The following is a 288,358-nucleotide window of genomic DNA, read 5'->3' as shown; positions in this document are numbered from 1 at the left end:
AAGCTTTACACAAGAAATCAAAAGCTTGGTGAAACTATTGCACCATATATTACTGACTTAAGAAATAAAGCAAAAACATGTAGATTTGATGAGCTATGAGATGAGTTGATAAAAGATTGTCTTGTATGCAGTAATAGTGATGCAGTAAGAATGATTTTGCTTCTATATAGTGAATTAACATTAAGCAAAGCCATAGATTTGTCAAATACATGAGATTACAAAAAAGAATACAAATATGAGAAAATCGTGTTTGCAGTATCTTTTAGTGTGAATGTTAACAGTATACAGTTGTTTGTCTTTTTGGCTTTTTCCGGTTAGGAGTTGCCACAGTGGGACTCCGGTCCACTAATGACTGGCAGTAGATTTTTATGGTGCTGAGTAGCCGGCTCGACGCCCAAACTTCAGCGAAGGCATGTCCATTCACGCATGTCTTTTGGAGGCCACTCGACCGCAGGGAGGACATGCAGACTCCACACAGAAGGCCAAGAATCGAACGGGAGAACCTCTTGCTGTGAGGCAACAATGCTACCGCTGTACCACCGCAGCTTGTCATTATATAGTAGAAAGTTAAAATGAAAAAGAAATATAAACTGAAGTGTGCCACTCCCAACCTTATTGTTAACCATTGCAATTCTGGAAGCAGTAATGAATGTAAACAGGAAAAGTGTTTAGCTTTTGGTCAGCAACGTCACAAATGTAAAAAAAGTAATCATTTCAAAGGCTTTTCTAAGTTTAAATTGCCACAGATTTACATTAAAAGAGAATATCTGAAAAAGCAAGTAGATCAGATAGATACTGTAGCAATGTCTGAGAGCTGTGAGCAAACTTTTTATGTTGATGGTGTCTCTGTCATAGATGAAGCAGTTAATACAGTATAGTATCAGTTAGCTAAAAGTGACATATTTTGTACTGTAAAAATTAATGGAAAACCAGTAGATCTTAAAACAGGTACTGAGTCTAAGTGCACTGTTATATCTGCACAGATATTTGCTAGAGTAAAAGCTGGTGAGAAACTTGATTCAGCAAAGTGTGCAAAACTAGTTTCTTATGGTGGTGAAGAGATTCAGACTGATGCACAGTACTTCTTTCATGCCATTCTGCTGGAAACACCTATGACTTGCAGTTTTACGTAATCAAAAAAAACATATGCAGTCATTGTTAAGTCTCAAAAACAGTCTGAGAATGGGACTGATTTCATTTAATAAAGAAGTTCACCTTATAAGTATGAACAACAACAATAGTTTTGCACAGAGTATTTTAGTGAATATGCTGATATTTTCAAAGACAAGCTTGGTAAACTTCCAGTTACATATTACATGAAGTTAAACCATGAAGAAAGTGCAATTGTCAGACCAACACAGAAAATTCCAGTAGCAATGCAGAGTAAAGTAAAAGCAAAACTAGACAAAATGGTGAATTTAGGTTTAGGTTATCTTAGTCCAGTAGAAGAACTGACTGAATGGGTATCCTCCATGCTCATAGCTCATAAGAAAAGCTCAGATGAAATTCAAATATATATTGATCTGAGAGAATAAACAAAGCACTTGTGTCCTCATCATCCAATGTGTACAGTAGAAGAGGTAGTCACTCTCATGCCAAAATCCACAGTCTTGGATGCAAGCGGTCCTTTTGGCAATTTTTGCTGGATTGCAAATCGTCATTGTTAACTACATTCAACATGACATTTGGTAGATACAGATTTTTGACAATGCCATTTGGAATCAGTTCTGCCAGTGAAGTCTGTCTATGTGCCATGGAACATTTTTTTTTCTGGCTATCCCTGTGCTATTATAGTAGACAACATTATTGTTGGAGGCAATGGTGAAGACTAACATGATAGAAATTTCAGGAAAGTTCTAAAAGTACACATGAAGTAAATCTCAACTGAGTCCTCAAAAATGTAAATTCAAACTGAAAGAAGTTCTTTATGTGGGATATTTGCTTACCAGTTTTGGCTTACAACCAGATCCATCTAAGCAAAGAAAAATTGTGAAAATGCCATTTCCAGAGAATGTCACATCTTTACAGTGTTTTCTAGTTATGGTTAACTATTTAGGAAATTTCATCCCAGACTTGACTGAGCTTTCTGCACCACTACAAGAGTTGACATGCAAAAATGTAAAATGGTCCTGGTTGGAACAACACCAAAGAGCGTTTGATATTTTGAAGAAGAAAATTGCCAGTCAACCCACACTGAGATATTACAATGGTCACAAACCTGTAACTCATCTTGTGATGCTTTAAAGTATAGCCTTGGTGCAACACATTTTTAAGAAGGCATACCAGTAGCCTACATGTTTAGAACTTTAACCCAAACAGAGATGCATTATGCACAAATAAAGAAAGAACTTTGGAAAGAGTGTTTGCATGTTCGAAGTTCAGTGATTATATTTATGGCAGACCTATCCAGATAGAAACTGATCACCATCCACTATCGACAATTTTGAAAAAAAGCCAGTGGATACAGTCCCAGTTCAATTGCAGCAAATGATGTTAAAACTGCAGAGGTATAATTTCAATATTATTTACAAAATGGGCAAATATTTCTGCCTTGCTGATGCTTTGTCATGCATGCCCGGACAAACGACAGAGCAGCATGAAATGAAACAGCAGACTTTGAAGTAATGGAAGTCAGAAATTTTTTGTCATCACAGACCCAATTCTCCAGAAGCTGAAAAACATCAGTCAAGGATGGCCAACACAACAAACCAGTTTACCACTTGACATTCGGCAGTATTTTCCTGACCGAGATGAACTCATGATGGAAGATGAAATCATCATGACAGGTCCAAAATTGGTAATTCCTAAAGCCTTACAACAGGAATATGTCAAAATCTTCCATCTTGGTCACCCATTTATTGATTCAATCAAAAGAAGGGCAAGAGACAGTGTATTTTGGCCTTCTGTGTCCAAAGATATAGAGAAGGAAACTCTAGCATGTTCAATTTGAAACAGTACCAAATCACATCAACAAAAAGATTCACTTCATCTACACCAAATTCCTGAATTACGATGGTTGACAGTTGCCCCTGTTATTTTCAAATGGAATGGTCAACATTAATTAGTGTTAGCAGACTCTTACTCAGATTGGTTTTTAGTTGACCTACTTCCTAACTTGATGTCCAGCACTGTCATTACAAAATTGAGGAGACATGTTTCTGTCCATGCTAGTCTGCACAAAGTCATGTTTGATAATGGTGCACAGTTTAATAGTCAGCAGTTCAAGAATTTGCTGAGTCTCAGGATTTTGTTCGTATTACCAGTAGTCCTGAGTATCTACAATCAAATGTGTTAGCTGAATGTGCAGTTCAGAGTGCAAAACATTTGCTACAGAAATCCAAGAGAGATGGTACCAATGTGTTTCTTAACTTACTCAGTCTCAGAAACATTCCTCGAGATAACTTGCTTGGTTCACTTGCTCAGAGACTAATGTCCAGACAGACTAGAACAACTCTACCAATCAGTAAACAATTGTTAGTACCAAATGCAAAGAACAACAGTGTAGTCATGGCTCAACTTTTGAGAAAATGTCAGTCATAAAAGTTGTACTACAATAAGACCAGTAAATCCCTTAGACCATTACTAGAAGGAGAACTTGGAGAATGCAAACATCTAAAGGATACGACCGAGTGGGAATCATGCAGAACATTTGTGAGGAACTGAGATCTTACAAAATACAATCAGAGGGAATGGATTTCAGGTGGAATCAAAGACATGTGTAACCTGTCTCTCAATCGGTGATGCAGCAATTTGCCTATGCCAGCAGATTGTCTATGCCGACGACTCTAATTCCTAGAGTGACTCTACACCTGTTTGAATTCAAAAGGACAGTGTGCTTCCTTCACATAACTTTGATGTAATGCTTGATGTTCCATTTGTGAAAGAATCCCCAGAGACCGTCCCTGTTGATAAACCCAGTCAGAATTTCTATGTTACCAGATCGGGTAGAATTTCCGGACAGCATCCAAAATACACAGAGACCTGGACTTCAACTCAGTTTTGTTTGTTAAAATGTTGATAAAATGTTTAGCTCTCAAAATGTCTTTGTTCTCCTATTTTTCATGTCGAACAAAATTAAAGAGGGAAGATGTAGATCAGTGTGTATATTGTACCTAGTCAGCCACTGTAGTCACAGAACATGTACAGATAAATTACTGAGCCTGTGCAAGAACAAGGCATTGTCAGACCCTACTCTCATGGACTTCCTGCATATCCGCAAAACAAGCAGCACCAGAATTATCCATTCTTAATCGTAAACCTTGTCTCTGATATAAATTGGACCTGCTGGAAAGACAGGTATGTATCCCAGAGCCTACCTATTCTCTGGAATAGGCTCCACATCCATGTGTCTTATTTGAATACATGAAACATGCAACAGTGTACACTAAGAAGTTAGATATGAAAGAAGGGGTGACTTAAGTTTTAGCTATGCAGAGAGCCAGTAATTTTAAAAGAGCAAGATAGATTGGAAGGTGTGGGCACTTTGTATTCTAGTTCTATGTAATACAGTGGGATGGCCAATATATTGAAATGGTTGAAAAGGGCTAATTTCACAAAATGATAATTTGGTGCTTACTCACAATAGTCAATGAAAGACGAGAAGGAGGGAGATGTGTGGTCAAATTAACATAAGGGGCAGGCAACTAGAAAGACAATGTAATTATTTATTTATTTATTTCAGTTTGATTACCGGAACAGTCCACTCGGCCAGAACGTGTCCATTTTCAGTGGAGGCCCAGGAAGAAAAGCTCCATAAGCAAATACAATACAATAAAGGTTACATAATGTTAAAAGTAGAATACATGTATAAAATTCATACAGTCAGGAAATGCAAAATGCATAAAATGTACACCATAAAAACTCAGGTAACAGATAATAGAGAACACAGTTTACAGGTATTTCCATTCAGCGCAGCATGATCAACTGTCAATTAAAAAGATCTGAGGTTTCTTGTGTTTTTACATTAGAAGGGAGGGCAGTTAGCATTCATATGTTTTAGTTGAATAAGGTAAAAAAACTTGCTGTGCAGACAATAGAAGTGCTGTGATATTTATAATATTTACATACTTGGAGTCATGTGAGAGAAATTGCTTAATCAGTGGCTGTCAGCTTAAGTCTATTTTAGGAGAATAGAAATAATAGTTTGAGGGTAGAGAGGAGCAAGGACTATGGAGAGCTCAATAGGGGAAATTCGCTTGAATTTAGGTAGGGTACAAGCAGGAACATTTCTGTTTAGATGACAGGAATGAGAAAAGTTGGGTCTTGAAGGTATCAGAGTTTGGTATAGTCCTAATTGAAGAAGGGATAGAGTTCCATTTCTTACCTAGAGAGAAAGAGAGTAGAAGCTGGCCAGCAGGATGTACAGGTTTGTTGATAGAGATTAAATTTTGGTGTTCAGATCTCAGAGATTTGTTTGGGATGTATGAGGGAAGGATGTTTGTTAATGGTGGGCATTTATCTGGGTAGAATATTAATTTGTGAGCGGTGGTTAGTTGGAGATAGTCTAGGTGGTTAGAGAGTTCTAGCCAGTTGAGTGATTGTAGGGTAAGGCAGTGGTGAGTAGAGGTTTTGGATTTAGTTGCAAATTTAGAAATCTTATTATACCAAGTTTCAAGTTTTGAGGTATTGGAAGAAGACAGATTAGTTAGACGAGGGGCTCCATATAGTAAAGAAGGTAGAAGGTAGGTAGTTGCCAAGGTATGCTTAGAGGAGTTGAAGAGAAAACAGTTATTCCTATAGAGCATACCTAGCTTTTGGTGGGTTTTCTTTATGTTTTGTTGTATGTGGAGATCGAATATAAGGTGTTCATCTATGGTAATGCCAAGAAGTTTTGCAGAAGGGACCACTTCTATAGCAGTGTTGGTTTGGCTTAGAACTTTGAAAGCATTTTTGTCGTAAGAGAAAACCCTGGCAGGAGGGAAAATTAGTATTTTAGATTTATTTGAGTTGAGTGAGAGATGGTTTTGGTGCATCCAGTTCTCAGTTGTAGAAAATGCTTATTGGGTTTTAGTAAGTAGTTCAGGAAGGTTAGAAGTGGCACAGACTAATGTAGAGTCATCAGCATATTGGATAACTGTTGTGTCAGGGATGACAGTGTGAAGGTTATTAATGAAGATGTTGAAAAGCATGGGTCTGAGGATGGACCCCTGGGGAACGCAGGTGGGTGTTGGCAAGAAGGAAGAGGTAGAGTTCTTCCATCTGACAACTTGAGATCTGTCTGATAGGTAACTGGAGAAGCAGTATAGAGTATTAGGGGAAAGATTAAGGTTGGGAAGATGAAAGAGAAGGTGTTGATGGGAAATGGTATCAAATAATAATCATAATGCAAGGTCTAGCAGAACAGTGGATACTAGTAGTCCAGAATCTCGGGCCCGATTGACTGTTTCTAGGAAGGATAGTAAGGCAGTTATGGTGCTGTGGCCGGGGCGGAAGCCGTGTTGGGTGGATGTTAGGAGTTGATTCTGGGTTAAAAAAGGCATAAGTTGGTGGTGGACACATTTTTCTAGAATTTTCGATATTGGAGAGAGTAGGGCAATGGGGCAGAAATTGGAAATATTGGTGTTTTTGCCTCCTTTGTGAAGAGGAAGAATGTAGGCTGAATGCCAGAGTTTGGGTACATATGACTCTTTTAAGGATCTGTTAATTAGGATACTGACTGGGAGTGGAATACCATCAGCAGCATATTTGAAGAAGGAGGAGGGTATGTTGTCAGGGGCATTAGACCACGGCTTTAATTTGGATATGAGCCTTTTTATAATGGTTGAAACTGGTTTGAGCTGGAAATAAGTGGACAGTTGTTAAGGTTGTTGAGTGTTGAAGAATGAGAGCTGAGTGGATTGTTATTTGGGAAAGTTTTGGTTAGGTTAGCTATGGATTCTGTAAAGAAAGAGTTGAAATGAGAGCTCAGTTCAGTGTCAGTTATACTTGGGTCAGGGCAGGGATTATTCCTGGACCCTGGATGGAGAAGGGAATTAACTGATTTCCAGAACTGTTTTGGGTTCTTATTATTGTTGGGCTGAAGCTTATTGTAGTAGTTTTTTTTGTCCACGGTGATTAGTTTTTTTACATGGTTATGGTGTTGGGTGCATTGGAGCAAGGTAGTAGGCATTTTATTTTTCTGGTAAAGCTTCCAGGATTTGTCCCTAAGGTGCATGATTTGTTTTGTTTCTTTGGACAGCCAAGGAGCAGAATTAGCTTTGACTCATTTGTTTCTTAGAGGAGCTAGGGAGTTAAGAGTATTTAGGAAGACAGAGTTGAAATGTTCTACAGCGTTGTCAAGGGGAAGAGTATTTAGGATTTGCCAATTAATTTGTTTAAAGATGTTTGAGGAAGTAGTGGGGTTAAAGTTGCTAAGATTACGAGTGGGAATGTAAAGGTGTTGATACTGGGTGGAGTTAGCTGAGCGGTGAATGAAAGCAAGGAGATGGTCACTAAAGGTATCTGGGATAGTGCCAGAGAGAATTATTTTGTTAGGATGGGAGACTAGGATCCAGTCTATGATGAATCCTGGGGGTATTTATTCAGACGGGTGGTTGAGTGGATTACTTGGGTGAAGTTGTAGAGGTTAATGGATAGGGAGGGAGTAGGCGTGTTGATTTTATTCCAATCAATATTAACGTCGCCTAGTATGTAAGTTTCATATTTTATTTCAGTTGAGGGCCAATAAAGAATATTTTCAAGGGTAGAGATGTTGTCACCTGGGGAGATATATAGGGAAATAATGCAGATATTCTTACGTTTATTCAGTCGTAGGAGACTTGCTGTTAGTCCAGAATTTTTGAATTGTGGAGTTGGGATTTGAAGAGGGATTAAGGAAAGAAGGTTAGAGTAAATAAGAGCAGAGCCTCCACCTTTTTTACTTAATCGGTCACTTCTCTGGCTATGGAAACCAGGAGGTAAGATTTCAGAGTTAGCAATATGGGGTTTTAGCCAGGTTTCGGAGATGGCTAAGATGTCAGGTTGGTTGTGGTTAATCCAAGCTTGTACTTGATGTACTTTGTTATTAAGGCTCTGGGCATTGATAGTGAAGAATTTAAGAGTGTTGAGAGAGAAGGCAGAGGAAGAAGGGGAAGGAGGAAAGGGTTAAATGTAGTGGGAGAAGTTGGGGGAGGGGAGAAGGAGTTGTTTGCAATGAGACTAGGGCCAGGGTTGGGATGGATATCTCCAGATAAGGCTAGGACATTACAGGAAGTAACTTTTAGCCTTTTGGGTTTGTATAGTAGGGAGCTGTTTGGGGCTAGCAGGAGTTTATGAGTAAAAGAGTTTGTTGTGGTGGAGAAGTGTTTGGGATGGAATAGGTACAGTGGGTTAGGAGGAATAAGAGAGGAGGATATGGAGTGGAAGTGATTGCATACAGGAGGTTGCAGGTGAGTGTAAGGGATAGTTTGAGAAGAAGAAAGGGATGGGGGTGCTTTCAGAGAGTAAGAAATAGCATAATAAAGATGAATTAGTAGTACAAGAAGAGAGCAAGGGAGCCGAACAGTATAGAGGATTGGGGAGGGCATGTTTAGAATGGGGGGTATTGAAGGGAGTATTATAGTGGAAGTGAACTGGCTTATTGAGGAGGAGAGGTATAGAAGCAGATGAGGTTTTATTAATTTACTGGAGGAGAGGAGGAGACTAAGAGGAGAGAGGGGTATAGGGTAGTGGAGTGGGAGGAGTAAGAGTGGGAGGGGGTAATAAGGAGAGGACTATGATTCGTTAATTGATATGGATGGGAGGAGTATGTGAAGAATAAATGTTGAGGTGCTGGGGGCGGGGTAGGGGAGCGGAGTGAGCCCGCAGGGGAGAACGGAGCGGGTTGAGCCAAAGGAAGGAGAATGTGAGGAAAATAATCAACAGAGTGTGAAAGCCTGAAGGTAAGTTTTCAGAGATTTATAGGAAGGTAAGAGACTTACATAGAAATAGAGTAGAAGGTAGATATATAGATGTAAAACAGTAGAAGAAGGTAAGAGGCTTACGAAGGATAGAGATGGGGTGTTAGTAGAGTGAATGTGGATAGGTAATCCTGGGACAACAGTGAGGGAGTGAACAGTAAAAGAGATGTCTAGGAACTGTGTAAGGGAGATAAGGGAAAGAGTGGGTAAAGTAATAGAGACAGCAAGATAGTAGAGGATCGCCACCTAGTGGGCAGTCAGTATGTTGCAGCAAAGTCACCTGAGGGGGATATCAGGTTTAGGGGAAGGAGGGAGCTATCGTAGTTCAGGATAGGGGGTATGATATAATAGGGAGAGTAGGGGTTATTTAAGTGAGAAAAGGGGAGTTTGGCTGCTGGCTAACCTGGCCAGGAAGCGTGCTGCGACCTAGTAGAAATTATGTACTACCTTAGTTGTTACAAAATGGTTAAAGCAGTACACATACTTTCACTGAAATTCCTTGCTGGGAGTAACTCTCAGGGAGCCAATGGGATTTTAGTTTTTGTTTCTATTTTCCTTGTTAGTGGGTTCTTATCATGGACTTCCAGTAGGGCACATTCAGGTGGTTAGAGCAGGACAGGCAGTAACACAAGCTGGAACATGCAAGGAAAGAGAAAAATGTAATAAGGCAGGAAGTACAGGAGTCAAGAGTTCACAAGCAAACAGTTTTAAACATACCAGTTAAGTCTGCAAATGAAAGATATAGCAGCTAAGATGAAATTAAAGTAAACCATTATCAAAATACCATAATATCACAGACAAAGCACAGATAGGTAAAACTGTGGTAATCAGTTCCTAGTGCACAGAGTTAATTGGTATAAGCAGTTATAAAATTAATTAGCAGACTAAATTTAAGCAGCTGGGATATATTGCATTGAATGAACCTTGTCTAGTGATTATATTAAAATACAGACAGTAAAAGTCGGTGCTCCATGTGTACAATGTTATGATAGTTTGAGCATATTCAGTAAACATAGCACAGATTTAGTTAAGCGACTGAGACAAATTTAGTTATAATCCTTGTTAGAACAAATACATTAGGATTCAGGCAAGAAAAAAAAAGTTACAGTTTATAAAACTAGCACAGATTCAGTTAAAATGACTAAGACTAGCCCCAAACAGCTGATTCAAGATCCACGTGCAAAGTGCTATATTAGTTGAGCATTTGCAGTGGGAAAGCAAAGTACACACATCCACTTTTCAAGACGGCCAGTAAAAAAGGCAAACACGTAACCATAAATTACATTTTCAGTTAAGCGACTGAGACCTTCAGAGAACTTACATTTAGGTGCAAACACTGGAGCCAGGGAATGCACAGCTGCCAGGGGAAGGTGTAGAGAATAAAGATGGCGCCTCCTAGGATGTGCTAACTATATGGTGTGGGAGAGGAAGTTGGGGCAGAATGGGGAGGAGTGAGTGGTCAGAAGAGGAAGGAGAGTGTGCGGAGAGTGCAGATACCGACCAGATGCCGCGAGATAAACTGCGACAGGTGAGGCAGTTCAGAGTAGAGAAAGGCAAAGGATTACAGAGAGATGAGGAGATTAGAACTGGAGTAACAGGATCCGATCAGGAATAGTCAGTTTAAAAGGACATTGAAGTGAGACTAAGAGGTGTATGGAAAATATAAGAATCATGAGACGAAAGGCAGAGGAAGGAGAATGTGAGGAAAAGATAAGAATAGTGAGACGAATAGGCTGAGGAAGGAGAATGTGAGGAAAACAATCAACAGAGTGTGAAAGCCTGAAGGTAAGTTTGCTGAGATTTATAGGAAGGTAAGAGACTTACATAGAAATAGAGTAGAAGGTAGATATAGAGATGAAAAACAGTAGAAGAAGGTAAGAGGCTTACGAAGGATAGAGATGGGATGTTAGTAGAGTGAATGTGGATAGGTAATCCTGGGACAATAGTGAGGGAGTGAACAGTAAAAGAGATGTCTAGGAACTGTGTAGGGGAGATAAGGGAAAGAGTGGGTAAAGTAATAGAGACAGCAAGATGGTAGAGGAGCGCCACCTAGTGGGCAGTCAGTTTGTTGCAGCAAAGTCCCCTGAGGGGGATATCAGGTTTAGGGGAAGGAGGGAGCTATCGTAGTTCAGGATAGGGGGTATGATATAATAGGGAGAGTAGGGGTTATTTAAGTGAGAAAAGGGGAGTTTGGCTGCTGGCTAACCTGGCAGGGAAGTGTGCTGCGACCTAGTAGAAATTATGTACTACCTTAATTGTTACAAAATGGTTAAAGCAGTACACATACTTTCACTGAAATTCCTTGCTGGGAGTGACTCTCAGGGAGCAGATGGGATTTTAGTTTTTGTTTCTATTTTCCTTGTTAGTGGGTTCTTATCTTGGACTTCCAGTAGGGCACATTCAGGTGGTTAGAGCAGGACAGACAGTAACACAAGTTTCACTGAAATTCCTTGCTGGGAGTAACTCTCAGGGAGTAGATGGGATTTTATTTTTCTTTCGATTTTCCTTGTTAGTGGGTTCTTATCATGGACTTTCAGTAGGGCACATTCAGGTGGTTAGAGTAGAACAGGCAGGAACACAAGATTTAGCTGCAAACGCTGGAGCCAGGGAATGCAGAGCAGCCAGGGGCAGGTCTAGAGAAAAAAAAAAGTTGAGCTTAAAAACTCAACAGCACCAGGGTGAAAGAGTGGGGAAAAACTTAATTTCTGTGTAACTCATAAGAGATACAGCTACAGTCTCATTCCTAGTTTAAATATTCAATTAAAGGCAGAATACAGGTAAAAACAGTATAAAGAAAAAAATTACAATATGCAAAATAGGCAATAAAGCAACACATAATACAAGAAAGCAAAAAACAAACTAGCCTTTCCCTCACAGCAAGTTGTGGCAGAGTCTGGGTGAGCTTTTCTAGTAAAGTTGTGGCTAACATCCTACCCAGTTATTCCTGAGTACTTGTTACATGCTTGTAGGTAAGTTTATATGATTAGGCCAAAGACAATCACAAGGCCATTTTTAGTTATGTTCACAATCTCAAAAGCACAAATCAGCAATGTGCTAAAATGATGTTATACTTTTATCTCTTTAATTCTAATTAAGTACAATGGAAATGGATATTGTCAGAAACATTGAAAAAGATAAGGTTCTGGCTATGAAAAAAGAGGGGGGATAGAAATTGTGAAAAACTTGAGGAATATGTTTATGTTATTATCCATAAACACATCAGGAGCTGCTACTGGAACATATACTTAGAACTTCACATGCTGACTGATTCATTACTTCTAACACACTCACATGTGCATCACATGTGTATCTCCATTCAAGCTAGAACTCACTCTCCCTGACTAAACAAAATGGCACTGATATTTAATACTCTGTTTATATAATATCTACTTGTTTTCCAAAGCATCTCAATACCTAAAATTCTGTATATATTTTTAAGGGCTCTGCTAATATCGTAAGACTGTTTTTTCTGCAATTTGTGTTACATATTTTATGTTGCACTGTTAACAACCTATTGTATGTTGGTACAATTTTAATTCTTAATTAACCATGTTATTATATCATCTATTTCCTTTATGGAAATAATGTTGTGTTTGATTGTAGGCCTTTGCTGCATGAAAGTCTTATATAGCCCAGTAGGACTTCCCCAGTAAAAATGCAAATATTTAATAAATAATAAAATGTCAGCAGTACCCTGAATACTCTGCTTTATAACTCTCAGTTTACTATCAGAAATGTTTATGTTGCTTCCTACTCAAATCTGTATATTATTCTGCATCTTCATCATATAAAATTGTTTAATCATTACACTGTTCTCACCAACATTACTGCCCAATATATCTGGTTGCTTTATTTGATTTTCTAAGAACACTATCTGAAATATTATTAGTTTTTAATATGTGTGAACTTACATTCAGGACACATTTGACCTCTTTGACTTGTTCTTTGAGCATGTTAAAATGATATATGATTTATACACATCATTAAAAAAGTTCAGATATCTAAGTTAGAATCTGATAAATTACTCCATAGAAAATTAGTGCCTAGCTTAACTATAACATTCATTCTTTGAGTTAGAAATGCTGTAAATCAAAAATAATTTTAACAGCTTCTTTTCTGTCTAAAATCTCCAGTGCACTGCAAGAGATTATGCATTTAACTGCACTTACAGGCATTTCTTGGTTATTTTTTTCTTTTGAATAAACAGCATATCCAAGCCTTTATGCATGTTTGTTCTGAGTTTTACAAACTTTCTTGAAATGCTTCTTTTTTTCAAAACAGGTTTATTGTTTTAACATACAAGAGAAATATCATAACAATTTTATACAAGTAATTAAAAATAGATATGATTATAACATTCAACAAAACAACTAAAGTATTTACAAAGACATCCACTACAATCAGATCAATTAATTAAACTAAAATACCATGCTATTGAAATTAGGATTTTTTAACAAATTTTGTAAATTATCCCATACAATATAATAAGATGTTTTTCTAGTTGTTCTTGACCTAATTGTGTTTATTTCCATATGGCACACTATATTCATAACATTTTTAAATTCATTGAAAGAAGGAGGTGTATCTGAAATCCAATTTCTGGTTATTATTTTCCTAGCCACTGCTAGAATAGACCATAACAAGGGAAGCTTAACCTTTTTAACACTTTGAGGTACAGGTGTGTTGAATAATATAAGAGATTTAGAAATAATGAAATTATCTGTAAAAGAGCCTGCAAAATTCATTAATTGACTTCCAGTATTCTTTCAATTTTATACAGTCATAAAACATATGAGCCCAGTCAGCATTAATTTCTACATTACATCTCTTACATAGATTATCTTTATTATTTATTTTATTCATCATCAAAGGTGTATAAAAACATCTATGTAAAAATTTCCATGTATAAAGTCTCCAGACAATGGAAGATGTAGTTCTATAGGCAGATTCCAATATATATTGTTTATCTTGTTGATTTGGTGGGTCCCCATTAATAGAAGTGAAATAATTCCAGTATGAATCTACACTGTAAAAAGTTTCTTGTCTGATAATTTTATGTATGTATGAAAGTTTACCTTTATCAGAAACTTTATGTTGTAAATTTAATATCAAGTAATCAATCAGTGTTGGAATAGATTCTTTAACTGTTATAGACATTAGATCTGTTTTATTAATGAGATGTTGTCTAAAGGTCTGAACCTCTAACCAGCAAGTTTCTCTTAGATCAAATTCTTGTTTTAAGAAATCTAGATTTTTAACTTTATTATCAGATATCAACTGATACCAGTACTTTAGATCATTATCTATAGCTAAATGAGTTCCTTCAGAAGTAGATGACAAAAGCATACCCTGAGTATACATTATAGGAATATAATAAAATTCCATTCCCTATACTTAGGGTGCATGAATATAAAGTTACGATAGCTAATAATAATATTTAATGGGTAACAAACCATATGTTTAGGTGTAATAGGTGAAGTACAAAATTCCTTTAGTAACCATAACATGGAGTTATTTACAATCATATTTTTATGTGTTAAGGAGATTTTCATGAAGTGCATACTAATTAGCTCCCAATAATCTTTCCATTTTGACATATGACTGGTCTATTAATAAAGTAATAACTTTTACAATAGAAGAGATAGTATATAAATTAAAGTCTGGAAAAGAAATACCTTGAGACCAGCTATTAGTATGTTTCTTTAATGCAATCCTAGGTCTATCAGGTGCCCATAGGAAATTTAACATTAGTGTATTCAGTTTCTTGATAATTATTTTTGTAGGTGGAAGTATTATTGATTGTATTAAGTATAAAATATTGGGGAATATTATCATTTTAATAATTGTAAGTCTCTCCTCCATAGTAAAAACATATTATTCCAGGTATTAAAAAGATTTTGTATATTAAGAAAACAGGTATTATAATTATTATATATAATAGATTTAATATCTTTAGATAGTATTATACCTAAATAAGTTATCTGACCTGAATTGGGTACATATTTAGTAAAATCACTAATGAGGATATTTTTTCGTGTATATATAGGTAGTATTTTAGTTTTTTCTTCATTGAATATTAAACCAGAAATACTTTTAAAATTCATCATTTTATCAAATAGAGACTGCATAGAAGAATTAGATCCTGCTGATGTAATTAGTACATCATCTGCAAAAAGTTGAATTTTGGATGTTGTATTTTCATCTATTTCAAAACCCTCTATGCCAGTACTGTTTCTGATCAAATTAGCCCAAGGCTCCATTACTAAAGTGAATAATAGTGGTGAAAGTGGACATCCTTGTTTTGTACCTTTAAAAATGGGTATTTTTTGTGAAACATATGTTCCTACCTTAATATAAGCCAATGTTCCTTTGTATAAATGCTCAATTAGATTTACAAATGCATCTGAGAAGTTTGTGCACTTCAGTAAGGTAAACAGATAGTCCCAGCTTACTGAATCAAATGCTGAACTTATATCAAGACTAATAAGTGTTAAATCTTTCTTTTTCCTATTTGCAAAATCAATTAATGTTAAAGTTCTTCTTATATTATCAAAAGTATTTCTATTTACAATGAAGCCTGTCTGATCTATATCTATAATGCCGGGGATGATTGTCTTCAATCTATCAGCAAAAATACTCATAAACATTTTATAATCAACATTAAGTAATGAGATGGACCGATATGAAGTACATCTAGTTGGATCTTTATTAGGTTTTAAAATTGGCGAAATAAATGTATATTGCCAAGATGGGGGGGTTATTAACTCAGTTTGGGCCAAAATAAAAACCTTATGTATTAATGAATATGTACTTTTAGAAAGGATTTTATATATCTCTGGTATAATACCATCATTACCCGGTGCTTTGTTTGATTTAAGCGTATTTATTTGTGTAATAACCTCTGTATATGAAATACTTTTGTCCAATAGTTTAATCTGTTGTTTATTAAGCTTTTTATTCATGTTTGTGGTTATAAACTCCTTTATTTTATCTTTAGGTTCCATGTTAATGTTATTATGGTTAATTTTGTGAAAGTGATTTCTAAATTCATCTAGTATTTCTGGTATACTAGAAACATTCTTCTTTTCCTTAGAGAAAAGATTTCTTTGATATGGTTTTGTTTATTCAACCTTTTGTTTTATTTTTAAGTCTATGTAAGTATTTGGGGCTTATTGAATAAGACAAAACTTGTATTCTCTAAAGTTATTTTAACTTTATGAGTTAAAATTTCTTTGTATTTCTCATTTAGTTTGTTTATTTCTTCAATAACTTTCTTGTCCATAATATTTTCTTTATTATTATGTTTATAAGAGTCTAATTTACTTTGAATATCTAACAATTCCTTATCCCAAGATTTCCTTTTATTATTATACCATCTGATACTTTGTCCATATAGATATGATTTTAAGACATCCCAAACATAGACAATGGAGACTTCAGGAGTATTATTTATGTCTAAAAATGTTTAACTTCTGAAAGTATATATTCTTTATAGTCTTTTAGTTGAGTTAAGTATGCTGGTATCCTTTGATCTGAACATTATGAGTATTTTTATCATGAATTCAAAACAATTGAATTATGATCAGATATAGGACATGAAATGATTTTGGAATTAATTAAATCTGTTACCATCTGGTTAGAAATAAAGACCCTATCTATTTTTGAATAGGTTTTGTATCTGTTAGAAAAAAAGGTGTATGGTAATGATTTTGAATCTATCTGATTATTAATATCATTCAAATGATAAGAATTAGCAAAATCATTTAAATGTTTTGCATTAGATGTAATTCTTATTTTTCCTATAGTGGTAGTATCACTTTCATGTAGTATACAATTAAAGTCACCAGCTAAAATAATATCTCCTATAGAGAATGATATGATCTTATCAAGATGATGTTTCACTGTATTAATACCAATTCCAGGTATCCAATATACATTAATTAAAGTGTAAGTCTTCCCATTAATTTGTATTGTAACCATACAAAACATTCCTTTGTCATCCTGATAAGACTTAATGGTTTTAGGAATGGGCATACTTTTATTCCATAAAATAGCCACTCCTCTTTTTCTGAGTGTGCTCTGAACTAACCAATACTGTATATTTGTTTGTGGCTAGTTTATCAATATCTTTTTTCAAGAGATGGGTTTCTTGCAGGAAGACTAAGTTGGCCTTATGTAAATTAATGTATCTTATTAGGCTTGCCCTTTTACACGGATTATTCAACCCATTAATGTTTAAAGAAATTCCTTTTAAAGATGTCATTTGGCATTTTTAAAACTTAAGAATCTTATGATCAAAATAACAAATAACAACATAAGTAATGTTACATCTCCTCCTTTAAGTGTACCTTTAAATATAGCTGTATTTATTGAATCTCTTATTGGATTTTGTATAGGATTCAATTTTGTTTGTAGTGACAATGAGTGTACAAAATATATTGTGGATGTCAAAACTATATACATATAACAATGAACAAGTGAAAATAATGTAAGGATTAAACCTTGCATCCAGCCTGGAGTTAAAACTCCAACTTAGAGTAGTATTTACCACTCAAGTTAACCCCCCACCCTAAGCAGCAGTACCTCAGCTACCACCTTATCAATTTAATACTGGTTATATTTAACTTAAATTAACAGCTTTCAATTCAATTATCTAGCAAGACAAGACTACACATTTGATAAAACAGCATCATATAAACTAAAATAAACTTTTTTTTTTTTAAACTATTCATACTACTATATACATCTATGTAATATAATACACTTGTATTCAAATAGCATTCAAATAATCTTGATATTAGGAACCAAGAGGAGAGAGAGAAATAAAAGACGTGAAAGAGGGAGAGAGAGTGAAAGAAAGAGAGAGAGAGAAAAAAGGAAGGCATATTTACATATTAATTTATTCAAAGTATGTAAAAATAAGTTCTAACATTCATTTAAATCAAAAACTTTGGCTAATATGGTTCAGACATTACATATATTAAGATGCATATATTTTCTGTCATGTAAATGCAGTCAACAGCTTCCAAAAAAAAACTTGAATTGCTTGTATATGAGCATTTTACTCATACTCATTATTGTCAATAGAATAAAATATTATATTTATAGAAATTGTTATAAATCATACTGCATATTTATGCAAATTCTCAGAAACACTTGCATTATTGTAAAAAAAGCCATCTGTATTTTGTATGTCTATACTACTGCTTTAAAATATATCACATGACAATTTCTTCCAGAATAGAGTTATAAAGTTATTTATGTTTGTCAATCAGATGAATTAAATGAGTTATAGTAATGTATATGTTTGGAACATAAGTTCCTAACACAGATTAGTATGCTGCAGTCAAGTAGATTTTCAAAAACACTTGAATAAATGTTTCATTTTCTATGCCTTCTAAAATAAGACATTTACTTACTACAAGAAACTGCATCATTTAAAATCATTATAACTGACATATTTTATGAATTATAACATAGATATTTAAGTAATTATATAAAATAACTCACATTTAGATGTTAAAGAGTTCATTTTCCTTCACATAGTCGCATTTGCATCAGTTCTACTTCCTGGTAGAGTGTTCTTCCTGAATCTGCGATGTGTCAGTGTGATATCTGGGTCAAAGGTCAAACTGACTGCTTTCAGCTTCTCTGTGAGAATTCTGAGAGTTGAAGCTTTTAAAACAACTCGAGGACACTGTTCATAAGGTAGCCCACATCCCAGATTGTCTCCCTTAACATTTTGGCGGGAAACTTGTTAAAAACTAGTGACAAACATTCATTTAGCAGTGTAAATGCATCTAAACATGACAAAACCTTCACAATGAATTTTACAGGTTATTACAGCCTCTATGTAATTGAAATTAAGCCCAAAGTTATTAATAAGTAATAAAACTCAATATTTATGTCCCAACTCAATTTTTATGCAAATCTTATTATTTACTGTGTCTATATGATCAAAAGCATTTCTATATATTAATATGAAAAAAAATAAAGAGAAAGAATAAAGAAAAGAAAAAGAGAGTAGAAAATAAAAGAGTGTAAAGCAGAAATAAAAAAAAATGTAAGAGAAAGCTATAAGATGTATATACAATGGAATATTACTTACTGTTTATATTAATAGAGATAAAAATAAAACATATTATTTACTATTATTTAGTCCTAATTATTATTAGTTAAAGCATGACAGATTATTTACAAACAAGCATAAGCAGTATAATCAAGAAAATATAATTAGGAATAGCATTTGAAGAACATATAAACTTTTTACAAGGAATAAATATGTTATTATTCTATTAATCATATTTTCATTACTCTTCTCTCCCTGCCCTCCCCCACCCTTTACCCACTACATAATCTAAATAGAATGTCATTGTTTAAACAAAGAAAAGAAGAAAAGGAGAAAAAAAAAGAGAAAAAAAATGTATCAATTTACTGACCTTACTTCTCTTTTTCAGAAAGAGAAACAAATTGAATAATAGCTTGTTATTAGTTCCTCAGATATTTTGACTGGTTATGAAACAAAACATTTCTTTGCACACAGAGAATAACTTTGATTAAATCTTTTTCAGAATATTTGTGGCTTTTTGGAAATGCAGAAATTATATTTAAAAAGATTAATAATGAAGTAAAATGATGAGAGAAAAAAAAAGAAAAAAAAACATAGAACAAATCATTTGTTTTTTAGTCTCTTCTTCTTCTCTGAAGTCTTTCACAAAGTTTCAGTTGCCAGTCTCTTTAATGAAGGACTAGCCCATTCCATTTCCTCTATTTTATCCAAAATCTTATTTTTTTGATAAACAGTAAAGCAGAGTCTAAGTCATCAAAAATTTTAGGACCATCAGGAAGGAAGATTTTTAGTTTGGCAGGAAACAGAAGGTATGTTTTAAACTGTGCTTTTTTAAGCTCCCTTATTAGTGGCAGAAAAACTTTTCTTTTAGCTATTACCAAGGAAGAATAGTCATTGTCAAAACGCACAGTTGTCTCATTAATCTTAACAGGAGCTTTAGCCCAAGCAGATTTAGGAACCATCTCTTTATCAAAAGATGATAGAAATCTAACTATAACTGATCTAGGATAGTTTTTGTTAGAGTTAGTATTAGCTATAGATCTATGTGCTCTTCGATACCAAAAGAGAATACTTCTGGTAAGTCTAAAGTTTTAGGGAGCCATGTTGTTAAAAAAAGTAATATTGTTACCTTCAATATTTTCTGGCAGTCCAAAAATCCTAATGTTATTGCACCTAGATCTATTTTCCAGGTCATCCAGCTTTGTTTGTAAATGTGTATTTTGTTTCAGCAGAAACTCAATGTTGATTTCCTCTTCTTGGATTCTATTTTCCATGTCATTCACAGCTTCTTCTATGCCTGTCATCTGGATCTTCTGTTGTTGCAGGTCTATATGTAACAAGTCTATTTGTTTTGTAGTTTTTCTATGAAGGTATCTATTTTAGTATCCATTTTATCCATCTTAGCAGTAAGTTGCTGGATTATAGTTATCAGAGACTGAAGTTCTTTCTTGATGCTGGAGTCTTGAGAATTTGTCTTATTGGAACTCATTTCAGACTGATAAACTGACAGGAAAATTTCCAAAGTGATTTCTGACAGGAATATTGTTAAAATTTCCTTTCTTTTTTAGATATAGTTCAAGAACTATATAAAACAAACATATTTAGAAAGAAAATTACTTCAAAAAATATTTTTTTAAGTAATTAATTCCTGTCAGTGTAATGAAATTGGTGGAGCTGAAGAAATCTGCTGCTATCCTGTGTTCATCCTTGGCCACGCCCCCTCTTGAAATGCTTCTGACCTCCATGCTGTCTTCATATTCTATTAAATTCCCTACAATTTGTATTCCCACTCCTGCAACTGCAAACAGTGCATGCAACTCTACTTCCAAATCCACATTTATTCCTAGGCACAATGTTTAAAATCATGTGGTCAGCTGCATGTTATTTATTTATTTATTTATTTATTTATTTATTTATTTCTGTCATCATTTTCTTTCACAGCCTTTATTTTAAATGCTTCTAGTTCCTTAGCCAACTCATTTTGCTCCCAGTCTTAACCTGTTTACAACTCACTGTATAAAGTCTCTGAAACCTTCTTGCTGGAAAATTATAATCTATCTTTGAACATATACCCAATTGCCTAAATGTCTAAATGTCTACATTACTTGTATAGTATATAAAACCGTCTTGTTGGAAAATTGTAATCTATCTTGTTTATATACCCAATTGTTATATGTATAAATGTGGAGCTTTCCCCCTGAGCCTCCACTGAAAATGAGTTACACAACCCAGTCGGACTACCCAGGTCAACAAATGTCAAATAAATAATAATAAATAAATAAATGTATTTGCTATACACACATCTAGTATTTCATTCTGTGTCAGGTATGATGCTGTTAGCAGCCTACCTCTGACGTAATCATTTTTGATACCACATACAGTTGCTCTCTTATCAGTGAATAACTCACTATCCTTTTTGTTCTGTGTTTAAGCTCAGTCGCAAAAACATCTATGGACTCCTGAATTCCTTGATGTCTAGTGAACTTATTTTGTATTTTGTATATTATATATTATATAATATTAAACAGAGATACTATTTTTATATTTTATATTATAAATATATTTTATATATTATCTTATTTTTTTATTTAGTTATGGATGCTTTTATTTATTTTTTTATGCAGTATGGCTGCAGCCTTTCTGTCAGTGCTGGTAATTTGGATTATTCTCTGTCTTGAGACTAAACATTTCAAATACAATTAATGTTGCCTTGCCTGTGACATGAAGAGGGCTATTCTAGTTTATACAAGCAAAGGTAAAAATTGTGCAGAGAAATCCCAGAGCACAGCTTAAAAAATAAATAGAACTTTAACTGTACAAGTAGGCAAGTGCTTTCATGTTTCAAAGGATGCTTCATCAGACCATAAAAATTACACAAACACACTGCTTAAATGCACAATTTGAAACAAAGTAACTGCCAAAGCAATTTGAACAGGTCACGTGATTTCAGATGTGGCTTTAAAGGTACAGCCTCATTCAGACCATATCCCTTTTCTGCTTGAAGCAAAATAATCCATCTTGTTTCACATTCCTCTGTTTTATTAGTAAGATCTCCCATTCTCATACTCCCTGAAATCAGTTGCAGCACTAAGAAAGTAAAAGTATGGTCAGAACCTTGACAAGATACGTGCTTAGCTAATGCATTATTCCTATCTAACTTTATGAATTTCACAAAGATGTTTACTTGCCAACATAAAATACAGGGCAGGCTTTGCACTTAGCCAAGTATTCCAGGTTCTGTTTTAAGAATCAGAAAACTTTGAAATACCTTTTATGTTATAAAAGTAATTCAAAAAGTAATCAATATTAGCTCGGAAATAAATCCAGTCAACACCAAACAATGTAATATGAAAAAAGCAATAAGAGTGACCAGAACCATGAATATAAATAAAAACACTGTATTTAATTAGAACAAGTAAACCTATCAATAAATAAAATCACTAAGCAATCTTGTTATAAAGGTAAACGTTTCATGTGTTGCTTCACAATGTACTGGGACCTATAGTTGTAGGACTTGCAATGTATGGAAAATATATAGATCAGAAGACACTTCTTAATCACCCTACTACTAAGAAAGTTATACTTTTTCTTTTTATGCTGATTGTACGAGTAAAATCCTAGTATACTTAACTAAGTGCCAAGCCTGCCCAGTCTTTAATGTGGGTAAGACTAACCATTCCCTTCACAAACATATATGTGAAAATCTTTGTGAAATTCATAAATTAGACAGGAATAATGCATTAGCTAAGCATGCATCTTGTCAAGGCTCTGGTCATACTTTTACTTTCTTAGTGCTGCAACTGATTTCAGAGAGTATGACAATGGGAGAGCTTACTAATAAAATGGAGGAATGTGAAATGAGATGGATTATTTTGCTTCAAGTAGATAAGGGATATGTTATGAATGAGACTGTACCTTTAAAACCATATCTGGTCACGTGACCTGTTCAAATGGCTTTGGCAGTTACTTTGTTTCAAGTTGTATATTTAAGCAGTATGTTTGTGTAATTTTTTATGGCCTCATAAAGCATCCTTTGAGATGTGAAAGTGCTTACCTACCTGTGCAGTTAAAGTTTTATTTGTTTTTAAGCAATGCTCATGAATTTCTCTGCATGTGTTTTACCTTTGATTGTTTTTGTTGCCTTGGAGGAATCTATATACCTGCACCTCATGATTTTTTGCTGCTATTCTAGTTTATCCATTTTCATTTGCTATAAGATGAAGCTCAAATTTTTGATCCACTGGTTCCAGTTCTCAAAGAATTTACAAGCAGCTTTAGAGAAGCTGGTTCTTAGAGTGATGTTGTTTTCAGCTAAAATGAAGTTTTAAAGCAATGGAGATTAGTTGTTCCATTGTATTCTAAAATAATGCTAAATAATTATATAGACAGATAGATAGACTGATTGATAATAGTATATCTAAAATGATGTAAGATGCTTTACTATCTTTTTATATTAAAATACTGTTGAGATTCATTAAAATTTTTAGAAATATAAAATGCAAAAATACTAATCAAGTTTTAATTTGAAATTTAGAAAATTAAATTGGTTGCTATTACACGTTGTGACACACTAGTAATAACTTACAGAATAAATACATTATATGATCACAGTGTGGTATGAAAAGTTGTTTCTGGTGCCAAATGCAGCTTTGTATCTGAAGCCTTGCAATATTCAAATGCAATTCATTACATAGATTGTCAGTGATGTCTGAATGAGAAGATTGAAAAATGAAATACTTCTTCATCTGAAGTTTACGCAAAAAAAACTCAGTAGGGCACACAGCCTTTACTGGTAGCTCCCTCTTATCACACATAGACTACAGTCACATGTTTAATGGTAGGTCAGTTGTCACTGGGTTTTATTGTGGCCCAGTCTCTTTACAGAGAGACTGTATATAGAAAAAGGGAAAAACAAAAAACATTATTCTGGGGGATAGAAATCCACTGTAATGTCATAGGGATGGGTTAATTTGAAGATTCAATTGTAGAAGGTTCTGTAGTCACTATTGTATAGCAGAAGGACGCCTGACTTTAAGAGGTCTCTGTGTTGCAGTAGTGGATATGGGTGAGGAAAATGAATAGTGGTTGATGGTAGAACAAGTAACAGCTTTAAAGCTCTGTAATCAATGAGCACAAACAATATGACCCATCCAGTGATACCTTCGACTGTCACTGGAAATGTTTTGATGGTGAGCAGTAAATAGAACAGTCTGTTATAAAAAGGAGGGTCTAGTTCATTATATATGGATCTTTCATGAGACAGAAGTGTAACCTTTTATGTTCTTCGCTCTACCGTTGCACATTAAAGGAAAATAGTTGCTGAAAAAAAGGTGAAGATGGCAAAAATAAATGAAGACTGTTACAGAGATACAGTTTTAACTGCTAAGAGTAACACAATTTTCCACAGTTGGTTGATGATGAATCATTTCAGATGTATGTGACATTCACAGCAGATTGGAAGGAAAACAATTTACTTTGCTGAAACTTCAGGGCTATACTGTAGAACAGATTCTAATTTAAAATATGCCAAAATGGGACACACCCCTAGAATACTAAATTGCTACCTAAGTTAGTTTAAAAAGTACAGAGGAGCAAATGTGAGAAAATGTACACAGTACAAAAGAGAAGAATCAGCAGAAAGACTAATGCCCGGGAAAGAGGAATGACTCCCATGAGTGAGTGAATTTGAAAATTGAGAACATGTGCATCACTCATCCCAGTACTCATTGTACTGTTGTGAAAAGCCAGTCATTTCTTTCCAGATTTTAAAATAATGAGCAGACTTCAAGCAAGGTCAGTTCAACTTGTGCAGAGAATGCAGGATATGGTATGTGAAGAGTCATACACTGTGTAATAGACACATAGAGAATAGGCATGGCATGAACAGCTGTAAGAAAAGAAATTAGATTCTTTAGCGCCAGTACTAAAATTAAGAGCAGCCAGATTATGACTTCCCTGGTTTTGTTTATTATTTTGAGTCAACAAAAGATATGTTCCTCTAGGGCTTTTTACTATGTCATTTAAGGAGCTATGAGTAAATATTTAGGTATTTTTAAAGTATTCTATTATTTCTTCAGTTGTACGTTTGTTTAAATTAGTGTGTAAATACATGCACTTTACATATTTAACTTCATATATTTTTAATAACATTTTCATTTGGACATTTTTGGCAAGGATATTAATATATATATATATATATATATATATATATATATATATATATATATATATATATATATATATATGGTTTCCTATCATTCCATCGAAAGTTCATTCCATCTAAAGTTCATTCCATCGAAAGTTCATTACATTGACAAGCATTTTAGGTGGGGGCTTCGTCCCCCACACCACCACACCCCCACACCCCCCCTAACTATATATATCAACTCCAGGGTCGCACAACATTGGGGTAGGGGGCAAATGCTTGTCGATGTAATGAACTTTCGATGGAATGAACTTTAGACGGAATGAACGTTTTATTCATATGAGGTCAATTGTTTCAAGCAAATTGACTATAAGTGAATAAGTTGATGTAACAATAGTAGGTAGGAAAATATGTTTTTATTCAAAGTATAAATTTCAATCATCCTCTGATTTATTAGTTTCCTTTTACATTATATATTTTGGACTTACTGACAACAGCATCTATATGCTTATTGAATGTTTTTAGTAAATTGTTTGAGCAGTTTTTGGTGCATGCATTTTTAAAATAGTTGTTTAGGTCATTAATTAATTAATGGAAGAATATAATGTCATAAATTATTTTACTATAAAATGAGTATAGGAGAGTGGGGCAGTATCTGAAGAAGTCCTAATGATAGGATAAAATGGAGTTATTTTTGGATAACAAAGGATTTTGTTTTATATAAATCCCTCAGAGTGGTTCCACTGTTTTTCACAGTGTGATTTGTTCGAAGAATTGCTGGTGAAGGCTTATTGTGCCTGTTATTTTAAGTGTCTTTTTTCTGAATAAGCACTCGGGCTCCAAACCAGTTATTTTACATTAGGAAGGTTTATGGTCTACACTGTTGTGACAGGAGATGACAACCTAGGCCCTTCTGAGCTGGGAATTGCTGGTTGAAGGCTTATTGTGCCTGTCCTAATAAGTGTCTTTGTTCTGATTTAAAAACTTGGGCTCTAAACCAGTATTCTACATTAAGAATGTTTGTGGTCTACACTCTTGTGGGAGGAGCTGGGAACTGCTGGAGAAGGGTGCTTGTGCCTGTTATTCTAAGTGTCTTTGTTCTGGACTGTGGTCTGCACTCTTGTGACATTACTGTCTAGACAGATTTTTTTTTAATTCCTAGAGCATTTAGTTTGCTCATAGCTGAATGTTGCTCATTGTTTCTTGTCTTATTGACTTGTTCAATATTTACATTTTCCTCACTCCTCCCTAGTAGATGGCCATGGATATGTACTTCTTGACTCTCTGTGGCCATTCTGGCTGAGATGGGTATTCTGAGGCATTGCAGGAATTGCCTCATAGGTTCATAGGTTCATACTAGGCTATCTGCCCTAGGGCATTTGTAAGCCTAGCCAGAGTGTGTGTGGCTTTCACCACCCCTTAGGATGAGAATACTATACCCATTAGTTTGCTGTGCCTCTGTCCAGCAGTGATACAGAGATGATTCCCGGGGTAAACCTACGATCTCCCATCCACTCGTCAAGATTTCTCTTGAACAGAGTCAGTGAGGGGCTCTGCCTCACATGGACTGGGATTCTGTTCCATAGTATAGGGAGTCTCTGGGTGATGAATCTGTCCCTCCAGCATGTCCTATTTATATCCGTGTTGAGGTTTAAGTCTCTTGCTCTCGTGGCTCTGGTGGATTTGGATGTGTTGAGGTGGAGCATGTCCATTAATTCCAGGTTGGACATGGCCTTGTATGTCAGGCACAGATCACCTCTGAGCAGACGGTATGCGACTGAATAGAGCTGGAGTTTCTTCAGTCGGGCATCGATGACATATGTTTGAGCCCCTTTATCCTTTTGGTGAGGAACTTTTGGGGTCTTTCCAACTGCTGCAGGTGTCGGGTAAGGTACATTCCTAATGGGGCGTTGTACTCAATCATTGGTCTGAGAAGTGAAGAGTACAGGGTACAATGACCTCTCCTGATCTGGATGTGAATCCTTCATGATCAGGTGGGCAATGTAGAAGGTCTTCCTAACCACTTTGGCAATGTGAGTGTCAAAAGAGAGGTTACTGTCAACTTGGGTCCCCAGGTCCCTGATAACTTCTTCCGTGTTTAATGGATTACCACCTATGTGATAATTAGGGGTTACCTTGTTTTTCCCAAAGGGTATGACTATACATTTTTTGGCATTTAGCTTAAGGCCATGGCTCTGGCACCAGTTATCCATTTCTATGAGACCTTTCTCGAGGATGTCTGTGTCTGATGGAGTGTCAATTATGGTGCCCAGTTTGCAGTCATCTGCAAATTTTGTCAACCACCAATCCCCTATGTTTGCCTGCACTTCAGAAAATAAATGCCGAACAAGAGGGGCCCAGGACTGAGCCCTGTGGGACACTTCGTGACCGGCTTAGAGTCTGACATGGCACCAGCTACTCTAACCCTGTGTGTTCTGTCCTTGAGCCAGTTTGCAACCCATCTTGTGACATATGGGTTTACATCTAAGCTGGTGAGCTTTTCTATGACATGCTTTTGGCAGATTAAAGGTACTGCTATGGGATCTTTTGCCCTCATGGCCTTATGAAAAGATGTTTCTGGTACCAAATGCAGCTTTGTATCTGAAGCCTTGCACAAATGCAATTCATTACGTAGATTGTCAGTGATGTCTGCAATATGACCCATCCAATGGTGAGCAGTAACTTTGCTGAAACTTCAGGGCTATACTGTAGAAGATTCTTTAGCGCCAGTACTAAAATTAAACAGCAGCCTTATGACTTCCCTGGTTTTGTTTATTATTTTGAGTCAACAGTTTGTGGTCTACACTGTTGTGACAGGAGATGACAACCTATGCCCTTCTGAGCTTGGAATTGCTGGTTGAAGGCTTATTGTGCCTGTCCTAATAAGTGTCTTTGTTCTGATTTAAAAACTTGAGCTCTAAACCAGTATTCTACATTAAGAATGTTTATGGTCTACACTCATGTGGGAGGAGCTGGGAATTGCTGGAGAAGGGTGCTTGTGCCTGTTACTCTAAATGTCTTTGTTCTGGTCTGTGGTCTGCACTCTTGTGACATTACTGTCTAGACAGATTTTTTTTTAATTCCTAGAGCATTTAGTTTGCTCATAGCTGAATGTTGCTCATTGTTTCTTGTCTTATTGACTTGTTCAATATTTACATTTTCCTCACTCAAAGTTGGCCTTGGATGATTTCATGAGTGATCGTAGTTTTTTGCTAGTATTGATCAGTCCACTAATAACCCATTTATTCTTGACAAAACAGAGAGTGAATGTGAGAGGTGTAAATACACTTTAACATGGAGCAAAACTCTCTCATAAAACCAAACTAATCCTATAGAGGTTGTCAGTAACATTCGCACCACACCTACTGCATACGGTATCCTATAGAGGCTGTCAGTGATACTTGCACCGCACCTACTACACAGGGAAAAGACCCTACACATACAATTACTTATGCTGAGTCAATTACAGGTAACTTTCCTAAAACACTAAGACCTCCTGCACGGTACAATGAAAGAAAGGGTCCTCAGCCATCACATAAACACTCTGTTAAAACACCATCTGAAGCTGCAAATAGTAAAACCTACCCAATGCCTCTACTGCTATGCCCTTAAGGCAAACCAGGGGTCTGAATTGAGAGATGATAAGGCAGCAAGTAAATGAGAGTAGTATTGCTGAAACTGAATTCATCCTCAAGTTTTGGTGAGTACCTGCAGGGTGTTTTTTCAAGGTAAAATATCATAAAAATAAAGGTTTTTTTATATATTTATATATATATATATATATATATATATATATATATATATATATATATATATATATATACTGTATTTTATATAGCATATATTATGGACAAAAGTAGGTCAAAAATTAAAAAAAGATAGCTGGGTGCACAACACTATAAGAAAGTCCCAATCCTGGTAGGCACATTGGTGCCAGAACTGGAAAAAATGACAGTGTAGAATCCTCATAATGTATTCCTACAATGGGGCTCGGCCAGGCCCAGGTGGAGAATGGCCCCCTATTGTAGAAGGAAGTAGCAGTCCCCAAAAATCACAAAAACTGATAGGCCAAAGAAGAGCCATAAAGATGATAGAGTGGACTATTGAGGATAAGAAAGAAATTATGTATTGTTACTATTATGCAAAAAGCCCAGAATTTGCAGATACAAGCTATGCCAAAAGATTAAGAGAGAAATTAGAGGAAAGAAAAATACCTATCATTCAAATAAAACAATTGTGTTCATTAATACAACAGATTTGTGAAAAACATTATACAGACCAAGAAATGTTGATCTGTGTGGAAAATGAAGCATCCAAGGAAGTGCAAAAATATAAATAACAAAATCTAGAGATTTTTGAAAAGTATAAAAAAGAAATATGGACATGGGAAAGAAAGAGACATCTGATATGATGCAATATTTATGGAAAGTCAAAAGCCAAATTAATCAATGCAAAACGGCAGCCCCAAAGATATTCAAAGAGAAATATAGGCAAAGGCATCCAGATATGGAACATTTCACAATAAAGAAAATGATATCACAAAGAGGGAATGCAGAAAAGAAGATTAGTGAAGTAGAAGTTAAAAAAATAGGAGCTGAAATTATGGAGTGCCTGCAAAGTGAAGAATTTGGTGTAGAATGTCTAACACAGGCTACATCACAGCATGATGGAACAAGTCCCCAAAGTAAGGAGAAAAAGGAAGATCAGGAGATATCTGAAGAAGACACATGAACATGGGAAAGAAAAACAGATTTAATATGGTGTAATGTTTATGCAAAGGAGAAAGCAAAACTAATCAATACAAAAAGAGCAGCACCAAACATATTTGAAGAGAAATACAGGCAAAGGAATCCAGACATGGAAAACTTCACAAAACAAAAAAAATAAGATGACAAAGAGGAAAAATAGAAAAGAAGATTAGTAATGGAGACATTAAAGAAATAGAAACTGAGGTTATGGAGTACATGTGAAGGAAAGGATTCAGTGTAGAAAATCTAACTCAGAAGGTACCACAGCAGGACAGAGCAGCAGACATCCAAATTAAGGAGAAACCAGTGGAACAGGAAGCAACTGGTGAATTGCCATATGAAAATATTTTGGAACCTTCCACAGGAAGCAGTATAAATGTTCACTTGAAGTTGGATAGCAAGCGAGGGAACAGGAAACTGTGGCTACTCGGGATCAGCCAGTATTGAGGAGTGATAGGCCAGTGAGTCCCTATATGACAGAGCAACGGATGACACAGGATGAAATTGAAGATAATGTGCCACAGGAAGATACTATAGAACTTTTTACAGAATGCCCGTGGAAAATGGAGAATAAAAAAGATGTGCCCTTAGTTTAGAAGAAAATGCTTGATTTAATAGAGATAGATATATGTATTAGGATTAATGAAAGAAATAGACTGAAGAAGGTCAATAAAACCCAGACGTCAGGAGTCTGATAAAACAACTGAACACAGTAATTAGGACTGTCCAGAAAGATCCATGTGATATAACAGAAATAAACAGGATATATTACTGTACAGCTAAATTAATAATAGATAAAATTCTACCACAAGAACGCAGGGTAGTAAAGGAAAGCAAGGGGAGAAAGTGAACGTCATCATGGAAGTATCGAATAGAAAAAACTATAAAGCAGTTAAGACAAGAAGTGTCACTGTTAGAAGAGTATAGAAGAGGGAACAGATCAACAAAAATACTCAGAAAGATAGACATGATAAAAAAATGCACAATATTGTAACGGACCAGGATCTATTATGCACTATCGCAAATAATAAACTAAAAATATCAGAACAAGCAGAAAAAACATAGATCTTAGATAATACAGAAATAAATATAAAGGAAAAGTACAAAATAAGCACTTTATTAGTGACCCCAAAAAGTTTTATAGAGCATTGGGAAACAAGGTAAAAGGAATTGAAAGACCACCCAAAAAGAAGAAATGGATATATTTTGGAGAAGTATTTATGAAGACCCTGTGGAATATAACTAAGATGCTAAATGAATAGAAGAAGTAAAAGAAAGTTTAAGAAGTTCAAAGGTACAGAACATGAAATGGGACGAAGTAACAGCCAGAGAGATTGAAACAAAGTTAAGAAAAGCCTCTAATTGGAAAACACAAGGCCCAGATAAAGTACTTAATTTTTAGTTAAAAGTATTAACATCTTTGCATGAAGATTTGTCTAAAAATAGCTAAGAATACAGCATCCATGGGGCTAGATGACATCCCAGGCTGTGTATTCCATGAACTACAAAATGAACTGGCACCTCACCTAAGTGTCATGTTTAATCATAGCCTCACCAAAGGCTTCGTGCCCACTGAGTGGTGCACAGGTACAGTTATCCCACTTCACAAGGGGGGGATCCACCTTGGATCCAGGGAACTACTGCCCCATCAGTCTAACGAGCCTGATCTGCAAGGCCATGGAACGTATTATCATGGAACTTATAAACAAAGACATTGGCAACTTTCAAGCACTGGACCCCACCCAGTTTGGGTTCATGAAGGGCCAATCTTGTCTCCTGAACCTGATTGACTTCTTTGAATCAGTCTCCAGAGCCGTGGGTGAGGGTAAGGTGGTCCACACAGCCTATCTAGACCTCGCCAAGGCCTTTGACACCATCACCCACTCTGAAATCATAGATAGACTTACTAAGCTGGGCATTAATCCCTACGTCACTCGATGGGTTGCCATATGGCTTACTGACAGAACCCACACTGTAAAGTAGCCAACTCTAAATCCAGCTCCAGACAAGTGACAAGTGGAGTACCTCAGGGTTCAGTCCTGGGACCACTCTTGTTTGGCATCTACTTCTCTGAAGTACAGGCCAACACTAAGGGACTCTGGCTAACAAAGTTCACAGATGACTGCAAACTGGGAGCCATTATTGAATCCCCAAATGATGTGGATACTCTACAAAACGGCCTTACAGAAACAGATGCTTGGTGCCAAAGTCATGGGCTCAAGCTCAATTCCAAGAAATGTAGAGTTATCCCCTTTGGAAAAAAAAACATGTACCCGTGAATTACCACATAGGTGGCAGTACACTAAACACTGAAAGTGTGATAAGAGACTTAGGGATACAGGTGGACAGTGGTCTCACCTTCGATAACCACATCACCACAACATTCAGGAAATGCTTCTATGTGGCACACCTCATCACTAAGGGCTTTTCATCCAGAAAAAAAGGAGGTCATTGTCCCACTTTACTCATCTCTCATTAGACCCATTATAGAATACGATGCCCCATTTGGTATGTACATCTCAAGACATCTGCAACAACTAGAAAGGCCAAAGAAATACCTCACTAAAAGAATCACAGGCCTAAAACAGGTGCCTTATGCTGACTGCCTTAAAAAACTCCAGCTATACTCTGTCGCATATCGTCTGCTCAGAGATCTCTGCTTAACATACAAGGCCATGTCAAACCTAGAGCTGTTGGACATGCTACACTTAAAGAAATCCCAATCCCTCATAGCCACATGCTCCAGGGATCTAAACCTTGTCATCACAATAAACAAAACATGCTGGAGGGATAGGTTCCTGACCCAGAGGCTCCCCAGACTCTGGAATAGACTGCCCATACATGTCAAGCAGAGTGCCTATTTGGCTCTCTTCAAAAGGAACCTTGATGATTGGATGGGAGAAAGGAAATTCAACAAAATAAAATAAAAAATTTTGGTTTTAGTTGGTTTTAGTTTAATTTTATTTTTGTTGTGGTGTAGAAAGGAAATTCACCCTGGAGATCATGGCAGTCGCCTTGCTAGACAAGGGTCCAGGGAAGTAAATAGTGTGGGGATAAATAGCCAGGGAATTGTTATGGCTAGGCTTGTATAGGCCATAGGGCCGATAGCTTAGTACCAACCTATGAACCTATGAACCTATGAGTAAGAGATATTTATATGCACACTCTGCACAGAAGCCAACCTGGCTAACAACAGGAAAAACAATGCTCCTACTTAAGAGTGAACCTGAAAGCTACCCTAAAAAATTATAGACCAATAACTTGCCTTCCAACTATTTACAAGCTATACACTGGAATTGATACTGACAGAGTTTATAGTCATTTAGAAGAAAATTCAATCATGGCAATAGAACAAAAAGGCAATAAAAGAAAGTCATATGGAACAAAGGATCATCTGCTGCTAAATAAAGTCATAATGGAGAACTGTAGAAAGGGGAAATATCGAGGTGGGGCATGGATTGACTACAAAAAAAGATTTGATATTATCCCTCCTTCATGTATAAAGAGTACTTAAAATGTATAAGATACATCCTACACTGATCAACTGCATTACAGTGACCATGAAACAGTGGAAGACCACTTTGCAATTAAGACATGATAAAGGACAAATTATTATTCCAGGGATAAAAATCCAAAGGGGGATATTCCAGGGTGACTCCCTGTCACCTCTGCTGTTCTGTCTTGCCCTTAACTCATTAAGATGTCTACTTAACAGATTATGCCATGGCTATAATTTGGCTCCTAGAATACAACAAAGTGTAAAGACTTCTCATCTTCTCTTTGCCGATGATTTAAAAATGTATAGCTCATCAGATGAGGAACTTAAAGCACAACTGCAAGTAGTCAAAACTTTTTCAGGTGATATAAGAATGTCATTTTGTCTTGATAAATGTGCAAAAACACCCTTTAAAGCAGGAAAACTGCAGCACCAGGAAAACATCAGTTTGGGACAAGAATGTGATATAAAAGAACTTGAGTAAGAGAGTGTATAAATATTTGGGAAGTGATGACGGATCATCAAAAAACATGAATACATGTGAATCAAACTTAGTAAGGAATATTTTAGAAGACAAATTAATTCTGAAAACAGCATTGACATCTAGGAACAAAATTCAAGCTATAAATCAATTTGCTCCTCCTGTTCTAAAGTACAGTTTTGGAGTGATTGACTGGACCCAAAATGTGTTGGATAGATTAGATAGGAAAACAAGAAGGATACTTTATGCTCACCAAATGATTTATAAAAATCAGTGCATACCAAGATTAAATATTCCTCTGGGCCTCCTTGAAACTGATTATATGTATAGATCTGCAATCGTGGGACTGCACGCATATCTGCTGACCTCACAAGACCCAAACATAGTGAAAGTTTTTTTAATATGAGGAGAGTACATCTAAGATGACTTCCCTGCTTATTCTAGCAGAAGCATATTGATGTCAAGCAAGAATGGAAATCACACCAGAAGTAGATAAAAATCAGGCGGCAACTGAATGTGCCAAGAAACAAAAGAAAAAATATAAGGTGAAAGATCAGATGAGAAGGCAAGAAATTTGGAAAATGCATAAATATAGTTTCAAGTATAGAACATTTCTGGAAGAACTTTATGTTGATCAGGACTGAATGCAGGAATGGTTAAGGAGGGGCAAATTCAAACTAGGGTTGCCACCTTTTAAGTGGGTCAAAGTGGGACATGGGGATGCAGCCAATATGACACTGGCCACAACCTCAACCATGATGTCACCACAGGAGTGGTGAAGGAGATGCTGCTGTTATGGGTACAGCTGGTTGGCTGCTGGAGTGGCTAGCTAGCTGGCTGGCTGACTGCTGGAGTGGCTGGTTGCCCAGCTGCTGAAGTGGCTAACTAGCTGGCTGGCTGGCTGCTGGAGTGGCTAGCTAGCTGGCTAGCTGGCTGCTGGAGTTTCTAGATGGCTGGCTGGCTGCTGGAGTGGCTGGCTGGCCAGCTGCTGGAGTGGTTAGCTGGCTGGATGGCTGCTGGAGTGGCTAGCTAGCTGGCTGGCTGGCTGCTCGAGTGGTTAGCTGGCTGGCTGGCTGGCTGCTGGAGTGGCTAACAGGGAATAGCTCTGCCTGCAGGTCCGGTTGGTGATGTAACTGAATTGCCATGGAAAAGCTGCAAGTAATTGTGGCTTTTCCATAGGGATTCAGTGTGATTGAGAAGCTGGACTTTTCAAGTCCCACTACTTGGCACGGCTGGTATGGGGATGAGGCAGCTCAACCCATGAGTATCCCATTGATAATGTGATGGGTGGCAACCTTAATTAAAACCAAAAGATGAAAGGTTAATATTGGTGGTCCAAGATAGTCAGCTACATGCACGTTGAACATGTGGGAGAAACAGACAAATATAGGTTTTGTAAAACAGAAATGGAAACAGTCGCACACCTCGTTGCTGATTGTGACATATTAATGGCAGAAGGACTGTATACTGAAAGGCATAATAATGTGGTAAAACTGTTGCACCAGGGATTGTGTAAACATTATGGTACTGAAGCAGCTGAAAAACATTGGAAACATGAGCAACACAGAATCATAGAAAATATTGAAATCTACATCGCATGGCATTACCCATTACCAACAGTTCAAAAGACAGACGTGAGAAAACCAGATATAGCGATCCATGAAAAGAAGACAAAAGCAGCATTGATCATTGAAATTGCTACACCCAGTGACTACAGTGTCTTGCACACAGAGAGACACAAATTCATAAAATATCAGGATCTGCAGGCAGAAACGAGAGCAATGTGGAAGAACGATACCCAGATAGTTCCAACAGTAGGAGGAGCAACAGGGTCTTATTAAAAAGAATCTACAGTCATATTTAAATATGTTACCAATACATGTAATTCCATACAAATTGCAGAAGGAATTATTATTGGGCACATTATGGGTGCTGTGAAGAGCCCTTCTGGCTGACATCAGAAATTGAAACAATACTAATTTCATGAACTTTAATCATACTTTGACTTAGGAATGGGGTCCATTCCCATCATGGTAATAGAAACCCAAAAGAAATAAAGAGCGAAACCCAAGAGACTTGGAAAAATGAAGAGGGAACAAACAGTACACACCAATGTCCCCCTCAGCAGATTGAGTAAGGAGAGAGTCATTGTTTGCCTTTCTGAGTCTGGGATCCATCAAGTCACATAAGCACTCAAGTCATTGAATCACAAGTACCAATAAGACTCAGTCATAGTCTATGTGGGTGTTAATGACCTGAGATGTACCTCCCTTGACTATATGAAGTGAGGTATGATCTAGCTTGCTGATTATGTGTCTCAGGCAGGTATGAGCCTATCACTGTGCAGCATATTAAGTTCTCTAAGGATATTGCCACATTACCAACAGAAAATGATTAATTTTAACAACTGGCTTAGCTTCTGGTGTCAATCCGGGGGGGGGGGGGTGCAATATTAGATGGCCTGGGAATACATGGTTGGCAGACCATGCTGCTTTGCCAGGGGTAGTCTGCATTTATCCCCTCTAGGCTTTCAGATATTGACAAAGACCTTTGCCACCTGCATAGTGCCTTTTTTTAGGCAATGCCAAACTGCTAAACCTACTGACTTAACTGAATCCATGAAGTAATATCTGAAGGTGGTGATGCTTACTGCTACAAGTTTTAACAAGAAACTCTGCTCCCTGCAAGCCTTCCTGCCCCTCAAAAGTGTAGACATCTGTGTAATAACTGAGACATGGTTTACAGTCACTGAGAGTGCTCTAGCAATGCAAGGTTATAATGCCTTTCACACTTTAGACTAGCTACTGCACAGGAGTGAACTAAAAGTAGAGAAGTGTCAATCTCTAGTAAGACCAATCTCACATCCAAACTAAAGTGTGTGACCCACTGTAACTCATACATGTGCAACACAACATAAACAGGGTGTTCTACCATATCCTTGCACCATATCCTTGCAACATATAGGTCCTCCTCCATGTCCCAGGAAACTCATACTACCTCTCTCAATGTACTACAATCCCTCATCATTCAACCTAATATAATATTCATGGGGGATCTCAACTACCCCTCTATAGATTGGGAATCCAACACCACTTCTAATGCACAAGACCAGCAATTCCTAAACTTTGTTAATACCAACATCCTGGAACAGTTGGTCCATTCTACTACACGGGGTACAAACATCCTTGACCTTGTACTCACGAATATGGGGGGGGGGGGGCAATGTTCCTCAACCAGTGTAATATCTTTGCTTGTCAGATCTGACCATAAGGCAATATTATATGAAATAAAAATGGTAATCTAGTGAAACCAAAAAAAATTAGGAACTATTCCAAGGCTAACCTCTCTCTACTAAGGAACACCATGTCTAAATTCCAAGCACAAAATGAAAAAGAAAAAGAAAAACATCCAACAAGGCTGCAGAATAAGGCAAACTTAACTAACAAGTAAACATTGGTAGTGCTTTCATGCCAAACTGGCACTTCCTCAGACCATGCTGTGATGATAGGAGGTACTGCCACCCATGTCAGGAAAAGAAGGAAAGTGGATGTGTAACATATGCCAGCACAGCTAGCTGGAATTTAGTAAAGAATTACATGTCATTTGTGTATCAAACTGATTTGCACAGATGCCTGTGTTCAAAAATGTATTTGTAATGCTACTTATGTTAAAGTGTGTCAACAGTCTGCCCTTCTGGAAAGAAAAGAAATGTACATGCATTATTGTAACTGAATTAAATGTATATGTTTCAACAGAGGATATTGGAAGAGTAGAAGTTAATAACAATCCAGCTGCAGCAAACTTTAAAATATATGTAAAATTAAATTACGCTATGGGTTAAGCCATAAAGATGTTATCCCACAGTTTTGAATGAAGCCAGGAATGCAATGTCTGTGCTAGAGAATGGTTAGTAGCTCTGTAGGAGAAGTAGAAGTGTTAAAATGGTTTTATGACTTCCAGGAGCAGCAGCAGATCTTAACAAAGCTCTATCTGTGTGTATGGTAACATGTATGTGCTAAAATCCTGGCAGCATCTACTGACGGGTGATAGTGCGGGAAACAGAGTCAGATGACCAGATGTGTGTGATGTCATTCTATAAGCCGGAAATGATATTTAGATATTAGTAAGAGATTGCTCTCAGTATTTTGTATTCTGTTATGGATCTGACAACAAGGACAACCCACCCCACACCATCTTGCCTTGCTCTATTCAGTAAGTAGGAACAGTAATTCTCTTTAGATTAGTCAGGAAAATATGGTGAGATTAGAAATACTGTTTTTCCTGTAACTGTGTGACTCTATTCAGCTGTGTTATTGTCAATATTTCCTGTGTCTGAAAGTCTGGTGTTAACTGTAAATAGATATTTTGTATTTTCATGTTATTTTATTATTTATTACTAAATATACTTAAACTTCTAATTGTGGCTGGTACTTTTAGAAAAATATTAAAGTTTTGAGAGTATTTGCATGTATTTATTTGGTGATAACTCTGGCCTCTCCTGAAAGCCTTGTTGCTGGTGAAACTACCATTTGTATTAATATTGATTTCACTCAGTATAATCAGGTACCCTTGTAAGAGCCTTAGGTAGCTGGTTTTGTAGTGCCTAGTGGCAAGTGATAACTACCTTTCAGTCTGGGCACAAGGGAGCATAGCTAGGAAACCTGTCCTAGCTTTTTCCTGGTGTGTGTGTGCATGTGTGCGTGCGTGTGTGTGTGTGTGTGTGTGTGTGTGTGTGTGTGTGTGTGTGTGTGTGTGTGTGTGTGTGTGTGTGTGTGTCAGCTATGTGGAGCAGGAACACAAAGCACTGATTTCACAGAGAGACAGTGGTGGAGGATTTGGCTTAGGCACTTGGCTGAGGACTTAATTCTGAAGCTGTGCCAGTGGGGGGTCTTATTGGGGACCTGGATGGAGACAGATAGAGAAATCCAGCTCCTTAGCTGTCTGCGTCCCCTGTGTTCTCTTAAGTGCAATTGTGCTTGATGCAGAGATGTCTGCATCTGGAAATACTGAGTGTATCCATTTGTATTCCAAATTAACCTTTCTCTCCAGTGTCAGTGGTGAGGATTCAGGCTCCTTAATTATTGGCCCAGCGTGGGGATGTACACATGCAAACAAAATAGAGTGTATAGAATTAAAGTGGATTTTAGACTTACAAGCTGATAAAGGGTTAGGCTTAAATTAAGCTGTCTCTTTAAAGCTATTACTTAAATCACATGATCTTTTTAGATGAAGATTGCAATTAGATGCTGTTGTATTTAAGTGTGATTAGAATACTGAATATTTGTGTTGTCTGAGGAAACTCCTGTTTGGTGTGAAAGTGCTGTGTAGTAACTGCTTCATGTTCACTGACACCCATTTAATTTTAGAACAGACAAACACAGTATGTAAGAGATGTAGATACACAATGTCATTGTAGCTATTCACATGCACCCACAAAAAAAATGTAAAACAGGATGGCAGTGTTACAAACAAAACACTAACTGCCAACACTAAGGGAAAAACACATAGACCCATATTTATTTTATTTTATTTAACATTTGTTGACCAGGAAAGTCCGACTAGGTTCCACAGATCCTGTTTTCAGCGGAGGCCCGGGGAGAAATGCTCCAGAAGCATGTCTTTAGAATGTGGAGGAAAGGGAGAACATGCAAACTCCACACAGAAGGCACCCCAGCCGAGAATCAAACCAGAGAACCTCTTGCTGTGAGGCAACAGCATTAACCACTGCACCACTGCGCCGCCCAATATGTGGAGGTACTCACATGTAATCTAACGAAACCTCCAAGACCTCCTAAAAGTATTTCTCAGTGGTCCTGTGCATACTCAGAAAAAGACAGTGCCTCACACATCATATAAATCTTTAAATCATAGTAGCCCTGCTTCCAAGCCCATAAGGCAACTCACCACATAACCTAACATTCTAGTTATTGGGGATTCCATTATAAGACACACTGATGTCCACTTTACCAGGCTAAGCAAGGAGAAGATCATGGTGAACTCGCTTTCTGTCTGGAGCCAGGATCCACCAGATCACACATGCACTTAGATCTTTAAATGACAAGTACCAAAATGACACAGTCATAGTTCATGTGGGCATAAGTGGCCTAAGACGTACCTCAATGGACTATATGAAGAGATACATGATGGAACTTTCTGAATATGTATCCCAGGTGGGTATGTAGCGAGCCTTGAGTAGAATCCTACCTTCACCAATGATGATGCCACAGTACCAGCAAAAAATGATTGACTTCAACAATTGGCTTTTTTTATTGTGTCACAAGGGGATCCAATATCTGTTGGCCTGGGGAGACATGATAGACAAACCAAGATGCTCTCCCAGAGATGATTTGCACTTGTCATCACATGGCTTCCAGATACTGGTAAAAACTTTATCTAATCCGCATAGTGCCATTTTTAGGCTGTGGCCATTACCTTTGCCAGATGGGTCTCAGAGTTACAAGCCCTTATGGCACTCCTCCACTTCTTGTCTTTCCACAAAGACAGGGTCTCGTTGTGGACCAATCCCTCCTTTATGCCAAAGGCTGTCATTGAATTGTCCCTAAACCAGGCAATTCACCTACCTACTTTCTTCCCCTCCCCCCAGAACAGTAGTGAAAGGATCCTGCACACCCTGGATGTTACACACATGGCTCAGCTACATAAGAATAAGATCTTAAGGAAAACAGACCAATTATTTGTGTCTTTCCATCCCAGGGCTCTGGGATTGCCTGTGTCCAAACAGACCATCTCCAATTGGATATGCAAATCTATTGCCTTTTGCTACTCTCACCATTATAAGGTTCTTCCTAGCTCAGTCAAAGCTCACTCTACCAGGGCAGTATCTTCCTCAGAGGCCTTCCTCAGTGGCTTAGATACCAACTCTATACTAGATGCTGCTACTTGTACATCTGTCCACACCTTCACTAAACACTATAAGCTGGACTCTATCCCCAGATCCAGGGCATGGTTTTCCAGGGCCATTCTCCATGGCTTCCTAGAAAATTCATCTGCCACTTCCTCCTTCCTTTCCTCATGAGCTTGGGTAATCTCCCTAATGTCAGGAGTACTGAAACAGAAAAATAGAAGGACATAGATTAGTTGTGTAAAAACTTACCATAATGATAGATGTCCTTCTCTTCTCTGTTGCAGTATTCCAACTCTCCCTCCATCCCCAACTTTCTGGCTTTCTTGGATGCATTGATCATCATTCCCTTAGACTATCTCTCTGAATGGAGCTTCAGTGTTGAGGGTGGTGCATGCATATGTCTCTTCTATAGCCAACTTCTGCTGATACCCCATGTCAGATGTACCACATACTTAGGTAGTAAAATACTTTGGTATACTGGCTCATGTCAGGTTGTTGCGTTGGCAGGCAGCTTCTTATGTCAGGAATACTGCAACAGAAGAACAGAAGGATATCCATAAATTCTGTCCCAGGGTACTGCCCATGTCACTTAGGGACAGAAGCCAGTCTGTAAAATGACTCAGGGCTCCAATACCCAAGACACACTACCCTGATACTACTCCATCCCATATCTGGAGAAGTAAGACATAATATTGTCATATCCTGGGTATTATTAGCTAAGCTTGTAAAGGCTCTTGCACCATTGGCCTAGCAATCACCTATGAACTATGAACCTATGAATAAATAGTAGTACACAGGAACTTGTTTTAGCTAGAAACAAATTATGAACTTGAAAAATCAATGCAGTATGATTTTGCATTTGAGGACTATACTCTTCATAAATATCACCTTTTCCTAAGACAATACTTAAACAGAAAACATTGGAACATGATTTTCTAGTAGGAATCAAGCAGTTAAGGCCAATATCTTTCATCTATGTTCAATTGTTAAGATCTTAAAAAATAATTAAGTGTATTGAATAAGAGTTTTCACATTTTTAGAATATTTCTACTATCTACACACAAAGTGATATAAGATGCAGCTGTACATCTGACCTAATGCAGCACATCTCCAAGTCATCCAGTTTCTCCTTCAGATTACATTTCAGGTTGATAAAATAGTGACCACAGTGACTCCAATGTCAGTCTGCCCTAATGGCATTACAGATGCATCCACCATGACCATCCACTGCTTAATTTCCTTCATTCCAATTCCCTTGTTGCTCTATTTGTTCTGCATTTATGCTATAAGTTTGAAATGGTTTCCCAGAAGCATGCTCCAGCAAGTAGTAGGTGCATTCCTTACTTTCTGACAACTAAATAATCTAACGTTTAGTTCCAGTTCTTAGTAATAATATTACTGGAAGCAATAACCCTTTTTGGTACTTTAATAAGGGCCTTCGAACTTTTAAGATCTACATAAGAAGAAGGTTATAGAGGGCCTCTCCAACAAAAGATAGCCCGGTTTACTGCTCAATTTAACAAAAAAAAAAAAACAGATTCAGCAGGTCTGAATCTAGTCTATGTTACAGCATAGGTTCATAGGTAGGTGCTAGGCTATCGGCCCTGGGGCCTATACAAGCCCAGCCAAAAAGGTACTCTGCCTTTTGCCACCCAAGAAAATTATTTTCCTGTGACACTGTCGAGCAGAGCCACAGAGGTGATCCCTGGGGTGAATTTCCTATTTCTCATCTAATCATCAAGATTTTTCTTGAAGACTGCTAATGAGGAGCTTTGTTTGATATAGATAGGTAGTTTATTCCAGAGTATGTCCAACAGCTCTGGGTTTGACATAGCTTTGTATGTTAGGCAGAGATCACCTCTGAGTAGGCGATATGCGACGGAGTAAAGCTGGAGTCTTTTGAGACGGTCTGCATAGGGCATCTGTTTGAGGCCGGTAATCCTCTTTGTGAGGTATTTCTGTGGCCTTTCCAGTTGTTGTAGATGTCTTGTGAGGTACATACCAAAAGGGGCATTGTACTCTATAATGGGTCTAATGAGTGATGAGTAGAGGGGAACAATGACCTCTTTTTTTCTGGATGAGAAACCTTTTGTGATGAGGTGTGCCACGTAGAAGGATTTCCTGACTACTGTGGCGATGTGATTATCAAAGGAGAGACTACTGTTCACCTATGTCCCAAGGTCTCTTATCACACTTTCAGTGTTAAGTATACTACCACCTATGTTGTAGTTCATGGGTACAGAGTTTTTACCAAAGGGGATGACAATGCACTTTTTGGCATTGAGCTTAAGGCCATGGCTTTGACACCAGGCATCTGTCTCAGTGAGGCCCTTTTGTAGGATGTCCACATCATTAGGAGTTTTGATTATGGCTCCTAGTTTGCAGTCATCTGTGAACTTCATTAGCCAAAGACCTTCTGTGTTAGCCTGTACTTCAGAGAAGTAGATACCAAACAGGAGAGGACCCAGGATTGAACCCTGTGGTACTCCACTTGTCACTGGTTTGAAGTCGGATTTGGAGTCTGCTACTTTCACAGTGTGGGTTCTGTCAGTGAGCCAGTTGGCAACCCATCTTGTGACATAGGGATTTATACCTAGTTTAGTGAGTTTATCATTAATTCCAGAGTGGGGGGTGGTGTTGAAAGCCTTGGCAGGATCTAGATAGGCTGTGTGAACCACCTTACCCTTGTCCAGAGTTTGGAGATTACCAATGTCTTTGTTTATAAGTTCCATGATGATACATTCCATGGCCTTGCAGACCAGGCTCATCAGGCTAATGGGGCAATAGTTCCCGGAGTCTGTGGTGGCTACCCCCTTGTGGAGTGGGATAACCATTGCTGTGCACCATTCAGCAGGCACAAAGCCTGAGGTGAGGCTATGATTGAACATGGTACTTAGGTGGGGTGCCAGTTCATTCTGTAGTTTGTGTAGAATGCAGCCTGGGATGTTGTCTGGTCCCATGGATGCTGTGTTCTTGGCTTTGGAGAGTGTGTTTTTTACCTGTGCAGCCATGATTACAGGAACTTTGCATTCTTCTGGTATAGAGAAGGGCTCTTAAGGGGGTGAGAGGGGGGTAAAGTTAGCACTGAACCTATCTGCCAGGATGCTGGCAATATCAGTTGGGTCTGTATATTTAGTGCCATTGTGCTGTAACTCAGAGCAGATCTGAGTGTTGCCATTGAGATTCTTGACATAGCTATAGAATGCTTTGTGGTTGTCTTTAGAATCAGTGGCAATTTTGTTTTCGTAACTAGCTTTGGAGGATTTTATCAGGGATCACAGCTTCTTACTGAGGCTGACCAGGGAGCTCCTCCACTCATGGGATTTTACTCTCTTTTGCAACAGTTTCTTCCTTCTGTTGTACAGTTTGTGTATGGCAGGGGACCACCAGATTGGCTTCCTTTTTTTGGAGGATAGCATCTTGGTTCTGTTTGGGATAGCACGATCCATGCACTCATGTAAGTGCTTATAAAGTGCAATTGTGTAGGATTCAGTAGTCGTAACTGTATTGTCCATCTGCATGGGTGTCATGAAGTTCACCACTTCTGTCTTAAGAAGCATGAAGTTGGCTTTAGAGAATTTTTTTACCATGGTTTCCTTAATGGAGAGTGGGGGCAGGATGTGGATCTCTAGGGTAATTAGCTTATGGTTGGATCGGACCAATGAGGCGTGGACTTCAGGTGTGGAACATCGGTCACTCATGTTGGTAATGATCTAGGACATTGTTGCCCATGGTGGGGGTGTGGATAAGTTGATCCAGGGCATTGGAGTTTATGAATTCCAGAAAGCGTTGAGCGAAGGAGTTGGTACATAAGTAGTTTCCCAGTTAATGGTGGGGTAGTTGAAATTGCCCATTATTAGGGTGTTTGGTTGAACCCTACTATTTTCCAGTACATCAAGAAAAGAGGAGTGGGAATCCTGGGGCATGGTGGGTGATCTGTAGCAAGCTACAATTTGGATTGCAGGTTTGCCCAGAGTTAGTTGCACTCGGATAACCTCGGCTGCATTATGCTGAGCAACTAGCCTGGAGGTGTGGATATCCTTAACGAATATGGACACACCTCCACCTTTGGTGTTCCGGTCCAGGTCACATGGCCGAAAAGTGGTTTATGAGTTATAGCCTGGTAGTGCAGGGGTCTTCTCTGGAGCCTTGAACCAGGTGTCAGTCACTGCACAGATATCGATGTTCTCCATTTTAAGGAGTGCCTCGAGTGAGTGCATTTTGAGATTTAGACTTCTAGCATTGAGTAGCATCACCCTCAGTTTTTGCTTGCCTGTTCCTGTTATGGTGGTGGATTTGCCATTTGAACCTTGCCTAAAAAAGGCACTATAGGGGCGGCAAGAACCTTAGTCAGTATCCAGAATCCCAGGGGTGACAGGTGCAGGCCATCTCTGGCAAAGCATCGTGGTCTGTCGACCATGTCATCCCAGGCAGACAGATACTGGATCCCTTTAGAATGGCACCAGAAGCTTAGCCAATTGTTGAAGTCAATCATTTTGTCCTTGTACTGCGGCATCATTCTGGGTGATGGCAGAATGCTACTCAGGGCTAGGGTCATACCTGCCTGGGCTACAAGATCGGAGAGCTCTTCCATGTCTCTTCATGTAGTCCAGGGAGGTATGTCTCAGGTCTTTCACACCAACATGGACAATGACATAGTCATATTTGTACTTGTTGTGGAGTGATCTGAGTGCATGGGTTATGTGGCGGATCCTGGCACTCGACAGGCAGCTGACAGTAACCTTCTCCTTGTTTAGCCTGGTGAATGGGATATCAGTGTGCCTGACTGCAGAGCCACCTATAACTAGTGTGTTGGGTATGTTGTTTTGCCTTATTGGCTGTGGTTGAGTGGCACACTGAGTCTGCGGGCTATGTGCCATTTGGGTTGTGTTGGGGTGGTGGAGGTTGCTTGCATTTCTGCTTTGGAGGTCACTGTTGCTTGAGCAGATTATTACTGAGAGTCTCCGTGAATGTTTTTGTGTTTCTATGTGTGGATTTTGGTGGTTTAGATTTAGTGAGACTATGTGATGAGTGTGGTGTGGTGCAAGTGTTTACCTTCTCCTCTTGACTGTCATGCACATTTCCTTCAGCAGACAAAAAATTCAACAAATCAGCAAGAACAGTATTAAAAAATCAGCAATATAGCAAAAATACAGTTTAAAAGTGCAAAATGCAGTATAAAATTGTACTTACGGTTAGCAGAATACAACAGATTCCTTGAATTGCACAGATGAATACAGCAGAGTAGTGGCTGGTCGCCTAACTCTGTGGAGCTGTGTTAAAACATCAAGTTATTTTACCACATTAAAAATGTTAAGAACATTAAAAAGAAGCAGCTTTGATTGCAGGTTTTCTTTAATTAATAAAAAAGAAATAAATATAAAAAGTGTGTAACTCACTAAATAAATATGTATTGCTTTAGATGCCTCCTAATGTATAAAGTGACATCTAGTGCGAGGTGGGCCCATGAAATTGCATAGAGATTTACCTGGGAAAATATGGTAGTTCTAGAAGAACATTGTTGTAGGCAGGTGAAACATCTAAGCCTAAGTTTCCATTTCTGAATGAAAACACAAGAATACTAAAGAAAAAATTATATACTTAGAAACAAAAACTGGACTTATAGAAAAATAAAATGCTAAGAAGGAAATATGCATGACTGGAGAAATATGATTTTGTGAGATTGCAAAGAATAGTCCAAATTAGGACACTGATTTAGGTGCTGCGGTAGCGTTGTCACCTCACAGTAAGATGCTGTCTGGTTCGATTCTCAGCTAGAGCGTCTTCTGCGTGGAGACATGCGTGAATGGGCATACCTTCGTTGAAGGTTGTGCATTAGGACTGGTAACTCAGCACGTAAAAATCAACTACCAATCTTTAGCGGACCAGAGTTCCGCTGTGGCGACCCCTAACCGGGAAAAGCCAAAAGACACAACAACAACATTTGTAGGTACAGCTGTCTAGAGAGGTGGATATGTGTAATAACAGTAAGGCAATTTGCATGAAGTACCCTAGAACATGATAAGGTAGCTAGACAATATATAAGTAAAAACTGACACGCTATCACTATTACCTGGAGTACAGTTCATTGTAATTTAAAAGTCAAGAGCCTTTCAAAGGGAAAAGTAATATGACTGATGAATGAGTGGTGGCTGCAGCTCTGCCAACAGATAAAGATTTATTGTAAGCACAAGTAAAGTCTAAATGCCTTGCAAGTGCAGCGGTGTTCACGAGGCATTGCTGTCAATGTTAGGACAGCGGTCCTAAACTATGCCCTATGTAAGTGTCTGCATTGCTTCCTGTCAGAATCATATCTTAACCTTCAGCATAGTCACTTTTGATGAGAACTAAAGCAAGCATAAATATCAATAGACCAAAACATTTTAATGGCCAAGATGGTGATTCTCTGTGATGTATGAATTTTACCACTGGGATCAATTTTTACAGATTAAACAACCACCTAAAAAGAGTTGCAATTGAGTAACTTTCTTTTCCTAATGTGGTAATGCCTATCTGTCTGCTTGAGCATATCATCTTCATGATCAAGTGTCAACATGTCATTAACAAGGATGCTGTAGATTATTGAGCTCATACATTGTCACTAAAATGCATTGATACTGACAACTATATTGCTAAGTAAAGCTTGAAGAGAAACAGTCACTGGAGAGTTAGTGAATCATTAGTAATTAGTGTTTATTATTTCTCATACTCATATTGAACTTTTTCAGTTTTACTCAACGTCTGCCGTTCATGTTTCTTCCTTTCTCCCCTAGTATGTAGTTAGTTAAACAAATGAAAAGATACTTCGCAAGATATTTCTTGCTAAGTAAAGGTCTCTTCTCATTTTCTTTCTTGCTAGTCTTACTGTGATTTGCCCCTAGGTAGATATTTATCTTCTGAATCAGTTTAATACCTTTTACAATGACTTGTTTCTTTTCCATCCAACTGCTTGCTTAGTGCTGAACTGACGTTTTATCTGTCGCCTCTTCATGTGCTTTCCTAAGTAAGTAAGCAGCATGACATACTATTATTCATGATACCCAAGCAGCATGACATACTATTATTCATGATACCCAGGCAGATCACAAGTCATCATGGCTGGCAGATGTAAGTGGCGAGCCTGTGATTCATCAGGCTTGTCCATTTTCATAGTGATTATGCAGTAAATGGTGAATGAACTTTCTGCAGACTGCAAGCCTCAGCTATTCAGAGAGAGAGAGAGAGAGAGGAAGAACAGCTGTCATGAGAAAGAGCATAGTTCATGATGCAAGGCAAAACATGAAGTTTAACATATCATTTCATGCAGCATTAATTTAACAAATGTCATTGAGAGACAGAAAATATAGCCTAATTATGATCAATTGCACTGGACTTTTGGTATTGTTATTTTATGACCTAGTAAGAAATATAACAGACAACATGAAGCGTGCACTCCAAGCCTTTTTCAATGCTACCCGCCTTCTTTGCCAAAGGTACTGCTATGCCAGTGCTGAACGATATCAGTTAATTTTTCAGAAAATCTCATGCAGCAGGCACTTTCTAGTAGAATTATAAAAGGAGTGTTTTGTTACAGTAGGGCAAGCAGTCATTAGTTAAACAGTGTGATTATCATCAGGGACTGACACAGATATTAGAAAGTCATGTAAGGATGCATACCTCTAGCTATCTACCTACAAAACTAAACAGGAAAGGGGGCTATAGATGACAAGAAATACATCTAATGCATGAGAACACTCTCAAAACACTACTAATATATAGAATAAATTCTTACTTGTGATACTTTACTTTTATGAGGCTCCTACACCATGAAAGTATGATAGGCTAATATTAAAAGGCAGAAATTAAAAAGTGTATGTGAGAGAAGATGTCTGTATGATCTGGCATTATTTCCAGATCATACAGACATTTTCTCTCGCATGCACTTTTCTGATCTCTGCCTTTTAATATTAGCCTATCATACTTTCATGGTGCAGGAGCTTCATAAAAGTAAAGTACCACAATTTATTCTATATATTAGTAGTGTTTTGAGAGTGTCCTCATGCATTAGATGCATTTCTTGCTTTCTAAAGCTCCCTTTCCTGTTTAGTTTTGTAGGTAGATAGCTAGAAGTATGCATCCTTACATGACTGTCTAACAGGGGCAGCTCTTGTTATAGGACTGCAGGACTGCAGCCCCCCCAGCTGTGGAAAGACAAAAATCAAAATAAAAAAAAAAATTGCAAAAAAAAAAAAAAAAGAACAAAAAATAAATATTTCTCGAGTCCCAGAACTCAGCGCATGCGTGATTGCACAGATTGGGAAGTTCAGACTGCTTTGTCAGCAGTCCGGATAGGAGGAAAGGCCATCTCTGCCCTGCAGCCCAAAAGTCTATGCGGTGACAACCACACAGAATGGAAGACGTCCAGACTGCAATGTCCACAGGCTGGAGCCTGCTCTCACAGGGAAACCTTCCCCAGGAAGACATTTAGCTGTGCGGGACTGTGCAGATGGACTCGTTTCAAGTAGAGAACTGAAACTAAAGCTGTTTTCAGTGTGTGTGTGTGTGTGTGTGTGTGTGTGTGTGTGTGTGTGTGTGTGTGTGTGTGTGTGTGTGTGTGTGTTTAAGTGTTGGTGTTTGATTAAGATTATATTATCTCTGATTTTGTGTTTCCCCTAAAATCTGTAAAATAAATATTACTTGCATTTGAAAGGATATGTAATGCAAAACTGGTGTATGTTAAATAGTTTTCTTAAAGTATTACTGGCATACAGTCTTCAGAGATCTTTACATTTAATGCTTCTCTATGAATAAAGCTGTATAGTTATGTTATTTTTAAAGTCATAAATAAAGAATAGTAGTTTTTAATGTTTTTTCTTTGTGGAAACGGAGGTTGTTGAAGCCACGGCATGTTGTGTTCGTATCTCACAGTTCAGAGCACTTTAATTAAACAGTAATTTTTGTTTCCATTTTGTGTCCCATCTTGTTCATATCTAGAGTCTGTCATGTTTTTTCTTTGAAGAATATTATTTTTCTTAAATTCATTTGTAAATGGGGAGGACAGCTGTAGCAGCTGAATAAGTGTTGAGCAGCAGCCCAGATCAGTGAGCAGCATCTGTAACGATGTCTTTAAGTCATGCTTTCTCATTGCAAAGCATCTGTTCATTTTCACAACTGTATGTATCTCATAATAGGGTCGATAGCGTGATTTGCTTTTTGTGGATGATCTTGATCCCATGTAAGCAAGGATTGTTCTACACTTCTTACGTCTGCTTAGCTGCTGAAAAGGATCTGTGGACCAACCCACCTAGTTGGTTAACAAAATAAATACTTGGCAGGAGCTGCATACAAAATAACTATCCACTACTGTAGTCATCAGTTATTATAAGGACTAAATACTTGGTTCAGCATTTTGAATGCAATGAGGGCAAGAAAAACGTGTAATAAAGCCCACAGTGCCAGTGAACTGCTTGGGAGTAGGGAAGATCATCCTTGGGCCCATGGGTCATTGAGCTGCTTTAATTAGCCAAAAATAAATGGGTTTTATTTATTTGTTTCTGGCTAATAGGGAGCAGTTTGGTGACTTGTGGGCTTGTGGATCATCTTCACTACTTTCAAGCAATCATTGGTTCAGCACTTTGCTCTGTAGTTAGAGCAGGCCGCAAGAATTAATAACATTTTAGGTATTTAATGAGATACACACCTATTATAATATTTTATCTTTGCGCATATTTTTATTTTTCCAAATATTTAGTGGCAAGTCTGCTAACAATATTAGTCCAATGTACAGCTGTAATGATGTTTTGGTGGAAATGGATCTCAGCAGTATTAATTATAACTCTATTTGTCAGGAAAGACGTTTTAAAGGGGCATCTTTTGTCTTATGCAAGTTGAATAACTTGCATTAGCTGACCTTACTTGTGAAAATACCCTTAATTAATATTTTATGATTCAGCGCTAGTATACACTGCTGCTTTTATGCTGTTGTGCTGACACATTATTTGTGTGATGCATGAAATATTTCACACTTTGAGGATCACCTGCTTTAAGATGTTACACATGAATGTATGTACATCCTCTGTAGCTTTAGTAAATAGTACATGTGATTAAGGCTAGCTGAGGCAGACAAAGTGGTGTGAAGTATAGGCATATCATTTGCAGCAGAGGCTGTGTACACAAAAGTATGTCATTTGGACCATTGTTCATATCATTGCACATTGTGCAGAAGGGGGATTGAAATGCCTTTCATCAGGGTAGTGCTATGCTTGGGATGCTTAGCTTGGCTAAGCTTGTAAAGACCCTGGTGGTCCTTAGCCTAGTATGAACCTATGAGCCTATGAATAGAAGTGAGAGATTTATCTTTTAATAACCTGCTGTAAAACATGGGACGTAGCAGGATTATATATGGAGAACTATAGACTAATAGTTTGTTATGTAACAAGAGTCAGTAAAAACTTACAGTAGGTTCTGAGATCTGAATATGTCATATTACTTTGTTAAATGCTATTTGACCATCAGAGTGCTGAATTTGTGTGTGTGTTGTGTGAGTTCTCTTGTGTGTCTACCTATGACTACTAGTTGCCACTATTCCTTAAATATGACTAAATATGTATGGCATACATAATTTGTAGCCAAATTCCAGTTTGACCATGTAAATATGCATCAGTATGTTCAAATCTGTTGAAGGTGCAAAGCAGACAATGTAAGCTTTGTTTTAGTGGCCTGCTTGTAGATTTTGTCAGTGTTTTCTATATTTCAGTTCTGGGTCTACTTGTATGATTAAATCTGGCTCTGCAGATACTTCTCCACCTTTATGATATTGCATGTTGTGCTGGATTATACCAAATGCCAAAATCATGTTGAATGAATTACTGTTGTTATATGAACAAGCATTAGTGTTATTCAATGTAGTCCCTTGAGTCTGCACTGTGTTTGCTTGCTATAGTTTACTTTTAGATTTTACTGTGATCAGTATATTCGGTAATTACTGTCGATTCTTCTTGTGTTACATCACTTGTGAAAACAATAAAACACTTGCAAACCAAACAGTGTGTATTGTTGAAGAGTGTAGTATATTTTTTTGCATTTACAATTAAACAGGTTTCATTGAATCAGTTTGCAAAACTCATTTTATCAAAGTTAGAAAATGTGTGACCAGAGTCCTAAGGCCTTTAGTGTATTGTGATTGGCAGCATTCATTCTCTTCACTGTCAGGTTCATAGGTTCATAGGTAAGTACTAGGTTATCTGCCCGAAGGCATTTATAAGCCTAGCTGGAATTGTGTTGGCTTTTGCCACCCCCTTAGATTAGTTCCCTGTGCCTCTGTCCAGCAAAGCCATTGAAGTGATCCTTGGGGTAAACTTTCTATTTCCCATTTACTTGTTAAGGTGTCTCTTGAAGAGTGTGACTGAGGAACTCTGCCTAATGTAGATTGGAATCTTGTTCCAGAGCATGGGTAGTCTCTGGGATAGGAATCTATCCCTCCAGCACGTCCTATTTATTATTGTGGTGAGGTTTAGATCCCCAGAGTGTGTGGCTCAGGGGGATATGGTTTTCTTTAAGTGGAGCATGTCCATCAATTCTGGGTTGGACACGGCCTTGTATGTCAGGCATAGATCACCTCTGAGTAGGCGGTATGCAACTGAGTACAGCTGGAGTTTCTTCAGTCGAGCTGCATAGGGCATCTGTTTGAGGCCAGTGATCCTCTTGTTGAGGTACTTCTGTGGTCTTTCCAGCTGTTGCAGCTGTCTTGTAAGGTACATCCCAAATGGGGTGTTGTACTATATGATGGGTCTGATGAGTGATGTGTAGAGGGGCACAATGACCTCTTTTGATCTGGATGCAAACCCTTTTGTGATTAGGTGGGCTACATAGAAGGATTTTCTAACCACTTTGGCAATGTGATTATCAAAGGAGAGATTACTATCTACTTGGGTCCCCGGATCCCTTATTATGTCTTCCGTATTTAGGGGGCTACCACCTATGTGGCAGTTTGTGGGTACTTTGTTTTTTCCAAAGGGGATGACTATGCACGTTTTGGCATTTAGCTTGAGGCCATGGTTTTGACAACAGGTATCTGTTTCAGTGAAATCCTTTTGTAGGATGTCTGTGTCAGCTGGAGATTCAATTATAGCCCCTAGTTTGCAGTCGTCTGTGAACATGGTGAGTCATAGACCTCCTGTGCTTGCCTGTACCTCTGAGAAGTATATGCAGGACAGGAGAGGTCCTAGGACTGAGCCCTGGGGAATGACACTTGAAACCAGTTTAGAGTCAGACCTAGCTCCCACAACTCTTACCATGTGGGTTCTGTCCATGAGCCATTTGGCAGCCCATCTTGTGATGTAGGGGTTTATGTTCAGGCTGGTGAGCTTGTCTATAATACCAGAATAGGAAATGGTGTTGAAGGCCTTTGCAAGGTCTGGGTAGGCTGTGTGGACCACCTTTCCCTCATCTATAGCCTTGGTAACTGACATCCTTCAGAGGGATCCCACGGAAACTGATAGTTGGTACCAGAGCCATGGCCTGAAGTTAAACGCAAAAAAGTGTATAGTCATACCCTTCGGGAAAAACAAGGTAACCCCAAGCTACCATATAGGTGGCAACCCACTAAGCACAGAAGAGGTTATCAGGGACCTGGGTACCCAGGTTGACAGTGGCCTCTCGTTTGACACTCACGTTGCTAAAGTGGTTCGAAAGACCTTCTACATTGCCCATCTGATCATGAAGGGATTCACATCCAGATCAAGTGAGGTCATTGTTCCCCTGTACTCTTCACTTATCAGACCAATGATCGAGTACAATGCCCCATTCGGGATGTATCTCACCTGACACCTGCAGCACTTGGAGAGACCCCAAAAGTTCCTCACCAAAAGGATAAAGGGACTCCAAAACCTGTCATATACTGCCAGACTGAAGAAACTCCAACTCTATTCAGTTGCATACCGTCTGCTCAGAGGTGACCTGTGCCTGACATACAAGGCCATGACCAACCCGGAATTAATGGACATGCTCCACCTCAAAAAATCCAAATCCACCAGAACCACTAGAGCAAGTGACTTAAACCTTAGCATGGATATAAATAGGATGTGCTGGAGGTATAGATTTATCACCCAGAGACTCCCCATGCTGTGGAATAAAATCCCGGTCCATGTGAGGCAGAGCACCTCGCTGGCTCTGTTCAAGAGAAATCTTGACCGGTGGATGGGAGATCGTAGGTTTACCCCGGGAATCATCTCTGTGTCACTGCTGGACAGAGGCACAACAAACTAATGGGCACATTATTTCTAACATAAGGGGTGGCGTAAGCCACATAACTTTGGGCTAGGCTTATAAATGCCTTAGGGTAGATAGCCTAGTATAAACCTATGAACCTATGTTAGGGGCTGCCATAGCTTTGATTCACCAACATGTGTTGGAGACTGACGCTGGTGTTGAGGATGATGCTGACAACCATCTCAGGCACAGGAGGTGGAGACGAGTGTTTAGACCCAGGGTAACCTACCAGGGGCTATATGATCTGGAGATTGTAGAGCATTACAGGGTGGATAGGGACATCATACAGCAAGTTGTTGAGCTGTGCCGGCCAAGCCTCAGAGCCAGATGTAACAGAGGGGAACCCATCCCAGTGTGCACAAAGGTATGTGTAAGCTTGAGAATACTAGCCACAGGTACCTTCCAAAGGCCAACTGCGGATATCATGGGGATCTCACAGGCATCAGCATCCAGGGTACTCCACCAGTTCCTGGATGCCATGTTAGCACATGCCAATGAGCACATACACTTCCCCCGAATGCAGGAGGAGTTGGCCAGCAATATGTGTCTCTTCCACCATGTGGCGGACTACCTGAAGGTACTGAGTGCAATAGACTGCACGCACATACACATCAAGTCACCACCCGGTGAGCAAGGTAGGTGCTACATAAACTGCAAGGGATTCCCCTCCATTAACTGCCAGGTTGTGTGCAATGCAAAGGGCATTATCATGGATGTGTGTGCTGGCAGTCCTGGAAGCTATCATGACTCCGACATCTGGCATGCCTCACAGCTTTATCAGGTATTTGCCAGGGGGGGACATACCATATGGCCACCTGGTGGGGGATGCTGGCTATGCACTGGAACAGTGGATGATGACTCCCATCAGAAATGCACACACAGCCACACAAGAACGCCATAATGAGGCACACGCAAAAACCAGAATCATCATAGAGTGCGTGTTTGGGATGCTGAAATCATGGTTCCGTTGCCTGGACATATCTGGTGGAGCCTTGCAGTACTCTCCAGGAACGTGTGCCCACATCTTCATAGTATGTGCCATGCTACACAATATGATCCTGTGGAAACAGCTGCAGCAGTGACAGAATGGTGAAGGCCCTCACAGCCCACCACCATTGCCAAGAGACCCACAGGCACAGGGGGACTCAGACCCTGAACAACCTGTGCTAGCACCAGTAGGCAGACAGAGGCATGCCCAGTATGCCCATGCCTTGGCAAAGGGGGAACGTATAGCACACATGCTGACAGTGTAGGCACACATGGACTGACACCCTTCTCTACCTGCACACACAGCAACATGGATGGCACACACACATGACCACCTGTAAATTGTCATGTATAGGTGGTCTACTGTGTGCATCCTACATAGGTAGCCCAAAACTATTGTACACACAACCGCCATTGGCACAAGGTAAGTCAATACCTGAACAGTAAATTAAGCTATCAGCATGTGTCCATACTGTATGTACAGGTTCATAGATACATAGGTAGATACATGCCCAACCACCAAGGTCACTCATAAGCATAGGCAAAACGTGTCTGCTGTTGCCACCCCATCGATCAACTAACTGTCCCTCTGTGGAGCAGAGCCACTTGCAGGATGCCTGGGTTGTAGCTACTGTTCACCACCCACTCTGCAAGGATTCCCTGGAGTGTCAGTGAGGGGTTTTGTTTAATGTAATCAGGGATGTAGTTCCAAATAATGGGGAGTATCCCTGACAGGAATCTTCACAGATGTGTACATGTTACACAGTATACCTTAAACACAGCTTGCATATATATGTAGTTCTCCACAGAATAATAAAGATGTGGAACACACAACCGCTGAAATGTGCATTAATCACCCTTGCAGTACCAGTGCCTGCTCTGAGAGGTAAGATATAACTGCCAGGATTAGAACACGCAACCATGTACACATTCATCACAATAACCTACCACTAAGTTACCTGAGATGTACCAGTGGCAGTCGTGTATACTGACAGGATACAACAGAAAAGGTAGGAATGTGTTGAAATAGGTCAAACTGGCATGTACACAATGAAAAGTGTATGTTTTTATATATATATATATATATATATATATATATATATATATATATATGTAACACGAAAAGCACACCAAACCAAATAAGAACAGCCAAGCAAGCCCAAGATGAATAACAGCCAAATAATGAACTTTTTATACGCGTTTCGTTCACATTTAATGACAAATGAACTTCATCAGAGAAGGTTATCACAAGACAAAACATATATAAATACCCACAAATTAAATCACATGGTCTAACTCCAACCAATCAATAGAACACAACAATAAAAACTTCATTAAATTACATAATAATCTGAATAATCATTATTTGGCTGTTATTCATCTTGGGCTTGCTTGGCTGTTCTTATATATATATATATATATATATATATATATATATATATATATATATATATATATATATTTATATATATATATATATATATATATATATATATATATATATATGTACATCATCATATCTATAGAGAGGGAGAGAGGGAGAGAGAGACAGATATGTCGATATATGGGGATATACATATATATGTACATATATAGATAGGTTAACAACATCTACATAACCATAGAGGTACATATAAATGGGATAATTACCACATACCAACTGCTTTACATACCGACGCACATAATCCCGAGGCTTAAGGTCCGAAAGAACACAGTACCGAAAACACCAGATGCACGAGTTGTAATCTCACGATATTAATGGACAGTTAGTCAGTGCTAATGGTGTTGCAGTTTGGGTAGGTTACTGTGTGTACGTGTGTTTCTTAGGGCTGTAGTGTGTGTCAGTGTGTGTTCTGTGTGTGGTGTGTGTTCTTGGGGGACTATAATGTGCGGTTGTGGCTTAGCATTGTGCGTCTGTTTGCATGACCTAGGATGTAGAATATTAAAGTAGGGGGTGGTGTGGGAAGCAGACACCTACATGGGGGGTGTAGGGGGGGCTTGGCCACCTACTCATCCGTAGTGTAGGATGTTTTTTTTGGATGTGTTGGGTAGCAGTGTGTCTGTGTGTGTGCATGTGTGTGTTCCATGTTCATGTTACCTTCGCGAGTTACTGTTGATGTTGGTAATGTGGGGTATGGGAGTCTGGTCTCAGTACTGTGTGCGTCAGAACACTGTGGTTTTGGGATTCTGTAGGTCTATCGTATACAGAGGTTGAAGTGTTCACATATGTGTATAACACAGACCATAGCAATCACACATTCCGCCACTATTAACCTTTACGAACAAAGGATCATAGGTAAGTACTAGGCTATCTGCCCAAAGGCATTTATAAGCCTAGCTGGAATTGTGTTGGTCTTTGCCACCCCCTTAGATTAGTTCCCTGTGCCTCTGTCTAGCAGAGCCATTGAAGTGATCCTTGGGGTAAACTTTCTATTTCCCATTTACTTGTTAAGGTTTCTCTTGAAGAGTGTGACTGAGGAACTCTGCCTAATGTAGATTGGAATCTTGTTCCAGAGCATGGGTAGTCTCTGGGATAGGAATCTATCCCTCCAGCACGTCCTATTTATTATTGTGGTGAGGTTTAGATCCCTAGAGTGTGTGGCTCAGGGGGATATGGTTTTCTTTAGGTGGAGCATGTCCATCAATTCTGGGTTGGACACGGCCTTGTATGTCAGGCATAGATCACCTCTGAGTAGGCGGTATGCAACTGAGTACAGCTGGAGTTTCTTCAGTCGAGCTGCATAGGGCATCTGTTTGAGGCCAGTGATCCTCTTGTTGAGGTACTTCTGTGGTCTTTCCAGCTGTTGCAGCTGTCTTGTAAGGTACATCCCAAATGGGGTGTTGTACTATATGATGGGTCTGATGAGTGATGTGTAGAGGGGCACAATGACCTCTTTTGATCTGGATGCAAACCCTTTTGTGATTAGGTGGGCTACATAGAAGGATTTTCTAACCACTTTGGCAATGTGATTATCAAAGGAGAGATTACTATCTACTTGGGTCCCCGGATCCCTTATTATGTCTTCCGTATTTAGGGGGCTACCACCTATGTGGCAGTTTGTGGGTACTTTGTTTTTTCCAAAGGGGATGACTATGCACGTTTTGGCATTTAGCTTGAGGCCATGGTTTTGACAACAGGTATCTGTTTCAGTGAAATCCTTTTGTAGGATGTCTGTGTCAGCTGGAGATTCAATTATAGCCCCTAGTTTGCAGTCGTCTGTGAACATGGTGAGTCATAGACCTCCTGTGCTTGCCTGTACCTCTGAGAAGTATATGCAGGACAGGAGAGGTCCTAGGACTGAGCCCTGGGGAATGACACTTGAAACCAGTTTAGAGTCAGACCTAGCTCCCACAACTCTTACCATGTGGGTTCTGTCCATGAGCCATTTGGCAGCCCATCTTGTGATGTAGGGGTTTATGTTCAGGCTGGTGAGCTTGTCTATAATACCAGAATAGGAAATGGTGTTGAAGGCCTTTGCAAGGTCTGGGTAGGCTGTGTGGACCACCTTTCCCTCATCTATAGCCTTGGTAACTGTCTCAAAAAAATCCACCAGGTTTAGGAGGCATGATCTGCCCTTAACAAAGCCGGACTGGGTAGGGTCCAGTGTTTGGAGGTTCTCAATGTCTCTGTTAATGAGATCCATGATGATGCACTCCATAGCCTTGCAGACCAAGCTAGTCAGGCTTATAGGGTGATAGTTCCCAGGGACTGTTGTGGCTCCACCTTTGTGGAGCAGAATAACTGTTGCTGTGCACCACTATATGGGTACATAGCCTGTGGAGAGGCTGAGTTTGAACAGTGTGTTTAGGTGAGGGGTTAGTTCATCTTTGAGCTCAAGTAGGACACAGCCTGGGACACCAACAGGTACCATTGATGCTGTTTTTGGCTTTGGAGAGGGTTATTTTAACCTGACTGTCTGTGATATCAGAGGCACTACATTCTTCTGATATGGTTATGGGCCCTTTTGGGGGTGAGAGAGGGGAGAAGTTTGCACTAAACCTGTCTGCCAGGATGTTGGCGATATTGGTTGGTTCAGTGTATTTTGTGCCATTCTGCACTAATTCTGAGCAGATCTGAGAACTGCCACTTAGATTCTTGACATAGCTAAAGAATGCCTTGTGGTTATCTTTGGAGTCCTTGGCAATTTTTCTTTTGAAACTAGCCTTGGATGATTTTATGAGGGATCATAGTTTCTTGCTGATACTGATCAGGGATGTTTTATCTTCTTGGGATTTTCCTCTTTTTTGTACTAGTTTCCTCCTTCTATTGTATAGCTTGTTTATGGAAGGGGGTCCACCAGACTAGTTTCCTTTTCTTGGAGGAATGAGTCTTGGTTTTGCTTGGGATAAGCATGATCCATGCATTCTTGTAGGTGCCCATAGTGTGCAATAGTAAAGGATTTTGCAGCTTGGGCAGCATTATCCTTTAGCATGGGGGCTTTGAAACTTTCCAACTCGGTCTTAAGTAATGTGAAGTTTGCTTTTGAAAAGTTTTTCATGGTAGTTTCTTTGACTGAGGGTGGGAGTGGAATTTGGATATCCAGAGTGATTAGTATATGGTCAGATCTAACCAGCGAGGGGTTGATCCCCGGTGTGGAACACTGGTCGCCCATGTTGGTGATTACCAGGTCCAATATGTTGTCATCTCTGGTGGGGGTGTTGACCATTTGATCCAGGGCATTTGAGTTTATAAATTCTAGGAAATGTTGGGCAAGGGAGTTAGTACTTGAGTAGTTCTCCCAGTTAATGTTTGGGGAATTGAAATCACCCAATATCAGGGTGTTTGGCAGGACGTTTATTTTTCCCAGTGTTTCCAGAAATGTGGAATGGGGGTCTTGGGATATGGTGGGTGATCTGTAGCAAGCTACAATATGAATTGCAGTTTTGCCCGTTGTTAGTTGCACATGTATGATCTCTGAAGCATCGTGCTGTACCACTAACCTGGAGGTGTGGGTATCCTTGATGAATATGGATACGCCCTCGCCTTTTGTATTTCGGTCTGGGTTTTGTGGCCAAAATGTATGGTATGAGTTGTAGCCTGGTAGTGTTGGGGTGCTCTCTAAGGCCTTAAACCAGGTTTCTGTTACTGGACATATATAGATTTTCTCCATACTGAGGAGTGCTTCGAGTGCGTGCATTTTGAGGTTTAAACTTCTAGCACTGAGCAGCATTACCCTCAGTTTTTTGTTACTTGTGCTATTTATGGCAGTGGGTTTGTCTTTTGAGCCTTGCCTAAAAAAGGCACTGTGGGAGTGGCAAGAGCCTTGGACAGTATTCAAAAGCCTAATGGTGACAGGTGCAAGCCATCTCTAGCGAAGCAGTGTGGCTTGTTGAGCATGTCATCCCAGGCTGACAAACACTGGATCCCTTTTGAATGACACCAGAAACTTAGCCAATTGTTGAAATTGATAATTTTTTCTTTATACCGTGGTATCTTTCTTGGTGAGGGCAGGATGCTACTCAAAGTCAGGGTCATACCTGCCTGGGCTACATAATCAGAGAGCTCTTCCATGTCTCTTTTCATGTTGTCCAGTGAGGTTCATCTCAGGTCATTCACACCAACATGGACAATGACAGTGTGGTATTTGTACTTGTTCTGGAGTGACCTGACTGCTTGTGTTATGCAGCAGATCCTGGCACCCGAAAGGCAGCTAACAGTAACCTTCTCCTTGTTCAGCCTAGTGAGTGAGATGTCAGTGTGTCTGACTATAGCGTCACCTATTACTAGTGTGTTGGGTATGTTATTTTGCCTTAAGGGCTGTGATTGCGTGGCACACTGGTTTTGTGAAGTATGTGTTTCATGGTTTGTGTTGGCAGTGGAGGTTGCTTGGGTGTCTGCTTTGGAGGTCTCTGTTGCTTTTGCAGATTTTTATTTAGACCCTCCGAGTATATTTTCCTGCATTTATGTGTGTGTTTTTACCGGTGCTGGTTTCATAGGTCTATGTAAGACTGGTGGTGTGATGCAAGTAGTTCCCTTCTCCTCTTGACTGTCTGGTCCAGTCTTGGGTTGAGAGAGTTTAGCCTCCAGTTTGGCTGTACAATTGCATCTCTCGCATGTATTAGTGTTTGGTGGTAGGAGGAGAGGGTTGTCTGTGTACATGAGGCAGTTATAACACTGCCTGAAAATGCCCAGATTCACCGGTTGGACCAGAGAGTACACGTGCAACTGTCCTTTGGACATGCCTGGATAGGTACAGTGAACTGATTGGTTGGTAAGGTCGAATAGAGAGCCTTGTCCTTCTCTACAGTATGGGGGGAGGGTCTAGTGCTAAAGTTTATTAGTGCTTGCTATGAGTTTAGAACAAGTGCCAGGCTGAACTGAAGAAAACTCAAAAATGTTGACATAGACTAGTATAGGAAGTGGAGAACAGTTTCATTAGCCTGGGCTTCTCTGTGTTAATAGGATTGTTAACTTACATTTTGGTTAAAGTCTTACATTTTTAAAGACTGTAAATTCATAGTGAAACTGTTTTCCCAGATTGATTGGATAATTCTTTTCCCAGTCTGGAAATGCAGAACTGAATACCTTTTTAGATGTTTCTAACTTGGTCAGCTGTATATCTGAAAAATGCAAGAACAAAAAGATATACTATTGATTTATTTGTGGAAAAATAAGCAATTATTTTAAAACATGAAAACAGAAAAAACAAGCAGAAAACATCTTTCTATCTAGTATGGCAAGGATGAAACATTTTATTTCTGGACTATAATCTCTCAAGTCAAGCATTATAGCTTGACTTTAGTGTTCACAGTCTGAAAATAAAGGGAAGAATTCACAGTCATGCTCAGAATAGCACACCTTGCACTGCTCAGGAAAAGTGTTTCCCCTGGATTCATGAAGCTTGCGCCATGTGCCGGAGTAGCATTGGCGACCTAGCGCCAAATATGGCCATCGAGCAATTCAGGTAAAAGCTGTTAACATGTGCACAACCAGAGTACACCAGATCTGCGCACCTCCCGGCGCATGTATGCTAATTACCCCATGCGCAGCAGTGTAGCATGCAAATGAAGGTATATAGCGATTCATGACGTTTTTCAGGCATAGCGTAAGCATGTAGAAATGTAAACAAAAAAAAAAAAAAAAACGGTTTACATGTTGTCAAACATCAAATCGGAGCCATGAAAGTGGACCAAACTTACGTATTATAATGTTAATATATGCCAATGGCTAAATATATAGCCAATGGCATAAAACAACATGCATAACATATAAAAAATAACATTTAATTTCATGGCCACACCAACGCAAAGTAAAACCGCAGTGCATTGGTGCACAAACAGGATCATAAGGAAAATATATTTAGATGTAATAAAACTGTAATGTAATGCAATTCATGATATCCCCATAATAGTCAATGGCACACATGCTACACCACAACCATGGCGCAAGGATTGCTAAGGGTCTCTGACAGTGTTCTGTGCGGTAACTAGGAATTAGCAGTCAATGCCATGCAAATGAGTCAAGTAATACTGAATCACAAATGTCCCGCCAGCGTAAGGATGTACCATAAGGCGTAGCATTACAACACCGATGAGTGGCCTTTAGGTAAATATGACATCAAGAGAGTGGCGCATCACCGCAGCTGTAAGCACATTGGATCATTGCTAATCCATGTTGCATGTTGCTAAGCAAAGCCACATGATAGGGGTGTGGAAGTAGCCGTAGCTTTGCTTAGCTGAGAGCACACAAGGTAACCGAAAGTTCATGTGAACGTGGATGAAAACGCACACTAAACCTGGAAAACGGATGTGTGTAGTGCGCACCACAGCTGAAACAGGAAGGATACGGGAAGACAATAAGGAAATGCTGCAGCATGGTAATTGGAGTACAAATGAGTAATTAACACCTAGAAACTCACATTGGGCCATAGACAACAGCTAACAAGGCTGCTAGCAGCTACCTGCAGAACAGGAAAGGGGAGGTGCCGAACAGCAAAGAAAAGAGAACTGTCACAGCAGAATAAAGCAAACTTGCTGTAGATCAGCTACATAACACATTTCCCAACACAATCCTGGGTTGTGGAAGCACAAAACAAGAAAGGCTGCAGCTGGATGCATGCCTGACAATGGGAGGTGAATCAGGTTGAAAATAGAAGTAAAGGGTAATTGATGAATCACGGCAGACAAGCGTAAGTCAACACCAAAGGCCCCACAATAGCAGTACCTGCTGTAAAACTAATAATTAAGATACCCTGCAGCTGGAATAGAACAAACGCACCCAATTACACCAGCATCATACATTGTACAATAGTATAAGGTGTGAAAGCCCCTGAAAGCCCCACACAAACACTTGTGTATTCCCAGGTACTTTGCACCATTGGTGTATACAGACGGGGAGCTTTTACTATATATATGTATGGCGGCACTATCAGGTTTTACCTCATATCATGTGTTCCGGCCCCAAAACCCGGAGATTACCACAAAAGGAGGGGGTGTATCCATATTCATCAAGGATACCCACACCTCCAGGTTGGTGGCTACGCACGAAGCATTGGAAACCATCCAGGTGCAATTAACCATAGGCAAAACTGCTCTACAATTTGTAGCATGCTACAGGCCACCCTCTCAAACTCAGGAAACCCACACAGCCTTCCTGAAGATACTGGAGGGTATAAATGTATCACCAAACACCATCATATTGGGTGACTTTAGCTACCCGAATATAGACTGGGAACATTACTCAAGCCCCAACTTTCTAGCCCAAAGGTTCCTGGAGCTCATAAATTCAAATGCCATGGAACAACTAGTCACCGTCCCCACAAGAGGAGAAAATATACTAGATCTCATCATCACAAACATGGGGACAAAGCCCACACCGAAGTATATCCTCTTTGGTGAGATCAGATCATAAACTAATCTCACTAGAAATCCAACTCCCCACCCCAAACAAAAAGACCACAGTGAAGAACTTCTCTAAAGCAAACTTCAAACTACTCAAGACAGGTGTGGTATCCTTCAAGGCCCCGAGCCAATGGAAACCACAACCCAAGCTGGAAGCCCTTACAAATGCCTTCTATGAACACCTTCAGGACTGCATGGATCAGGCAATCCCAAATAAAACCAAGACTCTTTCCACCAAGGGCAAACGTCCAGTCTGGTGGACCCCAGCCATAAACAAACTTTACAATAAGAGGAGAAAGCTATTACATGATAGAGCAAAATCCCAAAAAGGGAAGGCATCTTTGATCAGTACTAGCAAGAAACTACGATCCCTCATAAAATCATCAAAGGCCAACTTTGAAAAAAAAATTGCCATAGATTCAAAGACAATCATAAGGCCTTCTTCAGCTATGTCAGAAACCTGGGTGGAAACTCCCAGATATGCTCAGAATTAGTCCAAAATGATACAAAAATCACTGAGCCCACAGATATTACCAACATACTGGCAGACAGGTTCAGCGCAAACTTCACCCCCCTCTCCCCCCCAAAAGGAGAGATAACTATCCCAACAGAGTGCAGCCTCCCAGACATCTCAAATGCACAGGTGAAAGCTGCTCTCTCTAAAGCTAAAAACACAGCATCAACGGGACTGGATGGTGTCCCCGGCTGTGTGCTACATGAACTCAATGAAGAACTAAACCCGCACATAAGGCAGCTGTTTAATCTTAGCTTTACCACAGGATATGTGCCCAAGGAGTGGCGTATGGCAACTGTGGTCCCACTCCACAAAGGTGGTGCCTCTACGGACCCTGGTAATTACTGGCCCATAAGCTTAACAAGCCTGGTCTGCAAAGCTATGGAGAGGATCATAATGGAACTCATAAACAAGGACATAGGGGACTTGCAGACCTTGGACCCAACCCAGTTTGGCTTTGTCAAGGGCAGATCTTGCCTTTTGAACCTGGTTGACTTCTTCGAAACAGTTACCAAGGCCATTGATGAGGGAAAGGCAGTCCATATAGCCTACCTTGACCTTGCAAAAGCTTTCGACACAATACCCCACTCGGGTATCATAGAGAAACTTACCAGCTTAAATGTAAACCCATATGTCACAAGATGGGTTGCAAACTGGCTAAAGGACAGAACCCACAGGGTTAGAGTTGCTGGAGCCATGTCAGACTCCAAGCCGGTTACAAGTGGTGTCCCACAGGGCTCAGTCCTTGGCCCCCTATTGTCCGGCATCTACTTCTGAGAAGTACAGGCAAACATAGAAGGACTATGGCTGACAAAGTTTGCGGATGACTGCAAACTGGGTGCCATAGTGGATAGTACATCGGACACAGACATCCTTCAGAGGGATCCCACGGAAACTGATAGTTGGTACCAGAGCCATGGCCTGAAGTTAAACGCAAAAAAGTGTATAGTCATACCCTTCGGGAAAAACAAGGTAACCCCAAGCTACCATATAGGTGGCAACCCACTAAGCACAGAAGAGGTTATCAGGGACCTGGGTACCCAGGTTGACAGTGGCCTCTCGTTTGACACTCACGCTAAAGTGGTTCGAAAGACCTTCTACATTGCCCATCTGATCATGAAGGGATTCACATCCAGATCAAGTGAGGTCATTGTTCCCCTGTACTCTTCACTTATCAGACCAATGATCGAGTACAATGCCCCATTCGGGATGTATCTCACCTGACACCTGCAGCACTTGGAGAGACCCCAAAAGTTCCTCACCAAAAGGATAAAGGGACTCCAAAACCTGTCATATACTGCCAGACTGAAGAAACTCCAACTCTATTCAGTTGCATACCGCCTGCTCAGAGGTGACCTGTGCCTGACATACAAGGCCATGACCAACCCGAATTAATGGACATGCTCCACCTCAAAAAATCCAAATCCACCAGAACCACTAGAGCAAGTGACTTAAACCTTAGCATGGATATAAATAGGATGTGCTGGAGGTATAGATTTATCACCCAGAGACTCCCATGCTGTGGAATAAAATCCCGTCCATGTGAGGCAGAGCACCTCGCTGGCTCTGTTCAAGAGAAATCTTGACGGTGGATGGGAGATCGTAGGTTTACCCGAATCATCTCTGTGTCACTGCTGGACAGAGGCACAACAAACTAATGGGCACATTATTTCTAACATAAGGTGGCGTAAGCCACATAACTTTGGGCTAGGCTTATAAATGCCTTAGGGTAGATAGCCTAGTATAAACCTATGAACCTATGTTAGGGGCTGCCATAGCTTTGATTCACCAACATGTGTTGGAGACTGACGCTGGTGTTGAGGATGATGCTGATAACCATCTCAGGCACAGGAGGTGGAGACGAGTGTTTAGACCCAGGGTAACCTACCAGGGGCTATATGATCTGGAGATAGTAGAGCATTACAGGGTGGATAGGGACATCGTACAGCAAGTTGTTGAGCTGTGCTGGCCAAGCCTCAGAGTCAGATGTAACAGAGGGAAACCCATCCCAGTGGGCACAAAGGTATGTGTAAGCTTGAGAATACTAGTCACAGGTACCTTCCAAAGGCCAACTGCGGATATCATGGGGATCTCACAGGCATCAGCATCCAGGGTACTCCACCAGTTCCTGGATGCCATGTTACCACATGCCAATGAGCACATACACTTCCCCCGAATGCAGGAGGAGTTGGCCAGCAATATGTGTCTCTTCCACCATGTGGCGGACTACCTGAAGGTACTGAGTGCAATAGACTGCACACACATACACATCAAGTCACCACCCGGTGAGCAAGGTAGACGCTACATAAACTGCAAGGGATTCCCCTCCATTAACTGCCAGGTCGTGTACAATGCAAAGGGCATTATCATGGATGTGTGTGCTGGCAGTCCTGGAAGCTATCATGACTCCCACATCTGGCATGCCTCACAGCTTTATCAGGTATATGCCAGGGGGGGACATACCATATGGCCACCTGGTGGGGGATGCTGGCTATGCACTGGAACAGTGGATGATGACTCCCATCAGAAATGCACACACAGCCACACAAGAACGCCATAATGAGGCACACGCAAAAACCAGAATCATCATAGAGTGCGTGTTTGGGATGCTGAAATCATGGTTCCGTTGCTTGGACATATCTGGTGGAGCCTTGCAGTACTCTCCAGGAACGTGTGCCCACATCTTCATAGTATGTGCCATGCTACACAATATGATCCTGTGGAAACAGCTGCAGCAGTGACAGAATGGTGAAGACCCTCACAGCCCACCACCATTGCCAAGGGACCCACAGGCACAGGGGGACTCAGACCCTGAACTAGCTGTGCTAGCCTCAGTAGGCAGACAGAGGCATCCCCAGTATGCCCATGCCTTGGCAAAGAGGGAACGTATAGCACACACACTGACAGTGTAGGCACACATGGACTGACACCCTTCTCTGCCTGCACACACAGCAAACATGGATGGCACACACACATGACCACCTGTAAATTGTCATGTATAGGTGGTCTACTGTGTGCATCCTACATAGGTAGCCCTCAACTATTGTACACACAACCGCCATTGGCACAAGGTAAGTCAATACCTGAACAGTAAATTAAGCTATCAGCATGTGTCCATACTGTATGTACAGGTTCATAGATACATAGGTAGATACATGCCCAACCACCAAGGTCACTCATAAGCATAGGCAAAACGTGTCTGCTGTTGCCACCCCATCGATCAACTAACTGTCCCTCTGTGGAGCAGAGCCACTTGCAGGATGCCTGGGTTGTAGCTACTGTTCACCACCCACTCTGCAAGGATTCCCTGGAGTGTCAGTGAGGGGTTTTGTTTAATGTAATCAGGGATGTAGTTCCAAATAATGGGGAGTATCCCTGACAGGAATCTTCACAGATGTGTACATGTTACACAGTATACCTTAAACACAGCTTGCATATATATGTAGTTCTCCACAGAATAATAAAGATGTGGAACACACAACCGCTGAAATGTGCATTAATCACCCTTGCAGTACCAGTGCCTGCTCTGAGAGATAAGATATAACTGCCAGGATTAGAACACGCAACCATGTACACATTCATCACAATAACCTACCACTAAGCTACCTGAGATGTACCAGTGGCAGTCGTGTATACTGACAGGATACAACAGAAATGGTAGGAATGTGTTGAAATAGGTCAAACTGGCATGTACACAATGAAAGGTGTATGTTTATATATATATATATATATATATATATATATATATATATATATATATGTAACACGAAAAGCACACCAAACCAAATAAGAACAGCCAAGCAAGCACAAGATGAATGACAGCCAAATAATGAACTTTTTATACGCTTTGCTCACATTTAATGACAAATGAACTTCATCAGAGAAGGTTATCACAAGACAAAACATATATAAATACCCACAAGTTAAATCACATGGTCTAACTCCAACCAATCAAGAGTACAACAATAAAAACTTTGTTAAATTACATAATAATCTGAATAATCATTATTGGCTTATTCATCTTTTACTTGTCTTGTTTGTTCTTATATATATATATATATATATATATATATATATATATATATATATATATATATATATATATATATATATATATATATATATATATATATATATATATATATATATACATCATCATATATATAGAGAGGGAGAGAGAGACAGATATGTCGCTATATGGGGATATACATATATATGTACATATATAGATAGGTTAACAACATCTACATAACCATAGAGGTACATATAAATGGGATACCTACCACATACCGACTGCTTTACATATGACGCACATAATCCCGAGGCTTAAGGTCCGAAAGAACACAGTACCGAAACACCAGATGCACGAGTTGTAATTTCACGATATTAATGGACAGTTAGTCAGTGCTCCTGGTGTTGCAGTTTGGGTAGGTTACTGTGTGTACGTGTGTTTCTTAGGGCTGTAGTGTGTGTAAGTGTGTGTTCTGTGTGTGGTGTGTGTTCTTGGGGGACTGTAATGTGCGGTTGTGGCTTAGCATTGTGCGTCTGTTTGCATGACCTAGGATGTAGAATATTAAAGTAGGGGGTGGTGTGGGGGGCGCAGACACCTACATGGGGGGTGTAGGGGGGGCTTGGCCACCTACTCATCCGTAGTGTAGGATGTTTTTTTTGGATGTGTTGGGTAGCAGTGTGTCTGTGTGTGTGCATGTGTGTGTTCCATGTTCATGTTACCTTCGCGAGTTACTGTTGATGTTGGTAATGTGGGGTATGGGAGTCTGGTCCCGGTACTGTGTGCGTCGGAACACTGTGGTTTCGGGATTCTGTAGGTCTCTCGCATACAGTGGTTGAAGTGTTCACATATGTGTATAACACAGACCATAGCAATCATACATTCCGCCACTACTAACCTTTATGAACAAAGGATATGGAGAGTATATGCCTATGCACCATTACAAATATGTGCTATGGACATGAGCCAATGATAGTGTTACCACCTGTTCCACTTTGCAAGGGACACTCCTCTTTGGGAGGTTGTGTTCTGACCAAATATATTAAACAGGGCAAATGTCCTGGGATTGTAGGACATATTTATGTCCCATGTGTACTGTAATAGTTGTATACAATAGTTATTTCTGTATCTAAAATACCTACATGGTACAGGAAACAGGATAAACAACTAAACTGCTACAAGAATAAGCTTAAAATTAGGCAAGAAAGGAAAGTTCTATCCCTTGTACTGACCGTGGGTTTGTGTTGTCCTGTAAAATCAGGTGTGTGTCCTGAAAAGGACCCACTATGGACATATGAAAAGGTGGCAACCCTAGCCAAAGAGGGTCAGTCACCAACACAACTACGAGGACTGCAAATGCCTATGACAGAAATACAAAGCTTTCATGTAGCAACACGTTATTACATTCAGATGTATTACCGAAGGGATTCAAGGACTAACATCAACTGCATGCTATACAGAAAGCACATAACAGTGCCTTAATGAATCAGCCTGCAATTACCATTGTATTACTCCACAAAAGGATAGGTGTTCAAATAGGGAAGGAACTCTCACGCACATAGTGATTATGTATAAAAGCAGTTCCTACACTCCTGCATCTGCTAAGCACACCCACCAACATCACCCCCACACCCAAACATATTACAGTACAAACTGTAATAACATCACAAATCATTCACACACTGTACGACATCTGCAGAAGCCTTAACATACCTTTTCAGAGACACACTAGCATGGCCCTATGTGAAATAGCTGCTGTTATACAATGGAACAACTGCTGATGTAATAGGGTTTGTTTGCACTAATCCCGTTTCAGAGGGTTGTGCATACACAGAGATGTGTTAGCAATTAGTGAGTAACAGCACAGTATGCTACACTTGTACACCAAATCAAGGATGTCTGGTGAGCACACTGTACACCACATAACAGTTCATGCATAGCCATACAGCCCTGAGCTGACCAAACATCCTTGCCAGACTTAAACATCTGCAGAAGTATCAGGTACAAACAAACCCTGCATAAGTAGCACTGTTCCGAAATATAACAGCTGCACTCACATGTAGAACTAAATTGTCTAGCCATTGCACACAGTCCACAGGAGTCATGAAGCTAATATATCTCTGTGTGTCTCCATATAGCTGTTGAAATATATCGCAATAATACATCTAGGCCGTCTCCCTCAAATGTAAGGCAAATGGACAATGCCTAAAAGGAGTGCTCACTTATACACCACTGTTGTCATGGTATCATCTAATGGAGTAGCTGCACAGCTGATGTGCATCCAATTAACTACTTTGGAACAGCAATTGGTGGACAGGATACCACATGTTACCAATATGTAACTAGAAAAGGATGTGTTATTGCACATTCAAGCCATCCATATATACCAGCGGAACGTTACAAAGAACACTGAAACACAAACCGAAAAGGATTGAATCAACAGTTAACGACACTTTGGGTTACTAATAAGTTATGTAGAACAGTCAGTATGTATGTGTATGTAGTACTATTCTGTAGTGTTTAAAGTGCACGCAATCCATACAGTGGAAACAGTTATCTTGTAGGATGTATTGCTGAGCATGGTAATGCTTGTAGTATTTGTGTGTACTGCTGTAGGTCACAAGGCAAACACCGCATACACCACAAGAGATGCTATATAAGGGCTTTGAACAGAAATACTCCTCACCAGCCAATGTCAGTGGCAGGGCTGGTCCAACAAGTATGTGCTATAACAGGGGATAGTATATGTTGATATATTGTAACTGTAGTCATATGTATGGGTGTAATACAGAGAATAACATGTGGAAGGTTGGGCCACTGTGCAAATATGTTTTGCATTGTGGGATAACGTGCCAATAACTGTAATGTACAGTATTGTAGGCAGATATGTATTACAAGCTACATAGCATTACTGTAATGGTAGGCAAACATTAGTTATCTCAATTGGCATTTACAAAACACAATAACAGGATACATATGTATTTTAGTAAGCCGACAGTTTATCAGCATGATAGCAAAGTAAAATAGAAGAGCTATTTAACTATCCATGCACATAAGACATGTAATATGTGCAAAGGTAGGTACTAGGCTGTCTTACCAAGAGTATCTGTAAGCCTAGCTAGCGTGTGTTGTCTTTCGCCACCCCCATAGGTTGGTTCCATGTGCCTCTGAATGGCAAAGCCAATAGTTCCCTGTACCTCTGTCCAGCAGAGCCACTGCAGTGATCCCTGGGGTACATGTCTGTCTCCCATCCACATGTCAAGGTTTCCCTTGAAGAGTGTTCATGACGGGCCCTGCCTGATGTACATTGGAATCACGTTCCAAAGCATAGGGAGTGTCTGGGTCAGAAATCTATCTGTCCAGCACATCCTACTCATCATTGTGGTTAGGTGTATATCCCTAGAGCATGTGGCTCTCAGGGGCTTCTGTTTAGGTGGAGCATATCCAGCAATACAGGGTTGGACATGGGCCTTGTATGTCAAGCAGAGATCACCTGTGAATATGTGGTATACAACCGAGTACAGCTGGAGTTTCATAGATTGGGCTGCATAGGTCATCTGTTTGAGGTCAGTAATCCTCTTAGTGTGGTACTGGTGTGGTCTTCCAAGCTTTTGCAGTTGTCTTGTAAGGTATATCCCAAATGGGGTGTTGTATCCTTTAATGGGTCTAATATGACATGTGTAAAATCACAATGGCCCCTCTAATCTGGATGCAAACCCATTAGAGATTAGGGGGGCCATGTAGAAGGATATTCTAACCACCTTGTCATTATGGGTATCGAAGGAGAGATTGCTATCTACTGGTGTTTCTGGATCCTGTATTGCCTTTTCTGTATGTAGGGGACTAGCACCTATGTGGTAGTCCATGGGTAATTAGTTATATCCAAAGGGGATGACTATGCACTTTTAGGCATTCAGCTTGACGCCATGATATTAACACCAGGTATCCATCTCAGTGCAACCCTTCCAGAGGGTGTCTGTAACAGCTGGGAAAACAATTATGTCCCCTAGTTTGCAGTCATCTGCAAACCTTTTCAGCCAAAGCCCACCTGTGCTTGTCTGTATGTCAGAGAAGTATATACCAAACATGAGGGGTCCTAGGACTGAGCCCTGGGGGATGCCAGTTGTAACTGGTATACAGTCGAACCTAGGGTATGCAACTCCCACTGTGTGGGTTCTGTCCGTGAACCACTTTGCAAACCATCACATGATGTAGGGGTTAATGTTCAGGTGGATGGGTATGTTGATAATACCAGAAGGAGGAATGGTGTTGAAAGCCTATGAGAGATCTTGGTAGGCTGTGTGGACCTCCTTACCCTCATCTAATGCCTTGGTAACTGTCAAACAAGGAGGGGTCAAAGGTTGGAAGGTACCCAATGTCTCTGTGACAGTGCTCCATGATGTGCACCATAGTCTTGCAGAACAGGCTAGTCAGGCCTATAGGGAAATAGGTCCCATGGTCCATTGTGGTGCCACCTTTGTAGAGTGTGAGAACTATTGCTGTGTACCATTCAGTGGGGCACTATGCCCGATGTGAGGCTATTATTGAACATACTGCGTAGGTGAGGACACAGTACGATCCGAAGTTCGTCCAGCCTGGGATGATGTCCGGTCCCATGGATGCTGTGATATTGCCTTTAGAGTGTGCAGCTTTGAGAGGGACCTGCCAGGATGTTGCCAATATCAATTGTTTCTGTAATGTTCGTGCCTTTGTGCTGTAACTCAGAGCAGATCTGGTTGTTGACATTGAGATATGTGACATAGCTATAGAATGCTTTGTGGTTGTTGTTGGTATTAGTTGCGTTATACTTTTCATAGCTAGCTTTGGAGGATCTTATAAGGGATCTCACCTTCTTACTGAGGCTGGCCAGGGATCTCCTCCACACATGGTATTGTACTCTCATTTGCAACAGTGTCTTCCTCCTGTAGTACAATATGTTTATGGCAGGGGGACCACCAGATTGGTTTAGTTAATTATGAGTATAGCATCTTGGTTCTTTTTGGGATAGCACAAGCCATGCACTCCTGTAAGTGCTTATATAGTGCATTTAATGTAGGATTCAACAGTTGTAACAGTATTTTCCATCTGCATGGGTGTCATGACGTCCACCACGTCTGTCTTAAGAAGCATGTAGTTGGCCTTGTAGATATATTATACTGTGGGGTAGGTGCTGGATGTGGATATCAACTGTGTTCAGCACATGATCTGATCAGAGCAATGAGGAGTTGGCTTCACGTGTGGAGCACCAGTCACTCATGCTGGTAATGACTAGGTCTAGGATATTGTTGCCCCTGGTGGGTGTGTGGATATGTTGAGACAGGGCATTTGTGTTTATGAATTCCAGAAACCAATGAGCTAATGTGTTGGTACATGGGTAGTTTTCCCAGTTAATGATGGGGTAGATTCAATGAGACTTATGTGATGAGTGTGGTGTTGTGCGACTGTGCACTTTCTCCACATGACAGTCAGGGTCAGGCTTGGTTGGATAGACCTTTACCTCCAGTTTGGCTAGATGAGTGCATCTCTCACAGGTTGTAGTGTTGGGTGGTAGGCGGAGAGGCTTGTCTGTTTACATGAGGCAATGTGTACATTGCTTCAAGATGTCCAGATTCATCAGATAGACAGGTGAGAACACTGGCAGTTGACTCTAGGACATGCTTGAATATAGAACTACATTCACCTAGATAAGTGAGGAAAGTAAGTACAAGAGCTACATTACTCTACGCAAGTGAGAAAAGTATGTACAAAACCTGTTCACCCTTACCTGTAGGTGATGTGGAAGATTGAATGCTATAGTAATTATTAGCTTACATAGTGTTTACAAGTCCTGAACAAGTGCTTAGCATGAATAAGCAATCCAGACAGGGTCTTGGATAATATAAACACACGGCCCCCTCCCCCCAACAGGTACACAAGCATATATCCATGTACACCACAGGGCCCCTGTACCCACAACTATGCAGGTACAAGCTGCACTCAGTCTGCATGGGACCTGCCCACATCACAGGTTGTATCATACACATATGGCAAAACAAGATGGTCTCCCATACACATCATGTAAAACATAGCTCCATGTCAGGTTGTGTACACACTGAATGGTGCACACCAACAGGTATCACAACCCACAAAGGGGGAGACACCACTGATAATGGGAAGTACTGCACTACTACCCTGCTGAGTCTGGTCTGAAAGGCCTAGGAACCTTGATCACTTAAGTAATGTCAGCAGTACAGATATAGATGACAGTATGGTTGATGTCACACTGCATATCATAACCTTGCCAGGTCATAGGACATCATCACCCATACTATGGACCACCTACACTCAGTATACTAGATGTACATTCCTATGTCACAGGAGTGTTTTGCCACAGGACTGCTGGCAGAACCAACACTACAGAAGGTGTCTGAATAATACGTGATCATCACACCAGTGGCAGCTACAGTATGTCAGTGTTAATGAATTATATTCCCCCTCATTGTAGTCCATACCTCACAGACAAACAGAAGGCATCTGCCTATTGAAGTATGTGAATGACTATGACCTAGGAGCAATAGCTGACTCGCATTGTCACCCCTATGTTAATAACCCTGTACCCATGAACTACCACCTAGGCAGTGGTCAACATAATGGACACTTATGTGTGAGGGATGCAGCTGGGCAGTTGTCTTTCCTGTGATAGCTATATCACCACACCTGTCAGGGAGTCATATGTGGCAACCCTAATAATGATAGGGTGCCATTCATGAATATAGAGATCATTGTCCAGCCATACAGAACACTCAAGTGACCCATATCAGATCACATATTTCCTTTAAGGGGTATTGGCCATGTGCGGATGGCTTACTCTAGCCTTCCCATTCCCCATCTTCACTTTGTAGCATGATGCATACCCTGAATAAATCCATGTCCAACCCAGTGATGTCAGACATGCTGCACGTACTCATCGTGATCTCGAACACATACGTCATGGACATCCACCTACCACATGCTGGACAGATCCTTGTCCCATACACTTGACATAGTCCTGACATACTATGCATTCCTGTCCATAAAAGCTGCACATCGCTCCCCTCTCAGACATGGTGTGATGACCACATGGTAATGCATGGAATATGTATTATTAACCCTGTGGATCAGTAATGTGGCACTGCTCCACCTGGCCCCACAGACCCACCTGTTGGCTACTGCCAGGTAACCTTTCCTCCTAGTTGCATACATGGCCCATGGCATATAGCCCACTAGTTGACTTTGACTGTACATGCTATAGTTGATATCCATCCCTGAAAATACCATCTGGCTAGCCAGTGTCCCATGTGTATCACATGTGCAACACATGTGATACATGGCAGGATGGTGAATCACTGTACAGTGCCATGTAGATGAATATGGCAGAACACATACATGTAAAACCTTATGTTAAGCATGTCTGCAGGGTCACAGGTCATGTCTGTTAAGGCAGTGTAAGTCCTTATATGTGACATATACACTGCATCAAGGTCGACTGCATTAATGTGAACATATCCAGCCATGTGCTGATAGGTAGGAACACCAGTACAGGCAAACAGACATGCCCACACCAAGACAGCAACCGCATGGAGTATGAGCAATGTAATCAGGTGACACACACACACACACACACACACACACACACACACACACACACACACACACACACACACACACACACACGCACACATATATAGTGATAATATTCACTAAACATTGAGTGTTATGTGTGTGACACAAACACATCAGTGTCATGTAGGTTTGCAAATACAACTATTTAAACTGAATTATGTGATACACATGTATGTTCAGCTGTAGCTCTGTATGTCTTTGAGGTACTGTGACCTGTCTCCATAATTATGTCTTCCAGGTATGCCGCGTGCAAGGCTTCCCCCTTTTACACGCTTGGAGGATGAGGCCCTCATCCTATACCTACTTGACAATCATGACATCCTGTTCAGCCATGTCCCACAGGATGCACGGCAGTGGGATGCCCTGTGGATGGAACTTTGTAGGAGGGTTAATGATGTGGTTGGCCACAACCGCACATACCAGCACATGCGCAGACACTGTACAGACCTCATTAGATGGAAGAAACAGTGTGTGAATGCAATCGCCAGGAAAGAAGGTGCAACAGGTGGTGGACCACTAACCCAGTCCCCACTCATATGTACCGAGGAGCTACTGGCCAACCTGGGTACACCTGCAGAACCACATCCACAAGCCTTAGCCAATATTGTGAAGGTGGGTGTCTCTCAACCACTGAGCCTGGAGTTGTCTGGTAAGTCAGTACTGCACCTATAACAACTATATTCCATATAGTTGCATGTGTCACTGAACAATATACAATTTAACATCATATGCAAGGTATGTATACACACATGCCACATACTATAGTATGCTACTCTGTGTATGCACACATGTGCATACACCATACTATAGTCTAATGTACTGGTGTATGTGTTATGCACATTGCTCCCTGTAGCCTTTATACAGGGGTGGATTATGTACATACTGCTGTGTTACTCCTATTTACGTATCTCTAGTGTTCCACTGTGACAGCAGCCCATTGCAGGTGAAAGTGTTATTATTTATCAGTAACCGTAATGCACAAATCTGTCTGCCATGTGGCCATTCACAACATGTACACATAATGTATGGTCCTGTCACAATATACAGGTCGGACCTGCAATGCATCACAATGACTATCTATGTGCAACACTTGCAAACTATGTGAATCATCTCACCGACATGAATCCTCACAAACTTTATTGCCAGATGTGTTGACAGCTGTGCATACAATGGTGGAGGTGCTGTTCACTTTAAGAACATACAACAGATCTGATCTACACATATGGTGAATACAAACAGTACTACACAGTGGGCTGGAGTAGGGCCAGCACAGAGGTTTCACCAGTGTGAATCATTGCCCTGCTATGAATGTCACACAATGTGAGGTGCTATCTTGACATGTCCATGACATCTATTGGCCTGGCTGCTACACTGCCAACCTATCCTGAAAACATATCCCACATACCACCCTTTCTCTGCATAACCCTGTTGTCAATGGAGCATATATGTCATATGGGACAACAGAGACATGTGAAATAGATGCCCATCACAATAATTTGGATGGCACAGGTACACACATAGCCATGGAGGATGTCCAGAGGCATGGAGCAACACACACAGTAGACGTGTTGTGTTGTGCTTGTGTGTGCACCCTGTCATACAATGGTTACACATGGTTCGGCCATGGCCTTTGTATAATGGTCATAATGTAGATGTGGAACACTAGACATCCTACAGGCCTGTGCACATCTTGTGTAGGCGTAACATCAATCCACCACATAAGATGTGTTGAACTTCTTGAGGGTGTTGCAACATGACAGCAGTCACCTGTACATTATCCACATCAGGCCACAGATACAGTACATTCCCATTGCTGCTGATGGACATAAATGCCATACTAGCTCCGTGTGTGTGTGTGTGTGTGTGTGTGTGTGTGTGTGTGTGTGTGTGTGTGTGTGTGTGTGTTTGGTACACAGATGTCATGTGGGACATGCTGTACTGACGTGTTCGCCATGTCTGGCCACAGTTGCCAGGCTGCAGCAATATGGTTGCCGATGTGCAGGGGTGTCATCCCTATACCCATCAGTGATCTGTGTCACAACATCCATATCATGGTTTAATGTGTATACACCTCAGTGACATGGGTCACATTCCATAGTATATATGTATTGTATCTAAACACAGTCATGGCTATAAACCCTGCCTGTAACTCACACTGTATAGCACTAGAGACACCTCATGATTTCCTGCAATGGCCATGCACATCAGCTAAATTTGCAGTATATCTGTAGGGTGGGCAGACAACACTGAATTGGTACACCATTGCCCACTGTATATTTGACATGGCACCATTGTGTTAAACATGTATGCATGTCATTGCACACGTCAGCAGATCACATGTCATACTACATGTGATTATCAAGGTCATATGCCATACATCAGGCAGGTGTACTGTTAACCTGTGCTGGTCCACATGGTGTAACACAGGGATGTATGCTAACCACTACTATGATTGTGTAATTTGCATGCCATCTGCTATGACACATGCATGCTGTTGTGTGCAACCTAAGGATGTATGATTACTACCACTATTATTGTCTGTGCTGCATGCCGTCTGCTGTATCACATGCATGTTGCATGCCTTCTGTCATATCACATGCATGTGTGTGTGTGTGTGTGTGTGTGTGTGTGTGTGTGTGTGTGTGTGTGTGTGTGTCTATAGATTGTAATGTACAGCTCTTGTCTGCCCTCGCAGGTGATGTAGGTGCATTGCCCTCCTGCGGTACATCAGATGTTAGTGTCCACACAGACTCTACCAGTGATGATGAACATATTATTGGGACACAGGCAGAGTTGTCAGGGGCTGAAACTGTGCCACTGGTTGCCATTCCATCTATATCCACCTCATCCTTGCACGCAGATCCCATACCTGCACATACCCTTTCACCAGTGGCCATAGCGGAAGGACAGTTGTTGCGTGGTAGCTTGGAACAGGAAAGTGTGGGGGCTATGGAAGGTGTGCCTGCACACCATGGTGTTAGGCAAACTACTGGTGGTGCCCCACACAGGCACATAGCCAGTGCTGCTCGTAGGAAGACCTCTGGCCAACATGCTCCTGCCCGACAGAGCACAGCAGCTGGTGTCACCAGACGCATGTTTCAGGCTGTAAAGGAGGCACAGGCACATGCTGAATGGCACAACAGAGAAGATCAGAGGCTACAGAGGGCTTCTGTCCATTCTTTAAACAACAGCATCCAGGCAATGGTAAATGCTCAACAGAAGATTGCTGATGCTTTGGATAGATGGTTGGGTGACATGGTTGGAGTCCTTGACCGTGGCATGACAATCCACGAGTGTGAGTTGTCTGTGTTGGGACATCTGGTAGGAGTGAGGCATCGGGCACATGGACGTAGGCCTGCTACATCACATGTGTCAGATCTACGTGTACGAGCTACCTCACATGCCCACTCCCATAGTGGCGGTAGCAGCAGCAGTGCATCTGGTGCTATGCTGTCCACACCACCACACAAAGATGGTCCCAACAGGGACATGGTTCCAGTGGACTAGTGACATTGGACAGTACCCAATCTGCACCTCTGTCTGGTAGCGCCCGTGCAACCCCTGGCAGGCACAGGTCACATGTCCATGGCCGGACACCGTAAACTGTAAAACCTCACCTGTACAGTTTGCAGCTGTCAATAATACCCCTGTATAGGCCAGGCACATGTGAGAACTGTGTGCAGACATACACACACACACTGGACACATATGTAGGGCACCGCAACACACACATGCATAACATCCACACATGCCCAATTAGATCAAAGGCCCAAACCCACACACATAATGTCATCCAATGGTGCAGCCTAGGCATCTAGCAAACATTAACACCCTGTGCATATGAATATGCCTGTACCGCATCCCTGACATACACACCATCGGTGCAGGGACATGCTCATATGGTCTGATGGGCAGGGTGAACAGACTAGGATGATACGTGTAGTTTTCAAATGTTGAGGACTGTTGACAGGCAGCAGATATACCATGTAGTACAGGTGTACAATACTGTTAACAGTATGTATCTTGTGTAACAACAGTGCAGCCTAGGCCTCCAGCAAACATTAACACCCTGTGCATATGATGATGCCTGTGCCACATCCCTGACATCCACACCATCAGTGCAGGGACATGCTCATATGATCTGATGCACAGGGTGAACAGACTAGGATGATATGTGTAGTTTACAAATGTTGAGGACTGTTGACAGTCAGCAGATATACCATGTAGTACAGGTGTACAATACTGTTAACAGTATGTGTCTTTTGTAACAACAGTAAATGCATGTTGATCATGATGTTCTGCTGTCCTTCTTCAGGTCTAATTGCATGTGCCGGTGGATGTCAGTGTTTGCAGTTTAGTGTCCCATATGTCAATGTGGACTATTCACAGGTATGAATGAATATACCAACATGCACCGTGTAGCTGCCACATACCAGTGAGAATCTATCACGTTACAAGCACGTCTACTGTTCCCAGAGCATGATAGCTGTGTATTAAGCTACTGTGGCCACAGACGTGACATCCATAAAGGGTGACATCACAGGTACAGTTACATGGAGTGGTGAGGTAAGAGAGTGGTCTAGCTGATTACAAGGGTAGAGGCCAGTAGGAAGTATGATGCCTCAATGGAAATCAGTAATACACATTCCCATGACAGGATGCCAACACACAACTTCATCCACACACTCAGGTATTGACACACATGTATTCAGTGACACTGTAACATACACACACACACACACACACACACACACACACACACACACACACACACACACACACACAAACACACACTCACAGCTTCACTGACACAGTAACACACACTCGCACACAGCTGCTACTGGTGGGATGAGGATTCCTGCCTATGTGCAAATCATCATTACAGTACTGTGCACCTACATGATGTGCCACAGAAAATACACATGTACAGGTAGTCAGTATGGCCTAAGATTGGGGACATCAACACAGATAGTTTAATGCATTGCCTGGATGGTGGGACGGGTCTTATCAGTTCAGTATGGTGACATACATCCTCACCCCAGGGACCAGTCAGCCCTACATGTACACACTGTGGCATTCAGTAATTAATACACCTATGTCATGCACATACAGATACCTCACATGTGTGAGCTACACACCCATGCCTATGTCCTGCTTTCTGCATTGCAGTCTGTACAGATGTGTACACTAGTGTACAGGAGAGTGAGTAGCAATTGAGATGTATTCCCCACAATACGTGACATATATGGACACACACACAACCACACATGCCAGTACTGTGAATCTCAGACCTGCCTAGCTCATGTTATGTATGTCAGATGTACAGCAGTATTACACGTTACAAACTGTACTGACTCTTCCTGTGCCAACAGTGCTGATATATGCACTAGGGATGTCATATCTATTAACAGGTGTCAAGTAATTTACCTTTGCTGTCACCCTGATTGCTGTCTAAGTTGTGTGTTATGTCCTTCAGTTAACAAAACCATTGCTTACCGGTTACACAGGGTATTGTAGGACCACTTGTGACACACCTGTGAGCTGTCCACAGCAAACATCCATCTGCAAAGATGCCCCACCACTTAGTTATTTCAACACATCTGTCCATACCTGTGGTACATCTTTCTGCACATTCAGCATATCACCATATACAGTTGGCAATGTTGAGGCCGCATTGCAGCTGCATGATGTACTAGGATACATGCCACCTGCATACATCAGCAACTGCACATGCATGTTATCTGAATGCACAACACTATGTGTACAGGTGTGTAGGTCCTACAATCCTGACATTTAGTCATGTTTGTAGACATTGCAATTAGTGGATATGTTTAATGACATATATGACACATGGATTGTTGTATGATATGATGAGTGACCAGTACAGAGGGGATGTTACCTCTGTCAACATTGATATCACACCTTATGTACTGTTAGCATTCAGCAGCCATGGACCTACATTCCAAGTGCATGTGTGTAATGGCTGTAGCCACCTGTTTGCACAAAGGACTACAGCAGATATGCTATTTATAGGTATGTTCTGTGTGTGGCATGTACATACCCAGGGCAGGTACATGTATATCATATCCATACATAAGGGTGTGTACTGGTGTACAGCAACAGCCATCTGCTAATAGTGGAAAGTGCTGAGGGCCCTTGGTATGTGTAGAGCTGACCTGGTCACAGACAGTGGTATCATTGCATTGCATAACACATGATGCAACTGTGTCAGTACATGTGTACTGTCTACAGTTGATGTAGAGCTTAGTACAGTACACAGGTCAAGGGTCACATGGTGGTGTACACATCTGTCAAACAACATGTCTGGTTGTGTGTTGGTGGTCTGAGGGCATGGTGTTGTCTGCAGTTTACATCCTAGAATGCAGCATGTGACACTGTGTCCTGCACATGGCTCATCTGTGATGCCTTTAATGGGGGGACCGGTCAGTACATGTAAGTGGCCTTTTTTGTATGTGGGTACACCACCTGGAGTGGTCTATACCTGTGGTATGGCCCACATGTCTGGTTCTGAGGTATATGGTTGTAGTGCTACGTTCTGAGATATATGGTGGTAGTGCTATTGTGCACTACAGAGACATCAGCCAGATGTTCCTCACTGCACAGATGTCAGTACTCCCCATTTTTGGATCTACAGTGGCCAGGTGTGACTATGGACGCTACACATCTAGCACTGGTTCGCATAAGAAAACAATGCAGTTGTCCTGTAGGTGTATGGGAGTTAACCTGTGTTTAGGACATTTGCCTTGGAATTGCACTGTGTGGGTGGATGCGACTTGGGTAATATCCACACTCCCTTGTATCATGGATGCATGTGATATGTGACAAAGGCCATCCTACTGTCAGCCATGTGATCCCAGAATGACAGCTGATGTGTAAAAGACCGGCATTAAATATATATAGAGCTGCATTCCCGCTAACAATGACAACTACTAACACAAGAGCCCATTACAATGTGTTCTTTACATCTACCTGTAATAGCATGGCCACTGTGGCCCTCCGTGTTTAGCATCAGAGTGCATCCCAGTCAGCCCTGTGCTACTAGGAGTATGAGCATGCCCAGTATATCCTTGTGTAGATGGACACATAGTAGTGAATTCCGACCAGCCCTGTGCTACTAAGTGTGTGAGCATGCCCCCTGTGCTACTAAGTGAATGAGCATGCCCAGTATATCCTTGTGTAGATGGACACATAGTGCATTCCGAACAGCCTTGTGCTACTGTGTGAGCATGCCCCCTGTGCTACTAAGTGTATGAGCATGCCTAGTATATCCTTGTGTAGATGGACGCATAGTGCATTCCGAACAGCCCTGTGCTACCAAGTGTGTGAGCATGCCCAGTGACACCTTGTGTTGGTTATGTGCCTCTGTGTATGGGCATGGCCATTGTAACCCTGTATAGTGGTAGTAGTCATCCATTCCACAGATTGGCATACTCCAGGTCAGGATGGATTCATACTTTAATCACACAGGTTCACAGGTATGTACATCTTAACTTCCAGCATCCCTGTTGATGTCCGCATTCCCAGACAGTCATAATGACAGCCTTGACATGTGTAGTCTGTGTGGCGCGATTTGTATGTATGTAGTATTGTAATAGTAATCTGTAAATAGGCAGGTGTTCTGTACCCAACACTGGTGTGTGTGTGTCTATGTCTGTCCCCGTTTGCTGGTGGACTCTAAATTGCTTTTAGACTGCCCACACTCCATACATTTCTTATACCCACTGGTAGCAAGGCCGATGATGTCACCCATCTACAAATACACCTCTGGGAGGGCTGTGTTCCAGTAATCTCGGTAGCATGATCTGTAACTGCATAATGCTGTAGTGTAATAAAGTAGTCAGGCCATTGTTCTAGTCCCACACTTGCCATGTGTGTGTGTCTACCCGTTTGCTTGAGGACTAAGTAATATCTTTATACTGCTCACACTCCATACATTTCTTATACCCACCGTTAGCAAGCAGATGATGTCACCCATCTACAAATACACCTCTGGGAGTGCTGTGTCCCAGTAAACTCAGTAGCGTGTTCTGTAACTGCGTAATGCTGCAGAGTAATAAAGTGGTTAGGTCGGTGTTCTAGTCCCACACTTGCCGTGTGTGTCTGTGTGTGTCCCCATTTGCCTGCAGATTGAGTAATGCTTTTATACTGCTCACACTCCATACATTTCTTATACCAACTGTTATCAACACTGAGGATGTCACCCATCTACAAATGCACCTCTGGGAGTGCTGTGTTCCAGTAATCATGGTAGCACGTTAGTTAGGTCAGTATTCTAGTCCCACACTTGGGGTGTGTGTGTGTGTGTGTGTGTGTGTGTGTGTGTGTGTGTGTGTGTGTGTGTGTGTGTGTTTCCCCGTTTGCCTAAGGACTGAGTAAAACCTTTATACTGCTCACACTCCATACATTTCTTATACCTACCGTTAGCAAGGCCGATGATGTAACCCATCTACAAATAGGGTCTATATTATATCCTCGAATGCTTAAAAAAGCGAACGCTGATTGATCGAACTTATTGTCGTGAAACTGCAAAATATCGAAGCAGCAGAAACTCAAATTTTTTCCTAGGGAAAGAATTCAGTTGTCCGTTTCTGTTGCTTCGGTATTTTCAGTATTATGGTGGAAAGTTACCGGTCGGATTTAGGTAAGTGTGTGATTGTGTGGATGTGAGTGTTAGGGTGATTTAGGTGAGTTAGGGTTAGGGCTCGGGTTAGGTGTGTGTGCAATTGAGTGGACATGAGGGTTAGGGTGGATTTAAGTGAGTTAGGGTTAGGGAGCGGATGAGGTGAGTGTGCGATAGTGACGGACCTTAGGGTTAGGGTTTGGGTTAAGGTAAGTGGGTAGTTAGTGGTGTGTGCATAGTTTAGTGTAGGGTTAGGTATCAGATTTTAGGTGTATGTGTATGGATTTCTGTTTGTTTGGTGTGCTTGTGTTGTGTGTATGTGTTTTGGATCAGCGATTTTTTTCCACACTGAATGGCTGAAACATATGTGGTGCCATCATATGTGATCCACTAAGGCCAGACAATGCTGTACACATGTGCCCTGTATGGACCCATGCCACTGACACCACAGAATGCCTGTCCATTCTATCCATGCAGGTGCAGGGCAGACCTGCACACTATAAGCAGGTTTCGCCACACCAGGCCAGTATTGGCATATCGGGTTATAACAGGCTGTGTACACTACATGTGTCTGCCAAACCAGGTACACCTGTACATGTCACTCTACAGTATTATGGGACATGCACATCCCAGGCAATGTCCATATGAAGGACTATCAAACACAGACATGTCATGCATTGCAAAGCTATGGCCCTACACATTGGTAACCAGGATGTCAGGCCAGATATTGCAGTACCCATCTGTGTGGAGCATTGCAGACACTACACCCCTGCACTGCACACCATTGTCAGGTGATGCAATGGCAAGGATTACCCCTCACCCAGCCTGGTACAGACATATTGCACAGCCAAACACTACACACCCATTGAGCAATGCATACCTGCATGACAGTACTGGCACCCTGTGTCTGCATGTGGGTTGTGATGCTCCCAACCACAGTCACTCACAGTATAAACCTCATTGGCATACCAACAGTTGTCAAGCAGTTTCACATGGCCTAGCCCATAGAACCTCCAGATATCTCCTGTGGTGCATGTGGTCCTGTGCATTACTGTGGTGTGGCAAACTAAGTAGTTACATTGTGTATTTGCCGGCCTGGCAAAGGTGTCAATGCGTGTCCATTAGAGTGTGGTTGTGGTGACAATGGCATCCGTTCCCATGGACTGACATGTGTGCCACACCTAATTTATGTCTACTATATCTGTTGCAGATGGCACTCACTCACCTACACACATGTTCTTACAGCACTGCAACATGCCACCTCTGTGTCACATGTAGTAATGTCATGCACATGTAATAGTAATGAGTAGTCAGGGGTTTGCCCTTGTACTATTCAGAGTGTGACAGATTATGGTTAAGTCTCCAAGCCCTTCCCTGGTGTACATTGACTGTACAACACACACACTCTCTGGTGGATGCAAAAGTGTACACCTGCACAGCAGCAGCATGTGTATTGTAACAGATGGAAATAGTCAGGTGATGACCTCTGCACCTATTGCAGTCCTCCTCTAGCTGATTGCATGTGGTACAGCTGTGATGGTGTTCCCATAGCCATCCGCATGATAAACACAGTACACTATCTGGGGAAACATGTTATTATCTAGCCATGACAGTCATTGTGAGTGGTACCTGGATGTGGTGTTCTGACATGGCATCGCAGATGATATCTGGATGTACCTTAATCATTTTCAACAGTGGGAAATAGCCTAATGACAGGAGGGTGATGTGCCACACAGCTACAGCACGTAAGTGCAGCTATGCTGCATTGAGACTACTGCCTATTTAACATGGGTGTGGTAATGGCTATTCTGCATGTTAAAATACAGACATGACAGTACTCTGTTCATGAAGGAACCAGATCTGTAGGGCCATCTGTGAACAGGTCAGTGTGTGCAACCATTTGTTTCCTGTGTTACTCACTGAACACACTTCTGTGCACAGCAGAAGCATGGAGTGGGAACTGCAGACAGTACATGATGATAGGGATGTGTTACTGCCATCGCATCCCTGACTGGACATGTGTCACATGAGACAGTGGCATGACTGACACTGTGTGGAATTCCCAGTGTCAAGCCAATCATGGGCAACTGATCATAGCTGCAGTCACATGTCTACTACACATTGTACAGTTGCCATGCGGTATATATGCATGTGTTGTGCTCCCTCTGAAAATGTATACCATCTGTTGTGTTGGGTTGCTGGTGATATCTATGCATATTATCATAGATAATCCTGTATGCTGTTGTCTATCACTAAGCCATATGTGGGTTTAAAACACAACACCATGGGCCGAATGGGTTGGTAGGTCCCGGCAGATCCTCCTGTCCCACTTCAGCTGACCATGGCACTAGGCACTAGCACATCTGGGGCCCAGACATTAACATCAACCTCTTTTGGCTCTGCACCATCTTCTGGTGGTACCACCACTGAGGATGGAGCATATCCCCCTTGGGAGCGGGGCCAGACAGGTACATATCTGCTGTCATGCGATCCCGGATATGTTGCGTATGTGGCTCCCTAAGGGGTTACGAAGCCAGATATGCCAGTTCAAGGGCAGAGTGTCACATTTACAGGGTGATGCTGCCCCTCCTGGACAGCCCCCAGCACTGCCTCCTTTGCAGATGTGTAGGTGCAGTGGCAGTTGCCCATGGCTGGAGACCTCCATCCCACTGTTCCTATGGGCTTTTGAATGCCGAAGACCCATCCCCATCCAGGGTGTATCCCCCCCACATGTGTCATATGCCAACCTTATATGCTGTAATTTCTGCGCTCCTACCTATCCTCCACGGCCATATCTACACTCCTTCCCCAACATCTGACCCTCACCTATGGACACATAAGGCCATTCAGCTCCTAGGACACCATCTGCCCTATACATAGCTGTCCATTACACACATGTGCCCACTGGACACATGAAACCCTTGTAATATGCATCATAACATACTACTGTTATCCTCACCACTGTCCCTCAGGCACATGGTCCTGGTATGCACATCACTCCTACATGGTTCAGGTACATGTGAGGAGGATGACCCCATTGTACACAAAACACTACCAGTCCCTCTATGGTTACCCCATTTACCTTTATCATAATGATGATGTTGCACACAGCACATTGCAGGAGTACTGTTCACACATAATGATTGGACAGGTACTGCTGTGTTAATGTACATTACATGCACAGAGTGATGTATACAGCCAATGTACAACTATTGTCTGTCTGAGGGAGTCTTGTGATCACATAGAGCAACACCACTACATAATACCGGCATCGCTGGTGTTTTCCGTTTCATTCATTTGTAATGCTTTGTTGCTACATGGCATGTCCCTGATACATCTCTATATATGTATGTACCTATATGCTGGACATAAACACTCACATATACATCTACATGAGGGGATACATTCCTATACTGTTGAATGACTGCACTGTATGATATCCTCTGGTTACAGCCTCTTACACTCGATTAGCCTCTACATTGCTTAACCAATGCAATACTCGCATACTGGTAGCCAAACACGCTTACACCCGCTCAATCCCGCACTTGCTAATGCACTGGCATTGGTGCTTGCATCTATCACTCACACCCCTGGGTGTGAGCGAGGACCACAATATTACCTTGTGATGCCTATTACATCGTACTACATGACTCCAGTATCAGGACTGGCCATCCATTAGGCGATGGCATTGCATTAGACTGTACGGAATCAGCGGCCTGTCCAGTGACACAATCATATTTGTGTGTACCTCATACAATGTGATCCCACCTTGTGATGACTATTACATCGGAATACATATATACAGTATTGGAAATGGCTGCCTATTAGGCGATGGCATGGCGTTTGTCTGAACGGAATCAGCGGCCTGTCCGGAGAATCATTCATATTTGTGTGTTCCTCTTAGGCATACCTTGTGATGCCTATCACATTGGACTACATGACTTCAGTCAGAGCCAGCCTTAGGCATAGGCCAACTAAGTGGCAACTAGGGCACTGCTTTACTGGGTGCACTTTACCAGTATTATTTTGGTGTAGGTAGACCAGGATGAGGGCACTGGGTGGTGTGGTGGGGGATGCCGTTATGCCTTCTACCTAGGGCACCAGTTGACCTAAGGCCACTCCTGACTATAGTATTGGGAATGGCTGCCTATTAGGCGACCGCATGGCGTTCAACTGTACAGTATCAGCAGCCTGTCCAGTGATTCATTCATAATTGTTTGTTCCTCTTGCAATCAGCTCCCACCTTGTAATGCCTATCACATCGGACTACATGACTACAGTATCAGGAATGGCTGCCCATTAGGCGACGGCATGACGTTTGACTGTACGGAATCAGTGGCCTGTCCAGTAAATTAATCATTTTTGTGTGTTCCGCATACACTCTGCTCCTGTCTGACTGATACATGGTAACTGAGACCTTGCATTACAAATGAGTAGTTGGGTTGTGGTAGCCACATCCGTTGGACTGGTCATGCTACCGAATACCTATTATAGGTTTGCCACCTTCTCAATTGGCCATGGTAGGACTTTAGGGTTACCACCTGTCCCACTTTGAGAGGGACAGTGCGAAAAGAATCAAGACATAGCACATGTCCAGATTACAGGACATTATTATAGTCTACGTTTCATTAATAATTGAATACAACAGTTATTTTATATATGACACTTCTATATGTTATGTGAAGTAGCATAAGCAATTCAAATACAACTAGATTAAGCTTTTATTTGTGCAAATAAGTGTAATCCTGTACTATGCATGGTTGTAGGTATGTTCAGTCCTGGAATTTCTGACATTTCTACAGAATATGTCAAACTCTGGCCATTTGGAAAGGTGGCAACCCTATAGGACCTGTATGTAGAGATGTCAGACTTTGCAGGGCAATACACCCACAGCCAGTAGAAAGGGGTATACTTCACTGTTTCGCCTAAATAAAAGGTTACTCTTGTAGCATTATAGTTGCTTATACTGTTATCTATAACATTTAGGTGCTTCAGAGGAACATAATTGTTTTATTCTACTACTACAGACAATATAGGTAGTCTTTGCCCTAAATCACAGGACATTTGCCTTAATTACAGTTATTATGCAGGACACAACTGCCCACAGGGGAGTGTCCCTGGCAAAGGTGGACAGGTGGTAACCCCAGACCTATTATTCTATCAATCTTCTAAGGTAGTCGGCGGAACATGCGCTTTCTCTCACTATCAGACCTCTCATACAAATTGGGAAGAATAAACACTGCATGATGACCTCAGGGACACATTTAGAAGGTTGGTGCTATTAACCTGACACATTGATGGACACAGAGCACATATGTATTCATACACATTGTCTGAGGTGCATGCAGTTTATGACTCTTACATGTTGTCATTATTCATTATGTGTATTCCGCCACCATTCCTCCTAATATCACTAGTTCTAGGATGGTTTAGTTGAGACTGTGTTAATATTCTGATTCATAATCATGGACGTCCCTGATAATCGGGGACAGTTTAATGATATGGTCCCTATGTATTCCCCCAATGGTTTACTGACTATACAGTAGATATGCTCTTACAGTTTGGTAGGTATGGGCATCTGCTATACCCACATCGGAATATTACTTACACCCTTGGGACGGTCCTAATACGTGTCTGCCAGCCAACACCTGCACGCTTAGCCCCATAATTGCATACCCACAGCTCCCCCACCTGCCACTACTCTATAGCACTCATCCTTACTGTGGGCACAGGTGGACGCAGGTGGGATATGAACACACCCCTACACACTGCCAACTCTTCCCGTGTCAGGGCATATGTCGTACGTTCTGTCAACCCATGTGTTATCAGGCTTGCACAACCTACTGTTCCATGTACAGCTACATCCTGGTCATAATGGTGTTCCCCCATTGGTTGAAAGTACCAAATTCCAAAGAATTCCAAAGACATGCATCTGGAGCATTTCTCCCCGGGCCGCCGCTGAAAACAGGCTCTGTGGAACCTAGTCGGACATTCCCGGTCAACAAATGTTAAATAAATAAATAAAAATAAAATAAATAAATAAAAATTTGTGGTGTCCCACAAGGTTCATAGGTTCATACTAGGCTATCTGCCCTAGGGCATTTATAAGCCTAGCCAGTGTGTGTTTGGCTTTTGCCACCCATTTTAAATTAATTTTGCTATGCCCTTTTTTGAGGTTAGTATACTGTGCCTCTGTCTAACAGTGACACAGAAGTGATACCCAGGGTAAATCTACGATCTCCCATCCACTCATCAAGATTCCTCTTGAAGAGAGTCAATGAGGGACTCTGCCTAACCTGGACTGGGATTTTATTCCAGAGTGAAGGGAGCCTCTGGGTTATGAATCTGTCCTTCCAGCATGTCCTATTTATTTCAGTGCTGAGGTTCAAGTCTCTCGAGCACGTAGCTCGATGGGATTTGGATTTTCTGAGGTGCAGCATGTCCATTAATTCTGGGTTGGACATGGCTTTATACATCAGGCACAGATCGCCACTGAGCAGGTGGTATGCCACTGAATAGAGCTGGCGTTTCTTTAACCAGGCAGCATATGGCACCTGTTTGAGCCCTTTGATCCTCTTGGTGAGGTACTTGTGGGGTCTTTCCAGTTGCTGCAGGTGTCTGGTAAGGTACATCCCAAAAGGGGCATTGTACTCAATTATGGGCCTGATGAGGGATGAGTGAAGAGGCACGATGACCTCCCCTGATCTAGATGTGAATCCCTTCATGATTAGGTGGGCTATATAAAATGTTTTTCTAACCACTTTGGCCATGTGGTTGCCAAGAGATTGCTATCAACTTGGGTCCCCTGGTCCCTAATTACTTCTTCTGTACTTAATGGATTACCACCTATGTGATAATTTGTGGGCACTTTGTTTTTGTAAAAAGGGGATGACTATCCACTTTTTGGCATTTAGCTTGAGGCCATGGCTCTGGCACCAGTTGTCTGTTTCGATGAGGGCCTTTTGGAGGATGCTTGTGTTGGTTAGAGAGTCTATTATGGCGCCCAGTTTGCAGTCATCTATGAACCTGGTCAGCCACAGTCCTTCCATGTTGGCCTGTACCTCTGACAAATATATACCGAACAAGAGAGGTCCCAGGACTGAGCCTTATGGGATGCCACTTGTAACTGGTTTGGAGTCTGACATGGCTCCAGCAATTCTAACCATGTGGGTTCTGTCCTTGAGCCAGTTTGCAACCCATCTAGTGACATAGGGGTTTATATTTAAGCTGGTGAGCTTATCTATAATGCCCGAGTTGGGTATTATATCGAAGGCCTTTGCGAGGTCCAGGTAGGCTGTGTGGACCACCTTCCCCTCGTCAATGGCTTTGGTGACTGTTTCAAAGAAATTGACCAGGTTTAAGAGGCAGGATCTGCCATTAACAAAGCCGAACTGGGTAGGATCCAGTGTCTGTAGGTCTCCAATATCTTTATTTATGAGGTCCATGATGATCCTTTCCATAGCTTTGCTGACCAAGCTAGTCAGGCTTATGGGGCGATAGTTTCCAGGATCCGTTGAGGCACCACCTTTGTAGAGAGGGGCCACTGTTGCTGTAAGCCACTCTTTGGGTACATATCCTGTAGTAAGGCTGAGACTGAACAGTAGTTTTATGTTTGGGTTTAGCTCTTCTTGGAGTTCATGTAGGACACAGCCTGGGACACTGCTTGGTCCCATTGATGCTGTGTTTTTTGCTTTGGAGAGGGCAGCTCTTACCTGAGCATCTGAGATGTCAGGGGGTAGCAATCTGCTGGGATATATATTTGCCATTTTGGTGGGGGGGGGGGGAGTTTGTGCTGAACCTGTCCGCTGTGGGTTCGATGTATTTTTTGCCATTTTGGACTAATTCTGAGCATATCTGGGAATTCCCACCCAGGTTCCTAACATAACTAAATAAAGCCTTGTGATTATCCTTAGTGTCCTGTGTAATTTTTCTCTCGAAGCTGGCCTTAGACGATTTTATGAGTGCCCGTAGTTTTTTGCTAATACTGATCAGAGATGCCTTCCCTTTTTGGGATTTTGCTCTATCATGTAGTAGCTTCCTCCTTCTATTGTATAGTTTGTTTATGGTTGGGATCCACCAGACAGGACGTCTGCCTTTGGAGGATTGGGTCTTGGTTTTATTTGGGATTACATGATCCATGTATTCCTGAAGGTGTACATAGAATGCGTTTATAAAGGATTCTGCGGTCTGGGCCATATTTTCCACAGGCCCGGGGGCTTTGAAGGATTCCACCTCGGTTTTGAGGTGTGAAATTTGCTTTAGAGAAGTTTTACACTGTGGTTTTCTGGGCAGGGGGTGGGGTCGGGATGTGAATATCCAGTGATATTAGTTTATGGTCTGATCTTACCAGAGAGGGATACACTTCTGGTCTGGAGCATAGAGTCCCCATGTTTGTGATGATCAGGTCCAGTATGTTTTCCCCTCTTGTGGGAGTGGTAACAAGTTGTTCCATAGCATTTGAGTTTATAAATTCTAGGAGCCTTTGGGCTAGGGTGCTGGAGCTAGAGTAATGCTCCCAGTCTATGTTTTGGTAGTTGAAGTCGCCGAATATAATGGTGTTTGGAGATACCTTCATATTTTCCAGTGTTCTCAGGAAGGCCGAGTGGGGTTCCTGGGTTTGGGAGGGTTGTTTGTAGCAGGCTATAAACTGAAAGGCAGTTTTACCCACTGTTAGTTGCACATGGATAGTCTCTGATGCTTCGTGCTGTGCCACCAACCCGGAGGTCTGGGTATCTTTGACGAATATTGATACTCCCCCTCCTTTTGTGTTGGGGACATCACTGTCCATGTTTAAAGTGTAGACCTTGTAGATCTCTCCCACTGGTAATTTCCTGACGGTGGTCTGGGAAGCAGTGTTCTATTTACCTTTATTGCGTGTCTGTATGTCTCACCGGTTTAGCTGGGGGGGGTTGATAAGTAGACGTTTGTTGAGTGGACCTCCCACCAACATATGCCCGGTCTAAATATGTTACCCGTAACTGCTGTAACATAACCTAGGTATATACAAGTGTATATTTACTGTAACATATAAATAAATATATATATATATATATATATATATATATATATATATATCTATTTACATTAATATATGCAGACATATCTGCATATGTATTCATACATGTATATTCATATCTTGCTGTCATATCTATATATATATATATATATATATATATATATATATATATATATATATATATATATATATATATATGTGCATATGTATGTATATATATATATATATATATATATATATATATATATATATATATAGATATATATATATAAAATTATATATATGTCAGTACATTAACTGCTCATACGCACTTACACATGCGTAATAATGTTTATAAGTTCAACAACATACTAGTGCCTTATTCATTATAACACCGACACACTCCAGTCATCTTGTAATCGGTATGTAGCACATTATACAGTGGACAGATGTCGCAATATGTTCATGTACAGATTACCGATGGTAATTGGAATGTAATAGTGGGATTCGACCAGTCCCTCTTCTGCACAGCCTATTATTCCATGTACTGTCGATGTTTGTATGGGCATATTCCTATTATTTATGTCAACAAATGTAATGCATGTTTTACAGAATTTGTACGTCAACATATATTTTTCTCTGCATGTGAGTATGCATATATACCTATTATGACCTAGTTGACCTCCACGGGGTGGTCCATTAGAATCGGCCCGTCCAACCCTGGCACGCCTGGATCCATAATTGCATACCCGTAGTTCCTCCACCCCACCCGTGTTAAATTTACATGTATTAACATCCATTATCCACTTGTTATTGCAGCCATGACACACCTTTACACATTTCCCTCTCCAGAGCTTTTGGGGCCCTACACACATTCTGTCCTGCCTCATGTATTCACAGGGTCTCCCACCATGTATATTTGTACATACGTGCCTTTCCTGTGGTTATAGAATATGGCCATTTGCGCTTTCCAGTTTTTGGAGGTCCCAGCATGGGACTACATTCTGTTTGTGTGTAAAGTAGACCTAGCATTTCAACGATGTTACTCCCACTGGTAATACCCTGCCTGTGGTGTGAGTAGCGGTGGTCTGCTCACTCCTGGGCAGCTTTTTATGACATACACTGAAAGCACTTTATAATACCAATATTGCTCTTGATTCCCTTCACATCCCTTGTGTATGCTTTACTGTTACAATGTCTATTCTTCATATATATATATATATATATATATATATATATATATATATATATTTCTCATGTATGTAGATATATATCTTTACACACACGTGTGTGTGTGTGTGTGTGTGTGTGTTTGTATATATATATATATATATATATATATATATATATATATATATATATATATTTATATGTATATATATATATATGTATATATATTACATCTGTACATACAAACATACATGTCCTATGCTGGGAGCTGCTTACACCCACGCTGGTGCAGGCTCAATCGCCTGTGATTACCGTGCATTACATATGTTTACTGTCACTTATTTATGATTATTTTTGCCTTATACATTATGACAATACCACTTTAATTGAAAGGATCTGGATAATAGTCCCATGTGATACACACGTTCATCTTTCCATGTTTAAATGTCGGCTTTACAGCAGAGCAACATTCATTCCACAAGGAAAATGATATGTGCTATTGTCGGCCTTGAACCGTGAATGCCTTTTCGTTAGGCGATGCTCTAACCACTACACTATTGATGTTCTGCCTCATTTATATGTATACCCATGATGCATAGTTACCCAAACACATGCCTCATCACTTCACTTACACAGCAGGCATCCATTTACCTGTTGGGAAAAACGCACTGCTACACATGCGTCATTCCCTATTCCCTACTGCTCTGGACTCGTGCTGCATGTTGACTCACTCCGAGGATATTCAGACGTCTACAGCCTATAGTCCTGTCATATACATGTGTTCAATTGTCATAGTGTTCATATAATCTTTTGGGTTTAGGCTTGTCTGACTGGGGACCAGGACTGCCCTGTACCTAGTTTAAAGTCAGACTTAGCAATGGTAGATTGTTCGTTCCACTTTTAGCTTCCTACCTGTGGTAGGGGATGCAGAAGTGTGCTCACCTATGGCCATCCTGATATATAACAGCACTAACTATTACGGGGATTTTCTATGTTGTGACCATGTTCATTCTTCATATCTACATATATTTATATATATATATATATATATATATATATATATATATATATATATATATATATGTGTGTGTGTGTGCATATTATATAGGTCTGTACATACACATGCATATACACCTACATGCTCATTTTACATTTCCCATACCACTGAATCACCACCACCTACCGTCACACATGCACGCTTGCATACTCGCTTACATCTCGGGTTGCATCCTTTTCATATGGCCAAAGCAGGGCATTTTCGGGACACACATCAGACTTTACAGGCCGACACATACCCACGGTCAGTACAAAGGTTAGAACTTTACTTATTTGCCTAAATGAACGCTTATTCTTGTAGCGGTTTGTTTGCTTCATCTGTTTCTTGTAACTTTGAGTATTTTACATAAATAACTGTTTTATGCAACTGTTACATGAAATATGGGACATATTTCCTACAATCACAGGACATTTGCAATTGCATTATATTTGATCTGGACACAACTACCCAAAAAGGGACTGTCCCTCACAAGGTGGGGCAGGTGGTAACCCTAATTACGTCTGCTTTAGAGCGCCTTAAGCACCCTATATCCGACTGCCACTATGCGAATGTGTAAGGTATATATTCCCAATAATGCACATGGGGAGACGTGCATCATGGTCAGGTGTTTAATCCCTCGCAAGGGGGGGCAGGTGGTAACCCTACTTATGTCTGCTTTAAAGCGCCTTAAGCATCCTATATCTGACTGCCACTATGCAAATGTGTAAGGTATATATTCCCGATAATGCACGTGGGGAGACATGCATCACGGTCAGGTGTTTAATCCTGGGTCGTAGGTTCTGCAGGACCGGCTGGAGGCTAAGCAGTCTTGTGGACAACTACTGCTCATACAACCTGTGTCCAGATGTATACAGGACTGGACATCTTGTCGTGACACCAAGTCTAATGTTTAGAACAGATACATATCCCATGAAGGATATCCATAGGTTCATAGATAGATTCATAGATTAGTACTAAGCTAACTGCCCTCACGAGCCATTTTAAGCCTAACCAATTATCCCTTGTGAGACACAAACCCTGCACCTTGTGTTTGTAAGGCAAACACCTTAACCATTAGGCCACTCTCCCAACCCAAAAATTGTGTGGACCGATGACCATCTTTGCTTTACGGCTGTAAGGCAGGGTTATACATGCAGGGGATACATAGTTTGCAATCCTGAGAATGCCTAGGGTGAGACTGCCTACTAGACATGGGTAGGGGTCACTATGTGCAGATATGGCCGCACCGATCTAGCAGCCTGAGTATGGCTGGTTTTGGTGGATGTTCAGGAAGGGGGGGGTCATGTGCTGTGAAAGGGATGATGTGTATTCAATTATGTATCCAGGTGCGTTAGGGTTGGATGGCTCAGTTCAGGCCAGACTATTACGTGGGTATGTGCCTGTAACGTTTCTGTACATGTGTATTGCACATTTTAATGTTCACATGTTTGTAGGATTGTATTGCAGATGTGTATATTTGTTATTTGGTTATCTTCCTTATTCACCCACTGCTCTCTTGTAGACCTCCAGTTCACCTATTGTGCATCCAACCCAATCTCCCCTTGGTGAATTATTACATTACCCATCACCCCCACCCCCATATTCCACAATCAACATTCATCCCTTCTCTAGTTGATGGCCCATGCCACAGTCAACAGAACACATTGTGTACACTACATATCTCTGGGACCATCTGTGAGGTCCACACTAACATTTTAGATCATCCACATGCTGTACTTCATGCAGATAGGTACTCGCAAATACTTATCTTTCATGACATCGTAGGTAGACCCGGGTAATACCAATTCATCTATGGGCCATCCTGGCAAGGACAACTTGGAGTGCGAATGGGAAGATATTGGGTGAATGCTCTGACCATTGGTAGGGTTGCCACCTTTTCATATGACCTGGATGGGACATTTTCATGGCACACATCTGGGTTTACAGGCCAACACATACCCACAGTCATTACAAAGGATAGTACTTTAGTTTTATGCCTATATATAAGCTTTTATTGTTGTAGTGGTGTAGTTGCTTATTCTGTTTTGTTTACTTGCTTATTCTGTTTCTTGTAACATATAGGTATTTTATATAAGGACATACGTGCTGTATGGGACTATTTCATAACATATGGGACATAATTATGTCCTACTATCGCAGGACATTTCACATTTATTATGAATTTGGTATGGACACACCTGCCTAGAGGGGGACTGTCCCTCATAATGTGGGACAGGTGGTAACCTAAACCATTGGGCTAGGCTTGGCAATTGGCGGTGCGCTAACACAATGCGTTTCGCTTCCACTTGGTATAACTAGCGACACTACAATGGAATACGGGCACAGGGTTTTAAATATCTTTGTTCGAGGGACGGGGACTCAATATTCAGCTACGTGCCTTTGTGTTTACTTCTTATTGTGGTGTTCGCAATGATGTCTTGTATGCTTTGCATACATTTCAGTATCCATGGACACTGACAGGAGTGATTACTATTAGAGGCAGGCTGTACTAGTCAGCATTTTAGGTTGTGCGTATGCAGCTGACATGATCACACCTCCGTGCAGTGCTTGGACATGCCCCCTGCACTCATGCACGTTTCCTATGCACGTGGCCTTTATGGCAGCGCACCTTCATTAATATGCATGTGGTGCTGCTGCGCCATCTCTACACCGCACAGTCGGCGCAAGGCTAATGCCATCCTTGCGCCGAGCTTCATGAATCCCAGGGTTTGTGTTACTCTGAGTATGTAGCACAGGAATATTTCAAGTAAACACATAGGCATACACTGTACCCCAGAGTCACATAGAAATGCGCAGACCGACATACATACATACTGTGTTTACATTTATTTTATAATTTTTAATTTATTTTGTTTGTAAGCTAATGTAAACAGGAACATCTTTGGCCACATCCCAGAAGGAATTCCACACATATGAAAAAAGAAATAAGCTAAATATATATAAAAAAAGTACTTGAATTTATTGTCAGATTATTAGCTTTATGGTGGAAATTTCTAAAGTACTTTCTGAGAGCAGAATGCAACAAAATCCGCTTTAAAGAGCACATGTCCTGCATGCATGCATATTTAATATCCACTGAATGTCTTCCTTTAAGTATATGCACTTTTGTACCTTCATTAGATGAGTCATTAGGTCAATAGTAAAGGGTATAATGATATATTTAAAGCAGATGTGAGGAACATTATTTCAGCAATGAAAGTATAATATTGTGTCAGATTTGTAGAACTTGTGTTAAGAAAGGAATGGAGATAGAAAGAGTGTAGCACCTGGCACACTGGGTGAAGTGGACAGTGTAAATGACTGCTATACAGGAGTGTATCACCTGGCACACTGGGTGAAGTGGACAGTGAAAATGACTGATATACAGTTCTAAGCTGTGCACTGTATGTGAGCTACATAATGTTTGAGATGGTGATACAGTGGTGTTTCTGGCATTGTAAAAGCAGCATAAATCTAAAGGTTATTTCATAAGACATACAGTCTGGCAGAGCTACAAACATGATGAGCTGTATTTAAGAGGAATGAAGACTCTGTTCCCAGATGGTTCAGTAACTTTGTGGACTTGTGTGGTATTCATAATGAAAAGTGGAGGCACAGAAGCTTGCTTAAATGTAAACTTGTCATTTGCTCAAGAGACACAGTCATGTAATGCCCGACTTGCAGTGTACTATGGGAACAGTGCCCACTACTCTGTACATTACATTCTTCTCCTTGAGCATTACTAGATAGCATTAAAGTAGTTTGTTCATATTACCAGGAACATCACAGCATTTGGGGAATTAAATGCTGTGATGCAGTAGTACTACATCAATTCCTTTTTGTTTGAGGCATTTAAAAAAAAAACATTAGTACTAAACTGTGGGCCAAATAAATACAGCATATCCCCCTAAGTTGCCGTTACTAAGGTTAAATTTTACTAGTTATCCTTGGTGGCATAATCTTGGAGAAAGTGGCACTTTTAAAAACTTATTAGTAGAAAGGGAGCACCTGAAAATATTCTTTAACAGGGTAAAAATGTTATTCTTCCTGTATAAGACACATCTTATGCTTTGTAGTGTTTTAGTGAGAGGCCTCTGGGGCTGCTCCAGTTGGCTTAAGTGCCTGATTAGGAAGGAGGCATTGTACTCAATTATTAGCCTGATGACTGCCAATTATAATAGCACTATGACTTCCTTTGATCTTGATGCCATGCCTTTAGTTATACGTTGAGCCACATAGAAGGATTTTCTCACTAACATAACCACCGTAACCTGGTGGTCAAAGTTTAGGTTATTACCTATCTGTGTTACTAGGTCAACTTTTAGGGGTGTCATCAGTATTATAATTTTCAGGTTTTATCTGATTTATTGAGTATGATTACAAATTTTTTTAGCATTTAGTCTCAGACCTTGGTTTTGGCAGCCATCATTTGTAATTTTTAGACCTGTTTGTAGGATGTCAACATCATTTAGGGATAAAATGATTGCTCCCAGCTTACAGTCATTGGCGAACTTGGTGAGCCAGAGGCCCCCAACATTGACTTTCACTTCACAGATGAATATGTCAAACAGGTGGGGTCCCAACACTGTGCCTTGTGTGATAGGACTAGTAACATGTTTCTTATTGGTAGTGGATTCACTTATCTAAAGAAAATCTGTCCTGTCAGTCAGCCAGTTTCCTATCCATCTGACAATGTAGGGGCTTGTGCCTCAATCAGTAAGTTAATCTATGATCCCTCAGTGGGAGATTGTGTTGAAAGCTTTGGCCAGGTCTAGATAAGCAGTGTATATAATTTTACCCTCATCCATGGCCCTGGTGAATTTCTAGAAGTCCACCAGATTAAGCAGGCAAGACCTCCCTTTGACAAAGCCAAGCTGAGTCTGGTGCAGTGTTTGGAGATTTCCTATGTTGGTATTGATCATGTCCATGATAATTCTCTCTATGACTTGCAGATAGGACTGGGGGAGATGGGAGGGGGGATTGAACCTTTGATAAACTCTTCTTTCACATCAATTTCTGATATGGTAAAAAGTGGTAAAATTAATGTGTGGTAATAAATGTGATTCTTGTAAACAATGTAAAGAGGTTTTGGAAGGGGATAATGTAGTAGTGAACAATAGATTCATTAAATCTAAATCCTTAAGTAAATATAGCACTTTTGGATTGATCCCCAAATGGGGTAATTGGCTAGGCTTAAAATGGCCCACAAGGGCAGTAAGCCTAGTACTAATCTATGAACCTATAATGACAGTACAGACAGTCTTTGTCATGGAGTATTGTACTGAGGTTAACTACATTAGAAGTATTTTGGTGAAAAATTAGTACATATTTTCTCATTTCAAAGATGTGGTTAACAAGTTAGGTGTACAACCAGTAATGTTTTTTAGAAGGAGGAGGACAATCAAAAACCACTTTGAACAACATACAGGCTGTTTTGAACCTTTCCAGAGAAGTAAAAGGCCAGGAAACTTTAAATGTGGTTCTTGTAAACAGTGTAAAGAGGTTTTGGTGGGGGATCATGTAGTAGTGAACAATAGATTCATTAAATCTAAATCCTTTAGTAATGTAGCACTTTTGGAGTGGTGTCTGTAGGTTTATGCCAAAAATGTCCACATTTCTATGTGGGCAAAACACAGAGAAAATTTAAGGAGTGCATTTATGAGCATGTCACGGATATCAAAAAAGGACATTCAAGTAATGGGCTTGCTAAGCATATGAAGGAACAAGCTGACCATCCCTTTTTGTTTTTCGTGTTGGAGGATATACTTAAAGATTTAAGGGGGGCCCATAGGAGGATGCTATAGAAGAAAGTGAGCTGAGATGGCAAATAAGATTGAATGCTATGATCCTCCCTGGTCTTAATGAAAATGTGTCTTTTGGAAGCATTCTAAGGCTTAGGTCATATGTGGTATAAGTGTCATTTTATAAGGATATGAATTTCCATGATGTCTTAGTATTTTTTATAATATGATTTTGTTTTATTATGTATAATTAATGATTTTGTAACAAACATTAGCTTGTTATTGGTATTTTTAGGTCATGTGATTTTTGTGGGAGGTTATTTAAAGATGGTGTTTGAGTTTATCATTGATTCTGATGAAGTCTATGATGAAAGCGCTCAGTCCTACACTGTTATTCTGTTTTGTAGAATAAACATTCTGGATACATTTCTGCCATGTCTGGGTTTGCCTATATTGGATTGCTTGCTTGTGGTGGATACTTCATTCCCTTTGTGGTTATTTGCAGATAGGACTGGTCAAACTTATACCCACGGTGGTGGTGTTGCGGTAGCGTTGTCGCCTCACAGTAAGACACTGACCGGTTCGACTCTCAACTAGAGCATCTTCTTTGTGGAGACATGCTTGAATGGGCGTACCTTCGTTGAAGGTTGTGCATCAGGGCTGGCAACTCGGCAAGTAAAAATCAACTGCCAATCATTAGCGGACCGGAGTTCCACTGTGGCGACCCCTAATTGGAAAAAGCCGAAAGACACAACAACAACTGGTCAACCTTATGGGTCTATATTTTCATGGGTCAGTTGATGGGCCCCACTTGTGCAGAGGGACTTCTGTTACAGTCCACCATTCCTCTGGGACAAAGATTGTCTGGAGGCTGTGATTATCGAGGGTTTGTAGAGTCCCTGAAAGATCCTATTTCAAGCTATTTAAGAAGCATCCTGAAATGTTGTTAAACCCATGGATGCTGTGTTTTTGGCTTTAGAGAGCCCATTAATAATCAGTAGGGGATTGCTGTGGGTGTTTCTTTGGGTGTGATAGGAGGAGATGGGGGGAGTTTGAACTAAACTTGTCAGCCAGTAGGTTTGCTATAGTTTCAGGATGGCTGTAAGTGTTGCCATTCATATTTGCTGAGTGTTTCCCCTAAAGTTGCAAACATTATTAAAAAAAATCCGTATGGTTATCTTTCACCTGGGAGGTTATGTTTTCCTTACAGTTTGCTTTGGCAGATTTGACCAGCTCTCTTTAGACTGGTGAGTGTCTTTTTGTTCTGTTTTGTCTGTTCATTCTTGGCTTTAGATTGGATATTTTTCCTGTTTTTGAATATCTTATTTATGCTAGCGGTCCACCAGAGTGGTTTGTTTTTGCTAGTAATCATAGGTTGGACTAAGACAGGTACTGCCTCCTATATGCATCTATGAATGTGATTGTACATGCTTTTGTGGACAGCTAAGACTATGCCTCAGTGTCATCCAGGTATGGAGAGTCCTGGAAATGTAATAAGTTGTCACTTAGTTTGAGGTACTTGACCTTAGCAAAGTTCTTAACAGGTTTAGATTTTAATTGGGGTACTAGGTTAGTTTTAATAATAAAGGAGATCATTTTGTTTATGGATCTAACCAGGAAGGAGTTAATGGCTGGGAAGGAGCAGCATCCCCCCATATTCATGAGTACCAGGTCTAGGATATTTGTACTTCTAGTTGGGAAGCTAACTAGTTGTTCCAAGGTGTTTGCATTGACAATGATCAAAAATCTCTGAGTAAGTGCAGTTTATGGAGGGGTAGTTGAAGTTATCTATAACTATGGTGTCAGGTTGAATGTTAAGAAATTCTGGTAGGTTTAGGTGGGAGGTGTTTTTTCCAGACTCATGTTATGGGATCTGTAGCTAGCAAGGATGTGATAGGGGGTTACACCTTTGCTTAGTTGGGCAAGGAGCATCTTAAGCGTGTCATGTTGCTGGTCCTGTCTATCAGTCTACTTCTCCTTTATGAACATTAGGATGCCTCCTCCCTTTGTTTTAGCCTGACCTGAGGGGATCAAAATGTATGAAAGGCATTGTAGCCTTTGATAGCTGGGGTGGTTTCCATGTTTCAGAACCATGTTTCCATGACTGCACATATGTCTGCATTCTCCAGTGTGAGGAATGCTTCCAGGGAGTGCAGTATTTTATGTAAACTTGTAGCACTGAGCAGCAGTACCTTTAGGCAGTCATGAGTGTGTTTTGTTATGTTGGAGGGTTTAACACCTTGGCACAGCCTAAAAATAGGCATTATAGGGAGAGGTAAAGTTCTGCCAGTATCCTGAAGCCAAACAGTGACATGTGCAAACAATCTAAAGCAAAGCATTGTGGTTTGTCAATCATGTCTCCTCAAGCTGACAGATATTGGATCCCCTTGTTGTACCACCAGAAACTAAGCCAATTGTTGAAGTCAATTGTTTTTTGCTGGTGCCATGCCATCATCATTGGTGAAGGCAGGATGCTACTCATGGCTAGATTAATACCCACCTGTGACACATATTCAGAAAGCTCCATCATGTCTCCCTTCATATAGGTCATAAGGTCCATTTTAGGTCATTTCCACCCACATGGACTATGGCCATGTCATACTGATACGTGTGGTTTAAAGACCTTACTGCATATGTGATCTGGCATATCCTGGCTCCAGGTAGCCAGCTCACTGTGATCTTATTCTGGTTTAGCCTGGTAAGGGGGACATCAGTATGTCTTACAAAGGAATCCCCAGTAACTAGGATGTTTGGCTGTGTGGTGTCTTGCCTTATGAGCTTGGAAGTATGATTTTTAGAGTTATGTGTTGTATGAGGTGCTGTCTTTTTAGAGTGTGTGCAGGACCACTGAAAGATGCAGTGCTGATAACCTGATATGCATTTTTCTTGTGTGTATGTGAGTGCTTTGACTCCAGTGACATTGTGTATCTACATCTGTCACACACTGTTTATCTTTTCTAAAATTAAATGATTGTCAGTGAACATGAAGCAGTTACTACACTGTCTCAGGATGCCCATATCCACCACGACAGAAACAGAGATGACAGAGAAGCATCTATCCATTATATCAGATGAGTAGTAGATGGGAAGAGGTAGAGGAAAGTCACTTATAGGTCTAAGTGAGACTGTTTAGTAGTATACTATAAAATGGCCTGCAGTGGGGGTGCCCTTTGCATAAACCTGCAGCTCTTTGAACAGCTATGAACAGTGGGAGACTATGGAGACCATTGGGAGACTATGGAGACCACTTCCTATATATGATTTTATACTGGAGAGGATTGCTTATATAGAAGGCATGGGTAACAGCAATTGTGCTTTTTTTTACCAGTAGGATGAAAGACTTTTACACAGTTAAGCCCTCAGGCCAGTCAGATACAACAAGCCTTCCACCAGCAGCTCTCAACCTACTCAAATGGGTTGAATCAGGCCTCTCCTCCTACCAGAGTGCAAAATAAAACCCTCTTCATGTAAAACAAACTGGTTTTGAGCTCAAGTGCAGTAACACATGCTTTATAACAAAAATGCATAACTCCTGCTGTATCAGGAATCCTTGGAAATAAGTTCATAAACCCTGAGAAATGTATATTTGCATACAGAAAAATGTGCACAAATGTAAGAAAAATTCTACAAACATAGAAAAACTTTGTAAAAGTTAGAAATATTTTGGCAAACTCAGGAGAATGTTAGTAAACTAAGAACAGCTTTTGCAGTATCAGCGGAAGTTAGGAAATATCAGAATACTGTTTAAATGATGTAAGAGCAGTACAGTAACAAACAGATGGCATTCCTTTAACAAGAGCAGGCTAAAAACAGTGATAAATTCAATCAAATCAATAAATGCAGCGCAGAGACAAAACAAACGCAAAAAAATTCTGAATCAATGGGCCTCTGATAACATCCCAGGATGCTTCCTAAGCAGACTGTGACATAACCTATTGGGATCACTGGAGTCACTGTTAACCATAGCCTTTAGAAAGGCTTTGTGTCACGCAAATGGAAAACTGCAACAGTCATGTTACTGCACAAGGGCAGCTCATTAGCAGACCCTGGGAACTAGAGACCCATAGACTGGACTAGTTTCATATGCAAAGTCATCTAAAGAATTATCATTTATATTATTAAATAGGACATAGAAAACCTTCACATGCTGGATCTAGCCCAGTTTGCCTTTGTCAAGGCAGATCATGTTTACTCAGTCTGGTGGACTTCTTTGGGAACGTCACCAAAGCAACGGATGAGGGCAAAATGATGCACACAGCCTACCTTGATGTAGCTAAAGCATTTGATACAATACTCCAATTGCCTCCTATATCCTAACTTCCTCAGTACTATCTGACAGCCAGCTGGGCTTCCAATACATATGCATAACATAGAGGCTTATGCCTATATCCATGAGGTTGTTTAAAATGCCCAAGTGTGATAGATCTATATATATATATATATATATATATATATGTATATATATATATATATATATATATATATATATATATATATATATATATATATATATATATATATAGATAGATAGATATAGATATGCATATCTAAGAAAGGGGGATGTGGGATTACAGGGGCCCTTTAAAACATTTTTATGGTATATTTTTTGTGCAGAACGTTTATATCAGTTGTGATTCAGTCAAATGATTTTCAATCAAAGGATCTAGACCTGTGTATAAATATGTATCTATACTCGGGAGTATGTAAAATAACAGAAATTCCTTAAAATCATCCTCTCTTTTGTTGACATGCTTTGGTCAATGAGACAGATAGTCAACAGATATGGAAGACTGACAGTTCCCTAGATCAGGTAATGTGCCCTTTCCCCTGGAACTGTGTGATAATGGAGTTGGAATAAAGAATTATCAGGGGGTGTAAGGGACATAGCCCTCCACATATGGGGTGTATGGGGAGTTAACCCCTTCAAAAACACCTTTTTACAATTTGTCTGATCTCAGGAATTACATCAGAAAATGCACAAAAGCATAACATTTGTTAGTTGGCATTAATGGGACAACATTAGCAGCACTGATGTTTTGTGATTTGATGACTTTAGCTACATTCATACACATATTTATATTTATAAACTCACACATATGTATACATGCATATATATATATATATATATATAGAGAGAGAGAGAGAGAGAGAGAAAGTACACTGAAAGTCATTAATTCTGAATGCAAAATCCAGAAATGGTAAAATGTGGAAATTGTAGCATGTTGAACTTAAAATTGCTAATACTAGCACAAATTTTAAGAAGTAGGATATTGCATGTTTCAAAACAGTTTCTTAGTGCATGCTTTTTTCAAAACTTCATTATGTGACTACCTATCTTCTATCTGAAATTGCACCTGCACCAGGCTTCCTTAGAATATTTATTACAGTGATATTTTCATATCTACTATCAAATAATTTTGAGTGAAAATCTTCACTACTCTAATATCTTGAAAACTCATACAATGTTACTTTTTTACTTTGTTGTTATCTGCTTGCTATTTTTTCCTCCAATAGGTCAATCAATTGTTAACTATTTTACCTTTGTTGTATGCACTTCTTAAAAGTATTCTCAATGTATGTATTCACCTTTATGTTCATTTACTGAGGAGCTTTTTTCTCAGGGCCTCCACTTAAAATGGACTCTGAATGGCCCAGTGGGCTTTCCTGGTAAACAAAATGCAAATAAATAAATAAATAAATAAATGTACTATACGCATGACACCATACTAATACAAAGTACAGTCAAACTCAGAAATAACTGCTAACATGGGTTCTACTGGAGGAGTAGGTATTTTGAATTCAACATTTTACAATATCAGCATTTTGACATTTCTTCATTATACATTCCGCATTATGGCTTTCAGAATATTTATTTTCAGTAGGGTGACATGGACCCATATAGGCGCTAGTGAATATATTGAGTGTGTGTAAGGTTAACAGCTGTCTAACAGACTGACTATGGTTGACTTGGCAGTTAATTAACTGGTGTTTCAGACTATGTATTCAGGAGTTGAGATATTTAACCTTACTCCTTGCTTGTGTAATCTTGAAATTAGTGCATATAGTTAGCGGGGGGGGGGTTACTTTTGTTTTTAAAGTAAGAAATCGCATGTTTCAAAGCTGCTCCTTAGTGCATGCATAGTTATGTGCTAACATCTGTGTTTTCAACTATAAGTGGTCAGTATTTTGTCAGGGAACATTGGGTGTTTTCCAAACTTATCATCTGCCCCCAATTTCCAGTTCCAGCTTCAATGGCTGCCCAAACAGATCTCAGCCCAGTGATGGAGAATATATGGCTCAGCAGACTGCAGAGCAAAACCCCACAAAATATGTCCATCTTCTTCAGTTTAAAGTCCTTACACTACCAAAGTGTCAGAAACAGGAGGTTATCGCTTATGTTAACTTCAAGGCATTTTGTGTGGGGGTGGGGGGCTTATCTTCTTGGTAAACATATTCACTACAGATACTCCAATTTCCCATGAAGACTTCAAAACATTTATGTGATAACTATGTCCTTGTTTCGCTGTTTATGTTGTCCAGTTTAGCTTTTTCAGCCACACTTTTATGTTATTTTTTAAAAAAAAATCTGTATTTACATAAAACACAGTTCATTCTAGTTCATCCAGCTTTCAGCAAAGTGCATTACAGAGATAATTCAGTTTCCTTACAGAGAACAGCAGCTTCACAATCACAGGACCACTATTCCACCTATACAGCTCATAGAGGTACCCAATAGTTACCAGGGGAAGGGAAGAATGGGGTTGGCAAGGAGTGATACCCAGCAACAGTCCTCAATCCACATTGCTTCAAATATTTCCACTATCAGATGGTATCACACTGGAAGACCCCAGTATTAAGAGGCAGGGGCCTGTAGTGGTGTGGTGGTCAGCAACAACTGGGTCAATGAGTCTTTCATCTGCTGAAGTGAAGCCTCAATAGGCTGAAGCCATCCATCCATCCATGACTTGCTCCATCATGTCCTCAACCAAGTCCCGAAGGCCATGTTCAGTGAGACTTGACAGACTGCCACATTTCATGGTGCCTCAGGATCTGATCCTTTGAGGACATCACTGACAAATAGAGGGTGAACTAACCTGGGAGATATGTGGTTGAGCTGCTTCTGAAGAATTTGGATCTGTAAAAAAAAAGGAACAGAAATGTGAAAGAAATAAAATAAAGATGGACAAAGGAATGCATATTTAAAATAAGAAACAGAGAGAAAAATGAGAGGGGGAGACATAGAAAATCCACACAATAAATTCACATATAATGTTATGCAGCATTCAATTTCTTATTTTAAAACATAGGTTCATAGGTTGGTACTAGGCTATCGGCCCTAGGGCCTATACAAGCCTAGCCATAACAATTCCATGCCTATTTCTTCCCTCACTATTTACTTCCCTGGACCCCTGTCTAGCAGGGAGACTGACGTGATCCCCGGGGTGAATTTCCTTTCTCCCATCCAATTGTCAAGGCTCCTTTTGAAGAGGGCCAAAGAGGCACTCTGCTTGACATGTATGGGCAGTCTATTCCAGAGTCTTTAGTGTCTCTGGGTCAGGAACCTATCCCTACAGCATGTTTTGTTTATTTTGATGACAAGGTTTAGATCCCTGGCGCATGTGGCTCTGAGGGATTGGGATTTCTTTAAGTGTAGCATGTCCAACAGCTCTGGGTTTGACATGGCCTTGTATGTTAAGCAGAGATTGCCTCTGAGTAGACGATATGCGACAGAGTGTAGCTGGAGTTTTTTAAGGCGGTCAGCGTAGGGCATCTGCTTTACGCCTGTGATTCTTTTAGTGAGGTATTTCTATGGCCTTTCTAGTTGTTGCAGATATCTTGAGAGGTACATACCAAATGGGGCTTTGTATTCTATAATGGATCTAATGAGGGATGAGTACAGTGGGACAATGACCTCTTTTTTTCTGGATGAAAAGCCCTTAGTGATGAGGTGTGCCACATAGAAAGATTTCTTGACTGTTGTGGCAATGTGGTTATTGAAGATGAGACCACTGTCCACCTGTGTCCCTAAGTCTCTTATCACACTTTCAGTGTTTAGTGTACTGCCACCTATGTGGTAATTCACAGGTACATGTTTTTTCCCAAATGGGATAACTATACATTTCTTGGCATTGAGCTTAAGCCCATGGCTTTGGCACCAAGCATCTGTTTCTGTAAGGCCGTTTTGTAGAGTATCCACATCATATGGGGATTCAGTAATGGCTCCCAGTTTGCAGTCCTCTGCGAACTTTCTTAGCCAGAGTCCATTAGTGTTTGGCCTATACTTCAGAGAAGTAGATGCCAAACAAGAGTGGTCTCAGGACTGAACCGTGAGGCACTCCACTTGTCACTTGTCTTGAGCTGAATTTAGAGTCAGCTACTTTACAGTGAGGGTTCAGTCAGTAAGCCAGTTGGCAACCCATCGAGTGATGTAGAGATTAATGCCCAGCTTAGTAAGTCTATCTATGATTCCAGAGTGGGGGATAGTGTCAAAGGCCTTGGCAAGGTCCAGATAGGCTGTGTGGACCACCTTACCATCGTCCATGGCTCTGGAGACTGATTTGAAGAAGGCAATCAGGTTCAGGAGACAAGATCAGCCCTTCATGAATGCAAACTGGTTGGGGTCCAGTGTTTGAAGGTTGCCAATGTCTTTGTTTATAAGTTCCATGATAATACGTTCCATGGCCTTGCAGATCAGGCTCATTAGACTGATGGGGTGGTAGTTCCCAGGATCCAAGGTGGATCGCCCCTTGTGGAGCAGGATAACTGTAGCTGTGCACCACTCAGTGGGCACAAAGCCTAAGGTGAGGCTATGATTAAACATGACACTTAGGTGAGGTGCCAGTTCATTTTGTAGTTCATGTAATACACAGTCCGGGATGTCATCTGGTCCCATGGACGCTGTATTCTTAGCTTTGGAGAGTGTGTTTTTTACCTGTGTGGCCATTATTACCAGAATTTGGCAATCTTCTGGTATTGATATGGGCCATTTAGAAGGTGATAGGGGGGTGAAGTTGGCACTGAAATCGATCTTCCAGGATATTGGCAATATTCTTGGGATCAGTATATTTAATGCCATTCTGTTGTAGCTCAGAGCAGATCTGAACACTGCCATTTAGATTCTTGACATAGTTATAGAATGCCTTGTGGTTGTCTTTGGAATCTTTGGAAATTTTATTTTCACAACTAGCTTTGGAGGATTTTATGAGGGATCTCAGCTTCTTACTGAGGCTGGTATGGGAGATTTTTGCATTCTGGGATTTTCCTCTTTTCTGCATCAGTTTCTTCCTTTTGTTGTGAAGTTTGTTTATGCCAGGGGACCACCAGATTGGCTTTTTTTTTGAAGGAGAGCATCTTGGTTCTATTTGGGATGGCACGATTCATGCATGAGTGGATGTGCTTGTACAGTACCTTAGTTTAGGATTCAGCAGTTGAACTTTCAGTTCCCATCTGCATGGGTGTCATGAAGTTTGTCACTTCTGACTTGAGTTGCATGAAGTTGGCTTTGGAGAAGTTTTTTATGGAGATTTCCTTACTGGGGAGGTGGAGGTGGGATGTGGATGTTAAGGGTGATTAGCTTATGGTCAGACCTGACCAATGAGGGGGTGACCATAGGTGTGAAGCATGGATTTCCCATGTTGGTAATGACCAGGTCTGGGATATTGGAGCCCCTGGTGGGACTATGGATTAGCTGATCCAGGGTGTTGGAATTTATGAATTCCAAGAATCGTTGGACAAAGGTGTTTGCACACGAGTAATTTTTCCAGTTAATGGTAGGGTAGTTGAAATCACCCAGTATTAGGGTGTTTGGTTGTATCTTAATATTTTCCAGTATGTTTTATTTTTATTTTTATAAATCATTACTGAAGTAAAAGAATGTACTGGAAATACTGATACATACATGGGATCAATATCATGGGAAGTGCTTATGCTTACATGCATACATGTGGACAACGATATGGGAAGTGCTTATGCATACTTGAGAAGAATTAATCTTTTGCTATTTTGTACTCTACTATACTAACATAAATGATAATTACATGCTATAATTGTGCCTGATATGCATTTGTTTGTAATATTGTACTCAAACCACCCTTTACAAATACTTCTACTTAACATCTAATAAAATCAGTTAAAGACAGCATGCTGCATTTATACATGACACACCTTTTAGATTTGCCTGCAATAATGTACTGAAAGCAATGTAAGCCTCATTTACCACCCTTTGTAAATACTTTCAGTTATACAGAATAATGAAATCAGTTAAATACAGAGTGCTACATTTATACACTGACATGTCTTTTAGATTTGGCTGCAATAGTGTACTGAAAGGAGTGCAGGCCTTCACCAACCATTCTTTATAATGAGTCTATATCACAATGTTAAACTCTTAAAAGTTCAAACATCATATGGTCGACACCATATGATTGAACTTTTGAAAGTTCTAACGTTTCAACGAAGATCTCTGTACAGTGCGGAATGGAAAGATTTTGCTTTTCTGCACTGTAGTGTGAACTCGGAGTTGTTATATTTAAAGAGTGGGGGTGTGTGGGGGGTGCAGGGGTCTTGACCCCCTGCTTAAACCATTCAGGTAGGTTTTTTCTTTGGTTTATATTTTTTATTGCATTTTTGAACTTTTAAAAGTTCGATCATATGCTGTCAACCATATGACGTTCGAACTTTTAAAAATTTGATTATGTGATATAGATGCTTTATAACTACTTGCAGTTATACAGATTAATGAAATTAGTTAAAGACAGAATACTACATTTACTAATTTATTCATGCTTATAAGCAGTTTCAACAGAAACAGAATTATTTGCAGAGTATGTATCCTTTGTTGTCGTTCTCACATAAAAACTGCAATAAATAATGTTGTTCTCAGCCATTGGTCTGCATAAGACCCTCCTGAAGCATACATCATTCGGGGATGCAATAATTGCACTTAATTTCCAGTCATCCACAAACCTGGTCAGCCACAACCCCTTAGTTTTGGCCTGAACTTCTGAGAAGTATATACCAAACAGTAGGGGGCCCAACACTGACCCTTGGGGCACCTTGGTGGTGAGAGATCTACTGATTGATGTGGAGTCACCTACTTTGAAAGTGTGTGTCCGGTTTATGAGCCAGTTGGCAACCCTTCTTACAACAGTTTATTGGTAATGCCATGGAGGGTCCCATACATGGGGGTGAGGGCATTAGAGCTCCTTGTGGGGGTGCAGAATATCTATTCCAGAGCATTTGTGTTAACAAAGTCCAGGAATGCCCTGTATATGTGTTTATACAGGGCATTTGTGAACACATCAGTATAGGTGGCAGGGGCTTTGAAACTATTTGTACCATCACTTAGGAGGCTATAGTTTGCTTTGTAAAAATGTTCAACCTTTTTGCTCACGGGGGGGGGGGATCAGGTATGATTGTTAACTCAAACAAGACTGATTTATGATCAGACTTTACTAGGAATGGTCCTACACATGGGATGGGCATTAAAGCCCCTTGTGGGGGTGCAGACTATCTGTTCCAGAGCATTTGTGTTAACAAAAATCCAAGTTTACTAAACCACCTCAATTAACCTCCATTTTTCAAACTCCTCAGTACTCTCAACCCAGACGGCTGTCCTGCTGTAAACTTGGTATTATTTCTTCTCACAGCTCCCATCCTGAAAGGCTCGCACAGTTAGAAGGTCTACATCCAGTTGGGAATTGTTTTAAAAAAGAAAAATAAAATGGACAGCCACACTGGTCTACCCTCAATAACAAACCTAACTAAGGTTACTATTTTTTCTAAAGTCTTTCTGCTTAAACTGTTTAATTCAGCCGTACTAGGTCAACAGCACCAAACTTCTCAGCCCTTAAATAAGGCTCCTAACGCTAAAAAGTTCCACCAAATTGTACTGCTAAAGTTGCTGTCTGTGTTTAAAAACAGAACATCGATTAGAATTTAAAGCAAGTACTGTATACTGCTGATCTGGGTCTAAAGGCACCTTTTAGGCTGTTCCCCACAGTAATTTGGCTCCCTCCATATTGTTAAAATTAGCTAGTTTGCCCCAGTATTTTCTTTCTTACACGTAAAATAATACCCTGAACACAGTAATTTCACTCTGCTCTCCCTCACATAGCCCTGAAAATTATACCCTGCAGCTATAAAATTAAACTGCAAGTTTATAAAATGCAGCTTAAACATAGTCTATAAATTAGTGCAAAAAAACAAATTAAAAATACAGCCAAACATACAACCATACATACCAAAAGCCTAAGGAAATACTTGGAGTCAGTGTTAACCCGTTCTGCTCGCCCTTGCTGCTCTTGGGCTTGCTCCGCTCCCCTCCCTGCCCGCAATTCTCACCCCCCCACTAGTGCTACATTTAAACTAAATTTAGCCACTCCCCTCATGTTAAGTACCAATCAGCGCCTCATGCATAACTGAACAGCCCTCCCACTCAACCCATTTCCTTCTCTTCCATTCTTCCACACCCTGTTATCACACTCAACCATCAAAACTGGCCTGCCCCCCCCTAACAAAATGCAAACAAGTAAAAAAATAGTAATTACCCTACCATCTATACTATTTCTATTTTACCATCTCACTGCCTATGAACAAAAACTTGACCATGGTATTCACTACGCAAATGGTCAAACAGCCACCCACAGCTTCACTCATAACACCAAACACTTTACCATCCCCAGCACACTGAATCTACCACCCTCAACAAAATATCACCCCTGCAAAGCCACAAAACATAATCCTAAAGACAAAGACTATATAAAACTTATAAACAAACTCCTAAAGCTTAGAGTATCCTGTCACTATCACCTTATAACACATGGGGACATCCATCCCAACCATGGCCCACCCTCACCCAATAACCTTCACTCCCCTACCACAACCCCCACAGTCAAGCTACCCCTTTCTACTCCCACTAGTTCCCTCCTAGCATTTCACTTAAATATTAGAAGTATTAACAATAAGATTCACAACCTACACGCCCTCCTAGCAACCCACTCCCCAGACATTATGTGTCTTATGGAAACCTGGCTAAAACCTAGCACTAAAAAAAGAAGTAAGTAGCGTCACCAAAGGCAGAGCACATCAAAATATAAAACTCCAAAAACAAATGGTTCTGCCACCAATTCCACTTAAAAACACTTGAAACTTGAAAACTTTAATAATATATACGATGATAAGATAAAATAAAATAAACACACTGGCTCATAAACCGGATAAGCGCTTTCGGTATAATACCTTTTTCAAATCCTAAATGTTTGCCAGTGGAACTTCTTCTTAAATACCTTCATTTCCTAGTGTTCCCTAACTTAGATGCATTTAGTAACCATGGCAGCATATACACCCTTCTAATTATGCCATTTTGAGTGCTGAAGAGCTTTCCCTTTTAGTGCAGGTTTTAAAGGGACAAATGCATTCAGACCTGGTGACTGATCTGATTGCAAATTCATTATCCACTTCATCTCTTCGATTTCTGTTCGGTTTACTAAATCCCCACCTCTTGGTATTTCATGAAGCCTAGTTAGTGCCATGAACTTGAAAGAATGACTGTCATTTATATTAATATGCATATAAAGTGCATTGCTGGTAACTTTTTTTCTTTTATGTCAGATAAGTGCTTTAGAATATGTTCCTTGGGCATTTGATTAGTTTTCCCTATGTAGTATGCCTTGCAGTGACTGCAGGTTGCCACATAGATAATGGTCTTACTCCGACAGTTTGCAAATCCTTTAAACTTATAGTTCCTTTTAGTCAGGGGATGTGTAAAAGTATTTGAGATGTTTATATGAGAGCATGTCTTGCAACTTCCACATCTGAATGTACCAACTCTCCTGTTCATCTGAAAACTACTGTCTTCAGAAATAGCTTCAGTTTCTGTTTTATAACATAATAGTCTTTTTAAGTTTTTCCTGTTCTTAAAAGAAAAGCTGGGTTGATCTCCAACAATTTCCGTAATTTTGCTGTTATAGGTTCATAGGTTCATACTAGGCTATCTGCCCTAGGGCATTTATAAGCCTAGCCAGAGTGTGTTTGGATTTCACCACCCATTTTAAATGAATTTTGCTATGCCTTTTTTGAGGTTAGTATACTGTGCCTCTGTCTAACAGTGACACAGAAGTGATAGCCGGGGTAAACCTATGATCTCCCATCCACTCATCAAGATTCCTCTTGAAGAGAGTCAATGTGGGACTCTGCCTAACCTGGACTGGGATTTTATTCCAGAGTGAAGGGAGCCTCTGGGTTATGAATCTGTCCCTCCAGCATGTCCTATTTATTTCAGTGCTGAGGTTCAAGTCTCTCGAGCGCGTAGCTCGATGGGATTTGGATTTTTGAGGTGCAGCATGTCCATTAATTCTGGGTTGGACATGGCTTTATACGTCAGGCACAGATCGCCTCTGAGCAGGCGGTATGCCACTGAGTAGAGCTGGAGTTTCTTTAACCGGGCAGCATATGGCATCTGTTTGAGCCCTTTGATCCTCTTGGTGAGGTACTTTTGGGGTCTTTCCAGTTGCTGCAGGTGTCTGGTAAGGTACATCCCAAAAGGGGCATTGTACTCAATTATGGGCCTGATGAGGGATGAGTAAAGAGGAACGATGACCTCCCCTGATCTAGATGTGAATCCCTTCATGATTAGGTGGGCTATATAAAATGTTTTTCTAACCACTTTGGCCACATGGTTGTCAAATGAGAGATTGCTATCAACTTGGGTCCCCAAGTCCCTAATGACTTCTTGTGTACTTAATGGATTACCACGTATGTGGTAATTTGTGGGCACTTTGTTTTTGCCAAAGGGGATGACTATACACTTTTTGGCGTTTAGCTTGAGGCCATGGCTCTGGCACCAGTTGTCTGTTTCTATGAGGCCCTTTTGGAGGATGCTTGTGTCGGCTGGAGAGTTAATTATGGCGCCCAGTTTGCAGTCATCTGCGAACTTGGTCAGCCACAGTCCTTCCGTGTTGGCCTGTACCACCGTGAAATATATACCGAACAAGAGAGGTCCCAGGACTGAGCCTTATGGGACGCCACTTGTAACTGGTTTGGAGTCTGACATGGCTCCAGCAATTCTAACCATGTGGGTTCTGTCCTTGAACCAGTTTGCAACCCATCTAGTGACATAGGGGTTTATATTTAAGCTGGTGAAGCTTATCTATAATGCCCGAGTGGGGTATTGCATCGAATGCTTTTGCGAGGTCCAGGTAGTTTGTGTGGACCACCTTCCCCTCGTCAATGGCCTTGGTGACTGTTTCAAAGAAATCGACCAGGTTTAAGAGGCAGGATCTGCCCTTAACAAAGCCAAACTGGGTAGGATCCCATGTCTGTAGGTCCCCAATATCTTTATTTATGAGGTCCATGATGATCCTTTCCATAGCTTTGCAGACCAAGCTAGTCAGGCTTATGGGGCGATAGTTTCCAGGATCCGTTAAGGCACCACCTTTGTGGAGAGGGACCACTGTTGCTGTACGCCACTCTTTGGGTACATATCCTGTAGTAAGGCTAAGATTGAACAGTAGTTTTATGTTTGGGTTTAGCTCTTCTTGGAGTTCATGTAGGACGCAGCCCGGGACACCATCTGGTCCCATTGATGCTGTGGTTTTTGCTTTGGAGAGGGCGGCTCTTACCTGAGCATCTGAGATGTCAGGGGGGCAGCACTCTGTTGGGATAGATATTTGCCCTTTTGGTGGGGAGGGGGGAGAGAAGTTGTATTTTTTGTCATTTTGGACTAATTCTGAGCATAACTGGGGAATTCCCACCCTGGTTCCTAACATAACTAAAGAAAGCCTTGTGATTATCCTTAATGTCCTGTGCAATTTTTCTCTCGAAGCTGGCCTTAGACGATTTTATGAGTGCCCGTAGTTTTTTGCTAATACTGATCAGAGATGCCTTCCCTTTTTGAGATTTTGCTCTATCATGTAGTAGCTTCCTCTTTCTATTGTATAGTTTGTTTATGGCTGGGGTCCACCAGACAGGACTTCTGCCTTTGGAGGATTGGGTCTTGGTTTTATTTGGGATTGCATGATCCATGCATTCCTGAAGGTGTTCATAGAATGCGTCATATGTTAGCACTAGCCAAAATTTTCTGATGGTATTACGAATAGCAAAATTGTCAGTACTATATGTCAACTGGCATCTCAGATTGGACTTAACCTCCTTTCACTTGATCTTAACTATTTCACCTTTGTCCGAAAAATAGGGTTTTCCCCTCCAAGAGCATAGTTACAAGGTAGTTGCATCACTGGTCTGTGTCTCTTTGACTTTGTATCCTCTCTTATTAAAGTCATTGATAAGTTTAAACTAAAGTGACTACAATGGCAACACTTTCATATGGAGGCGTGCCTTCACCATCACATTATCCCACGAGGTTTAAGAGTAAGATGCATGCCAACTTATAGAAATATGTATCTTGAATTGCTTGCCAAATGACAAAGGATTCATATAGAAACTAGTTTCAGTTATATGAAACTTTTGATAGAATTTTTTAAACCTCAGGAGGTTGAAGCAGCAACTCTAATAGAACAAAAACAGAATGAACTGGAACAAATGACACTATCTAATAACAATTTGATGAAGCTAGGGGCACTGCAGGACAGGCTTGATGCTTATGATACCAGGATAAAAGGAGTGAAAAGTAGCAAACTATCCAGGGAATTTAATGATTTTAGGAAGGGGCACCTGTTTGAATGGCCGAAAGATAAGAAAATGACCATACAGACCAGGACTAATGTAAACAATGGAATAGTAGCAAGCCATGAAAAGGAGGAGACTGTCACTAGGAAATGAGCGAGAATTGTAGTAGAAGCAGAAGTGCATTCTACACCCAGGCAAAACAACAGGGAGGTTTCAAGAATACATGAAGTTGTGATACATGCTCTGGAGACTAATGTTAGCTCAGTAATCAATACTGAGAGCATAGAAGAACTATCTGAGCAGGGTGAAAAAAATATATCCATTTTGAATAATAACAAGAATTTGGATATACAGAATGCCACTAAACCCAAAGATGGGGTGGTACATTTACCGCTTTACCAACAGCTTCTCTTTTGTTGCAGAACAATACCCCAAGAGAAGTATGACCTCAGAGCAGGGAGAGGAAGAAACTGAGGTTTCAGGAATAAATGATTCCCTTGTATTTAATATATCGAGTATTGTATTAACAAGAGATCAGATTCGACTATTAGAGAAAGGAATGAGTTTCATATCCTCCTTGCATTCACCAATGAGTGAATTTATTCTAGATCTAAAATAGTTTTGGAGGAATGTGACTTTAACACATCTCTTTGGCAATACAAACAATGAGGAATCTCAAACTAGAATTGGATATAGGCAACCAAGTACATTTGTCCATGTATGTCATCTGGCTGTAGATGCCTTTGTGCGATTATGTGAAAATGAAGTGGCTGAATATAGACATCAAAAGAGAAGTAAACATTTTCACAACTTAACTCTAAATGAGAAGAGAGCACTATTTGAACTACAGAATATGAAGAACATCATGATTAAACAAGCTGACAAAGGAGGGGCAGTTATAGTTATGGATATGTCGTTCTATGATACCAAGATGAAGGACATACTAGTGGATATAGCCACCTACAGGAGAATTGATAAAAGAGAATTGAACACAATTATACATAGTGTACAAGAAACACTTTATGACAAGCTTATGAATAGATCGATAAGCAAACAGCCGTTTGATTTTTTTGAAGTATGTCATTCTACTATACCTAGCATCAATAGAATGCCTAAGATGCATAAGAATCTACATGACCATCCGATGCAACCAGTCGTTTCAGGAAAAGGATGGATAACTGAACCCCTTTCTATTTTTATAGAAGGGGAGTTAAAGAAATTGCTACCTCATGCACCTGCAGTGATCAAGGACTCGGCTGAGTTCTTAAGTAGACTTTACAAGAAACTGCAACAGATGAATACTTGTAAGAATTTATTATTGGTAACTATGGACGTGAACAGTTTGCTCATGTCCATATCCAATGATTTGGGGATCAAAGTGATCAGAGACTTTGGTGTGAAGCACAAAGTAACCAATTATATCCATTTACTATGTAGTCTCTTGGAATTGGTCTTATATAACAATGTGTTTCTGTATGGTAGTACTTATTACTGGCAGAAGTCGGGGGTAGCGATGGGAACTCCATGCACAAATAGTTATGCCAATCTTGTCCTGGAAAGATGGGAAGAGCTATGGAAAGCGGATATTAACAACAAATGGAATAGAAACATAGTTTTCTATAATTGATTTGTGGATGATATCTTTCTCTTATGGGATGGCATAAAACCAGCCATTTAACCTCCTTGGAACACTGTACAATTTTTGACTAACACAACTTCATTTTTGAAGTTTGAAGTGACATCTTCTAGTACAGAGATAGAATTCATGGATGTTAAGTTAATGTTAGATGACATAGCAAGCATCAATACTAGAATGTATAGGAAACCTGTATGGCACAATCATTTACTACACAATACTAGCATGCATCCCAGGCATGTTCTTGACAACATAGTAACTAACCAACTAACTTGAGTGTCCAAGCTCTGCATGAGGGATGAGGATTATAGGGAGGAGCAAATTAAACTTATCAATGACTTTAATAAGAGAGGATACAAAGTCAAAGAGACACAGACCAGTGAAGCAACTACCTTGGAACTACGCTCTCGGAGGGGAAGACCATATTTTTTGGACCAAAGTGAAATAGTTAAGATCAAGTGAAAGAGGTAAAGTCCAATCCGAGATGCCAGTTGACATATAGTACTGACAATTTTGCAATTCGTAATACCATCAGAAAATTTTGGCCAGTGCTAACATCTGACAACAAAATTAGGGAAACTGTTCGAGATCAACCCAGCTATTCTTTTAAGAACAGGAAAAACTTAAAAAGACTATTATGTTATAAAACAGAAACTGAAGCTATTTCTGAAGACAGGAATTTTCAGATGAACAGAAGAGTTGGTACATTCAGATGTGGAAGTTGCAAGGCATGCTTTCATATAAACATCTCAAATACTTTTACACATCCACTGAATAAAAGGAATTATAAGTTTGAAGGCTTTGCAAACTGTCGGAGTAAGAACATTATCTATGTGGCAAACTGCAGTCACTGCAAGGCATACTACATAGGGAAAACTAATCAAATGCTCAAGGAACGTATCCTAAAAAAACTTATATGACATAAGAAAAAAAGTTAGCAGCAACGCACTTTATATGCATATTAGTGTAAATGACAGTCATTCTTTCAAGTTCATGGCACTAGCTAGGCTAAATGAAACACCAACAGGTGGGAATTTAGTAAACTGAACAAAAATTGAAAAGATGAAGTGGATAATGAATTTGCAATTAGATCAGTCACCAGGTCTAAATCCCTTTGTAACTTTAAAACCTGCACTAAAAGGGAAAGCTCTTCAGCACTCAAAATGACATAATTAGAAGGGTGTGTATGATGCTATGGTTACTAAAGGCATCTAAGTGAGTGAACACTAGGAAATGAAGGTATTTAAGAGGAAGTTTCACTGGCAAACATTTAGGATTTGAAAAAGGTATTATACTGAAAGCGCTTATCCGGTTTATGAGCCAGTGTATTTATTTTATTTTATCATATCATTGTATATTTTATTAAACTTTTCAAGTTTCCAGTGTTTTCAAGTGGAATTGGTGGCAGAACCATTTGTTTTTGGAGAAAACCTAGTACTACTGATAATGAGATACTACCTCCAGGATATAATATTCACCGGTTAGACTGTACTAACCTAGTACTACTGATAATGAGATACTACCTCCAGGATATAATATTCACTGGTTAGACCGTACTAACCTAGTACTACTGATAATGACATACTACCTCTAGGATATAATATTCACCGGTTAGACTGTACTAACCTAGTACTACTGATAATGAGATACTACCCCCAGGATATAATATTCACAGTTAGACCGTACTAACCTAGTACTACTGATAATGAGATACTACCTCCAGGATATAATATTCACTGGTTAGACCGTACTAACCTAGTACTACTGATAATGAGATACTACCTCCAGGATATAATATTCACCGGTTAGACCGTACTAACCTAGTACTACTGATAATGAGATACTACCTCCAGGATATAATATTCACTGGTTAGACCGTACTAACCTAGAACTACTGATAATGAGATACTACCTCCAGGATATAATATTCACTGGTTAGACCATACTAACCTAGTACTACTGATAATGAGATGCTACCTCCAGGATATAATATTCACCGGTTAGACCGTACTAACCTAGTACTACTGATAATGAGATACTACCTCTAGGATATAATATTCACTGGTTAGACCGTACTAACCTAGTACTACTGATAATGAGATACTAACCCCAGGATATAATATTCACCGGTTAGACCGTACTAACCTAGTACTACTGATAATGAGATACTACCTCCAGGATATAATATTCACCAGTTAGACCGTACTAACCTAGTACTACTGATAATGAGATACTACCTCCAGGATATAATATTCACCGGTTAGACTGTACTAACCTAGTACTACTGATAATGAGATACTACCTCCAGGATATAATATTCACCGGTTAGAACGTACTAACTCAGTACTACTGATAATGAGATACTACCTCCAGGATATAATATTCGCCGGTTAGACTGTACTAACCTAGTACTACTGATAATGAGACACTACCTCTAGGATATAATATTCACCGGTTAGACCGTACTAACCTAGTACTACTGATAATGAGATACTACCTCCAGGATATAATATTCACCGGTTAGACCGTACTAACCTAGTACTACTGATAATGAGATACTACGTCTAGGATATAATATTCACTGGTTAGACCGTACTAACCTAGTACTACTGATAATGAGATACTACCCCCAGGATGTAATATTCACTGTTAGACCATACTAACCTAGTACTACTGATAATGAGATACTACCTCCAGGATATAATATTCACTGGTTAGACCGTACTAACCTAGTACTACTGATAATGAGATACTACCCCCAGGATATAATATTCACCGGTTAGACCGTACTAACCTAGTACTACTGATAATGAGATACTACCTCTAGGATATAATATTCACTGGTTAGACCGTACTAACCTAGTACTACTGATAATGAGATACTACCTCCAGGATATAATATTCACCGATTAGACTGTACTAACCTAGTACTACTGATAATGAGATACTACCTCCAGGATATAATATTCACCATTTAGAATGTACTAACCTAGTACTACTGTTAATGAGATACTACCTCCAGGATATAATATTCACTGGTTATACCGTACTAACCTAGTACTACTGATAATGAGATACTACCTCCAGGATATAATATTCACTGGTTAGATCATACTAACTTAGTACTACTGATAATGAGATGCTACCTCCAGGATACAATATTCACTGGTTAGACTGTACTAACCTAGTACTACTGATAATGAGATACTACCTCCAGGATATAATATTCACAGGTTAGACTGTACTAACCTAGTACTACTGATTATGAGATACTACCTCCAGGATATAATATTCACTGGTTAGAATGTACTAACCTAGTACTACTGATAATGAGATACTACCTTCAGGATATAATATTCACTGGTTAGATCATACTAACCTAGTACTACTGATAATGAGATACTACCTCCAGGATACAATATTCACTGGTTAGACTGTACTAACCTAGTACTACTGATAATGAGATACTACTTCCAGGATATAATATTCACAGGTTAGACTGTACTAACCTAGTACTACTGATAATGAGATACTTCCTCCAGGATATAATATTCACCGGTTAGACTGTACTAACCTAGTACTACTGATAATGAGATACTACCTCCAAGATATAATATTCACTGGTTAGATCATACTAACCTAGTACTACTGATAATGAGATACTACCTCCAGGATACAATATTCACTGGTTAGACTGTACTAACCTAGTACTACTGATAATGAGATACTACCCCCAGGATATAATATTCACCGTTAGACCGTACTAACCTAGTACTACTGATAATGAGATACTACCTCCAGGATATAATATTCACTGGTTAGACCGTACTAACCTAGTACTACTGATAATGAGATACTACCTCCAGGATATAATATTCACCGATTAGACTGTACTAACCTAGTACTACTGATAATGAGATACTACCTCCAGGATATAATATTCACCGGTTAGAATGTACTAACCTAGTACTACTGATTATGAGATACTACCTCCAGGATATAATATTCACCGGTTAGACCGTACTAACCTAGTACTACTGATAATGAGATACTACCTCCAGGATATAATATTCACCGGTTAGACTGTACTTCAAGGAAATGAGGTGGGGTAGTAGCAGTCCTTTTTAAAAATACTCTAATTGTTAATAGAGACACCATTCAACCACCCCAATTCAATAATGCAGAACTCCTCATGACCAAATTACAGATTAACCAGAACAAATGCTTGAACATTGTCTGTTCTTACATTCCACCAGGCACCAACTTAAATACCCCTAGAGGGTATCCTATATTGGTTATCCACTACCTATCCCCAAGAAACCATAGTTCTTGGTGACTTCAATACTGACTGGCACCCCTGCTCCTCTGAACCCCTCCTCACCCCTATAAACTAAGTCCATAACCTCTCCCACTAGGATAAACAAACCGACCAAGAGGGAAAGTATCTTAGACTGGATCCTAGTTAATAACCAGCACCAACTGTAAGAAAAACGAAAATATCCAAACCCAGAAAAAGTTGAATGGAGTAAATAACGAAGAGCACTGCACCAAAATAAAAATCCAACAGTTTTACTTTTCATTACTTTTTATGTGTAGTGATTTAAAAAGTACTATTGTTACACCAAGGGGGATGTATATGTTGCATCATGTACGGGTTGTGACTGTTACTATGTGGGTAAGACTGTCCGAGCTTTAAGACAATGGATCTATCAACACAGTTATGAAATTAACAGACATAGGGAGACCAATTCCTTATTTAAGCATATTAAATTATATCCCACACACTGTTTTAAGTTTTTTTGTATTAGAACAGGTCGACTTGGGTACAAGGGGTGGACCTGTTGATGATGTCCTTGAATTTTTAGAGCTCAAGTGGCAAATAAGGTTAAATGCATGTGTGCCACTTGGGCTCAATGATAACATTTCTATTAGTTCTATGTTAAAACTAAAAGCTGTTTTTTATGTACTTTTTTTAACATATGCTCTATTTTAGGGGGATCAATTGGATCAATAATTGAGTTGTATTATTTTAGTGGGTTGGTACTTTTTTAGCATGGAATGATATCTTTTTCTAACAGGAAATTACATACTTTTTTAGCAGGAAATTACATTTTTTAGCAGGAAATGACATATTTTTTGTTCAGCTAATTGTTGAGTAGGGCAGGCTATTTAAATCAACATTATCTGTGTCATGTAGTTCTGAAGAAGTCAATTTTATGCACTTTTGACAAAAGCGCTAAACTCTCATCGTGGTGGAATAAAACTGTTGGATTTTTATTTTGGTGCAGTGCTCTTGGTTATTAACCCCAACTGTACACAGCTGGCACTCTCCCTGATGACCTTAGTGACCATTAACTAACCTATATCATAAAACATAAGGCAGGAAACCCTCACCAGACCAAATATAAAACACTTAGAAACAGGAAAAACTTTTACACTGCTATATTCCTAAACAAAATAAAAGCAGTTGACTGGTCAAAGCTAAAAAATGTACCATTAGAAGAGGCTATAGCTCACTTTAACACTAAATTCCTAAGTAGTCCTTGATTCCCATGCTCCAGCACTTACAATAAAATCTAGATCAAACACAGCACCATGGCTCACAAAAGATACCAAATCTAAAATTAAAACTAGAAACAGAGCCTAAGCCAACTAAATGCCCACTTGACCATTTAAAATATCGTCAAATCAGGAATGATACAGAAAAAATCTATTTTACTAGATAAAAAAAGCCTTTACCAAAATCTCCTACAAAAACACCAAAACAACCCTCAAAAGTTCTGGGCAGGCTTAAATCAACTACTTCATCCAGGTCATTCTACCACCCCAACCCCGGCTAACCACACCCATAGCTCCCCAGAGACCATAGCTGGCGCTTATAGTAACTTTTTCACTGAAACAATCCAATCCCTAGCAAATCAACTTACCCGCGCAAACTTAAACCACACCCCTAATCTACCCACTAATCACCCCCAATTTAGCTTCCAACCGATATCCACTAGTTTTATCAAAACACTTATAAAAAAACTAAAAACTACCACCCTCGCTGCTGACCTCCTCCCTGCAGAGTGTCTACAAACAGCTGCAGATACCATTGCATATCCCATATCTATCCTTATCAACAGAACCTTATCTGAAGTGCTATCCCCTCCCTCTGGAAAATATCCCATGTCATCCCACTCCATAAAGGTGGTAGTTCTACAGACATATCCAACTATAGACCCATTGCCATTCTTTCCCCTCTAGCCAAAATAATGGAGAAATGTGCACACAAGCAACTAATGCAATACCTTACACACAGAATAACTTACCATCCAACTCCAAGCATGGTTTCAGGCCATACCACAGCACCACCTCAGCCCCCCTTTTCTTTACTAATGCCATAAACCAAAACAGGAATGACAGTAGGCTATCCTCCACCCTCTTTCTTGACCTATCAAAAGCCTTTGACATGGTCGACTATGAACTTCTCATTCTTTCTCTAAAATCTATTTCCCTCAAAAAACACGCAATCCAGTGATTCCAGTCCTACCCGAATGGTAGACAACAGGCGGTGCTATGGCAGAGCAAACTCTCCAGCCAACTACCTCTCACACTTGGTGCCCCTCAAGGCTCCATACTAGGTCCCCTACTCTACTCTATTTTTATCAACAACCTTCACACTGCTATCCCTAAAGCTAACTGTATTCAATATGCAGATGATTCCACTCTGATCTGCTCAGCCACCTCCCCATCCGAACTGCAAATCCCAACCCAAAATACATTTAACACTATTGAGAACTGGCTCGCCAACCAACACCTACTGCTGAATCCCAATAAAACTAAATTTCTAGTCTTCACCCCCATTAGTAGATCTGCCACACTTTCATTCTCTGGCACATCTAACAATGGTACCACTGTCTCCGCAGATCGACACACCAAACTTCTAGAGGTTATCTGGCTGACACAGACATCCTCCAAAAGGGTCTCACTGAGACAGATACCTGGTGTCAAAATCATGGCCTCAAGCTAAATGCCAAAAAGTACATAGTCATCCCCTTTGAAAAAAACAAAGTACCCACAAGCTACCACTTAGGTGGTAGTCCACTAAATATGGAAGACGTAATAAGGGATCTGGGGACCCAAGTAGATAGTAATCTCTCCTTTGATAATCACATTGCCAAAGTGGTTAGAAAATCCTTCTATGTGGTATGTGGCCCACCTAATCACAAAAGGGTTTGTATCCAGATCAAGAGAGGTCATTGTGCCCCTCTATTCATAACTCATTAGATCCATCATAGAGTACAACGCTCCATTTGGGATGTACCTTAAAAGACATCTGCAACAGCTGGAAAGACCACAGAAGTGCCTAACCAAGAGGATCACTGGCCTCAAGCAGATGCCCAGTGCAGCTCAACTGAAGAAACTCTAGCTGTACTCCATTGCATACCGCCTACTCAGAGGTGATCTCTGCCTGACATACAAGGTCGTGTCCAACCCAGAATTGATGGACATGCTCCACCTAAATAAAACCATATCCCTTTGAGCCACACGCTGTAGGGATCTAAACCTCACCACAATAATAAATATGATGTGCTGGAGGAATAGATTCCTCTCCCAGAGACTTCCCATGCTTTGGAACAAGATTCCAATCTACATTAGACAGAGCTCTTCACTAACACTCTTCATGAGAAACCTTTTAATGAGTGGATGAGAAACATAAAGTTTACCCCGGGGATCACTTCAGTGGCTCTGCTGGACAGAGGCAGAGGGAACTAATCTAAGGGGGCAGCGAAAGCCAACACATTCTGGCTAGGCTTATAAATGCCTTCAGGCAGATAGCCTAGTACCTACCTATGAACCTATGAACCTCTCATAGACAATAATCTCAAATCTGACCTACAGGTCAACAAAACCATACAGACCCTCAATAAGAAGCTTGGATCACTGTATAGAAACAAGACAATTTTAACCCCACTGGCTAGGACTGCAATTGCCTAGTCACACCTACTCTCCACTCTTTTATATGCCTCGCATGTACTCTCAAACCTCTACAAATCTGAACTAGGTAAGCTGTCCCATAGCTACAACCATATTGCCAGATTCGCCACTGGCTCCACCTATAGAACCCACCACTGCCAGAACCTGAAACAACTAGAGTGGCTAGAACTGCCCAGATTAATTCAATTCAATCAGCTCTTAATAACGCACAAAATTCTGTACCACTCTGAGGTTACCCCCTCATGTATAAATATTATTAAGCCATATAGCAACCTGAGATCCCTATGGTCAGCCAACAAACTACTGGTCCAAACTCACAAAGCTAATAACTCTGCTGGTGAATCCCTGTTTGCCATCTTTGCTGGTAAAACCTGGAATTCGTTGCCAAACTATATAACCCTACAATTCCCCAAAAGTCTCTTAAAAAAAAAAAACTCAAACAGTATCTCAAAGTGAACTGGCTTTGCCCATGTACCAACCCTGATTAAGTTATAAACTGAAAGCATAATCTGTAAATATCATAACACGCAACTACATCACCAAGCTCTATATCCAATCTGATGTCTCTTGCTTTTAATTGTGTCTGTCCATGAGAATTGTGAGTCCCTACTAGGAAACACTACTAAACCATTGTACATAATCACTTTGTTTTATATTTTCTAATGTTATCTAACTTCTTGTGTAATCTATGTAAGTTTCTCCATTTGGAGCTTCTGCTGAAAATGGGCATGTATCCAGTTGGACTATCCTGGTAAACAAATGTAAAATAAAATAAATATAATAAATAAAGTCCAGGAACCTTGTTGTGAGTGTGTTTGTCCACATATGTTTCCCAATCAATGGAAGGATAGTTAAAGCCACCCAAGACCATGGTATTTGGCTGTATTGTGAGTGACTCAAGTAGGCCACATAGGCAATGTGGGTTTCATGGTTCATGGTGGGGGGGTCCTGTAGCTAACAATGATGTGAAGGGGGGGTCTTTCCTACAGCTAGTTGGACCTGAAGTAACTCTAGGGAGTTGTACTGTTTAACTAGTCTTGAGGTGTATTTGACTTTATTGAAGATGGATAAATTTCCTCCTTTGGTTCTTTCATGTTCATTTTGCGGTCTGAACATGTGGAAGGCATTGTAACTTTGCATGGCAGGGGCACTCTCTGCAGCCTTGAACTATGTCTCTGTGACTGCACAGACATCTGCATCTTTCAAATTAAGGACTGCTTCCAGTGAGTGCAGTTTCTGATTTAGACTCTTAGCATTAAGCAGCATAACATTAAGTTTACCTCTAGAGGATATGCTTACATTGGGAATTTCATTCTTATGACATTGCCTAAACAGCCACTATGGGGGAGGCAAGTACCTTTGCCAGTAGCAGAAAGCCAAAAGATGACAGGAGGAGACCACCTCTGGCAAAGCAGCGTGGTCTGTCAGCCATATCATCACAGGCTTACAAAAACAGGATCCCCCTGGATTGACAGCAAATGCTGAGCCAATTGTTGAAGGTGATCATTTTTTGTTTGTATTGAGGCATCATCTTTGGTGAAGGCAGAATTCTGCTTATGGCTATGGACATACCTGCTTGGGACACATAATCTGAAAGTTCATTCATATCTCTCTTCATATAGTCCAGTGAGGTACATCTCCAGTCATTCACTCCAACATGGACTATGACAGAGTCATAACAGCTTTTGTTTTTGAGAGTCTTCACTGCATGCATATGTTGCAGATCCTGGTATCTGACAGGCAGCTGACTATGACCCCTGGTGAGGGGAACATCTGTGTCTCACTATGGAGTCACCTATGATGAAGACATTTGGTTTTGAGTTGTTTTGGCTTAGCGGCTTTTTGGATGAGACACTGATATGTTTGTTTTTATGTATAGTGGATTCTGCTGGGACTGTATTATGTGCAGAATGTATGCACTTGTGAGGTCTCTGCTCTTTTGGTAAACTTCTAGTGAATACCTGCATATGTGGGTTTATGTGTTATGCACTTGGTTTGTGGAAGAGGTGAAGTGTTTGTGTGCTGACAACTTGTTTTATATCTGGTTTGTTGTTAAGTGAGAGACAGAGAGCATTGATTCTAGATTAATTGTACAGATACATCTTTCACATATCGTATTTGTATTTTTTAGGAGTAATAGGTTGTCAGTAAACGAGGCAATTGCTGCATTGTCTCAGGATACCCATGTCAATCAGGCTGGCTAGAGAAATAGTGAGAAACTGTCTGTCCATTATTTCAGGTGTATTCTGTAATAAGGTGGGGGTGTGGGCAAAATGGACCAGTTTCTGCTGTAGGACTAGTAAAATTAGCTAATCTATGCAGAGGTTTAGGAGTAGAAGCCTGTATGCCTCAAAATGCACAGCTGAGTTGCTCTGCTGGCAGCAGTGAGCAACTGCGTTAAGCAGGGAAGGTTAGGAGGGTTCTCTAGCTGTTATCTATGGAAAATTTTTCTTTCTAAGTGTTTGCATATATACATGGCAGTGCCAAACTCTGCTGTGTGGTGTGCAGCTATGTGCAAATGCATTGCCTAAATATAAATTAAATTAAAAAGTTGCAACTCTAACTAGCCAATGGGAGAGCGCAAAACTTTACCTTCCACAAACAATCCCCAACTTAGATGTGTCCTGGACTGCACATGTCTGCCACAAGCATGCAGGAGGGCCTTCCTAATGTAGGATGGCTGGTTTTTAGTGTTCAATATATCCAAACAGCCTAGATCAACAGATCTGAATCTAGCCTCATGATGCCGTTGATATAGTTGAGATTCACTCCAGGCTAAGTTGACAAACTCGGAGCATCTCTGGTAAACTGAGCACAAAACCATGCAATTGCAGTACTTAAACATAAATGAAATTAAACAGTTGTAACTCTAACTAGCCAATGCGAGAGCCCAAAACCGAGCCTTCCATCAATCCTCAACTCAGATGTGTCCTGGGCTGTACACTTGTGCTACAAGGGTGTGGGAGGGCCTTCCTAATGTAGGATGACTGGTTTTAGTGCACAGCAGATCTGAATCTAGCCTATGCTATTAGATATAGTAGAACTAGGATAACAAAATGCAGGAAATAACAGTTAAAGCAGCAATAAGAGTAAAAAAAAATGGAACCGCAATTCAGCAGAAAACAGTTCAAAAAGTGCAATGTAATCTAATCTTTAAAATACTTATTTTTGTAGATCAAAGTGGATGCCTCTTATTTAATTGAGATTCACTCCAGGTCTCTGGCAAAGTCACCAAACGTCAAGCAACTCTGCCAAAGTGAGGTATGACAATTTTTGAGTTGGTATGTGTAAGTTGGGGGGGGGGGGGCTTGCACCCTGTAAAATGAGGTTTAAAAGAAAAAATTATGCTTGAGATTCCATCCTCTGTTTTTATTCTATTTTTTGTGCATTGGCATTTAATTCTACTAGTGCTGTAGGCAGCCATCAAGTTACAGTCATTACAGTCTGTTTTGTTTTCAAAGGACATGCTTGCCATACAGCTACTAAGTACAACACTTCCTTCTGGAAACTTATCATCTGTACTTTTGGGAGTGCTTTCACATCCTCATAAGTTAAAGAGATGCATCTGTAATTGTCAATGTCATCACTGTCTCCTGCTAAATTTTGGTAAAAGTATCTTCCATGCATACAAACAAACACACATGCATGTGCCCCCCTCTCCCGGGGTACACACACACACACACACACACACACACACACACACACACACACACTCACACAAAAGCATTTTTGTGAATTGATTGAGCTGTACTCTGCTGAGTAGGTTTTCCTCACTATGGTTGTGATGAAAATAATTATGTCATGTCTGTTTTCTCCATTACTAATTCTTATTTCGTATGGTTGAACTTCATTTAAATAACAACTTGTCTGAGTTATGGAACCAGTATTATTTTAAGGTGTATCATTAATGACTTCACATCAAAGGTTTCTGCCACTTCCTGCCACATTAAAAATATTTTTTTAAAATTCTTGTCCATTGTCATTTTATGCATATGTATTTCATATAATTTATGCTCTAACTTTTATCTTGAATTACCATATGCACCATGCTCCAGCCCAACTACTGCTTTCCTTTATCCCTGCCACCATTGATCCTTCCCTCTGTAATAAAATTATCTGTTTCCCACCCAGACATGATCTGTTTTAACCTTAAGGAATTTCTGTAGTAAATACTGGGATCAGGTTGACGTATATTTTTGATTCATATATTCGAACCATGTACAAGTTTTATTGTCACCAGTTTTCTCATAATGTGGCTTCTTATAGGACTTTAACTTAAGTGCATTTCTATTTACATGCTTTTGTCCAAGATCTGTATATTAAAATTAAAGAACATTAATAAACCAAAGTCAAACAGTTAAAAATAAATATAAAAAAAGGCATTTAAAACATTAAAATGATAACTAAATTATTAAAGTACTTTAAAATTAAAGGACAACTTTTAGATACAGTTGCTAAATAAAAAATGCAATAACTGATCAGAATCAAATGCAAATTCTAGATTACCATGCTATATTCCATCTTATTAGTTTAACTAAATCTTCCTTTCAACCCACTGCACCCAGAATTCTTCACTTACTTTTTCAAATTTTACTTTCCATTTAGACTTTTCTAACTCAGTTGTGCAACAGGTAACACACATACCTTTTGTGCAGAAGGCTGCAAGCTTCATTTTCACATCAGGGAGATAGACTGCTGACATTAATGTGCAGTATAAGTGCAGTTCTGCACTCCTGATAGCATCATCCAGTGGATCAGATTTTATACTGAGGCTCCATCTGTCAGTTGGTGTTAACTTAGGTAGAAGTAGAAGATCCTACTGCACCTACTGAAAAGAATAGAAGCCATTTGTTTATATATAAAAATAACTTTTATTTACAAAATGTTCACATATTTACAAATATTTACAGTGTACACACACACACACAAATCTGTTTACATAGTCATGTTAAATTTTCATCTCTGCTAGACCCCCACTCCTTTTTCAATCACCACAAATCTAATTTAGTTAATATTGTTGCAAAAATCCATTTACCATTTGCCATTAAACAGAATTTCATTTATTCTTTCATTCCATATAACCATTATAACATAAATAAAATTTTTATCTATTCTTTTATTTAACATATTTACTTCTATTCTTATAATATCCATATCTAGGTTCATAGGTAGGTACTAGGCTATCGGCTATACAAGCCCAGCCAAAAAGGTACCCTGGCTTTTGCCACCCAAGAAAATTATTTTCCTGTGCCACTGTCGAGCAGAGCCACAGAGGTGATCCCCAGGGTGAATTTCTTATTTTCCATCCAATCATCAAGATTTTTCTTGAAGAGTGCTAATGAGGAGCTTTGTTTGATAGAGATAGGTAGTTTATTCCAGAGTATGGGAAGTCTCTGGGACAGGAATCTATCCCTCCGGCATGTTCTGTTTATTGCGGTGACAAGGTTTAGGTCCCTAGAGCATGTAGCTCAGAGGGATTGGGATTTATTTAAGTGGAGCATGTCCAAGAGGTCTGGGTTTGACATAGCTTTGTATGTTAGGCAGAGATCACCTCTGCGTAGGTGATATGCGACAGAGTAAAGCTGGAGTTTTTTGAGACGGTCTGCATAGGTCATCTGTTTGAGGCCAGTAATCTTTTTTGTGAGGTATTTCTGAGGCCTTTCCAGTTGTTGTAGATGTCTTGTGACGTACATACCAAAAGGGGCATTGTACTCTATAATAGGTCTAATGAGTAATGAGTAGAGGGGAACAATGACCTCTTTTTTTCTGGATGAGAAACCTTTTGTGATGAGGTGTGCCACGTAGAAGGATTTCCTGACTACTGTGGCGATGTGATTATCAAAAGAGAGACTACTGTCCATCTGTGTCCCAAGGTCTGTTATCACACTTTTGGTGTTAAGTATACTACCACATATGTTGTAGTTCATGGGTACAAGGTTTTTACCAAAGGGGATGACAATGCACTTTTTGGCATTGAGCGTAAGGCCATGGCTTTGACACCAGGCATCTGTCTCAGTGAGGCCCTTTTGTAGGACGTCCACATCATTAGGAGTTTTGATTATGGCTCCTAGTTTGCAGTCATCTGCATACTTCGTTAGCCAAAGACCTTCTGTGTTAGCCTGTACTTCAGAGAAGTAGATACCAAACAGTAGAGGACCCAGGACTGAACCCTGTTGTACTCCACTTGTCACTGGTCTGAAGTCAGATTTGGAGTCTGCTATTTTCACAGTGTGGGTTCTGTCAGTGAGCCAGTTGGCAACCAATCTTGTGACATAGGGATTTGTACCTAGTGTAGTGAGTTTATCTATAATTCCAGAGTGAGGGGTGGTGTCGAAAGCCTTGGCAAGATCTAGATAGGCTGTGTGAACCACCTTACCCTTGTCTACGACTTTGGTGACTGCTGCAAAGAAGTCTATCAGGTTTAGGAGACATGGTCTGCCTTTTACAAACCCAAACTGGGTGGGGTCCAGAGTTTGGAGATTACCAATTTCTTTGTTTATAAGTTCCATGATGATACATTCCATGGCCTTGCAGACCAGGCTCATCAGGCTAATGGGGCAGTAGTTCCTGGGGTCCATAGTGGCTCCCCCCCTTGTGGAGTGGGATAACCATCACTGTGCAACATTCAGCAGGCACAAAGCCTGAGGTGAGGCTATGATTGAACATGGTACTTATATCTAGGCATGTATATGCTTATTTTATTCACTTCTATTATATTTTCAAAAAATCTTCTTTACATATTTTTTCCATAACTTTTATTTATTTTTTTACATTTGAAAAAAAACACGTTCCATAGTTTATTCTCCTTGACAATGTAAACATATTCTATCACTTTTCTTCTTATATGGCATATTTCATTTTACCTACACAATTTCACTATTACCAGTCTCCACAAAAAAACTTGACATTCTACAGTTTGATTACACTATTTGTTTCTTATTTTAGAGCTTTAATTTTTTTCATGTGTTATATTTTCCAATGGTTTTACATAGGAATGTTTTATCACTGCATTTTATACCATACTTTTCTTTTTCAATATCATACATTTTTTTTATTTTCTACAAAAATATTTTTTCTTAGTGATATTTTATTTCCTCATTGATGCACTCTTTTTATCTTTTACTCTTTTTTACCATACCACAAAATGTATCATACTTATACAATTTCTCTACAAATCTGTCATATTTTCTATTATCCAATTTAGCACTTAACACTTTGTACAAATTTAATGAAGCAGGATATAGCACTGGGTTAATTATCCCTAAACCTCCTTCTTCTTTATTTACATTCAAAATTTTCTTTTTAGTAGGGTTAATCTAGAACCCCATATAAATTAAAAAATATATCTGCACTAATTCCTTTTCAAATACTGTTGATAGCATAAATACACTTGTGTATTATTTTTCCCTGGCAGTACTGAATTTATCAAATAATCCTTTTTTCTAAATGGTAATTTATATGTTCTCCAGAAAAGACAGGTTTGTTTTATTTCTTATTTTGTTTTTCCATTGAATTATACCAACATCTTTTTTTCCCAAATTTTATATCTGACACAGAGGGCCGGATTCAGGAAGGCTTGCTTGGAGTCTAAGAGTAGAGTAAGACTCCAGCCAGCCAACATGTCTGCTAAGCGATCCAGGAACAGCTGGCAGGGGCGTGCAAGAGAGCTCCTAAAACGACTCTTGCACGGACAGTGTTAGTTTATGCAAATTACCTCATTTGCTGCTGAAAGCTATGCAAATGAGGTACATTTGTGACGCAAGAAACACTAACCTGTCCGAGTAAGAGTAGTGTTATTTGCAGAAATGTACTCAGTTGGCAACTAAGTACCGTTCTGCAAATAGCAAAATGGAGCTATGACAGCTCCAAATAAAGGATGCATCCAGTTGAGGAAGCATGCCAATGGCCAAATATATGGCCATTGGCATTTTTATCTGTTGCAAAATAATAAATATAATTTTTTTTCCTCGATCTCCGATGTTTAAGAGTAGTGCAGCGCCGCGCACACGTGCAGTGCTCTAAAAACCAGAAAAACAAAAAATAAAAGCCACAAATAGGTATTTTATTCAAAATATTCATCTGCCATGCAGGTGAATGGCAGGCTGAAGACAACATGGCTACTGAGTAGTGGTTGCTAAGGGGGGAAGCTCAGTCTGAGAGCTGTAACCAAGCATTAGTAGGCAATCCTATGCAAATGAGTATAAGGATAGTGAATCCCAAATTTTCCCTGCCATGTGAACCATGTCCTTAGAGTGTAAGAGTAGGATTAGGGGAGTAACAGAGTAGAAGATAGGTGACATCATGAGGGGGTATGTATCAAAAAGACTGTAAGCTTATTGGAGCAGAGTGGCATGTGTTTGCAGTGAGTTACTCCGGACTGGAAGAGGCATGTCTACAGTTGTCTAAACTGAAACCCAGAAACCGAAGGTGTACGCCATGGCTATCACTAAAGTTTCTTGCAAAGCTGCTTACACTGTGTGCGTGTGTGTATGTGTGTGCACCTGTAAACCCATCTAAGCCTGTGTGCATGTGTGTGCCTGTGTAAGCCTGTGCAAGGCTGTCTAAGCCCGTATACACAAATGTGCACCCTCCTAAGCCTGTGTAAGCTTGTGTAAGCCTGTGTGCGCGTGTGTGCATATGTTTGCGCGGCGCTGCCCCTGTGGAAACAGAAATGGGAAAAGGAAGGAAAAGAAGTAGTAGGAAGTTAACCAAGGAGAACTAGCAGAGCTGCCAGGTGAAATCAATCAGAATCAGCCAATTACACAGGCAGTACACTAGCCAAGCCCAGCACTTAAAACTCTGCAAACAACATTCCCCCATGTTTTTCTCAGAAACATTGCAACACTTCAGTCTGCAAAGAGAAGTGAAAACTTAAAAAGCTTAACTGAGACAAAAAAATGTTAGGGACTGCCATTGCTATTATAAGGTGACATGTGCAAGATGCTAAGGGTGGTACCATTGCAAATGCTGCTGAGCAACACACAGTGAGGAGACGGAGAAGAGTGTACAGACCCAGGGTAACCTACTAGGGGCTACATGAGCTGGAGATAGTTGAGCGCTATAGAGTGGACAGAGAGCTCCTGCAGCAAATTGTTGAACTGTGCAGGCCACACCTCACACACAGAACCAACAGAGGGGAACCCATCCCAGTGGAAACCAAGGTATGTGTTGGCCTAAGAATACCAGCAACAGGTACCTTCCAGAGACCAACTGGTGATATGATGGGGATTTCACAGGCATCAGCATCCAGGGTACTGCACCAGTTCCTGGATGCCATGTCATCACATGTCGGTGATCATATATATTTACCCAATTCCCATGAGGTATTGGCCAGCAATATACATCTCTTCCATCAAATAGTGGAATACCCTGAGGTAGTGGGTGCAATTGACTGCACGCACATACACATCAAAGCACCAGCTGGTGAGCGGGGTAGGGCCTACATCAACCGCAAGGGCTTTCACTCCATCAACTGCCAAGTCATGTGTGATGCCCAAGGCATAATACTGAATGTGTGTGCTGGCTGCCCTGGGAGCTACCATGATTTCCATATCTGGCATCTGTTGCAGCTGTACCAGATATTTGCCAATGGGGACATCCCTGACGGTCACCTAGCGGGGGATGCTGGATACGTACTGGAGATGTGGCTGATGACACCCATCAGAAATGCACACACACCTGAACAAGAACTCCATAATGAGGCACACGCACAAACACAAAATGTAATTGAGCATGTGTTTGGGATGCTCAAGTCACGGTTCCGGTGCCTGGACACATCTGGTGGAGCCTTGCAGTACTCACCAACTACATATACCCAAATTGTCATGGTATGTGCTATGCTACACAATATGATCCTGCGAAAACAGCTGCAGCAGGAACACCATGAGGCGGGGCCAAACAGCCCCCCACCATTGCCAAGGCCTGCACAGGCATAGCGTGACTCGGAGGAGGAACAACCTGAGCCTGCCCCAGTAGGCAGAAGGAGGCGTGCCCAGTATGCCTTGGCCTTGGCAAAGAGGCAACGCATAGCACATACACTGGCTCAGTAGGAACCCTGGAAATGATACCTGTGATGCACAGTGGTGCAGTGGTTAACATTGTCGCCTCACAGCAAGAGGTTCTCCGGTTCGATTCTCGACTGGGGTGCCTTCTGTGTGGAGTTTGCATGTTCTCCCTGTGTTCGCGTGGGTTTCCTCCGGCTACTCCGGTTTCCTCCCACATTCCAAAGACATGCATCTGGAGCATTTCTCCCCGGGCCTCTGCTGAAAACAGGCTCTGTGGAACCTAGTCGGACATTCCCGGTCAACAAATGTTAAATAAAATAAAAATAAATAAATAAAATACCTCTCTCTGATTCGCACATAAAATAAAATGGATGCCTAACTTGACACTACCTGTTTCCAAACATGTATAAGGAGTGTAGTATGTGCATCCGACATAGGCAGCCCTGCAGCACCACCTGAGGCATGATTGCCATGTTTTAAGCAATATAAAGCAGTGCTAAGCATCTTTTACCAGTATGTAGTATATTTAAACAAAATTGCTCATGCTAACTAGCGCAACATTGGGCAACGTTGAGCAATGTTGGGCAAGGTCGGGCAAAGTTGAGCAAAGTCAGTTAAACATGCTCATATCTGCTTTACGGTTCCTTAAGCAGTCTGGTCTGCCCAGCATGAAAATAAAAAGCAGTGACAGGGCTTGAACCCAGGATACTATGCACTATAGTCACAGTACTGAACCACTAAGCCATGATAGCATTTCAGTGGCATAGACACAGCAGGCCAATTGTACAGAAATGCAAACACAAAGAAATGCTGTATCATGCCCCTAAAGAGGCAAATGGGTAACCTCCCCCACACGCCTATGCAGACAGAGAACATCAGGCCAGGTGGTGTGATGTGGGTTGTGTAGGCTATGAAGTCGCAAGCTAATATACGTGACATTGGACGCTAAGATCTGTAGTACAGTAGTATGCCTCAAGCTAGTACGATAGGCAACAGTAGAGACTGAAATGGTGTCCTGTACATAGCAGTGCAGGCATAGCAAATGTGTATAAGTGTCAGGTGAAACCCACATCCTATATACACTCACAGTAACAATCAGGTGTGCCCCCCGGGTAGAAATGTACAAAGAATAGCTGTCCCCCCTGTATGAAGAAATGTTGATAAGTCTATGCAAAGTGTCTCATGGAAGCCCTGCAGCAGAGCATGATCCCTGTTGATCTATGACACAAAGGTGAGCCCTGCTGTAAAAATACAACTTGATTTACCATGCACATATAGTATAAATGTCTACACCAGGTTTGCTCACACACTCCAACAAATGTAGTGGATATCATTCAGCATCACACTGAAAGGTCCATACTGGGCATGCTCACACACTTAAAGAAACAAAGCAAATGTCAGGCAGCAACATACTGAAAGGTCATACTGGGCATGCTCACACACTTAGGCTAAATACGGATGTGATAATAAGGGATCTATGGACAAATGTGGATAGTCATCTCTACTTCCAGAAACACATTCACAAAGTGGTCAAAAAATCATGCTATGTGTTCAAACAAACCACCAAGGTCTGTGCATGTAGGTCAAAGGAGGTTCCCACTACTCAGCAGTCATCAGACCTGTCAGAGAGTACCACAACACACTTGCGATGAATCTGACTTGGCATGTTCAGCAGCTAGAAAGACCAATGAAGTACCTTAACAAGAGGATTACTGGCCTCAAATAGTTGCCCCATGCAACAAGACTGAATGTAACCCAATCTGTACTCTGTTGCATACTGTCTACTCAGGAGATTTCTGCCCAACAGACAGGTCCATGTCATGGTCACAGTCAAATCTGTTCTGAGTTACAGCTGAATGGCACTAAATGTACAGAGCCAACTGATATTGCCAACATCCTGGCAGATAGGATCAGTGTTAACTTTACCCCCCTCTCACCCATGAAAGAGCACATCTCTATAATGGAAGACTGCAAAGTTGCTGTCATCACAGCTGCACAGGTAAAAAACACTCTCCAAAGCCAGTTTCATAGCAGCCATGGGACTAGATAACTTCCCAGGCTGTGTAGTATCTACTTCCCTGATGTAAACATTAACATGGAAGGTCTGTGGCTACTGAAGTTTCCAGAGGACTACAAGCTAGGAGCCATAATTGTAAACATTAAAGATGTGGACATCCTGCAAAAGGGCCTCACTGAGACAGATGGCTGTTGTCAAAGCCATGGGCTCTAGCTCAATGTCAAAAGGTGCATTGTCATCCCCTTTGTTAAAAACTCTGTAGCCAGGAACTACAACATAAGTGGTAGTATACTTCACACTGAAAGTGTGACAAGAGACCCTGGGTCACAGGTGAACAGTGGATATAACTGTGATAATCACATTCCCACAGTAGTCCGGAAACCCTCCTATGTGGCACACCTCATCACAAAATGTGTCTCATGCAGAATAGAAGAGGACATTGTTCCCCTCTACTCATCACTCACTAGAACTATAATAGAGTACAACACCACTGTTGCTATGTACCTCACAAGACAACTACAACAACTGGAAAACCAGCAGCAATACCTCACAAAGAGCATTAGTGGCCTGAAATACATGCCATACACAGACCATCTCAAAATGCTCCATCCGTACTCCCTTGCATATCGCCTACTCAGAAGTGTTCACTGCCTAACATACAAAGCTATGTCAAACACAAAGCTGTTGGATATGCTCCACGTAAAACACTCACAACCCCTCTGATCTTCAGACCCAAAACCACGAGTGAAATACAAAAGGAAGGGGTATACCCATTTACCTTATGGATACCCACACCTTCAGGTTAGTGGCACAGCATGTGGCCTTGGAGACCATGCAAGTGCAACTAACATTGGGCAAAGCTGCTCGTCAGATTATAGCCTGCTACAGATCACGTACCTTGTCTCAGGAACCTCACTCAGTATTCTGGAGAACAGTGGAAAATATAAAGGTCCTAGCAAACACCATTATATAAGGAGATTACAACTACCCAAACATTGAGTGGTGGAATTACTCATGTACAATGTCCTTTGCCCAATGTTTCCTAGAGTTTAAAAACTCTAACACCCTTTAACAGCTGGTCACCGTTCCCACTAGAGGTGACAACATACTGGACATGATCATCACCAACATGGGGTACCAGTGTTCCACAACAGAGATAAACCCTTCACTGGTAATATCAGATCATTAAGTAATCCCACTGGACATCCACATCCCACCCCCTCCCCCCACCCAGTCAATGAAACCACTGTGAAGACATTTGCAAAAGCAAACTGCACACTTCCCAAGACCAAAGTGGAACATTCCGAAGACCTCTTGCTATAGGATAATGGTATACAATCTGCAGAATCATTTACAAATGCATCCTATGAGCATCTACAGGGATGCATAGAATGAGACATCACAAATAAAACCAAGATGCACTCCTCCAAAAATAGGACAACAATCAGGGGGTTGTTGGCCATAAATAAGCTAGACAACAGAAGGAGGAAATGAACACATGATAGATCCAACTTCACTTCAGGAAAGGCATCACTGATCATTATCAGGAAGAAACAATGATCGCTCATAAAATAATCCAAGGACAGTTTCTAAAGACAAATAGCCAAGGAATGTAAGAATAACAACCACAAAGCCTTCGGTAGCTATACCAGACATGTAGGTGTCAACTTCCAAATATGCTGCCAGCTACTGAAAAAAGGAAAGAAATACACCAAACCAAATTTCATTGCCCACATACAGGGGGACAAGTTCAGTGTAAACCCCCCCCATCACCCCCAAACGGGCCTGTGTCCATCACAGAAGGATGCAGAGCCCCAGACATCATGGAAAAGCAGCTAAAGACAGCCCTCACCAAAGCTAAGAACACAGCATCAATGTGACTGGATGGTGTCCCAGGCTGCATCTTACACTAAGCCCATAAGGAACTACACCCTCACCTACATTCACTGTCCAGACTCAAGCGTATCACAGGCTATGTACCCAAAGAATGGCATACACTAACAGTCACCCAGCTCCACAAAGGGGGTGCCACAACAGAACCTGGAAACCATTGTCCAATATGCCTACTCAGCCTGGTCTGCAGAGCTATTGAGCAAATTGTCATGGAACCCATAAACTGAGACATTGAAGACCTCCAGACACTGGACTCTACACAACTTCGCTTTGCTAAAGGCAGATTCTGGCTCCCAAACCTAGTTGACTTATTTCAAACAGTTACCAAGGACATAGATGGAGGTGAAAGTAGTCCACACAGCCCATCTGGACCTCACAAAGGGCTTTCTACACCATTCCCCACTCTGTCATCATGGACAAGTATACCAGCTTGAACATTAACAGCTATGTCACAGGATGGGTGGCCAAGTGGCTCACAGATCAAACACACATGTTCAGAGTTGTGGGTGCCATGTCCAACTCTAAGCCAGTCACAAATGGCATCCCACAGGTCTTGGTCCTGGGACCCCACCTGTTCAGTAGATGCTGCTCAGAGGTACAGGCAAGCATGGGAGGTGTATGGCTGAACAGGTTTGCAGATGAATGGTAACTGTGGTCCATAATTGACTGTACGGCTGACACAGACATCCTCCAGAAGTGTCTTACAGAGACATATATCTGGTGTCAAAACAATGCCCTCAAGGTGAATGGCAAAGAATGCATAGTCATCCCCTTTGGGTAAAACAAAGTGCACACAAATTATCACATAGGTGGTAATCCAGTATGTACGGAGAAAGTCATTATGGCCCTGGGGACACAGGTAGATAGTAAACTCCCCTTTGATGATCACATGGCAAAAGTGTTTAGCCATTCCTTCAATGTAGCCCACCTAATGTCACCTAATGTAACCCACTTTGTATAGTCTGATTATGTCACCATCCTACAAATATACCTGTGGAAAGGATAAGTCTCAGTAATGTGTATAGCGCTGTGTGTAAATGTGTACTCCTGTACTATCATAAAGTAGTTAGGTAGGGGTTTAAATCCTGCACTTGACAAGTGTGTGAGTTTGTGTGTGGTCTCCTTGGGAAGGAGCAACCGTTTTGGAGAGTAGTAAAACACCTCAAAAGTGGTAAACTAATCTTTGTCAAGTCTGATGATGTCACCATCCTACAAATATACCTGTGGAAAAGAGAGCTCCCAGTAATGTGAATAGCATGTTGTGTTAATGTGTACTCTTCTAGTATCATGACGTAGTTAGGTAGGGGTTTGAATCTTGCACTTGACAACTGTTTGTGTGTGGTCTCTGTGGGAAGGAGCAACCTTTTAGGAGAGTAACACCTTAAAAGTGGTAAACTAATCTTTGTCAAGTCTGATAATGTCACCATCCTACAAATATAGCTCTGGAAAAAAGAGCTCCCGCTAATGTGTATAGTGTGTTGTATTAATGCATACTCCTCTAGTATCATGAAGTAGTTAGGTAGGGGTTTGAATCCTGCACTTGACAATTGTGTGTGTGGTCTCCTTGGGAAGAAGTAACCTTTTAGGAGAGCAGTAAAACACCTTAAAAGTGGTAAACTAATCTTTGTCAAGTCTGATGATGTCACCATCCTACAAATATACCTGTGGAAAAAAATGCTCCCAGTAATGTGTATAGCGTGTCATGTTAATGTGTACTCCTTAAGTATCATGAAGTAGTAAGGTAGGGGTTTGAATCCTGCACTTGACAACTGTCTGTGTATTTGTGTGTGTTCTCCTTGGGAAGGCTTAGCCTTTTAGGAGAGTAGTAAAACACCTTAAAAGTGGTAAACTAGTCTTTGTCAAGTCTGATGATGTCACCATCCTACAAATATACCTGTGGAAAAGAGAACCCCCAGTGACATGTATAGCGCGTCATGTTAATGCATACTCCTCTAGTATGATGAAGTAGTTAGGTAGGGATTTGAATCCTGCACTTGGTGAGTGTGTGTGCTGTATGTGTGTGACACTGTTGGTCAATGTGTTGGGGGTTTTGCTTTTACTACTGTATGACATATCAGTGTGCATTTCACATGAGCTAGCTGTGTGACAAATACATATACGTACATGTTGCCTCATTTATTGCATGTGTGGGAACCCTGCTTTCTCCAAGAACACAGCTGTCATCTTTCCCAGACTGTGCTGCTGCTTCCCAGACCTTAGGTCACATCTGTATGCTTGTGAAAAGGCCAGCCACTGCAGTGATCCCTGGCCTAGGTCATCCATGTCACACACACTCATTACGGTTTCTATTGAAATGTGTGAGTGAGGGTTTATGGCCGAGGTATATGTCAGACCTGTTAAAATGCAGCAAAGTCTGTCAATGATGACTATTCATTACAGGTGTACAACAACCTTTGTGGATATGCATGCAGACCCCTTATTGCTTATGTGATCCACCGAGGGATTTCAAAACACCTTTGGAAATGTGATTATCAAAAGAGAGATGATGCAACACTTGGTTGCATGTACACATCGGTACCTGCTCATCATGTTGGTGGCTACTACCTATGTGGTACTGTGGGGATAATATGTTCCATAAAGGTGGATGACTATGCTTAGTTTGGCTTATAGCTTTACAGCATGGGTTTGACAGCAGGCACCTGTCTGTATGATACCCTTGTGGAGGATGTATGTGTCATCTGGAGAATGCATCATAGGCCACAGTATGCATTACCAGACGTGGACGGACATATCCCTACTGTGATTGATTGTATCTAAGAGAGCTATATGCCAAACAGGAGTGGTCTCAGTAATGGGTCCAGGTGAATACCACTCATTACTGGCATAGTATAGTACCTGAAGGATCCAAATGTTGCTGTGTGTCCTACATCTGTGCGTCAGTTGTCAAGACGTCATCTAACGATTGGTTATGGTCAGGCTGTTGAAGTTATGTATACTACCAGAATGCAAAACAATGACAGATAGTAACAGTATCACCCACAGCACAGTGTCAGACCATGTCATACACACATGTGTAGTCAGGTTCTGAAATGTGTGGAGTACAATGCATACTGGCCACCAATAGAAACTATGGAGTGTTAACACTGTGGAATACAGGGCATGTCACCCTGCCCATGTGTCCAATATGCACGTACATGCAGACAGTGCACCTCCACCATGTTCACAAATGTGCATCTGCAAATCTGTGCTACACACATCCTACACATACTGTCCACTCTGTAACACATGCTGTCAATACTACACACATCAGCCAAGTGGCATGTTTGCAGACAATACACTATTGGAGCTAACCCTGGTGTAAATAATACTGCATTGACAATCATAGCTTTAATGCATCATGCCTGCTCAGCTACACCTTCAAGCATATCATTACACTCTACTGCTGACAACATGCTATCATTGCTATTCTGCTATAAAGTCACCCTGTGCATCAGCACCATGGTAGCCTGTTCCTGCATCAATGTTACAGATGACAGGAGGTGGCACATGTATCATCATATGCACAGGGTGTGTTGTTGGTTTGCCAGAGGCCTACAGTGAGCCATCCAGTCAACATGTATGTGTGTGTGTGTGTGTGTGTGTGTGTGTGTGTGTGTGTGTGTGTGAGGGGCAATTGCACTGCTATGGGCCAATGTTTATGTAATGTGTGTGGGTATGTGATAGCCCTAGGTGTGTGGTTTATGTGTGTGTGTGTCTGCATGCACACAGTTCCACCATGTGGCTGCCATATATGGGTATTTGTGGGAAAGCCACAGACTGTACCTGCCAGGCTTTACAGATCACCGTCTCTGGCCACAGATACGGTGCCTGTGCCTGGCAGGGGTGCTACTGACACTATCAGGTACTAAGCCAGACTGGGTACTATCCCCAGAGGTAGATGGATGTACACTGGACCCAGGTCCTTGCTGAGACTGTCCATAGCCAAGTGCACATAGTCTTCTAGGACGTTCTATGGGCAGCCCACCCCCAACATTGCTCGGGCTGGTACTGGCACTACAGGAGCGGCTGTGACTTGATGGACATCTGCGGTGGCTGCCAGCTGCTGATGTTGCTGGCATACGTCCATGTCAATGACTCAACCATCCCGCACTGTCCTGACAAATTGACATGACATTGCGGAGGACATCTAATGTCTCTCCCCAACGTCTATCAGTAACCTCAGTGTAATTACGGATGGCACCTGCTAGGTCATGGATAGTGTCAATGACGGCGGTGTTATGTGCCCTCTGTGGCCTTAGTCCCTGTCTGGTGTACCGTTCCATATGTGCCTGTGCCTCCATGACAGCCTGGAACATGCGTGAGGTTGTAAGTCCTGTGGCACGTCTGCCAGTGGCATGATGAGCAGTAGTGCTCCAGCAAGAACCCCTGGACATCTGCCTATGTGGTACCCTTCCAGACATCTGGGTATGGCTGCTGTGTCAGGATGCATGTGCCATGGATACCACACTGTCCTGGCCAATGCCAACTGTATGCTGTCCCTCAGCTAAGGGCATTGGTGATGGATGTATTGGCAGTATGACTGTGTACATGAATGGGGTGGACACTTGTGTACTGTTTGGTGGCCCAACGACAGACCCTGGCAGACATGCCTGTGCCTCAACACACCTATCATCAGTATCACTATTTTGCTCAGTGACATCAGTTTCCCTGCTGCAGTGAACCATCCCAAAGTCAGCACCTGTGAGAGGAAGACAGAAAACATACTTTACGACCTGTACATGATGTTGGCACACAGGCACACATGAGCACATGCACACATACACACATGCACACTTGCACACATGAACACATGCACACATGAACACATGAACACATGCACACATGCACACATGTACACAAATGCACTCCTCACTAAAACACACACACACACACATACACACACACACACACACACACACACACACACACACACACACACACACACACACACACACACACACCACCATCATCAATCCAGAACATACTCAATAGCGGATGATGGTGGGGTACAGTGTCACAAGGCAAAAAGTTATATCACACATGTCAGCATGCAGGACGTGTGTTTCCCAACAGCATGCAGTGCGGGTGTTGACAGCCCTTGCCAATAACACTATACATGTCTTTGATGCATGTGTGTTGTTGTTCAGTGATTAGCCTCACCCTGGAATGCACTGTGTACATGAACACAACATTGCTGTGCAAGTATTAAAAGCTCTGCAATGTCCTGTGCACCATCTCTCACAGGTATACATACCATGGCTGGATGTGTATCTGTGTGTCACATAGATATCCATTTCTGATTAGAGTGTCTGTGTCTTTAGCAGATAATTGTGGACACAGGTTTAGCACATGCATGCTATGTATACACACAGGATGAGTGGTGCATGTATACCTGATGGAATACCATTGCTCAACATAGCCATTGTACAGTGGTTATGGTGAGTGTAGGACATATTGTGGACATGCCAGTGCCAGACATGACATGGCATGCTACAACACAACTGCAACTTTAAACATCACACAGACACAGTGTGTGTCATGTGACCTATACACTCAATAGCATTACAAGACATATATGTGTCACTTTGTACAAATGGTGATTGCTATGCATATTGTGTATAGGTGCCTATGTTTGCACACACACAACATTGAGGTGAATAGCAGGTAATGCTATGTGTATTACTGTAGTCACTGTAACTGGATGGGGTGTACTACCATGAGCCATCATCAAGCAGCATCATGTGGTCACTCAAGGCTACTAATGTGTGCCAGACCAGCACATACCATGCTGTACCGGAACTGCAGTACCATGGCTACATTCACCATTTCACAGCCAGTTGTTACATGGGTTTGTAAGGTGCACAATAGGGGACATTGCCTAACATGAATGTGTTATTTGTTGAAGAGTGTCGCACAGCCACATGTGAGGCATCTACCCCTCAGGTATATTATGTGTGCTGTGTGGATGACGTTTGGGATACTGTAGTGTGACCTTACAGCGGGTGTCTGAATATGCCATGTGTAGCATGTTAACGTGTACTGCGTATGACAAAGTTGTGTATGTTGTGTGCATGTATATCGACTCTGCCTATCCAATGTCCACTACAGTGTTGCCACAATTGTGTGGGATGCTCTGTGTATTGTATGTGTTTTAGGCAGCTACCCACATTACTGGGATGTGCATAATCTCACAGCAAACAAGCACAGCATGCATTATGCGTAGGTGTGTTATGTGTACATGGCCTACACCTCACCTATGACATGCACATTTAATTAGCAATATTAAAGGTAGAACACACTCACCAGCATGGGTCTGCTGTCTTGCTGTCACACCAGAGGGACATACAAGGATATGGGACACTTTGTCAGTGGCAACAACTGTGGCATTGCTATTGTGTCTTTGCAATCTTACAGTAGTACAATGGTTGACAGTCACAGGCCTACAGATTATATTCTTAATTATTAGTATTGCACAACACTAGGCACCACATTGTCTAACTACACAGTACACATCTCACATAAGCATGCTCTGCCAATAGAGGTAACAGTAGTCTACAGCTATGCCAGGTTACTTGCACGCTCCATGTCAACTTGCTGGGTGACTCTGGCCTCCATGATGACACATGTTACTTGTTGTGGTTGTTGTTGGCCAGGAGCCACCTGGCTCAGGAGCAGCTCTTCCACTCTGGTGAGGGGGAGATGGATGGCTACCCCCCCCACCTGTGGCAAGCTGTTGAATGCGGATAAAAGATGCATGCTGCCAGACATGTCTAATTAAATCACTGCAGTGATGGCGTACCTGCTCACATGTCCGGTTATGCATGCCTATATCATTTACCCTATGGACAAGATCTTGTCACAGTGCAGTCCACTCATACTGGTCCTGGCTGGTTCTAGAGAACAGCAGGGCATAGTGCTGCACCAGGCTGGCTGTGATCTGTTCTTCTTCCGCCGTGCTATAGGTGGGATTATGATGGTGGGACATGACCCTGGAAGACAATGAAACAATATGTGTGAGCAAGTCATGTGGCACACATAACATTCTAAACTACATATATCAATTAACTGCCATATATAGCAACCTACTGGCTGTCAGAAGATACACACTTTCAGTACCACATATCAGTTCTCAACCCACAACTGCCTGACAGTGCCTGGCACACTCTATATATCAAACCATGTTTTGCACAGCAACAAAGTTAAAACAGTATGTAAGACTATACAACAGTACATGGCACACTGTATGCGACACAATGCACCACCTAGCCACAGGAGGTATATATCATGCTAATGCATCATGAAATATGTAATCTATTGCAATGATTGTAAAGTCCAGTGACAGTATTATCAGTATACCACACTAGTCGTTGATGGCAGACCCCTGCCTAACATATGTGGCATACTACTGTACTAGACTATACATGTTGCTAGATACGCAGTTATATCCTGTAACACACATATGACCAAGGCCATGGTACAGGCATACCCACACACACATCAGACATACATACCAGAGACATAGGTATGGCAACCCAGGTGACCTTTACCTGTGTACCTTACAGTACTGTGTGTCAGTAGTTACGAGACCTTATGCCTGAGGTATGTAATCTGTGAGGACTACAGGGAACACATGAAACAGTGGTACCAATAAATGCGGACGTCCACCATACTGTGCTGTTTAGGCATACAGCTTCAGGTAGTACTACAGTTCATACAGGTGTTGGATTCACCAGCAGTAACACTCAATAAGTATACATGTACTGCTTTAGCCTACAATGGGCATCCCAGTCGACAACAAGGGACTACGTCAGACCATATGGCATACTGCTTTTTCTGCCTAGCAATTGCATACACATCTTTTGCTGGGATCACAGCTAGGACACATAATACCATGACAGAAACAGTTTCCCACTAAGCTATCACACATATACCAAACTCTGACACATTCGCCAACACATTCACCATCACACTCAGTCAAACTCACATAGCAATTATTGCAACAAGTACATGTGGGTGTGTATCACTTCATAGGTAGGTAAGAGGCTATTGGCCCTAGCCATACGCTACCCTGGCCTTTGACACATAGGTAATTACATTTCACGTGGCCCTGTCAAGCAGAGACACAGAGGTGATTGCCTGGGTGTATTCACTATCTCCCATACAATCTTCAGGATTATTTATGATGACTGCTGATTAGGAGCTTTGTTTGCTATGGATAGTTGGTTTGTTCCAGAGTACGGGATGTCTCTGAGATAGGAATCTATCCCTCTAGCATGTGCTGTTTATTGTGGTCAAAAGGTTTGGGTCCCTTGAGCGTGTAGCTCATAGAGATTGTGGTCTGTTTACGTGGAGCATGTCTGACAGCTCTGGGTTTGACATAGCTTAGTATGTTAGGCAGAGGTCACCTCTGGGTAGGTGGTATGTGAAACAGTCTAGTTGTGGGTTTGTGAGATGGGCTGCATAGGGCATCTGTTTGAGGCTGGTATTACTCTTTCTGAGGTATATCTGTGTCATTTCCAGTTGCTGTAGATGTCTTGTGAGGTACATACCACATGGGGCAGTGTACTTTATAATGGGCTTTATGTGTGATAAGTAGAGGGGAACACTGACCTATATCTCCTTGGATGACACACCTTTTGTGATGACGTGTGCCACATAGACAGATGACATGACAAGTGTGGCACTCTGATCATCAGAGGGGAGACTACTGTCCACCTGTGTCCCATGGTCTCTTATCACACCTTTGGTGTTAAGTAGACTACCACCTATGTGGTAGTTAATGGGTACAGAGATTTCTCACTCTCTCTCTCTCTCTCTCTCTATATATATATATATATATATATATATATTTACACATACATATAAACATCCATTGGTATACATATAGAGATACATACAGGCACATATACAGTCCACCTTTCATGGTGGGGATATCAATTATGCAAAGGTTGTGAGGTATACAGTTATGTCATAATATTGCACAGTGTTGTGCAGAATGCATTGAAGGTGCTCTCAGCCCATGTAGCTTTAGCAGGCCTCACTGGCTGTAACACTGCAGACCTGATGAATCATACCCACAACATTTAACCACCACATGTCATATACCAGCACTGTATGCTGTCTTTTTTGCCACACACTACAACCTACATAGAAATATGCACATAACAGCCTTCAACAACATATATATATCCACCCTTCGCAAACAGTCGCAGTATGTCCCTTGCTCTATGCACATGTACAGATGCTAATATATCTGACACAGACAGATCTCTCCATATGTGTGTGTCATACACACACAAGGTACACACTGTTGTAAGTTAGTGTACCTCACGGCTGACCTGTTGGGCCTTGCTGCAACATGAACAGGTGTCACATGTGAGCACACAGTAATATTAGAGGGTGTATATATAGCTGCAAATGCTAGGTTAGCATACTAGCCTGGTACAGCTGTGGTGAATACTAAGCTACACATTAATATGGCTATCATGCATTTGTTACTCTGTCACATCCATGTTTACATAACCGTATGGGCTACTCATCCAAACATACATTGTACACACTACTGTACAGAACACAGATAGCATGGATCAGATGTTTGACATTTAATGCTGAAGTACATATGTCACAGTCACATCACACTGCATACAGCTACACACTCATTTCTCCATACTAGTAGTTATGCAGGGCATCTGTGCATTGATATGTACTGCTGCCACATATGGATGATTCAAACTATGTAGAGTACTCTTCATAAACATCTACTACATGCCATTAAATACATAGCTGTTACATACCTTTCCTTTGTATGTGTTCGTATTTGTTGTTGTATATCTTGAATTAATTTTCAAGGTATATTTGTTTTTCGATATACGTTTTATTTTCAATATATTATTTAATTTTCAATATATTTTTTTCAATATATTTTTTATTTCAATATATATTTTTCACTATATGTTTTATTTCAATATATTTTTCTTTTTCAATATATATTTTTTCAATATATATATTTTTTAAACTATATTTTTTCAATATATTTTTTTCAATATAATTTTTTTATTTTCAGTATATTATTTTGTTTTCAATATATTCTTTTTCTTTCAATGTATTTTCTTTGGATCTTTTTCTTTTTTTCTGCTGCAGCTGTTATCTGCCTCTGCGTGCATGCATGTCTCTCTCTCTCTGTCCCACTGTACCTGCAATTAAATGATTGCATGTGTGGACAGCAAGTACAGACTGCTTTTATAGGTATCTGCACATGTGCATGTGATAGCCTCTGTACCAGTTGGTGACCACCATTTGGCAATTGCATGCAGCCTGCTGTGTGGTATTTGCAGTACTCAATGTCATAGCAACCCAGTGCAATAAATTGCTAAGTCAGGTAGGTGTAGCCCTTTCAGATTTCCAAAGTGGGGACCATGCTTGTTTGCTGTGGACACCGTTGTGTAAGTCAGAAAGTTGGTATACTTCTCATAACTGATGCTAGGGGTGTAGCCAGTGATTTGAATGTTGTACTCAGACCTGAATGTTGCCACTTCCAGTACACAGTTGACAGTGTAGAATTGTACTCACCCCTACAAATGCTAACACAAGATACATGGGAGTATGTAGTTTATTTTCTACTTATACAATTAGCTGCCATACATACGTAGTTATTGAGATGTTTTCATTTGGCACATGAACTGTTTGGGAACTGCTATACTGTGGATATTAATGTACTCACTTCTGCACAGTCTGTGCTTTTTATTTTGTTGACATTATCACAGGATGCTCATGAAAACTAGACAATTCCAGTACTGAGTATGCCTACCTACATCATTGCTGGACCCTGAACACACAGGTATTTTGTAAGTTTGGGTGGGGATTGTCCTGCTATGATACTGTGTGGTAGTTGTAAAGTGCTGCTGTAACAGTATTTACTGCTAGAATGGCTGGTTCTGTTATCACAGTCATGTAATGCAACTCCGCAAGAACTGCTGGTAAAGTTCCACAGAACAGGTTTTGTGTTATGGCATTTCTATCTTTCCTTTACATTCACTCATTCCTTGATCACAGTCATGTAATGCAACTCCACAAGAACTGCTGGTAAAGTTCCACAGAACAGGTTTTGTGTTATGGCATTCCTATCTTTCCTTTACATTCACTCATTCTGATGCATGACATATATATTTCAGCAACAGCCTGCTATATATCTACTGTGATTTAGTGGTACTTCATGCAGTTTAGTGTGTCCAAGGTCAGGGGTTCAAGACTGACAATGGTGTTTTATTTTGCTGCTGAGCAGAACAAGGGCACTCACATGCAGGTTGACTAAGGCACTTTTAAGCAGCTATAAGCGGGTTTGCATGGGTTTGTGCAATGCTTGGCAATACTTAGCTAAGTGCACACAAGCGCACACTCAAGCAAATGCGCTAACGACTGCTTAAAAGTGCTTACTCCCGCTAACCCCGCGCTAATTTCTTTGAAAGAAAAGAAAATGGGGAGATAGGAAAGTGGTGAAAAAGGGGCACAAAGAGGGTAAGACAGTAGGGAAAACAGATAGGGATGTGCAGGATGGGTGTAGGGAAGGTCCATAGCTGCCCATTTCTTTAACAGCAACAGCTGTGCATAAACTAGGAATTTGGAGGAATTTTGAGACCTTCAATCTCTGAGAGAGGGGTGAGGACAACAAAGTATGTTGTACTGCAAATTAAATTTCAGTTTATGTGTCCAGCGGACATGTATGCAAAATGGGCAGCTATGTATGGGGCGTAATTTTTTTGTGGGAGCAGATTGCCCATTTTTTTTTTCAGGTGAGAGTGGAATGTGGGGTAGGGGAAGTAGGTATATTTGGGGAGGTAGGTTGGGGAGGTACACAGACAAGACAAACAAGATGCATACAGGGGCAGAATATGACACGTGGTGGGTGAACACTATTGACGGGGAAGGATGTTTGGAAATCGCAAGCCCATGAGCCCACAGATGGCAACAGTAGAATTGAGATCCCCACCCATGGGCAGTCACCACTGCACCTTCACAGCCCAGAAGGTGGCTGTGCTGGGGGCTGCGTAGGAGGGGCAGGCTCACCCATGAGTCATGCCACTCTTGCCTTGAGCTGGCATAGAGGATCAGCGACTGAACGCTGGATCTTCCTACGCACCACAGCCCGGATCGTTCGGAGGGTGATAGGTGGCCCTCCTCCGGCCACGCTTGCATGGGGGCTATGAGCCCCATCCCCTGCAGTGCTTTCACCCAAAGGTGGCACAGAGCCAATGGAGGAGGAGGTCCCGGGCTGGTCACCGGACCTGCTGGTGCTAGGTGCCATCGCCAGCTGAGGTGGGTCTGCTGGGACCGGCCTTCCCATACATTCTATGTTTAGTAGAATTTAATGATGATATGGGTTGGTAACAGCCAACAGCATTCCAAATTAGTTGTAACAACATGCAATAATATTCCCATTTACCCAACACACCAGAGTTCCAACAGTTGAAAAGCAAGCATAACACATGCATATATAGAACAACAGTGGTCATTCCAACAGCATGCAGGATTGATTGGTGGCAACAGGCCACCAAGATTGTGGTGTTTGAACAGGGCACATGCATCAAAGTTAATGCAGATATTTATAAAACAATAGGACATATGTCCCAACACATATTTTGAGATTAGACATACCCAATGAGGTATGGAATTGCATTGTTTATGCACATACAGTAGGGTGTAAAAAGATACCTCTATTAACATCTTATATGTACTTATAGTTTACACTACATTCCTATTGACTGCAGGTGTATATCCCCTACATGTATTATTACACTAGGCAATGTGCATTAAGTTGTGTAATGGGTTTGGCTAGTTCCTTATATACCTGACCTGTATCTGACATACAAACTGTCCAGGATGCAGATGTTACTGCTACATATTTATATATTTTATTTATATTTATATATCTACATATCTGGATGTGTTCAGGTGACATTATCAGTTATATTTCTACAGCCCCCTACATTTCTAGCAGCACACTGACATTTCTGGGGAACACATTAACAAGCTACCCGTGTGCCAGATTTACCTATGCATGCCAGCCATTAACCAACAGTTGAGGACTGTATATATGCTTCACAGCTACTGGCACTCCCTTCATCCACTTTATATGGGCCTGGCCAAGTATAGGTTGACAGCGCTTAATACAACAGTACTATTTATATAATGCAAGAGTACAACAACATTTTGAAGTAAGTGACACAGACACACTCTGGGAATTATACCTTTATTAATTACATTACACACTTTTCTAGAGCCTCTCTCATTTATTTGATATTACAGTGCATGCAGAGGACTTATTCAAGATGTATTATACCTTTATTAATGGGTTACAACACTCATTTTCAGCTCTCTCACTTATTTTATATAACAGTACATGCAGATGAATTATTCAGGGCTTTTTATGCCTTTATTATTGGGCTACAACACTTTTTTTCAGGGTCTCTCACTTATTTTATATAACAATACATGCAGAATAATTACTAACCTGCCTGGTGGTGCAGCCTTAGCATCCTATCTACATAGGCTTGCTGATTTGCAGCACGGACACCTGCAGCTGTGAAGTAAATGAAGGGATATTGAGACATACCTGTCCATTATATAGACTACAATAGCAATTCTTACATACTCCATTCCATGGCAACCTACTCAGTAGTGGGGCATTTTCATTTCCATGGGCCTCCTGTATCCATTGGTTCAGTTGGTCCTGCTTCCATCTCTTCAGGTCTGCAAGGTGGTGTCGGACCTGCTCACCAGTCCGAGGGATGCCTGTGGCACTGGTGAGATCATGTGCTAAACGGTTCCAGGCTTCTGCTTTGTACTCAGTGCCTTGGAACTGGCCCTGCAGGAGTCTTGCATCATGATGATGGACGAGGAGCCAAACCATCAGTTTTGACTCCTCAATGCCCCACCGTTGAGCTCGAAAACGACAGCCCTCTCCAGCACAGGCCATTCTGACTGCAGATGGGAGCTACAACCAGTCTTGGCAATTATTCCCACCTATGGAGCTTAAATATGCCTCATTTCCCGCACTTATTTGTGATTGGCCGGTTTTGAAATATCTCAGCTGAGTGCACACCTACTTAGCACTGAGTAAACTTTGATTAATATGTATATGGATGTTGATAGTGTGTGAACAGCAAAAGCTGTCATGGCTTAGTGATTCAGTACTGTGATTATGGTGCACAGTATCCCGGGTTCGAGGCCTGTCATTGTTTTTTATTTTACTACTGGCCTGACCGGCTAGGAGGTGTGGCTGTGTTTAGCCGACTTTGCTCAAGTTTGCCCAGTGTTGCTCTACGTTGCTCTATGTTGCTCGACATTGCCCGACATTGCACTAGTTAGCACGGTGCGCAGCTCCGTGCAAACATCTTCTGTTTGCGCTAGTGGGCGTGATGTGCAGCTCCGCACAAAGCCATTGCGCTAGTTAAAGCAGTGCTTAGCTATGGGCAATTATTCTTAAATGTGCTTAATACTGGTAACGCTGCTTAGCTGTGCTTCACATTGCTTAAGATAGGTTACTTATGCATTCTTTAGTATGCATGACCGTTTCACCTTCTTATATATATTTAAAATATCGTTCACTTCTACATAGGCCATTTCAATGCATTTTAATAAAATTTAAAAGGTAAATGTCAGGAATTATATTTATGCACAGATTTCCTACAGAAAATGGAAAGGGGAACTCGAACCGGGAATGCCTCCTCTTTGTGCGAAGGCTCTACCACTATGCTATTGCTATTTGGCTTAATTTGCATATAAGCAGTTTATTATCCTCTTTGATGTCTAAACTGCTAACTGTAACTAAGCAATGGGCACACCCATGCACACACTTGCAAATACGGGCAGCTATAGCGGGAATGATAAAAAAAAAAAATTATTGTTTTACATTCTATTTCATTTGTACAGGGGTTTTGAATGTGGGGGGAGTGTAGTGTTGGGGGTATACACATTTGAGCGGACTCACTCATATCTGCTGACATTTGCAGATTTAGGCACTTGCAGGGGCGTGGATATTTGGACTGCTCGGCAGTCTGACACGCCCCCTGCAATCTTACACGCTCTGTGTTAGCCTTGGAGTTGAGTCAGCGTGCCCTCATGAATATGCATGGCGCGCTGATGTCATACTCTTAGGCTGCCGTTTCCAAGTAAGACTTATTTAGTCTTACACAGAGGATTGCTGAATCCTGGCCAGAATTTTTATTCATTGCAAAATATTTACCCCTGATCTTTACTACATCACCTAAACCTTTACTTTTCTCTTTATTTAAAGCCATCACAATTACCTTTTCAAAGACATTTGTTTAAATCATTACTTCTTTTATCCAAATTTTGTTTTTTTGCAATTATTATAATGTCATCTGCATATGTTAACAGAACTGGAATTCTTAACCTTTCAGGTGTTATATACCGTGTCACCTTCAATTTGTAATTTATTTCACATACTATTACATTCATAACTGATGCAAAGAGTATTCAGCTCATTGAACAAAGCTGTCTTACACCACTGTATATATGTATCACTTGGCCTAACCAGCCATTTATACGTATTTTTACTTTATTGTTGCTATAATTTCCTAATTTTTTCACATATTCTTTCATTATTACCCATAAGAGTCCATGTCCAGTTGTGCCAAATGCATTATTAAATTCTCCTGTTATGATATCGTCCACAATTTCTCTGTCATTAATAATTATTAATGCTTTCCATACATACATATATATATATGTATATATATATATATATATATATATATATATGGGATCGGTACTGATCCCCAAAGGAAATTTTCACTGAAGCACAAAAAGACGGGCATACTTCCACGAAAGTGCTTTTTACCGGAAAAGCACTTTCGTAGAAGTATGCCTGCAGCTAGAGGAAGTCATGGGGGAATGACTGTTGCGGAGATCATACTATGGTGCGGATAAGAGAATATTCCATTTTCCTTACTGTAATCCGATCTCGGAGTGAGAATATTAAAGTAGGGGGGTGGGGGGTGCAGGGGGGCTTGCCCCCCTGCATAAAAGTAGATTTATTGTTTGTTTGCTTTTTTTACCCCCTTTAACGAAAGTGCTTTTTCGGTGAAAGTGCTTTCGTTAAAGTGCATTCGGTGATTGTGGACTCGGACTATTGAGCTATCGTTCAATAGTCCTGGATCTACATATATATATATATATATATATATATATATATATATATATATATATATATATGGGTCTACTTCATAACATTGAAATTTCATAATGTTGAATTTCACAACATTGAGACCAAAACATCTAAATTCCAAAACATTGAAAACTCAGAACATTGTGATTCATAACATTGAAAACTACATTGCATATATAAATAACATCCCCTCCACCTGCAACAACACATAACTAATATTCTGGAGTGGGGCAAACCCCCCTTCAACCCCCATGTGGGAGGCTCTGCCCCTCACACCCCCTGTAAAATAGATATACCAACTCCAAGATTGTACTACAGTGGAAAAAAGTTAATTTCCTATCCTCATTGTATCACAATCACCATACACTGAGGCTAGGAAATTAACTTTTTTCAGCTATAGTGTGATCTTGGAGTTGGCAAATTTACTTTATGGGAGGGTTGGGGTGCAGGTGAGCATGCCCCTTCCCCCAGAAACCTAGTAAAAAGTGTTTTTGTTAGTTAAATGTTGTTGTTGGTGGAGGGGATCTTATTTACTTTTGCAATGTAGTTTTCAATGTTATGAGGAACACGTTCAATGTTCTGAGTTTTCAATGTTTTGGGTTTTCAGTGTTTTGAATTTTCAATGTTATGGTCTCAATGTTATGAAATTCAATGTTATGAAATTTCAATGTTATGAAGTAGACCCATATGTGTATATATATATATATATATATATATATATATATATATATATATATATATATATATAGGTTCATAGGTGCATAGGTTGGTACTAGGCTATCGGCCCTAGGGCCTATACAAGCCTAGCCATAACAATTCCCTGGCTATTACTTCCCTGGTCCCCTGTCTAACATCTGATTGACGTGATCCCTGGGGTGAATTTCCTATCTCCCATCCAATCGTCAAAGTTTTTTATAAAGAGGGCCAAAGAGGCGCTCAGCTTGACATATATGGGCAGTCTATTCCAGAATATAGGGAGTCTCTGGGTCAGGAACATATCCCTCCAGCATATTTTGTTCATTGCAATGACCAGGATTAGATCCTGGAGCATGTGGCTCTGAGGGATTGGGATTTCTTTAAGTGTAGCATGTCCAACAGCTTTGGGTTTGACATGGCCTTGTATGTTAAGCAGAGATCGCCTCTGAGCAAGCGATATGCAAAAGAGTATAGCTGGAGTTTTTTTAGATGGTCAGCACAGGGCATCTGCTTTAGGCTTGTGATTCTTTTAGTGAGGTATTTCTGTGGCCTTTCCAATTGTTGCAGATGTCTTGTGATATACATACCAAACAGGGCGTTATACTCTATAATGGGTCTAATGAGGGATGAGTACAGTGGGACAGTGACCTCCTTTTTTCTGGATGAAAAGCCCCTAATGATGAGGTGTGCCACATAGAAGGATTTCCTGACTGTTGTAGCGATGTGGTTATTGAAGGTGAGACCACTGTTCACTTGTGTCCCTAAGTCCCTTATTACACTTTCGGTGTTTAGCATACTGCCACTTATTTGGTAATTCAAGGTACATGGTTTTTCCCAAAGGGGATAACTATACATTTCTTGGCATTGAGCTTAAGCCCATGACTCTGGCACCAAGCATCTGTTTCTGTAAGGCCCTTTTGTAGAATATCCACATCATTTGGGGATTCAATAGTGGCTCCGAGTTTGCAGTCATCTGCAAACTTTGTTAGCCAGAGTCCCTTAGTGCTGGCCTGTACTTCAGAGAAGTTGATGCTACCAAACAAGAGCAGTCCCAGGACTGAACCCTGACGTACTCTGTTTGTCACTTGTCTGGAGCTGGATTGTGAGTCGACTACTTTTACAGCGTGGGTTCTATCAGTAAGCCAGTTGGCAACCCATCGAGTGACGTAGGGATTAATGCCCATCTTAGAAAGTTTTTCTATGATTCCAGAGTGGGGCATGGCATTGAAGGCCTTGGCGAGGTCCAGATAGGCTGTGTGGACCGCCTTGCCCTTATCCACGGCTCTGGATACTGATTCAAAGAAGTAAATCAGGTTAAGGAGACAAGATTGGCCCTTTACAATACCAAACTGGGTGGGGTCCAGTGTTTGAAGGTTGCCAATGTCTTTGTTTATAAGTTCCATGATAATGCATTCCATGGCTTTGCAGATCAAGCTTGTCAGACTGATGGGACGTTAGTTCCTGGGATCCAAGGTGGATCCCCCCTTGTGGAGTGGGATAACTGTAGCTGTGTGCCATTCATTGGACATGAAGCCTGAGGTGAGGCTATGAATAAACATGACACTTAGGTGAGGTGCCATTTCAATTTGTTGTTTATGTAGTACACAGCCCAGGATGTCATCTGGTCCCATGGATGCTGTATTCTTAGCTTTAGAGAGTGCATTTTTTACCTGTGTGGCCATGATTACCGGAATCTGGCAATCTTTTGGAACTGAGCTGGACCCATTAGGGGATGAGCAGGGGCTGAAGTTGGCACTGAATCAATCTGCCAGGATATTGGCAATATCCTTGGGATCAGTATATTTAATGCCATTCTGTTGTAGCTCAGAACAGATCTAAGCATTGCCATTTAGATTCCTGACATAACTATAGCATGCCTTGTGGTTGTCCTTGGAATCTTTGGCAATTTTATTTTCATAACTAGCTTTGGAGGATTTTATTAGGGATTTCAGCTTCTTACTGAGGCTGGTAAGGGAGTATTTTGCATCCTGGGATTTTTCTCTTTTCTGCAACAGTTTCCTCCTTCTGTTGTATAGCTTGTTTATGACAGGGGACCACCAGATTGGCTTTTTTTTGGAGGAGAGCATATTGGTTCTATTTAGAATGCCACGATTCATGCATGAGTGGATGTGCTTGTACAGTGCCTTAGTGTAGGATTCAGCAGTAAAACTTTCTGTTCCCTTCTGACTTGAGTAACATGAAGTTAGCTTTGGAGAATTTTTTTTTTATGGAGGTTTCCCTACTGGGGGATGGGGGTGGGATGTGGACATCAAGGGTGATTAGCTTATGGTCAGACCTGACCAACGAGTGGGTGACCACTGGCATGGAGCATCAATATCCCATGTTGATAATGACCAGGTCTAGGATATTTGAGCCCCTGGTGGGACTATGGATTAGTTGATCCAGGGCATTGGAATTTATGAATTCCAAGAACCATTGGGCTAAGGTGTTGGTGCTCGAGTAGTTTTCCTAGTAAATGGCAGGGTAGTTGAAATCACCCAGTATTAGGGTGTTTGGTTGTATCTTAATATTTTCCAGTATGTTTAGAAAGATGTAGTGAGAATCTTGGGGCATGGTGGGAGATCTTAACAAGCTACAATTTGGATTGCAGTCTTAATTAGTATTAGTTGTACCTGTAGAATTTCAGATGCATTGTGTTGGGCAACTAGCCTGGAGGTGTGAATATCCTTGGTGAATATGGACACTCCTCCGCCTTTAGTGTTTCGGTCCTGGTTTGGTGGCAGAAAAGTGTGGTAAGAGTTGTAGCCTGGTATTGCAGGGGTGCTCTCTGGAGCCTTGAACCAGGTCTCAGTTACTGCAGATATCAATGTTCTCCATTTTTAGAAGTGCCTCGAGAGAGTGCATTTTGAAGTTTAGACTTCTAGCATTGAGTAACATTACCATCAGATTTTGCATGCTTATATCTGTCATGGTGGTGGTTTTGTCCTTTGATCCTTGCTTAAAAAAGTCACTATATGGGTGGCAAGAGCCTTAGCCAGTATCCTGAATCCCTGGGGCGACAGATGCAGACCATTTTTGGCAAAGCATCGTGGTCTGTTTTTAATGTCATCCCAGGCAGACAGATACTGGACCCCCTTTGAATGACACCAGAAATGTAGCCAACTGTTGAAGTCAATCATTTTGTCCTTATACTGTGGTATCATTCTGGGCAAAGGCAGGATGCTACTCAAGGCTAGGGTCATACCTGCCTGGGCCACATGATTTGAGAGCTCTTCCATGTTTCTTTTCATGTAGTCCAGGGAGGTACGTCTCAAGTTATTTACTCCAACATGGACAATGACAGAGTCATATTTGTACTTGTGGAGCAACTTGAGTGCATGTGTGATGTGGTGGATCCTGGCACCCGACAGGCGGAAGACTGTAATTCTATACTTGTTGAGCCTGGTGAGTGGTACATCAGTGTACCTGAATATAGAGTCACTTATAACTAATGTGTTGTGCACGTTGTCTTGCCTTAGGGGCTGTTGTTGGGTGGCACACTGGTGTTGTGAGCTATGTGACACTTTGGTTGTGATTGGTGTTTGCATTTCAGCTTTGGAGGTCCTTGTTGCTTGGGCAGGTTAATGTTAAGGGCCTCCACATAAGTGGGTTTAGTGTTATTATGTGTGGATGTTGGAGGCATGAGTTTTGAAGGGCTATGTGTTGCTTGAGGTGTAGTGCAGGTGTTAACCTTCTCCTCTTGACTGTCTAGCACAATCTTGGTTGGAGACAGCTTTGCTTCCAGTTTGGCTATGTAAGTGTATCTCTCGCAGGCTGCAGTGATGGACAGAAGGAGGAGAGGGTTGTCTGTGTACATGAGGCAATTGCTGCATTGCCACAGTATGCCCAAATTCACCAGATGGACAGGAGAAATCACCAGAAGCTGACTGTTGGACATGCCTGGTTCAGTGTTTCTTTTGTAAAGTGCAAGAGCTGTTTTACCTTACCTTGGCAAGGGACTTTGCAATTATAGGCTGTTTAGAGCCTACGATTAATTTCTCATTAGTAACAAAGAGAGTCAATTGCTTGTATCAGTTTAAGGCTTCCTAGAGCTTTCCAGCAGGTTTTATAGCAAGTGCTAGTCACAGTGATTCAGATTTTAGTGCTACTACTGACAAACCAGCTAGTTCTAAGGGAAAGTTTGAAGAGCAGACTTTCTGGCACAGGGAGTAGTTTAAAGTGCTAGACTAATAGGTTAATAAAAGTGCAGGAGCGCAGAGAACTAGCAGATCTGAGAAAAAAAATTGAAGGGCACCGCTAGCATACAAACAGTCCAGGATACAGCAAGCCTGTATCTGGGCTACACCAGTTCCAGGAAACGTAGGAAACAGTTTTTTTTTTTTTTATTTATGCAGAAGTTAAAGTAGTGGGCCTTTGCTAGGTTCTCACTATTAACAGTAGAATGAGCTGATGTAATGTGACTGGGTGGGAGTTTCCAGTATCAACTTAAACTTATCTTTTCTCAATATCACAGCTGGCAGTAGGTCAGTCACTCTGCAGCAGCCTGAGCAACAGGTATATCTGATTTAAAACACAGAGCAGGAACCAAACCAATTATCCAAACAATACAGATGCAGGAATACTTTGGCCGGATGAAACTAGTTCTGTAAACTTTCTGCCACTAAGAAAAAAGACAAGGCCTTCAGACAAAGGATTTCACTACAACTGAGGTCAACACTAAGAGATATACAGCTATATCACACAAAAATAAGAATAAATACAGTTGTATAGATTACAGATATTAAATAAAAATGCAGACAAAAAATGAAAATAAACTCTTTGTTTTCTCAATATCACAGCTGGCAGTAGGTCAGTCACTCTGCAGCAGCCTGAGCAACATGTATATCTGATTTAAAACACAGGACAGAAACCAAACCAATTATCCAAACAATACAGATGCAGGAATACTTTGGCCAGAGGAAGCTAGTTCTGTAAACTTTCTGCCACTAAGTAAACAGACAAGGCCTCAAGACAAAGGATTTCACTACAACCAAGGTCAACACTAAGATATATATATATATATATATATATATATATATATATATATATATATATATATATATATATATATATATATATATCCTGCATAATTCTTAATACACAAAACCTTCATTTAACCATTCATTGAAAATCTTTAATTCTTTTATTTTATTTATTTATTTATTTATTTTGCCAATCACATACATTTTTACACACTTCGTGCCCTTTCTATCTTGGCCTACAGCTAATTCTATATTTACTTGTCCTGATAACTTATCTAGTTCATTTAAAGAAATTTCCTTTTCCAATTTTTGATTCTATTTTTTTCAGTTATCTTTCTTACTTCCCATGTTTTATTTTACTACCTTCTTTTTTCTTTAAACATTTCTTGTGCATATTATACTACATAAAAAGTCCAAGAAAGCCAAAAGCAACAAAGTATTCTTCAGATCCAGAAGGAATAATGCAGCAGAAGCAATAATACGTCCTTTATTTAGACTACAGCTCACCCACAAATAAGAAAAGCAGTATACAGAATGTGTAACTTGAATATGAATTAAGCGCTTTCATCCACCATCATGTGGACTTCTTCAGAATCAATTATTCAATTATTACAGCACTATTTATACCCATTTTGGTGCCAATTCAAATTAATATTTTTAAAAAGACAAATGTAATAAATCATATAATACATTGTTTTTAAGAAACTTTTATACACAACAATATGTATATTAAACTAGAATACTTAGCTAAAATACTTGGTTAAAATCTACATTACAAGCTTCCTATAGTTTACATCTTGTGCATAACATTTACAATGTAAAATCGAATACTACACTTCATTATTATATGCATTTCATTTCATAATTTACATATAATTCTCCCTGTGCCTAGGGTCTAAAATAAATAAGGTCTGTTAACTAATACTAAATAAGGAGTGTATATTATACTTATATTCATAATATTAAATATAAAAAAAAAAATTTTAAATTGTTTATAAAATGTAATGATAAAAATCACTATATACACAATACTATTGAACAATGTACTTCTGACTACTTCCTAAAACCATATATCGTGCAATATGTTAGCATAGTAATACTGAAATTCATACTATAGCTTAAATAAATGCAATTGTTTATTACCCATAGTACTTCCAAAATTCTAGCAATATAAGCATTAAAAAATATATATTTACTATTAATAGTCTTTATCCATTATAAATTTATAAAAATGGTTTTAATGAAATGTAATCATTGCATTCAGGAAAATTTGATGCATCCATTAATATTTGCCACTTGGCCTCCCTCTCAATTAATAATGCTTTCATGTTACCCCCTCTCATATTCATCGTAACCATCTCCAAAATAGCAAATCTAAAATGATGTGTATTGTCTGTACTGTATATATGCCTAACTAGAGCATTAGTATTGTCTCCCTTCTTTATGGCATATAAATGCTCATATATCCTTTTCTTTAACATACGTTCTGTTTTCCCTATGTAAAAGCATGAGCATATGCCGCATTTCGCCATATATACTACATTCCTTGTGTTACAATTGCCTTTTTTAAACATTATTTTAGTTCTATTTATATTTTCCAAAACTAATCTATCCCCTTCGTATATAACCGGACAGTATACGCATCTACCGCATTTTCGGGTGCCCCCTTGTTGTAAGGTTATCTCATTCACTCTTTGAGGTCTTTCCAGTATATGCTTTAAATTCAAACCCATTTTGTACACAAATCTTGGAGCATCACCAACTATTTCCCTCAAATTATGGTCCATAGTAAAAATATTCCAATATTTTGTCAATATGTCCTTTATATGTGTAATTTGAGGTGAATATTCCATAATACAAGCTCTTTTATAATCCTTCCCTTCCTCTATAACTACCTCTTTCTTCATTGGCCTACCCAAAACGGGTGTATATTTCTTCCCCATTCCTTTATAACATAACCTTTTACTTCCTTAATTAGGCAAGGAGAGTATCCTCTGTTCAAAAATAACCTGCTGATAAATTCAATTTCTTCCAACATAGCACTAATATTTGATATCATTCTCGCCGCTCGAATGCACTGTCCTTTAAAAATACTTTTTTTTGTTTTAAATGGATGATTACTTGTAAATTCCAAATAGTTATTAGAGAAGGTATTTTTTTCTATATACGTGATTCAAAGCCATTCTTATTACTAGATATGTATGTATCCACGTATGACAGTCCTTTATCATTAAAATGGTATGTAAATTTCAAAAACTGACTGGAATTATTTAGATACTGTATAAATTCATCAATCATCTCTACTTGTCCATCCCATAGAATAAAAATGTCATCAAGGAATCTAGAATAAAATCTAATATATTTAAAATACTGACTCTTGAAGACTTTTTCCATTTCCCAGTCTAGCATCACTAAATTAGCATATATTGGGGCGCATGCTGTTCCCATGGTGACTCCTTGTGTTTGTCTATAAAACTCCCCTTTAAAAAAATATATAATTATAATCTAATATGATGCTCATTAACTCCATGACAACTGATGATTGTTCTCAGTCCAAGTTTAAAAATTGTTTAATACTGTTAAAAAAAATTGTCCATGCACTGTTCTTTGGGGATGCATGAAAATAAATCGATAACATCTATGGTTATATAGATTACATTTTCCTTCCATAACTCAGAGGTTAAATTCCCTAAAAACATCCATGAATCCTTTATTAAATGATGGATTTTACTATAAATGTGTTTTAACCAAGTGTCAATGACTACACTCATAGGGAATGTTTTGGAATGACTCCCTGCTATAATGGGTCTAAAAGGGGGGTCCAAGTAATTCTTATGTACTTTTGGCACTCCTATTATGGTAGCTAATATAGGGTTTTCTACTACCATATAATTATATAGGTCAATATTTATTCTCCCTTCTAACAGCATGTCTTCTAAGAACATGTCTATTCTTCTATACCATATATTTATTTTGTTCATCAATACCGTAATGTAGTTGCCCGAATCAACTAGTATATTGTACATTTTGTTAACATAATCTTCTTGGTCGTATTTTACTATCCCTCCCCCCTTGTCTGGTTTCATTATTCGTATTGAATGGTCAGATGTTATTCATTGCAAAAGATCTATCTCTTCCTTATTCAAATTATTGCTGTATGTCATACCTTTTTTATTTTTAAATTTATTATCCTTTCCCCTTACATAATTCTTTAATGCATATAAGTCACGGGTCAACAGTTTCTCATGTAAATTCACATGTGGGTTACTTGGAGGAATAAATTTACTTTTTTTCTTCAACTTATCCATTTCCTTCCTCATTGGTGTGTTTTTAAAATAAATAGCTAGATTCAATTTCCTGAGATATTTCTTCAACTCAATAATGCTATCTACTATTCTGAAGTTATTGCTAGGAACAAATTTCATACCCTTCGAGAATAGTGTAAAAAATTCATTACTGATTTCCATTTCGGTATAATTATAGATGTTAAATTCATTTTTTTCATGTATAATTCCATTAGTACTATCTTCTTTTATATAACCTGTATTATCAATAGCTTGTTCATCTTGGTTTTCACTATTCACCCTAAAATATGTTAATTTTAATAATGGTTCCTTGTTGTTCATGGGTGCGGATACCATTCCTGCCTGTCTCTTCCTTCATTGTTCTCCAATCCCATTTTCTCTGCCAATTCCCTCTCATAGCTGGTTCCCTTCCCCCACGAAAATTTTTTCCTCCATTATATACATCAAATCCATACTCCCTACTGTCATAATTTCCTTCTATTTTATAACTATTGGATTTTGCAAGTTTCCATTGGTAAACCTTTCCATTCTTATAATCATATATATCTCTAGCTAACTTTTTATGCTTCCTTGCTATAATATTTTCTGCTTTACGATCAGCTTCTCTAAATTGTTTCTGATACAGATTTTCCATCTGTTCAAATAATAAATCCTCACATATGGTTTTATTCAATTTTTCCACCTTATCTATATATTTGCACAGTTTCTCATTGTTCTTCTTAATTAATAACTTAATAAATTCAAATCCAAAATTGTCAAAAAGTACACCAAACTCCTTACAATTCTGCTCATCCATATCTACACCCATTGGTTATTTAAAAAATCTAAGACCCTTAGGCACCATTTTTAAAGTCAAGCATTTGTTCAAGTAAGCATTATCAATTTTTATATCTCTAATAACATTTAAATGTTTGCCTATAGTGTAAATTAAATCACGCAAGGTTCCATGACTTTCATCATCATTCACAAAAACACTATTCTCATTGCAGTTCATTTTATCAAAACATATGTCAACTGTAATAAAATTGTCCAGTCTGTTGCTACGTCCCATCATAGCTTTTCCATTACCCATATTATTATTAATGTTAGTTCTAGTTCTCGGGCTAGAACTCAGAAGTACAGTACCTTTTTGTGAAGAGTTATGTGCTGCTTTAGTAGTAGCATATGTTTTCCCTGCCATGTAGCGTTTGGGTTTAGTCCCTGTTCATTTTGATTCATCGTCAACATTATATAGTGAAATGTCAAAGGTGAAATCCTTGTCAGTAAACCTGCTATTATCTGGAATACGTTGTTTAATATCCAGTATATTCCTTTGAGTCGATGCATTAATGAACTGTTTTTGTCCATTAGGTATCTCTAAATCTAGTTCACTCGAACTAGATGATATTCTGTAGGCATCTTGCGTAACTACTTCCGCACGCTTTGCTTCTTGTTGCGATAACATTTGTAGTAGCCTGGTAACCTCACCTTTAAGCGTGGTAACTTCCGAACGGAGCTGTAAAATGTCTTCAGATTCGTCTGGCGTACGCTTCCCTGTAACACATTCCCCCTGGATATCCATACCAAATAAAAAGTCCAAGAACGCCAAAAGCAACAAAGTATTCCTCAGATCCAGAAGGAATAAAGCAGCAGAAGCAATAATATGTCCTTTATTTAGACTACAGCTCACTAACAAATAAGAAAAGCAGTATACAGAAAGTGTAACTTGAATATGAATTAAGCGCTTTCATCCACCATCATGTGGACTTCTTCAGAATCAATTATTCAATTATTACAGCACTATTTATACCCATTTTGGTGCCAATTCAAAATGATTTTTTTAAAAAGACAAATGTAATAAATCATATAATACATCATTTTTAAGAAACTTCTATACACAACAATATGTATATTAAACTAGAATACTTAGCTAAAATACTTGGTTAAAATCTACATTACAAGCTTCCTATAGTTTACATCTTGTGCATAACGTTTACAATGTAAAATCTAATACTACACTTCATTATTATATGCATTTCATTTCATAATTTACATATAATTCTCCCTGTGCCTAGGGTCTAAAATAAATAAGGTCTGTTAACTAATACTAAATAAGGAGTGTATATTATACTTCTATTCATAATATTAAATATAAAATTTTTTTTAAAAAATTGTTTATAAAATGTAATGATAAAAATCACTATATACACAATACTATTGAACAATGTACTTCTGACTACTTCCTAAAACCATATATCGTGCAATATGTTAGCATAGTAATACTGAAATTCATATCATAGCTTAAATAAATGCAATTGTTTATTACCCATAGTACTTCCAAAATTCTAGCAATATAAGCATTAAAAAATATATAATATTTACTATTAATAATCTTTATCCATTATAAATTTATAAAAATGGTTTTAATGAAATGTAATCATTGCATCCAGGAAAATTTGATGCATCCGTTAATATTTGCCACTTGGCCTCCCTCTCAATTAATAATGCTTTCATGTTACCCCCTCTCATATTCATCATAACCGTCTCCAAAATAGCAAATCTAAAATGATGTGTATTGTCTGTATTGTATATATGCCTAACTAGAGCATTAGTATTGTTTCCCTTCTTTATGGCATATAAATGCTCATATATCCTTTTCTTTAACATATGTTCTGTTTTCCCTATGTAAAAGCATGAGCATATGCCACATTTCGCCATATATACTACATTCCTTGTGTTACAATTGCCTTTTTTAAACATTATTTTAGTTTTATTTATATTTTCCAAAACTAATCTATCCCCTTCGTATATAACCGGACAGTATACACATCTACCGCATTTTTGGGTGCCCCCCTTGTTGTAAGGTTATCTCATTCACTCGTTGAGGTCTTTCCAGTATATGCTTTAAATTCAAACCATTTTGTACACAAATCTTGGAGCATCACCAACTATTTCCCTCAAATTATGGTCCATAGTAAAAATATTCCAATATTTTGTCAATATGTCCTTTATATGTGTAATTTGAGGTGAATATTCCATAATACAAGCTCTTTTATAATCCTTCCCTTCCTCTATAACTACCTCTTTCTTCATTGGCCTACCCAAAACGGGTGTATATTTCTTCCCCCATTCCTTTATAACATAACTTTTTACTTCCTTAGTTAGGCAAGGAGAGTATCCTCTGTTCAAAAATAAACTGCTTATAAATTCAATTTCTTCCAACATAGCACTATAATTTGATGCCATTCTCGCCGCTCGAATGCACTGTCCTTTAAAAATACTTTTTTTTGTTTTAAACGGATGATTACTTGTAAATTCCAAATAATTATTAGAGAAGGTATTTTTTCTATATATATGTGATTCAAAGCCATTCTTATTACTAGATATGTATGTATCCAGGTATGACAGTCCTTTATCATTAAAATGATATGTAAATTTCAAAAACTGACTGGAATTATTTAGATACTCTATAAATTCATCAATCATCTCTACTTGTCCATCCCATAGAATAAAAATGTTGTCAAGGAATATAGAATAAAATCTAATATATTTAAAATACTGACTCTTGAAGACTTTTTCCATTTCCCAGTCTAGCATCACTAAATTAGCATATATTGGGGTGCATGCTGTTCCCATGGTGACTCCTTGTGTTTGTCTATAAAACTCCCCTTCAAAAAATATATAATTATAATCTAATATGATGCTCATTAACTCCATGACAACTGATGATTGTTCCCAGTCCAAGTTTGAAAATTGTTTAATACTATTAAAAAAACTGTCCATGCCCTGTTCTTTGTTGATGCATGAAAATAAATCAATAACATCTATGATTATATAGATTAAATTTTCCTTCCATAACTCAGAGGTTAAATTCCCTAAAAACATCCATGAATCCTTTATTAAATGATGGATTTTACTATAAATGTGTTTTAACCAAGTGTCAATGACTACACTCATAGGGAGTGTTTTGGAATGACTCCCTGCTATAATGGGTCTAAAAGGGGGGGGGGGTCCAAGTAATTTTTATGTACTTTTGGCACTCCTATTATGGTAGCTAATATAGGGTTTTCTACTGCCATATAATTATAAAGGTCCATATTTATTCTCCCTTCTAACAGCATGTCTTCTAAGAACATGTCTATTCTTCTATACCCTATATTTATTTCGTTCATGTATACCGTAATGTAGTTGGTTAAATTGTCCAATGCATAGTTATATGTTCTTTTATATTTTCCTTTCTCTACTTTTCTGACATCATATTGCCACTGTAAAAAAAATGTTTTTATAGTTTTCCTTAAATATCATCCACCATTCAGACCAATTTTTATAAAATGTTTTTATAGTAATATGATTTTTCCAAAAGTATATTACTAATCTTTTTCGTTCCCCATTCCATGCTTTCTCATTTAAACATTTTATTATGTTTCCTATTTTGATATATTATTTTTTCCTTTATCTCTAGTCATATTGCAAGATCATCAGAAAATTCTGTTTTAACTACCACCCCTTCTCCTCTAACAAAATCTTATGATACTATAAAATAATCTATTTTGGTTCTATACATACCCCTTTTGTGAGTCCATGAATATTTTTATCCCAAAGTTTTAACATACTGCATCTTATAACTTCTAACATTTTTCTTATATCATTTCCTTTCTTTTTATGCTTTCTTCTTAAATCACAATTAAAGTCTCTTGTTATTTTAATATTCATATTTATCACTATCTAAAATCTGATGAAGTAAGCCTTTGCTTTCTTTACAATCAGGATACGAATATAATGAAATAATTCTATATACTTGATCTTTCTATTTTAAAATTACAATAGCTGATCTTCCTATTTCTGCTAAAGTTATATGTACTATCTTTACTGTATTTCTAGAGTATGGCTATTCCAGAACATTTCTCATTTCCCAAGTTCCACATTATCTTTCTACACATAGTTTCTCTGTAATGTTTCTTCATTTGTTAAAAATCTTGTGTCTTCTAATATAATTACATCTATATCACATGTATTACACCACTCGAGAATTCCTTTTCTTTTTACTATATTCCTAATACTATTCCCATTTACAAAAAACACTCTAAAAGTTTCATAGAATCATAAATAATAGCTAATTACTAGGCTAATTAATAAGCTATTGTAAGCTTGACCAATCTCCTTCCCAAAGGTAAAAAATAAATACTGCACCTTGTGTCTTTGAGTCAAATGCCTTAACCATTATAACAAGCCCCAGTCTTTAGCTGTATATACCCCCAAATTTACTAATCTGGTATGCAGGACTAAACTAGTCCTGTATGTAAGTGGCAGTTTAAGAGAAGGACGTCAGCGCGCCATGCATATTAATAAAGGCGTACTACCTGAGCTCCAAATCATACACTGAGTGTGGACGACGGAAGGGGGCGTGTCTGAGAGCAGAGCTCTCAGAATAAACACACCCCTGCAATGTAGAACAGAAGAAAGTGTAAATAAATGAGTGAGACCACTCATAGGTATCTGCATATACCCACCAACAGTCCCCATGTGTTCAACAGCAACAGTACAGTGAAATAAAATGAAGAAGCCCTTGTATTTATTTTTTTTAAAACCCCGAGTACAGCTAACTGTAGGTGCACGGGTTTGCCCATCGCTTAGCTGCAGTTAAAGCAGCTTAAAAGGCTGAAGAGAATAACAAGGAATATATATGCAACTGAAGCAGCACAGCAATAGTGTAGTGGTTAGAACATCCGCCTTATAAGCAGGCATTCCTTTTTCGAGTCCCACTGCAGCACATACCATTTTTCCATGTGAAATCTGTATATGAACATATTTTTGCATCTTTTTGCTGTATAACCGACTAAATAACATTTAAATGTGAACTGAAGTACTGCATTAAATGCACAGGCGAAATGTAAGTAGCATAATGAATAAAGCACTGGTAAGCAAGTTTAAGCACAAATAAGCAGTAGTAAGCATATATAAGCACTAGTAAGTGTGTTTAAGTGTACTTGCACGGGTTAAGCATTGCCTACACAGATTAAGCAAAGTAGAAGCTAACTGAGTGTAAGAAAATGTAATCGGAGGTTAGCAGTGCTTACCATCGCTCAAACCTATGCATACCCGCTTACAACAGCTTTAAAGTGCCTTAATCACTCTGGATCTAACGGCCCATGTTCTGCCCAGCAACAAAATAAACTGCCACTGCAAGGCTCAAATGCAGGGCCCTGTACACAATAGTCACAGAAGTTAACCACTAAGCCATCATAGCAATAGATGTGCATGAGGTATCATCAAACTAATTCTCACCAAAGGAAAATCAAACCAAACGTGAACTGAATCTATGTACAGTGTGAAGTGGTATAACCTGCTACATAACATAAATATGTGAACTGGAGTACTGAAGTAAGGCCAGATGTGAGGTATTATTGCAATAAAGTGTTGAAGTTCCCAGGACCCCATACAGCATACGTGCACATGAATCAAGGATACAAGACATATACACACACACATATATATATATATATATATTTATATATATATCTATATATATATATATATATATATATATATATATATATATATATATATATATATATATATAAAACATGTAATGAAGAAGACATCAATGCCAAAAGGCAAATATCATGCAAATTGAATATTAAGCACTTCTAAGCATTGCACAGCACTGCTACCCAGACTACTGGCAGGATACTACCAGTGGGAGAAACAGTGTCAACCTACAAAGTCTAATCTTAAACAAACAAATGTTCTTCCCTAGCGGGACAACCCCAATAATTCTGCTAAAAAGAGTCCTTGGGGTACCATACCATGCCATACAGGTAAGCAAAGAAGGATATTTATGTTTGCGGACTGAATGTGGGAACCCTGAAGATCCATGGGGTGAGACAACGTACATGATGGGTCCCGAGAAGTGGAGAGTGGGCAATGCGTAGTGGTGTGGTGAGATTCAGATGGAACCTGTAGGAAGGATGATTGATGTGGAGGAGGGAGGGGTTGGAGGGAATGATGGGTAAGACATTATGGGCCGATGTGTGCCAGGGTTGGACAGACCCATTCTAATGGGACTGCCCCATGGATGTAAGTGAGAAAGGAGGGAGAGGGAACAGGAAGGTAACTGAGACATACCATTTCCCATGGCAAAGCACGGTATGAGTAATATGTATGTTGCAGAAGCCATGGAATAACACATATATATATATATATATATATATATATATATATATATATATGAACTGGAGTACAGCTGCCATGAAAAAACACACATATATATATATATATATATATATATATATATATATATATATATATATATATATATATATATATATATATAAAGTAGGGTACTGCAGGAAATGCACATGTGAGGTGTCAGTATCATTATGCATAAAGCAGTAGTCAGATTAAGCAGCAAGAAGCATTAATAAGCATATGTCAGCACTAGTAAGTGAGTATAAGGCCGTGTGGTGGGTTTACGTGAAGGTAAGCACTGCTAATTTCTGGTTACAGTGTCCTACATCCATTAAGCCTCTAAATTGCTTAACCTGTGTAGGCAATACTTACCCCTGCGGAAACCTGCCTACAACTGCTCAAAAGTACCTTAATCACACTGTATTCAACGGCCCTTCTTCTGCCTAGCAAAAAAATAAACTGCCTCAGGAAGGCTCAAACTCAGGATTTTGCACACTATAGTCACAGCAGTCAACCACCAAGCCATCATAGCAATAGATATGAATGAGGTATCAGCAAACTAATCCTCACCACAGGAAAGTCAAACCAAACATGTGAACTGAATCTATGTAAGGTGTGATGTTGGATAACCTGCCACAGAACATAAATATGTGAACTGGAGTACTGCAGTAAGCATAGATTTAAGGTGTTATTGTAATAAAGTGTAGAAGCTCCCAGGTCCCCATACAGTGTATGTACACATGAATCATGGATACTAGACACATATATAACCTGTAATGAAGAATAACTCATTGCCAAATGGCAAATATAGTGCTAATTAACTATTAAGCAATGCTAACTGCAGCACAGCTGAAGTTAGTAAGTGTAAGCAATGTATAGGTGAGCCAATTCAATCTGCCTAGTGGTATACTTCTTTAAGCAGTGTCAACCTCATGTAAGCAGGTCTGCCGATAGCTTAGCCTTTTCAAAACTGGCCATTCACAGTGAAGTGTGGGAAAATGGCAGTATTTAAACCCCACAGGCAGGAATACTACTCATAACTGGTTGCAGCTTCCTACTGCAGGCAGAATGGCTGGTGTAGGTGAAGGCACTTGATTTAGTGCGCAGTGCTGGGGCATCCAGGAGCCAAAAATCATGGTATGGCTCCTGTTAAAACACCATGATCAGAGATTACTGTAGGGCCAGTACCAGGGCTCGCAGTATAAAACAGAGGCCTGGGACAGTCTCGCCCATGACCTCACCAGTGCTACAGGTATCCCCCAGACTGGTGAGCAGGTCAGGCACCACCATGCTGACCTGAAAAGGTGGAGGGGGGATGTACTGGAGCAGTGGATCCAGGAGTCTCGGCAGATGCCCAATGCCCCAGGACTGAGTAAGTACTCATTTTACTAAGTAGCAAATAATTGCCTAGCTTGTGTATACTATGGATAGGTATGGCTAAATATTACTGCATTTCTCTGACAGCTGCAAATGAGCAGGCTGCAAACCAGCAAGCCCATAATGTTAGGCTGCAAAGGCTGCATCACGAGGCAGGTTAGTAATCAGTCTGCATGTACTGTCATAACAAATAAATATAAGAGCCTTAGAAAGTCTTGTACCGGTAGAAATAAATGTGTAATAGTCTGTGAATAAAGGTATAATCCCTGGAGTGCTTCTGTTTACTCGTCTCTCATATGTTGGCGATCTGTTCCATAATAGTAATTGTGTATCTTAAGCAGTATCACCCACACCGTGGTATTCAGATAAAATGGGCATGAAGTCCTGCATAACAATGTTGGAAGTCCCAAGAGGTCAGTTATATTGTACAAGTTCGGGAGACTTAGATAGAAAACAGTTTAAAGCTTTACATCATTTTCCTGATAACACAGTGTATTTTGATGTCTGCTATAATATTTTGTCACACACAGCAGGGGTTTGAATTCTGGGAGTGCTACTAAGTTGTATGCATAATATTACCCCACAACTGTACAGATTTTGATACAGTGTTCAGAGAGAAAGCTGTATGCATGCTTACACCCAACAGTACAGAATTTGCTAGAATTTTCAAAATGTAAGTTGTATGCATAATCATACCCCACAACTGTTCTAATCTGTCCAGCATGTCCAGATAAATGGCCCATATCACCAACTTGGTACCCTGTTCCCCTGAAAATCCAGTGTGATGTTCCAAGAATTGTAGGCAGCTGTCAATGACATATAACTGATATTCAAATGTGTACATAGTCAGAGAATGTATATGGAAACAAACCTGTCATTCTAGCACCTCAGCCAAAGTGTATGACAGCAACTCTCAACATATGTTGCATTAACACCTGCAGCCTGTCTCACCTGTATGTAATATACAGGTCACGTATATAATAATTTATAAACATACCAGTGTACAATATAAGGCCATTGTATAATGTAATAATACATGTAAGGAAAAAACCACTGCAGTGACTAAGAATGCTGTGAAAACTTCAAGGATATATTTGTTGCTAATTTAACTCTCTCTCTCACCCCTACCATATGTGCATAATAAACCAATGACACTCCTCAACAGGTATGTGTACACTCCAAACTTTTGTTGGGACATATGTCCTAATGGTTTATAAATATTCACATTTGTTTCTATGCATGTGCCATTTGAAAATACACCCATATTGGTGGCCTGTTGCCATTAGTGAAATGTTCATGCTCCTGTAATGGCCACTGTTGTTCCATATATGCATGTGTTCTGCTTGCTCTGCAACTGTGTTAAATCTGGTGTGTTGGGTTAATGGGAATACTTATGCATGCAGTTATAACTAATCCTGAATGCTGTTGACTGTTACTAACCCATATCTGTCATAAACCTGTGACAACACAGCTCATATGGGAAGGCTGGTCCCAGCAGACCCACCTGTCCCACCTCAGCTGGCCATGGCACTGGGCACTAGCACATCTGGGGCCCAGCCTGAGACCTCCTCCTCCATTGGCCCTGCACTACTTTCGAGTGGGACCACTGCAGGGGATTGGGCTAGCCCCCCCCCCTTGAAGCAGGCACAGAGGGGAACCTGTCACCCATTAACAGGTCTGGGCCGTGGTGCATAAGGAGCTCGACCTGGAGTATTGAGACTGGCTACGCCAACTTGAGGGCCGAGTGGTGCTATTAGAGGGTGAGCCTGCCCCTCCTACACAGCCCCCAGCACAGCTACCTTCGGGGCCGTGAAGGTGCAGTGGTGACTGCCCATAGGTGGGGACCTCAGTCCCATTGTTTCCAGTTGGGGGATTATGGGCTTTTGACTTCCAAGCAACCCTCCCTGTCCAAGGAGTTTACTCCCCACATGTGTCATATACTGGCCCTGTATGTGTCTTGTGTGTCTTGTTTGTTAATTTACCCAACCTACCTCCCCGAATATACCTACTACCCCTCCCCAACCTCCCATTCTCACCTGAAAAAAAGGACAATCTGTTCTCACAAAAAATCTTGCCCCATACATAGCTGTCTATTTCTCACACATGTCCACTGGACACATGTAATATGGTATAAATGGCATGACAATGAATATATGTTGTCCTCCCACCTCTCCCAGGGGTTTGAGTGTCCAAATGTACCTGCAAATATAGTGTATATGCACAGCTGTTGCTGTAGAAGAAATGGGCAGCTATTGACCATTCCTATACCCTTCCTGCACATGCCTAGCTATTTTCCCTACTGTCTTTCCTTCTTTGTGCCCTGTTTTCCACCACTGTCCAACAAACCCCCTTTTCTTTTCTTTTACAGAAATTAGCGTGGGGTAAGTGGCAGTAAACACTGTTAAGCAGCGGTAAGTGGGTTTGCGCGGGTGTCCCCGGGGGTAAACTATGCCTACACAGGTTGAAAAATTCTAAGCTGATTGTAAGAAAGCATAAGCGGAGGTTGGCAGTGCTTACCGTCGCGCAAACCCACTTACAACTGCTTAAAAGTGCCTTAATCACTCTGTAGCCAATGTCACTTGTTCTGCTTAGCAACAAAATGAACTGCCTCTCCAAGGACTCTGCACTCCATACACAAAGTGATTTACCACTAAACCATGGCAGATACACATTACCTGAAGTTTTCACAAACATATCATGCAGCACAGTCAGTCAACAGTACAGGAAATGTATTATAATCACACCACATAACCTGTTAATGCGAGACATCTGGACAAAGTATGCCACACTGTGGGTACAAATAGGGATATATGTCAACTAATGATCTGATACACTTAAAATGTTGCTAGTTACACAGTCATATGTATTAGAACACATGTGTAGAAGGAGATGAAGTCTGAAACACACAAGTGTTGCCACTATTTACTGGCTTCAATGCTGCGATCATCCATGACAATTGCCAAGTGAATGAGAAACTGGCCAAAATATGAGCCAAACATGAATGGACATATGGACAGATATATATCTGTAAATGTAGACAGATAGACAGCCATATGTATATATATATATATATATATATATATATATATATATATATATATATATATATATATATATATATATATATATTAATGTATGACTCACAAATAATCATATAACAGCAATTGTATATAGATACATACATATGTTTATATGTGTATATATATATATATATATATATATATATATATATATATATATATGTGTGTGTGTGTGTGTGTGTATGTATATATATAAATATATATATATATATATATATATATATATATATATATATATATATATACAGATGTATATATCTATAGATACATATTATATATATATATATATATATATATATATATATATATATATATATATATATAGCTATATGAGATATATATCGGTACATACACATGTACACACACAAAAGGTATCAGTAGCCATACATATGTAGAAGTAGTGTGGAAGTACTCTGTGCAAAATATATCCCTCAGTCACAAGTCCTTCAGCTGGCACCTGTGAAATGTGTATTGTGGCAACCATTCCCACAAATGAGAATTACTGACACTAAACATATACCCACCCACAATTCAAAGGACATAACACAACACACAGGTATGGAAACATAGATAACCGTTATTCCTGTACTATACAATAATGTATGCCAGTACTGACACCACATAAGGTTTAAAATATGTAATCAGTCATGAATGCAAGGACCACACAAAACAGTAGATGCAAGCAATGTGTATATATACCATACTATGCTGTTCAGGCCAAGGCCTTAATTTAGTACAACAGTAGAAACAAGATTTGCCGTCATCATAAATAACAATCAACGATTACAGATGTAGTTCAGCAGCATCCAATTACACCCTGTAGTCAAGCCCTTGGCGGGAAAACTAGCACTTGTGTTAATGTCACAGTATCTTGTACATAACATTGCTTAACCTAACATCTCATTATCACACTGAATGACCCTTGTCTTAACAGTTATATCCCAGAAAAGGTGCCATAGCCTAGATTAATGGCATAGAAGCCCCCCCCAATAAAAGGCTGTACAAGGGCAAGGAGCACTGTGTACCACACACTTACCTCTGGAATGTACAAGGGCACATAGGTGTTCTCCACCTGTTGCCCCCATATATATGGACTTGGCCCAACAGTTGGTGTGGGAGTCCATGACATGACTGGGATGATAGCAGTAATGCTAGCGGTAAATAATGATAGGCCATTATCTAACAACCCTTCCTGTATCACAGCAGGACAAAGACTGGCATATATGTGGAGGACAGAGGCAGGAACATTGGGCCATATTTGCATTATTGCTGTTACATGCCCTGGAAACTGCAGTGTTACAGGATTCGTTGCAGCATATCCTTATGCAGGGATATGACATTGAAATACAAATGGATGTAGCCATGTACTGATAGCACTCAACAGACAGAATGCCACAGATATATTTGGGACAATACCTTTGTGGTGCACAGACAAAATCTAACAGCCAATCCCCCTGGTATCATATGGATAGACCCACAGATGAGAGCTATGCAGGCAGACAACATTCCATTAAAAAGTACCATGTACACAGAAACCCTATAAGAACAGCAAGATACATTGCACACAACAACACTACTCACGCTGTCTGTAGGTCTGGAACCTTACCCAAATGTGGATCTGGCCTGTGTCTGCAGGTTCTGCTGTAAGAGGTACTGCTACCTGCTGTCGGTAACACTGATGTCCACACACAGAAAGGATGTCATCCATACTGTAAAGGTGAAGGGACAACACCCACAGAAGGAAGCAATTTATAGTACAGGGTTACCATGGCAGTGGTTATCTGAAGTACTACACAGCAGACTGCATGCAATTAGCAACTGGTGGACACTGACTGGTGCAGAGGCCACCACCTGATCATGTGCAATACCAACAAAAGCATGCTGCAATCTATTCAAACCAGCTCAAACACTCAACTGGAGAGACTGAGAGAGAGAGAGAGAGAGAGAGAGGGAAATAAAAACTAACCTTCAAGAAAGTTCACAAAGCTCAGGGTTGTGTTACAGCTGAAACAACATAACAGGTATGTGAAACAGATATCCATTTACTGGCATGTAGTATATGGCATAGAATAATAGGATGTATACTGTGAAAGGATGTATATGTGCCATCAGTACATGTTCCTGTAATGATGTTCTGCTCAACAACTGCACTGGATAGTAGTATCAGTCCCTGTGGGCAGTGGGACATACCTGTCAAATGTGCAGACCAGCAGTGAAATGTGACCCATGATATCTGTGTTCTGTAATTTACTGTGGCCAATGGCTTGTGGGGATATTAATACTGCCATGATAGACACATGGGTGAGAGACCACACCACCTGCAGGACAGTCATGTTAAAGTGTAGCATAGCATGCCCAACTGCCATACCAGTATAATATGCTTATCTAAAGTTTGTCACCATATATACCCCCTAATGTTAGTCTGTGTTCACATGTGACACCTGTCTGTGTTGCAGCAAGGCAGAACAGTTCAGCTGTGAAGTAAAGAGGGTACATGAGTGTGGTCCAGATGTTCGTATGTGCCCCACATAAAGATACATATATGTGTGATACATATTCACAGCTGTGTATGTGTACAGAACCTCAGACAATTATACATTTATATAGGTATATAAACAACACAAAATGATATCTACACATATATGCACATATGTATATATACATACACACATATATATATATATATATATATATATATATATATATATATATATATATATATATATATATATATATATATATATATATATATATATATATATGTGTGTGTGTGTGTGTGTGTGTGTGTAAAATATATACGTACATGTTAATACATTTCCCCTGCCATGACATGTGTGAGAGAACATCACACATCATTACACAACATACCTACACACCAGTACATTGCTGCAAGATGGAGTGTGGAGTGAGGTGTGTAACCCATGTTGGGAACACATTGAAATTGTATGAGATGGTGGGATATATATGTTCGTGAAGGGTATTAGGCACATATTGGTATGTAGGTCTGGTTGGGTGTCAAACAAGGCAGCATACAGGGCTGGTATATGACACATGTGGTTGTTAAACACTGTGGACAGCCATTGAGCCTCCACATGGGAACAAAGGGAACATGGTGCCCACCCATGGGCAGTCACAACAGCATCTACATGGACATAAAGGTGCCTGGGCTGTGCACTGGGCAGGAGGAACATGCATGTCAAACCTTGTGTATGTGTACTGCATGTGTACTGCATGTGTACTGCATGCCTCCAAGTGATGCAGCACATACCCCATGTCTCTGTGGAGCTCCCTATGCCCAATGCCCGTGACCTAACTGGGTGACAGACACATTTCTGTGTGTGCTCCATGGGGGGAGGACACCATCCCCTGAGGTCATTCCACATGAAGGTAGTGATGTAACAGTAGATAATGAGGGTCCATGGTGGGCCATGGATGTGATGTGGACTGGTAACATGTGCACATTAGGTTGGAGTGGTGTTCCTGCTGGCAAATAACCCCTACACATACTGGTGTGTAACTGTCAGGGGACATATGTGGGCTGTAATAGTCCACAAAATCCCAGAACATGTCCAACAGCATGCATAGATATCCTCATTACTACAGAATGGCAGATGTGTAGCAATCACATAGCAGGCCTACCACATGCGTATGTGGAAACATAGTGGTAGTGACAATGGCATGCAGGTGAAATACCCTGTAACAGCCCTGCAACTTTAGTGTCCCCACAGGGAGCATGTCTATAACCACATAGCAGAAAGTGTTGTACAATACAATATATGGCTCAATGGTACACATAACAGACATATACCACTAGCATAGTGTGAACATTATGTTGGAGCTGATATGGTGGTGGGAGACTGATATGTGTATTGTATTATGGTAAACCTGGCATATGAGTTGTTCAGACATATTCCCATCATTATGTCTTTCAGGGAGTATGGCACACCTGAGGAACCCTGCCTACAGTGCCGCTGGGGAGGAGATCATCATTGCCAGCATCATCCACAACTATCAGCTGTTGTTCTCATAGACAAGCATGGACCAGCAGGAGAGAACAGCCACATGGACTGATGTGGTCCACAGGGTGAATGAGGTGGGGATGCACAGCCGTACTTATGAGCAGGTCTGCCACTATTGTAGTGACCTGCTTTGGCAAGTACATTGTCATGCTGCTGCTGTGTGGGGGGACCACCTTGCAACAGGGGGGGCATAACATCCATCTCCCCTCACCAAAGTGGAGAAGCTGCTCATCAGACTGGTAGCACCTGCCCACCCGCAAGAGCTCCAGACTTATACAGTCATGGAGGTGGGTGCTACTCACACACCATACACTGAGCATGCAGGTAAGGTTCCAGGGCATATCAGTAGACTACTGTAGTGTATGCATCTGTACAAGTAGATCATGCATATGTGAGATGTGGGGTATGTTGCTGTGTAGTACCGATAAGCAGTAATGCATAAACTGTAGTACTGTGGACTTCAACTGTTGTAATGTAATATTGCAGCCACTCTGTAGCAATGCCACAACTGTGGCCACTGACATCAACTCTATCCCATGTCAATGTAGGTACTTCTGGGATACCAGCAAGGCAGCAGCCGGATGCCGGTGAGTATGGTTTAAGGTTATGCTTGGCAATTCACTGTGCATGTCATAGCTAAGGTGTAGGCCATGTACACATCTAACACACCTACCCATAATGCATGCTGTACATGTGCACTGACACAGCATACACCTCACTAATGGGATTACCAGCCTCAAACACATGGAATACACAGCCCATCGCAGACAACTGTGGCTACACTCCAGTGCACATTGCCCAGGCACAGCTGACATCTGCCCAACATACACAGTTATGTCATACACAGAGCAGTTGAACATGCTACATATAATGACATCCCACTCCCTCTGCTAACACACGCTCATGGGTCTTAAACATAATCAACACATTACACAGAACATACTAGAGGGACAGGGCCCTGTCCTGGGGAATCTCCACACTCTGGATTGGACTACCCATACATGGCAGGCAATGTTACTCATTGGCCCTCTTGGCAGAAACACTTTTGCAGTTGGATGGGGAATGGGGAATACACCCTGGGTAGCATGTTTTTGCCACAGCCTGACAGGGGCACAGGGGAATAACATTAGTGGGTGGTACATAGCAGGTAATCCTTGTGGCTAGGCTTATGTAGGCCCCAGGACCAATAGACCAGTGCTCACCTATGAACCTTTGTGTACCACAGACAACATCAGCCTGGGCCCAATCATGGTCAATAATGGTCTCTACACTCATCATAGGTACAGTACATTGTCTCTGCAGTTGGTCTAATGGTAGTCTACCACTCATACATGCACCACTGATGATGACATATGTGAATACACATCAAGCATTCACTAAACACGTGTCCACATGTGATCCAGGAACACACAGAGGCTGTGAGCAGCAGCAGAAACACACCTGACATGCACAGACACATCCTGCAATGCTGTGTACTCCCATGAGGTATGGTGCACAGTACATGCCAGGGTGTTGAACAGATGCACAGCAATGCTGTGGACATGGGTGCAGTGGGTTCAAGGGGGAGGGTCATCACCTACAAATAGAAGCCATGCATCACAGCCATGTATAATGTTGGTAATGGGGATTGACTACAGTTGCACTGCATGCTGTTAAGCCACACATATCCTGCATGCTGACATGTGTGTAATTACAGGTATGTGTCTGATACTGTACTGCACCATCACCTGCTATTGTGTGTGTTATGGGGTTGCAGGAGCTGTCTGTAGGTGCTGTCTGGTGGAGTGTATGGGTTGCCATGTATGTCAACTGCATGTATGTATGTTTGTGTGTGTGGCCATGTCTTCACACACACGTGTGTGTGTGTGTGTGTGTGTGTGTGTGTGTGTGTGTGTGTGTGTGTGTGTGTGTGTGTATTTACTGTTTAGTGGTGTTGTACAGGTCTTACAGTCTGTTCCCTGTTTTCCCCTCACAGGTGGCGAGGGAATCTGATGTCACTGGTACAGACAGCGACCATGAAGATAGGTGTGTTGAGGCACAGGAAGGTTCATCAGGGGCTGCTGCTGGGCCACCAATTGACAACCCACATGTATCCACACCATCCACGCACACAGTCACACTGCCTCTACACACCTCATTACCATTGGCCCTAGCTGAGGGACAGCCTACAGCTGGCATGTGGCAGAAAAGTGTGGTATCTATGGCACGTGTGTCAGGACACAGCAGCCATAGCCAGATGTCTGGTGGTGTATGACATAGGCAGATGTGCAGGGGTGCTCGTAGGAGCACTGCTGGTCATCATGCCCCTGGCAGACATGCCACATCTATTTCAACCACACGCATGTTCCAGACTGTCATGGAGGCACAGGCACAAATGGAATAGTACACCAGGCAAGGTCTAAGGGTGCATCACACCTCTGTAACTGACAGCATCCATGACCTAGCAGATGTCATCTGTAATTACACCTAAGTAATGGATAGAGGGTGGGGTGAGACATTGGAACTCATCCACAATGTCATGTCCATGTGTCAGGACAGGGCAGGATGGTTGCAACAGCTATGTGGATGTATGCCAGCAACACCAGCAGCTGGAAGTCGCTGTGGACGTCCAAAAAGTCACAGCCACTACTGTAGTGGCAGTACCAGATCCAGCACTGTGGGGGGGGGCTATCCACAACCCATCATAGCAGACCATGTGCACGTGGCCCTGTCCCATCCCAGGAGGGACCTGGATCCAGTGGATGTCTGTCAAACTCGGGGGACAGTACTCGGTCTGGCTCTGTATCTGATACTGCCTGTCGCACCCCTGCCAGGCACAGGTCCCATGTCTGTGGCTGGAGATGGTGAACTGCAAACCCTGCCAGGTACGGTCTGCAGCTGTCCCACAATTCCCTGTTTAGGGCAGCCACATGGAGGAACTGTGTGCATGCAGACACACACACATAAACAACGAACTTAGGGCAACCACATACCTGCACACACAACATCACCAGTAGCCCATAACAATACTCAGCCCCCCCAACACACACACACACACACACACACACACACACACACACACACACACACACACACACACACACACACAGATGTTGTCAATTGTATGGCTCAGCCTAGGCCTCTGGCAAACCAACAACACACCCTGTGCATATGATGATACCTGTGCTACTCCCTGACATCCGTAACATCGATGCAGAGATAGGCTAACATGATTCTGATGGACAGGGTGACTGTACAACAGTGTAGCAATAGAATGATGTGTAGCATGCTGTCAGCAGTAAAGTGAAATGCTAATATCTTGGAAGGTGTAGCTGTGCAGCCATGATGCATGATAGCTTTAATTAACAATGTTGTATTGTTGCCACCAGTATCTGTTCTGATTGTGTTATGTTTGTCTATGTGCCACATGGCTGATGGGTGTAGTGGTGTCAGCAGGCCTTCTACAGTGGACACCAGTAAGTGTAGTGGGTGGTCCACATGCCATGGCTGGGTACAACACACAGTGCCTTTGGTTAGGAAGCAGTACAGGTACAGGACTGTACACATGGAGGTATGTCCCCGTGCAGGTTACACATCTTCACATGTAATCCCACCAAGACAGGATAGGCACAACCACACAGTGCTATATATGCAGTCTGCAATGTGGATGACATTGAACATGCAAACAGCAGGGTGTATGTCCCTCTCCCCACTCTACTGCAATCCTCACCTAAGTAACATGTGTGTACCAATGCCGGTGGCATAGCCCTACCCTTAGCAGGGTACTACTGTGAATGGTGTAAACAACTAACAACCTGATTATATACACTATACAGTATTACAGACAGCTATATGGGGGAATAGATGCAATGGTAACTGCAATTATGGCAGTCGTGTCCACAACAGCCACACCCAGTGAGTTATAGCAACCACAGTAGTGCTGCACAACTCAACAGTGTGGAGGATGGCATTGAGACATCTATGACCTGTGAAGGACTGTATGCCCATGGGATGGCACCTGTGGTATGTTGCAATATGCCAAGCAGTCCTGGTGGAAACATAGCCTGTGAACGGAGGTAGATCCCGCAACAACTACACACATTCCTACAAGTAGGATGGTGTACAAAATCCTGCTATGATCTACATAGGCATTGTGCACCTCCTAACCCTCATCTACACTGGTCATGATTGGGTTAAGGAGGTATACCAGGTTCAGGTTGGACTTTGACAAGTCCAACATTGGTGGGGTCTCATGTGTTAAGATAACCAGTGACATCGGCCATGGGTTCATTGTTGGTATGTTCCATGTCCCTGCAGATCACGGACATCAGGCTACTGGGTGGTAGTTCCCAGCTGACATGGTGGGTTTGTGGATGTCTCTGGCAACATTGGTGAATCCATTGTCAGGTGTAGGGCTATTGGATTGTATGAGGGATCCCAGCTACTTACTGCACCTGCCCATGGGGTTCCCCCAAGCATGACATGTCACTTGACTGTTCTGCATGATATGTTAGTAATGCCAGCCTTACATCCTACAGGTGAGATGGAGTACTGTTAATATGTACTGCCCTTGTCATGTAGGGTAATGCTTATGGGATCTGCTAAGGATGGTATTGTATTGCAGGCCAGACGTATTTGGCTGGGAAGGATACCTATCCATGCCAGATGTATGTTGTTTGGGTCTCTCAAACCCATTAATGGTGCATGTGGACATATATGTTGTGGTTACAGTCCCAGTACTATCTACAGATGTATGTCCATATATACCTGTATTGATATATATGTGTTCACCTTTGACAGGGAGACAATCATTTCTTTGAATGGCCTTTTCTGCAAACCGAAAGGACAAACCCATCATTTCTTACTGCACCACAGTTCCAAAACACAGCAGTTCTAAAGGCACCTTCGCTGACTCTCGAACTGCAAGTTGGAATACATATCATAATGGCATGCCCCCCTGCATCCCCTGACTGAGGGGCTGGTCCCCCCACAACCCCCTACTGTGATATAATAACTCCTAGATTGCACTACAGCGGGGATAGGCAAATATTCCCCATCCCCACTATAGTGCCATCCGCAACCAAATTGCATAATCTGCAATGAGCGAATGCATAGTGACATTCGCTCATTGCACATTCGATGCATGTATTGCAAGATTGTGCAATATTGAGAACATACGTTTGGCCTTCAAGCCTTCGGACACATGGATTTCTCCCTGTGAAATGTGAGCCATATATATATGCTGACATATATGCAGTCCTAGTGCTGTATATATGTGGACATATGGATGTATACATATATATCTATGGATGTATACGTATCTATGTATATATGTATGTACTGGCTTTTATATATATATATATATATATATATATATATATATATATATATATATATATATATATATATATATATATATATATATATATACAAATAAGTATCAACAGCCGCCTTTGAAGGAGAGCTTTATTAAAGCCGCAGTCACCCCACAGACCACCAAAGCGTCATCAGTATATATATGGGTACTTCACATATCGAATTACTGAAATCTCGAATTTATGGTGAGACCATATGATCGAGATTTCAGTAAATCAATATGTAGTGTTGAAAATAAAAGTTTACTTACCTTAATACATTGCGTACACAGAGGCAAGGATTCTTCTACGCTCTGTGTGTACGTAATGTTTTATTTTTTTGTGTGGTGTTGACAGGAAATGAGAAATCTCCCGTTTTGCGCTTCCGCATACAGCGCAAGACAGAAGATTTCCCATTTCCCCACTGTAGCACGATCTTGGAGTTGGTATATTTAAGTAGGGGGGGGTGGGGGGTGCAGGGGGGTGAAGCCCCCCTGCCAAAGCGAAGTTTGTCTTTTTTTTTTTTTCCGTTTCATTTCAGAAGTTCGAGTTTACAAAACTCGATGTTTTGGTTTCGGTTATTTGAAGTTCGAGATTTTGTAAATTCGAGCTTCTGAAGTGAATCCATATATATATATATATATATATATATATATATATATATATATATATATATATATATATATATATATATATATATATATATTCACACACACACACACACACACACACACACACACACACACACACACACACACACACACACAAATACATCTACATGGCGGAATACATTCCCTGTAATGTTGTATACCTGGGCTGGATGATATGTTTGTGAAAACATCATCGTTATGCATATCTGCCATGGCTTAGTGGTAAATTACTTTGTGTATGGTGTGCAGGGTCCTGCTTGCAGGAGCTATTTATTTTGTTGCTGGGCAGATCACATCCCGTTGGATACAGAGTGAGTAAGGCACTGTAAAGCAGTTGTAAGTGGGTTTGCACAGGTTTGCACGATGGGAAGCACTGCTAATCTCTGGTTATGTTTTCATACACTCAGCTTCTAAATTGCTTAACCTTAGTAGACAGTGCTTAGCTCTGCACAAACCTGTACAAACCTGCTTACAACTGCTTTAAGGTGCCTTAATCACTCTGTATCCAATGGGCCGTGTTCTGCCCAGTAATAAAATAAGCATCTCTTGTAAGACTCAAACCAAGGACCCGGCATACTATACACAAAGTTATGTATCACCAATCCATGACAGATAGAAAGCTATTCAATGTTTCAGAACTATATCAGCCAGTCCTGTCATGCAACAGTACAGAGAATGTATGCCAACATCTAGATGTCTGCGTGTTTAACTATATTGCAACTTTAACAGATACAACATATCCATATATGTATAGATATACATATATATATATATATATAAATATATATGTTGTTTTACTAACTCTACATACACACACACACACATATATATATATATATATATATATATATATATATATATATATATATATATATATATATATCACTATCTATGTACATATAGTTATATATATGTTAGCAGATAAATATATCTATATAGGTATATATGGCCATACATATGTAGATAGCAATTGCAGTTTAACAGATGCACGCATGTCCACATGCACCATTAATGAGGTTGAGAGGCCCCACACACTATACGTCTTGTATGAATAGGCATCCCCCATCCCCCCACAGTCAAACACATGCAACCTGCAATACACTACCAAGTACAGTCTGCCTCCCATAGGACAAGAAATATGTGAAAGCCATCAACATCCCCAGGATACAGATACACAGACACATATATGCAGATACAGATATATATATATATATATATATATATATATATATATATATATATATATATATATATATATACATGTGACTACACATACACACACAGATATTTGTACAGTAAAATATATATGCAGGAAGTGCACACAATATGGAACAGCTACTATGGCTACAGTTAACACCTGAACAACTGGACACTGTATGTCCGACACATACTAATGTCAATCATTGCCTGCAACATATAACCATAGAAAGGTCATAGGAAAGACACCCCACTTAGGTTTTCAGAAATGGGAATCCTTTGTGCATTATAACAGTTCTTTATGCCATATCATATAGCTGTTCAAATACTGACAACCATATTAACCGAGTACTGCAACTGTGAAACCGTTACACTAATACAGTAGTCTGGAAAGGTTCACAACTGGTGCTGTCCAGGCCAAGCCCTTCAGAATGTATAATAGTGCAAACAGACTGGGCCACAGGGTACCACACAATCAACAGTATGTACGGAAGGTGTGTAGTTCAGCAGCCTTTATCTACACTCTGTAGAAACACTGTAGGAGGTAATGACATTTGTGATCAAATGGGTTGTACCTGGTACATAGCAAGGTATAATGCACAGAACAGTCTGTATGACAGGAGACAGTAGGCTTGCAGTACCCCAAGTAATGTATGTAATGTCAATATAGGTGGAGTATACGGTACTGTACATCCACATACCTTGTGGCAGCTCACCCCTGATACCCCCACAATTTGTAACAGTCTAGGTCATTTATGGTGCTCCCCACCTAGACTCAAAAATACAGGCCCATATACCACTGTTACATACACTGGCCTCTGCAGTGCATAAGGGCACACATGTGTTGTGTAGGTGACACCCACACATATATGGCCCCTGCCCCACTGTATGTGTGGGGGATACAACAGCAGTGGACTAATGGCAGCAATGACAGTGTGATATACTCACAGCCCACAACAGAACAACCCCCAGCAGCATGACATATGTGCAAAGCTTGGGATGTAGATGGGGGACAGAAGCTGGAATACAGGCACATATGTGGAACACTGTTGCCATACACTAAGAAAGGTGCTGGTGTTACAGGATAGTCTGCAACATACCCTTAGTCAGGGGATTGAGGTTAGAAATAGACATGGATGTAGCCATTTACTGATAGCACACAACACATACACTGCCAGTGTAATATCTGACACAGGACCTGTGTGGTGGACGGACAACACATGATAGGCATACCTCTGTCCAGCAAGAGGTTAGGCCCACAGTAGTGAGCTATACAGACAGACTGCATTCAATGGTACACTAGTATGTACACACACGCACCCTGTAACACCAGTACTATGCAAAGCATTACACAACTCTACCCACAGTCTGTCTGTAGTTCCTGATCCCCCTACGAATATGTGGCCGCTCTGAGTGTGCAGGTTCTCCTGTAAGAGGTATTGCTACCTGCTGTCTGTATCACTGCTGTCCACACACAGGAAGGATGTCCATCACACAGGGAATGTAAAGGGACCACGCCCACATGCTGTAGGGATTTATAGTGGGTGGTTGCAATGACAGTGATAGTTCAATGTAGTTGTTGTGTCTTTCGGCTTTTCCCAGTTAGGGGTCACCACAGTGGAACTCCAGTCAAATATGATTGGCAGTGAATTTTTACATGCCGAGTTTCCAGCCCTGACACACAACCTTCAACGAAGGTATGCCCATTCACGCACGTCTCCACACAGAAGACGCTCTTGCTGAGAATCAAACAGGACAATGTCTTACTGTGAGGTGACAATGCTACTGCACCACCACCGCATGTAGTGCATGTATAATTATATATATATGGCTATCTGAATAAGTATATGTACATATATTTTTTCACCATATGTCCCGGACATGGAGTGTCGCAGTACACCGACACCTACAGTCCCAAAGACATACTGCAAGGGAATGACAGGTAGGTATAGCAGGAATATTACTAGACTGTTGCTACTGTCATTGGAATTGTCTTGATAGACATGGTGTGTGTGGATGCTGACATCTGCTTATAACATGTGTGCCATTGGCTACTGACAGACATCCTAAGGAAATCATTGTAAGGTACCGCTGCTAGCATGTAATGGCCCTGTGGAGTGCAGCAGAGTTTTGGCCACTATATGTGGAACATCAGACACACCCTGTACAGTCCAGAGGTATACACATAATCCCTTAGTGCACCACATGTGTACCAGGCCTGGCAATATGGATGTAGACAGCCATGTAGATGGGTATAACACATAACAAATGGTATACATTTGGCACCATAGGTGTTGGATTCACACACTCCTGTTTGGCCTGACACATAATGATTGCTGGTACAGGGGTGCCATGGACACATACCACCCACGTGATATTGACATACATCTGTACAGCATCCCACTGTTCTGTCTGACATACATGCCATTTAAGGGAGGCCCAGCAGTAGTACATCTGGCAAGTATCTGCACAGAACATCCCACTAATTAAGTGCACTAAGCTGCTAGGCATGTAACAATGCACTGTGCAGGCTACAGGCAGACTGGCTCAACACTGGCCTACATCTCGTATGGGGGAATGCACATGTACCTGCATATATAGCAGGCTCAACAGCCATGTCACAGCACAGGGTATGATACACCTGTGTTACAGTGCATAACCACTACCAATGTAAACACAGCCACAGCCGCATATGGTAAGCTAGCATAATATTACAGTATATGGACTATCTGTTCTACACCATCCTCATATGTGCCCCTCACAGAATGACCATACATATACTGGACTGCTACACAGTTTGGTATGATGGCTGTCTGTGGTATGGGACATGTGTGTATATGGCCCTACAAACATGCATGGCAAAATGGTACCATACAGTGGGGCAGAATGTAACATCTGATAGAAGGAGAGTTAGAACAATGACATCTACCAGTCTCTACACAGGCTGAAGTACATATTAACGATACACACACTGCCAACATTCACCATCACTGCACAGACCTCAGTACTGTACAAACATCCACAGAATGTCCAGCTTATGTCATGAAATATAACCACTACTGTACATGACATGTGTAGCAATCTGATATATCACTGGCTTGTTATCAGATATGATGACAGTATTTATGGTGTACAGCACATATGCATCACTATGCACACAATACATACAAAGGTTAACATAGGTGATGCTGACAGCACTTACACAGGGCCAGTATAGACATGTTGCTGTGATAACCTCATATTTTCCATTGTAATGGGGTTTGTTGCAACATATGTCCTTTGAGGGATATGAAGTTAGTAACTGTCACAGTCTTCACCATCTACAGACTGCAATCTTCACACTACCTTCTGCATTCCACAGATTGATGCACTGTGGCTAACACATGAAACCAAAAGCACAACACTGCCCAGTCTGCAGATGACCCTGCAGATGGGGATTCCTCATATACATAGAACTGACGTGGGAGGTATTGTGACATGTATGACAGGCATATCCAGACAAACACTGTTAAACCAACATTACTCCAAATGCAGCACTTACAATCTGTAGTCAGGTCAGGCATATCCCCCTCCTGTTTGTTGCCTCTTTTCCACAGTGTATGTTGTTAGAGGTAAATTCCCATTCCATCTGGGATGCTGTTTGCCAAACATCAAATCCAGTTCCTGCTCACAGTGACTGCAAGCGCCCAACACCACCATGATGTTCCTATGTATTGGAGTGTGTTTCCATGCAATTGGCTATGGGATTGTTACCACAGCTGTTCCACATGCAATCAGCTAGGGGAGGGCTGCAATACTTGCAGAGGTCATCAGCTGATCATGAGCATCACATAAAATACACATGCTGCTGCCTAAGCAAGGCAGGTGTGGGTTTCCACATCAACCAGAGAGGGAGCAGGGGAGGCAGACAGAGGCAGATATATGTCAGGAAGGGGTGGGAGAGTAAAACTGAAGCATGTTTGTGTCACACACCTAACAGCACATGGTATCAAACCCCCGGCAACTATGTAGTGCTATCACAGTTCAATTCAGTTATTGGATGCACTACATGGGTTACCTTATGTGGAGCACTCAGAACATATATGTGAGGGTGAGTGACATCTGCAACAGGGATATGGTAGATATACAGTAGGTGTCTTACACGTGCCTGTCTGCATGAACAGGTGCCAGCATCAAAACGGGCACACTCACACAGGGATGCACACACATTGGCACACTTGGCAGGGCCAGAAGTGCAACTCATCACTAGTGGCATTGCCACAATACATAAATGTGCTGGTATCACATGCACCATATGGGTCATAAGGAGGCCATATGAGTATGAGGAGATGTCAGACCTCAGACAGTATGCTTCAGTATGCCCTGGGGGTTGTAGTGAGTGTGGCTGTGAACATACGCAACATACAACACACACGCACACACAAACACACAGAGTGCCAATTCTGACATGCATGGGTGCATGTCTACATGGGTGTGTGGTGGTCAACTGTATCAGCAGGCTGTATAGGGGTAGGCAATGGGTATACCTTGGCATCAGGCCACATGACAATGGTCTGCATTGTGGCTCAGGACTGTAGTTTCTGCACTTGCCCACACAAGTGGGTATTGCATCCTCCATCCAGTCAGCTGGGTGACTATTGTGTGTGGCCAATGCTGTACACCACATGCCATGTATGTGTTCCTTAGTCCATGGCATGGATGGTGTCTGGGATGTGCACACCTCCCACATGCATGTACAGTGACATGTGGAACTGTACCAGGGGTGTCTGGCCCATGTTGTGAACACAGATTATCATCAGACGTGCCAGTCTTGCCCACCTGTGACATGAATTGGTAATGGGCAGCAGGTTTACCCTTCACCTACATTGATAGCATGCCAACAGCATTCCCTGATGTCAGTGTCATCTGTTTATACAGGGCATGTTGTCAGGCATGGTAAGTCCATTGTGAGTCACATGTGAAGGCACAACAGGTGGTGCAGGTGTCCATTAGGGAACATGGTGGAGGTGCACTGTCTGCATGCACGTGCATATTGGACAGATGGGCAGGGTGACATGCCCTCTGTAGCCCACTGCGATGACTGCATAGTTACTATCAGTGGCCAATATGCAGTGTACTACCACACATATTGGCTGTTGCATAGGCATGTGTGTGCATATTAGACATGGGTTGAGTGTGTGCTTTAGGTAATAGTGGGGTTGCTAATGTTGATTGGCTGGCCTTAATGTCACATGTATGGGTATGGCTTTGCACTCCAGCCTCCCAGCTCATTTACATCTGTTATCCCTGTATGGTTGACATTGTGATATATAGTAGGCCCACCATAAAAGTAATCAGCAAATCCCCTCCCCATTGGCCACAGGCCACACTCCGCTCTACACAGGATACGGGTTACACACACCTGTCATGTCTGGGAGTTGAACCCCTACCTAACTTGTTTATTACACTACAGCACTACACAGTTATTGTACACATCATGGACATTACTGGAGTGCTTCTTCCCCAAAGGTGTATTTCACAGTGACTGGCATCAGCAGGATTACCAGAGTAGGGCACTTCACCTGCACTGCGAGTAACTAGCCTAAAATGCATTGCTCCTTACACAGTGAGACACGCACAAAACATCCACAACTGTCATATGTGGATATAGAACCCCTAACCAAGACCTACATCATACTACAGCATGGAGCAGTTATAGGTCACATCACAGGGTTTACAGGGAACTTTTTCTCCAAAGTTGTATTGCACAATTAATGACATCAGCAGGATTGGCAAAGTAGGGTATTTGAAATGTAGTGCGAGTGAGTAGCCTATGATGCATTGCTCCATACACAGACATTGAAACACACACAAAACATTCAGAACTGCCATGGGTGGTGATGGAACATCACACTACAGCAGTACACATTTACAGGATACGCTACCGACATTACTGGGCTATGACTTTCCCAGAGGTGTATTTGTAGGTGAGTGACATCAGCAGCCTTGCCAATGCTGGGTATATGACTTCTAAGGAGTGTGTGTGACCTAAAAAGCATTGCTCATCACTCAGTCAGAGACACAAAGATGCACACATACACACACACTGTTACCAAGTCTGGGGTTAGAACACCTACCTAATTACTTTATCACACTTCAGCAATAAGCAGTTACAGGACATTAAAGTCCACGAAAAAACAAAACAAAAACCAGTGAAAGCACAAAGAAGCAGTCCTACAACGCAGCAAATCCTTAATAGTGAATGAGCATTTACTTTACAGATATATACCACACTTTCGTATCAAGAGTCTAAACGCAAACTTTATTCAACAACAAAAAAAGAGCGTTTTTGCTGAAGCCAATGCGTGCAGCTTCTTCAGAGAAAGATTTAAAAACCCGCCACTTCCCAGTTTTTATAATCACGTCAGTGCGTGATTGAATCAGCAATACATTTTGAAATACTAAAAACTGTTCTCGCTTTAAATAAGTTAATATACCCATTTAAATAAAACTACAGGAACTCTTTAAAATACCAGAAGGTATATTGTACTGGTAAAAATGTTACAAAGTAGCTACTTGTCTAAACCCATAAAATTTACATGTCTTAGTTACAGGACATGCTACAGAGATCATTGCGCTATACTTTCCCCAGAAGTGTATTTCTAGGAGAGTGATATCAGCAGCCTTGCCAAAGTTAGTATATGAATTGTACAGGGTGTAAGTGGCTGAAAATGCATTGCTCTCTACTCAGTCAGACACACACACACAGTTGCAAGGTCTGGGGTTAAAACACCTAGCTAACTTCTTCATCACACTAGACCAGTATGCAGTTACAGGTCACGCTACGAAGATTATTGGGCTATGATTTTCCCAGAGGTGTATTTCTAGGTGAGTGACATCAGCAGCCTTGCCAAAGTTGAGTATATGTATTGTTCGGGGTGTGAGTGGACTAAAAAGCATTGCCAGTCTCAACTCATTCAGACACACACACACACACACACACACACACACACACAAAAACACACAGGTGCCAGGTCTGGGGGAAGAAAACCTCCCTAACTACTTTCTCACACTACAGCAGTATGCTGTTACAGGACAAACAGGACAAACAAAAAATAATCCTTGTTTTCCCGCCTCTCCTCAACTAGTTTAGACCTGTTTACAGGCTTTGCTGTATTCTGGGCTGTAGTGTAGTTCCTGTGTTGTCCATTGCCTTACTTGGATAAGAAGGAAGTTTCTTTGCTCACCAGTGGGAGTGGGGAGCCTTGAGCAGCCTATCTGTCCCTGAAGGAAGTGACCTCAGCACAAGAGCTGTAGTAATTGGTTGTTTTGGACCATTTCTAGCTCTTTTCAAGTTCCCTGTTTAAAATCTGCCTCAGAGCATTTTTTTTCTGGCTATACTACTCAGAGACAGCTCCACGTGGTCCTGCAGAGTGGTCCTAGCTACAGAGAACTGAGAAAAGCGACTACTTTCCAGATTTAAGTATTTTTTTCTGTTTTTTACTTGGAATACCTTCTCTTGCTTATTTTAAACAAAAAAAGATAAAACAAAAACAAAACCAAGTACCAAAAAGTCACAAGCACAATGGGACTGGTTGCTGCGTCTATAGCTTCCACAAGAGAACAAAATGAATACTTATATCCAAAAGTAGCGTTTATTTTGACATAAAACGACAGAATCTCCTTCACATGAGCGCTTTCGTTTGGCTATGCCAAACTTTTTCAAAACACTGACAAACACCCACAATACATTTAAATACATCTCCTTGGATACCATCAATTAAACAATTAATGAAGCGTAATTTTAACCATTACAACACTAAACTAAATAAGAACTAAAAACTAAATAAAAACTAAATAAAAACATGACAGGCATGGATCGTAAACCAAACTGGAGAAATAGGACGTTCTAAAACCTGTAAGGACTCAAAGCAATATTCACTGGTATTGAATACATGAACCTAAATGTATAACAAATCTGTAATATAATATATTATTTTATATTGATTAATAATGTATCAAAATTATTCTAAATAGCTAAATGACATAAATAGACTTTAATATATTTGTGTATATAAATATAATATAAATATAATATAAATATTAATATATGTAAAATCTATATATTAATGAACATATTAAACATCTAAAATTATAAATTACTATAAAACCACATAATATATAAACTATAATTAATTTGAATAATCTCAAAGACCAATCTATCTAGATAAAGTTTTTAATTTTAAAATACTGCTAATAGAAACATGGTTATTCATTCCTGGCCAGTTGTTAGAATTTAATCTCAACTGCCATTCTAATTCATGTTTTTCCAAGAGTGGTTGCCATGCCCCCTCTCTGACATCTGGTTTAATTACATCCAGTACAATAAATTTAAAAGTGTGTCCTGGATAGAATTTTACATGTTTAGCTAGGGCGTTAAACTCATTTTCATCTCTTATTGCCCTAATGTGTTCTCCTATCCGTTCTTTTAATTTCCGTTCTGTTTTCCCCACGTAAAACATTGGGTAAAACTGACAGAGGGCGCAATACACTACTCTTACTGTGGAACAACATGCTTTGTGTTTTAATATGATTTTATTATAAGAAATAGTTAAATTATTCGTCTCAAAGATAAACTTACAAAACTTACATTTACCACATCTAAACATTCTACCTATCACATTTTTCTTATTACTTTCAAAAATATTTTTCATATTCTTACCCTTTTTGTATACTATTCTGGGTGTTTCATCCATGATACTATGTAGTGTCATGTCATTCATAATAATCTGCCAATTTTTGTTTATAATTTGCCTAATGATATTACTATGGACACTATAATTTGTAATAAATGCATTTCTAAAATCCTTAGAATTGTCAACCACATTATTAATCATTAAAGTATTCTCCCTCATTTCAGTATTTTCTATATCAGATGGAATTAAAGATTGCATGGAAGATGCTGTTTCAAAATTTGTGTCAACAACACTATGTTCTAAACTAGATTCTGAGTGTTTCAATAAGGGTTTATAAAATAAACTTGCCCGTTTATTAGTAACTTCACTCATGACTTCATTAATTAAAAAATCAGGGTAGCCTCTATTTTTAAACATACATGATAGTAACTGACATTCTGATAGGAAATCTTCCCATTCACTCACCATCCTTGCAGCCCTCACAAACTGGCCCTTTATCACAGCCTTTTTTTGAGGGAAAGGATGGCAGCTGTTATAATGTAGAAGCATGTTACTGTAAGTTTTTTTACGGTAAATTTTCGTTTTGTATGTCTTATTCAACCTATCTTTTTCTAACCATACATCCAAATAAGCTATATTACTCATATCATAATTTGCCATAAATTTTAAAAAGGATGTTGTTCGATTTAAATAATCTAAAAATTCATTTAAAAGTTTACTATTTCCAGTCCACACGATAAAAATATCATCCAAAAAGCGGAGGTAAAGCTTACAATATTTAAAATAATTAGAATTAAAAACATAATCAAATTCCCATGTGTACATCACCATCTCTACCCCTTCTTTTTGTAAATAGAAATTCTTATTGAAATATATAAAATTATTCCTAAGCACTATATCCAACAATTGCTCATATAAATTTATTAAATCATTGCTAGTACCTTTCCTTGTATAATAAGTGTTGAACATACTAATACCCTCACTATGGGGTATAGATGAATACAAATCTTTAACATCTATAGTAACCAAAAAATCATCTTCATTATATACAAGGGAATTTAAAGTATCCAAAAAGTGCAATGAATCCTTTAAAAGATGTTTTTCTAAAGAGAGAGTTCAATCAATGAAAAGAATATTGCATACAGAAAAATCAGGGGTATTATTTATGATTTATTTATTGAAGGGGTCTTAACCTCTGATGAGTTTAATTATTTAAATATGGACTATCCAAGAACCCCGACTATATTCGGGGTTCCAAAGATTCATAAAAGTACCACTTGTCCACCGTTTAGAGTTATTGTTGATGCACAGGGATCCATCACTTACCCCATAGCGAAATTTATAGATAATAAATTAAAAAACTATATCAATTTAGAAAAACATCTTTTAAAGGATTCATGGCACTTTTTGGATACTTTAAATTCCCTTGTATATAATGAAGATGATTTTTTGGTTACTATAGATGTTAAAGATTTGTATTCATCTATACCCCATAGTGAGGGTATTAGTATGTTCAACACTTATTATACAAGGAAAGGTATTAGCAATGATTTAATAAATTTATATGAGCAATTGTTGGATATAGTGCTTAGGAATAATTTTATATATTTCAATAAGAATATCTATTTACAAAAAGAAGGGGTAGCGATGGGGTCGCCTTGCAGTGGACTATATGCTAATACTGTGATGTACACGTGGGAATTTGATTATGTTTTTAATTCTAATTATTTTAAATATTTTAAGCTTTACCTCCGCTTTTTGGATGATATTTTTATCATGTGGACTGGAAATAGTGAACTTTTAAATGAATTTTTAGATTATTTAAATCGAACATCATCCTTTTTAAAATTTACGGCAAATTATGATTTGAGTAATATAGCTTATTTGGATGTATGGTTAGAAAAAGATAGGCTGAATAAGACATACAAAACGAAAATTTACCGTAAAAAAACTTACAGTAACATGCTTCTACATTATAACAGCTGCCATCCTTTCCCTCAAAAAAAGGCTGTGATAAAGGGCCAGTTTGTGAGGGCTGCAAGGATGGTGAGTGAATGGGAAAATTTCCTATCAGAATGTCAGTTACTATCATGTATGTTTAAAAATAGAGGCTACCCTGATTTTTTAATTAATGAAGTCATGAGTGAAGTTTCTAATAAACGGGCAAGTTTATTTTATAAACCCTTATTGAAACACTCAGAATCTAGTTTAGAACATAGTGTTGTTGACACAAATTTTGAAACAGCATCTTCCACGCAATCTTTAATTCCATCTGATATAGAAAATACTGAAACGAGGGAGAATACTTTAATGATTAATAATGTGGTTGACAATTCTAAGGATTTTAGAAATGCATTTATTACAAATTATAGTGTCCATAGTAATATCATTAGGCAAATTATAAACAAAAATTGGCAGATTATTATGAATGACATGACACTACATAGTATCATGGATGAAACACCCAGAATAGTATACAAAAAGGGTAAGAATATGAAAAATATTCTTGAAAGTAATAAGAAAAATGTGATAGGTAGAACTTTTAGATGTGGTAAATGTAAGTTTTGTAAGTTTATCTTTGAGACGAATAATTTAACTATTTCTAATAATTAAATCATATTAAAACACAAAGCATGTTGTTCCACAGTAAGAGTAGTGTATTGCGCCCTCTATCAGTTTTGCCCCATGAAAACAGAACGGAAATTAAAAGAATGGATAGGAGAACACATTAGGGCAATAAGAGATGAAAATGAGTTTAACGCCCTAGCTAAACATGTAAAATTCTATCCAGGACACACTTTTAAATTTATTGTACTGGATGTAATTAAACCAGATGTCAGAGAGGGGGCATGGCAACCACTCTTGGAAAAACATGAATTAGAATGGCAGTTGAGATTAAATTCTAACAACTGGCCAGGAATGAATAACCATGTTTCCATTAGCAGTATTTTAAAATTAAAAACTTTATCTAGATAGATTGGTCTTTGAGATTATTAAAATTGATTATAGTTTATATATTATGTGGTTTTATAGTAATTTATAATTTTAGATGTTTAATATGTTCATTAATATATAGATTTTACATATATTAATATTTATATTATATTTATATTATATTTATATACACAAATATATTACAGTCTATTTATGTCATTTAGCTATTTAGAATAATTTTGATACATTATTAATCAATATACAATAATATATTATATTACAGATTTGTTATTTGTTTAGGTTCATGTATTCAATACCAGTGAATATTGCTTTGAGTCCTTACAGGTTTTAGAACGTCCTATTTCTCCAGTTTGGTTTACGATCCATGTCTGTCATGTTTTTACTTAGTTTTTATTTAGTTTTTAGTTCTTATTTAGTTTAGTATTGTAATGGTTAAAATTACGCTTCATTAATTGTTTAATTGATGGTATCCAAGGAGATGTATTTAAATGTATTGTGGGTGTTTGTCAGTGTTTTGAAAAAGTTTGGCATAGCCAAACGAAAGCGCTCATGTGAAGGAGATTCTGTCTTTTTATGTCAAAATAAACACTACTTTTGGATATAAGTATTCATTTTGTTCTCTTGTGGAAGCTATAGATGCAGCAACCAGTCCCATTGTGCTTGTGACTTATTTTAAACAAGCTTATACTGTTTTTTTAACTGTTTGCTGCATTTTATAGTATTTGCTCTTAAAAGTTTACCTGATCAAAAATTAATCGAAAATCTGTTTGTTTGTTTGTTTAATTTAACTATTGAGGCTGCCCACTAAAGTGTGCTAGCCTGTGTAACTGATTTATTGCTGCCTTCTGTATTTCTGAGTGCTTTCTATCTAAAAACAAAAAAAACAAAAAAATAATCCTTGTTTTCCCGCCTCTCATAGGTTCATAGGTTCATAGGTTTATACTAGGCTATCTGCCCTAAGGCATTTATAAGCCTAGCCCAAAGTTATGTGGCTTACGCCACCCCTTATGTTAGAAATAATGTGCCCATTAGTTTGTTGTGCCTCTGTCCAGCAGCGAATGTCATTTAGCTATTTAGAATAATTTTGATACATTATTAATCAATATACAATAATATATTATATTACAGATTTGTTATACGTTTAGGTTCATGTATTCAATACCAGTGAATATTGCTTTGAGTCCTTACAGGTTTTAGAATGTCCTATTTCTCCAGTTTGGTTTACGATCCATGCCTGTCATGTTTTTATTTAGTTTTTATTTCGTTTTTACTTCTTATTTAGTTTAGTATTGTAATGGTTAAAATTACGCTTCATTAATTGTTTAATTGATGGTATCCAAGGAGATGTATTTAAATGTATTGTGGGTGTTTGTCAGTGTTTTGAAAAAGTTTGGCATAGCCAAACGAAAGCGCTCATGTGAAGGAGATTCTGTCGTTTTATGTCAAAATAAACGCTACTTTTGGATATAAGTATTCATTTTGTTCTCTTGTGGAAGCTATAGACGCAGCAACCAGTCCCATTGTGCTTGTGACTTATTTTAAGCAAGCTTATACTGTTTTTTTAACTGTTTGCTGCATTTTATAGTATTTGCACTTAAAAGTTTACCTGGTCAAAAATTAATAGAAAATCTGTTTGTTTGTTTGTTTAATTTAACTATTGAGGCTGCCTACTAAAGTGTGCTAGCCTGTGTAACTGATTTATTGCTGCCTTCTGTATTTCTGAGTGTTTTCTATCTAAAAACAAAAAAAACAAAAAACAATCCTTGTTTTCCCGCCTCTCATAGGTTCATAGGTTCATAGGTTTATACTAGGCTATCTGCCCTAAGGCATTTATAAGCCTAGCCCAAAGTTATGTGGCTTACGCCACCCCTTATGTTAGAAATAATGTGCCCATTAGTTTGTTGTGCCTCTGTCCAGCAGTGACACAGAGATGATTCCCGGGGTAAACCTACGATCTCCCATCCACCGGTCAAGATTTCTCTTGAACAGAGCCAGCGAGGTGCTCTGCCTCACATGGACCGGGATTTTATTCCACAGCATGGGGAGTCTCTGGGTGATAAATCTATCCCTCCAGCACGTCCTATTTATATCCGTGCTAAGGTTTAAGTCACTTGCTCTAGTGGTTCTGGTGGATTTGGATTTTTTGAGGTGGAGCATGTCCATTAATTCCGGGTTGGTCATGGCCTTGTATGTCAGGCACAGGTCACCTCTGTGCAGACGGTATGTAACTGAATAGAGTTGGAGTTTCTTCAGTCTGGCAGTATATGACAGGTTTTGGAGTCCCTTTATCCTTTTGGTGAGGAACTTTTGGGGTCTCTCCAATTGCTGAAGGTGTCGGGTGAGATACATCCCGAATGGGGCATTGTACTCGATCATTGGTCTGATAAGTGAAGAGTACAGGGGAACAATGACCTCACTTGATCTGGATGTGAATCCCTTCATGATCAGATGGGCAATGTAGAAGGTCTTTCAAACCACTTTAGCAATGTGAGTGTCAAATGAGAGGCCACTGTCAACCTGGGTACCCAGGTCCCTGATAACCTCTTCTGTGCTTAGTGGGTTGCCACCTATATGGTAGCTTGGGGTTACCTTGTTTTTCCCGAAGGGTATGACTATACACTTTTTTGCGTTTAACTTCAGGCCATGGCTCTGGCACCAGCTATCAGTTTCCGTGAGACCCCTCTGAAGGATGTCTGTGTCCGATGTACTATCCACTATGGCACCCAGTTTGCAGTCATCCACAAACTTTGTCAGCCATAGTCCTCCTATGTTTGCCTGTACTTCTGAGAAGTAGATGCCAAACAATAGGGGGCCAAGGACTGAGCCATGTGGGACACCACTTGTAACTGGCTTGGAGTCTGACATGGCTCCAACAACTCTAACCCTGTGGGTTCTGTCCTTTAGCCAGTTTGCAACCCATCTTGTGACATATGGGTTTACATTTAAGCTGGTAAGTTTCTCTATGATACCTGAGTGGGGTATTGTGTCGAAAGCTTTTGCAAGGTCAAGGTAGGCTGTATGGACTGCCTTTCCCTCATCAATGGCCTTGGTAACTGTTTTGAAGAAGTCAACCAGTTTTAAAAGGCAAGATCTGCCCTTGACAAAGCCAAACTGGGTTGGGTCCAAAGTCTGCAAGTCCCCTATGTCCTTGTTTATGAGTTCCATTATGATCCTCTCCATAGCTTTGCAGACCAGGCTTGTTAAGCTTATGGGGCGGTAATTACCAGGGTCCATAGAGGCACCACCTTTGTGGAGTGGGACCACAGTTGCCGTACGCCACTCCTTGGGCACATATCCTGTGGTAAGGCTAAGATTAAACAGCTGCCTTATGTGCGGGTTTAGTTCTTCATTGAGTTCATGTAGCACACAGCCGGGGACACCATCTGGTCCCATTGATGCTGTGTTTTTAGCTTTAGGGAGAGCAGCTTTCACCTGCACATTTGAGATGTCTGGGAGGCTACACTCTGTTGGGATAGTTATCTCTCCTTTTGGGGGGGAGAGGGGGGTGAAGTTTGCACTGAACCTGTCTGCCAGTATGTTGGCAATGTCTGTGGGCTCAGTGATTTTTGTATCATTTTGGACTAATTCTGAGCATATCTGGGAATTTCCACCCAGGTTTCTGACATAGCTGAAGAAGGTCTTATGATTGTCTTTTGAATCTATGGCAATTTTTTTCTCAAAGTTGGCCTTTGATGATTTTATGAGGGATCATAGTTTCTTGCTAGTACTGATCAAAGATGCCTTCCCTTTTTGGGATTTTGCTCTATCATGTAATAGCTTTCTCCTCTTATTGTAAAGTTTGTTTATGGCTGGGGTCCACCAGACTGGATGTTTGCCCTTGATGGAAAGAGTCTTGGTTTTATTTGGGATTGCCTGATCCATGCAGTCCTGAAGGTGTTCATAGAAGGCATTTGTAAGGGCTTCCGCAGCTTGGGTTGTGGTTTCATTGGCTCGGGGGACTTGAGGGATACCACACCTGTCTTGAGTAGTGTGAAGTTTGCTTTAGAGAAGTTCTTCACTGTGGCCTTTTTTATTTGGGGTGGGGGCGGGATGTGGATTTCTAGTGAGATTAGTTTATGATCTGATCTCACCAAAGAGGGATATACTTCCGGTGTGGAGCATTTTGTCCCCATGTTTGTGATGATGAGATCTAGTATATTTTCTCCTCTTGTGGGGACGGTGACTAGTTGTTCCATGGCATTTGAATTTATGAACTCCAGGAACCTTTGGGCTAGAAAGTTGGGGCTTGAGTAATGTTCCCAGTCTATATTCGGGGAGTTGAAGTCACCCAATATGATGGTGTTTGGTGATACATTTATACCCTCCAGTGTCTTCAGGAAGGCTGTGTGGGTTTCCTGAGTTTGAGAGGGTGGCCTGTAGCATGCTACAAATTGTAGAGCAGTTTTGCTTATGGTTAATTGCACCTGGATGGTTTCCAATGCTTCGTGCGTAGCCATCAACCTGGAGGTGTGGGTATCCTTGATGAATATGGATACACCCCCTCCTTTTGTGGTATGGTCCAGGTTTTGGGGCCGGAACGCATGATATGAGGTAAAACCTAATAGTGCCGGGGTGCTCTCAGGAGCCTTGAACCAGGTTTCAGTCACAGCACAGACATCGATGTTCTCCATACTGAGAAGGGCCTCGAGTGCGTGCATTTTGAGATTTAGACTTCTGGCATTGAGCAGCATTACCCTTAGTTTCTTCCCGTTTTTGTTTTCTAGGGTGGTAGGTTTAGAATTTGAGCCTTGCCTAAAAAAGGCACTATGGGGGTGGCAAGGGCCTTAGCCAATATCCGGAATCCCAGGGGTGACAGATGCAAGCTGTCCCTTGCGAAGCAGCGTGGATTGTCAAGCATGTCATCCCAAGCAGACAGACACTGGATCCCCTTTGAATGACACCAGAAATTAAGCCAATTGTTAAAGCAGATCATCTTGCCACTATATTGTGGCATCATTCGTGGTGAAGGAAGGATACTGCTCAGGGTCAGGGTCATACCTGCCTGGGCTACATAATCAGAGAGCTCCTCTATGTCTCTTTTCATGTAGTCCAGGGAGGTACGTCTGAGGTTGTTCACACCAGCATGGACAATGACTGTGTCATACTTGTACTTGCCGTGGAGTGCTAGTTTAGACCAGTTTACAGGCTTTGCTGTATTCTGGGCTGTGGTGTAGTTCCTGTGTTGTCCATTACCTTACTTGGATAAGAAGGAAATTTCTTTGCTCACCAGTGGGAGTGGGGAGCCTTGAGCAGCCTATCTGTCCCTGAAGGAAGTGACCTCAGCACAAGAGCTGTAGTAATTGGTTGTTTTGGACCATTTCTAGCTCTTTTCATGTTCCCTGTTTAAAATCCGCCTCAGAGCATTTTTTTTTTCTGGCTATACTACTCAGAGACAGCTCCACGTGGTCCTGCAGAGTGGTCCTAGCTACAGAGAACTGAGAAAAGCGACTACTTTCCAGATTTAAGTATTTTTTCTGTTTTTACTTGGAATACCTTCTCTTGCTTATTTTAAACAAGCTTATACTGTTTTTTTAACTGTTTGCTGCATTTTATAGTATCTGCACTTAAAAGTTTACCTGGTCGAAAATTAATCGAAAATCTGTGTTTGTTTGTTTAATTTAACTATTGAGGCTGCCCACTAAAGTGTGCTAGCCTGTGTAACTGATTTATTGTTGCCTTCTGTATTTCTGAGTGTTTTCTATCTAAAAAACAAAAAACAAAAAATAATCCTTGTTTTCCCACCTCTCCTCGACTAGTTTAGACCAGTTTACAGGCTTTGCTGTATTCTGTGCTGTGGTGTAGTTCCTGTGTTGTCCATTACCTTACTTGGATAAGAAGGAAGTTTCTTTGCTCACCAGTGGGAGTGGGGAGCCTTGAGCAGCCTATCTGTCCCTGAAGGAAGTGACCTCAGCACAAGAGCTGTAGTAATTGGTTGTTTTGGACCATTTCTAGGTCTTTTCAAGTTCCCTGTTTAAAATCCGCATAAGCGCAGCTTTGCGCGATTGTGCGCATAGCGCAGCGCCGGTTAAACAGGGTTAAACTTTTCTTGGCTCCACCAAGTCTGCTCTTAGAATAACCAGTCTACTCGTTATATTATAAGCATAGCACTTGTTCTCTAAGCTACTCTTCTAAGCAAGCACTCTCAAACTCAAGTAGCACTACATCTACCTACCACCCCAACCACTTCCCTTAAAGGCACAGCACTCTCTTATAATATTCTAGCATGTCGAGTGGTAGATTGCTAGCATCTTCTCCTGCTCAGCTGGTTAATCTGGGAATCTTGAGACAATGCTATAATTGTCTCATGTACACAGACAACCTTCTCCTCCTCCCAACAAACACAAATACATGTGAGAGATGCAACTATATAGTCAAACTGGATGCTGAACTCTCTCAACTCAGGACTGGCAACACCAGACAGGAGGAGAAGGTAACCACACACACAACAAACCCAGTCACACATAGACCTACCCCAACTGCAAATCAAGCACATAATAACACAAAAACATACTCGGAGGCTCTATTAAAAAACTTACCAAAACAACAGAGGCTCCCAAAGCAGACACCCAAAAATCCACCACCTCAAAACATAACACATGCAACACATACTTCAATAAATTGGTGTGTCAATAAATCACAGCCCTTAAGGCCAAACACTATGCCTGATACACTAGTGATAGGTGACTCTATAGTCAGACACACTGACGTCCCACTTACCAGGCTGAGCAAGGAGAGGGTAACGGTAAGCTGCCTATTGGGGGCTAGGATCCGCCATATAACACACGCACTCAGGTCACTCAAAAGCACGTACAAATATGACTCCGTCATTGTCCATGCCAGCATGAATGACCTGAGACGTACCTCCTTGGACTACATGAAAAGAGACATTGAGGAGCTCTCTGATTATGTAGCCCAGGCTGGTATGACCCTGACCCTGAGCAGCATCCTGCCCTCACCAAGAATGATGCCACAATACAAAGACAAGATGATCAGCTTTAATAATTGGCTCAATTACTGGTGTCATTCTAGGGGGATCCAATGTCTGTCTGCTTGGGATGACATGCTGGACAAGCCACACAGCTTCGCAAGGGACGGCTTGCACCTGTCACCACTGGGCTTCCGGATATTGGCTAAGGCTCTTGCCACCCCCATAGTGCCTTTTTTAGGCAAGGCTCAAAAGATGAACCCACCTCCTTAGAAAACAAAAATGGAAAAAAATTAAGGGTAATGCTGCTCAACGCCAGAAGTCTAAATCTCAAGATGCAGGCTCTCGAAGCACTCCTCAGTATGGAGAACATCGATGTCTGCGCTGTAACCGAGACCAGGTTCAAGGCTCCTGAGAGCACCCCAGTGCTACCAGGCTTTACCTCGTATGGTGCTTTTTGGCCCCAAAACCCGGGCTGAACCACAAAGGGAGGGGGAGTGCCCATATTCATCAAAGATACCCACACCTCTAGGTTAGTGGCAACTCATGAAGCATCGGAGACCATCCAGGTGCAGCTAACCATAGGCAAAACTGCTATACAACTGGTTGCATGTTACAGACCACCCTCCCAATCTCAAGAACCCCACTCAGCCTTCCTGAAGATATTGGAAGATATGAATGTCTCACCAAATACCATCATATTGGGAGACTTCAACTACCCTAACATAGACTGTGTGCACTATTCTAGCCCTAACACCCAAGCCCAAAGGTTCCTGGAATTCATAAACTCAAATGCAATGGAACAGCTAGTCACCTCTCCCACAAGGGGGGATAATATACTAGACCTGATTATCACAAACATGGGGACAAAATGCTCCACACCCAAAGTATTGTCCTCACTGGTGAGATCTGACCACAAACTATTCATCCTGAATATACATTTACCACCTCCACCCCCAACACAAAAGACTACAGTGAGAAACTTCTCAAAAGCCGACTTTACACTTCTCAAGACTGAGATGGTATCATTTAAGCCCTCAGGGCCAATGGAAACCACATCCCACAATGCTGAATTCTACACAAATGCTTTCTACGGACATCTCCAAGAATGCATGGATCGTGCAATCCCAAATAAAACCAAGACCCTCTCCACCAAAGGAAAGCATCCTGTCTGGTGGACTCCAGCCATAAACAAATTGTATAACAAAAGAAGGAAGCTACTGCAAGACAGAGCAAAATCCCATAAAGGGAAGGCATCTCTGATCAGCACTAGTAGAAAGCTACGTTCTCTCATAAAAATATCCAAGGCCAACTTTGAGAGAAAAATCACCAAGGACACTAAAGATAACCACAAGGCATTCTTCAGTTATGTTAGAAACCTGGGCGGAAACACTCAGATATGCTCAGAGTTAGTACACAACGACAAAAAATGTACTGAACCCACAGATATTGCTAACATTCTGGCAGACAGGTTCAGTGCAAATTTCTCCCCTCCCTCACCTCCAAAAGAAGAAATACTCATCCCAGCTGAATGTAACCTACTTGTCATCTCTGATGTCCAGGTGAGAACTGCCCTCGACAAAGCAAAAAACACAGCATCTATGGGACCTGATGGTATCCCCGGCTGCGTGATACGTGAACTCCAAGAGGAGCTAAACCCGCATATAAAAATGTTATTTAACCTTAGCCTTACTACAGGATATGTACCTAAACACTGGCGTACAGCAACAGTGGTACCACTCCACAAGGGAGGCTGCACTACAGACCCTGGGAACTACCGCCCCATAAGCTTGACCAGCCTGGTTTGCAAAGCTATGGAAAGAATTATTATGGAACTCATAAACAACGACATTGGGGACCTACAGACACTTGATCCCACCCAGTTCGGCTTTGTAAAGGCAGATCCTGCCTTTGAACCTGGTTGACTTTTTCAAACAGTCACTAGAGCCATTGATGAGGGCAAGGCAGTCCATACAGCCTACCTGGACTTGGCTAAAGCCTTGACACAATACCCCACTCGGGATCATAGAAAAGCTAAACAGCTTAAAAGTAAATCCATATGTCACAAGATGGGTTGCAAACTGGCTAAAGAACAGAACCCATAAAGTCAAGATTGCGGGAGCCATGTCAGACTCAAAGTCAGTCACAAGTGGTGTCCCACAAGGCTCTGTCCTGGGACCCCTCTTGTTCGGCATTTACTTCTCAGATGTGAAAGCAAACATGGGAGGGTTGTGGCTGACAAAGTTCGCAGATGACTGCAAACTAGGTGCCATAGTCGATACACCAGTTGACACATACATCCTGCAGAAAGGCCTCACCGAAACGGACAACTTGTGCCAGAATCACAGCCTTAAACTGAATGCCAAGAAATGTATAGTCATCCCCTTTGGGAAAAACAAAATACCCACAAATTATCACATAGACAGTAACCCACTGAGTACCAAAAAAGTAATCAGAGACCTGGGGACCCAAGTTGATAGTGACCTCTCATTTGACACCCACGTTGCCATAGTGGTTAAAAGACTTTCTACCTTGCCCACCTTATCATGAAGGGGTTCACATCCAGATCAAAGGAGGTCATTGTGCCCCTGTACTCCTCCCTTATCAGGCCCATGATTGAGTACAATGTCCCATTTGGTATGTACCTCACCCGGCACTTACAACAGCTGGAGAGACCCCAGAAGTACCTCACCAAGAGGATCAAGGGTTTCCAACATATGTCATAAGCTGCCAGGCTAAAGAAACTCTAGCTCTATTCAGTAGCATACCGCCTGCTCAGAGGTGATCTGTGCCTGACATACAAGGCCATGTCCAACCAGGAATTGATGGACATGCTCCACCTCAAAAAAATCAAAATCCATAAGAACCACGAGAGCCAAAGATTTAAACCTCAGTACAAACATGAATAGAACATGCTGGAGGGACAGATTCATAACTCAGAGGCTTCCCATACTCTGGAACAAAATCATAGTCCATGTTAGGCAGAGCCCCTCACTGACTCTCTTCAAGAGAAATCTTGACGAGTGGATGGGAGATTGTAGGTTTACCCCGGGGGTCAGCCCTGTATCACTACTTAACAGAGGCACAGTAAACTAATTTTAATAAGTAAGGGGGTCTTCAATGTGTCACTACTAGACAAAGGCACAGTATTCTAAATTTATTCTATACACCGTAGTACCACTACATGGGGTGGTGAAAGCCAGATCTCTAGGGCTAGGCTTGCAAATGCCTCAGAGCAGATAGCCTAGTACTAAACTATGAAACTATGAAACTATGCACTACGAAGATTACTGGGCTATGGTTTCTCCAGATGTGTATTTCTAGGTGAGTGACATCAGCAGCCTTGCCAAAGTTGAGTATATGTATTGTGCAGGGTGTGAGTGGCCTAAAAAGCATTGTTCTTTACTCAGTCAGACACACACACACACACACACACACACACACACACACACACACACACACACACACACACACACACACACACACACACAGATTCACACACCAGCACACAGTTGCCAGGTCTGGACTTAGGATACCTAACTAACTACTTTATCACACTACACCAGTACATAGCTACAGGTCACGCTACAGAGATTACTGGGCGATGATTTCCCCAGAGGTGTATTTCTAGGTGGGTGACATCAGAGTGTGAGTAGCATAAAAAGCATTTCTGTCTACACAGTCAGAGACAAAGAGACACGCACGCAAATACATGCTCACACAGTTGCCAAGTCTGGGGTTAGGACTACTACCTAACTACTTTATCACTACAGCAATACACAGTTATGGGACGTGCCATGGGGATTACTGAGCTACAGCTCTGCCAAAGGTGTATTTCACATTGGATGACCTCAGCAGGCTTGTCATGATACTGCTATGGGGAGGGCGGTATGTGCATGGGCCATAATGCATTCATGTAGGGGTTGACATGCCGTATGCGGGCACACACGGGGTCATATGCCACAGGTACATGTATGCAGCTACTAGTTGACTACTTCCTTGTACAGTCATGTTGCACAGCTGGCACGTGCAACACTCTGTCATGCTGACAGATACTGGTGGCTAATATCTGCAGTGAGTGACACTTGCACCTCATGTGTTTGGGGCCCTTTGGCTGTCTGCTGGGTGGGACAGGCTCAGATGGTTCCTTGTCATGGTCACCCTCTTCCACACATCTATGTCTATCTACCTTTGGCTTATTATAGTGTGTTGTCCTTACATATATGTCTGTATTCCTATCCACTGTGTGTTCAGGGCAGGAGTGGTGCATACTGATATGTGTCTGCACTAAGAACTGCAACTGCCAAATATGTCTGGTCCACTGGTGTTTACTGACATGGCCTTCATGTGTTTAAGTGTGTGAGCATGCCCAGTATGATATTTCAGTATGTTGTTGACTGACATTGCCTTCATTCCTCTGTGTGTGTGTGAGCATGCCCAGTATGGCCATCTATATTGCATGTGTGGATCAAGTCCAGGTAGTTTGTACTGCAGTGCTGACCTTTGTGTTGTACACCAACAGGTAGCATGCTGTGTCTGCAGGGTATAAATCGGTCATTAGGCATTGACTGTTGCTACATTTCTGCATAGCGGGGGGACACCTGACTGTTTCTACATTTCTACACAGGGGTAGGGGGGCACACCTGACTGTTACTATAAGTGTACGTAGGATGATGGGGCACAGCTTATACTTTTACACATTTGCTAGGACTGTACTGGTATGTCAGATACACCATTTCAGTCTGTAGTCTTACCTATCATTCTAGCTAGAGCCATACCAGTGTACTACAGATTTTAGCTTTAACTACCTACATATTAGTTTCTGACTTCCTAGCCTTCACAACTTACATCCAACTGACTGGCCTGCTGTAGTCTGTCTGTGTAGGCCTGGTGGAGGCGTTACCCATAGGGCTCATTCAGAGGCCATAGTACAGCATTTGTTTGTGTTTGTCTACACCTATCCTGCTGGCTGTGACTGTTGTTGGGTATGTGCCCTCCCCCAACTGGCATGTGTGAGTCACTTACCTTGTGGGTGTTCCAGTATTGAGGGTGGTGCTGCAGGGCTGTGTATGTCGGATGCACATAGTACACTCCCTATACATGGTTGAGCACAGGTAGTGTCATGTTTAGCATCCCTTTTACTGTATGTGCGAGTTGGTGAAAGGTGTCATTCCCTGGGTCCCTACTGTGTCAGTGCATGTGCTATGCGTTGCCTCTTTGCCAAGGCCAGGGCATACTGGGCACGCCTCCTTCTGCCTACTGGGGCAGGCTCAGGTTGTTCCTCCTCCGAGCTACTCTGTATCTGTGCAGGCCATGGCACTGGTGGGGGACTGTGTGGCCCTGCCCCATGCTGTTCCTGCTGCAGCTGTCTCCATAGGATCATATTGTGTAGCATGGCACATACAAGGACAATTTGGGTACAAGTATTTGGTGAGTATTGCAAGGCTCCACCAGATGTGTCCAGTCACCGGAACCGTGATTTAAGCATCCCAGACAGACGCTCTATTATGATTCGTGTTTGTGTGTGTGCCTCATTATGGAGTTCTTGTTCATGTGTGTGTGCATTTCTGATGTGCGTCAGCCATGGCTCCAGTGCATATCCAGCATCCCCCACTAGGTGACCGTGTGGTATGTCCCCATTGGCAAATGTCTGGTACAGCTGTGTCAGATACCAGATGTGGGAATTGTGGTAGCTTCCAGGGCAGCCAGCTCACACATTCATTATTATGCCCTGGGTATCGCACATGACCTGGCAGTTAAAGGAGGGGAAGCCCTTGCAGTTGATGTAGACCCTACCCCGCTCACCTGGTGGTGCTTTCATGCATATGTGCATGCAGTCTATTGCACCCACTACCTCGGGGTATTCTCTATTTGGTGGAAGAGACGCATATTGCTGGCCAATGCCTCATGGGTGATGGGGAAATATATGTGCTCACCGACATGTGCTGACATGGCATCCAGGAACTGGTGGAGTACCCTGGATGCTGATGCCTGTGAAATCCCCATCATGTCCCAAGCTGGCCTTTGGAAGGTACTTGTAGCTAGTATTCTTAGGCCTACACATACCTTGGTATCCACTGGGATGGGTTCCCCTATGTTAGTTCTGTGTGTCAGGTGCGGCCGGCACAGCTCAGCAATTTGCTGTAGGAGGTCCCTGTCCACCCTAATGTGCTCCACTATCTCCAGCTCAAGTAGCCCTTGGTAGGTTACCCTGGGTCTGTATACTCTTCTCCGTCTCATCACTGTGGGCTGTTCAGCAGCATTCAAATCCTCACCACCCTCAGCCTCTTGCACATGCTGGTTTATGATAGCAAAAGCAGCCCTAACATTTTTCTCTTGCTTTTGTTTTGTAAAATTTCCCCGTTTATATACACCAGTGGTGCATTGTTTTTGGGAAAAACAAATGGGAAAGGTGTTTGCATAGTTTATAGTGATGTGCTGGGCTGGGCTGCCTGTGCAATTGGCTGATTCTGATACATTTCACCTGTCAGCTAAGGTAGTTCTCATTGATTACCTTCCTACTGCTGTTTTCCCTTCCCATTGCCTCCCTGTTTAAGCCCATGTGCGCACCGCGCAAACGGAGTGGTCAAATGTGCACAGAGCTGCTTTTTCCTGGTTTAACTTCCTTTTTCTTCCTGTAAAACCTGGTGTGTGGCATGCACACCCACTTACACTTTGTAAAGAGTGCTAGGCAGGGTTAGACACACCCCTAACTTAGCTATGCTAAGCTAGGAGCAATCCCGAGCCACAGGTCTCCAATCCACTAACAGTATGCCTGACACCCCCCACCCTCATGATGTCAGTTATATCCTAGTTTTGCACCCAACTATTTATACTCTTACACTCTTGGGACCTGCCTCCCACCCTGGGAATATGTGGGATTCACTAACCTTTCCCTCATTTCCATAGGATTGCCTGCTAATGCATAGTTACATGTCCCACACTGAGCCTCCCCCCTTAGCAACCATTACTCACTAGCCAGGTTGTCTTCTGCCTGCCATTGACTTGCATGGCAGAATACTAATTTTAGTTAGAATGCTTATTTTAGGTTTATTTTATGATTTCCCCCTAATCCCATTTGTGAGCCGCTGCCCTATGCTTAAACAGACCTGATCAGCAACAATAAAGTTGTTTATTTTATTTTTTAAACAGTTTGCAATGTCAATGGCCTTCTACTTGGCCATTGGCATGCTTCCTCAATGATATGCAGCTTTTATTTTGAGATGTCATAGCTTCATTTTGTAGTTTGCAGAAATGTACTCAGTTACTAACCGAGTACATTTCTGCATACTGCACTTGTCCTGCACTGCCAGCTTCCTGGATCACAAATTACCCTCATTTGCAGGGTTTTCACCTGTAAATGAGGGTGATTTGCATACAGGAGCTCGGTCCATGCAGGATTAGCCTAAGAGCTCATGTGAACATCCCGAGAGCTCATTCCTGGATCGCACCTTCGGCCATATTGCCAAAAATAGCTCTTAGACTAATCCTGCACTCTATAAAGGGCTTCGTAAATCCGGGGGATATTCTTCTTCATCCATTTCATTCTTTTTTCTTTTGTACTTAACCCTTTTAAATTTTCTTTTTCTGTCTTACACTTTAACCAATATAATTTTTTTTTTACTTTTAGTGCCTCCCAGTATCTGTCTTCTTTATCACTTATTACAGAATCTTTTTCAATGTACTCTTATTTCTTTCTCATATAATTTTTTTCTATTTCTACTACTTCTAAAATTTCTTATCTTTATTTTTTTCTCTTTCTTTTTTATTTTCCTTAGTCTTATTTTCATTTTTGCAATCCATCCATGAATGTCTAATTTTGTTACATTTATAACATTTCAATTCTTATGTATTTATTTTTTTGCATCACATCCAGTTTCACCAAATATATAACATTTTCTTTTGTCACAGCTACTTATATAAAAAAAATGTTTTTGGGTTGTCCCCCGTATTTTACAACACCCATATTCCCCTCCACATTAATCATGCTTGGTGTGTATATATATATATATATATATATATATATATATATATATATATATATATATATATATATAAAATATTTTTTGCTTTTAATTTTTAAACAATATTATAATCCCAGCCAGCAGTCCATAAACCCCTTTTTCATAATCTTTTTGCAATGTCCAGTACTTCTTTACATAAATCTTTCTTTTAAAGCTTTTAAAGTATCTCTTTCTACCTCTGTTCAAAATAGTAAATGAATCGTCTTTTTTAGTCCCCTTTTAATTATTTTTATCACACAAAGATTACATAGGTTACAGTCTTTTTTTTTCATATTCTCCAAGAAAAAATTCTATTGAAAAACACTCTCAAATAAAATGCCACAAAATGTCTCTTTGTTAGTAAGAATAAATACTCTTGCCTTATGTGATTTTATAACCAAAGGAGCTATTAAATTGCCTCACACATCATACCTGTCCATTTCTTTGACTTATTTACTTTGAGTCATAGCCTTGTACTTCTGTTTTTCATTTTCTCTGCCTTCTTTTCGGCTATTCCACTTTTGCCTTCTTTTACTTTCTACATCTCATCACTGCTGTTCTTCAGGATTCTCTCTGCATTATACTTGTATATTTTCTCCATAACGTCCTCCCAGGAAACATCTCCTTCATTTTCTGTCTCTCTCTCTCTACACCACCATTTCTTTAAGTAAATCATCTCGAAACACTCCCGATGGGAGGGTTGTAATTATAATCCATCATTTGCTGACTCATCTCCATCAAGCAGGTTTCTTTTAAACATTTCCTCTGAATCCTGCACACATTCTTCAGTCTCGATATTTGCTTTATACTTCATTTCTTTCACCACTCCATCTCCATCTCTGTCCATCTGTTTCCCTGTTTCTCCAGGCTGCCTCTGCATGTGGAATGGAAACCGAAAGTGCTGCTCCCAAAATGGATACCACCCACAACAATGATGAGCAGGACAGTTGGCTGATGCCCCCAGCCAAATTTCCCCTAGGGGTATAAATCCCACCTTGAGTCCGCCATGAAACAATGCTACTAGCTTAGCAGCACTGAACAGGTCAACAAAGGATAAATAAATTAATTCTCCAGCATTCTCATATCCTTGGTTTTGTTATTGCAGACTTCCTCAATCATCATTATCTGAATTAAAAGCATAGCATCTAATCTCTGTTCAACAAAAGGCCTTTAGCCATTACTTTCTTGTTAATATAATGGATTTGGAGATAATATGCTAGATTTACTTCTCCAAGCAGAGTCCAGTGTTCTGCCTTTTGATCTTTTGTACTGAAGTCTTTCTTATTGGTTACACTCTTCACCTTTGTACCTACAACCTCCTTCATACACCTGCTGTCCTGTATTTCAATACCTAAACTGCCTTTGACCTTGAAATGTGCTCTCCTGCCATATTGACTTTTCTCAGATGTAACCAACATGTAGACTTATGTAAGCAATGTCCATGAAAGTTAAACTAAACAGAATTTGCTGAATGGGATAGTACCACTTCTTTTGGATAACATGAACTTGGTATGTTAATAAACAAATAAGGGATATTAGAAGTATGAGGGCATCACACCAGTAAAAATGCAGTTTTAGTTAAATTCTATTTTTTGGAATGTTAACATTTTGCTGATATAGTTTGAGACATTCTATATTTTAATAATCAATAGCAGGTTTTTTTTTTTCACAGTTGCCTTATGATACACCAACACATAGTCAAGGATCTGTTTCTCATCAGGGTAAATACTCTGGTTATGCTATGAAAGTTTTCTCAGCATCTTCTCTTAAGTTCACATCTGTCTTCTGGAACTGTCTGTTTTACTTCTTGTAACAATGCTCATAACTGCGTCGTTTGGATGAATTCTGTTCTCATCCTCTTATTTATCCATTCATTTTTCAGTTGACTAGTTTTGATGGAGCAGACCTGAACCATTTATTTATTTGTTGGTTTATTTGTCAATCTGTTTATTAATTGTCTTGATTATAGGTGAACTGCACCAGAAGATGTAACTTTCAGTTATGACATTGTTACAGAGTACATATAAAACACATATGTGCTGCATACAGAAAACAAAATAAATTTCAGAGAAATGAGTTGTTAGGGAAACAATGCAAATTAAATTACAAGAGTACTTCATACTCTTCACAACAATATGTACACAAATGCTGTTCTTCAGGGTCAGTAGTTAATAGAAAGTCAAATGAGGACATCAGAAAGCATTTGGTGAAGAAGCTACTGCATTTGATTAAGTTTGCTGCTGTCGCTGTAATCTACATTGACTGGTAAATGAGGCAAGGGACGGTGTCTAAAGAATTACACTCAGTAGTTCATTCTAGATTGTAACACCTGAATGGAAGAAAGCCCTTTTGATGCAAATAAGTGAAAATTAATGGATGTCAAGAATGTTGACGCAGAACACAAAATATTTAAGTGATTTAGTGGGTTAGGTAATGCAAGGACTTCATTATCAGGAGGCTTTGATATTTCAGTGTTAATGAACAAGGAGATTCTGAGTTTGATCAGCAGCTGACTTCCCAGTTTAATGGAGGTCTTGTGTGCACATCACATTGTATATATATATATATATATATATATATATATATATATATGTGTATATACATATGTGTGTGTATCTATTTATAAATATCAATTTACCTTGATATATTGATATGCATTTAGAAATGGTTGTACTTACCTGGAGTGGAAATTTGGTGTTCCCGGATGTCAGTGATATGCGGTTGTCAGCGTTTTGTGTCAGCATTATAAAAGTCGGGTAAGTGAGATTTCGGTCCTGTAAATTAGACCCATAGAAATATATAGGGGTACTTCAAGCTAGTGAAAACACCCATTGTTGACTGGTAAAACAAGGAAGTCAAAATGTCAAAACGTCAGTAATACTGAAGTTGAAATACCAGTAAGCATGAGATCAGAAACATCCTCATTGCATGAGAACGTTCATTGAAAAACAATCACAAAAATATTATACCAAGACTTCACAAACATGGAGTAAGGGCAAATTTCCCAACCCTGGGAATTGTGTAATCTTGCACTTCTGTCAATCAGCTGCTCAGTCAACCTTTGTTGTTGACCTAACACATGATATATATGTGTGTGTATATGTATATATATATATATATATATATATATATATATATATATATATATGTATTTTTAATGGTCAAGTTCATATGACAATAGTGCACAGTTCCTAGACACATCCATCTATTTTCTAATCCATTTTTCCTGGAGAAGGTTATATTGACAACAAGTTTAGCACAGCAGCTCACACTTCTCTATTTTCAGCAACAGTCTCCAGCTCATGCTGTGGATGCCTTGGTATTCAATGGCTAGCTGTGCAATATGCTATCTACAGTGTCTCCTGGATCTATTCCAAGGCATGATCTAAGTGGTTTGTACCTGCTATACCTTCTGTGGGCATCATGTGTTGGTGCCCAGACCACCACAACTGACGTTTCTCAGTCATGAAAAGTAGTGTTTCTACTCCAAGTTCTTCCTAGATTGCTGATATCCACACTCTGTCTCAGTGAATGAGACCAGGAAACATACAAATAAACCTCATTTCTGCTGTGTGTGTGGCCATGATTTCAGTTACTTCCCAAAAGGTTATGATGATAACAGAGGATGGGACACTTAGCATGCCCTGTAAATTGAAAGCTTCAGCCTAGGACTCATCCCCTGATTCATCACCACATTCAGGTGCCATATTTACAGTTCTGCTGCAGCTGGATCCATCTCCCAGTTCCTGCTGTCCTTACCAACCAGACACCAAGATACTTAAGCTCCTCCACTTGGGGTAGATGCTTCCCCCTCATCTGCAGAACGCAATCAACTCTTTTCCAAGATTGAACCATAACCTCCAGTTTAAAAGTATTGGTTCTCATAATAAGTATTTTTCACTTAGTAACAAATTGCTAGAGTGTGCACTGGAGGTAACAGTAAGTTAAGGTCAAGAGGCCAACATTATGTCTACATGTCTCACGTCCTCAAAATGTATACTCTTCAAACCACGACTGTTACTTGATATCCTGTCCAAGAAAACCTCGACAAGACAAAGCAATCCACTGAGGGGTCCATCCCTCCAAAATGTATTTGATTAGCTAATGATGGAATATCTATAATGAGTGACATGGAGTAAAACTAGAAGAAGTGTATTTTGTTCCAGAGAACCTTGGATCAAAGCTCAATGATAGATTGTGTAATTGTGCCATCAGACCTGAATCCATTTGTAGGTTGACAGAGTCATATGTTTTTACTAAGCTTATGGTTAAGGGGATAACTGAAAATCTCAGCCACATCACTCAGTACTGGTGGTAGACTAGCAGGGACCTCCATTAAGATTTACTCCACAAGCCCCAGATAAAAGTTTGCGAAGTCCAAGCCAGTCATCTAGAATGCTTTTAATGTTTGCTAGGGAAGTACTCTGATAGATATATAATTCCAGCCTATTTCTAAATGGAACAGTGTAAGAAACTTCTATGTGTGGAAGATTTTCAGTCCATATATCTCTAGTTAATCACTGTATATTAGTCATATCAGACACTACTAGTAGAAGTAGCGAACCTAAACTCATCTTAAGAAAAAAAAAAAATAAAATAAAACAAAAAATATATAATTGTACAGAATTATTAAGTATTCAAAAGTAATCCAAGCAAGGCAGGCAGTCTGTTTCAAGTCGAAAATCTTTTATTAAGTACACAGACAAGCGATCCAATTAAAACAAAATAGAGTAATAGTTTCCTCACAAGCTTTCTAAATATATATATATATATATATATATATATATATATATATATATATACTTTTTATCAGGCAAGGGAGTGGTTTATTGTGCTGTAAAACAAAGTGTCATTGGTACAGATGTTAAATTTACATCCCTTCCCCCATCAGTGTGACATTCGAGCTGGTCCTCCCCTACTTAGTAGCTGTTGTAATAATATAGCCTTTATGTACTTTAAATAAAATGTATAATGATATGGTATCTCTTATTTAACCAGATTATTAAGTAGATTATTAAATCTGTGATTGGCAATGAAACAATAGGGTCTATATCACATAGTCAAAGTGTCAAAACTTTGACTATGTAAATATCAAACCCAAAAGTTCAAAAACTGAAAACTCCGAGCACTCAGAACAGAAATTTTTTCTCTGGGAAAAAAATCGCTGTTCCTGTACAAAACTCGGAAACACATGAACATTACATACTGTGTCTAATGTAGGGGGCTTCACCCCCCCACACCCCCTACTTAAATATACCAACTCTGAGATTGCACCACAGTGGAGGAAATAGCAAAGCCGCAGAAACGGCCCACCTAATTCTTTCCTGAACTTCCCAGTTTGAAGTTTCGGCGTTCAGACATTTGCGCATTCGAACTTATGATATACACCAAAAATATATGTATAAATATATACATATGCACTTTGCAAGTAAAAAATCAATTGTAAAAATCGTATTCTATTTTCATAACCTATTGTTAACAAAGATCTCTTTCGTCCTTCTAGACTTCTTCAGGTCTGTGTACAAGAACCCTAAAAACTATGTATAAAAATATATTATTGTATAATTAGTATTGTTAATTCACATCATTTTGAATAAAGTGGAAAAAAGAGAACCAGAAAAAGAAAAAAATAATAAAAAAAAATGTATGATGATAGAAACAAAATTTACACTTAAATTACAACTGATTTAAAATAGTATTTAAAACCAACTGGTAGAATAAAATAAAATAAAATTAGTCATGTAAACAATGTGGCAATTTTCTAAGTTCCAATACACTTTTAATTGAACAGTAGTAGTTTAGTCCAAGCTTCCTAAAAGAGTTTAGCTTTAATTACCACATGAGTTCATGTTTCTCCAGAATATTTGGGGTGTCTCCTTCAAGATCACGCATGTCTATGTGATCCAGGATCTGGAACTTAAAACCTGTGTGTCTTTTATGAAGAGAAAGGTATTTGGCTAGTGCATTATTTTTATATCCAGAGCGGATTTCTGACAGATGACATGAAATCCTATGCTTGAGTTTATTTGCAGCTTTGCCCACACAGAATGCATCACAAATCCAAACCTAGCAAAACTGAAACAAGAAAAGAAAACGAGCAGGCAATGGAATATCCAACTATTTATTGTACGTAAGTGCTTCCACTGAACAAAATACTTCAGCTTCTTCAGACAAGTAAAAACTATTCACTTCCCAGTTTAAAAACCTAACACAAACCTGCTGAGTCAGTGGGCTGGGCCAGCCCAAGTACATGATGTCATGCAGCATTAAACAGTTAAAGCAACTTGACTAATTAAACCACGTTGCCCAAATGATAGTCTTAAGCATCTAAAAAAGTTAATAAAAAAGTTTACCATTTCCAACCCAAGACAAAAAATAAATACAAATACAATTGGGATGGTAAATGATGTTTAAAAATAGACCATTGTTGTATAAAAAATAAAATAATAATAATAATAAATAAAGTGTGTACTATGTAAATGTGTAGCATTGAAATATATTATGTTATGTTATTAAATTGAGTTACATTATGTTAATGTAAAAAAACAACATGTAAATACATCATACAAGACTCGTACGCCCTGCCTTGTAGTGTTATACATGTAAAAACATATAAAACCATAGAAAGTCTTACTCATAAACAAATATAAAAAGAAGAAAAGTCACTTAGATGTTTTAAACATTTTTGTGTGAAACAAACAAGCTGCCATCCCTATCTTGCCAGGGCTTTAAGCTTCAACAAGCTCTTGATAGATAAGGCTTCATTTAACCCTGGAAAAGAGTAAGCAGCAGTTGCAATTTGCCATTCCACTTCAGCCTCTTCTAATTTGAGTTCCCAGGGCCCCCCCCTCTTTTGTTATGTTCTATTTGTTGTAAAACCACAAATAAGGAATTGTGACTTGGGAAAATAAGGGTGTGTCTGGCTAAAGCACTAGTACTAGTTTTGTTCATAATGCTGTACTGGTGCTCATAAATCCTCTGTTTTAACTTCCTCTCTGTTTTCCTGATATAAAATGCTTTGCAACCATCACAGAAAGCTCCATAAACAACCCCTAGAGAATCACAGTTGTATCTATCATGGATGTAATATACTTTATTTCTGATTTTTACGCTGTCAGTTAATTTAATGAACTTGCATTGACATCTCCCACATTTTGTCATGCCTGTATTAAATTTAGAAATCTGTTTTGGACTTTCAACCAAACCTTTCAGGTTTACTCCCCTCCTAAAAGTTAGTTGGGATGTCGAACCTAAAGAACTTCTAAGGTGGGGATCTTCTGAAATAAATGCCCAGTTCTTGTTGACAATTTCTCTAATGACTCTAGAGTCAAGTGAGTAAGTTGTTGACAGTCTAGTTGATTTGTCTCCCTCCTGTATGTTTGTTAAAGCAGGAGATGCTAAAATGTTAGTGTGCGCTCTGGCATGTTATAACCTTTGTGTAACGGGGGGTAAAGTGGCCTGATGACCTTTTACTAATGACTTCTTCAAACACAGTGGCCACAAAGGCCATTTGATACCCTCTCCTAGTAAACATGGATCTTAACAAGTCACATTCAGTAATAAAATCATTGAAGTCACTAACCATTCTGGCAGCCCTTACTGCTTGTCCCTTCACCACTGCTTTTTTCTGGTGTAAAGGGTGACAAGTAGAAAAATGCAGAAAGGCATTGGAATAGGTTGGCTTACGGTATATAGTAGCTCTAAATTTGTGGTTAACAAGGTCCTTTGCTAGATGAATATCCAAAAAATCAATGTAGTCTGTGCCTATTTGGAAGGTAAAATCCAAAAAGGTAGTATAAGTTTTAATCTCACTGATTAATTCATCTATCAAGTTTACTTCACCCTTCCATAGAAAGAACATGTCATCCTGGTACCTAGTGTATCAGACCACATTGTTCTTAAAGGTAGGGGAATTAAACAAATAGGACCTTTCCCAGTAAGCCATGACATTGTTGGCAAAACTGCTGCCACATGCAGCTCCCATAGCAACACTACTCGTCTGGAGGTAAAATTCATTGTTGAAAAACAGAAAATCGTTAAGTAGTACAATCTCAAGGAGAGTTTCAATGACATGCACCTCTTGGTTGTCCATGCCTCTCATGTGCAAAAAATCCCTAAACCACTCAATACCAACTAGTTGAGGGATTACAGTATACAAATCCTTAATGTCCACTGTAAGAAACACTAAATTGTCATTAAAGTCCAAGTTATTAATGGACTTAAATGAATCCTTATCTATCAAGAGCTTGTTGAAGCTTAAAGCCCTGGCAAGATAGGGGTGGCAGCTTGTTTGTTTCACACAAAAATGTTTAAAACATCTAGCTGACTTTTCTTCTTTTTATATTTGTTCATGAGTAAGACTTTCTATGGTTTTATATGTTTTTACATGTATAACACCACAAGGCAGGGCGTACGAGTCTTGTATGATGTATTTACATGTTGTTTTTTTACATTAACATAATGTAACTCAATTTAATAACATAACATAATATATTTCAATGCTACACATTTACATAGTACACACTTTATTTATTATTATTATTATTTTATTTTTTATATAACAATGGTCTATTTTTAAACATCATTTACCATCCCAATTGTATTTGTATTTATTTTTTGTCTTGGGTTGGAAATGGTAAACTTTTCTATTAACCTTTTTTAGATGCTTAAGACTATCATTTGGGCAAGATGGTTTAATTAGTCAATGTTGCTTTAAATGTTTAATGCTGCATGACATCATGTACTTGGGCTGGCCCAGCCCACTGACTCAGCAGGTTTGTGTTAGGTTTTTAAACTGGGAAGTCAATAATTTTTACTTGTCTGAAGAAGCTGAAGTATTTTGTTCAGTGAAAGCGCTTACGTACAATAAATAGTTGGATATTCCATTGCCTGCTCGTTTTCTTTTCTTGTTCCATATAGAATGCATCACATTCATTGCACTGTGCCCCGTAAATTACTTTTGTAGCATTACAGTCACCCCCTGCACTGGTCTTAATGATTTTCTTTAAATAAGGGCAATAAAAACTATCACCTTGCTGTATAAATATACAAAATGTACAATTAGTTTCACATCTTTTAGTGTTTCTCTCATATGGTGTAGGTTTAAATTCAACAAAACTTCTAATGGTCCTGGCCTTCCTATAAACAAAGGATGGGGCTTCACCTAAGATGTTAATCAGAAAAGGGTTTCTGTGAGTAATAAGTTAACCCTCGTTGGTTTTCTGAATAGATCAGTGGTGATTCTGTTATTGTTAGTGTCGCTGGAAATCTGTTCTAAACTATTACTCTATTTTGTTTCACATTGATCGCTTGTCTGTGTACTTAATAAAGGATTTTCAACTGGAAACAGACTGCCTGCCTTGCTTGGATTACTTTCGAATACTTAGTAATTCTGTACAATTATATATTTTTTATTATTTTTTGTTTTTTACTTAAGATGAGTTTAAGTTCGTTACTTCCACAACTATTGTCTGAGCTGATTAATATATAGTGATTAACTAGAGATATATAGACTGAAAATCTTCCACACAGAGAAGTTTCTTACACTGTTTTGTTTTTGGACCTATTGTACTTGTTTAGTGGGTTATTTTGAGACTTTGTTGATACCACGGAGATTACTTGTTTTTTTCCTATTCCTAAACAGGAGATGCATTAAATTAGGTATCTATCATACCATCTAGTATTGTTGATGTGGTAATATAGATTTACATCTACAAAGCATGTGTTTGCTTTTTGGTGAAGGATTGAAGGAGTTCAAAGAATGCTCAGTCATTCATGTCACAATAAGCTAACCAGAGGTCCTTTACTTTCCTTACTGGATAAAGAACTGGGAGGTGGATGTACCTTCTGAACTTAGGTTCCTAGTTATAAATAAATTAAACAGAATAGCAAAGGGAGAGGAAGTCATTGATAGTTGATATTGCCAACAAGTAACTTTGTTTATGAGATGCAATGACATTTACATTTTATTGTACTAGAGACATTCATAGGTTCATAGGTAGGCACTAGGCTACTTGCCCTAGGGCATATATAAGCCTAGCCAAAAAAGTACCCTGGCTTTTGCCACCCAAGAAAATTATTTTCCTGTGTTCCTGTCGAGCAGAGCCACAGAAGTGATCCCCAGGGTGATTTTCCTATTTCCCATCCAATCATCAAGACTTTTCTTGAAGACTGCTAATGAGGAGTTCTGTTTGACATAGATAGGTAGTCTGTTCCAGAGTATGGGAAGTCTCTGGGACAGGAATCTATCCCTCCAGCATGTTCTGTTTATTGTGGTGACAAGGTTTAGGTCCCTACAGCATGTAGCATGGAGAGATTGGGATTTCTTTAAGTGGAGCATGTCCAGCAGCTCTGGGTTTGACATAGCTTTGTATGTTAGGCAGAGATCACCTCTGAGTAGGCGATATGCGATGATGTAAAGCTGGAGTTTTTTGAGATGGTCTGCCTAGGGCATCTGTTTGAGACCAGTAATCCTCTCTGTGAGGTATTTATGTGGCTTTTCCAGTTGTTGTAGATGTATTGTGAGCTGCATACCAAAGGGGGCGTTGTACTCTATAATGGGTCTAATGAGTGATGAGTAGAGGGGAACAAGGACCTGTTTTTTTCTGGATGAGAAACCTTTTGTGATGAGATGTGCCATGTAGAAGGATTTCCTGACCACTGTGGTGATGTGATTATCAAAGGAGGGACTACTGTCCACCTGTGTCCCAAGGTCTCTTATCACACTTTTGGTGTTAAGTAGACTGCCACCTATGTGGTAGTTTATGGATACAGAGTTTTTACCAAAGGGGATGACAATGCACTTTTTAGCATTGAGCTTAAGGCCATGGCTTTGACACCAGGCATCTGTCTCAGTGAGGCCCTTTTGTAGGATGTCCACATCATTAGGAGTTTCGATTATGGCTCCTAGTTTGCAGTCATCTGCAAACTTCATTAGCCAAAGACCTTTTGTGTTAGCCTGTATTGCAGAGAAGTAGATACCAAACAGGAGAGTACCCAGGACTGAACCCTGTGGTACTCCACTTGTCACTGGTCTGAAGTCGGATTTAGAGTCTACTACTTTCACAGTGTGTGTTCTGTCCGTGAGCCAGTTGGCAACCCATCTTGTGACATAGGGATTCATACCTAGTATAGTGAGTTTATCTATAATTCCAGAGTAGGGGATTGTATCCAAAGCCTTGGCGAGATCTAAATAGGCTGTGTGGACCACCTTACCCTCATCTATGGCTTTGGTGACTGCTTCAAAGAAGTCTGTCAGGTTAAGAAGACATGATCTGCCTTTTACAAACCCAAACTGGGTGGGGTCCAGAGTTTGAAACTTACCAATGTCTTTGTTTATGAGTTACATTATGATACATTCCATGTTTTTGCAGACCAGGCTCATCAGGTTAATGGAGCGGTAGTTCCTGGGGTCTGTCATGGCTCCCCCTTTGTGGAGTGGGATAACCATCATGGCGCGCCATTCAGTGGACACAAAGCCTGAGATGAGGCTATGATTAAACTTGGTACTTAGGTGGGGTGCCAGTTCGTTCTGTAGTTCATGTAGAACACAGCCTGGGATATTGTCAGTTCCCATGGATGCTGTGTTCTTGGCTTTGGAGAGTGTGTTTTTTACCTGTGCAGCTGTGATTACAGGAACTTTGCATTCTTCCAGTATAGAGATGGACCCTCTAGGGGGTGAGAGGGGGGTAAAGTTAGCACTGAACCTATCTGCCAGGATGTTGGCAATATCAGTTGGTTCTGTATGTTTAGTGCCATTGTGCTGTAACTCAGAGCAGATCTGAGTGTTGCCATTGAGATTTTTGACATAGCTATAGAATGCTTTTTCCCAAGTTATTCCAAAATATTCACAATAATGAAGACTGCGAGACTGTATGTGCAAGTTATGCAATTGAGCATTGTCAGTGACAGAGTGGGTAGTACAGTTTCCGTTGGTGTAGAAGACTGTGGCTTCTATTCTCCTATGAGGAAGATAGATACCTGACACTGCAGTGCAGCATAGGGGGGAGGTGTAGTGCTGTACTCCTCAGTGTGTTGTACTTCAGATTAAATTTTATATCAAGTTCCCATCTACTTCAGTTGAAGGTAGTTCAAGTGGATGTAAAAGATTCCCTGGTACTTATCAAAAAGGGAAAATTCTGCAATGCCCTGGCCAAATTTTTGCTAGTAGTATAAATATCACCTTGGGTCTCACTTTAAAAGAGGTCACTACTCTAGTGGGACTAACCCAGCCAACAAAGGATAAATAAAATAAACTGTAGTGTACATGCTCAGCTTAAGCCAAGGGAATCAATTTACATACAGTTTCTCCATATCACTTCTATTACATCCTACAGTTTGGGTAAGGTCATATTGGTTGACAAGTGTGTTTAATACTACTAATGTAACATATATCAATGAAGTGATCACAAGCCTTTATTTATAAAGGGACTATGGCCAGCCATGTTTGCTGATGATTGCAAACTGGAGGTGGTTATCAAATCCTATTCTAATAGTCAAATTCTCCAGCAAGGGCTGGACAAAACAAGTGCTTGGTGTATCAAAACAAGTGCTTGGTGTATTAATCATGGGCTTGCCCTCAGCACCAAGAAATGCAACATTGTTTCCTTTAGTAAATCTATCATCAGTACTGATTACCATATATATAACGTTTCACTTAAATTACAGTCATCAGGGACTTGAGTTTGTATGTCAATGACAGACTCTCCTTGACCAGTCTCAGTATTAAGTAGAAAGTCATTCTGCTTTTCACAGTTTATCCTTTGTGGTATCTTCTCAAACTCCAAAGAAGTCGCAGTCCAACTTTTCTTATCTCTCATTAAGCCCATGACTGAATATGATTCAGCTTTCTATGTGCATCGTGTTAACACATAAACCGTTTTAAGACACCTCAACATTTACTTACCAAACAGATTTCAAAGGTAAATTCCCACAGCTGATTTGATATACTAAAAGCTCTGCCCCTCTACTCAGTGTCATACTGGCTCTTAAGTAGTAATCTCTGGTTAACCATTCATGCTGTGAGACTCAACACTCTTTGAATTCCACCTAAATAGGATCAGTCATAAAACAAACACCCATTACAGAGCTATAAACCTATACTACCACTTTCAATAACAATGGATATCATGACAGATACCTAATCAAGCATATGCCCTGTTTACAGAATAGGATGCTCTTGCATATCAAACAACAGATTACTTCCTTAGCAACCATGAATGGATGAGTGCAAATTTTTACAGGGGATTTGTGGAGAAAGTCTGCTTAGTGGGTGCCATTTTTAGTCCAAAAGTATTGGGTGATGTGGTTGAGCTTCTTAATGGTCTCCTTTGGTTGCAAACTTAGTAAAAATGCAATTAGCCTATGAATCTATAGTTAGAATAATAGTGCACTGACACCTTAACCAGCCACCGCTAATCTTGGTTGCAGCAGTGCAGAAACAACTGACATTTAGTTTGCTGGATATGAAGCTGCTCACTCTAGATTCATGGATGTGTGATGAAAAGCGAGAATCATCTGCTAAATAATAATAATTTATAAGTATGAAAACATCAGCTCTCTGTAAATTAAGGGAAAGGACATGCTGACCTTTCATCTCTAAAGAAGGCATAGATTTTAACCTAGGAACTTCTGACAGCATGTAGAAGCATAAGAACATAAGAAAAGTACTTGGCAAGTGGTCACAAGGACCATATGATCCCTAGCCATATCCACCATTAAGTAGGAACACTTAAACGTTTGTGACTCTCTTTTTAAGTATGTAATATGCTTTCCTCTCAAAACAAGCAGGGCTGTTCATGAGAATACTGATATAAATTTGTGTCTACACATCCAAACATCAAGACTAACCCAAAATGTAATTAAAAAAGTATTTTGTTTGACCTGTAGTGGTAATGCTGGAAACCATTGATGGCAAGGCCCTGAGCCTGTAACTTCTGCACCCATATTAAAATTTCAAAGACCAAGCTCTTCTTAAAGCATTTAAAGATGGCTACTAATAACCTAAACCAGTATACCACTTTTATTTATTTATTTATTTTGTGATCCTTTTTACCCTTAGCATATTTAAGCTTTTGGCTTTAACACTTAAGTCTGGATGTTCTCTCAAAGAATGATGTGCCTGTGAATACTTATAAAAGTTTGATTCTATTACAATAACTTACTATTTATTCATTCATAAAACAGAATATATGTGTGTAAATCAGAGGGAGAGTAGAGGAATGGTGAGGATGCAGGGAGTAGAGTTGGTAAAGGTGGATGAGTTTAAGTACTTGGGATCAACAGTTCAGAGTAATGGTGAGTGTGGAAGAGAGGTGAAGAAGAGAGTACAGGTAGGGTGGAATGGGTGGAGAAGAGTGTCTGGAGTGATTTGTGACAGACGGGTACCAATAAGAGTGAAAGGGGAGGTCTACAAGATGGTAGTAAGACTAGCTATGTTATATGGGTTGGAGACGGTAGCATTGTCGAAAAGGCAGGAGTCAGAGCTGGATGTGGCAGAGTTAAAGATGTTAAGATTTGCACTGGGTGTGACTAGGATGGACAGGATTAGGAATCAGTATATTAGAGGGCAGCTCAGGTTGGACAGTTTGGAGACAGAGCAAGAGAGGCGAGATTGCGTTGGTTTGGACTTGTGCTGAGGAGGGATGCTGGGTATATTGGGAAAAGGATGCTAAGGATGGAACTGCCAAGTAAGAGGAAAAGAGGAAGGCCTAAGATGAGGTTTATGGATGTGGTGAGAGAGGACATGCAGGTGGTTGGTGTGAAAGAGCATGATGCAGAGGACAGGAAGAAATGGAAACAGATGATCCGCTGTGGCGACCCCTAACGGGAACAGCCGAAAGAAGATGATGATGATGACTATTTATTCATTCATGCTTATTGTAATTCCCCATAAAAATGTATATCTAGGTACAAATGCAGTTTTTGCTTACATTAAGAGGGAGGCTTCAATGTATGTATAAGCTCATCCATTCTCACAGAACAAATCATGAAGTTTCACCACTGTCAGAAAAACCCATGTAAGTGGAAAATCCAGTCTAGCAAAGAGTAGTTCAGTTAAAATATAATGACTGTAAGAATTGTTAGTGCACCAATGTAGTCTATAAGTAAAGAGAGCTGTTAATCCCAGTATCTGGACAGAATTTTCTCACTAAGACTAAATATCCTAACTAGAAATATATTAGTTTTATTCATATCTGAGTATGCTTAGACAACTACAGGCATCCATAAAATTAAAATCTACTGGTCTCTTTCATTGTCAGTGATTAGCAAACTATTCATTGATGGACATAAAGAGATGCAAAAATGAATTTTATTGAAATAATTTCTGCAATATTACTATGTTTATGGTAATAGAGCCGGATCATGACATATATGTTTATACATATCACAAAAGATAATTAAAATAAATGTGCAAGCATTTTGACTCGTCAGCATAAATGTCTGCAACATGCAATGCAGCCATTACTAAATGTCTGTGCTGGAAAAGCTTTTAATAGCTTTTAGAGGACTTTACATTAGGTGGCTACATAGCTTTTAGGAGATAATTAGTCTGACATGACAAATAAATAAATCATAAAATCAGCATATCATATGAAAGGACTTCTTGTATCATTTCTGAAAAGTGACAGTTGCAAAAATGAAGTTTAGAAACAGCTATTTTTTTTAGCAAACCTGAAGTCAACAGATTGCAGCTAAGTGGACTTCACATAGTGCGAAATAAATGGAAATTTTATTCACTGCGGAATTACTGATAATTAATAAGTGTCATAGCTAATGTAAAGAAACAAATTTGCCAAGCTCAGTGTCAGGTAGGCTTGTTTTATTTCTGGCAATAAATTTCAGATTTTTTTAAATACATCAGAGGTGTCGTGGACTCTGGAGCACATAGAATAGTTACTATATATCACATTCCTTAAGTATTTTAACAAACACATTTTAAAAGCAAAGTAAAAATGAATCAGACAAAAAGAACTCTAAGACACAGTCCTGGTCACATCTGTTTAATATAAGGTAGAATGCAATGTGCATGCATACTCAAGTCACCTGGCTAGTTACTGAGATACAGACACTGTGATGGTTTAAAAAAAAATAACATCACTGTGCCAGTATGCCAAAAAATAAAATGTCTGAATGTTTTTTTTTTTTTTTTTTTAGATATGTAGTTTGGAACAAACTTATTTGTTCAGAGATGCTATGGGGATTTATGGTGGGGAAAGGGGGAGGAGGGAAAGTGGGGAAGTGAAGAAGTGATGGGAGCCTGTAGTTATATTGAATGGTTTATGAATAATGGACTATGTTGGGAGAGTCAGACAAACAAAGGTTGTGTAAAGTGAGTCCTATTAGAGAGGAAGTAAGGTAAGTGTAGGGAGGAGTTAATGCGCTTTTATGTAAGAATTATAGGGTAGGGAGATTCAATTCATGTGTAATCATGCTGCTGCATTTTGGCAGTTTTTAGTGTTTCCATGTTCTGTAGTTAAATTCCCCTCATTTTGTGCAAAAGGCTAGGTTTTGGTTTTATTAGGCCCCCTTTTAGTGCTTTTTGTGTTCCCAGGCTCTTTTTCATTGGCTACGGAGCATCCATGTAGTGTTGTTCCATGTTTGTGAGGTTGTGGCATGGTTTTCCATTTCTGTGGTGTCTTTATTTCCCCTTTTATCATCGTTGGTGCTATTGGTGTAAGAAAGAGCATTACTTGTTGTTGGGATGATTCCCAAGTGTGGGAGAGGTGTTTGCAAACCATGATGTGCCTACAAATAATGGTCAGATGCCACTCACGTCAATGTGTGTTAACTGTTACCACCATAGCAAATATAAATAAATGCAATCTGAGGGTCATGCTGCTCAATGCTAGAAGTCTAAATCTCAAGATGCACTCACTTGAAGCACTCCTCAAAATGGAGAACATCGACATTTGTGCTGTAATGAAGACTTGGTTTAGAGCAGCAGAAAGCACCACTGCACTACCAGGTTATAACTCATTTCATACCTTTCTGCCCCAGAATATGGACCAAAGCTCCAAAGGCGGTGGTGTCTCCATATTCATAAAGGATATGCATAACTCCAGACTAGTAGCTCAGCATACCGCATCTGAGATAATCCAGGTACAACTAGCATTGAGTAAGGTGGCGATTCAGGTCATATCCTGCTATAGGTCCCCAACCATGTCCCAAGACTCTCACTCCACATTCCTAAGCACCTTGGAAACTATTAAGATCCAACCCAACACTCTTGTACTAGATCACTTCAACTACCCCTCCATCAGCCGGGAAAACTGCTCATGCACCAATGCACTTGCCCAACGCTTCCTGGAATTCATCAATTCCAATGCCCTGAACAAGCTCATTCTTACACCCACTAGAGGAAGCAACATCCTTGACCTGGTTATTACTAACATGGACAAGTGCTGCTGTACACCAATAGTCAGTTCCTCCCTGGTTAGATCTGATCACAAACTAATCACCATGAAAATCCACATCTCGCCCACACCCCCCGCAAAGGTATCCACCATGAAAAACTTCTTCAAAGCTGACTTTGGACTCCTAAAACCAAAGGTAGCTATCTCCACGGCACTCATGCCAATAGAAAATCGATGCATGACTGCCGAATCATACACCAATACACTGTACGACCACGTGCATCAATGCATGGAACTAGCCATACCCAATAGAACCAAGACACTCTCCTCCAAAAAAAAGGAAGTCAGTCTGGTGGTCTCCTGCCATTAATAAAGTCTACAACAGAAGGAAGAAACTGTTGCAGAAAAAGGTGAAATCCCAAGACTAAAAAATTCCCTTATTAGCCTCAACAAAAAGTTGAGATCCCTCATCAAAACCTCCAAAGCAAGCTATGAAGGCAGAATTGTGGCAGACACCAAAAACAACCACAGACCTTTCTATACTTATATCAAGAATCTCCATAGCAATACCCAGATTTGCTCTGAGTTACTGCACAATGGTACCTCCTATACTGAGCCAACAGATATTGCCAACATACTGGCTGACAGGTTCACTGCCAACTTTACCCCCCCCCCAAAGGATCAATCTCAATACTGTAAGAATGCCAGGCACCCAGCAATACTGCAGCACATGTAAAAGCTGCATTGTCTAAGGCCAAGAATACAGCTTCCATGGACCTGACACTATCCCTGGCTGTGTTCTACATGAATTACAAAGTGAACTGGCACCACATTTATGTGCTCTGTTCACTCACAGCCTCACCTCAGGCTTTTTCCCTACCAAATGGTGCACTGTTACAGTCATCCCTCTCCATAAAGGAGGAGTGACTACAGAACCTGGAAATTATTGCTCCATTAGCCTGATGTGTCTGATATGTAAGGCTATTGGGCACATCATCATGGACCTAATTAGCAAGGATATAGGGAATCTCCAAACTCTAGATCCCACACAATTTGGTTTTGTGAAAGGTAGATCGTGCCTGCTCAACCTGGTTGACTTCTTTGAGTCAGTCACGAGAGCGGTGGATGAAGGTAAGGTAGTTCATACAGCCTACCTTGATCTGGCCAAGGCCCTTGATACCATTCCTCACTCAGGAATTATTGATAAACCCAGCAAACTAGGCATCAACCACTGTATCACTAGGTGGGTTGCAAATTGGCTCACAGATAGAACCCAGAGTGTGAAAGTAGTGGACTTCAAGTCAGACTGCTTACCAGTTACGAGTGGAGACCCATAGGGATCCGTCCTGGGTCCTCTCCTGTTTGGCATCTAGTTCTCAGAAGTCCAGGCCAACACGGACGGACTCTGGCTGATGAATTCCGCAGACAAATGCAAGCTGGGAGCCATTATTAACTCTTCAAGTGATGTAGACATCCTACAGAAAGGCTTCACTGAGACCAATGACTGGTGTTGAAACCATGGCCTTAAGCTTCATGCCAAAAAATGCATCATCATCCCCTTTGGGAAAAACTCAGTTCCCACTAATTACCCCATCGATCGGAGCTCACTGAACACTGAAGGCATTATAAGAGATCTGGGGACACAGGTTGACAGCAACCTCTCCATCGACCACCACTGTGGTCAGAAAGTCCTTCTATGTGGCACATCTCATTACCAAGGGTTTTGCATCCAGGAAGAAAGAGGTCATCATTTTTCTCTACTCTTCACTCATTAGACCAGTCCTAGAGTATAATGCCCCATTTGTCATGTACCTCAACAGACGCCTGCAATAGCTGGAGAGGCCACAAAAGTACCTCACAAAGAGGATCCTAGGCCTTAAACACATGTCCTACATGGACAGACTCAAAAAACTCCAACTATTCTCAGTCTCATATCATCTACTAAGAGGAAATCTCTGCTTGGTTTACAAAGCCATGTCTGACCTAGCTTTGTTAGAAATGTTACATCTAAAGAAATATTGGTCCCTCCACACCACACACTCCAGAAACCTCAACCTCATTACCACAATCAACAGAACATGCTGGAGGGACAGGTTCATAACCCAGAGACTGCCCATGCTCAGGAATAGACTTCCCATACATGTTAAGCAGAGCACCTTAATGGCCCTCTTCAAGAGAAATCTTGATGAGTGGATGGGAAACAGAAAGTTCATCCTGGGTATCACTCCAGTGGATCTACTTGATAGAGGCAATGGGAACTAACATCAGGTGGCATGATGCCAGGTCACTTCTATGGGCTAGGGTTATAAAGGCTCTAGGGCCTTTAGCCTAGTATACACCTATGAACCTATGAACCTATGAACTATCACTGGGGGAAGATGGAAGTGGCAAGCTGTTGCTGTACTTATATACAGTCTGGAATTTACATTCAGAGAGTGGGAAGCAGGAGACATTGAAAGGTTTGACAGAGAAGGAGATGCATGCAGGCAGGCTATTGGGTCCCTTTGAGTACTCTACTTTTGCCAATTTTAAAGTGTCACCATTGGGATTGGTCCCTAAAAAGTCACTGGGTAAATTTCGGTTGATTCACCATTTGTCCTGTTGAGAAGGGAATTCAGTCAATTATTTCATTTCCAAAGAGGATTCAAAGGTTAGGTTTGCTTCATTGGATGAAGCGGTGGCAATTATTAGAAAGTTTAAGGATCAGTGGTTGGTAAAGGCAGATATTGAATTGGCATTTTCGTTGCTGCTGGTGTGGGAAGAAGAGTGGTCCTTGTTGGGCATGATAGTTGACAATAAATTTTATTTTGATAAGGGCATGCAAATGAGCTTCTCAGTGGCTTATACCACATTTGAGAATTTAGCACCACACTTCATTAGATTTGGCAGCAAAAAGTGAGCAGTCAGAAGGTTGTGATTTATTTGGAAAATCCTCCCCCAGTGATAGTTAATGCACACTGCACATGAGTGAAGGATTTCTAGGGGCGCTACAGGGGATTTGGGAATTCCTGACAATGTGCGAGGAGCTGGGTGCTCTGATGGCTACTCAGAAGTTAGAGGTTCCCACCAAAGCATCATGTTTTCTAAGTTTGTTAGTGGATGTGGGGTGAAGGTTGAGTGCCTTCCAGTTGAGAAGATAAAGTTCTTGAATGAGAAGCTCACTTGGGTAAAGGTCAGGGACAAGATGCAGGTTAGGGATATCATGGAAATTCTAGGGCCATTGAACTTTGCATGTTGGGCAATTCTTCCCGGTCATAAATTTTGTAGGGCAGTGGCTTTTTTTTTTTTAAACGGGGAGAAGCAAGCACCATTGGGTAAGCACTGGCAAACTTGTCCATGCAGACTTAACATTGTGGTTGTCTTTTTTGGATCAATTCAAAGGCATTTCATATTTGGCAAGTGAATTGAGTTGTACAGGAGGATTTGCAATTTTTTACAGATGCAGCAGGGGATATTGGGATGGGAGCATTTTTTAGCAGGGAATGGTTTGCAGTTTTCTGGCCGAATGATTGGGAGGATGAGTGGAAGAAGGATGCTGCCTTCTTGGAATTGATGCTTATTTGGGCGGCTTCAGTGGGATGGAAATAGCTGTTGCATGGTTGAAGGGAGATTTTTAATTTTGACAATATTGCTGTAGTGTGAGTGTTACAGTCAAAGACAGAAGAATCCAGATTGTTCTTTTTTAGTTTTATGGAAATAGTTTTTTCAGAGTTTGTTGATAATTTTTTCTTTTACTAGTGTACACTTGCCGGGTTCTAAGAATGTGATTGCTGAGAGCCTTTCTCATTTTCAGTTTCACAGGTTTTGGCAAATGGTCTCAGAGGCAGAGGGTGAACCAATCATGTTGCTGGAAGCTGTGTGGCAGATTGGACTGAAGTGATGGGATATCTGATTTAGCAGTCTTGGGAAGTCTTGATGAGGAAGGTGTATGGCAGGGCATTATCTGACTTTAAAGCATTTGTTTTGCAATTTGCTGAGGAAGTTGAATTTTGGTCAGAAAAGCTGGTACTGCAATATTTAGCTCAGGCTTAGAGTAAGGGGTAAAGTAGAGTAAAACTAAACTACTCATCTTCCAACCCACCAAAGATACTCAAAACAACTCTCACTTTAACATCACAGCAAAAGACAACACCACTATATACCCAACTGAACACACCAAATTGCTAGGAGTGGAAATAGACAGTAAACTAAAATTTGACATTCACATATCCTTGACCATAAAAAAAAGTTCACAAAAAACTAGGAGCGCTATACAGAAATAAGCAACTTCTCACCAAAGCAGCAAAGATTTCAACAGCAAATTCCCACCTTATCTCCACCCTACTTTATGCCTGTCCAATATATACCAACCTAAGGCAATGCGATTTAAACAAACTAGAGACCTGCTACAACAAAATCGCCAAATTTGCCACAGGGGCATCCTACCGTAGTCACCACTGTCTCTCACTTGCTGAACTGGGCTGGCTTGAACTACCTCACCTTCTTCAATGGTATCAACTCTCACTTGCCCACAAACTAGTAAATCATCCACTAAATGTCCCATCCCTCCAGAATCTACTCCAACACTATCACACCACCAGACCACTAAGATCCAGCAACAAAAATCACTTGCAGATCACTAAAGCCAATAACTCTGCTGGTGAAGCACTATTCTCTTGCACCATAGCCAAATTATGGAACTCCCTCCCACCTAAAATTACCTCCATACCATCATGCACCCACTTCAAAACTTTACTAAAAGCGCACCTAAAAACATGCTGGCTATGCCCTTGCAACTCCCACTCTAATATCACTCTCCCCATCCAACCACTACCTTTCTTTCCACTCCACTATCTATCTTGATTATAGCAAGCTCAGATGCTCATAAGCCAGTACTGGCAGGCACTTCTTCTTGTAACATTTGTTAATGTCTGTTATGTACTTCACAGATAAAGATTCTAGTTGTCTACTGATGTACTATGTTCTTCATCTGTAAATATGTTGTAAGTAATTGCTATGCAAATTGTTAATCGCTATGTAATCCAATGTAACTACTGTCTGTTTATTTTAACTGTGGAGCTTTTCTCCCCGGGCCTCCGCTAAAAATGGGCCTACGTCCAGTTGGACACTCCCGGTCAACAAATATAAATAAATAAATAAATAAGTAAGGGGAGAGCGATTCAGTCAGTTAAGGTGGATTTGGCTGCTATTAGCATATTTGCATGGGTGGTGGGGTTGCAGGACTTGATGAACTCATGGGCAGTAGCTCAGATGTTGAAAGGGTGGGGCAGGACTGCTGGTAGGAGGGTTGATAGGCATTGGTCAATAACTAAACAGGCTCTTGTCGAGAAGCTTGAGAGTATTGAAAGGAGACAGCGGATTATAATGATTATAATTTGTGAGTGATATGGGCAATATGGATGTAAAGTGGAGTGCTCAGGGTGAACGAGTTGCTGGGGTCACTGGTATGACAGGATATGGTTATATTCTAGTGTCAGTAGAGATATGGTTACAGAGGTTGAAAGCACACCAAACTGGCAGAGGAATGCAGATTGTCTTGAGGATAGATAGGGATGACTCAATGTGTCCAGTGTTGTGGGCTGTAAGACTACAGCTCTCACATGAGGGGAGTCCATGGGATCTGTTTTTTTGGTAATAGGAAGAAAGAAGGGGTAATAACAGACAATCAGTTCTTGTGTGTGATAAGAAAGACTTTTCAGTGTTTAAGCTTTCAGGGTGAGAGGTTTTCTACTCGTCCATTTTGTATTAGCAGGGCATCAGATTTGACAAGAGAATGTAGGTCTGTGGAAGTTATTAAGAGGGTGGGATGTTGGTCTTCAGGTGCCTTTTATCTTATATTAGAGAAATTGTTACATAGTAGCTGTCACTAAAAAATTTTTTAGGTAAAAATGTAATAATTTTGGGTGATTCCTATATTTATTATGCAGCAAAATGGCCTGAGATTAGGCTGGACAGTTGTGATCTTGGATTGCAGTATTACAGGTGGATAGTTTCACATGGTGTCAGAAGTCTCAGGTGGCTTTAGCTCAAAGATGAGTTTGCAGGCATATGTTATCGAATTGGGATTCTATGTGATTTATGGGTTCATTTAGCAAGTAATTATTTAGGTAACATTCCAAAATGACACTTCAGGGTACTGAAGGACTTGACTAGTTTATCTAGCAAGATTCTTGACATGAGTATCATGTGGTCTGAAGTAGTACCAAATATGGTTTGCAGGAATGCAAGTAGTTTTATAGGTCTTGAGCATGTCTGGCATTTTGTTAATTTTAGGCTGTCCAGGAAATTGAGAACTTTGGGTATCCACCCTATCAATCATAGAGATTTCAATGACAGGGACCTGGTATGGTTTAGGAAGGATGGACCATTGAGAAGCTCAGCCACATCACCCAGTACTGGCAGGAGACTGACAACACCTGGTGTTGTTTTTGGATGGTGTGATGAAAGTGTTGTAGTATTTGAAGGTGAACAGCCTTGTTTAGGCTGGTGGGCAGAGAAGAGGGATTGGCATGCCCCTCTTCTGTTCCCCCTCTGGTGTTATGTGTTGATTTTACAAGATGGTTGGTTGGGAATGGAAGTGAACAGTGGCATGTTAAATTACTATATCAAAGTTATGTTCCCATTGTGTTTAGTAGATCTTATGATGGATTAATTAATTCCACGTTTTAAAGACTGTTGTTCAGTAAAGATTGTCCTATGCCATGTTGATGTTGTGGGTTTTATTGTGGAAAGTGGATTGGGACAAATGTAGTTTGGAACAAACTACTTTGTCCCGAGATGCTTTGGGCATTTATGGTGGGAAAGGGGGAGAGGGAATAGGGGTTGAAAATGTGATGGGAGAGTGTAGTTATATTGAATGGTTTATGAAGTATGGATTGTATTGAGAGTCAGGCAAGGAAGGGATAAGTTAAAGGTGAAGGGTAGAGAGGAAATGAGGTAAGTGTAGGGAGGAGTTAATGTGATTTTATGTAAGAATTGTAGGGTAGGGCAATCAGATTTAAGCATGACCTTGCTGGCCGCCCTCCTTTCCTATTTATTTTGTGTCATATGGTATGTGGTTAGCTTTATATGTGAGTGGGTTGATTGGCAGAGAAGAGGGAATGGCATGTCTCTCTTCTAGTCCCCCCTCTGGTGTTATGTGTCAGATTTTACAAGATGTTTGTTTGGGAATGGAAGTGAACAGTGGCATGCTGCTTCTGGTGCAGTCAGAGTAAGCGAGCGTTTTTCAAATTTATTTATTTATTTAACATTTGTTGACTGGGAAAGTCCGACTAGGTTCCACAGATCCTGCTTTCAGTGGAGGCCCGGGGAGAAATGCTCCAGAAGCATGTCTTTAGAATGTGGGAGGAAACCCACGTGAATGCAGGGAGAACATGCAAACTCCACACAGAAGGCACCCCAGCTGAGAATCGAACCGGAGAACCTCTTGCTGTGAGGTGACAGCATTAACCGCTGCACCACTGCACAGCAGTTAGATAATGCTGCTTATTTTGTGGTGGGACAGAGTTGAGTGGGAGATTCTGCCGATGTTAAATCTTTATGTTGAAGTTATGTTCATATTGTGTTTAATAGATTTTATGACTGGTTAATTAATTCCATGATTAAAGAATGTTGTATACTAAAGGTCATCATATACCATGTTGGTATTGTGTGTTTTATTGTGGAAAATGCAAATGTCTTGGACCAATTGGCCGGCACCCCCACAAGAGGTTGAAAAAACACAAATGGCACCACAAACTGTAGAAAAGACAAACCAAAGCAGGAACAAGCAGCACCCCAAAGTCTTCAGCTCTTCAGCTCTTTATTAAAAATAACTCGAGTAAAAAAATGGTAGCAAATCACAAGTAGAGTTAAGTGTTTTTCATCTATTTTAGTAACTAGGCCTCTTCAGACAACAAACAGCAACTCAAATTCACTTAAATACCCCCACAAGAGGTGATAATTTCTTGGACTTGGTAATAATCAACATGAGTAACCACTGCAGCATCCCTACAGTGTCATCTTCCCTGGTAAGATCCAACCACAAAGAGGTCACTTTCAAAGTCACCATCTCCCCCAACCACAACCCCCCCCCCCCCACCGTTAGGGTAAAAAAAAACTTCTCCAAAGCTGATTACAACCTCCTGAGGGAAGGTATAAACAGCTTCACAGCCCTTCCCCCCTCCATAGGAGCTGGCACATATGCCCAAACCCACACCAAAGTACTGTATGAGCATTTACACAGCTGCATGAAATCAGGATACCATCCAGGACAAAATCATCCTCTTCAAGAAAGAGTAAACCTGTCTGGTGGACATCTGCAATAAATAAACTGTATAATAAAAGGATAAATTGCTGTCCAGGACCAAGAAGGAGCACGTGCCTAATTGGAAGTAATCTGAACAAGCAAATAAGAGCACTAGTGAAATCTTCCAAAGCAAACTTCAAGTCTAAACTGGCCACATCTACTAAAGACAACCATAATGCCTTCTTCACATATGTCTGCAATTCAAAGGAAGCACTCAGATCTGCTCAGAACTGGTGGTCAAGAACACCACATACACAAATGCCATAGATATAGCCAACCTGCTAGCAGAAAGGTTCAGTGAAAACTTCACCCCTCTGTTCCCCATCAGTAAATCAGGACACCATCAGCACCTGACCCTCCTCCCCTTATCTCCAGGGAGCAAGTAAGCACTGCCCTATGAAACACAAAAATACAGCCTCCATGGGACTTGATAACATCCCAGGCTGCATCCTACATGAACTCAGGCAGAAACTTGCAGCACCATTAGGAACTCTATTCAACTAAAGCCTGAGTACCGGCTTTGTCCCAGTCGAGTGGAAGACAGCCACTATCATCCTTTTACACAAAGGTAAAGCATCTACCAATCCAGGAAATTATAGACGCATCAGCCTAACTAGCATGATCTTCTAGGCCATGGAATGGATTATCATGGACTTCATTAACAAGGACATTGGCAACCTTCAAACACTCAATCCCACACAGTTTGGCTTCGTCAAGGGAAGGTCATGCCTGTTAAATTTGATCAACTTTTTTGAGACAGTAGCCAAAGCCATGAATGAGGGGAAGACAGTGCACACCACCTACCTTGACCTGGCCAAAGCCTTTGATACTATTTATTTTATTTATTTTACATTTGTTGACCGGGCTAGTTTAACTGGATACATGTCCATTTTCAGTAGAGGCCCAGAGAGATAAGCTCCACTTTAAACTAAATAAATCAAGACAGAACAAAAGTCCAAAAAATATCTAAAATACATATACTTGAAGATTTTCTTCAACAACTTGAGTTATACAGAACTAAAATTATACAGATTGTGACTACTGAGATTAACAAGGCAAAATACAGAACTGTTACCACGGGAAAGAGACTGATATTCACCATAAGTATATTGGGTAGGAATGTACCTTTATAATGATGTATATAGGTTATAAAAATATATAACACTGAGAAATAAGAAAAATTATTAAATATATGTACATGAAGAAGTAATTACAGTCATAGAAATAGATTGGTCTATATACAAGGTGGAAGATAAGAGCTCACTGAAGAAAGCAAAGTTGTTAAGAGTATACTCAGTGATAGTTCCTTGGGAATAAGATACTAAAAAGGGACTGGTAGATGAATTTGCTAATACTGCAAAGTGGGTTATTGGAGGAGAGTTATAGAATAATGTTATACTGGGGGGTGTTAGTCAGGGTTAGTACATGGACAAAGCCATTGTGTTTTAGTTGAATTTTTAGTTGCTTTTTAAAGAGTGGTAATGATGAGAGAGATGTAAGTTTAATGGGAAGCTTGTTCCAAATCTTCCCCTCTGAATTAGAGAATCACCTGCCTTGTTGTGGGATTTCTGGATGGTAACCAGTAGTTTATTTTCTGAGTGTTAGTAAGGTTTGTGTAGGGGGAGATGAGGCTACTGAGAATAGGAGTATTACTAGGCTGGTACAGAATTTTGTGGGTAATGGAGAGTTGTTGAAATTCAAGCTGGTTATTTAGTTCTAGCCATCCTAGAAGTTTGAGATTTAGACAGTGATGAGTTCTAAATGGGGACCCAGTAGCAAACCTGCCAATATTGTTATAAGAAGTGGTCAATTTGTTTAGGTTGCTTTTGGAAAGATTAGTATAAATTGGTGAGGCATAGAAGAGAGTGGAGATCAAATGGGTCTGGGCAATAGTATATCTGGATTCTGGGGTGAGAAAAGGTTTTATCCTATACAAGGATCCAAGTTTTCTGTTTACTGTTTTAATAGTGGCATTAATATGGGAGTCAAAGTTGAGGTTGTGGTGAATCGGTATACCTAAGTGTTTTGTAGTTGGGTCAGGAGCTATGATTGTACCATCGATGGATATAATAGAGAAATTGAAAGTATTCCTGAAAACACACTGGTTATGTCAATGCACTAAACCTGACTAGTCAAAGTGCCTCTATATACTCTACTCTGTCTAACCCATCTACTCATTAAGCAATTCTATTTTCCTTTTTAAACTATGTTGCATATGTCTTTTGACCACTCTGATTGTATTTACATCCCTTTATTATTCTTGTATCATGCACTGTACATTTTACTGTTATAACCTGTTTATGCATACTGTTAACACTTCATATTTGCTCATGTATCCTTATACTTTATTGTATTAATTTTTTTTTGTCCTAACTTAGAGCTTAACTCCTCGGGCCTCTACTGAAAATGGACATGTATCCAGTTAGACAAGCCCGGTTAACAAATGTAAAATAAAAATAAATAAATAAAATAAATCTATTGGGCTGGATTTAATAGTTGTAGTAAATAGTAATAGTTTGTTTTTTTGGCATTAAGGAGGAGGCAACGTTGTTGGAACCAGTTTTCTACTAGGTTTAATACTGTTTGGGTGATGGACTGGAGTTCAGATGAAGTGGATGCTTTACAAATCAAAGTGGAGTCATCTGCATATTGTATGCTGGTAGGTAGAGGTAAATTAGTAGAAAGGTTGTTAATGAATATGGAGAAGAGTAGAGGTCCCAGGATAGAGCCTTGAGGGACACCAAGGGTAATAGGGAAATGTTTGGATAGGTTTGGATAGGTTATTATCCCAAAGGACAGCCTGCTGTCTATTGTTCAAGTACGACTTGAACCACTGTAATGCCTGTGTGTCAAGTGAGAATGAGTTGAGTATGTTGAGAAGTATTTGATGGTTAACCATATCGAAAGCTTTTGATAGGTCAATGAACAGAGCAGAGGAGAGCATTTTATTGTTTCGATGTTTATTAATGCAGTCTGTAAAGGATAGGAGAGCAGTGGTGGTACTGTGGAATGGTCTAAAACCATGTTGACAGTCAGCTAGAAGGTTATAATGGAGAATGTGGTCAAGAAATTGTTGATGGATGCATTTTCCATGATTTTGGCTAGTGGTGATAGTAGGGCTATAGGCCGAAAGTTAGAGAGTTCAGTTGAGTTCCCACCTTTGTGAAGTGGGATTATGTGAGAGATTTTCCAGAGTGAAGGAATGGAGCCTTCAGTTATGGTTCTATTGATTAGGATAGAAATGGGATCGGCAAGAACTTTTGCAGCAGTTTGAAGGTACTCAGGTGGTAGGAGATCAGCTGAGGGAGTACAAGGTTTAAGTTTATGAAGTAGAGTATATATGAGCGCTGTAGGAATAGGTTTTAAGTGAAAGGTATGTGGTAAGGTTGTTGGAGAGGATGAGAGGGTAGAGTTAACAGGTGGTAAGGTGTTAGCTAGAGATTGGACAGTTTCAGTAAAAAAGGTATTGAAAGCATCAGCAATCTGGTTTGGAGAGTTTAGGGAGAGTCCAGATGGGGTTGGTGTTTTGGAGTGGCCTGGATGTAAAAGTTTATTTATGCCTGACCAGAAGCTTTCGGTTTTATTATGGTGATTTTTTGGGAGTTTAAAGAAATATTTTTTTTTATCCTGATGTATTGATTTTTTGGTGGCATTTCTTAGCTGTCTAAAGTATTGCTGATCAATTGGGTCTTTAGTGTTTCTCCATTTGGACCAGATTTTATTTCTTTGTAGGATTTGTTGTCTGGTTTCTTTAGTAAGCCATGGGGCTGCTTTGCTTCTAGTTCTTATAGAGCATGAGGGGGCATGGAGTTCAAGAATTTGTAGGAATTTGGAGTTAAGATGGGATACTGCTTCATCAATCGGCAGGTGCCTTAACGGTGACCAGTCACAGGCTTGAAGTTCTGCTTGAAAGGTGGCTGGATCAAATTTTTTTTGTTGCGGGTGATTTTAAAGGTAGTTTGGTTTAGGATAAAGGATTTTTGTCTAGATAAATAGGTTAGTGAATGGTCACTAATATCATCAGGAAGGATACCTACTTTGTAAGAGAGAGGGTGGCTGTTAATTAAGATCCAGTCTAATATACTTTCTTTGCAGCTGGGTTTAAGGAATCTGGTGGGGGTGGTAATAGTTTGGGAGAAACCATAGAGGTTTATATGGGTTGTGGGTTCGTGAGTGGTACGGGTGTTCCAGTCTATATTAAAATCACTGAGTACAATGGTTTCTTGAGGGAAGGATGTTGAAAGCCAGCAGATAATTTCTAAGATGTTGATGTTATTGCCTGGGGGTAGGTAGGAGCATATTATGTATATAGATTTAGCAGTATTGAGCTGGAGCTTGGAGATAAGAATTTCCACATTAGTATCTATAGCTGGTTGTACTAGTAAGGACGTGACCTGTAAATGAGATTTGTGCAGTATTGCTACCCCACCACCCTTTTTGGTAGTTTGGTCTAATCTCAAGATATTATAACCAGGTGGGAGTATTTCATTGTCTTTTGTAACAGGTTTACGCCAGGTTTCTGTTAAGCATTAGATATCAAAAGAGTGTGTATTTAGTAGTGTGTGTAGTTGGCTTACTTTATTGTTAACGCTCCTTATATTGAGATGAGCTATGAGTAGAAAATTTGGGGTTATACAGGGAGTGAAGGGGGAGAGGGGTGTCTTAGGGTGTTGCTATCTGGTCCTGGGTTGGGATGAATGTCTCCATCAAGGAGAGGATGTCTATAAGGACTATATGGATGCTTCAGTGGTTTACTGTAATTAGGTTGTGATTTCCTATATTGTGTGAATGTAAAATGGGCTACGCTGTGGTATTTAGGTGATAGATAGGTTGAGGTGGATGTTATGTTACAGTGGCTTTGGAATTCAAGCTCATTTATTAGTAATGTTTGTTTTATGGGTTGGTGAGATGATGTGAATTGTAGGGTTTCATAAAAGGTGAGAGTATAGGGAATAGAAAGGATAGATAGTAGTGAAAGTAGGAGAGGTAGATTTATACAAGTGAGTGTATAAGTTAAGGGCATGGTGTAGGAGATGATAGAATGTAATTAGGAATTAGGAGGTAGGAGTAGAGAGAGTGTGGAGTACAGAAATATGTAAGAGGTAATTGAGAGTAATTGTCAGTATGTGAGTGGGTGTGTAGATGGTAGGTCTGTAATGTGTTGTGGATAGCTATTGGATAGGAAGGAGGGGATGTGTGGCTTTGTAAGCATAAGAGTAGGAATACTGGGGGTGGGTGGGAATTGGGGGAAGGCTAGGGGAGCGAAGTGAGCCCGCAGGGTGAACGGATCGGGTTAGAGAAGGTAAGTGAGAGTCTATAGAGACAATCAGAGAGCAGCAGACTCCTGAGGCATGTTAAGTATATCCAGGTGAATTGAGTGTGGTAAAGCAGGTGAGAGGTAGAGAATGTTTGTGGAGTAGAGGGAAGAAAACAAAGTATAGCTAAATAGTGAGAAGAGATAAGGTAACACTTGGATATAATAGATAAACTCTCTCAACTAGGTATCAATCCATATGTTACCAGAAGGGTAGCAAACTGGCTCACTGATAGAACCCACATAGTCAAAATAGATGAAGCCACCTCAAGCAGTAGACCTGTAATGAGTGGTGTAACCCAGGGATCAGTCTTGCAGTCTCTGTTGTCTGAGATATACTTTTCTGTGATGCAGGCCAAAAACCAGTGGGCTATTTCTGACCAAGTTTGCAGATGACTGCAAGCTGAGTGTTGTCATCAGTTCTCCCTAGTGATGTGGACATCCTCCAACAGGGTCTTACCCAAACTAATGACTGGTGTCAGAAATATGGCCTCAAACTGAATGCCAAATAATGCATCACCATCCCCTCTGGGGAGAGTGGCATCCCCACAAAGTATCACATTAATAAGAAGGTCCTAAGCACACAATCAGTCATGAGGGACTTGGGCACCCTGGTTGATTGCAAACTGACTTTTTACCACCATATTGCCTCTGTTGTACTGAAAGCTTCCTACATGGCCCACCTCATTAGTAAGGGTATTTCATCCAGGGTCAAGGAGGTCATAATAAGGAGGTCATAATATCCTTGTATTCTTCCATTATAAGACCCATTATTAAGCAGAATGCACCTTTCGGCATGTACCTCACAAAGCACATGCAGCAGCTGGAGACACCACAGATGCTCCTCACCAGGAGGATCCAGAGCTAAAAGCCTTGTCCCTCTACTCAGTTTCATACAGACTCCTCAGAGGTGACCTCTGTCTGGAATACAAAGCAATCACAGACCCGGCCTTGATGGGACTGCTGCATATCCACAAGTCAAGCTTTACTCGAGTAACCCACATGCGTGTCCTCAACCTGGTCTGTGACATCAATAGGACATGTTGGTGGAACAGATTTGTGTCCCAGGATGCTAATCAATTGTAGATCAGTTGTGTCACTTGAGATAATAATACACCAGCTGTACCAAAGGCTAAAATATCTCGGACTTGTTTTTATCTCACTGGCAGTGATATATTTATTTTCAGACTTGTGCTGCTGCTCACTTGTATACCTTCAGTAATTTACTTTCCAACAATTTTTGTTGTTTAAATTCTGTAAGAATGTGGTGTTACAGTTATAAGCATTTAATATTTTTCCAGTAAAGCGTGATAGAGAGCATATGTAATGGCATTGCTATCTCTCTATTTTCTATGTATGTATGCATATATCTGTCTATCTATCTATCTATCTATCTATCTATCTATCTATCTATCTATCTATCTATCTATCTATCTGTCTATCTATCTGCTCATTCACATTTCTGTAAGGGATGTTAAAATCAAACTACAAAGATAGTTGGAAAAAAGTCTACATAATGTTAGTCCCCCTGACAATATTGGGTGATGTGGCTGAGCTTCTCAATGGTATCCTTTCATCATAAGATTAGTAAGTATCTTTAAGCTGTTTCTATAATAGTTCATTTGCCCCGATCCCTTTTAGGATCATAAGATCATAGGAAGTTACTAGGCTATTGGCCCTGAGGCCCTTACAAGCCTAGCCAAGAATTTAACCCATGTTCTGACTAGCCAAAATGACAACAAGGATCTGAACATTTGTTAGGTAGATGTCATCCTCAGATGGATAGGTCTGAGCTGTTATAATTTCTGGGAGTCCAATGATTTCAACACAGGGGAACAGCATTAAATAATATCTGGCAAAACTCAGATTACCAGACTGGGATACATGTGGATATGCTTCCATGCCCCATTGTGTACAATTACTGACTGGGGGCATAGCTGGTAGGGCAAAACATTAAATGCCCAAAAGCTGTTTTTTTTTTTTTTTTTGAAAAAAATATTCTGATATATTTTTGATAATCCAGAAAATACAGAACAAATACATAAACATATTTATACATATAGAAAATCGGCAACAAAAACGTCTTATCATTTATTGACACTATACAATAATTGATCAGACACCCTGATAATGGATTGGAAATACTTATAAAAGTAGCTGTATACATTAAGATCTGTTATAGTGTCAGGCTAATGTAAATAGTGTACATAGTTATTTAAGATGTTATGTATAAATACTATGGAACTCATTTAAATGTATTTAAAAAATAAAAACATTTTTTGAGAAAAAAAAGAAAATTGGCAACAACTCTTATCAAGTTATAAACAGACAAGAAATCTAAATTTGATTAGATGATACAAGATAAGTAATATAATCAGAAATATGATCTAACACAAACACAAAACAACTACACCACCAACAACCATTTCCCTCCCCTAAATAAACCTACCCTCAAAACTATTTATAAGAATCCATTGTAGCTAAGACTAAACTTCTCCAAAACAGGAATAATTCTGAAATTTGGGGTGTGTGTATATATTACTAGACTTGATAGCTTTCCTTTTAATGAACTCCGAGTCAAGCATTTATGTAAATTACTAAAAGTTAAAATATCTGTGTAAGATTAATGGTATCTAAAATGTACAACTGACAATTTTTGTCAAGAGAATTTATTTTTTTATTTATTTGACATTTATTTACCCTGAAGGTCTAATTGGGTCAGAAAGAACCCTTTTTCAGTGGAGGCTCAGGGAGGAAAGCTCCAGTTATATATAGACATGTACAATATTTATACAGAGAACATACTAATTGTGAGTTACAAGTAAATACAGAGATGTGAAAAATAACTTCATAATTTTATAACTTTATACATAACTTTATACAGGTAGCAACAAATTACCAGAGTTATCGGTAAGCAGTTACACTGATATGAAGCAGACGGTAACTATTCAGGTAATTGGTATAGATATGCAAGTCAAAGATACAGAGTGGATGGAGAACAGGTGGAGAGAGAGTAAATGAGAGCTGCAGGCTGGTTTGAGCTGGAAAATAGATTAGCCCAGATCAGAGCAAGGGCATAGCCAGACGTTGAGCATATGTTGTTTCAGTACAGTTTTAAAGGCAGGTAGGTCAGTAGTAGTCCTCAAATTAAGTGGATCAGAGTTCCATGCTTTTGCAACATAGTGGGAGTAGATGCTTTGTCCAGCTGTCTTGGAGGGTTTGTATATACAGAGAAGTTCCTTATCCGCAGACCTAAGTGTTCTGCATGGGTTATGAGGTGTAATGATGGTATTTAGTGCTGGGCAGGCTTTGGGTTTGTAGACTATGTTGTGGAGTGTTAGAAGTTGGGTATATGGCAAGTAGTTGGAGAATTGTAGCTGGTTTAATTTTTTAGAGACAAAAAGTGATGGGTTCTAGTTTTTGAGTTGGTGGCAAACTTGGCTACCTTATTATAACACTGTTCCATTTTGGATCTAGAAGAGCTCTGGAGATTGGTAAGTATTGGAGCACCATAAAGCAAGGAAGGTAGAAGGAAAGTTTTGGCAAGGGAGAGTTTGGTAAAAGAGGTTAGGGTGTGTTTGTTTTTGTATAGTGTTTCAAGTTTCAGGTGGGTTTTCTTTATGTTTTGTGACTATGAAGATCAAACCAAAGGTGATCATCTATTAGTAAACCCGGTAACTTGGTGTGATGGACAGTTTCAATAATGTTGTCATCAGCTGGGAGAATTTTGAAGTTGTTTAGATTAGTAGTACAGTTCCTTGGCTAAAAGGAAGCAGTTTGCTTTTCTTTGGGTTGAGGAATAGCTGGCAGTTGGTAAGCCAGGATTCAACAGCAGAGAAACTTTGCTGGGGTATTGTGGAATTGTCATCATATTGGATGAGTGTTCCACTAGTAGATGCTGTATAAAGGTCATTAGTAAAAATTTTAAAAAGTAGCAGTCCTAGGATGGATCCCTGTGGGACTCCAGTGGGATTTGCTTGAAAGGGAGAGATAACATTTGTCCATTTTACAGATTGTTTTTGACTGTGTAAGTAATTAAGGAACCAATTTAATGTAGGAAGGAAGTTCCTAAGTTACAGAATTTCTTCAAGAGTAAAGAGTGAGACATGGTATTGAATGCCTTTGAGAAGTCAAGATATAGTGCAGATACATAGCGACCAGAGTCTCTAGCTTTGTTTACAGTGTCAGTGAAGGTTAGGAGGCTGTAGTTGTGCTGTGGCAGGGACAAAACCATGCTGTGTGTTTGCGTGGATGTTATTATGTTATAAATATTTCATGAGTTGATGATGAATACATTTTTCCAGTATTTACAGATGGGGAAAGTATGGCTATGGGTCAAAAGTTTGTAAATTCAGTGGGGTTACCTCCATTGCGAACAAAGATGATAAGAGATTTTTTCCAGATAATAGATACTTTGGACTCAAATATGGATCAGTTGACCAGGATGCTGACTGGTTATGCTTTGGAGTCAGCTGCTAGTTTTAGGTATGCAAGTGGGAGGTTGTCAGTGGAGGTAGAACAGGGTTTGAGTTTGTGCAGCAATCCTTTTATGAGGCTTGTAGGTATTGGCTGAAGAGTGTAAGTGGGATGTTTTTCAGAGAGTGGTTCTGTGAAATGGGGGTAAGGAGGGTGAGAAGGGTCTGGGTCATTTGAATGGGGAGTATTAGGGGTAGATGAGGAGGTACAGAGGCAGGTATTGGAGGTTTTTAGTAATAAGATCAGTTATAGATTTTATGAAGTGAATGTTAAAGTCTTCAGCAATTTGAGAGGGAGGGGCATTTAGTGACAACTTGGATTCCTTTTTGTGCTGGGATAAAGTAGGGTTGTGATAGCGGAGCAAATTTTTTTTGGAATAGTTTTGTGTCTCTGCTATAGCTGACTGTAGTATAGCTGTTTGTCTTTGGTAACTAGTTTTTAGCTTGGTTTTGTAGCTGCTTAAAAGTAATTAGAACTTGTTCTTCATTACTTTGTTTCAATAGACCCCAGGCTGCATCCCTTTTTTCGTTAGATTTTTGTATTCCTTGGTTAGCCAGGGGGGATTGCTTTTTTATTTATTTAACATTTGTTTACCAGGAACATCTGACTTGGAACAAAGCCAATTTTCAGCAGAGGCCTGGGGAGAAACACTCCAGATGCATGTCTTTGTAATGTGGGAGGAAACCAGAGCACCTGATGGAAACCCACATGAATGCAGGGAGGACATGCAGACTCCACACAGAAGGCAACCCAGCCAAGAATTGAACCAGTGAACCTCTTGCTGTGAGGTGACAACACTACCACTGCAGCACTACACCATCCATTTTGATCCTTTTGGGTCTCACTGGAGCTAGGGTATCCTGTACTTTTAGGAAGCAGTTGTTAAAGTAGTGCACTGCTTTGTCTAGTGGCAGAACATTTAGTGGAGACCAGATTATTTTGCCTAGCAGGTCATTAAACTTGTCATAGAGAAGTTACAGAGATTACAAGCCATTTAGGGCATGTGTTTTTGGAGGGTAAGTGTTTACTTGAGTGGTGAAGGCAGATAGGTGGTCACTATGGGTGTTTGGATATGTACCATCATTGGTAACGTCAGAAGGGTCTGATACCAGGATCCAGTCAAAGGTGGAATGTTGAGTGTGTTGTTTGTTGTACCCACAGGGCTGGAGATTAGTTGAGAAAAAGCATTTTGGTTGATGCTGTTATAGGGTAGTTGGGATGTGACAGTTTGCCAGTCTATGTTGGTGTCACCTAAAATGAAGGTTTTGTGTCGAAATGTTTGGGTGGTCCATGAGAGTATGCCTTCTAAAATAGGGGTGTCATTACCTAGGGGGGATGTAGAGAACAATTATGCAGATTCTCTTTGTATTAAGATTTAAAACGGATGTCAGATGTTCTGCTTAGGAAAAAGTGAGAGTATTATATATGTATGGTGTGATATTAAGGTTGTCAGGAGAGAGTAATGCTAAGCCTCCACCTTTCCTTTGGGTTCTATCTGACCTGAGCAAGCTGTAGTTGGGAGGTAGGACCTCAGTGTATTGTATGTTAGGCTTTAGGCAGGTTTCAGTGAGGGCTAATATGTCGGGCTTCTACTGCTCTATCCAGGCATGCAGGAGGAGTATTTTGTTACCTATGTTTCTGATTTCCAAGGTAATAAAGTTTAATTTTTATGGGAAGATTTGTAGGAATTATTAGTGGTGGGGCTATGGTTAGGGTGAATTTCTCCACATTGTGAAAGCAGAAAGATTACATAGGAGTGTATTTTGTTTAGTTATTTGGAAGGTGTGGCTGTAAGAAGTATGAGGATGGGTTTGCTATGTGTGGATTCCAGGAGTTTAGGTACTAAGTAATAGGGTAAGTTGTATGGAAATAGTTGAGGGGAGATATTCTGGTTATTATAGTGATGTATTTAGTAGATGGAAGGGTAAGTATCAGTGAGTATAACTATTCTTGGGGTAATTTGTGGAAGTGATACTGTGTGTGTGAGTACTATTAATGTGGAGGTTATTGTGGTTAAGATAGGATAGTGGCGCATGTTTGGAAGCTAGTATGGTGTGAGCTGCTTACTGTGTTGGGAAAAGGGTGGAGTAGGTAGGTTTTTTAGAATGGGGTGGGGAGTGAGTTGTAAGGTGATTGTAGCAGTGATTGATTTAATTGGAAGATTAGAGGGAGTTTGTTAGTGGTAGATGAAAGACAGTGTGGAGCTTATGCAAGTATAAGTGTAGGGGTAGTGGGGGCAGGTGGAATTTGGGGTCAGGGTAGAAGAACTGAGTGAGCTTGAGCATAGTGAGAGTGAACAGAAAGGGTTGGCCAAAGATGCAACGTATTAAAAAAAAAACAGTAAGTAAAGGGAAAAAACAGCAAATGTTTTACTTGAGTAGTTAAGAGTCACAGAAGTTATGTATGGGTGAGGTGTAGAGGAAGGAGACTCAAGCAACTTTTAAAATACCACTAAGTTAGCTCAGAGTGGAAGTTCAACAGTTGTTAAAGGTGGGGGAGTGAGGTAGGAAGGGTAGGAATAGGATATATAGACTGGAATAGGAGCTAATAGACGTACAGAGATTAGTTTCGGTAACTGGGTTTATGAGACAAAAGTGATATTTTTATTTATGACTTATTAAACAATGTGCCATTCTCTTGGAGTTTTGGGTCCAGATTTATTTGTTTTAACAGTTTGTGAGCTCTGTCTAGTGAATGTGGCCATGGTTAAAGTTAGATTTGGAGTTAATCAAGTAAATGATTTGAGATATAGTAGCCAAATATCCTTTAGGCAGGTTTAATTTTTTGTTATAAATTCTACAGAGTTAGAATGTATTGATACAAAAGCCCAGATCATTTTATTTTTAATCAATGGGAATTGTGTTATGTCTAACTGGGAGTTGTTTAGTTTGATATTAGGATTTTGATAGGCTGTAGTTAAGTAAGATCCTATTCTAATTTCAGGCAATTTATTAATCCATGGAAGTCTTTTAGTGTTGCTTTGAAAAAATGGCACATTTCAGATTTTTCTACCATTAATATCTATAAATGGAATACATTTAATATTGTAATGTTGTAAAAGTAAATATTAGAACCAAATCATTCCCCAGGATTCATGATGCTCGGTGCAAGGACGGTTTTATCCTTGCACTGAGCATCATCCTTACAGATGGTGCAGCAGCACCATATGAATATTTATGAGTGCGCGCTGCCGCACCCTCGATGTGCACAGGAAATGTGTGCAAGTGTAGGGGGCGTGTTTAAGTGCTCTACGGAGGCTAAAACATGCCCCCACAGTTGCACAACCTACAATGCTTACTATTAGAGCCCGTCTCTAATAGTAAGCAATTAACTCCATGTCCATGGATACTGAAATGTATGCTAAGCATACAAGAGTGTCCACGAACACTGAAATAAAATCAAAGTAGTAAACACACAAGTACGTAGTGGAATGTTGAGCCCCTGTCCCCAGAAATATCTCAATTAGATTTGCCGTGTCCCTATTTTACATTTGTATTGCTTCATTATTGAAAGTGTAAATGAAGTGCAGTGTGTTTGCGTGTCACTGCCCTCTGCTTAGCGTAGCTTACACATCAAAATCATCCAAACAGAAAAATACATGCAGAATCAATGTTAATATCAATAGTGTAGTGGTTAGAGCATCCCCCTACTGAACAGGCATTCACGGTCCCACTATAACACATATTTTGTTCCGTGGAATGTGTATGTGAATATATTTATACATCATTTTGCTATATAACCTACATAATAACATGTAAATGTGAACTGGAGTACTGCATGAAATGTTTAACTAATGTCATTTAATCAAAGTGGCAGTGTCATAATGAATAAGGCACTAGTAAGCAGGTGTAAGCACAAATAAGCAGCAGTAAACATATATAAGTACCAGTAAGCAAGTCTAAGTGTGTTTGCGTGGGTGTAAGCAGTGCCCACACACATTAAGCATAGTAGTAGCTAACTGAATTTAAGAAACTGTAATTGGAAGATAGCACAGCCTACCATCATGCAAATATGCACACACCCGCTCACAACTGCTTAAAAGTGCTTTAATCACTTTGTATCCAATGGCCCTTGTTCTGTCCAGCAACAAAATAAATGGCCTCTACAAAGGTCAGACCCAGGACCCTGCACACCACAGCCAATGTGATTTACCATGAAGCCATGCAGATATACATAAATCTGATGTTATCACAAACATATCATCCAGCACAGTCATGCAACAGCATAGAAAATGTATATAATTATGTAGATGTATGTGCATGTGTATGTACAGATATAATATATATATATATATATATATATATATATATATATATATATATATATATATATGTATATAAATATATATATATTTGAAGAATGAAAATCGTGACAATAAAGCATACAAAAAGAATGAGAAGGAAATCAACAGCAACTCCAGTATTATTTAGTGCTGTCAGCCTATGTCATATCAAGCTGGGCAGGGGTGAGCAAATCACTGCTACTCAAACCACAGGCAGAATACTACCAGTGGGAGTAACATTGTCGATCTGCTAAGTCTACTTTACAAACAATTACAGGGTAATCCCTGGTGGGACTACCCAAAAATTGCTAGGTTGTGTGGACTTCCGACCATTACACAAGCAAGGGCAGGTATGTTCAAGGACCAAATGGTGGGAGAGCCTGATGATACATGTGTTGGGACAACATACGTGTAGGGTCCCTAACGCTGGGGAGAGGGCAATGTGTGGAGGTGTATTATGGCTATGATAGCAACTGGAAAATGGATGGTTTGCGTGTATGTTGAACTCGGGTGGGGTGGAGGAACCATGGGTATGTGATTATGGATCCAGGCGTGTCAGGGTTGGATGGCCTGGTTCTAATTAGACCGCCTCATGGAGGTCAGCAAGTTTGTTATAACTAAATATGCACACACACATGCATACATCTGTATGTAGAAGTACATTCCCTGTAACACATTCATTCTTTTTGCAGACATAAATAACATGAAAGTGCCCCTACAAACCTCGACAGTAGATAGAATAATAGGGTGTGCATAAGAGGGAAGGGACGAATCTGCAAAAATGCATAAGTGTGTACTTTGAAGTGAGTGCTGTTCTCAAAAAATAAAATGTGAGGACTTTCTCACTATGAAATAGTGGAATCATTCCTGTGATCTGCCTGCTACGGCAACGCCAATCACTAAACAGGTCCTATTTGTAATATAATTTTGCCGAACCTGTACATTATTAGCTTTCATGTGTAACGTGTGCATTACTACATAGTCAAATTTATTAATTTATTGTAGTGTCTTGTTAACAGGAGTAACAATGTAATGAAGTATAGAGTCTAATCTTGAAATAAAGACATGTGTGTCCCAGGTGGGACAACCCAAAAATTGTGAATAGTGTCCTGTTGGTCACTCATTTCACCAATGTTTGCAGACTAAAAGGTTAGGATGTCTGAGGATACGTGGAGTGAGTCAACCCATGGGATGGGTCTACAGGAGTAGGGAGTGGCTAATGTGTAGTGGTGTGGATACACCGTGTATCCAACTGGAGAATGGATGACTGCTGTGTCAGTGAAGTGTTGGGGTGGGTGTTTGGGGAACTAGGATCCATGGGTATATGGGTATATATGCAAATGAAGCAGCATAACAATAGTGTAGTGGTTAGAGCATCCGCCTAACGACCAGACATTCCCGTTTCGAATCCCACTGCAGCACATACCATTTTCCATTGGTAATCTGTATATGAACATATTTTGACATCCGTCTGCTGCATAACCTGCATAATAACAATTAAAAGTGAACTGGAGTGAAGTGTCAGTGTCATAATGAATACGGCACTAGTAAGCATGTTTAAGCATAAATAAGCAGTAGTATGCATATAAAAGAACCAGTAAGCATGTTTAAGTGTGTTTGCATGGGGGTATGCATTGCCTACACAGATCAAGCAAAGTAGAAGCTAACTGAGTGTAAGGAACTGAAACCGGAGATTAGCCTTGCTTAGCTCCACGCAAACCCATGCACACCCACTCACAACTGCTTTAAAGTACCTTAATCACTCTGTACCCAATGGCTCGTGTTCTGCCCAGCAACACAATAAACATCCTCCGCAAGGCTAGAACTCAGGACCCTGTACATCACAGTCACAGTAGTTAACCACTATGCCATGATAGCAATACATATAAAGGAGGTATCAGCAAACTAATCCTCACCACAGGGAAATCAAATCAAACATGTGAACTGAATCTATGTAAAGTGTAATGTTCTATAACTCACCACAGGCCATAAATATGTTAATTGGAGTACTGCAGTAAACATAGAATTGAGGTGTCACTGTAATAAAGTTTTGAAGTCCCTAGGACCACATACAGTGTATGTACACATGAATCACGGATACCAGACACATATATAACCTGTAATGAATAAGACATCATTGACAGAAGGCAAATATAATGCTAGATAACCAATAAGCAATGCTAACCGCAGCACAGCCCAACTAAGTAATTGTAAGCAATGTGTAGGGAAGCCAATAAAATATGCCCACAGGTACACCTCTTTAAGCAGTGCCAACCTGAAGTAAGCTGGTGTGCCCATAGATTAGCCTTTTTGAAACCAGCAAATTACGTAAAAGTGTGGGAATCCAGCCCTACTTAAACTGAAGAGACGGGAATACGGCTTATAACTGGTTGTAACATTCTCCTGCAGGCAGAATGGCTGGAGTGGGAGAAGGCACTCATTTTAGAGTGCAGCAGTGGGGCATCCAGGAGTCCAAATACATGGTATGGCTCCTGGTAAAGCACCATGACAGGAGACTACTGCAGGGCCAGTACCAGGGCTTGCAGTACAAAATGGAGGCCTGGGACAGTCTCGCCCGTGACCTCACTAGTGCCACAGGTATCTCCCGGACTGGTGAGCAGGTCAGGCACCACCATGCAGACCTGAAGCGGCAGAGGGGGGATGCCCTGGAAGAGTGGATCCATGAAGCAAGGCAGATGCAGAATGCACCAGAACTGAGTAAGTACTCCTTCCACTGTGTAGTTAATATTTGCCTAGCTTGTGTATACTATGGATAGGTATGGCTAAATATCACTGTACTTCTCTGACAGCTTCAGATGAGAATGCTGCGAACCAGCAAGTCTATGATGCTAGGCTGCAAAGGATGCATTGCAAGGCAGGTTAGTAAATAGCTTGCATGTACTGTCATAACAAATAAATGTAAGAGCTTCAGAATGTGTTGTACCAGTTTACTCCTCTTTTCTTGATGTACTGGAAAATATTACGGTTCAACCAAACACCCTAATAATGGGCGATTTCAACTACCCCACCATTAACTGGGAAAACTACTCATGTACCAACTCATTCACTCAACGCTTTCTGGAATTCATAAACTCCAATGCCCTGGATCAACTTATCCACACCCCCACCAGGGGCAACAATATCCAACAATATTACCAATATGTGTCCCACACATAAAGTCAATGCCTCATTGGTCTGCTCCGACCATAAGCTAATTACCCTAGATATCCACATCCTGCCACCACCTCCCATTAAGGAAACCATGGTAAAACATTTCTCCAAAGCCAACTTCATGCTTCTTAAGACAGAAGTGGTGAACTTCATGACACCCATGCAGATGGACAATACAGTTACAACTACTGAATCATACACAATTGCACTTTATAAGCACTTACATGAGTGCATGGATTGTGCTATCCCAAACAGAACCTATCTGCTATCCTCCAAAAAAAGGAAGTCAATCTGGTGGTCCCCTGCCATAAACAAACTGTACAACAGAAGGAAGAAACTCTTGCAAAAGAGAGTAAAATCCCACGAGTGGAGGAGCTCCATGGTCAGCCTCAGTAAGAAGCTGAGATCCCTGACAAAATCCTCCAAAGCTAGTTACGAAAACAAAATCACCACTGATTCTAAAGACAACCACAAAGCATTCTATAACTATGTCAAGAATCTCAATGGCATCACTCAGTACAGCACAATGGCACTAAATATACAGATCCAACTGATATTGCCAACATCCTGGCAGATAGGTTCAATGCTAACTTTACCCCCCTCTCACCCCCTAAAAAGCCCATCTCTATACCAGAAGAATGCAAAGCTCCTGTAATCACGGCTGCACAGGTAAAAAACACACTCTCCAAAGCCAAGAACACAGCATCCATGGGACCAGACAACATCCCAGGCTGTGTTCTACATGAACTACAGAACGAACTGGCACCCCACCTAAGTACCATGTTCAATCATAGCCTCACCTCAGGCTTTGTGCCTGCTGAATGGTGCACAGCTACGGTTATCCCACTCCACAAAGGGGGAGCAACCATGGACCTGGGAACTACCACCCCATTAGCCTGACAAGCCTGGTCTGCAAGGCCATGGAATGTATCATCATGGAACGTATAAACAAAGATATTGGTAATCTCCAAACTCTGGATCCCACCCAGTTCAGGTTTGTAAAAGGCAGATCATGTCTCCTAAACCTGATAGACTTCTTTGAAGCAGTCACCAAAGCCGTAGACAAGGGTAAGGTGGTTCACACAGCCTATCTAGATCTTGCCAAGGCTTTTGACACCATCCCCCACTCTGGAATTATAGATAAACTCACTAAACTAGGTATAAATCCCTATGTCACAAGATGGGTTGCCAACTGGCTCACTGACAGAACCCACACTGTGAAAGTAGCAGACTCAAAATCCAACTTCAGACCAGTGACAAGTGGCGTACCACAGGGTTCAGTCCTGGGTCCTCTCCTGTTTGGTATCTACTTCTCTGAAGTACAGGCTAACACAGAAGGTCTTTGGCTAATGAAGTTCACAGATGACTGCAAACTAGCAGCCATAATCAAAACTCCTAACAATGTGGACATCCTACAAAAGGGCCTCACTGAGACAGATGCCTGGTGTCAAAGCCATGGCCTCAAGTTCAATGTCAAAAAGTGCATTGTCATTCCCTTTGGTAAAAACTCTGTACCCATGAACTACAACATAGGTGGTAGTATACTTAACACTGAAAGTGTGATAAGAGACCTTGGGATACAGGTGGACAGTAGTCTCTCCTTTGATAATCACATTGCCACAGTAGTCAGGAAATTCTTCTATGTGGCACACCTCATCACAAAAGGTTTCTCATCCAGAAAAAAAGAGGTCGTTGTTTCCCTCTACTCATCACTCATTAGACCCATTATACAGTACAATGCCCCTTTTGGTATGTGCCTCACAAGACATCTACAACAACTGGAAAGGCCGCAGAAATACCTCATAAAGAAGATTACCGGCCTCAAACAGATGCCCTACGCAGACCGTCTCAAATAACTCCATCTTTACTCCATTGCATATCGCCTACTCAATGGTGATCTCTGCCTAACATACAAAGCTATGTCAAACCCAGAGCTGTTGGATATGCTCCACTTAAAGAAATCCCAATCCCTCCAAGCTACATGCTCTAGGGACCTAAACCGTGTCACCACATTAAACAGAACATGCCGGAGGGATAGATTCCTGTCCCAGAGACTTCCCATACTCTGGAATAAACCACCTATCTATATCAAACAAAACTCCTCATTAGCACTCTTCAAGAAAAATCTTGATGATTGGATGGGAAATAGGAAATTCACCTCGGGAATCACCTCTGTGGCTCTGCTTGACAGTGGCACAGGAAAATAATTTTCTTGGGTGGCAAAAGCCAGGGTACCTTTTTGGCTTGGCTTGTATAGGCCCCAGGGCTGATAGCCTAGTACCTACCTATGAAGCTATACAGAATTGTGTAATATGCTGCGAATAAAGGTGTAACCCCTGCATTGCTTCTGTTTACTTTGCAGTCATATGTTGTACTGTTGCAGTTATTAAATAGTACTGTTGTAGTAAGCAGTGTTACCCACACTGTGGTATGCAGATAAAATGTGTATGAGGTGCTGTATAACAATGTTGGAAGTGCAGACAGGTCAGTCATATTAGACAAAATACATTGCAAAGCCTCACAACAATTGCCTGATAGCATAGTGTACAGTGATCTTAACTGTAATGCGGTTGTCACACACAGCAGGGCTTTTGATCCCAGGAGGGCTAGTAAGTTGCATGCCAAATCATTCCACACAACTGCACACAGTTTGTTAGAATGTTCAGAGAGAAAGCTGTATGCATATTTACATTTAACAACTGTACAGATTATAGTAGAATGCTCAAATACAGATTGGTATGCATAGTCATACCCCTCAACTGTTCCAATCTGCCCAGTGTGTCCTGATAAATGGCCCACATCACCTGCCTTTTTCCCTGTTCCCCTGACAAATTAGTGCAATAATCCAAGAAATGTAGGCAGCTGTTAATGACATATAACTGATAGTCCGACTTGTACATAGTCAGAGAATGTACATGCAAACATACCTGTCATCCCAGCATCACACCCAAAGTGAATGAGAGTAGTCTCAAAACATGTTGCATTAACACCTGCATCTTGTCAAGCCTGTACGTAAGACACAGGTCCCGTACATACTAATTTGTCAAGCCTGTACGTAAGACACAGGTCCCGTACATACTAATCTACAAACATACCATTGTACAATATAACGCCATTGGGTAGTGTAGTAATACAAGTAAGGGAAAGACCACTGCAGTGACTATGAATGTTGTGAAAACTCCAAGGATTTATTAGTTGTTAATTGAACTCTCTCTCTCTCACCCCTACCATATGTGCAAAAATAACTGATTTGCACAACTCATTTGGTATGTCTACACTCCTAACCTTTGTTGGGACATATGTCCTATCGGATTATAAATATTCACATCTGTTTCTATGCATGTGATATTGATGGCCTGTTGCCATCAATGAAACCTGCATGTTGTTGTAATGGCCACTGTTTACCCATGTTCTGCCTGCTCTGCAACTATTTTATATCTGGTGCCCTGGGTAATGGGAATACCTATGCATGCTGTTATAACTAACCGTGAATGCTGTTGACTATTACTAACCCATATCTGCCTTAAACATGCTACAACATAGCTCATATGGGAAGGCCGGTCCCAGTGAACCCACCTGTCCCACCTCAGCTGGCCATGGCACCAGGCACCAGCATATCTGGGGCCCAGCCTGGGACCTCCTCATCCGTTGGCCCTGCACCACCTTTGGGTGGAACCACCGCAGGGGATGGGGCTCACCCCCCCTGGGAGCGGGAGGGGACAAAAACCTGTCACCCGTGGTACCGCCCAGGCTGTGGTGCATAGGGAGCTCGACAGGGAGATTCAAGACCGCGTACACCAGCTTGAGGGCCAAGTGGCGCAACTAGAGGGTGAGCCTGCCCCTCCTACACAGCCCCTGGCACAGCCACCTTCTGAGCTGTGAAGGTGCAGTGGTTACTGCTCATGGGTTGGGACCTCAGTCCCACTGTATCCATTTGTGGACTCATGGGCTTGCGCCTTCCAAACACCCCTCCCCATCCAAGGTGCCCCCCCACATGTCATATACTGCCCCTGTATGCATCTTGTTTGTCTTGTCTGTCATCCTACCCATCCTATCCTCCCTGATCATGCCTACTCTCCTTTTCCAACATCCCACTCTCACCAAAAAAGAAAAGAAAAAAAGGGCAATCTGTTCCCGCAAAAAAAGCACGCCCCATACATAGCTGTCCATTTCACACACGTGTCCACTGGACACATGAAAACATTTTTAATTGACATCACAACATACTATTGTTGTCCTCACACCTCTCTCAGAGTTGTGTGTCCAAATGTACCGCCAAATTTATTGCATATGCACAGCTGTTGCTGTAGAAGAAATGGACAGCTATGGACCTTCCCTACACCCTTCCTGCACATCCCTAGCCACCTTGCCTACTGTCTTTCCCTTTTTGTGCCCCTTTTTCATCACTTTCCTATCACCCCTTTTTTCTTTTCTTTCAAAGTAATTAGCATGGGGGTAAGCGGAAGTAGGCACTTTTAAGCAGCACTGAGCAGGTTTCAGCCTGTTTGCGTAGGGGTAAGCACTGCCTACAGAGGTTAAGTAATCAAGAAGGTAACTGAGTGTAAGTAACTGTAACCAAAAGTAACTACTGCTTACCGTTGTGCAAACCCATGCACACCCGCTTACAACTGCTTAAAAGTGCCTTAATGACTGTATATTCAATGGCCCTTGTTCTGCCCAGCATCAAAATAAACGGGCTGTGCAAGGCTCAAAACCAGGACGCTGCACACCACAGCCAATGTGATTTACCACTAAGCCATGGCAGATATACAGACATCTGATGTTATCACAAACATAGCATCCAGCACAGTCATTCAACAGTATAGGAAATGTAATGTTAGATGTGTGTGTGTGTGTGTGTGTGTGTATATATATATATATATATATATATATATATATATATATATATATATATATATATATATATATATATATATATATATATATATATATATATATATATATATATATACATACATAGAAATAGATATATATAGATATATCAAGAACAAACCACATGACAACAAAGCATTAAAAAAGAATGAAAAGGAAAACACCAGCAACTCCTGTATTATGTAGTGGTGTTGTCCTATGTGATATCAAGACTCCCTCAGACAGACATGTGTCATTAATACACACAGGCATTTGTACGTTTCCCAAATACATTACTTTGAGCATTTTTTATTTACATTAACAAAACATTTTCTGTCCAGTCATTATGTGAGAACAGTACTCTTGCAAGGTGCTGTGTGCAACATCATCATCATTACAAAGTTAAAGGGGGTAACCATAGAGGGACAGGTAGTGTCGTGTGTATACTGGGGTCATCTGCATCACATGTACCTGAAACGTTTAGGAGTCATGTGCATACAAAGATCGTGTTCCTGAGAGAGGGGTGAGGACAATAGTAGTATGTTGTGATGCAAATTAAAAATATTACGTGCCCAGTGGACACGTGTGTGAAATGGACAGCTATGTATGGGGCAAAAGTTGTTCTGGGAACAAATTGACCTTTTGTTTTCATTTTTGTAAGGTGAGAGTGGGATGTTGGGGAGGGGAGAATAGGTATGCTCTTGGAGGATAGGTTGGGTAGGATGACAGACAAGACAGACAAGACAGCATACAGGGGTGGTATATGACACATGTGGGGGGAAACACTTTGGACGGGGAGGGGTGATTGGCAGTCACAAGCCCATGATCCCCCAAATGGAAACAGTGGGACGGAGGTCCCCACCCATGGGCAGCCACCACTGTACCTTCACAGCCCCAAAGGTGGCTGTGCTGGGTGCTGTCTAGGAGGGGCAGGCTCACCCTCTAATTGTGCCACTCTGCCCTCAAGCTGGTGTAGCTGGCCTCGACACTCCTTATTGAGCCCCCTATGCACCACAGCCTGGACCATATGATGGCTGATAAGTTCCTGTCTGGACCTGCTCCTGGGGGTGCAAGCTCCATCCTCAGTGGCGGTTCCACCCTAAGGTGGTGCAGAGCCAACAGAGGTGGAGGTCCAAGGCTGGGCCCCAGACGTGCTGGTGCCTGGTGCCATGGTCAGCTGAAGTGGGACAGGTGGTTTTGCCAGGACCTCTAATCCCATACAGCCTATGGTGTTGCAGTTTTAACACAGATAAGGCTTAGTCATAGTCAACAGCATGCATGATTTCTTATAACAGCATGCATAGATATTACCATTAACCCAAGACAACAGATGTCATACATTTGCAGACAGAGCACAACACATGCATATATACTGCATGACATCTGTCCAAAGTGTAGATGACTTGTGACTGCAGCTATGAACAGTGGAACATTATTGGCATGTCACTGTGATATCCTCAGAGAGTGACTGCCATACCACTGTTTCATGTGACGTATGTCCAATCAGGGATGTGATGTTAGAAACTCTCATCACTGTCACCGTGTACTGAATGCAATCCTCACACTATGCTTCTGCAGTTCACAGATGTGTGTTCTGTGAGTAACACAAGAAACAAATGGTTCCACACACTGACCAGTCCACAGATGACCCTACAGATGGGGAGTTCCTCACAAACAGAGCACTGTGTTGTCAGTTATTAAAACATGCAGACTAGCCATTACCACACACAACCTGTTAAACTGGCAGTAGTCTAAATGAAGCATAGCTACACTTACATGCTGTAGTCATGTTTTGCACATCACCCTCCTGTCTTTCGGCCATTTTCCACAGTGTATGTTGTTTGAAGAATATCCAGATTTCATCTGTGATGCTGTTTACCAAACACCAGATCCAGGTTCCACTCACAGCGACTGTCATGGGCAAACACCAACATGATCTTCCTAGATATTGCACTGTGTTTCCATACAATTGACTATGGGAATGTCACCTATGCTGTTCCATATGCAATCAGCTAGAGGAGGAATGAAATAGGTGCAGAGGCCATCACCTGATCATGACTATCACTTACAAAACACAAGCTTCTGCTGAGCAGGTGTACATCCCCACATCCTCCAGAGAGTGTGTGGGAGGGACAGACAGAGGCAAGGTACATCAGAGAAGGGCTGAATAAAACCTAAGCATCTTTTGTCACACTCCTACCAGGACAGGGGTTCAAACCCCTGACTGACTAGTCATTACTATTACAAGTGCATACAGTTACTCCATGTGCCACATAGCTGATATGTTGGTGTGCTGTAAGAACATATATGTGTGCTGGTGAGTGACATCTGCAACAGAGGTATAGTAGACATACATTAGGTGTAGCACACATGGTTGTCCACATGAACAGATGTCATTGTCAACACAGCCACACTCTCTAAGGGACTCATACACATTGGCAGGCTCACAAATACACTTCCTAACTACTTAGTTTGCCACACTACAGTAATGCACAGGTATTATATGCACCACAAGGGTTATCCTGAGGTTCTATGGGCTATGGCATGTGAACATGTCTGACATCAGTCAGTATGCCAGTGGGAGTTATACTGTGTGTGACTGTGGTTGGGAGCATCATACCCCACATGCAGACACAAGGTGCCAGTACTGACATGCATGTGTGCATTGCTTCATGGGTGTGTAGTGGTTGGCTGTGCAAGATGGCTGTACAAGGCTGGGTGAGGGGTAATCCTTGGCATCAGGCCACCTGACAATGGTCTGCAGTGTGGTTCAGAGGTGTTGTGTCTGCAATGTCCCACACAGATGGGTATTGTATTAACCATCCTGTCATCCTGGTTACTATTGTGTGTGGCCATTGCTTTGCAATGCATGCCATGTCTGTGTTTGATAGTCCTTGACATGGACATTGCCTGGGATGTGCACGTCCCACATTAATGTACAGTGACATGTTTAAGTGTACCTGGTTTGCCTGGCACATGTTATGTACACAGACTGTTATCATCAGATGTACCAATCCTGGCCTGGTGTGGCAGGACCTGCTAATAGACAGCAGGTTGATCCTGCACCTGCATTGATAGCATGATACAGGAATTCTCTGGTGTCAGTGGCATCTGTCCATACAAGGCATGTGTGTAAGGCATTGTATGTCCTTTGTGGATCACATTTGATGGCACCACATATGTTGCAGGTGTCCAGTGGGGAACATAGTGAAGGCGCATTGTCCACAATGATGTGCCTATTGTACTGGTGGACAGGGTGCCATGCCCTCTGCAGCCCACTGCAATCACACCATGCTTACTATCTGTCAACAATGTGCAGGGTACTAGCAACATAGCGGGATTTTTCTAGGCAAGTGTGTTTGTGTATGACACATGGGTTCAAACCGTATTCAGGGTAATAGTAGGGTTGCTTACTTTGTTCACCAGACCTTTTGACAGATCTTGGGGTATGGCTTGCCAACCCAGTCTCTTGGCTGATTTAAATCTGTAATCCTCGTGAGGTGGACATTGTGACATATGGTCACTATATAGGAAAACTACAAAACCCACTCCTCAACATGTCCAGTGGTTAGACACTCACAGCCACCTCTACACAGGTTATGACTGGCAAACACCTGCCCTGTCTCAGAATATAACTCCTACCTAACATGTTTATCACACTACATCATTACCCAGTTATAGCATGTGCTACAGAGATTACTGGGCTACCCCCATCCTCAAAGGTGTATTTCAAAAGGAATAACATCAGTAGGTTTACCAAAGTAGGGCATTTCACATTTTCTGCAAGTGAGTAGCCTAAAATGCATTGCTCACAAAACATCCACAGCTGACATGTGTGGGCATAGAACCCATGACCAAAATCTATATCACATTATTGCATGGAGATGTTATAGGACACACCACAGGGATTTCTAGGGAACTTGCTGCCCAAAGGTGTATTTGACAAGGAATGACATCAGCAGGATTACCAAAGTGGGGCACTGTAAATGTCCTGTGAGTGAGTAGGCTATAATGCATTGCTCCCTACACAGACATTGAAACTCACACAAAACATACATAACTGCCATGGTTGTGGATGGAACCCTACCACAGTTCTACATCACACTCCAGCAGTATGCAGTTACCCGACGCGCTACAGAGATTACTGGGTTACAGCCTTCCCAGAGGTGTATTTTTAGGTGGGTGAATTCAGCAGCCTTGCCAAAGTTGCGTATATGACTTGTAAGGAGTGTGAGTACTCTAAAAAGCATTGGCCCTTTCTCAGGCAGACAGACGAACAGTTGGAAAATCTGGGATCAGAACACCTACCAAACTAGCTTATCACACTACATCATTACGCAGTTACAGAACTCACTACAGAGATTACTGGGTTATAGCAGTCCCAGAGGTGTATTTTTAGGTGGGTGGCATCAGCAGGATTGCCAGAGTAGGACCAATGAATTGTAATGAGTGTGACTCGCCAAACATGCAGCACTCTCTACACAGGCATAGGAACAGACACCAAATAATCCACAACTTCCATGTGTGAGACTAGAACCCATACCAAAGTTTTATATCACACTATAGCATTACACTGTTATAGCATGCACCACAGAGATTGCTGGAATACTCACTTTCCCCAAAAGTGTACTCTCCAGTGATTGGCATCAGCAGAATTGCCAGTGTAGGCCATTTGAATTGTATTAAGTGCGACTAACCTAATTTCCACAATTAGTCTGTATGCATTAATTGCTGTCCTGGCCAGACAAAAATAGCCCACCTTTGCAGGTCATGAACCCAGGACATTGGACATTATAGTCACAGTAACTAACCACTAAGCCATCACAACAGTACATGAGACTGAGGTGTCACCACAGTAATCTCAGTATAGGCTAATCAAAGTGAACTTGTGAAAGGAATGTATATACAGTTGTCCATAAAAGACCTCCCCAAAGCCAGCTTCATGCTACACAAGGCAGAAGTGACAATGTTTGTGACACCCATGGAGACAGGAGCTGACAGTTCTACAGATGAATCCTGTACTAAGGTACTGTATGAGCACATCCACTTGGGCATGATTCCTGACATCCCACATGGAACCACAATGCTCACTTCCTAAATAAGCAAACCACTCTGGTGGTCTCCTGCCATTAACAGAGTATACAACAGAAGGCAGACATTGTTGAAGCAAAAAGGATACTCAAAAGATGCAAACAACTCCCTTACCAGCCACAGTAAGATGTTGAGATAGCCCATGGAATCCTCCAAAGCTGGTTATGTAACTAAAAGCACCACATATTCCATAGACAACCACACACCATTCTATAGTTATGTCCTGAATCTAACAGGCAATACTGAGACATGCTCTAAGCTATGACAGAATGGCATTACATAGATTGCTCCCACGGATTGTGCCAATATTCTGGCGGATTGGTTTAGTGCCACAGTCACCCCCTCTCACCCCCAAAAGGGCCATTGGCAATATGAACAGAGTTCCACTGGCCAGTAATCACTGCCACACAGGCAGAAACCACACTATCCACAGCTAAGAATACATCATCCATGGGACCAGACTGTCATGTGCAATCATAACCTCGCATCAGGCCTGGTGCCCACTGAGTGGTGCACAGCTGCAGTTATCCCACTCCACAAGGTGAGATCCACCTTGGATCCCTGGAACTACTTTCACATCAGTATGACGAGCCTGATCTGCATGACCATGGGATGCATTATCGGGGAAGTTTGGAACACAGACAGTGGCAACCCTCAAACACTGGACCCCACACAGATTGGGCTCATGGAGGGCCAGTCTTGCCTCTTGAAATGGATTGTCTGCTTTGACTCAGTCTGCATAGCTGTTGAAGAGGGTAAGGCAGTCCACAACGTCTATGTGGACCTTGCCAAGCCCTTCAATAACATACACCAGTCTGGAAACATAAATTAACACAATAATCCAGCCATACATACCTATGCCACTCAATGGTTTGCAACATGGCTTACTGACAGAACCCAAACTGTAGGTGTAACTGTCTCCAAATCCATTCCCAGACAAGTGACAGGTGGAGTACCTCATGTTTCAGTCCTGGAACCACTGTTGTTTGAATTCTACATCTCTGTAGTACAGATCAACAGCATGGGACTCTGGCTAACAAAGGTAGCAGATGATTGCAAAATGAGAGTCATTATGAGCCTGACTGTACTGCATGATACGTTACTGATACCAGCCTGACATCATACAGATGGGATGGGGTACTGTTAACATCTTGTGGCCTTGTTGTCTAAGGTCCTGGTTATGGGATCTGCAACAGTTGGTAGTGTATTGCAGGTCAGACATGTTTTGCTGTGGGGGGGAATACCTATTCATGCATGACATATGTTGTTTGTGCCTGTCAACCCCATTCATGGTACATGTGGACATATATGTTTCTGCTATGTTCCCACCTTACCTACAGATGTATGTCCATATATACCTATATAGATATAAATATCTGCTTACACACATGTGGATATGTGTATATATATATATATATATATATATATATATATATATATATATATATATATATATATATATATATATATATATATATATCTATCTCCCTCTCTCATATCTCCCTCTCATATATGTATATATATGTATATATATATATATATATATATATATATATATATATATATATATATATATATACATATATATATATATATATATATATATACATATATATATATATATATGGATTCACTTTATAATTTTGAAATACTGAAATACCGAATTTCAGTATTTCGAAATCATAAAGTCGAACACCCATAATCCCGACAGCACACAATCGTGAAGCACACAATCATGAACACATACAAACCATACACCACACAACACATACATCGTCCAACCCACACTACAACAAACAAAACACACACAAACACAAAAACACAAACAAACAAACCTACACTACATGTAATCGGGGGGCAAGCCCCCTTGCACCCCCCACACCCCCTACTATATATACTAACTCCGAGATCACACAGACACAAAAAGGAAACACCCAACCACACGTCACAGTCCGTCGCACACAAACATCACACATATACATACATCCACACATTCAGACACACTCAAACTCCCACACATAACCCTTACAAAACACTCACTTACCTTCAATTGCACCTACATCCATACATGATACACTCCCAACACTGCACGTCATGTACCGTAAGCCATAACTGCGAATTCGAGATATTCGAATTCACGATTATGCACTTTCGCAATTTTCAGTTTTCGAATTTATGATTTTGAAATACTGAAATTCGGTATTTCAGTATTTTGAAATTATAAAGTGAACCCATATACATATATACATACATTTGTATCTGTGTAGACATTAATATATTTTCACACACACATACATCTGCATGTTAGAATACATACCTTGTACTGTTGAATGAATGAGCCAGATGATATGTTTGTGAATACAGCAGGGTTATGCATATCAGAGGTGGCTTAGAGGTAAACCACTTTGCAATGGTGTGCATGATCCTGGGTTCAAGACTAGCAGAGGTTGTTTATTTTGTTGCTACGCAGAACAAGGGCTGATGAATACAGAGTGATTAAGGCAATGTAGAGCAGTTGTAAGCATGTTGTCAGGCATGGTACGTCAGTTGGGAGTCACATGTGAAGACTCCATAGGTGGTGCAGGTGTCCATTGCGGAACATGGTAGAGGTGCACTGTGTGCATGTACATGCATATTGGACAGAGGGCCAGGGTGAAATGCCCTCTGTAGCCCGCTGCTATCACTGCATAGTTACTATCAGTGGCCAAAATGCAGTGTACTACCCATATACTGCCTGTTGCCTAGGCATGTGTGTGCATATGACACATGGATGAGTGTGTGCTCTGGGTAATAGTGGGGTTGCTAACTGTGATTGGCTGGCCTTGATGTTACATGTATGGGTATGGCTTCGCACCCCAGCCTCACAGCTAATGTACATCTGTTATCCCTGTATGGTTGACATTGTGATATAGAGTACGGCCAACATAAAATATATACAAAACCCCCTCCATATTGCCTACAGGTGTCACACACTTACAACCACCACTACAGAGGATACAAGTCACACACACACCTGTCATATCTAGTATTTGAACCCCTACCTAACTAGTTTCTTACATTACAGCAGTATACAGTTATAGTACGTGCCACAGACATTACTGAAGCACTTCTTCCCCAATGGTGTATGTTACAATGAATGACATCAGCAGGATTACCAAAGAAGGGCATTTCAAGTGTACTGCAAGTTGTACATGTCTTTTAACTGTGTGTACCCGCTGCTTACTGTTGTGAAAACACATTTACACCCACTTAAAAGTGCCTTATTCAGTTCTAAATGACATTATTAACAACTCCCACCATGTCACCCAATCGTCTATCCAAAACATCTGTAAGATGATGGTGAGCATTTGCAATTGCCTGGATGTTGTCAGTTAAAGAATGGACAGTAGCTCTCTGAAGCCACAGACCTTCTCTGCTGTGCCATTCAGCACATGCCTGTGCCTCCATTACAGCCTGAAACATGCATCTGGTGACACCAGTTAATGTGCTATGTCTTGCAGGGGCATGTTGGCCAGAAGTCCTCCTACGAGAAGCCCTGGGCACATGCCTGTGTAGGACGTCACCAGTCAGTTGGCTGGGATCATGGTGTGCAGGCACACCTTCCATAGTCTCCACACATTCCTGTTCCATACTACCACCTGCCAACTGTCCTTCCACTATGGCCACTGGTGATGTGGTATGTGTAGGCATGAGAACTGTGTGTGGGCATGAGGGGGATACAAGTGGAATGGCAACCAATGGCACAGATTCAGCCCCTGACAACCCTGCCTGTGCCTCAATCATACTTTTATCATCACTGCTAGAGTCTGTGGGGACACTAACATTAGGTGGACCGCAGGAGGGCAGCGCACCTACATCAACACCTGTGAGGGGCAGACAAGAACTGTACATTACAAGTTATACATCACAGTACAGACACACAGAGACAGACACACAGAGACAAACACACAGAGACACACAGAAACAGACAGACACAGACAGACATAGACACAGAGACACATGATATGGCACCCAACAGCATGCAATATGCATGTGATATGGCAGAAGGCATTAAGCTTAGACAATTATAGTGGTAGTTATCATACATCTCTGAATTGCACACAGCAGCATGCATATGTTATAGCAGAAGGCATGCACCTTACACAATTTCAGTAGTAGTTAGCATACATCCCTGTGTTGCACGTTTTGTGTTAGTAAGTTATGCCCCAAACCTACAACACAATGCATGCACAATGCACAGTTGCATCACACTGCCATGTTTTGTGCAACATACCCCACATTTTAACAGACCATCGCTGACCTGTGTACTTCTGCCACTGATGCTTTGTGTTGACCACTGCCTCTATGTGTGAGGAGGACATGAGCAGAAGGGTATGTTGAGTGAATACTATGTTTGCCTGAGCCCTAGCTTGCATATTTCCCCCAAAGCAGTGCATGTCTGTTCAACATTAATCTGCTTACCCCTGAGCTGAGTCTACAGACAATGTGCATGTGGCTGTACACACATGTTTGATATGGCTGTCCCTACTTTACAATGGTGCCACAGACCAGCACAGGTTAATAGTACACCAGCCTAATGTGTGGCATATGACCTTGCCAATCACATGTAGTATGACATGTCTTCTGCTGAAGTGTTGAATGACATGCATACATGTTTAACACAATGGTGTCCTTTCAAATATACAGTGAGGTAATGGTGTCCCAATGCAGGGACGTGTTATACTAACATGGACCTTCAGCTGATACAATGTTGTCAGTCCGCCCTACAGATATACAGTGGCATACTGCACATTGAGCTGATGTGCACAGCCGTTGCAGGGCATCATGTGGCTTCACTATTGCTATACAGTGTGAGTTACAGACACAATTCATAGCCATGACTGTGTTCAGATACAATACATATCTAATGTGGAATGTGACCCACGTCATTGAGGTGTATACACACTAAACTCTAATGTGGAATGTGTGACACAGGTCACAGAAGGATATACAGATGACACCCCTGCACATCTGCAACAATATTGCTGATGCCTGGCAACTATGCCCAGGCATGGCTAACCTAGCAGTACTCCATGTCCCACATGCCATCTGTGTACCTCACACACATAAGGAGCAACCCTGACAGTGATATCTGACACCAGAAAGGTGAATGTACTGTGTCTGTGGCCTGATGTGGTTGTATGTGTATGTTGTGCAACACATGTATGTATTTGGATACTGTATAGGTGAAAGCTTTCATGTCATGACACACTCAAGATGTTCAAGACATGTTATGTGGTGGTTTGATGTCATGCCTACACAAGCTGTGCACAGGCCTGTATGATGTTTAGTGTGTCACATCTGCAGTATCAACATTACACAAAGGCCATAGTTGTATTGTGTTGAGCCAATGTACAACAGGGTGTGTACACATGTACATCCCTTCTTCTGTGTGTGTTGCTTCATGTCTCTGGCCATCCTCCATGGTCATGTGTAAACATGTTTTGTCCAATGGTTGTGATGAGCATCTATTTCATATGTCAGTGTTGTCCCATATGACATACACCTGTAGATGGCATATGCTCCACTGAGGACAGGGTTATGAAGACAAAGGGTGGTATGTTTGGGATGTGAGATATCATGTTTTGCAGGATAGTTAACCAGTGTTGCAGTCAGCCCACAGAATGTCATGGACATGTCAGATAGCACATGACATTGTGTGACATTCATAGCAAGGGTATAACCCACAAGGGTGAATCCTAAATATAGTTGTGTTATATGTGCAGTAGTGACTTACCAGACAACTCCTGGCTCAGGGGTTGTGGGACACCCACCTCCACAATACCAGCTAAAGCTTGTGGATGGATTTCTGCAGGTGTCCCCAGGTTGGCCAGTAGCTCCTCAGTACATGTGAGTGAGGGTTGGGTGAGTGCCCCCCCCCACCTGTTGCAGCTTCTCCCTGGCGATTGCGTTTGCACGCTGTTTCACCCATCTAATAAGGTCAGTGTCAGCGCACTTGCTGATAGGTGTGATTGTGGCTGCCAGCATCATTTACTCTCCTGCGCAGTTCCTCCCACTGGGCATCCCAGTGCTGTGCTTCCTGTGGCACATGGCTGAAAAGTGTTTCATGGTTGTCAAGGACGTATGGAATGAGGACCTCATACTCCATGCGGGTGTATGGTGGCAGCCTGACATGCAGTATACCTGGAAGACAATGATGGAGACAGGTCACAGTAACACACAGAGAAGTACAGAAGTACAGCTGCTCATACATGTGTATCACATTTATTATGATTACAAATATGTCTTTACAAATCTGCATGACACTAACACCACTGACATGTTTAATTCCCACACATTTGACACTTACTGGTAATTTGATGTTATCACCATATATGTGTGTCAAGTGATGACACTGCTCATACTCCGTGTGGATGTTGTCTTGATGTGGGCATGTCTGTTTGCCTGTACTGGTGTCTTTACTGGTGTCTTTACCTATCAGCACATGCCTGGATGTGTTCACATTAATGCAAGAAACCTTAATGCTGTGTATATGTCACATATATAGTCATACACAGCCTTAAGGGACATGACCTGTGACCCTGCAGACTTGCTCACGGAAAGTTTTACATGTATGTGCTTTGCCATATACATTTACATGGCACTGTACAGCAGTATATCATCCTGCCATGTATTACCTTTGTTGCACATGTGAAACACATGGGACAATGGTTAGCTTGATGGTATTTGCAGGGTTGGATATCAACTATAATAGGTATGGTCCTAGTGAACTAGTAGGCTATATGCCCTGGGCCATTTATGAGCCTAGGCTGAAAGGTTACCTAGCTGTAGCCAACAGACAGGTAACTTTCAGTGGCCAGTTCAAGCAGTGCCACAGAACTGATCCACATGGTTACTGATATATTTGCCATGCGGTCATCACACCATGTCTCAAAGAGGGGAAATGTGCAGCTTTCCTGGACAGGGATGCATAGTATCACAGGAGTATGTAAAGTGTATAGGACAGGGATCTGTCAGGCATGTTATGATCCTTGTACTAGACAGGTGGATGTCCATGAATTATGTGTTTATTTGAAATCAGGATGTGTAAGTGTAGCATGTCCAACATCTCAGGGTTGGACATGACTTTATACAGGGTAGGCATCATGATACATAGTGGAGCTAGGGTTTGGGAAGGCTAGTGTAGGCCATCTGAACATGGCTAATAATCCTTAAAGGAAATATGTGATCTATTATGGGTCACTTGAGTGTTGAGTATGGATGAACAATGATCTCTATATTCATGGATGGCACCCTGCCATGATTAGGGGTGCCACTTATGACTACCTAACTGGTGTGGTGAAGTGACTATCAAAGGAAAGACTAATGTCCAGCTGCATCCCATACACACACAGTTTCCATTATGTTGACCACTGCCTAGGTGGTAGTTCATGGGTACAGGGTTTTTAACATAGGGGATGACAATGCAATACTTAGCTGTGAGATTGTGACCATATGTCACACACCACACATCTGACCCAGAAAGGCCCTTCTGTATGTTGCCCACAGCACTCATTGAGTTAATTATTACTCTTAGTTCATAGTCATTTGCAAACTTCAATTGGCAGATGCCTTCTGTGTTAGTCTGTGTGGTATAGATAACAAAGAGGGGGAGTACCAGGAATGAACCCTGTATTACTGTAGCTGGCACTGGTTTGATGTGCGTGTATTAGTCAGACACCCTCTGTTGTGTTGATTCTGCCAGCAGTCCAATTGCCAACCACTCCTGTGACATAGGAATATACACCTAGTTTAATGAGTGTAGCTGGAACACAGTATGGGTGATGGTGTCCTAAGACCTGACAAGGTCATGATATGCTGTGTGAATCAACCTTACTGTCATCTACATCTGTACTGACTACATCAAATAAGTTGATCAAGTTACACAGCCTTACAGACCAGACTCAGCAGGGTAGTATTGCACTATTTCTCATTATCAGTGGTGTCTCCCCCTTTGTAGGGCGTGATAACTGTTGCTGTGCACCATTCAGTGTGTACACAGCCTGACATGAAGCTTTGATTGAACATGATGTGTATGTGGAGAGCAAATTGTTCTGACATTTGTGTAAAACACACCCTGGGATGTTGACAGGTCTCATGCAAGCTGTATGTATGGCTTTAGAGAGTGCAGCTTGTACCTGCATAGTTGTTATTACAGGAGCTCTGTAGTGTACATGGATATATAAATATGTGTACCTGTTGGGGGGGAGGTCAGAGTGGGTTTAGGTTATCCAAGACCCTATCTGGATGAAGTGCTATTTCTGTAGGTGCAGTACTTCCCATGCTATAGTGCAGTGCAGCACGGCAGGTCTTGTCGTTGCCATTATGATTAATGACACAGCTATAGAATGCTCTGTGCTTGGCCTCATAATATGTAGCTGATTAGTTTCACAGTAGCTTTCTTTGGTTTTATATGGTGTATCTGCATCTTACTGAGGCTGACCAGGGATCACCTCCAATCATGTGTGTACACTCTTGCAACAGTTTCTACCTTCTGTGGTACAGTTTAAGGCAGGGTACCACCAGTTTGCCTTCCTGTTTGTGTTTGTTTGAATCTTGGTTTTGTTTCAATAGCACAATCACTACACTTATGTGAGTGCTTAAAGTGTATTTGTGTAGAATTCAGCATTTGCACATGCATTGTCCATCTGCATGGGTGCCATGACAGTCACACTTCGTTCTTAAGAAGCATAACATTGGCTTTGGAGACTGACTATGTGTAGCATACTGTTAGCCCTGTTTGTGTGACTATGGTGATCCAGGTCACTGGGGTTAATGAAATCCAACATGCATTGAGCACATGTACTGGTACATGAGGAGTCTTCCCAGTTCATAATGGGATAGTTGAGAGTAGCCATTATTATGGTTTTCTGTCTCAAACCTAATATTCCCCATTACAGCATAATATGACAGTTGGGAATTCTGAGGCATGGTGGGTGATCTGTCGCAAGGTGCAATTTGGATTCCACTTTGGCACAAAGGTAGTTGCTCAGCATAATGCATCTGAAGTTATGCAAGTGCAACTAGCGTGGGGGTGTACATATCCTTCAGGGATATGGACACACCTGTGGCTTGTGTGTTCCAATAAAGGATAATGGCCAAGAGGTGAGGTATGTGTTATAACATGGTCATGCATGGGTGCTCTATGGAGCGTTGAACCATATCTCAGTCACTGCACAGATATGTTCTCCATGTTAAGGATTGACGTAAGTGAGTCCATATTGAGTTTCTGAAATGTATCACTGAGTAGCGAGACACACAGTTTATTGCTTGGCTGTGCCTGTTACAGCAGTGGACTTTCACTTGAACTTTGCATGATGAAGGCACTATAGGGGAAGCATTAGCCCTAGCCAGTATCCAAATTCCCAGGGGTGACAGGTGCAGGCCCTGTTTGGCAAAGCATCATGGTCTGTCAACCATGTTATCCCAAGCAGAGAGATACTAGATACCATTTGAATTACACCAGTACATTAGACAATTGTGGAATACAATCCTTTTGTCCCTGTACTGCAGTATCATTCTGGCCAATGTCAGAATGCTACCCAGGTCTTGGGACATACCTGCATGGGCTACAAGACCTGACAGTTCCTACATGTGTGTTAACATGCAGTCCAGGCTACTGCATCACAGGTCCTGCACAACAACATGGAATATGCCAGAGCCATGTGTATAGTTCAAAAGGTGGTCTGAGTGTATGGGCATGTGGCTAATCATGGCAGACAGGCAGCTGACAGTATGTTTGCCCTCGTATAGCTTGGTGTGTAACATAGTGCTAGAGTTTGCATTCACAAATGAGTACTGTTGGGCATGTTTCTGGCCACGTGTTCTGAGGAGTGGCACAATGTGTATTTTGTTGTCTGTCTATTCCAGCTTGGGAGGTCTCTTGCTTGGCCAAATACTTATAAGCCTCTGGGAATATGTGTGGATTCTGGAGGTATGTGTAAGTGTCCTTACTGTGTTTTGGTAAGGGTATGTGTTGGTTGTGGTGATGAGATGCATGTGTTAAACTACACCTCATGATTGTCCAGTCCAGTCATGGCTGTAGACTGGACTGCCTTCCAGCTTACCTCTGTAGCTGCATCCCAGACAATGCGTGAAGTGTGGTGTTAGGTGGGTTTGGCAGTGTACATGGCATAGAGATTACATTCCCCCAGGATGGCCACATACACAAAGCTGACTTTAGTAAACACCAGTAGCTAACTAGAGGACATGCCTGTATGAGCATTCATTACTACAAGTACCAAGTACTGTATTTAGTTTACCTATTGCTTATGAAGATGTTTTAGACAGTGATGCTCACAAGTAAATATTTGTGTTATGGATGTGACAACACTGGCTATTATAGAAACATAGTAGCTAACTTTAGCAGCAATCATCTGAGGAGCACATCACATCCTGATAGTTCATTACAGATGATCCAAGTGTCAACAGGTCTGTATTGTTTTCTGGGTATATACTCACATATCCCCCAGAACCATGAGCTCTGTTGGGCACGGACACCCACTCCCCAAACAGAGTCAAGTATCAATAGACTCTGCTGCCACTATCAACATGATCAGGATTTTTTAATTTAATTTATTTTTTTATTTAACATTTGTTGACCGGGAAAGTCCGACTAGGTTCCACAGATCCTGTTTTCAGCGGAGGCCCGGGGAGAAATGCTCCAGAATATATAATAGGATATAATCAGATAGTGTAAGCCATCACCTGTGAAGCAGCTATTACACATGGGCAGCGGTCTCCTACATCTTATACTCCTACTGCAGATGTTACACTGGAGTTAAAGATGATATGCAACTTGTTTCATTACCAGTACTGTGCACAACCTTACATACAGTATTTGCAAGCATCTGTTAGGTTGGCAATGAGTGGTTAAGCTACACAAACCTGAAAGTTCAACCAGTGTGTCTCTACTCTCAATATACACTCTATATAGGTGTGCACATAGCCATTTGGCCCAGCCCTGTAACAAGGGTCACTACACATTTGCATAACATGTACACATGCACAGTTGTTATTGCTTGCAAATGATACTAGAGAGGTGGATATTACATGTCTTATGTGCATGGATAGTTACCTAGCTCTTCCAATTTTCTTTGCTATCATGCTGCTAAGCTGTCAGATTAATACAATTCATATGTATCCTGTTATTGAGTACTGTAATTGCCAATAGATATAACTAATGTTTGCATAACATAACAGAAATGCTATGTAAAATGGAATACAGATATGCCTAGAATACTGTACATTACACAGTTATTGGCACAATATCCCACAATGCAAATCATATTTACAAAGTAAGCCCACCTTTGACATGTTCATCTCACTAATATACCCATACATATGTCTATTGTTACAATATATCAACATATACTATCCCCTGTTATAGCACATACTTGTTGGACCAACCCTGACACTGACAGTGGCTGGAAAATAATTGGTGAATTCCATGCCCATATATATCATCCCTTGTGGTGTATGAGGAGATTGCCTTGTGACCTACAGCAGTACACACATAGAATACTACAAGCATTACTACTGCTCAACAATACATCACTACAAGATAGCTGTTTCCACTCTATGTACTGATTACACTGTAATTGCTACAGAACAGGTACTGCATACACAGACATACTAAATGTTATACATACCTTCTTGGTAATTGGAGGTGTTATTGACTGGTATTTTACTCTTTTTCTGTTTGTGTTTCAATCTTCTGTTGGGTATTTTGTACTGTTCTGCAGGTATATACAGATGGTTTGAATGTGTGACAAGGCATCCTTTTATAGTTAGAGATCAGTAACATGTGCTATCCTGATCACCAATTGGTGTTCAAAAGTAGTTAATTACATGCACATCAGCTGTGCAGCTACTCCATTAGCCAATACCATGGCAACAGTGGAGTATAATTGAGTACTCCACTTGGGTGTTGTCCTTTTGCCTTACTTGTGAGGAAAACAGCCTGGAAGTGCTGTCTGAAATCTATTGCAACAGCTGTATGGAGACAAACACAAATATATTGTGTGTAATGCCTAGACAATTAGGTCTAAATGTGAGTACTGCTGTTATATTTCTGTACATTGCTATTTGTGCAGGGTTTGTCTGTACGTAATACTTCTGCATATGTTTCAGTCTGGCCAGGATGTTTGACCAGCTCAAGACTGTATGGCTATGCATATAATGTTAGGGGGTTTACAGTGTGCTCACCAGACATCTTTAGTTTGGTGTAAATGTGTATCATACTGTGCTGATAATCAGTAATTGGTAACACTTCCTGGTGTAGTTATTTTTCTACCCTCTGAAACAGGATTAGTTCAAACAAACCCTGTAACATCAGCAGCTGTTCCATTGTATAACAGCAACTATTTCACATAAGGCCATGTTAGTGTGGCGCTGTCCAGGTATGTCAAGGTTTCAGCAGGTGTCGTACAGTGGGTGAATAATTGGTTATGGTATGACAGTATGTATTGCTGTAATTAGTTTGGGTGTGAGGGAGATGTTGGCGGGTGTACATAGCAGATGCAGGTGTGTAGGAACTGCTTTTCTACATATTCTATATGTGTTTGGGGGTTCTTTCCCTATGTGAACACCTATCCCTTAGTGGACTAATACTATGGTAATTGCAGGCTGATTCATTAAGACACTGTTAAGTGCTGCCTGTATAGCATGCAGGTAATGTTAGTCCTTGAATCATTTTGGCAATACATCGGAATGTAATAACGTTTTGCTAAATGAAAGATGTCTGTGTATTTTTGTCATGGATATTTGCAGTCATTGTAGTTGTGTTGGTGACTAACCCTATTTGGCTCATGTCCATAGAACTTATTTGTAATGGTGTATTGACATATACTCTTCATATGTTATGTTCATATTGTTTGGGGGTGGCAGAATGTGTGATTGCTATGGTCCATGTTATACTCAGATTTGAACACTAAAGATGCTGTATACACACATGTATGTATGCATGTATGTATGTATATATATATATATATATATATATATATATATGTGTGTGTGTGTGTATATAGATATAGATATAAAATATATATTATTGCATACATTTATATGTACCTCCATAGATGTGTAGATGTTTTTAACCTATCTATATATCTACATATATGTATATCTCTATATATCGACATGTATCTATGTATCTCTCTCTCTGTATATATATATATATATATATATATATATATATATATATATATATATATATATATGTCTACCTGACATGGTCGACAGTTCATATGGTCGACAGTTTATTTGGTCGACAGTTCATTTGATCAACAAGCATTTTAGGTGGGGGGCTTCGCCCCCCACAACCCCCAATGTGGGGGGCTGTGCCCCCCACACACCCCCTAACTATATATATCAACTCCAGGGTTGCACAACATTGGGGAAGGGGGCAAATCTGCTTGTCGACCAAATGAACTGTCAACCAAATGAGTGTCGATCATATGAACTGTCGACTATGAGGGGACCCATATATATATATATATATATATATATATATATATATATATATATATATATATATATATTTATATAGCATACATCTTTCATTGGGTACATAGTGGTTTGTCCTATTTCCACACAATCCTCCCTTTTGTGTTTTAACCTGTCTGAATACACAACTGGAATAGGTACATCTCAGGTAGCTTAGTGGTAGGTTACTCTCAGGATGGTGTACATGGTTGCAGGTTCTAATCCTGGAAGTGGTTATTATTTTACCTTTCAGAGCAGGCACTGGTAGGGAAAGTGTGATTAATGCACATTTAAGCAGTTGTAAGCAAGTTTGCCTGTGGTCTGCGGGACGGTAAGCAAAGGTTACACCTGTGAAGTGCTAATCCATTTAACTGTGTTTAAGCGCCGCTTACCATTGCGCAAACCAGAGCAAAACCACTTACAACTACTTAAACGGGCCTTAATCAACCTGCATCCAACAGCCCTTATTCTGGCCCTCAAAATAAATTAACAGCCCTTGAATCTGGAACCATGAACACCACAGTCACTGACTTTACCACTAAGGCATCTGAGATATGTACAAACGTTATGGTGTTTAGAATATACATTTTACTATTGGCATTCCTCACTACTGAAAACGAATGTGACAGTCAGTTGGTGTACATATGTATGATACATGTTAATGTTCATATGTTTGTGGAATTAAGTGTTGAAATGTTACCTGACAGGGTGTATTAGGGATGAGAATGGTTCTTGTTTTGTGTCCTTTTTTATTGTCTCCAAACTCCATGTATACACCTCCAGTTCACTTATTGAACATCCAACCCAGGGTCTCCTTGATGCATAATTTCATTAACCATCATTTCTCCAACACCCCAAACTCCACATACACAACAACCATCCCTTCTATGGTGAATTAAGTTAATATTAATAGTTATAATACCAGAGCTGCATGTGTTTTGTGTACACTTCAATTCTTTTGGATTGCTTCTGTGTCATGAATGTGTTCATAGATGTTTATATATATGGCTAAAGATGTAACTACATATATATATATATATATATATATATATATATATATATATATATATATATATATATATATATATATATATATATATATATATATATATATATATATATATATATATATATATATATATTTAGTATTAATGTTTAACAGTTATACATATGTAGACTTGTATATGTTGATTCACAAACTACAGTACCTTACAATGTACTGTACATATGTACACAAAATGACTGTCCCATTTGTGGTCAGTACTGTGGAATGCCTATAGTAAAAGGTGTAGTCTAAAAACGATGTAATATGTATACAGCTCAGATGGCTTACTGGTAAGTCCCATGACCATGGTGTGCATGGTCCAGGGTTCAAGACCTGCGATGCTTTAAAAATGTGTTTTACTCCAGAATAAGGCTCATTTAAGCAGTTGTAAGCATGTTTAAAAGTGTTTGTGTGACATTAAAGCAGCAGTTAAACACAGTTAAATGAAATTTAAAAACATATGACCTGTGCGCGCAAACACGGCCACATCTGCTAACCACTCAAGATATATATATTTCAGTGAAGTAACATCTCACTATGTGCTTACATAACATTGCAATCTCTGTTGACTTTACTTTATATATGTGTTTCAAATGTTTATTATACTGAAGATTACTATCTAAATATGCATGCTGTGGTTAAGGTATACTTTTTAACATGAAAAACATTTCTGACTTTATTGGGATTTGAACCACGAATACACAGATACTATGCAAATGCTGTAACCATTACACTATTGACATTAACGTTGCTTCTGTCTATTTCCTATTTAGATGATTTCTATGTGTAAGCTAGGCTAAGCAAAGGGTGGAGGCACCCAAACCCTTTGAACTTCACTTACTCTTGAAATAAAAACATAACAAATGAAATGAGAGACTATAAATTAAATTCATAACTGCATTAGGCATAGCCCCTCACTGACACACTCCAAGAGAAACCTTGATGTGTGAATGGGTAGCAGAATATACACCCCTGGGATCATGTGTCCCAGAACAATACAGCCAGGGGGAGGGGGAGCCCTTCCAGTTTTATAGCTGCAAGACCTGTTCGGGAACTTGAATGCTGTTGAATTTTCACATTAACATGCCATTTTTAGATCACTAAGTGCCTCTATCACCCTCCGCCACCCCAGTCTTCAACAGCTTTCGACAACTCTGCCTGGAATCACTTCATTGGCTATGCTTGACAGAGGCTCAGTTACTTCATCAATGGTGCAGAGAAAGCCAACACACTGTAGCTATGCTTCTAAGTGCCCTTGGGCAGATAGCCTACTACATATCTGTGAACCTCTAAAGTGCAGGCCATCACAGAAATAATATGTGAATAAACAGAGCTTTCAGATCACAATATACAGTGAGAAATCACCATGTAGTCAGAAAACAGTTAGGTACAGCAAGAAAATACAGAACACTGATACTTAATCACTCCAAAAGTCTATCTTGGAAGCTAGAAATCTTGTGTCAGTTTAAAGCTTTCTATTGCTTACCCGTAGGTTACCTACAGGAAAGGTGAGAAACAAGCACAGGTGGGAAACATGCATGCAACAATACCATACCGACTTGCATGTGTCAGCCTTAGGCTTTCGAATACTGGCCAAGGCTCTTGGTGCCCCCATGGTGCCTTTTTTTAGGCAAAGCTCAAAGGTGATTCCCACCTCTGTAAACAGCACAATAGCAGAATCAATGAGGGTTATGCTACTCAACGCCAGGAGTTGTAATCACAAAATGCACGCACTCACAGAACTCCTCAGTATGGACAAAGTCAACATCTGTGCAGTAACTAAAACCTGTTTTAAGGCTCCTGAGAGCACACCAGCACTACCGGACTACAACCCATACCACACATTTCTGCCACAGAACATGGACTGACACAGACATGGAGGGGGTGTATCCATATTCATTAGGGATACTTACACCTCCAGTTTAGTGGGGCAGCATGATACCTCTGAGATCATCCATGTGCAGCTAACATCAGCCACATTTGCACTGAAAACTGTGGCATGCTACAGATCACCCTCCATGACCCAGGACCACCAATCCACCTACCGGGAGACAGTGGGAAACATGACAGTCCTACTGAACACCCTGGTATTGGTCACTTTCAACTACCCTACCGTTAACTGGGAAACTTACTCGAGTACTCGCTTCCAGGCCCAGCACTTCCTGGAATTTATCACCTCAAATGCCCTGTATCAGATTGTAAACTCCCTAACCAGAGGTGGAAATATACTAGAAGTGGTAATCACCAACATGGGCGACAGGTGCACCACAGCAGAGGTAAACTGGCCACTGGTTAGATTTGACCATGAACTATTCACTGATGATTTCCACACCCAGCCATCTTCCCCACTCAAGGGAACCACAGTGAAAACCTTTCCTACAGCTAACTTCACAGTACTAAAGACAGAGGTGGGAGGCTTCACAGCCCCCACGCTAAGGGAAAACACTGCTCAAGATACAGAAAGGTTTACAAATGCACTCTATAAGCACCTACAAGGATGTTTGGATCGTGCCATCACTGGTAAACCAAGACTCACTCCTCCAAGACAAGGACACCAGTCTGCTGGACCCCTGCAATAAACAGGCTATACGACAGAAGTAGGACAGTAGTTCAGAAAACAGCAAATCCAAGAAGGGCAGATATCTATGACCAGTATTAGTAAGAAACTTTAGTCTTTCATAAAATCATCCAAGGCTAACTTCAACAGGAAACTAGGCAAGGATTCGAAAGATAGCCACAAAGCCTTCTTTGGCTATGTCAAGGATCTACGTGGTAACACACAGATTTGCACTGTGCCGGTGCAATATAGCACAAAATATACTGAACCTACTGATATCACCAATATCCTTGCAGATACATTCAGTGCGAACTTCACCCCCTAAAGAGCCCACTGCAATACCCGAATAGTACAGTATCCCAGACATCAGAGACACACAAGTGGAAATAACCCTTTCAAACAGCAAAACACAGCAACAGTGGAGGCAGATAGTGTCCTAGACTGTGTCTTGCAAACACTACAAGACAAACTAACCCCCCACCTAGTTAAGCTTTTCAACCTCAGCCTCTACACAGGCTACATGCCCATATAATGGCGCATCGCAACGGTTATTTCACTCCACCAAGGTGGAAACACAACTGACCATGGTAACTACCACACCATAAGCCTGACTAGCCTGGTCTGCAAAGCTATGGAGTGCATCCTCATGCCACTCATTAACAAAGACATTGGTAACCTCCAAACACTTGACCCAACCCAGGTCAGCTTGGTTGAGTGCAGTTCATGCCTACTGAACCTGTTTGACATCTTACAGACAGTCACCAAGGCATTAGATAAGGTTCACACATACTACCTGGACCTCACCAAGGCTTTTGACACCATTCCCCACTCAGGTATTATTGATAAACTCACCAGCCTGTACATAAACCAACACATCACAGGATGGGTTGCCAACAGACTTACACACAGAACCCACATGGTAAGACTAGCAGCCTCCAGGCCCAGCTCTTAACCAGTCACAACTGGTGTCCTACAGGACTCAGTCCTGGGACCCCTACTGTTTGGCATATACTTCTCAGAGATACAGGCAAACACAGGTGGACTATGGCAGATCATGTTTGGCAATGACTGCAAACTGGGAGCCATACTTGTCAGTCCAGCTGACGCAGACATCCTTCAAAAAGCCTCACAAAGACTGACACAGGGTGTCAAAGTCATGGCCTCAAGCTAAGTTCCACAAACTGCATGGTCATTCCATTTGGGAAAAGCTAAACACCCACATATTAACACATAAGTGGCAGCCACCTTAATACAGATGAGGTAATAGGGGATCTGGGGACTAAGGTAGATAGTAATCTCTCCTTTGACAATCATATCTCCAAAGTAGTTAGGACATCCTTCTATGTAGGCCATCTGATTACTTAAGGGTTCGCATCTAGATATACTGAGGTTATAGTGCCCCTTTACTTGTCACTCATCAGTCTCATAATAAGTGTATAATAACCCATTTGGGATGTACCTCAGAAGACACTTCCGACAGCTGGAAGGACCACGAACGTACCTCGCCAAGAGGATTACTGGCCTCAAACATATGTCCTATGCAGCCAGACTGAATAAACTCCTGCTTTACTCAGTGGCATCTCGTTTACTCAGAGATGATCTCTGCTGGCCTACAAAGCCATGTCCAACTCAGACTTAATGGATATGCTCCACCTATGGGAATCCATGTCACAGTGAGCCACACGCTGTAGTGAGCTAAACATTGCCTCAACAATAACTAGAACATGCTGGAGGAACAGATTTCTGTCACAGAAACTCCCCATGCTTTGGAACAACATCCCTAATTACATTATACAGAGCCCTTCACTGACACTCTTCAAGAGAAACCTTGAAGAGTGGATGTGGAAGAGTAGATACACCCCAGGGATCCTACCATTGGCTCTGCTCCACAAAGGGACAGTTAATTAATCAATGGGGTGGCAAAAGCTGACACATTTTGGCTAAGCTTATGAATGCCCTCGGTCAGTTAGCCAAGTACCTACCTATGAACCTATGAACCTCTACATACAGTATCAGCACATGCTGATAGCTTAATTTACTGTTCAGGTGTTGACTTACCTTGTGCCAATAGCAGCTGTGTATGTAATAGTTGAGGACTGCTTATGTTGGATGCACACAGTAGACTGCCTATACATGACAATTTACAGGTAGTATTGTGTGTGTGCCATCCATTTTT

Source organism: Protopterus annectens, chromosome 2.part1 (assembly GCF_019279795.1).
Source record: "Protopterus annectens isolate FY-2018-M chromosome 2.part1, PAN1.0, whole genome shotgun sequence".
Lineage (NCBI taxonomy): Eukaryota > Metazoa > Chordata > Ceratodontiformes > Protopteridae > Protopterus > Protopterus annectens.
This window is presented reverse-complemented; position numbering follows the sequence as displayed.